The sequence below is a fragment of the Pipra filicauda genome, unplaced genomic scaffold (genome assembly GCF_003945595.2).
Source record: "Pipra filicauda isolate LSUMZ 115617 unplaced genomic scaffold, ASM394559v2 scaffold262_size1072369_pilon, whole genome shotgun sequence".
NCBI classification, from domain to species: domain Eukaryota; kingdom Metazoa; phylum Chordata; class Aves; order Passeriformes; family Pipridae; genus Pipra; species Pipra filicauda.
The window spans coordinates 511,297-798,511 of NW_024104379.1; the positions used below are offsets into that span (position 1 = coordinate 511,297).

Consider the following 287,215-nt stretch of genomic DNA (forward strand, 5'->3'; position numbering starts at 1 on the left):
TGTGAGATGGCTTCTCTCACTTATTGAGTCCTGTTAAGGGCCAGCTTAGTTTGGCATTTTGTGTATAAGAATGCACTTTCAGATGCTTTTCAAGAAACCCATTAGGGAGGAAAAATCAGCCTCAACTCCAGAGATCAGCCATGTAGTAAATTGAGTTGCAGCTAAAGGGCCCTAATGAACAGGGTGCTTCACTGAAAATGAACAGGAGTTACATGATAACACCCATTCTGTTTGTATGATATGCGCAGCCACCACAGTGGGTGTTTTGCTTTGTCCTTTGCTCCATCTGCCTGTTACACCAGGAATGAACGTTGCCTCTGGCGGGGCATTTGCCCTTCTCGAGCTGTGCGGCCTCCAGCCTATTTGGAAATGAGCAGTTGTAAATAATGATTCATGCTGTCTGTTTGTCTGTGTGCCCCTGTAAGCTGAATAATAATGTCATGGCCACTCAGCTGCTACAGACTCATGTCTGAGAGAGGAGAGGGTGGTACAGCCATGAGGTACTTCAGAGACACAGCCAGGGACATGTAGCCAGGCTACCAGAGGACTGCATCAACAGCTGCCATTGCTGGCCCTTTGATGTGAACTCCAGCCTTCAGCTACTTCTGGTTCACTCATGACAGGCAGCTGAGGGGAATAAATGCCAGGCATTTCCCCTCTTCTTGATTTCTGGCACCCAGAGGATAGTGGAGAGCCAATGTGGGTTTTTTCCTTCTGGTCTGCGTCCCCATGCAGGGAGGTACCACAGGTCCCTGTGGCACCCCCATGGCTCACACTATCTTGAGCCCTGCTGTCTCAACAGGAAAACAAAAGACCTTTCATCTCCCAGGTATGCTCCTCGCACAGTTTTCTGTTATTATACATTTTGGAGATATAGTGGGATGCTCTTTCATATTAGAAGTGCTGAAGGACCTACTTTATTTCCCATCCCCCCAGGCATAAGCAGCGCAGGCAGATGGCATTTTTATGCTAATTGCACACATGCAGGTAACTGCATCTGCACTGCAGGTGCCATCCTGCTTTAGCAGCACTGTTACACCTGAAAAGCCACAACTGCTGTACACGCTGATACCCCACAGAACCACAGAGCAGGCAAACAGCAATGATGAATGTGTTGCAGTGATGTTTGAAGGAAGCAGGAAAACAAGTCAGGAAAGTTTTGCTCTGAGCTCTCTGGTTGATTCCCAGCTGCTACCATGCTGCAGCGCTTAGGTGCTTTGTGGCACTTGCTGACGCCAGATGTCCTCATTGCAAGAGGTGGCACTGGGAAAACACTGGGTGCACTGTGGGTGTTGACCCAGTGACTGACAGCTGCCAGCACCCTTGCGCCACAGTGACATATCGATGTTGGCCTCCTGCCTCTGCTTGGGGACTGGCATCCTTCCGGCAGACAGTTTGAGTCAGGTGACAAGGTCTTTGGATTTTGTTGACTTAGGTTATGTATTTTTGGCTGTGTGCTAATTGGTGACAAGAAAAGGCGGCTTCTGTTAATAACATTTTGTAGCAAAGAGCTGGCTGGAGATAAGCAAGAAGAAACATTTACCCACACTCGTTGCTACGGAAAGCTCCATCGCTGCTTCCTGTGAAACCAGGACCAAAGTCCAGGCTGAAACTTTACCTTGGCGGAACTTCATTACCTGGGGGTGCACTGCTGTGAGAAGGAAGAGCATTTGGCTCTGGAGGTTTGTCTGGCAGGATAGAAATAGCAGGAATGAGCTGGGTTGGGCAAGCTGCTAAACCTCCCCTGATCTGCTTAGCAGAGAGACCAAATACACTGTGAAGGCGCCAGGGACAAAGCTGTGTGAGGCTGCAAGGGCAAGAGGGAGCTGGTCAGCAGGATAAGACATCATGTGTAGATGATGGAAGCAGCAAGAAACAGTTCAGTTGTGGTGGTGGGGAGGAGAGATTTGCTTTGAACTGTCTCCTAATGATTTCTATGCCTTCAGGCCAAAGACTAATAGCTGAGCTTGTGCCTCTCTTCATGCCTGTGCCTTAGAACCTGCATGAGTCATTGCCTCTGCTTAATCCCAGCACATTCTGGGACCCAGCCCTTTGTACTTCCATAGATGTTTCATACCCAGCATCCCAATGCCACCTGATCTCCAGCCCAGTGGGAGCACCAGCACACGTTTCTTCAAGGAATCTCTTCAGAGGGTGTCTTTTGGAGGGGAGAAAAAACCTCACGACTTTACTCTAAAATGATATTAATCTGTTCAGGAAGGATATATTCTGCATTCCAGCTTCTGGGAGCTCTCTGGTAGGATAACATTTTTTAGAGTTCCTCTCATTGATCTGTTAAATACAGAGCACTCTGCAAACTTGTCCATAAAATCACAGCATGTAGGGGCCTTTGGCAAGAGTGCTGTGCAGCAGTGGAAGGGTTAACAGAGGAGTCAGCTGTCTCTTTAGTATGTCTCAGATGTCACATACAAATACCTAAAAGGCAGCTGGGTTGTGTGAAAGGAAATCAATGGATTAAGATTGCGGTCCCAGCTCAAAAGCTTTTTTGTGACTTCAGGAATGCCTCATACCCCATCTGTTAAATTGAAATAATACCTATCCCCCGAACACACCATGAAGATTAATTAATTAATCTTTTTTTTAAGAGGAAAAGGAAAGAGCTAGAGAAATAATAATACATAGTTGCCCGGCAGTAATGTCAGCAAGCACACAATGCCACAGCCCATGGCAGTGGCAGCTGCAGGTCACTGGTAGGAAGGGAGCAGTACCTCAGCTCTTTTCACCTGCACCATAACTGAGGGTGCTCTGTGCTCTGCAGTGGTCCTGGCTGCTCCCCTGGCAGGCTGCAGACCACAGCCAGCCAAAAATGCCTCGCCAAGGGACATACCTATGGCACTGCCAGCTCTGCCAGGAGCTGCTCTGCAGCACAGACCATGTGCACGCAGGATGCAAGGGAGAAGTGGCAGCAGCTTTGGCACCCGCATGGCAGGAGGTGGTGGAAGTGGGGTTAGGGGGAGGTGAAGAGAAAAGTGGAGGCTGGGCACTATAGAGCAACTCCTTCCTTTGATATCTCTCAAGGGGAGTGTCAGACAGACACCTAGACTGCAGTGAGAGGAGCGCTCCCAGTGTACACAGATTTGTCTCCAGACTGTTTACTCCAAGCTTGTCCGAAGGTTGAAGCCTTTGCAGCTCCTCACAGGCAATAACTTTTCCTGTACCCTTCATCTAGAACCCCTCATCAAAATTAGAGGGAACACAAACACAGAAATGCTGCTTTTCTCTCTATGAGCAGCATCCCAGTCACAAGAATCTCAGCTTCTCTTCAAGCCAAGAGTGGACTGAACACGTTCCTTCAATGTTTTTTGACAGTCTGGCTCATTTTATCAAACCCAGTCAAGATGAATGAAATACGTGTTTACCCTCGGTGGGCGAGCAGACAAAAGCTGCATGTAATTGTCCTCTGGGTGCCTGCCATTCCGTGGGGATTTGTAATCATTTTGAAAAAAGAGATTTTCCCTTGTCACTGGAGGAGACAAGCTGGCACCTCAGCACAAAACATACCACTTAAAATAGCTTTTAATGTGGCCTTGAAAACTATTTTTGGATGGCGAAAAAAGTGGTGTAAGGGAAGACTGGAGTCATGTATTGTAACTGTCACTCAAAACCAAAGGCTCTATCATTTCATGAAGATTGTCAGATGTAGCATGCACGGGGGATATGGGACACCAAGATAATCTAACTGGTCCCCAGGCTTTGCTACACATGGTGAGATTCAAGAACTCAGGAAGGGCTTCCTCCTATGAGCATTGACTCACAATGACCACCTCCACTTTTAGTTTCTTCCTTTTTCTCCAAACCGTTTGCAGGAAGAGTGACATTCCCATCCTATAATAAAGCCAACTGCGGATTTGTGTTATGATCCACAGGTTAGTTCCCCATCAAGTTGCCATGGCTTCCAGACTACTTTCAGGACGGTACATGCTGCCTGTGCGTTCCTCACCCTAGAGCAGGCATCGTCCTTGGTGCTACCAGACAACAGCTGTGTAATAAAACCAACTTTATGTTTCCATTCAGGATCCCGAATTTGTTTCTCAAGATCAAAAATGTGGAGACATAGAAAAGGGCTGATGAACAGGGTTTTTGAAGACTGGTGTCTCCATCTCATTGGAAGTCATCTGAAGCAGAACAAACGAGGAGATGTATATATAAAAATGCAGGAGAAACCCATGGAGGCTATTAGGAACAGGAAAGCAGAGCAGCCCCTTTCTCAAGGGATCAGATGCAGTCTGGGGCTGTGGGATGAGGCCTGGGCTGATGTGCCCAGAACAGCAGTAAGGAGGCCCGGAAAAGGCTGTGAAGAACACATGCACTGATTAATGCGAGCCTGGACTGAGTGGAGCTGGGCAGCACATCCCTCGACGCTGGATGCTCCTAAAGCTGGGGGTCTAGCCAGTACCCCTCACCCCAGATTCGCCTCAGTTCAGTACCACTTCCTTACTGGAAGAGCTGCGAAAACCTCACCCCAAAGAGCATCGCCGCGCCAGCGGGGGCCAGGACCAAGCGAACCCGTGACGGGAGACCCGGCTGTGCCCGAGGGAAGGGTGCCCCACGCTCTTGGGGCCGAGGTGGCCACCCCATCCCCGCCGGGCGGTCCCGCACCCACCGCGGTCCCTCAGAGGGCGGCACTGGCCCGAACCGCAGCGCCTCTGGCCCAGCCCCGCCGCAAACAGCCGGGCCGTGGGGATGAGGCGGCCGGGCCCAGGCGGCCATTTCCCGCCCCGTGCGGCTCCGCAGCGGCGGCGGGCGCGGGCGGCCAGAGCCCCACGGCGGCCCCGCCCCGCCCCGCCCAGCCCGGCGCTCCGCCCGCGCCCCGCCCGGCGCCCGCCCCGCCCCGCCCGCCGCCGCCGAAGGTTTCCGAGCGGGGGTCGCGGTGCTCGGCGGCCTTTCCGGAGATTGCCGAGGGGCTCCGGCCCCTCCCCAGCCGCCGCCGAGCCCGTGACCGAGGCGCTCCGGTGGGTGGGAGCCCGGCGCTCCCTCTGCTGCTCCGGTCGCGGCGCGGGGCTCGCCGCCCTCCCCCTCCTCCTTGTGCCGCTCCTGCTCCTCCGGCTGCGCCGGGCGCCGCGGTGACAGAGCGGGGCGATCGCGGCGGGGGGCGGCCGGGGCTCCGGCGGCGCGGATGGCGGAGGGCGGCCAGCCCCCGCAGCAGCAGCAGCAGCAGCCACAGCCGCAGCTCCTGGCCGGCGGCGGCGCGGGGTCCGCCCGCGGCGTGAAGCGAGAGCCGGAGCTGGAGCAGCCCATGCCCGGCGGGGACGGCGCCGAGGGCGGCCACAGCAAGCGGCTGCGGACGGAGGCGGAGGCCGACGGCGGCGGCATGCAGGTAGCGGGCAGGGCCGGGCCGTCCCCGGCTCTCCCTTCCCGGGGGCTCGGCCGGGCCGGGCCGCGTTTAATTTCGGTTTGCGGGGTTCGGCGCGTTGCGCTCGGGCGTGTGGCCCTTTCCCGTCGTCAGCGGGCCGAGCGGGGCTCCCCCGGGCTCCCCCCGCGTTTCCCGGGCCGAGCCGGGCGGCCCCGGGGGCACAGCCCGGCACGTGGGGCGGCGGCGCGGGGCCCGCGGGAGCCGCCGCCGGGTCCGGCGCTCCGGGCACCGCGGCGCAGCCCGGGGAGGCCGCGGTGCGGGGCCGGGCGCGGGGCACCGGCAGCGCTCCGGGGCCAGCGGGGTTCACCCGCGCCGCCCTGGGGCTCGCGCGGCACCAGGAGAAATCCCAGGTACTGCCTGGGAAGGGGGAGAAGAGGAGTAGTGGGGCGTCTTCCAGCTTGGTTCGGGATCTCACGTTCCTGTTTGTCTTCTGCCAGCGCGGTTTGATCGGCCCCAAAACATCGCTCGTTCCAGGTGCATTGGCTTTTGTGTTTGTGGGATGATGCTGGCGAGGTATTTCTACCTCCCTTTGTCTGGGTGTTGTGGAGGGTTGTTTTATTATGGCACTTGCAGTGGCCTTTTCTGCTTCTGTCTCTCGTGACGAGTATATGAGAGCTTTTTGGAAGTGGATTGATTTATTCATCTCAACTTGTTTCTCCTCTCACCTTTTCTTGGGCTGGTAAGCACTGCTGGTAGTTTCCAAGGGGAGCATCCTGTTCTCCACTGTGCTTCTCATCAAGATATACCGAATGCTGACCAATACTCTTCCCTTTTTGCTTCACAGGCTGCCCGCAGTTTTCATGCTCAAGATTTATTTATTTTTTTAAACGGCTTGCAGCAGGGGAGTTTCGTTTGTGGTTCTATCTGATGTTCAGCCTTTCATGGTGGTCTCTGCACACCACAACATCGTGTTTTTCCCAGTGTGATGGTGCGGCCTGAATGTGTGCTAGAGCTTTGCACCCAGGTGCTGTCGCTTGTGCTCCCCAAGGGCTGGCAAAAATCGTGCTGCACTCTTTTATCCCTTGGAGTAGTGTGTTCTCCCACACGTAGGTGTCAAGTATGACTCAGACAATGTGTACAGTTGCAAGGAGAAAGATGCTCAGCCTCGAAGGAGTTGAGTCTAGCTAGGAGTTATGAATGAGTGCGCAAACACGGTGACATGAAATTCTTCCAGCTCTGCAGAGTTGAACTGAGACAGAAGTCCTGTGTAACCACAGGAGATGCACCAGTTTACCTGCAGTTAGTGGTTAAACTGGTTGGTGTTCATGTAAACTAGTGGTAAATCAACTGAAAATTGCCCGGGAAGGGACTTGGACTGGTTTAGCAGAAGTCTGAATTTTTTTTTTAATTGCAAATGAGTACAATTTCTGTACAGATAAAAGACTCCCCTTTATGTTTACATGGAAGAGTGTTTTGTTGTCTATCCAATGAACAGTGCAAGTTAGTAAGGTTGCAGCGTTCAGCCACGAGGCTACGACAGTGCGTGTGTGCAGCAGTGTGTAATGCTGGTGTTAATGATACTAGGGATTAATTGTGGAATTAATTAGTGGAAAGTTGGGGTTTATTTCTGTATCAAATGGTGACATATAGTGGAGAAATTAGGTGATGAGCTATTAGCAGGGTCTGATTTTTAATTATGTCTATAGTCAGTATAGCTGTTCTTCAGATTAGGACACCCATATTGTACTTATTTGGCATTTATAGCATAATTTTAATATTTCCATATGTAGGTACAGGGAAAAGATTTTTCAATCTTTTCAATATAAAATACGAATGAACATATATATATGTGTGTGTGTGTGTGCACAAATATATACTGTTATTTGGAACCAGATGATCTTTAAGGTGCTTTTCAACCCAAACCATTCTATGATTCTATGTCCAGAAGTTTGTCTTGACTTTTTTTACTGTTAAAGCATATGACTTATATATTTGGAGAATCTTTTCATATTTGTAAGCAAGAAGTACCAAATTTGAAGCTAAACTTACAAATAATATCAGAGGTAGGAAAAAAGTGTTCTCCAATGTTTGGGAAATTCGGTGTCTTTTAACCTAGAAGTCAAAACACAAGATTGCCTTTTACAAGGATTTTGGTTCAGATGGTGTCTTCTTTTGGAGTATCTTATTTTAGAATAACGGGTTCTTTTTAGTAAATCCTCTATGTTTAGCTGTACGTAATGCTTACAAGAGGAATAAAGAGCCTATTTGATTTTTCTTTCTTCCCCCCCCCCCCATATGTACTAGAGGCTTTCTGGAAGCTGGAAATAACACCAGCAACTGTCGTACCTTGTTTTTCCTGGAGATCCTGTCAATTTTCTACTTCCTGTTCCAAGAGCCACAGGCTGTTGCTGTGTAAACTTGGTGACCTCGGGTCTCTGGGCTGATAGCAGGGAATGTGCCTACCACCATTTCTTCTTTGCATGACCTGTACCTACCAATGGTTCAGGATATGAACACGGCTTGTAATGCTGAAATAAATCATTTAGCTGTAGAAATTACTAATGTAACTCTAAAACTCATAGCTTTTTTTGGGTCCTATTAATATGAAGTATCAAAACTAACCTACAGGAAGATAAGATAGTAGCTAGTTATTAAGACCTTGGGGCAAAGGGTGTCTAAAAGCTTAAAGCAGCCCTTATATTTACTGGGCTTCTTGTTTTCTGCTGTCTCAGGCCAGCATGCTCAGACAGCTTATGCAGTTAGGGTTTCATTATCTAATCCATCTTTGATCAGGCCGGATAAATGGTGTTTGGCCAGTGCTGATCTTGTTAGGAGGGTGGTGTAAAGCTGCTTGAGTTGGGATTGGGACAAATCGGATCATGGCTGCTATCTGCTTCTGGGACATATTTCAGTTAATCATGGCGTGGGAGGAAAAGGTCCATCAGAAATTGCTGGTTTTTAGCTCCCTCTGTTTCATAAGTGGCAAAAATCAAACGCCGCCAGCCAGGAATGTCTCCTGGAAGTATTTGGATAGGTTTGTAAGCTTTGGAAGTGAAGTGCCCCAAAGGTGCTGCTGCTTTTTAACTGTATAAATACTAGCTAGTGACTAGTTTGTGCTCTTTACTGGCTTGGATGGTTGGGTTATTTGGATCAGCTTGCTGATCTGAGTAAAAATAATGCCTAACAGAGGAAAGGAAAAAAAAACTTATATACTGCACTGAAATGCAGTTGTTGATGCAGCTGTATTTGCTCCTTGTCAAAAGAGACTCACTGCTGCACAGATGGAAGAGAAAGTACCCTTGCAATAATCTCTCTCCTCCTCTGTTCCTCGCACGATGAAAGATGAGAAATGTTGTGGCTAGCTAGAAAGTGTCCCTTTCTCTTTAGAGCTGCAGTCAAGGGTCCTGTTTTTGTATTCCAGGGTGCTGTTTTTGTATTCTTCTTCCAAGTGCTAGAGGTGTATCAGACATCTTACACTGCTGAAGAAAGTTACTAAAATATCTTCCCCTTGCTTTGCTTGGTTGAATGAGTTAATCAACTCCTCCTTCAGTGCCCAAGCTGAATTCTGATTTAACTTTTTTTATGGGGTCTAGACTGATTAGTTTATACCTGGGGGTAATATATGGGTGGAATTATATACAAGGTGTGAACAGAGCTGGTCCTTGTTCCTCTTTCATGAATGACTTTTGTGCTCAGCATCCCTGAGTATTTGGGAGAGTTACTGTTCTGCAGCCATGAGCATGGCCAACTGCTCGGGGCAGACAGTGCAGCTGTGGTCTGTGCCTCACCCAGGCCACGTAAACCTTTAGTGGCAGCGATGAGTGGAGACTTTGTGTTGTCATTCAGCCATGTCTGCATAGGGTTCATAAAGATGACTGGTGGTGTTGAGATCAGTCCCCTGTGACTAAATAATGATGTAATAGACGATAAGTCTTTCCTCCGCAAGAAAGTCCACGGTTTCTCCTCCTGCTGTGAGCCAGAAGATGGTCTGTAACACCCTCTACCAGCCTGGCTCATTCCACCATAATGCCTGGAAACCTTGAACTGCAGTATGCCACAGAAAGGGGGGAGCAGGAACATGGCTTGTGCTTCATGACAGCCACCAGTGTCCTCATTCAAACTGTGGCCTGTTTGTGGTGCTCCAGAGGACGGCAAGATCAGTCTGCTGATAATTTCCTAAGACAGGTTTGAGTTTATAAGTAAGAGGGCTGATTGGGATTGTAATCAAGAAGGGACCAGTGTATAACAGCTTTTCTGCTGTGAGGGATCCTATGGAAGTCTGTATTTTTAAATCTTACAGAAGAGAACATCTAGTTCCAGTAAATGGTGGAAAAGCTGTGTAATCAGGTTAGCTTTTTCCTCCCTCTTATTATTCATGGCATGGCTGTCTTTGTAAAGAGATGCAGAGCAATGCAGGGGATACAAGATACTATAGAAAAGAAAGGAAGTTCCAACCTTTAGAAGCTGACCCCTGCCTTAGATCCAGGATGAGGTTTCCTAGGATGCTTTCCATAGGATGCTTTCCACAGACTATTGCTGATGTGTTGAGACATAATGAATCACCTCTAAGTGTGTTGTTGTTTCTCTGTTTGCTTTTGTCCTTTTTTTTTTTTTAAATATTTGTGTGTTATGAGTTAGACCTGACACAGTCTGGGAACACTTAGAAAATCTCCAGTTCAAAGAAAACCTTTGGCAAACAGACTGAAAGTTGGGATTTTAGAGTTGTTGAGAATGCTTTAATGTTGGCTCTTTCCTTGCCCTACTCAGGAAAATGGAAAGCCCAAGTGAAGTATTCTGGATGCTTTAGTACCCCTCCAGGCTCTCTCGTTATTTCTCTGTAGATTCCAGAGGTTTCTGTTTAAAGGTGATGGCTGCAGTTGTGAGGTTGGAAGCCGAACAGAGGTCTGGCTCTACTGGAGATGGTCTCCTTCTGCATATGTGTACCAGCTGTAGACATACGCTTTTTATTTTTCCTTTTCAGAATTCCCGTTTAGAAACATTAGTGCTCTGATATTTTGCAGGAAGCCCGGGCCTCTCCTTTGCCTGTTGGAAAGGTTGCCCACCTAGCCGAGTTTGGAGCAGCTCCAGGCACATCCTGTGAAATACCCTCTGTCGGCTTTTCCTTCCAGTGATGTAGCAAGCAGGGCTCCCGCTTTGCCCTTCTGCGTTGGGGGTTTGTGTCTCTGTTTTCAAGGTTGTCTCAAAGAAGTGCTGCTCACTGAAGGTTTAGCAGCCGTGTTGCTGTGCTGGCTTCATGCTTTATTGTGACTCTGCTGAGAGTTTCCTGACTGTGCTGAGAGCTTTCAGTGGCTCTGCTGTGTGAGGCTTGTGGCAGTAGGAGTACCAGAACACACGAGATGCAAAGGAGGCAGCAGTAAAATAAAATAAAAATTAACTGCTTCATTTGCACTAGTGGTAGGGAAGCCAAATTGAAGTCGAGACGAATCTGGACTGGATTCTGTGTGTGGTCTGTGGCCCCCTGGAAACTGCTGCAGAAGGACATACCCCTGTTAGCTTGGAAAAATAAAGCCTGTCGTTAGCAGCATTTGGTTGGCTGCACAGGAACCTCTGCCCCTTTAGAAAATGCTAGGGATCACATCAGTTGATGATGTTTCAAAACCTATCACTATGCTGCTGACTTGTCTCTTGACGTGCAGTAAACCTTGGTTTTTGTATGAAGTGAAAGAGAAGGGCAGATGTTTTGGATGTCTGGAAACCTCTTATTTAATTTGCCCATCTCTGATATTACTTGACCTTCTCTGTGTGTGTGTGTGTGTGTGTGTGTGTGTGTGTGTTTGCTTTTGAAATGTGGTGGCTGAGGGATCAGAGGAACATCCAGAAGAGAAGTGAGAGAAGCAATTAGAGGTAACGAGTTCCAGTTCATTGAAGCATTCTGTTGATCTACATTTTACAGTGGTATTGAGTGGACGCCTGAGTGTAGCTGTCATGAGATAATCCCGATGTTTAGGGATTAGAGCTGCTTGGCTGCATTTTGGGCCTTAACTCCCTTTGCTCTCCAATAAATTTAATTTTGCCAGCAATCTTGTAAATTCAGTTTGAAAGATGTGTGTGTATTTTCCCCAGCATGTTTCCCCCTCCTTCTGCTTCACTTTCCTGAGTGCACCTCCTTTTTTCTAGGTTGAGTTAGAGGTGTTTGTAGGAGCCAAATCTACGATGACAGGGGCTGTATGAAACAGTCCTCACCAGTCCTGGTCCACGCCACTGTCCTGACCCCACAGCATTCCCTGTCAGGGCTCTGCTGAGCTGTCCTGCTGAGCTGTGCCAGGGCACCTTTCCTGCAGAAAACCTTTGCTGAGAAAGGCCCAACATAGTTTTCTAGGTTTCTAACCTTCGTTCTCGGCTCTGGAAGATTTCCAGGGTGTTTGTGAACCGTTCCAGTGTCTCTCTTGTTTGGCTTGTCACACATACATACGGCATCTATCGAAACCAGCCCTATCAGTTCTCTTGCTGGTCTGAAGGAAATGGGTCTTTAACTCCTTAGCAGTGATATGATGTATTTAAGTGGCCACAAAGAAGGAAAGGTTGTACACAAAAGCTCCATTGTTTAATGAGGGGCATCAGCTGAACTTGAGCTGGATCCAGCATCTGCTCGGGCAGAGCAGGAAATTTTGGCAGTTTCTGTCAGCTCACTTAGTGCGACATTGGTGTTCAATCAGCTATACCATTGCCACCTCCTAACCTTTGGAGTGTGGGCAGAGTGTACTTGTAATTCATACGGATTAGAAAAGAGGTAATGAGATCTTTTACTTGGATAGGACAGTGGGATTCACTCTGGCATGTTTTTGGAAGGGGCTGTGCTTTCACACGGCTGTTGCTTGTGCTTGCCTTTGTCTAGGAGAGTTTGTTGTGCAGAAAGATTGGATGCTTGCTTCAAAGAACATGGGCTAGAAGCAATTGTTGATTTTTTTTGTATGACTTTCTTGGGTTTTGCCTGCTTGTAATTGCCTCAGCAATAATGCAAGTATTAGCATAGAGATGGGGAAGAAGCTGCACCATTTAAGGGGGGGGAAAAACCCTCAGTGTGTCAGCACTTTTTACCCTCTGGCTGTACGTAGCTAAATTTCCCTTAATAAAGAGACTAAAGAAGCAACTTTATGTGGCATTCTGTGTGCTGCAAATATCAAAATATGCTCCCCAGAGGCCTTTGAGGTCTTGGGATCTGGATCTAGCTCAGGTTTCTTCAAGGAACAAGAGCATTGTGCTCTTTTAACGGAGGCTTTCTGTACAGCTTTCCCACTGCTATTTCTGTAGGAGATCCTTGCAGACACTTGGGGTGGTTATCACCATTGGGGGTGATGCCCAGGAAGAAAATCCCACCAAAGCATCACTAAAAAGCCTTGATTTAGTGCTGCGTGGGCTGACGGGAGGCTGTAGCTGGGATCCTAGTGCTATAATTTGCTGCTTGTGGTTGCCATTCCCTTACCCGGATAGGGGCGGGAAGGTCGCCTTTTTTCCAGCCTGCTCACTGACCTCAGGCAGCGAGGCAGGGGGAAGGCTGGACTCTGAACTGCTGAGGGGCTGGGTGCCTTCTTTCTGCATTCCCAGATCTGCAGGCAGAGGAGCCAAGCGTGACTCTCCAAGCAGTTTTTGTGGGATCGTGCTTCTGAGCCATCTCTGCCTGTCTTTTTGGTTTTATTCTGTCTGTGGCTTTGCTTCCTTTTTGTGGGAAGAAGTGAGGGGAAGTGCAAGGAATGGCTTCTCCATTACCCTTTGTACTCTTCTGTCCTGGAAAGCAGGTCTGTCAGAGGCCTCTTTCCTATCCTTGTTTCATGTTAAAAGCCCTGTGTGGCGTTGAAGTGAAGCTGGACCAGGAGGGAGTGTATTTTGTAGGTACTTTGCCTTGCCTGTTCTTGAAGCTCAGCTTTGGAGTGATGTGGGGTTGTTCCTGGGATTAAAGACTGCTCTCTCTAAGTGATGCTGCTTTTACTTCCATTAGTGGGACCAGCCATACAGCCTGAGGAGATCCAAAAGGTTCATTCATGGAAGGAAATCCAGGCTGTGGTGTTGCTGCAGCAGATGGAACCATGGGGCATACTGAAGGAAATGGGAGCTGGCAGTGTGATATGGGCAGATGTCCTGGGACTGGTGGCATGTACAAGAGTGGGAAGCAGGAGTTTGTGTTATGTTGGCCTTAGGAATGATTCAGATTGTGGAGGAAGCTGTGGCAATAAAGCGTTTGCAACACTGCTGCTGTTTTGCAGTAGTGGATCTGAATGTCTCTTGGGCAGCCTGCAGGAGAATCCAGTTGGCTTCTGAAGTTCCTGCCCATCCTGCTGTTTGTTTTGTCCAGGAGCAGAAGTTGAAGCATGTGAAAATGCAGAATGCTCTCAATGCTCCAGTTTTCGGAAGAGGTGTGTTAGGCTACGGTGGTGCTGTGGGGGTTGGGGTTTGACCTTCTGTGGTCTGAAGGTGCTGGGTGCTGTGTCCTCAATGCAAAGGAGACAGAGAACATGCCAGAGTGAGAACCTGTGCTGCAGCAGGCTGCAACTGGGGAGACTTGATACATGGGGCATCCGCATGGTAGGGGTCGGAGTTCACGCCCAACAAGTGCCCAGCAGGAGAATGTGGCAAGAAGGCATCGTGTGAGGTCATAATTATGTGGCTGTACCTTTTATGTTTTTAGAAATGACTTCATCTCCGCAAGTGTAGCAAATGGATAGTGCTCACTGAGCGCTATTAAATCTAATGGGAATTTTGTAACCAGTTAAAATGGGTGTGAGGTCAGGTTTTGGACTGAGAACTATCCAATATTTCATTTCTTCTTTTTCATCTCACGTATGACCCCAAACTGAATTTACTGCAGATAATCTAAACTTTGCACTGAAAACACAACTATTAATTTTTAATGGTCTCTTCTATGGTACTCACCACCGTGCTTCAGAGATCCTGATAATCTCATTTTTTAGTTTTTCTGAGATGTAGAAAAGGTATATTCTGTCTTATTGTAGAAATGGGGAATTGTGGTACTGGTAATAAGACCAGTTTTGCAAAAATCTGATTGACACTTATAACCTGGTTTATTTTTGATTTGTATTTTTTATTGTAGTTGATGGGGTTTTGGTGATATTTAAATCCTTGATCTATGACTCTCCACAACATCCACTCTATACGTGAATGCCACTGCTTCCACAGGATAATCCTTAAGTGTGTCACGTTGGGCAGATATAAAGTGATGTTGTCTTCATCTTAAGAAACAACAGAAAAGCTTGAATTAAGTAACTTGGTCATCGTAGTTAAACTTCACTTGGAAAATGAGGTTTGAAATCTAACTTTTCAAGTAGAATGAATATTGTTTGTCTTAAACTACAAAACCACGTACCTTTTGGTTTCTGCAGCTGTTTCTCCTGATCAGAACACAGCACTTCCTAGGCTTGAATGCAGTGGGAATCAGGAAAAAATAGCATATAATCCTGATTTGTTGTAACATCCCTGCACATGAGGAAACAGTGCAAGTTGCATGGGTAGCTGTAGCTGCTATTTTTTAATCCACAGGCCTTGACTTTTGCAGTTGCTATTCTAGGAGAGAATGTAGCTACCTTGCCTTTTGAGTTAAAAGCATGTTTCTGTCTGTTAGCAATCAGAGAGCTGCTGTGTGGACAGGAAAGGCAGGAACTGGCTCCTGACCTGCTCCTGCGCTGGCTACCATGTGGGACCTGCAACTCTCTCCCTTCTTGGGTACCCAGGTCTCAGTGTGGTCACTTGGACTATCCAGGAGGAGAGAGAGGCATGTTTTGCTGAGGACACTTTGTGACACATTAGGGCTGCAAATCAATCCCATTGCTTTTTGAAAAGAGGAGATAAGGAGCAATCTGGCAATACATTGTTTGTGCCTCTGCATGTGTTCTGGGAATTCTTGTTGCCTTGAAGTGACAGGAGGAGATGAGGTTGGAGTCCTCTCCAATGCTCACATGAATCCAGTGGAGACCTGACATCTACTGATGTCACCAGCTGCATTTAACAGCTTTTTTTCCTATATGACCTGTGTACCTAAGCACTTGGAAGATTCTGACTTCCTGGGCTAGGTAGATTTCCCTAAGAGTGGTGGTCTACATGCCAAGTGTTGTGAGGGCTGGGCTGAGAGGTCACAATCATGGACAGGAGGCTATACCATCCTCTGCAATGCCATGGTGGAATGGATTCAGCAGGAGGTGGTAGTGGCTTTTGTGAACAGTGCTGTCTGTGTGATGGTTAGATGTCAACCATGGACCAGAGAATGGTTCAGAGAAGGGGAATGTAAAAAGAAATGGACTAATTGTGGATTTTGATCATCAAGTAAAGAGTTACAGTGGAACTAACCCTTTGTAGTGTTTCCATCTGTCATGGTTTAATCCCAACTGGCAGCTGAGCCTCATGCAGCCACTCGTTCACTCCTCCTCACTGGGAAGAGGGAGAGAATCAGAAGACTAAAAGTGAAAAAACTTGTGGGTTGAGATAAAGACAGTTTAACAGGTAAAGCAAAAGCCAAACATGCAAGGAAAGCAAAACAAGGAATGATTCACCATGTCCTATGGGTGTTCAGCCATCCCAGGACAGCAGAGCTTCATTATATGTAATGGTGACTTGGGAAGACAAACTTCATCCCTCCAAATGTCCTCCCTTCCTCCTTCTTCCCCCAGCTTTATATGCTGACCATGACACCATGTGGTATGGAATATCCCTTGTGTCATTTGGGGTCAGCTGTCCTAGCTCTGCCCCCTCCCAATTTACTGTGCACCCCCAGCCTCCTTGCTGGTGGATTGGGGTGAAGCAGAAAAGGCCTTGACTCTGTGTAAGCACTGCTCAGCAGTAACTAAAACATCCCCGAATTATCAACACTGTTTCCAGCACATATCCAAAACACAACCCCATACCAGCTACTGTGAAGAAAATTAACTCTATCCCAGCCAAACCCATGACACCATCTGTCCATCCCTTCTTTCAGCGCTCACTTCTGACCTGTCAGGACTGTTGTGATGGACTTGGATGTGGTGAATGAGGCTGAGACTGGTATTTGAGTCTATATTGTCTGACCATCTGATAAACGTGTCTATATATATATGTCTGTATGTGACTTTGTCAGGAAATTGAAATTATGCTTGTAATTAGGTCTGTTTTTTGTGTGTGCTTCTGTCCACTGATTACATCCTTCCAGAAGAGGCTGGCTGCATTTCATCATCTTGCCTGATCTCTTCTGGCTTTTAACGGGAACATCATGTGGTCAAATACTGCAGATTCAGATTTCTAATCACAAATTAGAACCATTAAGAATTCTTGGTGCTTCATATTCCGTCTTGAAATCTGTGTGTCTGTAGGGCTGAGAACTGAGTGTATCTGTTTCAGCCAGATCAGTGCATAGGTTCTCCTGGGGATGCTTCCCTTGGGAAAGGTGTTGACTAGAATAGATGAAAGTGCAATGAGACTTTGTGTGTGTTTGTTTTCCTTCTGTTATTAATTGCTTAAAGGGTTGAGTAAGAATTCCTCCTCTGCTATGGGTTGATGTTTTCATCTTGAGTGATCAGGTATTTGTAACTGCTTGGCATACCAGGAGGAGCATGGGTTGGATTTGCAGCTTCGACCATGATTCCTTTAAAGACCAGGAATTTTTTGATGATTTCACTTAAGTCTGGACTCTTAGTTGATGGATGTAGATGGAGCATGTCCATGTTGCTTGGGAAGGTTTCCTTAAATAGGCATGACCTTTCTAGTGAAAACAGGAAGATAGTTTTTGCATTGGATTTTTTTTTGAGCATGGTGTTTGTTTCATTTTTGGAACTCATGATTACTGCAGACATTTATGGTGGAAGTAGCTCATAGGCTTGGTAGCTTTGTGGGGCAGGGTTTGACAGCTCCACTGAAGTTTTGATAGGGATACTGGGTTGCTTTGCAGTGTGGCATTTGATACAGCATTTGTTCATCCTTACTACATTTGTTACATCCTTTCTGAACCAGCCTCTATTTTTCACCTTTGGTGGTCTGGTTCTCCTTCCTTCTCATGCTGGCATCAAAACCTCTGAGGCATCTCTATGTACAGGGAAAAGATTAGCCAGTCTGCATGTTTTAACATGTAGCTGGGGAATGGATAGTGATTCACTAGGTCTGCTTCATCCTCTGGTAAGTGTTCTTGTTTCTGTTGGGTTTTAGTAGTTGTTAGTGTGGAATTTGCAGGCAAATTCGGGAGAATGGTCCTGTTCCCTCAGAATGAGGAACCCTCTGGCTGCAACGTGAATGGGGTGACAGTCTTCCTGAAGTAGTGCCTGTTCCTTACTCCTTGGGAGGTGTAACAGGAGGTGGGTGTGTGACTCCCGTGTGCACTGAAATTTTCCAAGATGCCTGGTTTCAGCTAGTCACTGTTGCTGACAAGGTGTTAGCAAGCTGCTTTGTGAAGTCTGTCTTTAAATAAGCATAAAATCTCTATGCTTGGGCTCAGATATCTATTGTAAGGTGTTCTGTGAGGTAGCTTCTCTTCGATTTCGTGCTCGATAAGGACATGATGCATGTGTTCTGGAGAAGATGCAGTACACTGGATAGACTGACCAGCCCTGCTGGCACAGTAGTATCAAGGGCTCTGTTTGCCTTATGTAGTTGACCTGATCCTCAAGGTTAGTTTTATGTCCATTCTCCTGGCTCACCAGTTTCTTGATGCCTGAATTGTTGGGAATTTGCAATTAAGATACAGAGGTCTGTAGATCTATCTGGTTGGTTCTGCAGCTTGTGATTTTTACTTTTGTTTTTAGAATAGGATTTTAAAGACAGTCCTGAAATCTCTGGACCCTTTGGGCAGGAGTAAACATGTGGCATTTTTCCTCTTCCATGGGTTAATTCCTACCATTGTAAGGCTTCCCCTGCCTCTGACTTCCTGGGCAGGATTTTTGATGATGAATACAGTCACATTAAATAGTAGAGAACTTCTTAATAGGTCACTTCCCAACTTTACTTCCTAGGTAATATTTTTCTGTCTTGTATGGATTTTCCTGGGGTGTGGAGGCTGTTGGATGATTAACTTCACTCTCAGAATGACGTGCTTATTTATAGATGGCTATTGCTGAGTGCTCCTCATGGAGACAACTATCTTCATGAAGTTGCTAGAAAAACTAACCACTAATTTTGTACAGGCTGTGTTTGAACAGGAGCAAATAAGATTGCAGTGGGAAGGGAGGATGGGATGTGGTATCACTCATCTTCCAAAGGCTGTTTCATCCTCATGGAGCCAGGGCAGGTGGTCCTACCTTCCCTGGTTACTCAAGGGGGGCTTTTACCTCTGTTAAATTAGCCCTGGGTTGGAGTTGCTGGAAGTGGGTCTAATCAATGCTAGTTCAGTATGTTATGTGTGAAGCTAATTGACAGGGTAGAAAAAGCGATGTTGCCTGTAGGAAACTTTCTTCTTGCCTGGAAGAGGTATAAAAATGTAAAATGTAAAATGTCCAGTAGGAAAATTTTTTCTTCTTTGAGTGGTTTAGCAGTGATAACCAAAAGCAAATTATTCAAGGCTGTGTTCAGAGCCCTCTGATAGTATTGTCATGGCTTCTGCTTCTGTTTACAGATTTCCCATGTAGCTGAATTAAATTAACAAGACCAGTCAATTCATTGCTGCTGTATTTAACCCCCTGGGCAGCAATGAATCTGGCAAGGATGGAGCATCATTTTCATGTGCTGCTTGGAAAGGGAGGATGTACAGCAAAATGAAGTAGTGTTGCTGCTTGGGGGAGGGATTCACAGGCACAGCTCAGGTGTCAGACTAAGGGAATAGTGTAGGTTCCCAGAAGTCTTTTTTTTCCCCACGGCTTCCAGCGTGGGTCAGTCACTAGGTAGCGTGAAGGTTTTTTTTTTTTTCATGTATGGGCTAGCCGGAGACTAATGTATCCACAGAGTTTGTTCAAGGCAGATAGCATTACAGGAATCAAAACAGATCTCTTGGTTCCTGTTCATTGATTTAATCCTTTGTTTTTAGCGGTTAAATATCCCTGTATTTTTTAGCCTAGCCTTCGTTATCCTGGATTTGAGCCCTTCTTAAATCCTAACTGCATGGTATTCATGCTAGGAAGAAAAGTGGTGTGAGGTAATGCACAGAAGAATGAAACAACTCCCCCGGGTCACTTGTGAAGGAGCAGAAATCTTGGAGCACTGGGTTCAGTGGGCCATCTTTTTCCCCTAGTTTGAACTAGGTGATCTCCTTGCTTTAATGCTGCCCCCTCCATCTAAAGGAGGGTCCTTGGGGCTTGGTGAGCTGTGCACTACTCCTGTCTTGTGCTTCATCAGTTTGCTGTGTTAGCAGGAGGGAGTTTGCAGCATTTTACAGCATCTTTCCTTAGCTCCAGAATTCAGTTAAAATTTATTACATATATGGATCTACATCCTGTTGTTACATGTTTAATATTTTCTTTAGGCTTGTGCAAAATACATGGTATGACTGTACAGATTTATCTTTTTTTTAATGTCCTCTCCCGTGAGTCTGCATAGCTTGTGAGACTGGTATGATACTATGTGCTTAGCCTTGCAGCTGGTTTGGAATTCTGGGCTTCACCATGCCATGCTTGCTTTTCTTGTCTGTTTGCTCCAACTTTTTCATGTGTTTACAGATACTGGTGCAGTTTGCATAGCAGGAAGTGTCCCTTTGTAGCAGCTGATGAGTGGATGACGGACAGCTGATTAAGCTAAACCTTCAAAAGGCTTCTGAAAAAACCCCCCAGTAGTATTAAATTTATGACTTACAAATGTTGTGTTAGTACTTCTGGGTTAAACAGCATTAGACCACCTGGTGTAGCCTGGTCTGACTGATAACACCCCTTTGCTCTGGGCCACCGAATGCTTGTGTCCGAGGGGTATTTACAGTAGGTACAACCCCTGTGTAGTGACTCCCTGTGTTGGGGTGCATGGTGTGAAACCTTTCTTCAAGTCTAAGATGGTCTGGGGGTCAGTAGATTCTGAAAGAAGTGATCCTTTTCCTCTGCTCTCCGTTTGGCTCAGAATTTCTTTTTCATGATCTCATAGAAAATGAGTAATGCCAAAGAGAAGAATTTATCACTAAATCCAGCTGACTCCACTATGGTGGATGTGTTGCCTCTGCTGTCCTTTTGACAGGGAAGGTGCTGTCCAGTGCTGGCAGTGCCCATCTCAGCAGTGCCAACAGTAGCAGCGTGTGCGTTGATGTGGCACGATGTATCCAGAGTGCAGCTGCACTTCACTTCTGTCACCTGGGCAGCATCTGTAGCTCCGGCAAGGAGAGCCCTTTGCGTGTTTAGTACCGCCATGCCACTGTCAACCTCTCTCACATCCATACTGCTTTAGGAGTGAGTGGTTGTCCGCTCCTCCCACAGAGGAGGGCGATAAACATTTGCTCATCCACGGTTTCTCTGATCCAACTGTGTTTCCAGCTCTGTCTTTGTATTTGACGGCAGGTCCTCCTTTCCCTTGGCGCGCGTCCGCAACGTGCTCATGTGCCGGCACGCGTGTGCTGCCCTTGAAAACAGACCCAAGTTATTAAAATCATTGCTAGTTGCCATGGCAGCTGTTGTCGCTGTGGGCTAATAGGAAAGGCAATTACTGCTGCATGCTGGGGAGCGTACGGGGAGAGTGTGGGCAGGGGGGGACAGGCGACTGCATGCTGATGAATTGTGTGACGGATAAGTTGGCTGTCACAGTGAGCAAGCAGCAGAGGAGAGAAAGACCGGAGATGCCCTGTAATGAGGTTTGGCCAAATATGCCGTGTTTCCACCTCCTGGGCAGTCTCACGGAGAGATTCCCACCCTTCCTTTGATTGTGAAGGGGAACCTCGAGGTTGAGATGCATGTTTGCAGCTGGGTGCAGTGCATTGCTGCTCAGTGGCTCTCAGCTGGCCCAGAAACTGAAACAGGGATCAGGAAAACTTTATGCATGTTGAAGATACTCATCTGGTCCCTTTCCTGCTGTTTTCTCTCTGTGAATATTCCTTTTCGGCTCTTACTTTGCTGTTTCCTGTAGGTCAAAGGTCATGATATAAAATAGCTCCAATTTTCTTGGAGTGAGAAGGATCAGTTAAGAAAACTGCTTCTCATAGTAAATTTACAGCTAAAGGGAATTTGCATCCTTCATCTTTATTCTCTGAATTTGGGCAGCATGTGCCCAAGCAGTGCCAGCACTGTTTGTGCCCAGTGCAAACATGAGAAAAATGGGGACCATTTTATAGTGAGGAGCTTGTGGGAAATCAGTAAATTCCTTGAAAGATTTGAGTCGGGAAAGTAGGTGAGAGCTATAAGTCTGCAGCTTCTGTAAATCTTAGTGATATCCAAAACTGATTGACAGTGTCTGACAGAGCCCTGCACTCCCAAATTGCAACCCTCTGTCCCCTCCAATTTGTGCTGCTTTCTCTCGTGCTAGGAAATGGCCTGAGACTTTGCTGCATAGGAGCTCTTCCAGGAGATTCTCTTCGGACAGCAAGAGGCACATCACATAAGTTTCTTTTGGCTTCCAGAGTCCCTGATGGTGTCAGTGAAGCTAAAATGATGTCTGTTGCCCCCTTCAATGGGGAGACAAGTCCCTGGAGGCGTGAGGGAGGCTTGTGGCCCAGACAAAGTGAGAAGAATTAAAACAATCCTCTTGGAGCAGGCAAAATTGGGACCTTGTCTGAATTTATTTATCTCTTTCGATTGATCTCCCAGCAGCTGTTTCCAACGGCCCTCTGGATCATGCCCCGTTGGGATAGCTGCGCTGACTCACTCACTGGGATGGTTTCCGCTGCGTGTGGGAGCCTGGCTTCCCAGGGAGCTGTGGCACCAGGAAGGGGAAGGTTTCTGGTGCATTTGATTCCCTCAGTCAAGATTATGCTGTGTCTGTTTAATTAGAGACTGCTGCTTTCTTTACTGGTGTACTAAATATAAATAGAGGAGCTGGTCTAATATACTTGAAGTTGCAAATGTCAGGAGTTGATAGCTTTATTCTCCTCTTGCCGAATCTGATTTGATTTTAAGTACTGACACTAAATCTAATGATGCAGTAATTCCTGTTTGTAAAAAGGAATGAGGAATTTAGACTGAGAGGGACTTCATATTCTTCTCCCTTCTCTCATCCCACCTCTGTTTTACAGAGGAAGAGCTACTGGTTTGCAGGTGTTTGTACAGTAAGATCTGAAGGTCAAAAGGCTTGACCTAAATACACTGTGAACTAAGTTTGTATTCAGCTAAAATACAGTTGTAAGGTTTTCTCTCTGCACATTTTTTGGCACAGATTTGTACATTCCAAACATCACCTTTGTGGCAGTCAGCAGAGTGCCAAAAAAATTTAAAAAGATAATAAAAAATGCAGGGAAGATAAAGAAGCTGCTTCTGGAGCCCAGGCTTGCGAGGATTTACGTAGGGCTTTGTGTTCTGCTTGGGATTCTTTCTTTGCTGAACTACAGGATAAGTCCTAGCAGGCCCCAGAGAGATCTGTAATGGGACAGACATCTGTGTTTAAGATGCCTTGCCCTGTCCGTCTGCTGTACAGGAAAAGGAATAGGTATCAAATGAGATTTTTTTTTCCCCTCGAGGCTCCTGCTGAACACAGTGGACCCAATCTACCTCCATCTGCTTAGCCCTGTACAGTGCTGTTTGCTTGAGCGTGTCCCTGAGTTGTAGCGCGATGCCTGGGAAGTACAGCTGGCACTGCTGGCCACTGTGTGAAGTGTTTGGTCCTGAATCAGTTGGTTGGAAAGTTCTTGAGAGCAGAAAGGATGGGGAGAGCTCCTCGTGGTGAAGACTGATTTAGTGCTGTTATCAGCTGCTTGGTACACGGTGAGGCTCCGTGTCTTGCCCTCGGCTGCTGTAACTGCTGTAACTGCTGTTTGTTCATGCCCCGGCCAATTTGGAATGCTTTTGTTCTGGCCAGTGGGATAACGTGAGGTACCTTGTCTCAAGGCAAAGCTGGCTGCTGGGCTGGAGGAGGAGGGAGCACGCTCATTATGTGCTGGAGGCATTTTTGCCGTGTTGCAGCATGTGGTTGGAGAGGCATGCTTTAAAACTGAGACTACCTAGAACTTTGGGCTGATCTGCCAGGTCTCTTGTGGCCTCAAAAGTCGATCTGGCAGAACAGTTTCAGCATTGGATGTCTCTGTGGAAGGGGAGGAAAGAAATCCAGCGATACTTTTTGCCCTTCTTGAGGTTTTCCTGTTCCTAGTGGTGGCAAGGAGAAATTGTGTTTCTGGAATGTGTTTAGTTGTAATCATTGTCTGTTCTCAGTCTGCAAAGAGGAGGTGGAGACTCTCCCCAGTGTTTCTGTGCGCTCCTGTTCATCATTAGACATTGCTGACTGGCACAGAGGATTTTTTCCAAAAGCTTTTTCCTCTCCTGCATGATGCACTGTTGAATCAGTAACCCTGTCGCTTTGAAGGTTAATATTTTTCATATCCCCAACACTTATATATTGTCTTGCTTTATCCCCCTCTTCCCTCCCCCCAACTTTTCCCATTTTTGCTAGACTAATATAATGCTAGCATTTCCAGGGGCAGAGCAGTGGCTGCGAGAGAATAGCCTCCATCCTCTTCTGCTTTAAGCTTTGGGAGCCCGGCTGATGGAGAGCACATGACACTCCCGGTGGCTTTTCCTTCCAGAGGGGACACAGGGAGCTGTGTGTGTGAGGGGAACAAGCTGTGCTGTGTAGCGCGTCGGCGCTCCACTCCCGCTGGTGGCAAGGGCAGGCCGGGCTCGCTGGCTCCTGCCAGCGTGGCACAGTTCACCAAGCCAGCGGCTTTCCCGGCACCGCGGGCCTTGCCCACCCATGTGCCGCTCCCACACAGGCTCCTCGTCCCGAGCCCGAACGTGAGTGCGCGGGGTGGCTGAAGGCAGTGTGAGCAGGCTTCGCCTTTCCTCGGCGTGGTGTAAGCGAGTGGAGTGTCTGAATTATTCACTCCTCCTCGGCCTGCTGTTCCTATTGAATTCCCGGTGTCGAGGCACCCTGCCAGCACCCGCTGGTGAATTCACTGCTGCGCCTGCCCAGGGCCACCCTGCGCCCTGTGTGTTCGGGGCTGGGGGGCACAGGGGGCGGCCGCCTGCGCCAGGCTCGCCCTGGAGTTCTGTAGCTGCGAGTTGGTGAGACTTAGGTAGCCCTAAGGTCTTTCCATCTGCAGCGTGGGTGGGCGCCGGCCCTTTTGCTGCTCAGAGGGTTGTTGGCAGGTTTGCGTGTGTCTCTGCCTTGCAACCGTGCTGAAGTCTGCCTGGGCTACCAGATCCTAATCTTTTCCTACTGTCTCTTTATACGTGATATCTGGTATTGTGTCCTATATGTATTTTGTCTGGGTGGCATGGATTTCTCTGCAAACCAAATCTTTATTTTTTACACACCATTTGGGGTTCTCCTCTCTTCTGTATACCAAGTTTATAGGGATGGTTGTGCTAAAAAAGAAAAATCACGTTTCACAATTTCTGAGAGGAAATGCTGCTTTTATTGTTCTAGTGGAAACCATTTCCCTTTTGCCCATGATGTTACTCTTAGTAATCTGAATAATTTTTTTCTTAAACGTTTAAAAGATCTGTACTGTTCACATTATCACAACTCATAAAAGCTACTGAAGACATTTTATACTTTTGGAAGCAGATTATCACTTCTCTTTACAAAAACTTCTGGGTGTATGTTTGGTACCATCTTCATTGTGTTGATCCTCTGCTTTGTTCCTCTGTATTTTCTTTTTTAAGCAATTACAGCAGGTGGCTGGTCCCTGGGGAAGCTTCCTTTGACCAGAGTGCTCTCTGGTCCCGGTTGACGGAGTCAGATGGAGTTTCAGGTCCTCCTCCTGGCTGCACAGAGGAGTGTTTTTTCACCTCTAATTGGATCATGTAAATCGGCTCGTTCTTTGTCTCACCCTCTTTGTGCAGAATCTCCTTCTGGATTTTGATGAATAAATCAACCTTGACATTGGATTGAATTTTTCTTTAGTAGTTATGTTGATATTTGAAAACTAGTGTATCTCATGAACAAACTAGGTGTAATAATCAGAATTGTGACCAATAGTTTCCCTCAAAAATCAATTTCTGTAGTAGAGGTGATATGTAAATGATGGAGTACACAGTGGAAAGGGCTGGCTTTTTTTTTCCCTGCTTGTTTGTTTGTTTGTTTGTTTTGTTGTTGGTGTTTTTATTGTTTTGTTTTGTTTTGTTTTTTTTTTTTAATCCTGTGCAGTTGGATTTTAGTGTTTGATAGAGTGCTGAGGGGTCTCCAGGGTCTGACAGATGCTGGACAAAACAGAGCTCCCTTCCAGAGAGAAGCTCAGTCCTTTCATGCCTGTGCAAATGCAAAGCTTTTTGGGCTGGATGTTTTCCCCTCAGCCAAAGACAAAGTCTCTCAGAGTCACTGGCTGCAGTTTGCAGTGTGTGGTTGTGATGGGCAACCTCGCGGGGAGAAGAATGTGCTATCCTTTTTCCCACTTTGACTCTTACACCTGGAGCAGTGGAGTGTGCTGTTACCTGTGAAGCAATGGTTGCAATATTGCTTGCTGTCGCTTCTCTGCAGCAAACAGCAGAGTAATTGAATGGAGAGAGAGGAGCAGGACAAACCCCAGGAAAGCCTAAATCATTGCATGCGTCCATGAGCGTCCACTGGCTATTAACTCAAAAAGGCTAGAAGGAAGAGAACAGAGGGTAAAGTCATTTTTTTTTTTTTTACCTCTTTACTGGCAGGAATGGCAAGATGAATGTAGTATTCCCTGACAGTAGAGGAGAGGGAAATGTCTGAAACAAGCTTCTGCCTTTTGCTTTTAAAGTTGAATGAGTGGGAGACACCAAGTTGCAAAGGTGTGAAGCCTTCATGCAGCAACCAGGAGAAAGTCTGGGACTGCACTTCCCAATTAGCACACAGAACTTGCAAATGTGCTTTTGCTGTGGGCAAAAGCATTCAACCCCTCCAGAAGTAAATACAAAACCTGGCAGACTGGGACTCATGAATGGTAAGGCCTCCATGTAGTCAGTTGAGAAGCTAAACCTGATTGTAATATGTGGCATTTAGGATGCAGGAGAGCTGCAATTACCATCACCAGAATGTGGGGCTCTGTTCTTTTATATTCTCTTTGGCTCGTAGAGATTTTAAGTTTGGAAGTTTCTCATTTGTACCCATTCATACCCACAGTAATGGCAGGAGAAACAGAAAATTTTTTATTCCTTCCCTCTTTTTTTATTCCCCCAGGAGATTTTTGACTGTTTTCAGAAGGGAGCAGATTTCAGTCTTTTTTTCTCATCTTCCTGATCTGATTGAAGAGCAGTGGGGGACAAAAGCAATCTCATTCAATCTGTGATTTGCATGTGTTCAACCCTTCTGTCCCAAATCTGTACAGTGCCTTTCTGTGCGGCTGATAACAGCTTTCCCATGCAGCAGCCACATCTGTGTGAAATTCCAGCATCCTTTAATTTTTTTCTTTTTTTCTTTTCCTGCTGCTGCTTCAAAGCTGCAAGTAATCCTCCAGGCACCAGTGCTATCTTTCAATAGACTCTGACTGATGCAATGCTGTCTTCATATGGGATGGGATTTGGGAGGTGCGGTTTTTCACCCAGGTGGATTACAAGCTTCATTTTGACACAAACATTTATACACTACAGGTGGTAGTGCTGGTGCCTCAGGACTTGGTTTTTGGCATTAGGAAGATGCACTGCGAATTCAGCAACTTCCCTAGGCCTTTATGCCTTTATGTGACAGTTTTAGTGCTGCAAAATCCCCACTGGTGTTGGTAGTTGCCTAGAAAGTGTAGAGATATGTTACATTTTAGTTTTGGTCAGGTTCATATATAAATATATATAATATATGTGTAAATATATGTGTAAAATGTATGTTTTATATAATAAAACATTATCTTTTGTGGTCATCATTTAGGTTGCATTAAGCAATGCAACTAGTATAATGAGATTATTTGTTCTTTACTATCCTCTTTAGGGAAAGCCATATATATTCCTTCAAGATTAGTTTTTGAAGATTTTTGTACATTTTTTTAATGTGAAAGAAAAAGTTTGCCTTTTTTTTTTTTTTTTTTTTTTTTTTTTGAGACAGAGGGGATTTGAAGTAAGTATGTGCCTGCTGCTCCTGGGAAGTGATGACATCTGTGGTCCTCCTTGGTTTCAATGTGTTTTTTAGTATGACCCTGAGACATGCTTAGCCATTTGTATGGAGAATGGTAGTGGTTCAAGGCATGAAATCGTCACCTCTAGTTTCTGTGTGATTTGTGGTTTCCTAAAGCTGAAGTCTTGTGCTGTCACCATCACCAGCTGTAGTCCAGCTGAGGTGTAATGAAACCATTAATCACTGAAACCAGGTTATATTCCAAGCTAAGATAGTCTCTCAGCTCTTGGATGTGTGCAAATCTTGTTGTTGAAGGCTGTAGCATCAGGCTGAGAAGCAGGAACATTTCTAAAATATGGATACCTCAGATGACATAGGATGTGTGCTTTTAGCATGTTTAATAGTGAAGTCTTCTACATGCCTCATCCTACCCTTGACATTCTCCCCAGATTCAGTGTTCTGCAGTTGGTCTTGTCAAATCCTTGGTGTCTCTTTGTGACAGTGGTAGATGGGCCTGTAGCAAAGAGCGGTGCTTCTTGTCTGAAAGTCACAGAGGTCACAAATATGGAGCACTGGAAACAGAAGGGGTCTGTGTGTGCTTTTGCAAATTCGTTGGAGAAGAAAGTATTAGCATCTGGTTTTGTAGGTCCTTTCCAATTACTGATCTGAAAAATACCTACCAAGGGTAGGTAGATTTAATTGATAAAAATGCTCTTTCCCTCCTGAATTCTCACAGCTCTGTACATAATTAATGGACCAATCATGACAACTTGGTTTTGGATACTTGGGGCTACTGTCTTTAGAGCATCACTTTGCTCATGAAAACTCTCTTAAGCAACTCCAGTCTTTGGTAGAGCAGTAGCAGACTTGAGTTGCTCCCTGCTTCTGAGAATGGAGAAAGGGGCAAAGTATGAGCAAACATCACTTGTATCTGGTTAGGCCATACAGCATTGGAGATGTTTTGGCATGGGGAAGGGAAGCCATTAAATGTGATGAGAACCATGACTTTCTTTGCTGCCTCAGATGATTACTTAATGTTTCTTATGATGAATTCTTCAAGGGAGTATAAACTCTGAATCTTAAAGCACTGTTAAAGATGCCTGTGTAAAAGGCTCTGAAATGCATGGAGGTCAAGGGTTGGTAGTTTCTAAGGAGGAGTCTTGTCAGCAAAGCTCGCATTGCTCAAGTTGGTTTACGCAGATGGAAAACCATGCTTTCATTGAAAGAGCAGCCCTGCCTTCTCCCTGACTCCAACTATGTGGTCATACACCCTTCCATGTACAGGTGTTAGGGATTACGTGGCCTGTAGCGACCACTTCTGTTCATGAAGCTAATCCTTCTCCTTTTTGAGGGATTAGTTTCCAGGAGGATCAGCAAGCTGATCTGACTTGCCATGTTCTTCTGTGATCCCTACTGCGCATGCAAGAGGTGAGGTAGGGATGCACACTTGGGAACAGGAGGGGAAAAAAACCAGAGCAATTCCCTTTGTTGGCACAGTGATTTCTGAGGTTGGCTTAATCTGGCTGTAAAAACCAGGCTCTTAAAAGGTTTGTATCAATGTGTAGCTCAAGGGAGTTGAGTTTTAATCCCTTTATACTTGGGCTGAACAGTTGTTACCAAATGCGCAGAAGGAAGGAGCAAGTAGAACTGAATTTATAGGGCTGCAACTGTCTAGAGCTTTGACTAAGAATGTTGGCTATATTTACAAAGGAACCGTGAGAAATAAAACAAAAAAGGCAAGTGGTGCTTTGGCGTGGTTTTAAGCTTTGACTGGCTCTTGTCTGCTGTTTGCCAGGGTACCTTCAGTCTGCTCCAGCTCAGGAGTTTGCTATACTGCCAGTTTCTCTGTACCTAATTTAAGATGTTTGTGTGTTCAGTGGGAGGGTGGCTCCCTTTTTTGTTTCCTTCATCTGAATGTGTCACATAGGAAGATACAGGATGCTGTAATTTCAGGAGCCCAGTGTTTTTAGATTTCTTCTGTTCTGCATTTCATCCGTAGGCTCAGGGAGGGAAATGTTACTTCTTAATGCAAAGGAGTCTCCAGGGATTGCGCACAGGAGAGGTTTTTAGACTAAATTATGAAGGAAACAAGCTTTAGGTGAATGTGCTGTGACAATCCTTGCCCACACATGCACACTTACAAATCAAGTGGTAATTTCAATCACATTTAAAAGTTGGAGGAATTGTAATGCTATCACCTTCCTAAAAGCTTTGTGGAAAAATGATGATGGGATGGGAGAGATGCAGACAAGTGCCCCACAAAAGGCAAGGCAATCAGGACTCATGGATTATGCACTCCATATGGAGCAGCTGGACGATCTGTCTGGCCATGCCATGGTGTTTGCTCCCTTTTGCCTGGAGGAACCATAGCAGGGGACATAGTCAGGGGGGCTGTGGTTATAACTGCAGGAGGCTGGAATGGGAAGCAGCCGGGGGAGGCAGAAAGAGGGTACAAATCTGCAAGGAACTAGTTTGGTTTAGTTCCCCCGCCTTGTTTATTACATTGTCTTGCAGGCGGGGAAGGGAGAGGGCTTTGATGCTTTTGTGTGGTGCTGGCAGGAATATGCAGTCTGGGGGTTTTGAGACCTCCTGTAGCAGGGCATAGGTCTTTTTCCAGGGGCTTCAGACTATCCATAAAGACAATAGGGTGGAACTGTGGCCCTGTAAGGAATTTGTGTGCTGTTTCTGAGGTCTTCCTGAGCTTTAACTAAACCTAGAGCTGGTAGAAAGAGAGAAATGCATTGGAGGCAGTGCAGGCGTGCAGGATGCTGCAAGGAAGAACTGTGTCTGTCTCCTGCCTGTTTGACAGACCCAGATCTTGCAGTCTCCCAGGTACCTGGGTTGCAGCAGCCTGGTGCTTTAGTGCTGCAGTCACTGCAAAGACCTCTGGCACCTGTCTTGACCTTTCACAGGTCCAATTTCTTCCCATGAGCTTGTGCTGTTTAATTGCAGTCTTAATTTTGTTGTCGATGGCTGTATTTAAATACAGGATGTATAAGAATATCCAATGCCTGAGACTACTGGGTGGAATACAAGCAGCGGCAGCTATTCCCTTATAAGCAGGGCTAGCAATCCCATCTGGGCTAAACTGAAGAATTCAGACCACTTGCAGATACCTCGCTGGTTAATTTTGCTCTCCACAGTAACACGATCTTTCCTAGAAACGCCTTCAGAGAGGCTTGCCTTGCTTCTGTGTGCAGTGAAATGGAAACAGTAACTTACTGTAAATGCCTGGTTTTGTCCCCATAGCTGAGTTGGGTGGTGTTTTGTTTTGAATCTTCCTCTCTTTTCAGAGCACTCTCCCAACTTTTTGGATGCAGCCTTCTAAGGGAAGGTCAGGCCTTTCTTCCTTTTTTTCTTAAAATTTTGAAACAAAGCATTACTTAAACTCCTCAAAACTATTCCAGAGAGGAGGTGTTCCTCCTCTGTGAGGGAGGGAGATCCTTTGATTAGTGTTCCCTTTCTCCTTGTTTTAATCCTGTTCTAATGGTGACTATTGCCTGCATGGGGATGTTTTGTCCCTCCAGCATAAGTTATTTGACTAGGCTGGGGCATCAGCTGTAGCCTGCCAGCCTGTACTGTTTATCTAGGCTGGGTATTTCTGGTAGGTTAGGTAGGATTTCTCACTTTTCATATGCCCTACAGTAGAGGTGTGACCACAGCTACCATGCAGGCATCTCGGGGCGGTCATGTTTAGCAATAGTTAGCTTCATGAGAGCAGTGAGGAGGTTTATATATCAAAAGTGGATTCCAAGAAGTCCTTGGTTAATGGCTTAGAAAACCTGTTATTTCAAGACATTTTTTAAAATTTATTTTTATGAATTGCACTCTGGTTATAGAGAGCTTTGGCATGTGGCCACATCCCATCCAGACTGTCTGTGGCTCATAAGAAGGTGGCAGTCAGCTACAGGGTGGATGTAAAGAGAAAAGCAAAGGTGTGTTGTTTTGTAGTGGAATGGCATTGGTTTATAGCAGGAATCACTCATGTTACATTTTATATGGAATTGCTTAATTGGGATGTTGAAAGGTTAGCTTTGATTTTGTTTTGGTACATTTCGACATTTTTGCAGGCAAGTGTTTAGCACTTTGGTGTCTAATTAGAAGAAAAACCCTGAGAAATACTGATGTGTGTGGGAGAGATGAATAAAGGTAAAAGCAAGGAGGGAAGGGTAAAAGCCCTGCAGGCTTTACTTCCTTGTGGAGATAGCAACCCTTGCAAGGGGAGTACCTCTATAATAAACTGTTACGTGGGGATTTATTCTGGTAAAATTCAACAGTCGTGACCTCTACTTTTCCCTTTTAAAATAGTAGTGAATGGGGCTTTGGAGACAGACACCCTCTTTGTCTTCAGAACATGTGCTGAGGCACTAACAGGCTGTCCCTGTCCTTATCGGAAGGAGCTTGTCAGGGGTTGGAAATGGCTGGATCAATCTCTGTTGCCTTTCTGATCCTTGGTACCTCTGAGGCAATAGGGGAGCAACAGCGTGATGATGATGTGCTTTGCATCACAGTCTTTCTGTCCTCTTAAGAACAGAATTAAATCTTTCACGTGTGTCTGGAATGTTTGTCTCTGGTGGACTGGGTTCTCTTGCATCCATGTGAGGATTTATGGTAGAGAAATGGGAGATTGCAAAGGGCCAGAGTTCAGGGTGAGCCCTCAATGTGCACAGTGCTCATTTGGGGATATTCTAGCTGCAGGATGACTCGCTGTCCATGTTTTTGTCAAGTTGATCATATAAGGTGCAATTACTGCACTGGATACTCTTTGATCAGGGCTGTTTTTGAAGCGGTGTGTGCCAAGGAGACACGAGGGTTTGGTCTTTCTCCATCCCTTGGGGTGCCACTTTGGGATGCCCCTCAAAAGCAGAGGGAGCTAACGTTGTGCAAGTTGCCCTTGCAGCAGCACTCGAGGGGTTTTCGTTCCCTTTTATAGATGCCCTTTTGTTCCCCTCTGTTGCAGGGAGAAGAGTTTTCCAGGAGGGGGATGAAGAGGCCAGACTTAATGGTCTTAAGAGTGGATTTATTATTTTTTTTTCTATTTTGTGAAGGAAGGACTGGGAGTTGTTTCTCTTTAACTGTTTCCAGATGGTGTTGCTGGAACACAAAGATTTCTAGTGTGTTTGGGATGGTGGCTCTGAGACCTCCAGCCCCCCTCCCCTCCCCAGCGCTTCCTGTGCAGCTCCACAATCCTGCGGGCTTAATCAGAAGCAGTCCTGGCTGCTGAGGCACTCCTGAAGCCTGCCTTTGCTTCACCCTGTGCCCCAAGCCCTGTACTCTCTCCCTCCTCCGGGCTTTTTAGCTCCTTGCCATTACAACTTCAGCCCTTGTGCCTGCCTGCATCACTTCTCTCCTTTCTCTGGCTGGCTGTGGGCACTCACAGTGTTCCAGAGATGAAACTGCATTTGGCTAGACTGCTCGAGGAAGTTATATCTTTGGGCCAAGGGAAGATGGTTTGTAATGCAAACCTGGGAAAATAATTTCTGCAACTATGTAGGGCAGCTTATGCAATCAGACCAGTGTGTCCAGGGCACAGAAAATTTCTCTCACACCTATTTGCCTGCGGCACTTGGTATACAGCATGATTTTGTGCCTCTCGCTCTTTTTCGTGCCAATTTCCCTAAGAGCAAGGCAGGTTTAATTTTATATCACAGCTTTTTCACACCCAAGCAACAAATTAGCTTCAGCCTTTTCTTCTGAAGGAAATATGATAACAATAATTTTGTTCTGGGAAGTAGGAGTATTCTTCTTTCCTTTTTAGCCTTTGAGCCTGTGAATATTTGTAAAATCAGCCAAGGAGTTTGTGATCAACTGACTTCCCTTCTGAATCTGTGGTCTGTCATCTCCCTTGTCCTGTTCTCTCCGGTATTCTCCATCCTGGTTTTTTAAGCAAACAGAAGCAATGAAGCTAGTTACTACGGCATAACTCTGTAGCCCTCTTCACCTTGTGAAAACTTGTAGCCATCATGTTTGAGCAAGCCAGATTTTCCTGTGTATGTTGCCCTGTAATGAGTTTGCTTAGAGTGACTTACATGTGAAATGCTTCCTCAGCCCCGTGTAACAATTACGGCATGTGAAGGTGCCCCCAGTGCTGGATTTTAAAGCCTTGTTATGGCCCCTGTCCTGTTACTGTAGAGTAAGAGTATAAATGAAGATGAGCTGCCATTTTAAAATGCTTCTGCTTAGTAAAAGAGGAGGGAAATCAATATTCTGTGCTATTGACTTCTATGCATGCAGTGTGTCCTTGTATTTGCTGGATCATAGACGTCACACTGTGCACAGTATTCCCAGGGGCTTTAACTTGCACTGGATCTATTGTTGCCAACATAGGTCACGGACCAGCAGAGTCAGGCTGTATTTCCTTTATGCCTGGAGCAGTATGAGGATGCTGCCATATGTAGTCCAAAAAAAGTATATGTTTTGCACATTTAAATTACACTAAATTAATGAAATCCCATTTCTTTGAGAAGCTGAAAACACCTCTTGGCTGATCTGGAAAATGAAAAACTTAGCTGGGAAAAAGCTGCTTCTGACCTCCAGAGAGCTACTTCCATTATTTGGGGGGAATGGGGGAAAGTCAGGGAGGAGTCAGCATTGTTATAAAGAATCTCTGTAAAATACTTCAATTTTAGCTGAGGAAGTGCTTTCTGTGTATAAAAGTCCCCCTTCTCTCTACAGCATTAGACATCTGTTCTGTAACTTCATACGGACACTCTCAGCTTAAAGCCTGAGTATGTGTTTGTAAACTTGTTGCATCCTGAATCTTTTAACAGATCTGAAGGTTTAAATACCACCTTTCTGTGTGGTTTGATCAGATGTGTATTTGTCTGTATTCTACTCTGCAGCCTCTGCTGTATCAGTCAGTTATTGTTTCTTTTATATACATACAGTTTCATGGAAAAGAAGTGCCAGGAGGTTAGAATTGAGGAAATAGGTACTTCAAAATACAGAAAATTGCACTGACATATTTGAGTGGTGTCCCTGGGGCTCTGTTCAATGGGGACACAGCCATCCCAAAGTTGCCCTGTTCTGTCTGGCTACCTCATGGGCTTCCCTAGCTGACTGCTCCAGACTATTCAAACTCTGGTTGGGGCAGGAGGCTATTTTTATTAATCTTACATCACCTTCCTTTCTTGTCTTTACTGTGTCACTGGGCTTCCCGCCCGGGGAGCCTCTGGCAGGCCTGGCCTCCCTCCAGCAGGCTCTGCCGGGGTCCTGCTCCGTAACGATGGCCAAGCAGAAGACCTGCAGTTCCACGGTGGGTTTTGGGCTGCCTGGGACCATGGGTACCATGTCCCTGCAGCAGAGCTGGGTGTCCAGCTTTGCAGAGCTGAGAGGCCAGTGTGGGCACCTGTGACAGTGACCCCCTTGTGCTGTGGGGCTGGAGTCGGTGAGAGGCTGGAGGTGGGAGCTACATTCACTGGAGCCCTGTGAGGCACTGGGGACCTGGCAGCACAGGAGCTCTCCTGCCCCATGCATCCAACATTGTACTGGCTTCTGCAGAAAACATGATATTTTTAGGATACGGGGAAGCCTGGAGTGGGGTGGAGAGGGCCAGGCTGGAGGCTGCTGTCACTGCAGCAACAGGGCCAGAATTCCAGGAAGGAAGAGGAACCGGATAAGCCTCCATCCTGGCCTCTGCCAGGGTCCAGAGCGGGGAGCCTGTGGGTGCTTCTCTGCTCTCATGGGCACGGCCGCTGGCATCAGGCCCCCCTCAGCCAGCGCCCTGCACTGGCAGCTGCACCCCTGGTTTTCTGTCCCTCAAGAAGTGGCCTCAGTCATTCAGGCGCGTGTCGGAAGCCAAGGCTGTGCTAGCCAGCATGTGTCTCCCCAGCCATCAAGGGCAGCCACGCACAGTGTATTTGGTGTGGTGCCTTTTATCAAAATCTCAAGCTTTTAGTCCCTAAATATGCTTAAAAAAGAAAAAAAAAGTGTGTGTAAGGAGTAAAATGTAAGTCCTGTTACCCGCATCCAGAAAATTGTACAGGCTGTTGATGTCAGGGCACTAACAAGGAAGCGGATAAATGGAAGACCTTTACTAGATGACGTCTGCTCATCTGGAAACTGGCCAAAGCCATGAAGCAAGTTTAATTGAAAGTGAAGACAGCTGAAGGGAAGTGTCCCACACTATAGACACAGTTATTGGGATCGCAGAGTGATTAGCAAGAGCTGTATATCAAATTAGGATAAGTATTGAGGGAAAAGGGTAACATTAAGATCCATTTAAAAACTACTTAGTTCAGTTTTCCATTAATAATTGGTAATTCACCCTCAGATGCTGCTTTCTCCCATTAATTTTATCCAAAACAATTTGGGGTAGGAGACAGCACACACAATTGAGAAGGCAGACTGAACACATCAGATACACTTAGACAAAGAAACGGTTATTTCTTTTTTGTTTATATGCAACAGTTTGTGCAAGTAAGGGTCTGATGAGAAATTGCCCATTTTCTTGGTAACTGATATTAAGATCAAGGCGTTTACAGTTTTATTAGTGCTCTGCCACAGTTGAAGTACTAAAAAACCTTTTTCAAGACAATCCCCCCCTCACCCTGCCTTCCCTCAGCACAGGATTTCTGTCTTTCCTGGTATGCAAGAAGTAAAACAAAAAAGATGGTGAAACTGCTGGGCTGTGATGAACAGCGCTGGGATTTCTGTCTGGCTCATGAGCTTTACTTTTTCGCAACTGTCACTTTCAGATTAATAGCTTCGTTGCCAGTGTTTCCAGCCTTTTTTTTTTTCTGTGAACATCTTATTCACTGTGTTCTAGAAAAGTGGCTTCTGTTTGTCTAGTACAAGTCTCTGATAAATGTGTAGCTTGTGCTATCTCATCACATCAAAATCCCATTTTGCTTTTGGAAGGAACAAATAATTTCTTGTTGCCTTTTATTTCATTGCTCTGTGTAGTCTGGGGGTTTCTGGCTTTCTGGTGCAGGGACTCTCCCTTGTCACTTCTGTCCAAGCCACCAGGCTGCTGCACTCTTGGGGGCAGCCAGAGCAGAGACACATGAATTGCTCTCATGAGTTTTGCTTCTGCTGTTCAGAACCCGGCAGGCCACTGTGAAACTTGAAAGAACTACATTAACTTCACTTTTCCTGGCATTGTCAGGAAAGCAAGAATGCTACAGATCCAGGGAAGAGATTGCTTGGGCATGTTTCTGAGGTTATCTTTGCAACTGAAAGGACTCAATGCTTCAAGTGGAAGCTTGGAATTCATTGTCTTGCTAGGGAAATGTGGATGAACTCACTAAGCTAATGGTTCCTACCAGCAGAGTTTTAATCTGCAGGCTTTAGGTTTAGTTTGGGTGTAAAGAAACAATTGCTAATCAGGCTTCAGTGATTGTTGCATCTGGCAAAATGGCAAGTTGTGATGTAAAATTAATTTGTTCTGGGGTCAGGTTAGTCAAAGAGGATTACTGCCTCTTTAAGCTAAAAGTTAGTTTTAATTTTGAGTGAAGGGTAAGAGGACTTTTCATTATGTGTTAGAGCTGTGACATTTTCTCTAGAGGAATGACTCTACTCCAGACCTTTGTGGCCTTTCATAAGTTAATACCACCTGCAGATCTGATCAGTTCTTACTGGCGTCCTGGTTTATTGATAGTTCCTTACATTTTTAAGATGCGTCTAATTCAGCAACTTTTAAAATTTATCAAGTTGAGAGATGTCAAAATCCCAACAATCTCAAAGCCTGGCTGTTCTGCTAGTGCAGGAGCATCTCCTTTGTGCCTCAGTCATCTGCAAATGGCTGTGCCGTGTTTACCTTTGACCTGAGGCAGTACCTGTGACTTACAATAGTAAGGGCTGCCACAAACTGCAAGTGCCAATGGAAAAGAACTAGTGTTAGCAAGGCTGGGAAATGAAGGAACAGAAAAAATTTGAAATAAAGGGGCGGGGGTTAAAGGCCTAGTGAATTTAACTGAGTTGTGACTTTCATCCTGTTAAATCCAATTGGCCTGCACACAGACTATCACTGGGGTACAGTCGCACATAGGATGTGGTCACACATCCTATGGAAGTGTGGAAGCCCATGTGTGAGATCATTGATACGGTTTGAATAAAATGCCCGCGTGTGTTGTAGAAAGCTGATTTACGGTTTCAGCTTCTGGTTTTATTCTCTCCACTCTAAAGAAAATCTCAAGTACCTGAGAAATACCTTTCAGTGGTAAACAAAGTAATGAAACATCCCAGTGTCAGTTTGATTTGATTTTGCAGGCTAGTGCTGCCTAACTCAATTTCTTTATGAATGTCTGGTTGCATGTTGGCATCGAAAGAGAATGTAATTGGCAGGAGGGAGCTGCACAGAAGAGATGGAGTTATCTGGGGATGCCCTCTTGCATCAGGCTGCTGCCAGAAGGCAGGGTCCCTTCGTGTTTGTGGGCAAGGTATTTATCTGTGTCAAACCTTCCCTCTCTCTTTTTCACTTCCATTTTGTGAGATTAGTTTTGTGCTTGTGAAGTCAGAGGAGGAGATTGAGCTGTATCCCCAGCCTCTGCTGCCTTAGGTCGCCTACTAGCAGGGGTTTTCTGTCTGGATGTTGCTGGACTGTGCTGTTCCAGTTGCAGGAGTTTAACGCTTTCATTTCTTGCTCTGTTTAATTTTCAACAAAAGCAAACTCCGTATGGAATAATCATGCAGCAGGCCCCAGATTCACCATTAGTGACCTGTAAAATTGGCAGCACTGGAGATTATTGGCAGGAGACGGTTTCCCCAGGCGCTTCCTGCCTTCTCTTGGAGAGTTAAGTTCAATTAGAGCAATGATACGCACAGCAGGGATTTTGCAAAGAGTCCAGTACTTGATGGTAGCATTGCTGTATGAAAGACGAAGAGATATCTTTGGCCTTTTTGTGACCTTAATGCTCCAGCTGGTGCCCTCTTTCTAACCTCTGCTATCTCCAAACTCTTGCTTTCCTAATGTAACCCTCTTTCACCTCTTCTTTTACCTTCTTACCTTTTACCATATCTCTCAGACATTTTTAGTCTGCAGTTTATGGGGTTTGTTTTCCAAAAAGCAAAGTGGAGATTGTGAATGTGGGGGTTTTTTTCCTCCATTTGATTTTTCTTGTTTCTTTCTGACTTCTCATGTATGGTGGACTGCTCTGAGATCTCTGTAACCATCTTTCTTTTTCTTTTCACACTCTTCTAATTTACTTCTACTTATGAAACTCTTCTGTTTATAGATGTGGTTTCTTTGCATCCAGATTCTTTGACTTCAGGAAATCGCATGAAGTTCAGTGTTGTTTCTTTTCTGCCAAAGCCTCGTGGTGACAGTCGCTTTTATTAGTCCTCAATGTGAAGAACATCATCCTCAAAATAATGATTTCTTTTTTCCCTTTTTTCATTATAACTTTCAACTTGCATTCACTGCCCATGTCTTTAGTACCCGTAAGGGCAACTTGTCCATTAGTGCATCATTGTCTGTGTGGAAATCTTTCTGGTTTACAAGGTGTTGAGAGACTGGCACATGAGCATGTCTGAGGTACTGACCTTGTAGGTGTGTGTACAAGTATTGTTAAAAGCATACCTGGAATAGTCTTTCAGGAGAAGACCATCTCTCTTGATACATTTTTTTGTTTGGATATTTATGACACTTAGACAAAAGTTGGTAAACTATATTTTGTCGGAGAAACAATCACAGTGCTTCTTAGGTGTACTTATATTGGGGGAGCAAAGAACTAACCGTGCGTGTTGTTGCTTATTCTTTAATTAAGTTCTTAGTTAAAGCCCAAAAGCTTTGAGTGGTGCTATAGTTGACAGTCACCACTTGCTTTGTCCAACTTCTGTGTCTTTCCTTCTGTTTCTGAATTATTTGCGGAGTTTTGTGCTTAACCTGCTTGCTGGCTATTGGTATTTGAGAGGAATGTACTCTCAGGGTGGTCAGCCTAATTAATTACTGTTAATCCCCAAAAACCGGCTGCCAGAAGTTTTGTTGTCCTTGAAGCTCTCATTCTGTGCATGCTACTGTAGCTTTAGCATGAGAGCATGAGGAGAGGCTGGATGTTTCCTGGCAAGTTTCCATGGAGAATCCCCTGGGCAGGCCTGAGGTAAAGAGGAAGAGAGGGAGGATGGATACAAACTTAAAATAGCAATGCTAGTTCCTGCATTGAAATTATTAGCACCTTGCTTTTCACCAGAAGTTGTGTTAAAGTGTTTTGTGTAAACTGTGAAATTGTGCCAGTGGCCACATGCCCCGTGTAGGGCAGTACACCTCTCTCTGGTAGGAGCTGGCCTGTTTCACTCGAACGTCCCCACACAAAACCCAAAACATCTCAACAAAATCTTTCTGACAGCGATTGTACATCTCAGTCAGCTTCATGCCCAGATTGTATTTGCTTTGGACAATTTGAGGTTGTTTCGCTGTGTTTTGTCAGGGTCTTCCCCTTGGGCCTCTTTCTCTCAACCTTCCCTTCCCCAAGAGCTGCTGGAGAAAGTGCAGGACTGACTTAGGAGTTCCTCCTCACAAGTCCTAACAGGAGATAGGAACAGACTTAAAAAGTGATTATGGAGGGTGGCTGTTTCCTTTCCTTCTCCTCTTAGTGTTCTGCCAGGAGTTGTTTGTGAACGCACAGGGGCACCAGGGTGGAATTTATATAGGCTTTGTCTAGTTTAATTTATCCTCCACCTCGAGGGAAAGATGCACGCCTGGGGCATGTGTGAGTGCCCTTTCCCCATTCCACATAGGATGTGTTGGAGGGAGAGTAACCGAAAATAAATTAAGAAACAGAAATAGAGGTTTAGGAAGTATCATGAAGTATGTTTATCTTAATCCTCACTGCACTGCTAAAATAGTGACTAGTCTGGGAATTTCATGGAGAAATTCCAGAAGTGTTGGAGGTTCATATATTTCCCGCAGAGCAGAGTGATGGAGCTGCCAATATCACAAAATGTGAAGGCTCAGGGTCCCTTCTGGGTTGAAAAAATAAAGCCTAGAGGATTGATTTCCTATTGGGAGTGTTGAGGTATTGCACAGGCTTACCAGGGTGCTTGAAGTTACACTGACTGCTTTTTAAGTTCATGTTAAGCTATGAGTATAGTTTTGAAAAGGACCAAAATGACACTTTTATGTCTAATGTTTAGGGAAGCATTTCTTCAAGACTAGACGAGGTGGGCGATAGCTTCTGTAGTTTTGTGTTCAGTTTTGTTCAGTTTTCATGAGGGTAAATGTGTTTGCACTGAAAAATTCTTCAGAAAATGACAAAAATTATACACAACTGATATTACAGAGGGTAAGGTAGGATTAGTTTATGCTTATTTTATGGCCTTGATTTTTTTTAATTTTTTTTTCTGCACAATTTGGCATACACAGTTGAAAATAAATTTTAGGTGTATTGGCTTACCTGGAAAAAAGAAAGTTGGCAGAATACTTTAGCTCATTCTTCTCCCATTTCATGCAGGTTCTTGTCTTTGACCGAGTTAACACAGACATTTATTTACTTGCTTTCTATTCCTTTGTAACCCCTACATTCACTTTGTTTTCTTGTCTTGCAGAACGAGCCTCTGACTTCAGGTTATCATGGATATCCAGCAAGAGACAATCAAGTAAGTGTCTGATTGCAGTAAATGTGTGTTTACATACGTCTCTGTACACTTACGAATGTTTTGTTCGACAGCTTCCTGGCTGTCGTGTTATGGAGCGGAAATAGTTCTGTTCTGTTGTGGAATGTTTCTGGAGACATATGTGATAAATTGAATGGGTTTCTTTGGCCTCCAACAGTATGTGGCAAGGTGCCTGATAAGTGGTTAAATATCATTCACATTACCAACAGTTCAGGAAATTCTTTATCCTTAAAAACGTCAAAACTTAGAATCTCTGTCCTAAGCTCTCATTTTATCTCCTAAGTGTTAATGAATGTAGATGTTCAGTGCCAGTGCATGCTTGGCCCTGTTTTATACTTATTGCTGTAATTCTGGCATCTGGGAAGCAAAACAACACTGAGTTTTTGTAAGGATCTGCTTTGCTGGTAGAGTAGGGAATGACATGTCCTGTTGGGTTGTTTCTAGTATCTGTAAACTTGTCTTGCCTTCCTTTCAAGTCCTGCAGGCCCCTGCCCCTTGCTCTTATTCAGAATGTTCTCCTTCTACAGCAGTAAAAATGACACTGTTCAGTGCACTGCATCTGTAAGCATTCTCTTGGCTCCTGACAGAAGACAGAGAAATCCCAGTTGATGAATTTGCGCGACGGAAGGAGGAGATGCTTTGGAACAAATGAAATTTAATGGTTGTGAGATACAACTGTCACACATTAAATCTTCCCTTCTTAGAATGAAGTTTTTTCCAGTGCTCTGCAGCGCTACTGCAAAGCAGAGTATGAACCAGTGTAGCAGGAAATTAATATGCACGGAAAATCAATAATGCAGCACATTTCAGTAATGAGCAAATAACAAAACCAAAATCAAATTCTTTAATGCTCTCAGGTACTGCTATATAAAGAAAGTGATTTTCATCATCCCTTGATGAGGTCTGGGTATATGTAACAACAGCTTAATGGGAGATGTTTTTATGAAGGAAGTGCAGCATAGTGCAGCCTCAGCAACTGAAGAGCTCCAACCTTTGGTGCCTGGTACGTGTGCGTGAGTTCTCATATAGGAGGAAATTGTTCAGAATGTCTGCTGGGATATATTAAACTGCTAACTAGCACAAATAAGTACTACGCACAGGGATGCTGGGAGAGTTGTGTTCCTACTCTATCCAGGCTAAGTAAGGTAAACTAGATTGAGAGGCAGAGCCAGTCTCAGATCCTTAAAGTGGTTCCTATTTGCTTTTGGCTTTCCCAGTCTGGTGGCACCCTCTGCACCCTGTTTTGTGCTTCATTTTACCTACCCATTTAGGCATGTTCTATTTTGGTATGTACCAGTATGTCCCACTTCACAGATTTCCTCTTTCTCGTCCTGTAAGAACTCTTCTGATTTGAAAGTCCAGAACTGCTGTTACTGGCAGGTCACCAGATCAGCAGAGATGGGCACAGAAAGCTGTACAACAGCCAGGGCGTGAAATGAGAATTACAGCCTGGGCAGCCGTGGAGGGCTCTGTACGGGTGAACACAAGGAATAATGAATGTTAGCAAGTATGTGTATTTAAGATGGCAGGTAGCTTTATGGAATTTTCTTGGAGGACAAACAGCTTCAGTTTAACTTGTGTGTTTTCATTTAGCAAATACTTGTAAAAATATTTTTGGCTGGTTTGTTGTTGTTGGGTTTTTTGTTTGTTTTGTTTTTTTCTTCCTACTCTTGACAACATTTTGATCTGTGGTAAGTGTTTGTCCTTCTGTCTTGCTTGTGTCCCTGAAGCAGCTTAAATTCAGATCTGATTTTCACTAATGAGGTTTCAAGGCTTTTAGCTAATCTGATTGGGAGCCTCTAACTTGATAGCAGAAAAAGAAGTCTTCTATTGCCACAGGCTGGGGATGGTGTGGGAGAGTCAGGAATGGCTGATCCATCACCTGCCTTTTTGCACTGGGAAAGGAGGAAGTGGTGTGGGAATATGTGTAGGGATCCTCACCCTGTAACAGAGCAGTTATGAGATGCAGGAGCAGTTGTGTTGGATTTGAGCTGGTGAGGGTAAGTCAGTGTGTCTTGCTGTTTCCCGTTGCAGTTCTTTATTGTAAATACTTGGACTGTGCTTTTTTCCAGAGTGTTTTCTTAAGGAGAAGTAGCAAAGCAGAGCTTATTTTTAGGGCTTTTCATCCGGTGACCACAGTAGTCCTGCCAGAAATTCTGTGGATGTAACTTGCCCTTTCTTTCACTTTATGTAGCATCCTACTCCTTCCCTTGTTTGAATGTCCTTTTCGTTCCTTCAGGCTCTAAATGCCGTTAATTGCTGTCTGCAAACCTTTCACTATGCTGTTTTTACACCCCCTAGTGGTTAAATAATACCCAGATGGTTCCAGATTACTGTGGATTTTCTTCCTGCCAATGGAAATGTGTGATTGGTTTGAGTCCTTGCTTTGGCCATTTGGGAATGCTTAGCTCTCCAGTACGGAGTTTTTTTGTATCTTCTCCTAAGTATTTAAGCTTTCTCTTGTCATCATGCATGGGCAGCAGCACTGAAGCGTATGAGATGGGGTTCATATTGAGGCTGTTTCTCTCATAATTCTGGTGTTATGTGATTGCTTTATGATAACCCCAAAGCTTTGGGTTGTTGCACAGCCTTCTTGTTCCTCACCTGCCCTGCCAAAGCACTGGCTTACTGGACTTTTGTGGTGATGGGCCCTGGGGAGCATGTGTGCTAAATCATTATTGTGTAAGTTTGCCTAAAAAGAGGCTTTCTGTTGCTGAAGTGTTGCATTACTGGATCTGTCTTGCAGCCATGTCAGGATCTGGAGAGCCCTCTGGGACTGTTCTCAAGAATTCAAGGTTTGCCCTGGGGATGTCTAATGCATGTTCAGGAATGGGAGATGCCCTTCCTTCTCCCCAGAACTAGGCTGATGGTAGGGACAAAGCCCTCTGTAAAGGGAAAATAAGGGAAGTGCTAGTGTAACATTGCTAACTGAGATGAGAACCAAGTCTTTTGGTGAGGAGAGCTTATTCTCTGGGGACTATTCAGTTCTTCATCTCTCTGTTGGTTCTGCCAGCAAAGTGGTATTTCTTTTTTTGTAATGTGAGTGCCTGCCTAAAATGCAGTGAACCAAGACTTCCTTGCTTCATTTCCCAGGCTGTGACAAACAGCTCTGAGGTACCGTGAGTTGGTCTCAGTACGGAAAATGACTGGTACAGCTATCCTGATATACTTTTACATACAGACAAACTCATCAAGTGTACATCCGCTGCTTCCAAAAAGCTATTCCACGCTGACTGTGCCAGCTCATTTTGTGTATAGCCAAGACCTATGTTGTATTGCTCTAGTGCTTTTTATGTCCAACTGTATTAGACATGATATCTGAGATTTGTTAGAGTGATGAATACTGGCACTTATGTGGCAGAATTTGGCAGCTGCACAGAATAATTTTGTTCCCCAACAGGAAGCAAAAATGAGCAAGAACACCTTGTTTAGCTGCCACAGAAGGGAAGAGAGGAGGAGAGAGAGTTTATGGAAGCAGGAGGTAATTGCATACATTAGAACTGGGTCAGGATGTTAGAGCTATTATACCTCTTCTGTTATGGAAAGTGATCCTCAGCTATCACAACCGGTTAGGATATTGGTTTGAAGCCTCTTTTAAAAGCTTGTACTTCTGAGTACAATTCTTAAATCAAACTGGGCCATTGGCTTGGTGCTAATGTGGTGGAAACATCGTTACCTATCACAAGTGACACTTCCTTCAACAGCTTAATTTCAGTGACTGGTTTTCCATCTGAGCACTCACCAAGTCTGACCTGTTGTTCTCCTGTGTGTAGATGAGACTGCAGCCCAAAGTAGTGTGGGTGCCCATGGCAACTGCTAGGAACAGCTTTATCAGTATCCCCTCGGTTTGAGTTCAAGCTTAAGGTGAAATGCTGTTAAATCCTCTCCAATTGTCAGGCTGTTCCCCTGGGTCTTTACTCACTTGCTGCTTTGGGATATCTGTTGGGGCATCACAGGCTGCAGGAGGATGCATGTGCTCGCTTCCCTGGGGCTGCAAGCTGGTCTGGGGGAGCTGAACTGCAGTGGTGGCAGTCTGTGAGAACAGGAAGCCTCTCCTGTTGCTTTTTTCCCCCTGTTTGTTTTCTTTGCCCAGTCCCTCCAGATGCGGGGAGTTTGGCAAGGAAGCCCTTCATCCTGAGATGTGACGGGGGTGTGTGAGCTCCCATAGGGAGGCAGGACAGCAGGTCACCAGGCTTCCGTTGGAGCTGGATGCACAGAGGCACTGCTGCTCCCATTGGTGGTCTCTGCAGCAAGCAGCAGGGATCTCAGCACAGAGTTCAGAGCAGGAAGCCTCTGTCCTTGCTCATCTGTGGAGTCTGAGACCCCTTCACCTATCTTCTTTTCTCTGTCCTGTGGATGAAGTGTGAATTGGGATATTGTCACAACTTGATTAGCAACTGAGAGGTTCAGCATGGATTAGGATACCCACAAAAAATTCTCTTGGTTTCGTATTGCCAGACTGATATGCTCTTACCATGAAGCAAGACATGCTCCCTCCAGGAGGGACCCAGAGGAAAATGGTTTGGGCACTTGTTGTTTTTACTTGTACCATGATAGCACCAGCCATGGTCCCTCCTATTTGTGGAACAAAGACTTCCTGTCTCAAGAGTTTAAATCTAAGTAGTGTTCCTGACAAGTGTTTTGGTCTTTAATTTGTTTTCCTGCTTGTCACTATGAAAATCCCTCTAGAATGTATGTTAACTGGCTCGTTAGCCCCTGAGATGGTGGCAGTGGAAGTGTTAAGTTATTCAGGACCTATAAAGGAGGGTGATTTGTGGATTTTTGGGATGTTTGTTACTTATACTCTTAGTTCGAAGAGTGTATTTGACAAAAATTTTTAAACTGGGGGACAGACAGAGGTTCTAGAGAGGCTTAAATAAAATTTTGACACCTTACTCCTCGAGTAAATAGCCAGGACAGAGATCGGGAAGCGTGTGAGGTCCTCTGTAAAATGAGGAAGACCAGGCTTGGTGTTCCTAGTGCTTTTGAGGAGTGCCTCTTTGCTTGAAAGCAATCAACCCAAAATTTGTGATGGGACCATACCAGTGATGGTCTAAACATCTTCCTTATGTTCAAAATGAGGTGAATTAGGGTAAGGTTGCCAAATCTGCTGTGTCCTGGCTCCTACAGCCTCTCTTCAGGCAAGCAATGAAATGTTTTCACACAGTACTAGACAGGACCGAAGGGATATTCTATTACTGACCTAACTGCAGCGTCCCATAGAAAATAACAAGCTTCATTTCAGAGAATGTGGTCTGGGCAAAAATGTCCAACTTGTTCAGGAGATGAGAAGCATCTGCGAGGCAGCTGCACACAGAGGGGTTCAAAGGTGTGTAGTGGGGTAACTACTGGGGGTGTTACTGCTTCACTAAGCTGTGAAAAGTGTGGGAGAGTTCAGATGTGCTTATGGAAAGCCATTTAACACTGCAGAAGAGGAGGAGCTTGAGAGATCCTCTACTGGATTGCATCCCACACTACTTAGAACTCTCAGCACATTCAAAGGTAAGAAAGTGTTGATAGAGTGGAAGAGAGTTAAGTTAAAGCAATGTAAATTGTGACATCTTGAGAAGGAAAATAGAGAACAGAACGTACAGATTGAAGTTGAAGTAATTAAGGATGAATTGGAAGAGGACAGGTAAGATCTACTGAGACTAATCTAGTGATACGTCTTCTCTAGATCCAGAACCATCTTGGCCAGACACTTGGTTGATCACTTGAAGCACAAAGAAGTGGTTCCTTGTTTTCTCAAGGCCAAACTATATCCAGAAGAAGCTACAGGAAGATACAGCAAGTAGGATTAGAAAAAAATTGTAAAACATATACCACTAAATAACTTAACTTGATATAAACCTGGTTTCTGAAATTTCCCTCTGAACCAAGTCTCTCTGCTTATATTGGCCACATTCCCCTAAATCTCTCCTTTCCTTTATTTAGCTGATTTCCTAGCATCAAAATCCATAAATAATACGGGAAACATGATGTCTTGCAGTTGACACAAGTCTTGCAAACAGATCACTCTGGCTGTATATGTAGTCTTCTTTTCCCTCATGTCTGCTGCCTTCGTAGCCTTCAAGGTGGGGGATCCTTTCCTTACAGAACCCTGAATACCTTCCATAAACAATCCAGCATCCATACCGATGCATGCCTGTCTCCTAATCAATAACAAGAGAGAATAAGTAACCATGTGGAGGAAAGTTGTATGAGGAGAGGTAGTTAAGGAGTGCATCTAATTCAGATACATGGGAAGACTTCCTGACAGTAAGCTCCTTAAGTCCTATAAACAGCTTCTCAAGGGAAGTAACAAATACCTTGCTGATGAATAGTCCGGCCAAAGCTCTGGGGTTATAAGGCGTTGGCAGGAAATGGGCTGGATGATGTAATACGAATTCCTTTCATGTTTGAGTCCTCTGATTCAAGCAATTTCTCATCTCTGCTTGGGGTTAAAGAGGAGATGTGAGTCATCCTTTGAAAGGACCAGGACTCCACGTTTTCTCACGTGATGTGAGCACTGGAGTGTTACCCAGTGTCTGCAAGAGTCTTGGAGACTCCCAAAGACCCTCAGTTCCTTTGGCAAGAGGGACAGCATCTTGTTTAGATTTTTCCTGCTGAACGATTATGCTAGAGTGTGGCGCGTGTTAGAAGTAGTCTGCAAAAGGATCAGTTGGAGGACCAAAACCAAATGGTGCAGAGAAAACAGCCTGTTGATGGATATGATATCCTGTTGAGGGTATGAAAGCAGCTATTCTGGGTCAGACAGAAGGTCTCTGCCTTCCAGTGTTCTGGCTTTGACAGTGTCTAATAGCAAGTACTTAAAGCAGAGGGAGCACCGCCAAGATTCAGTGATACTTCCCCTCCTCTGTGCTCTTCAAGCAATCCTGTGGCTTTGGGATTTCCTGGCCATAGATTTTTATTCTTTTTTTTTTTTTTTTTCAAGTCACCTGTGATAGATTTTTTCTTTATTGAATTTGTCTAAATAGTTTCTGAACTTGTCTAAATCTTTGGCATCCGCAACATCCTGTGGCAACAAGTCCCTGCTTTAGGTATGTTTTATGGGGAAAAAGTTCTTTTGTGCTGCTCAACTTGAAACCAAAGTGCTTTTGAAGCTCTGGGTGAGGGGGGCTTGGGATCCTCAGCTTGCACAGCTGCACTGTCACCGCATGAGTGCGAATTTTCTTCCTGGAAAGGGTTTTCTTTCTTGGAAGAAAAACCCACAAAACCAAAACAAACGAAATCACAGAAGAAAATTTAAGCAGCTTATGTGAACTTTGTATATATTTTTTTCCGAATAATACCTGCGCAGCTATTGTTTCTAGGTACCCATAAGTGCCCCAGCGCGTTGCTGGTGGACAGCCCGGGCTCTTGGAGCCTCGTCTGCGGCCTCCGCGCCCTGCCCTGCCCTGCCGTGTAAGCGGGAGGGCCCCGGGAGGTGCGGGGGGCGAGTGCGCGGGGCAGCCCTGCGGGCCGGGGCGGCGCTGGCGCTGGGCTGCCGGGAGAGGGCAGCCGGCGCACGGCCAGCGCTCCCCGCCCCGCCCGCCCGCCGACCCGCGTCCCGCTGCCGCCGGGGCTGCCCTGGCGCAGCCCTCCCGCCGGGCGGTAGGGCGAGAAGGGCTGAAGCAGCAGGGAGAGAGGGGAGAGGTGGTTCGGCCTCTTGGCGTCCCGCGAGCGTTTTGGGGGTGACTCCTCATGTGTTCTGGACAAGGGAAGTTTTGTTCAGAGGGATGGGGAGAGGATGGGTCACTGCCTGAACCCAGCACGGGCAGCATCCAGGGAGGGCACAGATAGCCCCTCCACGGGAGCTGTGTTGACATTTCGTTCTTTGGAGAGTCGTGGTGGAAAAGGTTTCCATTATGCAAGTCTTTAATCTGTTCTAAAATGTCTCAGGGTGAGGAGAGGAGACACACAGGAGGGATGTTTGAGAAGGAGTGCTCCTAATAATAGAGCTGCTTTTAGAGGGGAGCCTGAGCAGGCAATCTCTAGGATTTCCTGGCTTGGGCAGGCTCCTGGCCCGAGCTGGTTTGATCCAGAGGCACGGTGCTGCATGGCATTGCTGCTGCTCAGAGGGCACTGCAGGATGGTCTCCTTCGAGCCCACAGAGGCTGTGCTGGAGTGGTGGGTTTTCTCCAGTTTATATTCTGGACATCATGAAATCTCACAGCTTTCAAGCGAATGGAGCGTGTGTGTGTGTGCACGCGCACATGTGTATGTGTGAATAAATATTATTCTCCCATCCTAATTTTTTTTTTTAAAGGAGGCTAGAAATGCCAAGAAATTCAACTGGTCAGTGTAGATACAGAACCTGGGAAGATGCTGAAAAACATCAGATGCTTATGGTCAGATCCTTTACTAAAGGAAATTAAGGCAACAACAGACATACACTGCTAATTTTTAAGGGCCAATCATGTCAGATCAATTTAGTTTTTTCCTTTGACATGGCAGCAGGCCTGGCAGATGGAGAAAGCTACTGGCTTTGGACCCCGTCCCACATGACCTTTACATAAACTAGGCAAATGAAAGGTGAAATTAAGAAGGGGCTGAGTGCCTCACTGGAAAACCGTATGTGGAGCAATTATATCATGCTTGTCTCTGCGTGTGTGATCTGGAGTCTTAACATGGTCTGGCCTGGCTGCTCTGCTGTTCTGTACTGCTCATCAAACATCAGGGTAATAAAACAGTGACTGAATATGTGTATGTGCAAGGGCTGGTAGCCTTTGGAAGGTAGGATTAGACATCAGAAAGATCACAGTGAATTGCAGAAATGGCCTCAAATCCAACAATGTGAAATTAAACAAAACCGAGCTGTATTAACAAAAGGAACTGTATATGCAGTATAAAATGGAGACTTTCCTGGCTAACAAGGAATATCCAAGGAAAGATCTGGGGTAATAGGAAATAACAGACTGATTATTTGGTGCTATTTTTTGTGATCTTAAAAACCTGGAATGCATTTCCAGGTGTGTCACATAACTGCAGAAGGTAGTTATTGTTTACAGCTTGGTACAGAAAAGGGAGCACTGTACCTACTTTTAGCACTTCAGGAAATACAAAGGCAGAATCTGAAAATAGTCCAGGGAAGAACAAGAAACAGAGGCTCAGAGAGCCTGACACAGGAGGAAAACACCAAGCTTGTTCCTTCTTTTAAAAAAGAAAGTAGAAAGTATGGAGGATGGGGGTTGGTTATTTATTATGTCCATTGAAGACAGCTAAATTTGCGTCAAGGATGGCTTAAATTAGATATTATGGGGTAAACCTACATTTTCTGATTCAATGTAGTGAAGCAGTGGAACGGTAATTTAGGGGACCAGAGTTCCAGTTTCTAGGAGTCTGTAATAACAAGTTAGGTAATTCCTGATGGATGTTTGTCTAAACATGCTCTGTGCTGTCTCTGAGCGTGGAGGGCCTCTTGTCTCCCCTGCCCTGTATTTGTGTTGTTCTGTGACAGTCAAAAGCTAGTTGTTACCATCTACATTGTTCCACAGCCTTATGACTGCTGTTGTCTTGGGCCTTTCTCTCTCTCTTTTTTTTTTTTTTTGTGGTGTGTCTAAATTGTAAGATAGGATGCTCTTCTGCTCCTATATGATCTTAAAAGTGACAGAGTTCCTTTTTTTGTGACAGCTGCCTCAGCTCTGTTTTTTCCTGAGCTTGCTTATTACTCAAAGGGTGCAGGGTATTCAGCATCTCTGAGTCAGTCCTTCCCTCTGTCTCACAGTAATAATATATATCATGTATGAGCCTTGGAGTTGTTTGGTGTCTTGATTTCCCTTTAAGCTCTCTGGTCAGATCTCCATTATGAATGTGTTTCCAGGAAAGATTATTATTTTTTTTTTTTTAATTAACATAAACAACCCCCTCCTTGTTACCCTACCTGCAACTCGCCCTGCACGAAGAAAGGACTGAGAGAGTTCGGTAGGAGCGTTTCCTCAGTCTGGGCACAGAGAGTGCTTCCCTGTGGCTGAGATCTGCTGTGGGAGGGCAGCCCGTGTGCCTTACCCCGAGTGCAGCAACCGCTTCCCCGCCCCGCTCAGTCCGGCTGCTTCAGCAGGACCCCGAGTAAATGAATGGGATCGCTTTCTGTTCTGCTGACATCTCCTGCATGGTGAGTGAGCAGCTCTGCATTGGCTGGGCAAGGATGCTGTGTGCAAGCAGACTACCTCAGTGAGCTACGCAGATGCTCCCGAGAATAGCTGGTGGATGGAAGATGGTTTCATTCGTCTTAGTATTAAGGGAGAGGTATTTCCAGGAGTAGCATAACGTTGCTCGGAGCAGGCATTTGCCAGATGGTTTCAGCTCCCCTGAGGCTTTGGGATGTGAAAGGGAAAGGGCCAGGAACACACTTCTGATTCATTCCATTAGTAGATTAATCGGCACTGTCCTGGCTTAATAAGTCTCTTAGATTTCCCAGTGGAAATGGCACATGTAATTCTGCCCAGGTCATGCTCTGCACACCTGTGTTGAAGCTTTCACAGTAAGATGCTGTGCTGCTGCAGGCAACATCTGAAAAACAACACTGGGGAGCAGGGGGGCAGGATTTTTTGATGGTGGGAGACAGGAGAAAATTTTTTTAGTAAGTACTGTTAAGCAATGCTTATGGGAGCATGAGATGGATTGTAAGAGCATGCTTGAATTCTTCTGCCTTTTGGTGGGGGATGTATTTAAAAATTTTTGCAGTGGTAGTTTGATGTTATGAGTCTTTTTCCACCCCCCTCCATTCTATATTAATTGCCAGCTAGATTGCATTTTCCAGGAAGTCTGTGATTAGAGAACAAGGATGCTCTTCCTGATAAAGGTCAGAGGCTGCTGTCTCCAGAGGCTGCTGCTAAAATCATGAGCACTATCTCACTGATTTTAACTGAAAACCGGAGCAGATGCTGTGCTGCTATTTACTTGGGGGGGCAGTCCCCCACAACCTGTCTCTTCCCGCCTCTGTCTCCAAAGACCAGCCAATTGTTGGGGAGTGGATTTAGTTGCTGCTGCCCCACAAAGGAGAATGTTTGTAGCAGGTTTGTAGCTCGTGGCAGTTTTAGCAGCAATCTGCGTTTTTAACTCTTTTGGTGCCTGTGGATTTTGACGAGCTGCACTCTGATGTCACAGCAGGACCAAACTGACTTGCTGCCAGGCCTAATAAAGGTTTAGCAGTAGGATTGTATCTAATGAGACCCACTGAAATTCCTTTGCAGCTGGATTTTGTTGAGGAGAGACTTCAGGTACTGCCAGCAAACTCATCGTTGCCTTTTCTGGTCCCTTGTTCCTGCTACACCTGGGCTATCCTTTCTTACAGGTCAGGAGGACAGCAGTGGCTAACACTGGCAACAGTTTGATCGTCATCTATATTTCTGGGGCACCTGTCACCCTGGCTCCTTGCCATGGTCTCCCTAAGCTAAAACAGTGCTGCTCATTTCCAAGTGCTTCTGGAACATCTTGTTTTCCAGCCATTTATGGCAGCTAGCTCTGATCCTTTGCAGGGTCTGGAGAAAGACTGACAGGGGCCAAAGAAATAAATGTCATGAGACTCCGGAGCTTTCTGTTGAAAGCTGAGATAGAGATATTTTACATCCCGTGGTATATGTAGCTAGATTTAGGCTCTTTGGTATTTCCAGTAGAATGGCATTTCAGAACTGGGAGCTGAACTCTGACAGCAGCGTTGTCCCCAGTTGCTGCCAACTTCACCCCGGACAGAGAACTGCTGTTTTCTTGAGCAGCTGCTGCTGTGGAGAAGAGTATGGGAAAAGTGATCGTCTCTGAAATAATTTGAAATATACTGACACAATAGACAGATAGAGCCAGCCATCTGAATTTCACTCAAGAATTAATCTAATCACTGTGTAATATGTTTTTACTGGTCTGTGCTACCTAAAGGGCAAACTTAACTACATTAGGCACAATTTGGAGCACTTGATTTCCTTCAGACTTAGAATCTGGATACAGCTGACTATCCATGTACGTATTTCGAGGTTTCTGGGCGTCTCTAATCCAGTTTGTAGTGACATTAGCATTAGATAACCATAGCAAGGCCTTTATCTGAAAGGAAACGTGCATTCTTCAGGTCACACAAGGATGAAAAAAGATTGTTCTGGTTACTGTTGCTTTCTGGAAATTTGGGAACAGGGAGGAACTTAATATATTATTGTTGCTTTGTTATCTGAATGAGTAGCTTCTCTAGCAGTTACAATAACTGTCAGACAGTATGGCTACACTTCAGAGCTGAAATTTGGATTAGGATAAGATGAGAATGTATTGCGTAGGACCTAGGACACAATAAATGCACATGTTGACTAGCCATAATTAATTCAAACCATTCATCTCATCTAAACTCAGTGTGAGTGAGTTGCTACTCATTCAGTGTGTCTGTCTTAGAAAGGGATTGGAAGAGTAAGAAAGTTGCAATCAATCTCTAATGGAAGAGTCTAATTTTGCCAGGATTTGATCAGAAAATGTAATGGAATGGAATTTACAGTACTGTTTGGTTGGTTGTTGTTGTTTGGTTGGTTGGTTTGTTTGGTTTGGTTTGGTTTTGGGGTTTTGTTTCTTTTTTTTTTGTTCATAGTTGGATGTCGGGGAAAGAAGCCTTAATGTGAGCTCAACTGAAGGTGTTTGAAGGTCACAGTATGTGACCCCACACAGACTGCAGTGATGTTGAAGACCGGATCTATAGCTGCTCTGCTTCTGTGAGAGCCAAAATCCTCCTGATTCAAGTTAATCAGCTGACACAAGTGCCAATTTGTTGGAACATCCCATGTTGCAAACTCTGTGTGTTTTTAGTACTTGCTGCATGTGAGATCTGCAGAATGGTAAAATGGCCTGTTAAAAGATACAGGTAGGTATCTATCCATATGCCTTCTTGGGAGTCCCATATTAAATATATACACTAAAAAGACTTTGAAGAATGGTTTCTCTTTTGCTTATAAAGCAGGAGAACAGTAGTGCAGTTAGTCTTTACATACACACACTTTTCTAAATTGTCTTATGCTCATAATTCCCCGAGGGACCAGTCAGATGGAGTGAGCTGTTTACTGCAGCCATGAGAGTAATCCAGCTGGATGGTGGTGGTGCAGGTATGGTTAAGGACTGCTTTGCTCTGAATGAGATCAGAAGCAGAATTGCTTTTCTGACAACTGACCTTTGCTGATCGTTTTGGGATATTGTATTCTATAACTAAAATTTTCCAGTAGCATTTCTGTCATCTAGAAATCTTCCTCTGTTTTATATCTATTTATACTTCTTGTCTTCTGCTTTATTAATGCCTTTTACATTTGAACAGTCTACCTTTCCTTTGTGTGGTTTGACAATTGCCAATACCCCTGTTTGAAATATTTTGCTTTTAGTTCTGTTAATGGAGATTTTGCCTGGGATTTCTTACTAGCGTTATGTAATGGAAGTATCTGCAGTCCCTGACACGTGTGTTTGGTCTCTTTCCACCCACCCGTAGTTATCTCAGGTTGATGCTGTGTTCCACCAAAGTCTTTTAGCAGTTTAGTTTTGTTGTTCCTCAGGAGATGTCATTCAGTGTTTATTGGTGTTACCCCTTCATTAGCTGCAGTCATTCCGTTCTTCCTTGCTGATTATGTACTTGTGCCGTTCCCCATAGTGAAGCCGTACTTCAGGCATTCAGCTGTTTTGTCTTCATTAGGTACGTAAGGCTGCTAGGTAATGTCATGGATTATTTTTCTTCTCAGAGGGTCAAATGAAAGAATGTTATTTGAATAAAAGAAGAAATAAAGCGGCTGTGACAATGAGGATAAAAAAATGCACAGAATGTAGTATTTGCTAAGCTGATTTCTTCCCTCTTAGAAGTGTATTTGCAGTTTACTTCTGGGGCTTATTAGTCTTTGAGTCTTTCTAAGTTGGAGTGAATGCATTTTATGATCTTAAAAAGGAATGTTAAAACCCAGTCTTCAAACCGAGCAATACAGGATAGAATTTTATTCCTGTCTCCAGAAACTTTACTATCCCAGGATTTGTAAACTGCTTTCTACACCATAGTAAATTAGATCCCAGCAGTACAGGGCCTCTAGATAAATATAGTAGCCATTATACCTTGATACAGTTGTATTGCCTAGGAAATTACTACTGTTATTGAAAAGGAATTTGCTCAGGGCAAGAGAGTATCCATTACTTCCTGAATAACTCGCTAACATTGTTAACCTTCCTTTACACAAACAAGCCAGGAGGAGTCCCTTTTCTGCAGGATGGTATTACTCTCCATCTGTATTCCCCTTTATCACCAGCGGGCCTAAGCCAAAGTTTCAGCATATTAATAAACTCCCGTGTGGTCCAGGGAAGAGAGCTATGCCCTGTTCTTCCTCTTTCTCTACTGTTACAATACTCTCATATTCATGTCCTTTCTTAATTTGCCGAGTTGTTGCTGTGCTGATGAATTGCTGATGCTGTATGGCCACTTGACATGGTAAGCATGGAGACAAAAAAATGGTGTGATGATGCTGTAGCTCCATTGATGAGGTTTTGGAAACAGTTTCTCTGTTGCCATGTGAAATCTCACACCTTGAATTGGATGCCATCAGTTCATCCTTTTGTATAACTTCCCTTGTGGACTACAGAAAGATGAATTGTTGATGTAGGAGCTGAGTTGCCTTTTTTAAAAAATTTTTTATTTATTTATGACTCCCTCTTCAGAGTCCACAACAAAAGAAGTACCCTATTTAGCACTGTCAAATAAGTCTACGGCACAGAGAATCTTTCTGCCCTTTATCAGTTCAGCTGGACATTTTACTCCTGATTTAACACTAAAAATAGACTTTTGTTGGAGTTTGGTGCTGTCTAATAATTTTCTGCTACTTAATGGAAAAATCGAAGGGAGATCAAAATTTGTGCTCTGGACATTACTAGTGAAGATATTAGGGCAGTTATTAGTTAACTAAACTTCAAAAAGTATATATTTAAATACCAGGATTAGAGCTTATTCTGATCCCCTCTTACAAGTACCTAAATGTATTTGCTATATGCCAATTCAGTATGGACTTTAGACTAGATCCAAGTATGACAGAATTGCAGAAGATACAGCTTGAAAATCAAGCCTGGGGGGGCAACACAGCATCTTGCTAGAATCTCCTCAGAAGGTACTGGGAATTGCAGACTTTGCTCCTAGTCCACCATAGTAAGACTGACAGGTATATTTCACGGAAAATCCCACTTGGCTGCCCAAACTCATGTTTGCTATATCCTGGGAGTGGCTGCATCATCATGCTGTTTCTGCAGGTGAATGCCCAAACCACTATACCAGAGCACTAAGAATTCCTTACATCTAAATGCTCACATGCTCTTGAGCATTTAACTTTGAATTCTCTGGGTTCACAGTTTAGTTTTATTGATGCGGGTGTTCTTGGTTTTAGTTTAAAAGTGTATTGCTGAGCTTTTTCTCTTGAAGAATTGACAGTGCCTTATACAGTAGTGCTCTTGAGCATAGTTGTGAGGGGAGGAAAATACCAAACAAACTCAAAAAAGCTTTTCTTGGGATCCATTTTCTTCCCTCCCCCCTTGAATGATAAGCCTGTGAATTGAGATCTCCTGAAGTTTATTTAAGGACTTAAATTTAATTACTGTGTGAAGTCAGTAGCAGGACAGTCCTTGAAAATTATTGGGTTTGTTTGCATGTGAGGGTGTTTTATTGTTCCAAGCTTTCTGATTTTTGTGGAAGATAAACTAGCTCTTGATAGTTTGCTTTTAAATAAGTAGTCTCTTTTCAGAAACCTCTTGCTGTGTAGCTGAACCATACCTGCAGGAGAGAGAATAGGAATCCAGTTTTCCAGTAATGAAATGGGTTGCTCTATAACAAAATGGCCTTTTTTTTCCCCCCCTTGTAATATGCCAACGTTTGGCTTATTTGCTTGGCAAAACATCTGAAAGGGATTGTGGTATTTTTTTCTGGGTGATTTATTGTATGCACTTTGTGTTCTTGCTTCCTTTCATAAACAGGATAATGCAGAAAGAGGCTTCCTGGAGTCCTTTCGGATGTTAAGAGGAAATCTACCTTGTGGCTCAGAAATTCTTATAATCATAGATAATGCCAGGATCCTGAGCAGAGGGAGTCTTTGCAAATGAGCAGTACTCTGCCGCCAGGGTAGTCTCCAGCGGCACCGAAAGGAGCAAACCAACCTCAAAGAAGATCCTCTTATCTCCATAGGAACTGCATGCGTGCCCAGGGCTGCCTTCTGTGCTTCTCCCCAGATAGCTTCCAGCCCCATTTCTAATATTCTTTATAAAAACCAAAACAAACCCCAAATAAAAATCAACCAATCAAACCAAATAAAAAACGGCAAGACACAAGGCAAGCCCAAACCCACAGCAGGAGTCTGGTTCCCTTGTTCTCTTACCAGGACCTTCTGCCAGAGTCAGATAAGCCATGGAAAGCAGCCGCTGAGTTGGAGAAACTTCTCTCTGGGTGCTGCAGAACATGTCACAGTTCCCATCTCCAGTCAGACCTTTTGTAGATAGTTCTTGAAATGTTTGTAGTGGTGGGACAATGGTCTGAGCCTTCATCCTCAGTCTAAATCCAGCTTCCGCATAAAATATGAGAGCTTGGTCTGGCTGTTGGCTGTGAAAGTCACTGCTTTCCTTTGGTTTGAAATTAAATTTCCCTCTTCAATCTGCTCCAGCCTTGGGGTACCTTCCCTCCCACTCCCCAGCCATGGAAAACTGCACAGTGAAGATGAACGTGTAGATTCAATAGCACTTACTAACCATAAAAGAATAATCTTTATTTTAGAGTTCAGCCTATTTTAAAGTGTTTTACAGTTTTGTTTGACAGGTAAGGTTGCCAGGAAGCCTTATGAAACATTAGGAATAGATATTTTTATGATCACTATTCTTTATTCACGTATCCTGAATGCTCTCCCAGATGTGTTCAGGTACCCAGGTTAATTTGCACTTCCCTACCAGTAGCTTTCCACTGGCATCTTTGTTCTGCAAACATTCTATTATCAGACCCCATTTCATTTTTCACTCTGCTCAGCACTGGGCTGTTATTTTAGCTCTCATTAGTGGAAGAGTTCCAACATGGATGCCTCTAGGAAAGTTCAGATGCTGCGAAAATTGGTATTGGTGCCTTCCCCTGTAGCATTGCTTTCCTGATGCAGTCTTCTGTATGACAGAAGCTGGCCGAGCTCAGCTAGCAGCAGCAGCACTTTAATAATAATGGGCTTCAAGAAACACCTGCATTTGGGGTTGCCATTGCACCACAGTGGTACTTTTGGCCTTGCAGCAGGTTTAATGTTAGTACTGCAGTTAGGGCTTGTTAGAGCCGCAAGTGCAGGTGATGCAGTTCAAAGCAGACCGCGCACCTTCCCAAGTGTCCACATCTAAATATGTTCACAGTTGTAGTTTGGTTAAAACCCACTTGTTATCTGGTTACATCCCTTTTGTTTGCAAGCTTGAGCCAGATAAGAGAACCGCAGAGCTGTTTGTTGGGTGACTGTTGGAACATCTTCCTTAGTTACTGCTGGAATGGAAAGCATTTCGTTATCACAGACTGCAACAGCTGACTTTTCTCCAAATATAGAACAGAAATACGTATTGAATCCTTTGGCTCTTTCTTCAGTGTTGGGAATGTGTCTACCTTTTCCCCATAGTAGCAAATCAATGCAATTGCTGGAGTTTCTATTCTTGAGAAGCTTTGAAAAACTCATTATCATCTTCCAGCTTTGACTATGGATTTTACCTCCTGTTGTTAGGATTCCCTTGTAAATTTTATTTTTCCCCTTTCTAATTTCCTTTCTATTTTCTTCTCTCAGCTTTTTTTTTTTTTTTTTCCACTTGCTAGAATATATACAAGTGTTCAAGTGTGGGGATGTGACAAGGAAGCCCAATAGGCAGTCTGTCTGTCTAGGAAAAATATGCCGGTGTACCTCTGGTCCCACTCAAGTACTCAGTATGTACGTAGATACACTGGTTTGGTCTCTATTCTCCTTACATATATCCAAATGCAATTGTCACCGTCATTTTAACTAAGCTACCGCTAATTTCTGTTTTTACAACTGATTGCTCTTTTCTGTCAAGATGGAATCTAATATGGACTTACTCATTTTCAATGTAACACTTCTTGAACTAAGAAATTGTTTTCTGTAATTTAGAAATTTGGAGGGCGTTCTTTGGCATTAGCCCCCCGATGCCTCCTGTGAATGTCGTTGCATTAGAAATTCCTGATCAAATGGGTTTTTCCCTCTGTTATGAAGAGGTGCTCAGCTAGCCACTCATCCTGTGTGCTATCTAATGTGATTTCAGTAGTGTGTAGCAGGCACACCAGCTTGTACCCTGTCTTGAGCTTTATCTGCTAGAATGTTAATCCACGAGCATTTGAAATCATATGCCTCTGAGACACCATCAGCTAGAAAGAGATAACGTCAGTTTGAAACTGTGCTGTACCCGTTCCCCATTTGCCCACTCTGATCTCTCCTAAATAGGCTAGAACTTTTTGTAGAATATTTTTTAAGCATTTGGCTTATTTGAAACTTATATACCAGCAGTGGTTTTGGGTTCAATCTGTGTACATAACTGAGCAGCCACGATTACTCTTATGTCATTAAGGCTTTTGATACTGGTACAGAAGCAGGTAGAATTTTTTTTTCCTTTTTATCAGTGCCTGTTATTTTGCCAAAGACATTTAAATAATATTAAATATGTGGTTACTTGATCCTTTTTTTGTCTTTTTCCTTTTGTTACTTGCTAAGACCTTCCTTACCTCTCTAACAAACATTAGTCTTTCCAGACTGCTTTTTTCCCCTTTCACTTTGATTTACACAACAACCTCCCATCAGAGAAGAGGGACCAATGTTTCACTAGGCTGCAACTCTCTGAACATTTTTCTGGTTGCTTGGTATATATTAATTTTAAAATATTTTTCTTTCTGCTTTTAATCTTTTTTGAGACATGAAAGATCCCTAAGAGATCATGTGTATTTCCACACACAGCAGCCTCTCTGAGTTCCCTGACACATATCCTGTAAAGCTCTGTTGTTAGGATTAAGACAAAGCATTTGCAGAGGATCCTAGCTACCTGTTTCAGAAGCCTGTCTTAGTTATGTCTGTCTTTCTGGAATAAGATGCATTGACATACTGTTGTCTTCTTGCTCTTTAGAGAATAGTTTTGGGTTTTTTTAGGATAAATTTTTTTAGAAAAAAGTGTGTTGTATTGGTACTTTGTACAAACTATCTAATGTAGTTGAAAAATCTGAATAAAAGCTTAAAGAAGGCGTAATAATTTGTCTAGTTGTTCCCCCCCCAATAGTTGTATTGACCAAGTAAATATTTTTCTTGCTTCTGAGGCTAAAATGGTTACCCCACTGCCACCTGTACTGTTTACAACTGTGGATAGTCTTAGGCATGCACCTCATGTTCTTAGTGTTGGTTTGAGCCTCTGGGCAGCAGCAGCGGCTCTGTCGAAGCGAGTCATCCTGCAGCCTCCTTTTCTGACCTGCCGGGTACTCCTCTCACTGCTTGAGAATACTGAGTGTTGAGAAACCTGCTCTTGCAGTTCATCAAACAGGGCTCCTGCTCCAGGACAAGGGTATTACATCACTGCTCTTCTCAGTAATCTTCTCATATACCTTCCATGGAGAGGTGGTGGCCTTGTAGCAACAGCGAAATAAATTTTGAGTCAGTATTTGGATGATTCAGGGAGGGTTCATGGGTCTTGTTTTGATTTGGAGGTTGAATATAACCTGCACAGCTGTGGAGTTGCTGTGATGATGCTTGTAACTAGTTTCAGTTGTTGACTGGGATGATCTGTGACAAGTCTCACTTGTTGAAATTAAGGAACAGGCTTATTCTGAAAGTTTCTTTTTTTTCTTTTTTTCCCCCCCTATGGAAGAGTGACCTAAAGGATGAGAGATCCTGGGGAAGAAGGGGGAGAATTTTTTTCTTTTTTTTTCCCTTTTCTTATTTTTTTTTAAATTAGGGAACTTGATAGTAACTCTTCAGCTTAGTTTTAAACACTCATCATTTTCAAGTCTTTTATGGTAATACATATGAAGTAGGATTTATTTGGGTTTGCTCACCTGGTCCATGTGTCTTCTCACTTTCTCCTCTGCACACAAGGAATCTCAGCTTTCATTAAAATGTTACTTAAGATCATTTTTGGATCCTGATTCTGGATCAGAAGAAAACCTTAAAAATGCCATCAAGGTTATTTGGTGCAGAAGTGTCTGCTTGAGTCTGCAGGCTGGTTGAACTAGTCACTGCTGCTGGTGTGACCCTGCTGCAGAGATGTTAACAGAAGTGTCTAACCATGATGCAAATGTCAGCATTGCTGCTGTTTCACTCCTCTCAGAGCCTTTGAGAACAGGTTTATGGATCACATGCTTCACTCTTTGGAGACTGTGGTGCATAGGCTTTGGTGCCATAAGTGATTTTTAGGAACATTGCTTTTCACCTTCCCAACCTGACCCATTGTGCAAAAAGGTGAGAACAGATGGGGACCTGCGCAATGCCATAGTGGAACAGCCCTGTGACATCCCATGTTCCTGGAGGACCTTCTGCTCCTTCCCCTGAAAAGCAGGGCCTGAATTTTCCTGGCTGGAAAATGGAGCGTCATCTTGCCTAGTCCCTAACTAGTACATCCCTATGACTGCTATGTCCTGGTCGTGACAATAAGCCTTTTTTCCCCGGTTTTTATGTGTGACTGCAGTGACAGTCATGTATTTATTTCCTTAGAGCCCATCGGCGTCCTGTGTGTTCATGCCTGTTCCTGGGACAAGCCTGCCCTGGGGTGTGTCTGTGGCTTGCTGAAGGCGAGGGGAGCCTGTGGAGTGCAAAGCATGTCTGGGATGTCTGGTCTGGCTGTGGTGGGAGGCCCATCCATTTGTCACCCCATGTAGGTAGGGCTTCACTTGTGTGTGGAGCCTGGAGCCTGGCAGGCCACAGGATGCTTGCTTTGCTCGAAGCCCACTGGATTGCATTTAAGTAATCTATAAGTACAGGGAGCAGAGGTGATACGTGGAATAGCACTGTTTCTATATCTTTAGCTGAGATAAAACTATTCCTTCAAAACTCATTTCCAAGGAGACCAGTGCCTCAATGAAAACAAAGTTGTTTTTTTTGTTTGTGGTTTTTTTTGTTTGCATTGTTTTTTTTTCCTCCCCTGTTAGACACAGGGCCATATTTAACTTAGCTTTTGGAGCCCAGCGAGGGAAGTCAATTCTTCATTTTGAGGTGGGAAGGGCAGGGGGCGAGAAACCCGTTTTCCTAGTTTGGAAGAGCGGTTTAACTGATTAATGAGATGTGAGGTGACACTCATCCTGTGGCATCGGGCACGGGGGATGGGACGAGGATTCGCTCCTGCAGGGAAGGGCTTGCTGGTGCTTGTCTTGGTGGCTGGGGCGAGTGTCTTTTGCTCAGCGTGCCTTTCGCCTTTCCCGGGGCTGCCGCCCCACCGGCAGAGCTTTGCTGTCCTGAAATTGGAGCAGGCTGGGAGCGCAAGGCTGCAAGGGCACTTGCCCCAGTCAGACTTGGGGGGAAAGCTGCCTCCAAGCAAGTGGGAACCCGATACACTCTGAGGAACCGGAGCCAGCTGCTGCTTTCCCTTTAGCAATATGCAAGCCTGTAAAATACTCATGTGGAGCCACCTGCGAAAGCAGATTAACCCCTTTATCTGTGTCGCTTCTTTTCTCCAGCTCACGCTGCCAGTGGTTGTTTTTCCTGAGGGAGTTCCAGGGTGGCTGGCACACACAGATTTTCTGCTTAGCTTCAGGATCCCCACAGTTGTGCTCCTTGATTCCTGTCAGTGGTTAATGATTAAATACAGCTACTGAATTGTAACCGAATTTGGGGTGTTGACTAGTGGGGTAGATGAAGACGTGCAGAACCTGCCTATGGCACCTTTCACGGCTCCTGCATCTATGGATGATTCCTGCAGAAGCAGTTAGTGGGTGGGTCAGGGAATGGGTCCTCACCCCCAGTGACCTTGGACGACAATGCTCTGTTCTTGCCTCGTTCACGGCTAGAGATCCCTTCTTCTAAAGTAAGCGCTCTCCGGCACTGGGAGCTGGGCTGCATTTATTACTAACCCCACCCATCCCTGCCTCTTGCAAGAATCCTGTGAGGCCGAGATTGTGTTTTTAGAAGCAGAATGACAGAGAGAAATTCCCTGGAGGCGAATGCAGAGTGTGTGCTGTGCACGCCAGTACAGACACACGGGGCTGGGAACTCCCAGAGAGAGATTAAGTGCGAGAGAAGAGCGCAGAGCAGCCAGAGCTGGAGGAGGGGGGTGGAGGAGGCGAGACGCTTTCTAAGCCTCAAACTGAGCCGTTCGGATTTTTTTTTCTTTAAGAAAAAAAAAAAAACAAAAACCACCCTCAACCAACCTCGGTCTCGACAATCTTACTGAAGTGCCTCTTGTGTTGCCGGATCATCTCACTGCTGGGTTTGAAGGACCCAGGCTAACATGATGTACCTCTGGGTGAGTAGGAAGCGTGTGTGAGGGCTTGCACACTTTGCACATATAAGGAATGGAAAGCTGAAGGACTCTGCACTAACGTGAGTGGCCTTCACTGTTGGGCTTAGCTCTCTGCAGCCTCTACACACAGTGGGCTATTTTTCCCTTGTAAAAAATAATATTTTGAACAGGTACTATTAACAGGGTATCGAGCAGGTTTTTCCTGTGGTTATAGGTTTCTCTGGAGAGAACAGTTTTGGGCAGGTGCCTTGGAGACAAGATTTTTGGTATAATGCTCATCACTGTCTGCCATCTGAGAGACCTCTGTGTGTATATATATATACATATATATATATATATATATAATTTTTCTTTGGTTGCATAACACTGTTCCCATGTGCCTCTGCTTTATGGGATTTTGGTGTTACTGAGAGACATCCCAGGTAGTGAAGGACTGCTGCTGAAAGGGATCTGTAGTCACTGAAGGTTAGGAGAGGAGCAGGAAGGGAATACATAGTTTTGGAGTTTGGGAGAGAGAAGCTGTTTCTACAAAAGTTGGATGCAAGGTTGTTTTTCCAGAAGTGGCACAGTTACTCCTCAAGTTTCTGGTGGAGTATGGAAAATAATGTCAGGAAAAACATGTGTAAAGTGTTACATAGATCCAGCAAGCAAAGTAAAAGCTTATATAAAGGCATATATATTTTCAGCCTTTGAGCAAGGACTGGAATTTCCTCTGGAGCAGTCAGTTCTCTTAGAGTGCTCAGTCATCTATGTGTAGTTTTGTCTGCTCCTGGGCACCCTTGAGATCAGCAGTTTGCCCTTGGGTTTCCTTACCTAGATATGTGAGGTGAAGAATAATTGGGTTCCAAGTTTTTTTCTTTTTTTTTTTTTTCTTAAAACCCACCCTCGTTCCTAACACTGAGTGTGGGGGCTCTCGCTGCTGCTGGCTGCTGTTAGAGTCTGACTCCCCATCACTCCCAGGAACAAACACTGGTTTATTTTAGCAACAAAGCAAGCCTTGGAACCCAGGCAGAAGGATTTGACTTCCCTCCTTTGCACATACACACACTATCTTTGTTGCAGGGTAACTTGACTCTGCGCAGGGGTATGCACACTTGCCTGGTTTCATCCAGCAGGCCCTGCTGGCAGGCACGTCCACCTCCTCTGCTCTTCCTCTTGCCACAGCCTGGTGTGCGGGACCCCAGTTGGGGTGCTGGTTTTTAGTGAGAGAGACTGGGCAGGCCCCATGGCTCAGCTAAGATTTGTGCTTGGTTTGGTGGGTGGGGTAAGAGGAGAAGTAATTCAGCCATGCTGCTGCTGATTTTAGATAAGGAGTAAACAATGGAGATGTTCCTTACTCTGCTAAAACGAAGAGGATGAGTGTGGGAGCAGACTAGAGCTGCCCTGCTACCTCCTCATGCTGAGGGGTGTGTGAGCACTGTAGTGTAAAGCAGAGGTGTTAGCCTGCCTAAAGACCAGCTTTTGCCCAAAAGGTGAAGCCTTGTCCTGGATTCTTAAAAGAAGGTTGAGTTTTGGGATGTTTGCTGACAAGACGAAGGCTGGTAACCCTCCGTGGGGTGCCGCTTCTGCCTGCACCCTAAACTTAGGGCAGTACTGCTGCTGTGTATGCATTGCAGTTAAACTTAAGAGAAGTGGGGAAAAGAAATGTTAAATGCTTGAAAATAGCTGAAGGGGTTTTAAAGGCCTCATCTGGGCACTGTGCCATGATAATTAAAGAAATTAGTGAATTTTTGCTATCTATATATGATCTTTGCCTTTTCAGTACAGGTTACCTTATTACTTTCGGGGAATCTTCTCCTCCTTGGTCCTTTCAGGAACGTTTTCTTCCATGCCTATTTGTGTTTCTGCTTTAAGCTCTTTTTATCTGACAGGCTGCATAACCTTTAGCAGTGAGAACAAGGAGCCTCAAGTGACAGATCTGGTTTGGTGTGGGGTTTGCTGTGCCTCGCCTGTGCCAGTTTCTTGCTTCCCTGCTCACAGGTTCCCCCCCTACCTCCCATTGTCTCCTTGTTCCCATGCTGTCTTTTTTTCTGTTCTGTGCCTCTTGTCCTTGGAATGTCAAGACTTCAGTAGATGCGTGGAGATTTGTACTGAGTCATTCCTTAATTCAATGCATGAAGCTACATTAATGCAATGTTAAATTTGAGGTTTTAAATATGCAAGTCCTGAAATCCAGAATTAAGGTTCCCACAGCAACCATAATGTTTCTTCCCCCCACCCCCCAAGGGGTGCACATTACAGAATTATCTTCTTCGAAGAGATTGTGCAATATTGAGTGCTGTCAGGTTTGACAAATAGTAAAATAAAAAGGAGAATATGTCTTTCTCTGCAACTGTGGTATAGCATGGATACCGAACCCAGACATACAGGCTACCTGCAACATCACAGTCCCTGATCATAATGCTGTCTCTGGAATGAAGTGGTGCTGTAGCCTTGGTTCAGACTGACATTCTTGCTTGATGAACTGTATTCCCTCGGGTTAAACTTGTTGCAGGATACTCTTAAATATTTGAGAGCCTTGTAGACTACAGGAGATTGTGGGCTGTGGAGATCTGGAGAGTGGGAACCTTAAAATATCTATTGTGATGACCTAATGCTTGGCATTGTGAGGGAAGTGAAGGCGGCAGACTATCTGTGCCATTAAATATCAAGAGAGACTATTTATCTTAACACTTTTACTGTGTAGGATGCAGTTGTATGAAGTCTTTCTGAGGCAGAGATGGTATGATAGTCTCTCTGATGGCGTAGACCACTTGAGTGCATCGTCAGTGTTGAAACTCAAGGTGGGTGCTTTGCCATATGTATAGGTGTGTATAGGAATTCTGTTTTGCAGACAAGAGTATTTTGGGGGGGGGGACGACCATTTAACTCTGCTTTTGTCTCTTCTCTCATTCGTCCCCATTTGCATGCAGCTGTCTGGGCTCCTGAATTGCTCGAGAGGGCTCCTAGTCATCCATTCTCTGAATGGGACATGGGGTAATTTGGACTATGAAGGCAAGAGGGTCTTTACTCTGAGGGAAGTCAGTACTGACAACATGGGGGCAGGTGTTCTGCTGGTGACAGCCAGGAGCAGAGTGGTTTGAATGTGGAAAAAGTGTTCAACCCTTTACTGGATAAGAAAGCCCGATTCTTTTTTTTTTCCTCCCATTTATGAGCAGATGAATCTTTGTGTACTGTGAGTCATAAGATATAATCTAGAGTCATTTCATTCCAAGTATTTTCTAAAGAGCATGATGTGTTCTGAGAGTTGCATGTATGAATGTCGCCTTGTTGGAGGTCTGTTTTTACAAGAAAGGTTGAAAGGAAGGGGCAGCAGCCCTATGAAGCAATTTATCAATCATCCTTCTCCTGTGCTCAAAGACAGCTGAAACTATCAAAGGCAGGAGGGACCAAGGTATGGGAGGTCCATGCTGTTGCTAGGCTTCTGGTAGGAAAGCACTGGATTCATTGCTCTGATCTCAGTTTATAGTGGGTATGGATAATTTCCTCATTTCTCGCAGCCACGTACAGGGTACATGCTGAGCGTCTGTGAGAGGGCTGGCTGCCTATTGCAACTAGAAATGATTCCTTTCTCTAGAGCCTTGTGAAAGTGAACATCTTACCTAGACCCACTAATTACCATACAGCAAGAATAATGCTAGTAAGCTTGCCAAACTCATTTTGAATTTTTTTTTTTTTAGTTTTCTTCCTGACCTGTCTTTTACTTGCCTTTTGTCACTTAAAAGTCTCTCCTTGCATTCACTGGAATAACTTTTCCCTCTAGGCTGCAAGCTCATCAGCTTTACCACCAAGGGATTGGAAACCCAACTCCGATGCCAAACTTGAGTCTTAGCAACATGCTCTTCCTCACGCCAGGTCTTTCTGTTATTTGTTTGGTCTTTTTTCATGAGAGTGAAAAGTATGAACATTACGGCATGGTTTTCGAAGTGTGCGTTTGATAGCAGCAAAGCAAGTGGCTATCCAGGGAAAACTGCCTCCCTGCTTTGTTCTGGTGCCAAGCCTGGGGCAGCTCTTGCTGGGGAAGTCTGGCTGTGCCTCTAGGTCTTTGGCTGGAACCTGTTTGGTAGGCATGGCAAAGGAACACGTCAGCCAAAATGGCAAATGAAGCTCTGACGGGAGGGAGAATGCGCAGTTGCTGTATGTGAAAGGTGCGCGTGGCGTGGTCAGTGCTAAGAGAGGTTAAAATGGGGTTGCCTTTGGGAGACTGTGGCTGTGAGGGTGTAGAAAGGTTTTCCTGATTGCCTATTAGAGGTCAGGTCTGGGTGAATTTCTGCGAGTGTATTAAAAGACATTTTGTGTTAATATAAACACTGATTTTTGGATTCTTGCTCCAGAGCAGGAAAGCTCTGGAAAATCATAAAATGGAGCTCATGTGAAAATCCTCGAGTGAGTAACCTGAAAGCTGATTCCCCAGCCTGCAAGTCCCTGCGGTGCCATACTGTGGCATGCATACATAGCAGCTTGAATCCAGAAGTAATATAGTTATGTTTGTCCAGCTCTGCAGCTGAGATAATGAGTTCTGCTGCTCGATAAGGTTTATTAGCTTTGGTGCAGCACCTCATGAACATGGTTATACTGCTTCCACACTTGAACTGTTCCGTGCACAGCTGGGTTGGGGATATCTGCATTGTGTTCTTTTGGGGGTTAGTGTGACAAAGTGACTTGCATTTGTTTGCATCTAGGGTTTTATAAAAGCTTTGGAGTTTTGGGAAACAGAGAAAGAAGAGTTTATGAAAGAGATTATATAATGTGACTGTCTGTGTTATTAGAGGACTAAAGTTGATAATCCAGGTGATCTTTTCCAATTCTGTGTTCCTGCAAGCCTGTAATTGTGGAAGATGTCAAGGTCACAGCCGAGATGAGAAAGCCCAGTGCAGTTCAAAAAGAGAAGGTATTTCATGGCTTCAGGATCAGAATGATCTCTTCTGTAGGATGATTTTATCTGGTTTTGTATAAATCAAGTGTCCAGCACATTGCCATCATATTAAGGAATTCCCTTCCTTGAGGAGTCTAAACAAAAGAATTAGGGGGATGTAGACTGGCTGAGTTGGTGTGAATTTCTCCAGCAGCTCTTCTGCCTGACTGCTGTATTCCCACCTGTCCAAACAGTGACGAGCACAGGGGACTCTGTTTGCTGTAAGCCTGTCCAAGTCCTGGGAGACTGACAGGGACTGGGTCATGTTTAAGTTAGTTTTTCACAAAACAGCCTGTTTATCTTGGAAGGAAGAGAATAAACCATAGGAGAATAAGGAGAGAATAAACCTCAGCCTTCCTGATTTCCAGCTGAAAGCTTGAGGAAGAGCGCAGATAATAGCGATTTGAGACTGAACATCTGTGTTTCCTGCACTTCCCATGGTGCTTATTTGCTAATATTAATTCCATTAGCCCCAGAACTGTTTTCACAGAGTCACAGAATTGTTAGGATTGGGAGGGACCTCTTGAGATCATCTAGTCCAACCCCCCTGCCAAGGCAGGGTCACCTGGAGCATGTTGCACAGGAATGCATCCAAGTGATTTTTAAATGTCTCCAGAGAACGGGATTCCATAACCTCCCTGGGCAGCCTGTTCCAGTGCTCTGCCACCCTCAATGTAAAGAAGTTCTTCTTCATGTTGAGGTGGAACTTCCTGTGTTTTGGTTTATGATCATTGTTCCTCGTCCTGTCACTGGGCACCACTGAAAAGAGTCTGGCACCTGCCTTTGAGATATTCATATGCATTAATGAGATCCCCTCTCAGTCTTCTCTTCTCTAGACTAAACAGGCCCAGGTCCTTCAGTCTCTCCACATAATAGAGATGCTCCTGATCATCTTTGTGGCCCTCCTGCTGGATCTTCTCCAGTAGCTCCTTGTCTTTTTTGTACTGAGGAGCCCAGGACTGGACACAGCATTCCAGATGTGGCCTCACTAGTGTTGAGTAGAGGGGGGAGGATCACCTCCCTTGGCCTGCTGGCCAAACTTGTTCCTATGCACCTCAGGATACCATTGACCTTCCTTTCCACAAGGGCACGCTGCTGTCTCATGGTCAACTTGTCACCCACTAAGACTCCCGGGTCCTTCTCTGCAGAACTGTTCTCTAGTAGGTCAGCCCCCAACCTGTGCTGGCACTTGGGGTTATTCCTCCCCAGGTGCAGTACCCTACACTTGCCCTTGTTGAACCTCATTAGATATCTCTCTGCCCGACTTTCCAGTCTGTCAAGGCTGTCCTAGTCCCCAAGGCTATGGCGGCAGTATAGGAGAGGTCTTTGAGTGGCTCTAAATTGGAGTGGCTTTTTTGCCACAGCTCTAAGCAGTCACTAGAGTAGCAACTGTGTATGTGTGCATGCCTAACCAAAAGGATGATTGGATGGCTTATGCAGTTAGCTGGAAAAGATTCCTTCATCCTTCAGTGAGGGCTACTGGGTCAGCAGGAGCTTGAGTCACAAAATGTTTTCTTTGCAGAGTGGTGAGTGTGGAGGAGGATCTGCGGTCTGGATGGTACCCCGTACTGAGGGCCGTATGATGCACCCTGTGGCCATGCATTGGATAGACAAGCTGTGCTGATGGACCAGTGCAGATAGTTCCATGCTGGAAGTGAAAACAGGCCTGCAGAAAATTAGGAAATCAATTGAGGATGTGCTTTGTGCCCTCCGGTGCTAAAGTGTTTTACTGAAAGTGTTAAAGATTCCTCAAAGCTGTGAAGAAGCTTAAACAAGTAATTAAGTTTCCTTCATCTGTCCCTTAAATTTAGGTTTCATTGTTCTCAGAGTCCTATGTCTCATGACTAATATACTGCCTGCACAATGCACTGGCTGATTTTTTACCAGATGGTTCTTGGGTCTGTAACTGAATCCAGGGCAAAGGCATTTAGTTTTTCTCCTGCCTCAAATGAAAGATGCTGTCCCCCACACAATGCTCTAATTGAATATTGGACATAAGACAATGATGAAGTGAAAATATTTTGACCAGATGACAATTTTTAAAGATATTCTTAGGGATTATTATTCATTGTGTTTTAAGGAGCTGACATAGGATGATTCTAGAACACTCCTTTTTTTTATAATTTATAAATAATTTCATGTTGAAACAAAGTTTAAATGCAGAAAAATGCTGAAATTTAATTATGTATATGTGGCTAGAAGATAGAAAATGTGCAGTGTGAACTGCCTGTTGCTATTTTTTTACTTTTCATTTCTGTTGTAATAGCCTCCTTTTTCATCCCACTCTCAGTCACGATGGTGATGTCTGCTTGCATCCATGACATATCTTTTGGATGGAGAACCCTTATGAGTAAAGACAAAGCATCCCTCAGGAAGGTGGCAAAGCCTGTTTGGTGCAGCACAAGTGGGGTGTGTAGCCCTATGAGGACCATCTCAGTAGCACTGCAGAGGAGCTTTGCTCCGAGGCCTGTTGGATCCAGAAGTAGTTGCAGCTTCTCTCCCCCCCTCCACCCGCCAAATTTATTACATTGTGATTTTAGCTGCTGCTTGAGTGAGGAGGAACAGTGAATGACAATTACTTTTTTTGGTTCAGATAGCTGAAAGGAGAAGCCCATTCAGCATACATGAAGCTACTGACTGCAACATCTTTTAAGAAATGGGCGGTATTGGTATTTTAAAATGTTAGTGTTGGGGAAATTTTTTCTCTGCAGAAAAAACTTTGTCGGAGTGTGTATGGTGTATGTGTAACTGCTGATTTTAAACACCTTTTGGACTGAGAAGTGCTGTAGAAATATGAGATGCTTTAATGCTTTTTCCTTGCATGAGGAATGTTGCTCTCCAATGCAGCTGTTTAGCTGTTGCGAACAGGTGTGCAATAAACACCCCTTCCCTCTTCAACCAAGTGTGGTGGTGATAGATACCCTCTCATTTAAACATGCATGATTTTCTCTCCTACAAGAATTAAAAACTTTAAAAATAGCATATGTATCTAGAAAGAATATCTAGCCTTGTCCTGTTTCCCTCTTTCCCTCCCCCTTGCTACCAACTCAAATTACCGACAAGCTTTGGAAATTTCGGGGCAGGGGGACAGAGGTGCAGCTGGCCTGCATGTGTTGCACCAGCTGTAATGCAAATGATACATGCTGAAAGAGGCTTTTCTCACTTTTGTAATTCTTGGATATTGTTGTGCAACAGGGACATGCGACAATTTGCCTTAAATGTATTTGCTGATATGTTCCACTGAGCATACTGCATCCTTTGTTCCTTGCCGGCAAGAGACTATCAAAATCCAATTGCCCATCGGCAGCATGTCTGATTGCAGCTGGGACTGTCCTCCTGGCTTTCCTATCCATCATTCCTGAGGTGATCCCATCACACTTGAAAACAGTTAATTTAGAGCTGGCCAGAACATGGACTTTGGTAAATCCTCAGCTTTTTTGGACAATTGTTTGGACAATTTGTAATAAAGCACAATTTTTCTGTCCTTTGTCTCTGAAAGTGGCATTAACCTATTGCTCTTCTGCCTAAGAGGGCTGAAGGGGACGTGCTTGGCCAGCCTGTGCACAGGTTCTCTGTGGGTACCTGTCAACTTTTCTGCTGCTTATCTGGAGCAGTAAAAACACAGGCACTGGAGGTTCAGCTGTGTAAAAACAAAAGCTGATGTTGATTTAATCCCATTACATTGCGTTGATCTCTCAACCACTGGACTCTTAGTAGGATTCCAGCTTTAATCCTGTAAGGATCAATCTGACCCGTTGCTTTTCTGTCCTGATCCTAAATCCCCCTTTAATCTTGTTAATTACACCAGGCCTTTTTTGGTTTCATTTTTTTCCCTTGTGGACCAGCAAAACCACATTAAATCTTCACGTTGCTATCTCTGACCTGGTGTTTTTACCCTTTGTTCATCCTGTTGAGGAGCAAGGTGCTCCTGAAGGCTGGTTTCACTATTCATAGCAGTGTGTTTGGTGCTCCAGTGGGCTGCTTCTGCTGACTCCTGAGGACTCAGCTAGTTACGCTGTTGTGCTGAATCCCTCCTGATTCTGTCAGGAGTTTTCTTTTTTTTTTTTCATTGTGGTTTGATATTGTACTGCGTGAAGGGGTTGGGGAATCACAGAACGAGAGCCACTTTGAAATTACTTTCTTATTTTAAAGATAAAGGTTTTTTTGGAACAGAATCCCAATGACTGGCATTGAGGGCTTTGGAGTTGAAGACAATGTCAAGGAACATGGAGCACTGCTCGGGTGATGAGGCAAACACTCTGAAAAGGCTCAGACCCGGGTCAAGGCTTAGGTAGTCCCATGGCTCACAGATATATTCTGAAGGTCACAGAGAAATTCAGCTGCTTAAATCAGCCTTTTTATGTTTATGTGTGTTCGGTGGCTTGAGGAGAGGAATAATGTGCATTCAGACTTGAGGCTCTTTATCTTCACATTGCACTGTCTGCAGGCCTCCAAACCCAGCACTGCCTTTTCTGTGTAATGCACAAGGCCAATTTCTCACTGTGACAATCTGCTCCTGGCACTTGCAATAATAGAAACTAGCTGTGCTTAATGTATTCATCTCTGGTATTTCCTATACTGTAAAGAAGAAAACCAACCAAAAATTGCACCTACTTTTGCTGTAACTTGATCAAGAGCTGACAGACCATTTCTGGAACATGTCTGTGCTGGGATCCTGACCGTTCTGCCAAATTCTGTGCCTTTATCTTGCAGTGCTGCGCCTTCCCTTTCCCCTATCCATGCTGCTCTGTCTCACCCAGCAGAGGCTTCTGCTTTTCCAGCCTTTCAGCCAAATCCTGACTTCCTACCACCTTGCCAGAGCACCATGGGTCTGATTTCTCTCCTTGCCAGAATGCAGGCTGTAGGTGTGGGTCTGCCATAGAAGCTGACTCCCTTTTAAACCAGACAGAGAGGAAACTGAGTTTGGATCACAGAGGATGAGCTCCGTGGATGCATTTATTCCCATTAAAGCAACCCTTGTGCTTAGTTTTTGGAAAACACTTAGAGCCATGACAAGTAGCAATTGCTTTTAAGGAAACGTGGGCATTTTCCTAGCAGTTCTAGGGTTAAGGAAATTGTAGAGGGGTGACACGGTGACTGTTCCCTATTTTTGTGTGTTGCCAGTAGCGAGAAGGGGGAAACTTTGATTTCTAATCCGCTTTGGAGGAGGCTCCGTATCAGGGCTGCACAGAAACATCCAGTCAAGCAGCTCCTTTATCATAAAGGGGATTTTAATTAAAACTGTTCTCGCATCATGAGCGAAATGAGCGTCAGTGCCAGCCAGCCCTGTACTGGGCATTTATCTCCTTCAAACCACATTACCAGTAATTGCTGCATTAAATCAAAGTCGAGGGAGATTACAGGTCTGAATTGGGCAGGCGGCCGGTGCCAGCGCGGGGAGCTCCGTGCTGCTGAGTCGCTGATACGGGAACCCCCTCCGCCCCCCAGCTGGGGATGAGGGCTGCTGGATCCCAAGAAGCCCTTCTCATTATGGGGTGGGAATTTTTGTCATAACCTCGGAGGAGTGGCAGGCTGTATGCTTGGAGCATTTTAAGCCACTGGTGTTTTTCTATTAGCTTCCTTTTAAAACAAACAAACCAAATAACAAAACAAGCCCTGTGGCATTGACATCCCACCCCTGTCTCTTGTTTGGATCCACCAAAGACATTCCCTTTTATTCGTCTTCTACTGCTTTTTCCAGCCCTGAAACTTAAGAATTAATCACCTCTTGTTTTGATATGTCCTTTTTTCTCTACCCTCCTTGCCACAGCTCTGCTGTGGAGCTGCTAGCTTGGTTCCTCTCTGTCCCAACATGGGAGAGCTTCTCCCCTTCTTCACCTCTCCCCCCACTGAGGAATTGTATCTTCCTTGACCTATTGTTCCTTTGCCAACTATGGCTCATTAGTTTGTTTAATTATTTTTCTAGGTTTTGTGTTGTCTCTAGCTCTAGAGCAGCTGTTTCCCTTCTTCTTTTCTCTGTACTTGGACCATGGTGACTCCAAAAAACATCTGATCATCCTAGCATTGCTCTTGCTTCCACTCTCCAGACCTCTGTCAGGGCAAGGCTGAGGAGTGGCCATGCCCACATCAGGTTTTAGGCATGTGGACTTTGCTGAGGTAATTAGATCTATGTGGGCAATCACTGAATTATCAAAATGTGACAGCTGGATTTTTGGGGGCTGTTATTAGATCTGTTCCATAATTGTAAAGAGGGTAAGTCAGGAAGAGAACGTGCAGTAAACATGTTGTTTTCTCTTTTTAGAAGTAACTGTCATTTTCTTTGTTTTCATCTTGGTGGGGGTTACATATTTCCCTGTTCTATTGCAGACAATCTGGGACAGTTGGGTGGCAATGATGGTTTTTCTTTGTTTTGCCCAAGGTGCCTTTGGCAATCTGCCATTCTGAAGTTTGCTTCCTACGGTGTTTGCATATCTACCACATTTCTCTGCTGCAGAATAGTCCCATTCCTAGCACTGTGCTGAGGACCCAGTAGTGTATGTGAAAGAGGGTGCTGCAGCTTGATCTGCCTGTTGAGCTGTATTGCATTTTTAAGGTTCGTGCAAGTTTCTCAGAAGCTATCTAATTCAGAGCAGTTGCAGGAGGTGTGCCTGCTGTGCCCCTTCAGAGCTTGAAGTTGCAGCTTTTGCTTCATTACAATGTGAGCTTGAGATGCAGCTTAAGTATTGCCCTACTTTAACTCTGGCCTGCACACCAATCTCTAGCCTGAGATAAGTGGTTCTTTTAAATTCATGCTAAGAGACCCATAAAGCCATAGAGGCTGAAGTTTGAGTGCTGCTGATATCCAAGCTGATAATTTGGAGGGGTTGCAGTGAATTTTTGCCTTAGTAGGCCTGTTACCATGAAGTGAGAGTAGCTCCACTGCAGAGTAACTGGAGAAATGTGCATAGAACATGAGCCAAGTGCTTTGGTAGAGATTTCTTGATAGTGACAGAAAGCAGAGATATGAGTTTTCATGGGAGCCAGGAAACCATCTTTATGGCATCCTGGTTTTGGGACAGAGAATGCAGATAGTGTGGTAAATTGGGGCAAATAAACATGAGTGAATTTTTTTTGTAAAGGTCACAGAAAACTGCTGAAAAGAGCAGGTATCTTGATTGTGCAGATGGTGCAACCAGAGAAAGCCCTTGGTGTTTGTTGTCCAGGGATTTCAACTACTGTGGCTTGTTTTAGAACTTGCTGGGAGTTGAAGCTAGCCTGCAGGAAAGGACTTTGGACCGAGCTTTGTCAGCCTTTATTCTGTTCTTTTGGCTCATGGGAGAAGTGTGGGTAGCAGTTAGCTTATGTGCCTGTAGCAGACCTCTATGCCCATCTCTTGGGACTCTGTGTGAGGATAAAAAGATTTTCAGGATTTTGATCTCTCCTGCTTTCTGAGAAATATACAGGTTTCAAAAACTCCACCAAAAAAAAAAAAAAATTTAGGTGTTTGCTGCCCTTTACTATTTTTGTCTTAGTCTCAGGCAGAAAGTGATGTGAAGACAACTTCTTGCCTCTGAGCTGGCGTAGCCTCAACATACCTCTTCTGTTCTCCACCACAGCCTTATACTTCTCCACTAAAACCACTAGAGAAGGAACACAGTAATAACTAGCACCTCTGCCCCAAGAATAGTCCCTGGGGTCACTCCTACATTAAAGTATGACTTGCTGCTGTCACCATTCATTTAGTGTCTTGACTTTCCTCTTTCAGGGTAAATTGCTTCGTTTTTGCCAAACCTCGGCTTTGCATGCTATTTCTGGATCCTTTCTGTGCACTCAGCAAATGCACCAAATTCTTAACTGCAGCGCTTCTGGTATTTTGCTCTTGAATCTCTTTAGGGATGCCTGAATTTGGGATTTTTGAAGTTTTCTTAAATGGGAATGGGGGAAAAGCAGGATTCATCATCTGAAGCTTAGTAGGCAAGTGAGATTTTGAATTGAGGCCTACAGAAATTAATGGACAGATGTGTAATTCTTCTATCATGAAATTGTCATTGCAGATTTACACTGAAAGTGTCATATTCTGAATATTGCTGTGCTGTAAGTGTTTCCAAATGACTTCCTGAGATTTATTTGGTGACCTGCTGTTGTGGCAGCTAAAGGTCCTGTCTGTGTGATGTTCTCCAATTCCTCAGTTCCTGCCAGTAATGAAGTCTCGGACCCAGCTATCACGTGTAGACTGTGCTGCTTGTTTATTTCTGTCTTACTTTCATTCCATTAAGAGTTTGGTTTAATACTTTTGACATGTTTTGCCTCTTGCTTACAGTGTGTGGGCAGCTGCTCTGCTGTTCTAGTTGAACCAAGTTGAGCAGGGAATGCTTTTGCTCCTGTGTCAGAAGAACAGAATGCTGTCTGAGAAAACCTTTCCTCCAAATTCTACTTTTGTTTGTGAGGCTGGGAAGCCATTCTGCTCTATGGTAGGGATAAATTTAAGCTGATACCAGCATAATTTATTGTGTGGACATCCTTTAACTTGGAACAAGTACTTTATTCTATTTTAGTCTGTCACGTGGAAGCAATTTGATAAGCTGGGAAGTGAGGTGGGGAGGAAAATCCATAGCAAACCCGTCTCCGTTAGGAAGCAAGCGCTCAGCTGGATGAGTAAGACAGGGCCACATACTGAAATGCTCTGTGATAGTTGATCATGTGCTCCCTTCACCCCAGGCAAGGGCGGGGTAAAACGTGTTAGCTCAAATCCTTGGTGAAAGTGGTTTATCCCACGAGCATTTGCTGGGAGAGACTGGGAATGCAAGTGGCATTACCAACGGCCCCATGCGGCCACTCACTGCTAGGACTGAGGTAATGGCAGAACTGTGCTTGCGTTATGGGGGAATTCGCCAGTGCAGACCAGCCCTAGTTTGTGATTCATTCAATTAAAAATACTTGGTGAGAGTATCTCTGATACTACCATCTGGTGACTTTTAATAGTATTTATTCTTAGGAAGGTGGTTCTTTAATTAAGGAATTAACCTTAATTTTTGTAGGCTTAGTGTAGATCTGAAGAAATGCTCAGGCTTAAGCTGCTCTATTTCTAGAAGAGTCAAGTCTTTCTTTTTTGGATCTCCCCATTGTCCCCTTAAGGATCAGCTAATTGAACTGCTGCTTCTTGTTAAGTGAAAAACCAAGTGGGACTATGAGAGATAGAATGGGCAAAGCTTTTCTCTGACTGAGGTTCTGGAGCAGCCTCTGAAGTGAAGGAAAACTGTTCTTTTGTTTCCTCTTTGTCCACTGCTCCCAAAGGAATATAGAAAGGCAGTGTGGCTCTCATGTAATGTCTAAACTACGAAGAGAAAACTTCTTCTTTTCTTTGATGTTGAAATTCTGCATCTGGGCACCTTTTTGTTTCTCATGTAACAGGCAAAAAGCATTTTGATGGAGATGTAGCATTACCAAGATCAGTGCATATACAAGTGGTCCCAAAAGAAAGCTGTGATACGATGACCTTCATTGCCAAGTGGCTTAGCCCAAAAATACACTTATTTGCTTCCTGAAGCAATGCCAAGCATTTAGAGTTCTCCTTGAAAGGAGGCCCAGGCCCAACATACAGATAATTTTTTTCTGGAAAAGCTGTGTATACTTTCTTTTCCCCCTTTTATATTGTGCCTCTGAAGATAACTAAGGCGATGGAGCCTGTCTGAATTTAGAAGCTCCTTTTGGACTTGTCGCATGTTGTACTCAGATGTTCTGGAGTTGTCTCAAGATAGTGTAATTAAAACCTGTTTTGTAATGCATGTAAAACACTGGGTTGGGGTAGAAAGGAAAGCTAAAGTCGTGTCTTCTATCTGCTGCTGGTATATCCAGACTGCTGGCAGGTTTATTTTGCAACTTAATCATGAATATATTCTTGTGAGTTATTGTTCTGTTAAAGCTGCCTTCCTGGGAGCCAGCTTGTTAGCATCATGCATAAAACCTCAGTTTTGGGAGTGCAGTCTTTTGACAGAGGATTTTTCAAACTTGAGATGAGTGTTCATCACTGCCTTACGTTTTCCTTTGTAATAATTTCAGAGATAGATTTTGGGCAATCTGAGTTTTGCCTGAATTGACTCCGGGTCCTTGTCCAGCAGCTGAAATTGTGTGGGCAGGATCTGTACTTCCAACTTAAGAAAGACTCTGCCTACAGAAACCTAACTTCAGGATCGAGTGCCTTTGTCTCTTGACAGCCATGACTTTGTAGGTCGCATATTCAGAGAGCTTGGTTTCTGGTTGAGGAAGATCCAGGCTTGTCATTTCATGAGTCCTGTTTGGTATATAGGATTCTTGAGTTTGCTAATATTACTGTTCTCCTGGATGGCTGTAAGAAAGCTCAACAGAACAAAACAAAAGCCAGTTGTCCAGCAAACAAAGGTCTTGCAATATGCTGCTTTAGCAGACCAACGTCATATTCTTGTTCTGCCTCCTTTTTCCATGTCCTTCCCTAAAGCAGAGTTTGTTGAGGCTTTGAAAATAAGCAGTAGTAAAGAAGTAACTTTTTTTTAATTCGAACCTGTTCTCTTATGCTATGTATTTGTAATTGTTTTTTAAAACTGTGCTAGTTTTCCAGTCTAGACAAACCATTAATATTTAACAGCTATGTGTAGGTGATGCAGTGAAGAGCTAAGGGCGGTAACAGAATGCAGGTATCTTATGTCCATAGTTTAGAGCATGCATGGTGCCTAGCTATTAAGCCACTTTAAATGGGTTTCAGGACTACAGAGCTTAGTTAGAAAGTGTTTAGAGTGGTAGAGGCAGATGCAAACAAATTGTATCCCTCATAGGTAAATTGCCTTGCAAGAGGGGAATGTGTTGCAGCAAAAGATTTAAAGGGGAGATCTCCAGCACTTTGAGGGGAAAAGACATGACCAGGAGCTATTTTAGAACTTCGATTTTATTAAATATCGTCTGTGGTATTTTTATCTCTCAATTTTTTTTTGAAATTGTGAATTTTATCCATTAAAACTGGATGTGTAATGACTGAAGTTCCTTGTCTGCCTGTGGTATTTTCTGGCAGAAACAGCGAGTATGATGGGGCTGTTTTCTCTGCTACACATAACCTGGTATTTGCTGCCTTCTCTAACTTTGGGCTTCTTGGGCCATTTGCCAGGGGGCTTTTAGTTTCCTTGGATTCAAAGTATATTCTTGGTAATTTCATTTGTGCTAATGTGTTTTAGGCCTATTAATCCTAATGAACACAAGGCATCAGTAGCACTAACTGATCAGACAGGGTTCAGGCAAGTAGTGGCTCCTATGGCTTTACCAACGCATTTAAATTCTTTCCTGTGATGTCCTTATTATGCTAATCCAACACACTCTGGTTTACTGCTACTCCACATTGCCCAGAACTGCTAGTTTCATTTCTACTTAATGCATCTCATTCCTGATCTGCAGCACTTGCCTGCTTAACGTGTTTCACTTTCAGGGAACGCACTGGCTTGGTGCTGAGTTATTCACCTGCATAACTAATCCACCACCAGATCTTCTTGCTCTTGAGATCAGGACAACTATGTAAAACTGACAGGTTTCTGAAACGTGAGAAAAAATCAGTTTCTGCAGTTACCTGTGTATTGTCATCTTTGCTTCTACTTGCCATTTGGGAATATTGAGCTTTCCTGTGTATGCTCCGCCTACATTTATGGCCTCCCCACTTGAATCCCTAATGATTCCAGGGTAAGAATAACAACTAGACCATAAGTAATTTTTCTAGTTGTTGGTGATATTAGATTTGGAAGAAAAAAATATCATCCAGTTTTTTTAAAAACCTATAAAAAACCTTTTTTAAATACCTATTCAAACCGTTCAAACAATAAAGCCCAAAAAATGTAGCCCTAGAGAGGAATGATGACTTTCCAGTATAAATTCTTACCTGGAGTGAGCGAAAGCCATCTTTGTGCTCAGGACATGGGACTTGCCTTGGTGCAAAATGAGAATCTCTTGCAGCTCTATAGATGTAATCTTGGTATCGAGTGCTGTTTGTCTAACACTGGTATGAACTGGCTGAGCTGCTTGATCTATTTAGCTGCTATGGAAATCAGTACATACCCAGCCAGAAAATGCATCCTTGCTGGCATGTTTCCTACGTTTACATCAGTCTTTAAAAAGCAGAGACATATTGTAAGCTGCTCATCAGATCCCTGATGACCCAGTTTAGCAGATGTAGTGATTGGCTAATTGTTAAAGATGCCATTTTTGGTGAGTGAGAGGAAGAGCATCAGCCAGGCTTCTAGCGATGAAGAGTTAGAATCAGCGGAGGTAAGAGCTCTTTAGTAGGAGTAACTAGATAAGGCTTGGATTAATTTGTCTGGAGAACAGAGAATTATACAAAAGATTTATAAATTTAGTTTGTAAAATGAAACTGTTGGTGTAGTTCCTTAGTAAAGATCAATGTGGTGTAATGACTATGTAGAATGGAAATAGCTCAGACTCCATTCTGTATTGCTCTGTCCCCACAGTACCAGTTTTTATCAATTTAAAAAAAAATGTATTTGTCAAATGTCTGGAACTACTATGGCTGCACTTCCACCATCGGGAGATTATGGCTATATTATGTTCTTATAGTTGTACTTGTAATTGTGACTTAGCATGCTTGTTATAAGCAGTCTGAACAAAGCAGGCAAAGCAAAGCCCAGGGCTGTGGTCTTGCATTTTCCAAAAATGTTCCTCAGTCTGCAGACATCAAAGAGAGCAGTGTATGTGAAGGAAAATACTGGGTTTTGGGAACATTTGGAAGAACTTGTGTAATCTCCATGCCTTGCTTAGTACATGGAAAAAGGAAAATTAGGTAAATGCTGCTACAGTAGCATGTAAAACAATATCTCTAGAAAAAGTAATGGATAGGTAGGAGATAGAAAAAATAAAATCCAATGTTATGAAAAGAATAATAGAATTCAGCAGTAACTAGATGGGTGATACTCTTAGTTGAGGTAGCTGGGAGCTGTGTGATCAATAAATGCACAAACATATCAGGGTTGGGGTTTTTTTCAGGCTCCTGGCATTAGAAATAACAAATAGAGGAATCAGAGCTACTGGTGCAGAACATGAAACTGGATATTATAGGGATAATATCAATCTGCAAGAATAGTAATCATGGCTTTAACATGCATTCAAGATTATGTGTGATTCAGATAGGGTAGATGTAAAAGGTGATAGGCTGCATTGTATGCAGTAGACTGTAAAGAAGAAAGCAGAGTTAATACTGATAATGCAGGATCTGTTTCTGGTCAAATTGCTGTGGGGAAGAATGGTGAAAGAGGTCCTGGGGGAGTACTGTGAGTCTGCTGTAATCCCTCATAGGATTGGACTCGGCTACAAACTTGAGGCTCGGAAATGATATTATTCCCAGTACCATTAGAGAGATAAATATTAGTCTGAGAAACTTTAATTTCTCAGATATAGCTTGGAGAACAAATGCTGCTAATAATCATCAGGTCAAAAGAATTTTGTCACCGTAACATCATCACCTGTTGTTGACACAGTGAGTGAATTATCAGTGCTATGACTATTACAGGAAAACAAGCTATTTAGAAGCCTCCACCTCCCCACCTTTGGATGGGATGATCATGATACAAGCTTTAATACATGAAACAATATGTTTAATGAAGTCAGTGAGGTGGATTGAAAACAGCCTTGAATGTAGAATTGGAATTGTGCGGTTTGGGTTTGGTGGGGTTTTTATTGTTTGGTTGGGGTTTTTTTTTTGTTTGTTTGTTTTTAGAGGCACTTTGGATACAAATTATTGATGGTATATGTAGAGGGGGAAAACCTTCTAAGAAGAAACTTCAGCCTAACCTTATAAATGCTATTAGGTGAAAAAAAAAAATTACAAAAGAGAATTTATCAGCAGAGATTGCTGTGCCTTTAAAGTCAGTAGGGATAAAATGAGAACTGCCAAAAATCAGGCTGAATTAAACCTTGTAAATGTTGCTAAGGAAATGGGTGACAGTTTCTCAAAATACAGTTCGAGAGAAGGGAAGATGTGGGGCCACTTAGTGTTGAGGATAGGGTAGTTAATGAGGATGCTCTTGTGGTCACAGAATGGAACAAATCTTTGTTGTTTTAAGTAGAGTTGGTCATGGGAGCAAGGGCAAGATGGGTAATGGGGGTGAACCTACCATAGAAACAACTGTGCTGCACGTTCAAAGACCTTAGTTAGTGCATGTAGGCTGGGCTGGGGAGCAGGGTTGCCCGGGGAAGCAGGATGCCCATTCCCAGAAGTGAAATAACTGGTTAATGCAGTTGCAGTTCTGATACAAGTTTTGAACTATCAAATAGCAGAGCTGTTGTACGTATGGAGAACAGAAAGTGTAATAGACCTGCTGCTGGTGGGGGATGATCTGAGTAAATACAGACCTGTTGGCCCAAACTCAGCTGCATGTTGACACAACAATATTAATTAAAGGCTTGGACACAAATGAAAAATGCAATAAAAGGCAACACAAATCCATCAAAATCAGGGTGTGCCTTATCAGCCTATCTATTTTTAAGATAACCAATTTTCTTAACTTGGTAATGTGCATTTTTCTTAATGGGATGATGTCTCTTACTGTAGACAGGTTCTACACCATCTGATGTGGTGCTGCAGAGGAAAGTACTAATGAGACTAGAGAAGATGCCATTTAGTGCTGAAATTGTGAAACAGAGATAATGTTGATCTGGGTGATGTCTTTAAAAAAGAAAAAGGAGTGCAGGCTAGATCAGGTGCAAGAAAGTGCTTCTGGAGGACTGGGAATAGCAAGCCTATCATGTGACAGAGGACTGGAACAGCTGCTTGTTTGGATAGTTAGAGAGGGGATACACGAGGAAGGTTAATTGTAAGGGAAGGAGAAAATACAGCTAAGCTAGAGGACAGTACTGGCACAAGAACAGAGAATAAACAGAAATTGCTCAGGAATAGCATTAAGCTGGAGAAGAACACGGATGATCCCAGATGTTCTAGAGCAGCCTTTTTGCTGGGGTAGTGTAGCTGCAAAACCCAGTTCTAAGATACAGTGTGATACAGTTTATGAAACTTAAGAGGATGTTGTGTGATAGCAGTTGATCTGATTCTGTGTGTCAGGAGATCTTTTTCAGTCTTCATATTTCTGTAATTTTAAAATTATTCATACGTGTAAGCATCTGCAGGAACAAGGCTATGATTTTCTAAGTTACTTAACTTGTGTTACTGGAAATGCGTGAGCATAGCAGGTTGTATGGTAATGTAGTTGGACCATTATCTCAAAATAGAATTATGGAGTGCAGTGCCATCTTATATTTGACTAATATTTGTTGCAAGTCAGTGTGCAGTAGTAAACTAGTCCTTGTGGCCAGCCTTGCAGAAAATTCAGTAGTTTACTGCTGGCCAGTAAAGTCCTGTTCTATCCATCTTGGCACATGTGAGTTTAAAACTAGTTTTTGTCATTTAATTGTCTGTGGGACACAGAAGGTGTGATACTTTGTTACCAAAATGTCACCTGAGTGTCTTAATGCTGGTTAGGCAGAGTATTTAAGGCTACATCAAAAACTTTAAAGCATGGCAGTTCTATCTGGATCTGTAGTTAAAACAGCAGAGGAGCTTAGGTGATGCTCTCCCTCCTTGTTTGTTTTGCCCATTTGATGGTTATTTATAGATAGGAAGATATCTGCACTAGGATTTGGAAACATTTTATTCCCCCGAGGCCTGGTTGGAAATGACAAGAATTGGATTGTGAAATAAATGTAAGGTTTTTAACTGAGTTAGGGATTTAGTTTTAAAACCTGGGGCAGTAATATGAAGTAGCAAAAAACAGGCTACTGGAAAAGGCTCTGGGTTTGTATAAATTAATGCCTTTTCATAAAAAGATTTTATTGGAGATAGTAAATTGCTTGAGTGCATAGTAATGAGCTATGTAAAAGAATGAAGGGTAGACACCTTTTGAGCATGTAGTTACAGAAAGGAGAAGGAAATAAAGAAGTATTGGTGGTTCAGAGGAAACCAGATGCTATCTGTGCCCCGAAGCAGGGCATGTGGGGGGAGTGCTCAGAGGTAGCCAAACAGCCCTCTGAAGGTGAGGAGAAAGAGGCATAATGTGAGCTTCAGGAAGCTGGTCTGTGTCTGGGGCAAAACAAATTGGCCAAAAGCAGAATGAGATGGAAGTTCGTTGTGGGAGCCTCATCCTTTTTTCCCAGTGAAGAGATCTAGAAGCATAGCTGCTTTCCCATTTATGGGCAATTAATTTCTTTCCCTGTGCAAATCTTCACACAGAAACAATGGCTATAGAAACTTTTTTTTAATTTTTTTTTAGATGTAGAAAATGTCATGCTTTGTACTCCCCAAATCGGTCATGCTCCTGTTGTAAGGAAGAAGTGGCCCTGTTGCCCTAAGAAAGATGATGAGAGTGGGCGACAGCTGCTGTAACCACTCACCCAGCTCATAGCTGTCCTTTTCTGAGGCGTCTGAGAAAGAAAGGACAGTGGGAGCAGAGGACAAGCCAAGAGTTGTCCTGCTGGGCTGAATGGGTCAGAGGGCTGTGGATTAGACATCCCTTACCTAAATTACAAAGATCCACACATGCCAATTGTGCTAGATAATGATTCACATATTTAACCTCTTGAAGAAAAGTAAATCTTAAGTTTAACTCTTTCTGAGGGGGAGGAAATTAACAGTATGATGGAAAGGCAGCTGCCCCAGAGGTAAGCTGAGGTAGCTGTTTAGTGGTGCACAGCAGGACTACAGAAAAGGTAAAGATTAGAAATGCAAAAACCCCCTGACTTTATGCATTTAAAATGGTGTGTGGAGGGGAAATTTGGCTAGCCCTTCTTGGGTTTGATCCCCGTAACATGCTTATTGTTGAAACCTCGGAGGGAGGGGTTTTATCCCTGCTGTCTGTTGGAGGAAGGTGGGAATCTTTTGTGGGTTTGGGCTGTTAACTCTTTAGGACTCCGGGTTTGGGCCACTGGTTTTGTGCAGTGATGGGTGCAACCTTGTGCAATTTGCTATGAGAGGTCAGGGCCACTTGGCACCCCCTGGTCATGGTGTATCTTTAAAGAATCAGCAGCGGGCTCTCGGGTGTCTGGTAACGTAGCCGGCGTGTGGGGCTGGTGGGGTGAGCCTGCTGGCCAGGCAGCTCCCCATCTGTCCCCGTCGGTCAGGGAGCAGATTCCTCCCTGGGAATGAGGAGGACGGGCTTCCTAAAACGGGCACAACAACTGGCCCGGCCCAGCCTTGCCCCCTTCTCCCCACTGCTCACCGTCCCCCATGGCAGAGTTAATCCTCCCCCTGCTGCCCCCAGTTTGACTGGAACAGCTGAGGGGGCAACCCATTGGCCCAAGGCTGGGGTGATGGGGGCCATTCCAGGGCCCGGCTCCCCCCGCCAGCCCCAGTTCCGGCAGCTGTCCCTGCTTGCCTCAAGTGGGGAGAGAGGGAGAAACGTTAAATGATACAGGCACATGCTCCCTTGTGAAAGAGATCCCTTCAGTTCGAGATGTCAATGTGGCTTCTCCCCTCTCCCTCCCTCCCTGACACCAAAGGGTTTTACTATGCTAATCCCAGCACCTGTCCCTGCCGAGGACAGCAAGAAGGGTATGGGAGTGGGGGAGGAACAGTCCCATATGTTTTTCCCTGTCCTGGATTGGGAGTGTTCCCTGTGACGCACCTAGAGCCCAGAACATATGCTCTTTTCAGATCCTAAGTGCTGTTTGCTTCCTCCCAGCCTTGGCGGCAGTGGCTGCGAAGATCCTGTGTCCCCCTCTTCCTGGCAGTTGCTCTGTTTGCTGCCTGGGAATCGCAGGACACTCCTCAGTCAAGGCTTGCAGGGCCGTTTTCAGTAGGGGATTTCTAATTTTAGGAGCCTGTGCCGCCTATGGTTGAGCGCTGCCTCGCTGGATCCCAGAAGAGAGGGGCTGAGCTGTGTTGAGCCAGGCAGCTCCTTTTTATTTTCAGCTGAGCTAGTGTCAACCTGAGTGGCCCCAGAGGCCCGAGCCAAGCACTGCGCAGGGCTGCCAGAGTCCTTCCCACAAGGCTGAAAGACGGAGACTCGGATTTGAAGCTTTCAGTCCTGTGTCCATTTGGCCTTTAGCTGGAGGATCTTTGGCTATGTATGGTGTGTATTGTATGGATTACCAATACCCAGTTGTCCAGGTAAGCGAAAGGACAGTGGCAACTTTAATGAGTTTTGGTGTTTGCCCTATATGATCTTTGGACAAAATTGGAGCTTACATGCTGGTTTTGTAGAAGGACACTGCTTCCAAGCTGGGCTTGTTGGCTTGGTGTGTCCCAGGCCTCAGCAGCCCGGAGACTCTGCGGAGGGCTTTGAAACTGCTGCACGCGAGCGGTACCATTTGATATTTTAACTGAGATCTGTGTTGTTTGAGATTTGTGTATTTTGGTTTGCATTTTTTTGCCTTTTTCATTTGTTTGTTTGTTTGTTTCTAGAGGGGTTGAGCTGACAGCAAGGCTGTGCTCTGCAAACTTGTGTTGTTGCGTATCTTATTGCATTGTCGGAGCACATGTGACTTGTGCGTGTGACTGCAGCCTGTCCCACAGGGATGGTGAGCCACCCAGAGCAGCTTCTCACCTATTCTCCCTCCTCAGAAACCACCCAGAAAACCCCCATAAAAATCTTGTTTGTCACCTTTTTGCTTTTGGAGGTCCAGAGAGGATGTGTAGGGTGATAGGAAGGGGTGGGTTTGCGAGCAGCGCTCAGGGCTGGGCGAAGCCTGTATTGCAGCCTCCGCTGGGGGAGGGGGCTATATTTGGAGCATACGTGAGATTTGCTGGCCCAGTGTGTGGAGTCTTGGAGAAGCCAGAGGCTGTGGGTCAGGCTCAAATACTTTTGGAGCCAAGTGAAAGATGATGTTCTCTAGGCAGTCCTTGGCTATTCAGTGTCAGCATTCCTTGTCCTCACAGGCACCAAGTTTATCCAGAAAATGTGAAACATAGACTAGCAGTTGAAGATTATCTACCCTGAGATACATCAGATAGCCACTAAAGAGTATTTTGTTAGGTTACCTTGTATTGGGGGGTTTTATTACGCACATGAATAGAATCCACCAGCAGAAGTGTGTCTTTTGGTTGTTAAGATTTGTTCCTGATAAATTGCTTCTTTGCACTTGAAACTCTTTTTCTTCCCTCTGGCCTTGGTCCAGCTGGCAGATTTGCTCCATGTAAACTTGAGCCAGCACAGAAATGCAGGTAATGGGATGTTAAAATTGAAGGCTGTGTTTGCTTTCCACCCTTAGCAGCAAAGGGGAATTATAAGCATAGCAAAAAAAAAAAAAAAAAAAAAAAGGAAAACAACTCTGAAACTCACTGAAAGCAGAGTATTTGTGGCCTCCTCATTTCCATGATTCCTATGAGTGTTAAACTAACCCAAGCATTTAAGAGTGTGCACTTTGTCAAACTAGTGGTTAGTTCTTCACCTGTGCTCTCACCAGTGTGACTTCAGTGGCCTTGTCCTGTCACCTGCTGCGTAAACATCCTTCTCCAGCTTCTTTTCCATTAGAATTTGAATGATAGGAGCTAAGCAAAAACTGTCATGTACATCTGTGTGAACACAGAAGAGCATATAAAAGTGTCACAGGCATGTTCAGGTGGGAGCAATGAGGTTTGCCTGGCATGGTGAGGATGATCAGTTGTGCCCTGGCACTGCAGAGGCAGACTAGTGAAATTTGCCCACAGTTATTTCAAAATGCTACTTCTGCAGCACAGTAATGAAGTTTCAATACATATGTGCCTGTGATGCACAAGAAATCGTAAGAACTCACAAGTATTGGCATCCAGAGCCATTCTGAATATATTGCCTTTTGAATAAATGCAGTAAGTAGGAAGGGTTGATCTCCTGGCTCTGAGCTGTGTATTCTTCAGGCTCCCAGCCTCCAGCTCTCCTCACACTTCTCAGTTCTTTTCAGCCCCAAGATCTCCAGTTTGGGTCTTTGGTTTTGCTCAGCAGAGGGTGGCAAATGGTGATGGTAAATTCAGGAGTGGTTCCATAATTCTCATGTAGGAGAAGCTAAGTGATGGCCCATCAAACTTATTCCGCATGGCTGAGACAACACCTGAACCCCCAGCTCTCAGTGCGGAAAGGTGAGTTGCACAGATTCACCAATTAATTTTGTCAGTTTTGTTCATTATCAGGTGTTGCTCTGTGGGTTCCAGTAAAACCCAAGACAACAAAGATCTCAAGTGTTGCCAAGTCTGGTCATGTTTTGCGTGGTATTTTTGAAGCTTTTGAAACTCTCTATCAGATGTTCATTTCAGCTGGTTTTGCAGCAATTGGAACTCCTGCAGGCCAGTGTTTCTTGTTGGCTGAGCACATCCTTTGGAAATTGGGCCTTTTCTTTTGCTCAACAGGAGCAAAGGTGGATATATTCCAAGCCACAGGGGAAGAGATGCTTTCTGGCCTACAATGGAGATGAAAGAGGGAGACCAGCAGTAGATCACACTGAAGGGAATTCCCACTCTGCTGGCACATGAGTAAAGCAGTTGTACCAACTGGGTGGTGGGAGGCAATGCGAGGGGAGGGTTCAGTGCACAGTTGGGCACCTCTGTGTCCTTAGGAGACTTTTTGATGGCAAGTATTCTAGAGGTTCCTCAGGTGAAGGCCAAAATGGAGTGGAAATGATGCTATCCTGGTTAACAGTGGCAGAATGATGGTAGCATGTCATTCCTTTGTCCTGAAGGTCTGTGCTACAACACCAGATCTGGGACAAGAAGTTGCTACCTGGTGGCACAGAGGAAACTGAGTAAATACGACAGTTAAATTACCAAGTGGAGAGAATAAAGAGATTATCCTGAGTCATTTGCAGAGGTCTGATGAATGGGATGTACAATGCTGAAACCTGGTGCTTTGCCATGTCAAAGGTTTAAGGAGGTCACTGTTTTTTGCTGCTTTGAAGTGGAATTTATACTTGACCTAGAACTGTGGTCCAGAATCTCAGGTTTGTAATAGGGGAGTTAAAAACAAATCCAATACTTTCGCTGCTTTTGCAACATTGAATGTTATGTAGTACAGTAAGATACAAGTTACCAGCGATGATGAGATAAAGCAGAAAAAATGTGGACTCTGACTCAGAGGCCTGCAGGCTGTAGCCATGGGGGCTGGCTTCTTCCCAGAAGAACCACAGTTTGGTCTTGTTGGGCAGCTGGCCCGTGGCTGTCTGCCTCCATGCGCTGGTGGGATGTAAGGGCTTCTGGTGTCTTGGTCTCCTGCTTTTCATGACAGAGGAGGGGACTGGGCTGTGACACTCGCTCCCGCTCACCTCTTGCTCAGTGAGAAGGGGGAAGGGAAGGAGGAAGGGAGAGAGCCAGAGGTCAGTTTGCAGGGAATGAAATAGGGAAACTGAAAAGCACTGTGGGTCAGCACGGGCTGCCTGGAGAGCAGGACCGTAGCAGAAGCCCATGAAGCAAAACCACTAGTCTTTTTTTTTGAGTGTGTAAATTATAACTGGGCCTATTCATGTAAAGTAGAGCACATGGGGATGCAAGGTGTTACTGCACCATAATTTGACTTTTCTGCTGCTAAAGCCTGGGGAGTCTCTTGAGCACCAGGTGTCAAGAAGAGATACATCAGAGGGACAACTTGCCTGAGCTGGTTTTATCTCTGCATCATGAGCACTGGAGCATCAATACAGTCTTCTTGTCTAACCGCGGGATTGGCAGACCTGCAGTCAGCCCTGTCCTTGGGTTTCCATGGGTGCAGTGTTGGGAAAAATCAATCAGAGCATCTCAGATCCCGTCTGGCAAATGGGGTAGCAGTGTATCGCTCTGTTTTACGGGGTCGCTGGGAGAACAGATGCTGCCAACCGTGGCGTGCTCAGGTGTTATGGGCCAGATGCTTGCTTAAGATAAATAGGAGGAAAAAAAGCAAGCTGGGAAGGAGTCCAGCGGTCTCCAGTTTTTATGATGATAGAAATGCAGATCCTGGCAGGGATACTGCTTCCGGTTCATCCAACACGCTATGTAACCCACGCGTTCTCCCGTTTGTGGCAGGAGGGAGATCTGTGCAAAACTGACAGCTATCTCGCCAGCATCCTCCAGCCGGGAGATGCTCCTTGCCGGCTGGTGAGGTCCAGGTGGTGGAGGCCTGGGCGCTAGGCATGGTAGGTGCGGAGGAGCGCGGGTACGCCGTGCAGTCCTGCCGGCCGGGACCGGCGCTCCGCGGGGCCACCTTCGCTTTTGTTTCTAGCTCGCGTTTGCGCCCCCGCCGAGCCCCGTGGTTCCCGCGGGGTGGTGGTGGGGTCCCGGCGGACCGGCGAGGGGAGCGCCTGGCTGGGGCTGCGGGCGCTGCCGCGGGGGGCGGGCGGGGGGTGGCCGTGCCGAGCCGAGCCCAGCCGGGCGGGGCGAGGCGGGGCGCGGCGGGGGCGGTCCCGGCTCGCATTAATTACCTTCGGCATTCGGGGCGGTGCTTCCCGCAGCCATCTGGCTGAGCCGGGGGGGCGGCGCGGGGGGAGGGAGGGGGAAGAAGGGGAGGAACACGGGAGAAGAAAGAGAGGAAAAAGGGCTCGGGGGGCACCGCGCCGGCGAGGCAGCGCAGCGCAGGCACCCGCCGCCCGCCTCCACGGGGCTGCTGCTTTTTTATTTTATTTTTTTTATTTTATTTTTTCCTCTTTGTTTTTTTTTTTTTTTCCCCCCCCCTCCCTCCCCCCTGCGGTCGGGCTCCCCCATTTTGGTTTATGGAGAAAAAGAAAATGGTAACTCAGGTAAGGCTGGCGAGCGGGCCGGGCTGCCGGCGGCTGCCAGCCCGGCTTTGTCTGGGCGGGGAGCGGGCGCCCGGCGCGGTGCGGGAAGGAGCGGAGCGGCCGGCAGCGCTGCGGGAAGGAGCCCCGCCGCGCCGGGCACTCGGGCTGGGCGCTTCGGGGAAGGGGTTCCTGCGGTCCCCCTGGCCGGAGCAACCTCGCAGTGCCCTCTAGAGAGAAGCGGTGCGTGAGGGTGCCCCTGCTCCGTGTTAGACTAAACCCGCCTTTGAGCGGCCGATCCCGAAGGTAAACGTCTTCCCAGGCGTTTCTCCATCCGGCTGCTGGTCACCGCGGGGGCCGGGAAGACCTTGTAGGTAGCTGTAGGCGTGGGGCTGCCCGTGTCTTCCCGGGGGAAAGAGGCTGACGTTTCCTGGGGAGCGCGCCCAGCTGCCAGGGCCATCGCGCATCCACCGCCTCGCAAGGGGATTTCGTCGGACAGTGCTCGCCTTTTAAGGCTGCTGTGCGCTTTTGGATTTTCAAAAATTTTTTTTTTTTTTTTGGCATGGCATCTGCAAGTCGCCGCCGGAGGGAGCGGGCAAAGGGAGCAGCATCGTGGAGCTGAAATCCTTTGGAGTTAGGCATTATATAATGCCCCCGCAGTGCCTTGCAGAGATGGAAACCTTTGGGGGATATTCCCCAAGGGGGTGGAGGGAAGGACTCTCAGAAGGAACTTTTCTCCAGATCTGGGTTTCACAAGTGCTGTTTCGCATTGGAGCTTTGCAGGTCTTAGTCTAGGTGCATACTGCCTTGGCTTTCTTTAGCCCTGGTTGAATCCCTCTTCGTTAGCTGTTACTGAGATCCTTCCTGTCCCACTGCAAGAGGCAATGCTTTTGCTGGTGTCTGACTCAGAATGATCTGCTGCAAGAAGTGACACCCACTTTGACCCTTTCCCTCTGCCATGTTTTTGTCAGTGGCTGAAAAATAGGTCTCTATCCGCTCTGAAGGTATCTTCCCCAGACTCCCAAGCACCACCTTCTGCTTTTAGTCCCTTCCATTACACATTCCTTTTTATCTGGACCAAGGCTTTCTGTTTTGAGACAGAAGAGCTCTGCAGAAATCTCCTGAGGCTTTCTGGACCTATATTTAGTTTAGTGAGTGATGCTGAAAAGCCGTGTTTTGCAGTCAGGGTCCATTTGTGTATTGCTGCGTGCTCAGAGCCTGCCTGGTTAGGTGCAGGTGCGTACCCCTAAGCTGCAGACTGATGTGTGCACATTTCGGAGAGTCGTTCCTCACAGCCTTGTATTGCAATGTGCTCTGAGCCACAGCTGTCACGCAAAGAGCCCGTGTCTGTGCAGTGCAAGAAGGTGCCTGGGTCACCAGTATGCAAGAGTGTGTAGTTCGTGTGTGCCTAGGACCAAGCACCCTGAAGCATGAGCCTGGTGGATTGGAGACATGTGGAGCTGGGAAGGATGGGATGCTGCTGGAGCGCTGGCTGAAATAGGGGAGGGTATAAACTCATCTAAAGGTTTGGGATATTCTGATAGACTTCTGGGAAATCTGTCTTCCATGGAAATTGCTAATTTATTGACCTGGGGAAGGAGGTATCAAGACTGTGCATTATTAGTATTGTTTGACCTTGAATTACAAACTGTCTTAGGAGTATGTGCTATCTAGGATAGGTTTTCAGGATCTGTGCTGTGTATTTACACACTGATGCTGAAGAAGATCCATATTTAAAAAAACAGTAGGGGAGGAGAGCTTGGACTGTGTGTCAGTTGGGTATCTGGATGAATGACGGATAACCCTTGTAATGCAGAGTTGAGGAAGACAGCACAGGTGAGTTCAGCTATAGCACAGTGTTGCCTTCTCTCAGGGGAGCATTTGGCTTGCTAGGCTGGTCCTTAGCAATAGTTCACTGCAGGTTTGGCTGAATGTGGGGCTGAAGGGGCATGGCAAATCCAAGATAATATCCCCAGCCACGTTATTTTCATTCTGCAGTGTTGTTTGAAGCAGTGGAATGGCCTTACTTACAACTTGTGAACTGATTTCCTTGGGGCTCTTTCTCATTTATGAAAAATAAATATTGTTGGTATGTTAAGCTGGTAATTGCCAATGAATGAATACAGTCTCTTGTTCCTTTTGGTTCAGTCTCCAGACATTATTGCCTGCCTGGTCTGAGTTCTGTTGTGTTTTAGGGAGCAAGCTTGCCTATCTCTCTTGGAAGTCTGGAAGATCAGCTTCTATAGAGGCATGAGAGGCTGGTAGAACAAAGTAAACATGAGTGTGTGGAGTGGGAAGACTAGAAACAGTGATGGAAAGAAAGAGAGATGCTGGAAGGCAGAAACATGCTTGAAAAAGAGGAAACCAAAATTGCTAATGAGAGCAAGAGCTCAGATTCATTAACAGAAAGTACCCTTGCCTTATCCCCCTTAATCCTAAATCAGTGAAAATGAGTGTTAAACGAGGCCCAGTACATTATGTGCTAATTGCAGATAAAAGAGAGATTCTTCTGTGGATGGGAATTATATGCTAAAAGGCTTTTTCTCCGTGTGGTGCATGGTGAGGTTGCTGGCTTGCATAGAGCACAAAGCCCTCCCTTTCTTGGACAGCCCAGTGCCTTGCTGGCGTTTTCCTCCGAATCTGTTTCCCATCAGGGCTGGGAGAGGGGGAAGGTGTCGAGCATCTCAGAGAGTGGGGAGGGAGCTGCTGCCTCCTTAAGGAGTCCCGGACGCCAGCCCATGTGGCAGCCCTGGCAGCCGGTGTGTGTGTGTATGTATGTATGCCTGCCTTTGTAATGAATCCCCCCCCCGCCCCCCGCCATTGTCTGCTCCCCTCCCTGCTGTCGGCAGTGGAACCTTTCACCTGGGCTGCTGCCTGCTGGCGGGCCTTCTTCCAAGATAGGAAGAGGAGGAGGAGGAAGGATTGCTTGTGGTAATTAAAGCCAGACCAGGGAGAACTGCTATTTTCCGACCGCAGCACCCCGTTTTCCGTCTTTCTCTGTCTTGAGTTCCAGCTTTTGATGTGGGTGTAGGCAGAAACATCTGAAGGTCCGCTTTTGTGCAGCTGTAGGATCACCAGTCTCCATTTTGTGGCACCATTTGAAGCATCTTCACTGCCCTGCCTGCCAGCATGCCCCCTCTTGTCCCCCCCAGCACCCCTTGGAGGCTCCAGCTAGCGCCGTTTATCTTGGCACGTGTTTGACTTGCTACACTCTGCCCAGGGCTTGGGGAGGTGATGGCGTTTGTGGCTTTGAGACTAATTTATGTCCTTGTTAAAATGAACCAGCAAGCAGCCTCATTTTTTCCAGAGGTTTTCTTCCCTTTCCCTTCCCCCTTCCATAACCCTTTCCCTCCCAGATCCCGTGTGTAACTGTGAGACAACCTTGTGCAGCCAAAAGTTGCTTGCTCAGTCAGTGATTTTTTTTTTTTTAAATTAAAAAAAAACCCAATTGCAGTGCTCCTTAAATGGAGATCTTATTTAAATCAGAGCAGCAGCTGACTCATTAAAGGCCTCTGTCTCCTTTTCATTTCTCTGCCTCATTCCTTTTCCCTATCTTTCTCCATCTCCTGTTACAGTAATGGTGTGATAAAACAGATCTTTGTCTGAACTCCATGTTGGGATCATGCAGGGGGTGTGTATTTGAAGGGGGAAGACAGGAGATGGGGAACCCTGTCACGACAGCCACCTTGTGCTAGCTAAAAGTGTACAATGCATCCCATTATAGGAGACCGTCCTCCTTTGTTTGAACTGTCTGTAAAGGAGATGAGTCCCAGAACAGTCTCCCTCCTCCCATCCCTGTATGTCTGCTTTAGGTTCTGTTCCCCCCCAGGCAAGATGAATGCTGCAGGATTCCCTTGCTCCCCTAAAAGAAAGAATTGAAAAAGAAAAGCTTTTTCCGTGTGTGGTGGAAGGCCTCCTTTTTTTCCTCTCTGACTTCTCTCAGGAGCTACCACTATTCCCTTGTCGCTTTTCCCGGCTTTGAGGATTCCATCTCCCCTTTCCTTTGGGGCCACTTGTCCTTGCTGTTTGCTCCTTGCTCTGGTGCTACTCTTGCAAACTTGCATGAGCTATCTGAGGGGGATTGCTCTTTCCTCTGTCCGTGGACTTGTGCTCTTCCCCTTTCTTTGCTGTTCAGAAAGTGGTGCTTGTTTGCATGGTATCTGACTCAGTGCCTGTACCTGTCCCCTAGCTTTTGCTTCCCTTCTACTGTTTCTTGTAGGACTTCTTTTAGTGCTGCAGACACCATTGTCAGCATCAGAGGTTTGTGTGAGAGGAATCCTGGCCAGTCACTTTTCCAGGAGAATCTCCCTGGGGAATGTAAAGATTAATTTCTATCTCACTTTCCCAGATGTTAGGACATGGTTGCTTGAGGTGGGGCTGTGCATTGTGTCTATAACTGTTGTGATACTCACTAACTCCTGATTAAGAAGGGCTTACAAATCAGTGGGGCCTGTCAGAACCCAGTGAGTGTTTTTTTTAAAGTCCTTCTACCACCTGAGCTGAGCACTTTCGCATGCATTGGAGTAGAAGCAAACTGCTGCAGGCACTTGCAGAGCTGCCTTGGGATGGCAGAAGCTGTATTCAGCGTTGCCTAGGCAGGATGGAGATGTGAAAGGGAACTTGATACAGCACTGCCATTTCCTTGAGTCCCTGTCCTAGAAATAACCTCGCTGCTCCCTAATGCATTTCTCCTGCAGGTGACTAGGTATCTATCCCCAGGAATTGAGAAATGAGGATGCCTAAGTTTGCTGTGATATTTGTTGCCAAGGCTGTGTAAATTTAACATACTGTTGAACTGTATTTTAAAAACTATTAATTTATGAAGTATTTGGATCAGTGAAAAGGCTGTAGTGAGCTACCAAAAATTATGAAAAGTTCAAGGTTGAGAAGGAGGGAGGCCCTTAAAACCAGCAATGTCTTTCCCTCCAGGTTATTAATTCATGATGGCTCCATTGTACTTAATTAGTATTGACCAGTCTTCTATAAAATTCTAACACCAGTGCAATGGGTGTGTCTGCATGTGATGTTTTTCAGACATGGATTCTGGTCTTATTAGCCACTTCAGGTAAAATGCTCGATGTTCCTGTTTTAGATCCATTTTCAGCAAATGATGTGTGCAGTTGGCTGCCCCTTTGCAATGAGTTCCGTAACCTACTTACCTCCCAGCTGCAGAGTCACAGAATTCACTAACAGGCATCCCTTGAAGGTCTTAAGTAATGGGAAAGAGATGGTTAATTTGCCTCAGTCTGCTCTCAAATATTATGTAAAAGGATGTAGTCGGTATTCTTCCCATATGACATGTTCCTTGGAATTAGAGTAGAGAAATGTTACCTTTCCTACCAGAAGTATGTTGGTGTCCTCCTGTAGAGTTATTTATGATCCTGTCCTGTGCAGGATGGTGTTTTGCTGGGCTTCTCTGGAGGTTATTCTATGACCAGTGAGAGCAGGGGATGTATAGGCTGGTTTTGTAGGGTTCACAGAAACTAGAGCGATTATTACTCAACTGAAAGCTTTTTGAAGAAATAGACTGTGTTTTGTCTGTGTAAAAGAAAATGGAGTAAACGCTGTGCTTGCTAAACAGCATGCGTTAATACCTGATTTTTTTTCTTTGCAAAATTGTCCATTGAGCAATATTATTCTCAAACTGAATTGAGAGTGATCAAGATGGCGATGGGAAGGCACTCCAATTCCAGGGCATTTCCATATTTTAAGCTGGGAAAGAAACCTTCATTTGTTCTCTTTATTTCTGTGTCTATTTATGATACTCTTTAATAACATGATTGTATGCTACTTTTTTCCACAAGAAAGAAAAGAAAAACCAGACAACCCTCTACCAGTCCCCATGAGCTTCAGTATATGTGGCACCATGATGACCTCTGCAAGTTATCTGTGGCAGAGCTGGCCATCCCAAATGCATCCCATAGACCTCTGCCACTTTTACTGAATGTGTAATTAGTTGTCCTTTTCTGTGCGGGCCGGCTTGGTCAGTGCTTGCCAGTTGTATATTTGCTGACAGCAGAGGAATGGTCTTTTCACAGTATGAAGCTCTGGTTTAAGCTTTGGGGCTGTACACTGGTATGCACATTTTCCCCTCTCTTCCATCCCCGCGTGACCTTTCCTGTCTCACCTTTGCCTTCCATCGTTGATTGATGGATACATCTTCTTCCTCTCACTCTCTTCTCATGATCCCTCGTCAGTAGCTTGTCCCATACAAATGTGTATCTGTGCTCTCCCTGTCTCCATTCCTCTTCAGTTAAATGCCCTCCTGTTTTGGCAGACTACTGCTTTACTGCTTGAATCGTTTCAGTTCCTTCTGAAGGAGCTGATTTTTAGACCTGCTTATTCTTTCTCTGCTTCTCTTCCTCCTCCTCCCTGTCCTCACTACAGTCTCCTTGTCATAGGTTTTTTTAATTCTCCACCTCCTTGCATTCCTCATTTAGTTTGCCTTCTCTGTTCCTATTGCAGTCGAACTTGTCTGTTCTATCCCTTTGCTCACTGTCACTGTCTGTCCTGTTAGTGCCCAGGCTTCTTGTCCCAATTTACTTACCTCCTGCTGTGCTTACAGGTCTGTTTCTTGGGGTTTTTTGGATTTGAGGTAGGAAACTGCTACTTCATGTTACATCATCCCTACAAAGGAGATGGTGCAAAGTACAGGAGATGGGTCATCTCCCTGCTGTCCTTGATCTACAGACCTGGATCTGATATGGCTGGTATCTCCTGTGAAGCTGTGGACGAGCCCCGAATGAGGGCATGAAATCACAGAAAATGGGGTGCAAGCAGCACTGCCAGCCACCCTCAAGAGCATCTCTGTTTCCTGTTAGAATAAACAACATCTAAACCATTCCTGATGGCAGGTAACCTGCCTTAAAAAACATTTGCAATGCCACTGCCAGCCTTTCTGAGCATTGCTAAGTCTTTCCTAGTATTTAACATAAAACTTTTTTGCCACCATTTGTTCTTTCCATAATAAATATAAAGAATGGATCAGTTCTTTCCTTTTCAGCAGGTTTTGCATAATTATTACTTTACCTTTTATTTTTAGCCAGTTTGGACCATTGCATACAGCTGTACTAGCAGATTTAGCTGATAAAATATAAGACAGTACTGTAGTTTTCCATAGCTTTGTTATAATGTTGGTCAGATTTTGGTGGTTTTTTTTTTTAGTGTGGTTGCTAAATATAGATTCCTGAAGTGCAAGTTTTTCTGTGAAATATGAAGTCCTCATAGACTTTTCAAATTGTGTGGGGTGGTTTCCTCCCCCCTTAATCATAAACAAAACAAAATATTCCCTCTACTTCTTTCTTGTGTTGGATTGCTATGGCTGAAGTAACAAAAAAATTGCCAACCCCAAAATCAATTACAGATAGCTTGAAAAAAAAATTCAGTTTGAATGATTTCTCAGAATTATAAACAACTAAAAACTACATCCTGCAATGAGAAGTATCAGCCAGACTGGCTCTATCAGCCTGCCTGTAATGGAGACTTTTACCCTGAGTAGTCTCTAAATACCTAACTGGAATTGCACTCCAAGTAGCCTGTAATCTGAGGGTGCATGGAGACACCAAAAATGTCCAAGAAATTGCAAGGGTAATCTTTCTAGCTTCTGAAGTCTGCCCTCAGGCTGGGAGTCTTGAGTATGGTTGAAACCCTCTGAACTGTCCTCCCAGTTATCCTGCTTAAAATTCATACTGTCGGCAGATGTGGTCCTGTGGAGTTTAGGATTTCTGTGTGCTTTATATAAGTCCTGGTCTTGCTGAGTTATCTGACTTGGAGGGCATATTTGACTTTCAGATAATTGCTTTTGATTAACCAAGATTTAGATAATCAGAGTTTGACCTATGCAGTGCGTGGACCATCATTCATCTATCAGGTCTCACTGAAACTCCTTATCTGAAGCCTATACTCTCCCTCCAGTCCTAATAGCAAAACCTGCTTTAAATTACTTAAAAAGACTGATTTAAAAATGCCTTGGAGACGAATTTGGATTTCTTGGATTGCACTAGTCCTCTTTTGTCTTGTGTACCCTCCATGTAGAGTGAAACCCTTAATTTGATTTGTTGTTCTTTGTAGCTTTTCCTATTTTTGCTATTGCAACATATGAAAAGAAGTTATCAAAACTGAACAATTATGCAAAGTACTTAGGAATATTAGGGAGCAGGAGTATATAAGGCTTTTGTTTTCCAGCATGTGTCCCTTCCTGCTTTGTAAAATGTGGTTGAGAATAAATAGGACAGCAAGGGAAAGGATTTCAGAGCTTCAACAGACAGAGTTTTAGATCTAATTTAACTTACAAAGGATTCTTCTAGCCTGAATCAGGAGGTAGAGGAGGAAGAGCATGATAATTTGGTGAAATTAGTGAATTAGTCAATTTGTTGACTGTTGGTTGGACTATAAGGTATTTGTGGTATGTTAACTTTGCTTAGTGCTCAAATATTTAATGCAGCTTAGTTTGCTTTAACTTTGCCCCTTGCTTTTCTTTGTGTATGTGATGCTGTTTAATGTTGTTACATTTGCTTTGCAAAACCATTCTTTGGTCTGTCTCCACCCTGCTCCAGGATGAAGCTCCTTCTGTCTCGAAGCAGTGGGAAAGGGAGGAAAAGTAGTTCCAGGAGTCCCTCTTATCTAAGTTTGGTTGGGGAAGTGTTAATGCTTTTTTGGAGTCATGTTAGACTGTGTGATGGAGCCAATCTATGGCAAAGAGTATGGTGGGGTGAAATATAGGAATGAGGAAGGTGGTGACTGAAAGCTGTCGTGGGAACTTGGGACAGTTCCTTGCTCCCTGTGTCCTTCACAGGGACATGGGTGACAGACTGTGATGAGCATACAGTAGGTGTGACTGATGAAGAGGTGTAGTCAAGGAGGGACTGACCCTCTTGGTGTCAGAAAGAATTTAGGTCATCCAAAGCCAGTTGCAAACCTCCATCATAAGAGAATTTTTCTGAGGGACTCTAGGTCTTCAAAGCTTCTTTTGATCAAAATGCTGCAAAGACTGTGAGAATGAATTTATCTGGTAACATGGACTTCAGAAGGGTGGAAAAAATACTGCGGAGATCTCAGTGCTTTGTCAGAAAGCAAGATTTCTGAATACTTTGTCTTATTCAGGGACATGAATCTAAATTGGGTTTAATCAGATTAAAGATCCCTGAGCTGTATTTTCCATCAGGTCTGAAACTGTAGCTTTGAGCAGCCCAATGGTGACTGGTCCTAGACAAAAGGAAGGTCCTGTAACAAGCCCTGCTATGAAGAGGTAAGAAAGGCGGTGACTTTACTGTCCCTTTCAGCTCAAATGTGATTTCTCAGGGCTTTTTTGGGGTTTTGTTAGGAGTACTCTTAACTGGTTTTGACAGCTGCAGGACTTACTGCAAGTGTGGCACAGAAGTCAGGAGAAAGCTGCACTGGAAGCTGCAGAGCTGAGAGTCTCCATTCAGATCTGTGCCTACCCTGCCTCCTGCCTGCCAGCTCCAAGCCTCCCTGCCTGATGGGTGGCCGGGGTCCTGCTTGGCAGAGCTCAGCCACATGGCCCAGAACGCATCTCCCAGCCAGCCTTCTGCTTAAAGCAGAAGTATTTAGAAATCTGGTGGCTTTTTTTTTTAGTGGGTGGGTAGGAAACTCTGACCTATGTTATTTGTAACACAGAGAAGAATAGCTGGAGCTGAGTAATAGGAATTTCTTAATGTTTTGGAGGAGCATAAAGGAAGATAAATTTCATTCTTCTAGGACATTTGTAGAGGGTTGTAGTGGCTTTCATAAGTGTAGTAGGCCTCTAGGTTAGCTGTGAGGCTCTGTGTGTCACTGTACAGTTATTCTGAGACACTCTGTGGCCTAAATCTAGGAGAAAAGAATCTGGTGGCAGGAAAGAACCACGTTTGATTGACACGATTTAAATGCAGAGTTGTGATGAGCCTCCTGGCTACTTTTCAGGCAATCCTAGCAGAAATGTTCCTGTAGCAAATCATAAAATCATAGAATAATAGAATAGTTTGGGCTGGAAGGGACCTTTAAAGGTTATCTAGTCCAACCCCTCTGTCATAAGCAGGGACATCTTCACAATCCAGCTGTGAAGTGGTCCAGGAATTGCCCTCAGCTGTGTCTGTCCCAAATTTCTGCTCGGGATTACTGTGCCTGTATGAGCTGCTCCTGTGCCCCCCTGTGAGGTCAGCTGTATTAGTCCTGCTCTTGCTTAAGTGCATGGAGATGAGTCTGTTGATTAGGTGTGATATTGGTAGTACTCAGCAGAAGCAGAACACAAAACTAGAGGCTGTTGCTCAAACCAATTCTTCTGTGATCATCTAAGATCAACCATGGCTATAAAATGCAGGTGGTCCTTGTACCCTGTGGTGCCAAATACTGGGATTCTGGAAAGGCTTTATGTCCTAGACATGCAAGGGGAAGCTAAAAGAGCAATTTTCATTTTAAAGGGTTTAAAGGAAGTTTTTCAGATACATCAGTCTCCCTGTGAATCGTCTAGTGCATTTTCAAGTCCTAACAAAGCAAAGGGACTTCAGTTAACAATAGATATGTTTGCTGCTGTGGGCTACTACACATGCTGTCGTTGGCCACTTTTGAACATTAACTCTTCCTAAAAATTTAATAGGACAGAAACAATGCTTGGTTTGTGATGATGGGCAGTTCAGAACTCGTCAAATGAAATAAAGTGAAAACCAAGTGTTGAGGGCTAGTGCTGAAGAACATTTCTCAGGTTTGACACTGATGAAGTATATCTGTGGGCTGTGCTGGCCTGTCTGGGAGATGATTCCATGGAGCCCGTCCAGCAAGCTGGGTCTCCGGCTTCCCGAGCTGAGTGTGTTGGGTTGCAGACATCTGTTTTGAAGGAGCATGTTTGTAGGACATCTGTTTTGAAGGAGCATGTTTGTAGGACAGAGCAACTGTCCGTGTCTGTCTGTTCCATGCAGTAGCTTCAGACTGCGGAGAAATTATTTCAGTTCCTTATGTCCTCATTGATTTGGATCGAAAATTTTACATCTTCAGAGGACACAATTCACTTCTGCTTTCTTCTTGTTTCAGTTAATTTGGCTCGTTCTAAAGCAGTGAGGATTATCATCTGGACCATTTACATAGTTGTGCTGCAGGGTCTCCTTCATCCCTGACCTCAGTTAGTGTTAGTGTTTCACACATCACATCTCTTAAAGGAAGCGGTTGCACCTTTGAAAATTAGAAGATCTGGCAGAGTCTGCTGAAATCTTGGGGAGTTTTAGGTCAGCTGTCAGCGATAGTAACCTGATCTATGGCAAATCTTTCCCTCCCTCTCCCCAGGGTGCCTGCTCTGCCCTTTGCATGCCAGTGAAGCTGATATGATCCAAATTAACTTTTACATCTGTTTGCATTTATTTTCTGAGTCATGAGAGGTCCTCAGGAGCCACAGAATTAAACCTTGTTTTCCTTCCTAACACTTTTTGTATGGTATCAAACACGGGTTTTTATTCTTGCCTGGGATCAGATGCTGGTTTTTTCCATGTTAGTGTGCTGCTGGGTATGTGGCCCATCATGGGAATAACACAGAGCTGCACAGTCAGCAGAGGAACACTCGTTATTTTGATGTCTGTTGTAAAATGGTGGCTCCTGCTTGAAATGACTTGGTGAGGTAATACTCATGTTCTGAGAAATTTTCCTCTATCTTTGTATGAGGTCTGTTAATAAGATAGGAAAGTACAAGATGTTTTTTGGGTCAGGTTGGGTCTGACTTCTGACTGGATCCTTTAGTTTCAGTGATATATAAAGGGCAACTGGGGTGGTGGTTAGAAGCAGAGATGTAAAATCCCAGGACTCACTGCTGGCAAAGCAGCAGGATTTTTGTCACTCTCTGAATTACACTGCTGTGACTGCTATTTTATACTTTTAATGTAAACAGCATCTTTTTGGTGGCATGGCCGATCGCCAGTCTTGAAGGAGGGATGCTACAGCTCTTTCAGGAGCAGAAGGGACAGAGGGTGGCATCAGGTGATTGATCCACCTATTTGGTAGGCAGCTGCTCTTCCTTGACGTGGAAAGAGGTTTTGCTATTTGACAGTTCAACACTGAAGTACAGTTCAGTACTTCAGCTTGGAGCCATTTCGTGCCACAGACCAGGAGAATGAGAGAGAATTTCATTAATAAGAAACTAACCATCCCAAGCAGGCTGTGCAGCACTTGGGTCCTGCCTTGGTCTCTTCCCTTGGCTATGAGGACCAGGGATGAAATAACAGGAGCTCTGGCTTGCCGTAGGAAGCTCACTCTTGATGTGCTGCGGGGCCCTTTCTGCGCAAAGCAAAGACCTGGCTGTTCTCCTTCAAAGGACTAAAAGCAGCTGAAATGAGACTGCAGGGGAATTTAACAGTTTAATTCAAGACTGTGCATCTGCAGACCTTGCTGAGTTGTTGCATACCCTTGCACGCTCCCTGCTGTGCCTAAGCCGTGACAGGGCTGAACCATTTGGTGCCCAGCTTGTACCTTAAGCTGGGCCAGGATCCAGGTATGACAAGTGTGTTCTTGCGCAGTCCGAGAGGCATCTTGGACAGCATGTGATACATTGAGATTGCAGCTTAGTTACCATCACCTTTTAAAAGATGGTCCATGGGTACCAAGAAAGGCAGAGGTGACTCTTTCTATGTACTGTTTTTTACGGTCTTTACCTGGAAAGGAGATGTCCTGGTGCAGCTCAGTTAGCCAGGGAAGACTAGCTTGTGCCTGTCATTTAAGATAACCCTTTGTCTGCTGGCTGCTGTTTGTGAGGGTGTCTTTTTGGCTTCCTTTCACTCAGAGTAGCCGTACCCATTTTCTGAAGCCTTCTCCATGTATTGTGTAAACAGCAAATATCTCAGATCTTTTGAATCTAGAGAGATACGCAGTGGAAGCTGTTATGAAACATAATTTTTGATTCTGGCCAAAGGTTTCATGGCCCTATAAATTTGATCCTGAATAAGTGTCTTTATATGTGATTTTGATTTTCTGCAAAATTTTAGTTACCCCGTGAAATAGTCTTTAAAACCCAAAAATTTAAAAGCGAGACTGTAGCTAAGGTCCTAGTTAAAAACCCAAGCTTTTATCACTATGACAGTCGAAATAGCCCTCAGTACATGAAGGGCATGCAGGTGATAGCTGAGTAAATGAATGCATTTTCTATTACGTCCTAAAACTGTTTTCTAGCCAATTTTATTCATGCCAGTGATGGCCAAGTTGTGTACATCTGTTAGCATCCCACTGAGAGGCCAGCAGAGCTGCTCGCACCGGAGAAATGCACCACTGAAATTAAGGAGGGAGTTGTGGGGGGAAGAGGAAGATTGTCATGCATTCTCGCTCGACTGGGTGCTGTCAAGCTTTTGGCTTTTGTTGCTCTTAGTTTCTTGCTTTTTTGAGGTGCAGTATTAAAAGATTTAAGATCCTGTGGAGTCTTCAAGGAAATTATTTTCTTCCTGAGAGCGAGCACCCAAAAGCCCAGAAGAGGTGAAAGCAAAGCATGCACTCGTTGTGTTCTGCACCTCTCTGAAAAGTGGAGCACTTTTTTACTTTTTCATGGGTGTTTCTGCTTGTTTGTAAAGTAACCGGAGCTGTGCTCGTGAATATTTGAGGCTCTCTGTTGAGGTCTGGAGGGAAGTAAGGCCAAGGGAGGGCAGGCGGTGTGAGAACCGGAGAGGCAGAACAGGGAGCAGCCCCGGCTCTGCGTGGTTGTCTCAGCTCTCTTGTGCTAGTAGACTTCTCATTGGGATGAATGTGCTCTGAAATATTTATTGCCCTGTTTAAATATTCATCGCTGCAAAGGCAGTGCAGCCTGATGGCAGCAGTGGAGCCTCAAGGGACAGGGGCCACAGCAGTCCCTGGTATTTTCTTTCAGTAATATGATAAAAATATATTTAAAAAAAATAATCGGGCATTCCCCCACTGCAAGATTGACAGGAGCAGTCAGGCGTACATCTCGGTGTTTCCTCTTCGTGCCAGAGACTTGTATTTGCTCTCAGGCTCTTATGCTGGGGTGCTGCTCTTGGTTACCAGATGCTAATGCTTTTTTTCCAGGCCTGTATCCTGGAGTGAGCGGCTTTGTTTAGCCTGACACTGTGTGCGTGAAAGGGGATGTACAGAAGGGCAAACCGACTGGCTGAAAGGGTTTAAGTTTTGCATATCCTGTGCTCTTGTCTTTCCATAGGTGCAAGAGGAGGGAGAAAGAAGTATCTTTAATGCACTTGGCTGTGGAAGGTGGAGATCTGCTGGGAATTATGCAGGGGGGTAAATTTCATGGGAACCTTTGCAGTAATGTATTAAGGGAGCTGCAGATGCTGACAGGCATGCCACTGAAACGGGATTGCCCTTATCTCAGTTTAGCTTTTAAGGTTTATCAGTTTAAGCTTTAGTAAAATAGAGCAGTTTAAAAGTGGGACTGCCAGTAGTTTAATGTGAATATTTGGTATATCACTACTATGAGACCCACACACGCTTTATGTGACCAAGCATTGATGTGGTGGTCGCAAGGGAGAAGGGCATTCTTCCAAAGGTACTGCTGAGCGGGGGGCCACAGGAGCTGCGTTAATCTCACCCAGCCCGGGAGAAGACACCTGAAAGGTGGTCAAATGTGCTGCTGACCTCGAGTTTTACCTTTCAGCTGTGCAGGTGGCCTGTGTAGGGGAGAAGTCTATACTGGTTTGTGGTTACAGCAGGAATTTGGTAAACATACATTAGCTGGAAGGCCTGGGGGAAAGAGGCTTTAAAAGGATTTTATAACAATGGGGAAATCTTTCCTGAGATACTTGACAAATTCACTGTGTACAAACCAGCTTTGTGCTGGCTTACATGGGCGTGCTTTAGAAGTTAAGCATAAGTGAAACAGGTAGTGGCAGTAACATATGCTAAATGTCCACGTAGCCTCTTGTTCTTGTATGAAGTGGCTTTCAGGTGCATTTTCAAGTTGCGCTTAATGTAGCGTAACTGTGGGCTGCTGTGAGAAGAATAGTCCCCCTCGTCTCTCTGCCCTGGCCATATGTTCAGCCTCCTCACCACTTTGGGCATCGTGCTTAAGCAGATATAAAGCGAGACAGTTCAGTTTATGACCAAACAGATGACTATTGTTTGGATTAATTTTCTGGCAATGGCCGTGGCATGACAAGAGCTCTCAACAGCCGGGGAGGGAAACGGAGCCACTGATTCTGAGGCCAGTTGGTAGTTTATCATATTAGGTGGTACACAAAACTGCACCTATACTTTTCAATAGCTTTTTCCTCTCCATAAGGTGAAGTCATTTTGCATATAAATGTGTATGCTGAGTTTAATCATTCGTTTATGTGCATTGACTTCCACCAGCTCTTGTTAGCTTTCCAGAATATTGTCCTATAGATCTGGCTTTAGATAGCCTCTTTTGGCTGTACATGTGGTGTGGGCCATTATGTCTTACTCAGGTACCTCTGTTTTGAGTGACATAATGTTTTCAGCACAAAGGCGCAAAGAGATGGAAAGGACTGAGTCCTTCTCAGCAGCCGACTTAATGACCGTCATTTAGAAATCAGCAAACAAAATGAAATGGTGTCTTTTACCAGAGCTGAATTTATCAGTCTCAGCTTTTGGCTATTTCTTGATGCCTTTTTAAATTAGATTAAATATTATAAACATGTGGTTTTCCCCCCCTCACAATTAATATACTTTCACAAAATAATCAGTTGCCACTTAATTTTTTAAAAAAATTATAAGCAAAATAAATTGGGCTTTTCAAGTTTTTCAGTGCACAGCCATATGGCTTTTTCCAATCTTGTCATCATTTCTGTGGCTCTTTTGTGTTCCTTTCGAATTTTTTAATTCTGTTTTTAAAATTCATATATGGAAGCATGTGTCTTATTTTTCATCTGGCCAAGGCCACGTACCAAAGTAGCAGTGCCTCCTACATCTTACTTGTTGGTAATATATCTGAACAGCTATAGTCACTGTTTGTGCCAGGCTGCTGCACTGGTGAATTGCTTCTCCATGACTCTCTGCTCCTTTCCAGAACCTCTGCTTTCCAGGACACATAGTGGAGGCTTCCTTGAAAAATGGAAAACTACTCTTGGAACAAATGAGTAGCAGGAGATAGCAGAATGCACTGCTGGAATGGAAAGTAACTGTGGGAAGAAATCTGCGTTTTTAAACCGGCAAATTTCTGTTCTCAAACATGTGCCAAGTCAGTCACAGACTTCCTCCGTCCTGTGCCCTGAGAGCAGCTTGATATAATATTGCTGTTGCGTGACTGAGTCCTGGTACTCGAGTCACAGATGGGTCCCGTTTGCCTCATCTCATCTCCTGTCTTCTGTATGGAATTCTGACCATATCCATGATAGGCCAGGGGCAGTGAAAATATGACAGGACTGAGATGTTTAGCTGCTTGCACAAAAAAACCCCCAAGAGCCCCAAGAGGAGCTCTGGTTTTGTGTTTAAGTATGCTGTATGTGTCTCGTCCCCCACCTTTGCCTCGTAGTCACGTCCGAACACGTGGCTCCTCGCTATGGTTTCTGCCAGCTCTGCAGTTCTTTCCGAGGCATTCGGCGCTCTCCAATTGATTCCAGATGTGTTCTCCCCTTCCCAGCGCTTTCTCCCTCCCTCCTCCTCCTACGCTGGCAGCAGAGGCAGGGCTGCTTTTTTTCCTGTGCGGTGCTGGAATTAGCGCAGGCAGGCGGGAGGACTTTCCTGCTGGCCACTGAAATCTGGGGAATTGAAGGGGCCTGTATAAGTGCAGTATAAGTGAAGCTGCCAGACAGGGCTTTAAGGTTTGTCTTTCCTCCAGGAGCCAAGTCAGCTCAGAGCAAGACCTCTGCACAGCTCGGTACTGCCTTCAGCTTATAACCCTCACAGCAGGGAAGAGGGGGACAGGAAAGCCTGGTACCAAAACTGATCTTCAAAATCCTTCCTAAAAGAGCACTGGATATAGAGAGAGATCTGGGAGAGTCTATTACAGATAGCTGTGTCGATTTGAGAAATTCTTGTGACTAAAGTAGATACAAATCTTTGTAAGGGGCTGAATGAGCTTCACGAGGATTTAAACAGTCAGGAAAGCCGTTTGAATTCTTGACGTTGCAGGAATAACTCCTCACACTCACTGGGGTTTGGTGGTGTACTTGCAGATACATGATGATAGTCCATTTGCAGAGCAGAGACATGGGATGAAAAATTGCTTATCTGTCCAGCACCAGGTACCTGATTGGGCTTGGAGAAGCAGTACTGGTTTTCTGAAATATGTCATCTGGAGGGTTACTGTCTTCCTTGAAACAAAGCTGTCTGAAGCAAGCAATCTGATTGCAGAATTAGCTGAGGTGACAGTAGATGTGACACTACCCTGACAGCCTGGTCAAGAGATACCATGGCACCAGGTGGGATTTTCTTCCCTGTTATATTTTCATATTCTGTAGCCCTTCTTTTTCTGAGCAGCACCAGAAACCACTGGTTAGCATCGAGAGTAAGGCAGAAAACCAGCACAGGAAAATCCTCTGTGCCATTTAAAGTGTCATGTCCATGAGTGCTCATATACCCTGATGCAACCATGGAACACTCCTGAAAGAGCAGTTAGCACATTCCTTCCCCACCACTGGCCTCTGCTTCCCTGAGAGAGGATCTGCAATCATGCAGCTGAAAGTGTGATTGGTTTGCTAATCTGCTGAATAGCTAATCACAGTTAGTTTGGATTAAACATACGTGACACATCTGCAGCACACTGTTTCTTAGCTGTGACTCATTTGAATTCTAGTCCGACAGAAGAAACTTAAGCGCCTTTTCCTGATGGTAGAGTAATCTCCCCTGTGTGGGACATGCTTCTGCTGCTCTGGTTGCCTGCTGGATTAACATAGGACTAGATGTGTAGTATTTTGAGACTTTATTTTCATGCTGATTTGTTGAAAGCTAGTCATCTTATGGAAATCTTTTTTCCCCCAAGAATGTTTGACTATGAATGTGAAGTGGAAAACAGTCACTTGGAATACTGCAGAGGTGGGGAGAATACAGCCAGGAGAGGTGCTAAAGGACCAATATGGAACAAAAAATTGAGCCTGAGCTTTTTTCTTACTTGCTGGCTTTGTTGCTGAAGATATATCCATCCTGGTGACTTTTTCCTTTGTTCCACACCCCTACCCCCTTCTCCCCAATAATTCTCAGAGGTAGTTTCATTCCTAATATGGAATGGAAACAGATGTTGAGACCCCAATGTCGTCTCTTGAAACACAATTCTCTCTAATCAGCCCCAGAGAGCGTGAATTGATTGAAAGCATTTGTTGGGATGTCTTTATGCTAGTAACATTTTAACTTTTTTTTTTTTTTTGAATGGGGAATAATGTAGATTTCAGGAGCAGAAATCAGTGCTTTTTAAAATCTGAAAACTGTGTTTTAGGCTGGTAAGTAGATGCGGCCCTGGGCCTTATTAATGTTGCATAACTCTAAAGCTTTGGCTGTATCCAACAGGAAGCCTCTTTGCAGGTTGCCCAAGGGCTTCTTACCAAGTGTGTATGCATTCAGCACTGAGAGAGCCTGTGTTTGTGCAGAGCGATAGAGTAAAAGTTGGCCATTAGTGGACATGATGGTAGCATGGGGATGAGTGAGTGCTTCCTGTGTATAAGAGTAAGATAAGACTATAATTTTCTTTTATCCTTTCTTACAGAAGGGGGCTTGAACTTCTTCTCTATAAAGTTCTTAGATGCATTAAAAAAAAAAAAGGCCAGCTGCTTTATTTTACAGAACAGTTTTTGGTGGCATGGAATGATAGAGTGTGTATTGGAAGATAACTTGTTCTTCCTTTGCTTTACATATCTAGGAGAGGGAAGGGCAAGATTAGATAATCTAGTGCAAGCTTGCACCAGGAAATTGAAGGAAACATGCCTTTAAATGGTTAGCTAGGCGCAAGCTTGAGTGCAGGCATCTCTTTTTTCTTTTTTTTTTTTTCCCCTTTGGTGCAAGATTAGCTTATTGAGGCTTAACTTAGCCCAATGCAAAAAGCATTTCCGAAATGATTACATCCAATTTAAATTAAAAAAAAAAAAAAAAGAAAGGAATACATATGAACTTTTCTCTGTTTTAACAGAACTAGCATAAAAGTCCAGCAGACATTTGCAGAACTACCTATAGATAGAGCCCTGCTTTTGGGAGGATTCAGGAGGAATTGCTCTTATGCCCATGGTAGTAAAGCGAAAATCCAACATCCTTTTCTGTTACCCCAGTGTGTCGTAGATCAAACAAAGATCAAGCTCCAGATGTGCAGATGAAATACAAAACTTCTTATTACCGTGATCCTCTTCAAGGTGCTTTTATGATCAACCCACACCAAGAAAGAGTGTTGATTTTATCAGTCTCGGTCGCCAGACACAGAGGCATGCCAGTCTTGCTCTCTGGAGTTACAGAAATGCCTTTGTAGCATGGACTGTGGGTGTCAGGTTAGGGTCACATACCCCTCTGAATCCAGGAACAGGTTTGTACAAAGATGAATGTGAGATGGTTATATCCTTTGTATATATGCTTTTCACCTCCAGATTTCCTTTCTGTAGGCATTTTACCCGCTCTTCCCATTCAGAAGCTAATCTGTAATGAAATGGCCATGATGGAGCAAGTGTTATTGCTGCATTTTTATATAGAGAGCTCATATGGTGTTTGTGGGCACCTGCAGGGTCGGTGTGGCCAAGACACTGGTTTGGGGTGTTTGGGGAGTTGGAAAGCCATCACTTCATCATCCTGTGCATCACTTTCCCTTGTGTTTGAGTATCCTCATGGCCCTAAAGAGCAAAAGCACAGTTTTAAAAATTAAAGCTTAGGTTCTATGTGCTGTGAGAGCTACCAGTGTAGGGTGGGGTTCCTCTTTGGTGTAATGAAATGCCCCAGCCTCTGTTTTTCTGGAAGCGATAATGCTGGAGTTCGGGTGTGTCTGGGGAGCATTGTTCACTCTGGTTTGTATCTATTCCCATTTGTGAAGAAATTGCTTGTTATCAGTGGGCAAATTGTGGGATTGCCTGGGGAGAGGGTTAATGCATTCTGGAGACTGCAGTTCCCTGGCAGCCTGAGCTCATCCAAGAGCTGGTGCCCATGGCCCTTCCCTCCCCAGCTTCTCCACCCCCTGTCCTTTCTGGCTCTGATTCTCCTCTAGCTCCTTGCCAAGGCATTTCAGCACTCTTAAGTGGCAACAAAACTAACCTGACAACAAAAAGTGAGTAATTTTTCTTTTTTCCCCTGGGATATGTGTTGAAAGGGCTCAGCAGTGGGCAGGCTGGCAGGGAGAAGAGGGCAGGAGTGCGCAGCTGGAGGTGGGATGGTGACAGCTCCAACCAGATCCTCTCTGAACCTGCAGCTCAGAACTGGGAAGGGAGACTGTGTTGGAAGAGGCTGAGAAGAGGACCCTGCTAGAGCAGCTTTTTTGTTCACCTGTGAGAAGGGGAGGGGGAAAAAATCCCCAGCCTATTATTATTTTTATTATTATTATTTCTTTTGCTCCTAAGCAGGAGCCTTGTATTGTAAACCCTGTCTCTCTCGCCTGTGTACAGCTGGGGAGCAGTGCTTTGCTTCCTGTACCAGAGCTGTGTGTCACATTTGCATCCCTGGCAGGAGGCTGCGAGCTGGGTTGTAGAAAGGAGACGGTGTGGTCCCTACATCCCCCTCACTTACAAGGATCCCCTTCATGCAGAGCTGAGGGTGGGCAGCGGCTCCAGGTTGAACGGTCGTGCCAGGCTCTTCAGATCCCAGCTACAAACATTTTTGCTGTTTACGAAAGGGATTAGGTTAGTGCGGAGAGCAAACAGTGTAGGCTGGAACACTCTGGTCTTCACAAACAGGTTAATTACCTCCCTTAGCTGCAAGTCAGTTGCTTCAAGGTTTCATAAAATTAGTTCAGTGAAGATATACCTATTAGAAACCCTATTCCACTAATAGGCTTATACTCACATCTGTACCAGTGATTTGGGGGTTAGCAGAGTTCAAAGGCATTTTTAAGAGATTATTTGATGTTTATATGCTGTACCATTTCTCTGCACCTTTCTGTGATGCTTATGATTCATTGTAGGGTTATGGATAGCTCAGATGGGTTACCTCGTGGCAGTTTGCCATGTCTGTACAGAAATTGTACCAGTTTAGCTTTACCAGGTTAATAATTTTTATTTGGGTGGTTATGCTTTACTAAATATGCATATTATGGTGTACCAATACAGAAGAGATCTGGACTTGCATTGCTATAAGGCTCCTTTCATATTCCTGTAATTACATCCGTTTCTCTAATGAGCAAAACAAAACCACTCCTTCACAAAACTCACTGATCTTTGACAGTTTTATGGAAGTAGGAGGCCTTTGTGTGCATTTCTGGTGTTTGCTCTTGGCGCTCCAGTGCAGTGATCTTGGATCACCACCTGCTGTCTGCTGAAAGAATTCATCCTATGTTGCATTTGCTGAACCACTTTGCTCCTTGTTGAGACATCATCTCCAGTTCGCAGCCTTCCACAAGTTACCACTACGTGCATTTACTTACCATTCCTCTGCTTAGCTTGGAGCTACAAAGTTCGTTAATTAAGTTAAAGCTGCATAAACTCTAAGAAATGTGTCCCCATTAGGGATTGTCACTGTTTTAGCTAATTTGTTTTTTAAACAAAATGTGGGACGGATTTGTAATGAGCAGTGTAGGAAAAACCCTGACTTAAGGAAGAAAACTGGCACCTGCAAGGACCTGACTAGACTTTTGTAGGGCTGAGAATAGGGAGCCCAGATGAATATCCATATCCTTCTTGTGCTCTGAAATCTTGAGTGCTGATGAATCAGATGCCAACATTTTGCAAGAGAAGGGCTGCTTTGAATTCCCACCTGATGTGAATGAATGTGGCAGTAGAGCAACAGAATGAATAGCAAACACAGGAATTACTTCTTCTTTTTGGAACTTGAGGTTACCATGTGTCCTATTGAAGTGTTTTCCTTTTTTTAAGCAGTATGTGTTAATTACACTGAGTTCCACTTGCACTGACCAACCTTTCCCAGACTGAGCATGGGATGACAGCTGTCGTGGTTGGTGCATGGCAGCACAAATTTGTGGAGGGAACTGGATGATCTGGAATTGCCGCAATTATTCCTGCAACCAAATGTCCATCACACTCCCCTCCTGAAGACTGCTGGCCTGATGCATTGTGGCCAAGAGAAGTGTCTGTCTGCTCCTGAACATTAGTTAAGATTTATTTCATACCCTCACAGAAATTTATGACACTAGCTTTTGGGGGGAGCTGCAACCAGGTTTTCCTAGTCTTGTGATGGTGTCCTTGTGTGTGTTTGGGGATGGTAATTGCCTTGGACATACCTATCTGGGTTTCTTGTTGCATTTAAGTAGATGTTACAGAGATTTTCATGGCTAGAGCAGGCAGGACTGGCAATACAGTGAGGTATGTTGTCAGGATCGGGTGGACAAAATACTTTCTGTTGAGTCTCTCCTCCCAAGTACGTACCTTCAGCTGGAAAACTTGGGGTTTCTTCGTGCTCTTTGTACCTCCTGAGAAGTATGAGAAGCAGCACCTCTGACTGCAGAATTCTCTATGGTGGGTTAGAACGAGGGAAGCGAGTTCAGATTCTATGTTTGAAGATTAATGGGATTTTTTTTGTGCGTGTCCTGTGTTAGTTCTTGAAAATATGAAGTGTGTAAATGTTGAAATTTAGCAGAATAACAGAAGAGGTAGAATCTCCTCTGGGTTTGGAGGATATCAGTATGCTGTGAAACCTGCAGAGATCTCATTGGGAGTCCTTTTCTGCAGACACTAGTGGAAACAGAGAAAAAAGTAATTCTGAAGCACCAAAGGAAATTAAAATTACAGAAAAAATCAGATGGGAAATATGTCCATAATCATATAAAGAGAGAAATAATTTGAGATACAGATGCTCCATGGGAAGATGAAACCTGGACAAACATAATGGTGATAAATCTCCAGATAACCTGAGACATTAAATGAAGGATACATTTGTAATAAAAGATATATGATTTTTGCATGTTAATGCGATTTGGGAGGGGGGGGGGGGGAAGTGACAATGGTATTAAAAACATTCATTTGGCACCAGAAATCCTTTCTTTGAAAATCTTAGGAAGGTCAGAGAGAAGTAATAAATAAAGTTACCAGGATATTTTGGCTTGAGAGGTGTGATTAAACTCAAAATAAATATGTATTATCAAAATGCCACAAGCAACAGAAGAGAGAGTAAGCATTTTTCATCCTTCAAGCATTTGTAGATAATTGAAGAAGGGAAAGAAAATATTTAAAAGGGTTCAAATGCATTTAAACTGTAGGGAACAGTATTAACTGAGGGGTAAAACCACTGAAAATAAGATTATACAAGGTTCATGGGCTGGCATTTTAAGTAGTCTAAGAGTGAGATTAAACAAGATGCTGGACTGTGTCCTTTGGGGAGCAACCCTGCACTGTAGAGAGGATGGCAGAATAAGTTTTGTTTAGGGCTAATTAGCATTTTGTTCCTCTGATCTGGGATGCTACTGGCTTGGAAATCTAGCTTGTTCTGAGAAAATTTGAAGCAGTTTCTGCACCTGCATCTTTTCTGGGGTTACCCTATCAATTTTTTAACTTAAAATAAAAAATCAATTTCATATTTAGTTCTGTTTTAAATGTAAGAAAGGGGCAGACAGTGTGGGCCGTAGCACACGGACAATCAAATACAATGAAATATTGTAAGCAGAAGAATATGGAAAGGAGACAGTATGTGGACGGAATGGAGTTGTCATGTCAGGGGATAAACAGTGTGAGCAAGTGAGCGATAGGGTTTGCTGATACCTGGTTTGCAGTGGGACAGCCATCGTTCTGCCTCTCCTGCCTCCCGTTTCAGAACTCAGCTCTGCAGATCTTGGTGAGTTTAGATTGAGTCAGAAGTGCCTTGCTTTGAAGCTGAGAATGGCAAAGGAATGAGCAGAAGCAGAGTGCTGGTGGAACTACCCTCCTTTTGGGGGAGAAAACTAAAATATCCTGTTCTGCTTTCAGAAAATGTGCTTGGTGTGTGAAAAAACCCCTGCAGACCCGCGGGCACACGACGCAGGGCTGCAACGGCTTGGGGGAGTGCCCGCGAGGAACTGAGCACTGGCCGTGGCTGGCGTGCGTGCCTGAATTTTTCTTTCTCAGATAAGGCTGCAGAGTTTTGTGTTTCTGCAGGCAGCAAGGCTTTGCAGTGGCTGGACTTGAGTTAATGAAACGGTCCGTTCCCGATGCAGGCCAAGGCTTTAGCTTGGCTCTGCTAAGTGGTATTGAATGCCCTTCCCTCTCCTTCTCCCCAGCTGCAGGAGCGTGTGGCCACGTGGCCCCCAGGGGAGGCAGACCAGATAGACTAATGTCAGAGCAAATTTGGGATTCAGCCAGTGTCTGAATGACCCGGTGCTGGCTGGAGGTGTGCTGCGTTTATCATTGTTTCCTTCGCCCGGAAGGGAAAGCTGCAGGTAGGCTGATAAAAGGAATTAGAGGTTTGTCCAGCTTCACTGGAGGTCTGTCAGGTCCTGCGTGCTCTTTGCTGAAAGGCTGCCTGGTAATTCCCACTCTGCCTTTCCTACCCGTGGGATAAGGTCTGTTTCGCTTTTACTCCATTGATTTAAGCATGCTGGTGTTAGAATAGGCTCGAGCACCTCCAGACTTTATGGGGGAGGACCCAGGGCTGGAACAGCAGCCAAAATTTAAAATCAGGATTAGTCTGTTGACATGCACATAAATCAAACAGCCCTCCTATCATAAATCTTTTCTGTGGATTTTTTTTCTGCTGTGGCGATGAAGCAGTAGGAGCAGTGCAGCAGCCTGGGCTTCCCAGGGTTGGGCTTCAATGTCAAGGCTGTTCTCCTTCACCCCAGGTGGCTGAATGCAGCTCCCTGCTCCCCCTTTGGTGAGATCCCTGCAGAGGCTGCAGAGCTGCATGCTTTTTTGTTTGCTTATTGTGGTTTTTTTGACATGATGGTGTAACATTTTTTTACTGTTTTTTTGGGATTTCTTTTGCATGGTCAGGTCTCTGTTTCTGAGTCATCTGGTTGGTGTCAGCAACATCTAAGACAGTGCTAAAAGCTTCTAAAAAGCTCACTATCCTAGCACAGAGGTCTCTGTGGGATACCCAAAGCTAAGGGAGGAGTGGGTGATTAATGTCTTGTGTGATAGCAGGGATGCTCAGGAATGGGAAAGAGTGAGTGTGCTCCAGGCTTGCAATCTCAGCTCAGTTCCCTACAGGTCCTTGGTGTCTTCTACGTGGCCAGTAAGCAGGAAATTGGATATTCCAGCATTTGATACCTGAGCACCTGTGCTGTGTACTCAGTGCTGCCAGAGCAAAGAAGGGGGCATCTGCACAGATGGGTTTGAAAAAGTAAACTTTTTATTACTGTAACATAACAGAGAGTCATGCTCTGAACCACATGATGTGCTTGCTTGTGAGCAGAGCAATGAGTGTCAGGCTGGAGGAGATGGACCCAGTTACGGTACTTTCAGGGATATTAAAGAAGCCTAATCTTCTTTCTGTGTTTCCTTCTCTGTTCCAATGTTTCAGTGTCTCTTCCCCCTTCCAAAATAATGCTTTACTGTGTGTAAAGCTTTGTGTGAGATCACAGGGGTATGCAATTTGCAAACCCCATAATTTTTTCTCCGTGCGCCAGCCATTAGCAAAAAAGTTGCTCTGAAAAGATTAAGAAAACAGTGTCATGGCTCAGAGGAGTAAGGCATGCTCTTTTTGATAGAACAGGTAATAGAAGACTGTGCAATATTATGGTGATGGTGCGTGAGATGTTCACATGTACACGTGTGTGTTGTTTCTCGGGCTGACGTTTCGATCTATCTTCTGTAGTATAAATCTGTTTTCTCCTTTTCCTTTCTTCAGGGTAACCAGGAGCCAGCAGCAACTCCTGATGCAATGGTGCAGCCATTCACCACAATCCCATTTCCGCCACCCCCACAGAATGGGATTCCCACAGAGTACGGGGTGCCACACACTCAGGACTATGCAGGCCAGACCAGCGAGCACAATCTGACACTCTACGGAAGCACGCAGCCGCACGGAGAGCAGAGCACGAACACGGCCAGCACGCAGAACGGATCTCTTGCAGTAAGTGCACAAGGGTGCAGAGCCAGGAGAGCAGCACAGTGCTTTGGGGAAAAGCAGACATTGATTGGATTGCTCCTTCTTAAGTATACGGCAAATCGGCAGTAGACTTGAAAAGGAGAGAATTATAAACAAAACATGGCTTCTGACCTTCCATTACTAGGTTTCCATCTTTCCCCTTGTGAATTGGTGTCTGCAAAGAAAAAAAAAAGGAAAGTAGTATTTGAAATCATGATGTTGTTACCATGGTGGTGTTGTCCAAAGACAGTCTTTTATAAAAGTGTTAATAACTTTGTGTTAATTGGCAAATGGTTCAAATAAACATGATGGAGGCAAACTCTGGAAGGTTGATGGTACACAGAATTAGGGTGAGCACATGCATTTTAGGCGTAATCCCAATGTGGTTTTGTTTCCAGGAAACTACCAGAGTAGAAAATCACTTTTATTTGACTTTTTGAAGATGGCAGGGAGCTTCAGAGGGCAAAGTTAGGAGAGGAGCTTTTAGCTACTGGTCATCCATTTGCCAAACCAAGATATTTAGCATCTTCTGTGTTTTTACTTTCTTCTTCCCATGGCCTGGAACTGGCACTGGGCAACATGCTGGCAGATTATCCCAGGAAAAGCTTTATCCACCCCTTAAGCCACTTGTTAAGACTTAACTTCCTAATAAAGAGCCTTATGGTGAGAGCCTTCGGCGCTCAGGGGCGGATTTAATCTGTTAATGCTTTCAGTTTTACTTGTAGTTGGTGTTTGGCTTGTAGAGATTATTTTTTTCCCTGGTAAGTACTGAATGAATTCAGTGCCAACAGTTGGAAGAACTGATAGTGCCAGCTCGTGTGTGCACAGTTCCCGGTGTGTGCCTCTGCTCCACTGCAGTGGCTTGGCTCTATTGGTCATGACTTTGTGAAGATATCTTTGATTTCATCCTGGGAATGCCTCAACTTCAGCATCTTGAAGAAGCAAAAGAGTACAAACCCTGTAAGGCACACTGATAGTGTGTAAAAGGAACTTTGAGTGCCTTACTCTGTAAACACAAACGTAGATGAGAAGAGGTCAGGCAGGAAATAAAACTTAGAGCTGGTGCAGTGTGCAGAAATGCAAGTCATCGTTTTAGTACCAGATTGTCCGATGTCGTTCCAAGCCGTAAGATTTGGGCTGCCTGTCTCCAGCAAGCAACTTTCTCAAGCACTGCTGGTTGGATGGGGAAGCTGGAAATAGGGAGTAAAACAGGGCAGTGGTTTTCCCCATGTGTTTTTGCTGTTCCCATCCTTGTCCAGAGCTTAGGAGCATTTCTTTTTAATGGAAATGATGTGAGTCTTGACCTTGAATGTAAGTTCTTGCCAACCTTCCTGCTTCTCTTCCATATTAGGAGCCATCTCGGTGGCTCTGCAGGGCTGAGCTCTGTGTTTTATCAACTAAAGCTGGCTCCAAGGAGCCCACAGCGTGTGGCTAGCCTATGAGGAGGGATTGGGAGCCCATCTGTGCGGAGGGAGTGTTGCTGGGAGACTGCTGGGAGGCAGTGGTGTTGCCAGGAGTCTGCAGAGGGAGCCTGACTGGCAGGGGTTTATCCAAGAAACAGGCTGAATAACACACAACACTTGTACTGGCTGTTGGAAACAGGTGGGCACATCTGGTGTGACCATTTGATGTGGTTAAAGATGTGTGAGCTGAGCGTGCAGAGTTAGGCTCGAGGGCCACAGCTGGCTGGGAAAGGGTGAGGGCACAGTGTTGCTGTGACTGCTGTGATTGGGACTCATCAAGCCCAAAGGATCCCAGATGGTGGCACAAATAGAAATCCAAGGAGGGAGAGGGGGGAAGGTGCCTCAACCAAGGGCCTTTCACATGCCACTTTCACATCCACTGCATTCTGGATCTTCCAAGTCCCCTTATCTTTTTGTAGAGGACTTCTTCTGTATGAAGTTATTTTTATTCTGTGGGCTGCCTTGGGATGTAATTCCATGTAACTTTTCTCCATCTCAGTATGCTGATTAATGATGTAGGATCTAGGGGAAGGAAGAAGGCTCAGTAGTTAGTCAGGCTAAAGCGTGCTATTAAAATATACAGCAGAACAGGTTGGGTATTTCACCTTAAACATTTACAGGTAATGTCAAGCACCTTGTCCATGACATGCACTGGTTATTGCTTGTTGGATACACATGTTCAGTCCATGTGGACTAGACTGCTATGCTTTAAGGTATCTTTTCCTTTCACCATTTTGTTATCTTACTCAAACAAAAGTGCTAACTTGAATAGAGTGAAAAGTCATCAGGGGTGAGGTATGAGCCTTCCCTCTCATTATTGTGACTGACAAGCACAGTTGCTGTCATTTGTGTGAAGGTGATACCCCAGACCAAACAACCAGTAGGTTTTCTAGCTGCTGACTTGAAGCCTGTGCTCCCATGGGATGATTCAGAAATTCATTCAGCCAGACAGATAAGTTCCCTGCTTGCTTTTAAGAACAAGGCCTGTGCTTGGTCCAGTTGGCGGGACAGGGTGAGATAGCAAAAGGTGTGGTCAGATGGTGGGGCCTTCCTGCTTTTCAGGCGGATAGCCTTTAGGATAATAGCCAAAGTAACAAAGAACATGGGGTGGCTTAGGGGTCCCTCATGGAAAGGGCAATTTAATCTTGTTGGTAAGATGCTACACAGCAGTGTGAAGGGGTCTATAGCAAGGTCCCTAACACACCAGGTGGGAGCACCTTTTCATAGAAACTTGGCAGATTCTTGTGGGTGAGTCAGATTGAATGATTTGAAATTAGCGGTGGTGTTTGAGTTAATAGACAGTGATTTGGAAGCCTGAGGTCAAAGATCTCAGTAGTGAACTTACGTAAAATAAACTCTGAGAGTCAAAGTCCATGCCTTCCTATGCAGTCTAAAAGCCCTGAGCAAAGGGGAACGACTGGTTGGTGTCACCAGCTAAGGATGAGCTTGGTTCTGGCAGTGTGAGTGTAGTGGAAAGCATTCAGAGCTTTCAGAACAGAGGCATGGAAAAGAAATTGACACAATAGGTAGTGTAATACAAACAACTTCATATTTTAGAATCTTTTTTTATTTTAGGATCAAGCCTCATCTGTGGGGCTTTGTTTCTTGCCTGGCATGCAGATCTCTCATACTTCATCTCCAGGCATCTGTCCTTTCTCTTGATACTGTCCCAAAGCACAGCTGAAAGAACTGGATTAAAAATAGACTGAGGTACCGGCCCATATTTGGCCTACTTGGTCTGCCTGTTGCAGCCTGTCTCTTAAACAGTTGACACTCTGCATTTCACTACTTACAGTGCTGGGTTGCCTGGTTTTTTCCCCCTTCCCCCTTCTTGGTTTACTTTAGTGCTCTTATCCCTAATGGAGACACCCAGCATAGTTAGCTGCAAGGGGAGATGCTAATTAGGCTGCAGTACCTCTGGCAGCTGAGCTGATCTAAAAGATTCACTGCTGTCAGAAAAGAGATATCTGGCTCCAAGCGCAAACTCCCACTCCTATTTACTGGCTCTGGCATTCCTTACGTGAGCCACTTTAATTCACTGACCTGGCAGAAAACTGTCCAATTCTTTTGCTGGGTTAATGAATTAGAGCAGCTCTTGGAGGGATCCAACAAATGCTGTTGTTGCAAGGTAAGCGTATGGAGAGCATGGCCAGAAGCCGAGAGCAGTTGTCAGCTCTCTGCATCCCCTGGTACTCTACCCGCAGAGGGAAGATTAATCATCTGCTGAACTAAAAAAGCTTGCTTGATAGTAAATGCAATGCACTTAATACTGCGAGCTGATTATTCAACTTGTTTCTCTTGTTAATGTCAGAGGGAAGAATCTGTATGTCTGTATAAATTATGGAATGCAGCTGGAGATACGGAAGTAGAGGAATAAGTTTATGTAAATTATTTTGTGTGAAAATGGCAGGTGCTGTTGCCTTGATGTTACGTTGTCATGAACCAATATAAAGCATTATTTAATTACAGACCGTCGTGCCTCGGCTTCTTGATGTGCTGTCGTACTGGAACATACTTAACTCATCCACTATACCATAAAGGGATCTTGACTTTCTAGTTTCTCAAAGGAGACGCATCTGTGGTGGGAGACCCATATGTGTCATGTTCAAAACCAAGGCAGGGAAGGTACTTGGTCGTCTGGCTGTGCCCTGTACTTCTAGCAAGACTTTAGATAGAAGGGAGCCAACGGCACCAAGAATTCCTCAACTGGCTTTTGCAACACATGGATGATATTATAATGATGACTTTCCCTTGGGTATTTCTTGCCTAGACTGAGATTGCAGAATTTTCCTCTGTAATTACTTTTCATCCCTTTAGTAATTAAAGCAATTGCTCATGTGAGGTATTTCAGGTGAAGAATATGTTTAATGAATATCCTCAGTTATTTTCTGATACTGCTGAGCAGGTGGACACGAGGAAGAACTAGCTTCACATAAGTAGTTGGCTGGTGATTGTTTGGCCACCTCAGCCTAGAAATTGCTGTCTTGAGGTTGCAAACCCTGACATTTAACATCAGGAGTTTTCTTTGAATATGAGGCAGATTATTTTATTATTCTGAGTACAAGGCAGATTATTGTCAGCACTTACAGACTTGTGTCTAGTGAGGTGGTTTTAAAATGAGAAATGGGAAATAAATCAGCACATATCATTATGTTAGAGTATACAGCTGTGGTACTTCTGTGTATCTTTCAAAGGTTGTAGCAGATCTAGCAGTAGTACAGGGAAGGATAATAGTGATGATGAAAGGAATGTAACAGGTTCTTTATGAAAAGAAGTGAAATCTTCACTTACAAAAAGGGCTGACAGGAGTGAAGGCATATGACAAGCACACAGAATATTGGATGGTAAGGGAACTAAAATAGGGAACTTTCCCATTTTCACTTACTAGGATGCACACATGAAATAACTGGGTGCCATGTATGAAAAAAAAAAGCAGGTTTTATTACTTGGGTTTTTTTTCATATAATGAAGAACTTGTCATTGCAACTCTTGTCCACAACTTGCGTGCTTTGCAAGTTATGACATCAGCTGGCTTAGTTTGCTAGAGAAAAACCAGTGAACATTTGCCCTGTTCTTGCATTCTTCCACAGATTTGCTGCTGTTAGAAAGAAGATAATGGGCTGGATGGATCTGAAGTCTGTCACTGTGTGACTGTTCTTCTGCCACTGTCAATGGAACGGTCCAGGGTTGACTACTAGCTGGGGAAATCTTGCTGTTTCTTTCACCTTGTAAGGGCATCCTTTTGTGAGGAATGGGCTGGAACTGCTGACAAAGGGTTTGGCTGTGACTAGCAGAGCAGGCTTTTTGGGGGGCTCCATTTCACCACTTCATTGAAAGGTGGGGGAGAAAAAAAAAGAAAAAGTGAATCCCATTAGAAATATCCACCTTTAGATTGAAAGTGTTACCCGACAAATCAGAGATGTACAGGAGAGATAGCAAAGTTTCCTGTGTACTTTCCTATGTTAGGTTTGTGTTCTGTGAGGTATGTTTTTAATGAGGAAAGTGAACAAAATGACTTAAGCTTCAGTGTGTCTGAAAATAGGTAACTAAGAATTGAAAAAATATGCCCTGAATTCATCTGACTATACTGAAAATAGTAAAAAAATCTTGCAGAAGTAATTTGGTATGTCCTTAGCATTTTTTTGTCTGTTTTTTTGGCATACAGAGTACTTTGGATAATAGTTAATTGTGCCTGTAAGTAGCCCAAACATTTTTTTTTTTAATATAACGCTGCTGGCATCTCTGAAAAATCAAGTGCATGGATATAATTGTAAAACTATATTTACTGCTGTTGAAAGATGATGATTAAGCCCTGTGGTCTTCTGTCTGCTAAACGAGTTTTTTAAGCAGCCAAAGTTCCCATGGCCTTTGCTCTTGGATGTGTAGGACCTCAGTCTGACTTCAGTAGAGTGTGCTGGGGCAGGAAAGTGATCTTGTGTCTAGAGCCTAATTCTTACTCATTTTTCCACCAGACCTGCTCAGTGGGCATCTGTTCATTGGTGGGTGACTGGTTGTTTTGACACAGGTTCTTCATTAGAAGTTACAGAGAGTTTTCCACATTATCTGCACTCTGCTTCACAATGGGAAGATTGCCTTCTGCCACTTGTAGCTTTCAGTCCTTGTCTCCAGAGTCCTTCAAGCTCTTGATCCAAACAAGGTTGGATGTGTGGTTTTGGGTTTTTCTGAATTCAAGACTGGTCTAGGAGCAGTGGAGTGAGCGCAGTCTGTCTCCTAGATTTTGTAAGCCACCCAAATCCCCTTTTAAATATAGTTATTAGTTACAGTTTGTATTTTGTAAATATTTTCTTTGCAGTGATTTATAGCTCTTAACCTCCTCATTATGATTCACAGCATTTTGGACTGCCTGCTTCTTGGGGGAGAGAACGAGGGGTTGTTTTTTGTTTGTCTCTAACTTGGACCTGAAGCGGTTCTAGAAGCAAGTGGGAGATGTAAACAGAATGTTCTGGGTATTAATAATCTCTGTGCTAGCCTGTCACACTGGTGCTTGTCTGGTTTGCTGGGGAGGTACCCCTCCGTCTAGCCATGCAGATGGAGATCTGCTCAGAGCTCAGGTGGTGCTGGAGCCCCAGCCTCCCTGCTGCTGCAGAGAAATCCCCAGCATTTAATTGATCACCACCTGGGTTAGGACAGAGGAGTCCAGCTGAGAGGTGGGAAGATGCCCCCAAACCTTTCAGAACACCCTCATGTTCCCAGGTGTCCTCCTCCCCTTTTACACGGGCACGTGCACATGTATAATCTGTGCTTCTCTTTGCAGCTGCCTCTTCTTGCGCAGCGTTTCCTTACTGCTGGTGGGTGTAAGGGAGGAGCTGACATGGGGGCACAGGCAGCAAGTAGTTAAAAGTAAAGCACATGCTGCTCGTGTCCTGAGCTCTGATGTGTTTCTCAGTGACCTTGAGCAGAGCTCAAAGCTTGCGTGTGCAGGCATGAATGACATTATCACCTGCATCAGTATATGTTACACGGACTGTGCTGAGGAGGTACGGAGAATGCAATACAGCTCCTAAATGCGAGATCTCTGCCACAGCATGTCTCTGTGTTGCCTGATGACAGGCATTGAACGTGTGTTAGCTCCCTTCCGAGCTGAATCACTGTCTATAGCAAAGGGAGAGGTCCATTTCTTCACTGTGAAGTGTTGACATGAGGCCAGAAGGAGATTAAACTCCGTATGGGGAAGGAGTCAAGGTGGGGAGTGGGCGCTTGGTGAAATGCGGGCTTTTGTAGTCTGGCTTGGTCAGAGTAGCACTGTTGCCAGCATCTGTTATGTGCTGCCTTAGAACAGACTCCAGGCCCTTCCTTTCATCTCCTTCCTAGTGAGTTAAACCAAGGAATAACTATAAAAGGAAAAAAAGAAAGATCTGAGGACACGGTTTCTTTCATTTATGTTGTAGCTGAATGTGTGGCAGTAGTCATATGTATTGAGCTAATGTTATAGTGGTGGAAAGTTCAAATCTTACCTTAGGACCATGGGACCATAGAGATGAGGGAGCTACAGCATCCAGAGACACAAGGTATTTAATGTTAAACTTCTACTGAAAAATCAGGGTATGTGAAAGCCTGAAAAGCATTTGAGGACTCTCAGTGTAGTTAAAAAGGTAAAGGACCAAAATCCCCTGTTCCTTCTGTTGTTTCTCCTCTTTGAAGCATTTGTCTTGCTGTACACATCTCACATGATGCAAAATGACACTGCCATATGCAGGACCAGCTGTGAGTGCTTTTGGGTGGGCCACTCTACATGATACATCACACCCTTGGTAAGAAAGGAGTTCTGCCCTTTGCCTAGGAACAAATGGATGGGAGAGGAGTGCAGACAACATTCTGGCTTCCTCCCCTGTGGAAACAGCAGATCCAGTCCTGTGCAACCTGTATTTAAATTTAAAGACTAAAACATTTTTGTCATCACCATTCAAGATCTGTGCGTTTCCTCATTCACACAGCAGAAGATGCACTTTGTGCATGGGTGTTTGCTCACTTGCCAAATCCATGCAAAGCCATAGAAAACATGAGATTTGGCAAATTGCACTAGCAGGGCTCCAAAGTGGATTGTAGATATCCCTTTTAGCAGGAGTGTTGGTCTTTTTTGGGAGTTACTTTGAAGAACTCATTTGCAGTTGTTGTATACAGTGATGATAGATAGGCTACTCCTGTGTTTTGTCCTTCTTGGACAGATTTGCCCTGAGGAGCAAAGCACTCTGATGGAGTAAAAAAACACCACTAAATAGCATGGTCTGATTTAATCGCAGGCCAGCTGCACTGATTGTTCCCCTAGGGTGCACTCTCTGTATGTTTGGAGAACCTTTTTGTCATGGGGTTGAGGGCAGGAGAAGAGGGGAGATGGTGGGGTGGGTGGAGACGCTTTTGGATAAGAGCAAATGGAAGTTTCTGAGGTTGTTCCTAAAAATTTTGTGTTTGTGGGATGGATGAGTCTTAGCCAAATAAAAATTCTTCATTCTGCCAGGCTTCACCTAAGACTTGCACAGCTATGGGAAGCAGAGATACTCGCCAGGGCAGTATCTTCATTCTTCCTGCCACAGCTTAATTTGTGTTGACCAGATCAAACATGTTTTGTGCTGCTGAATGCGCAGCCCTCCCGAAATGAGATGGAAAGCTGCCACTGCTTTGCTCAGCATGACAAGACCCCAGTGCTTACTGTTTCCTTACCTTATCTTTATATTTACTTGCTTTATAACCAATGTGCAAGTTCAAGGTCATGTCTGTAAGTGATATTTCTGGGCAGAAGACACTCTCTTAATGTTGCCGGTTGAGCTAATCTGTGGAGATGATTCCAAATGTACATGAAGTGTTGTATATTGAGTGATGTGCAGATCAGCCTAGCAAGTACATTCAGTGGTTGGGGAGATGTTGTGGGCAACTCCCCTCAGATTTTTTTCATCTTTGATACACAAATCACATGTTTAAAATGGGGGGGAAAAAAGGGCCCAAACCAGTAAAAAACTCACCCCGACTCTTCCATCTTTAAGGCCTATGTGTGTACTTGAAAATGCCTTAAAAAGACTGACTCTAGCAATTGCACAGTCCTTGCCTTCTTGTAGAACTTTTTACTTGATATGAGTTAAGGCAGAAGTCAGGTTGGCATCTAAAGAGTTGAAATGACACTTAAAAGTGCATCACACAGGTAGTCAAAGCATGACTCCTAGGAGACTGAGAGCAGCAGGAGATAGTGAGGGGGTGGGTGCTCTTTGAATACCTTGGCCTGTCAGTGCAGGCGCTTGGAAAGGGACAGAGCAATAAAACCGACCAAATTGTAGTCTGCTTTGTTCTGTAGCTCTGAGGTTTTGAGCTCGTTTTTGTGAAGAATGCCATTTTTCCATCAAGCCATTTTGCAAAGGGGCCTTGCTGTTATATTTAGTGCTGTGCTCAAATTTTACCCCTTTTCAGTCTAAGCCCACACAAGTGGCTGAGGTTCTCTTCCTTTCTTTTCTTCTGCCAGTTATCTCAGCGGGGCATTAGGTCTCTCCTCTGGCACACAGGTCCCCCTTATTCCTCTGCCTGTGTGCTGTACTTTTTCTGTGAACAAGAACTCCTGGCCTACCCTTTGGCCTTGCTTTGCAATGCCAGTCAGTGCTTGAGAATGGTGGAACAAATACCTTTTCTTAGCTATGGAACTGGTAGCAGAAAGTAGCACTTGAAATTTTTATAAATCTTACGGTGATGATGATGACTGTTTTCTCTTCCTGGGCTCACTTGAATGTATGAGAAAAGTTAATCAAAGACATCCATAATCTGTTCATACATGGATTTTACCATTTAATTATAGATCTTCTTTTGAGGTGATGTTTCTCTGAAGGGAGCTTGGCAGAGCAGATGCCGTTTTGCTTGGGGATGCATGTCTGGTATTGGCCCAGTGAAGAGCTGCCACTTCAGCTGTGGGATTTTGATGATTGTATGAACATCCTGCCACATGGGATTAGAGTGGCGGTACTACCTCCCAGCTTCAGGATATGAAAGATCCGCCTCTTCATTAGGGCTTTCATATGGTGGCAGCTGAAGTGAGGAAGAACAGGCTAAAAGAGAGAAGCAATTTAAGAAAACCAAAGACAACTCTACTAAGCTGATAGGTGATACGAGGGGAGGGAGGCTGAGATCTCATTACTGTTTACTCATGGAAAGGGAGGGGAAGAACAACAAATCAATTGTCAAGGGCTGCTGGCTTTATCAAAATAATTGTCAAGTGCTAGATTGTGCAATTACAAGTATAGTGCTAATACCTAAAAAAAGGTAGACATGGCATGTGGGAGGAATTGTGGTTTCTACTCATGCACGTGCTTTTGTCTCTCTGATTTCAGCAGACAGAAGGAGGGGCACAGACAGATGGACAGCAATCACAGACGCAGAGCAGCGAGAATACTGAGAGCAAATCCACTCCAAAACGACTTCATGTGTCTAACATTCCCTTCCGCTTCCGAGATCCTGACCTTCGGCAGATGTTTGGGGTAAGTTATCGCTGCCTTTTAGGGCATGGCAGATTCTCCTTTCCCACAGGTGGGACACCTGGTGCTGATGTACTTATGTGAATGAAAAACCTGTCCCCCTCAATTTAGTCAGCACACTGTAAAATAATTGCAGGACTAGGACAATTGGTAGCATCTAACTTGGCTGGTAAATACACATGAGAACTGTAACAGTGTTCTTCCTATCAAGTTGTTAATAGAATCATAGAATGGTTTGGATTGGAAGGGACTTCAAAGATCATCTAATTGCAACACCTCTGCTATAGGCAGGGATACCTTTCACTGGACCAGATTGCTCAGAGCTCTATCCAGCCTGACCTCAAACAGCTCCAGGGATGGGGCATCCGCAGCTTCTCTGGGCAGCAACGTTCAGTGTAATCGAACAATTGGTTTGGGGAAAAAAACCAACCAACAAACCCAAAACAAAACTTCACCTTCTTTCTGAGTAAAGACTTGGATTAAACATTGACTTAATGTATCCCTTGCAAAGGACTGTTTTTCAGTTGCATAGAAACTTGATGAAATATTTATGTCCTTCTCTGTGATCCATTTCTGCGATGAAAAATTGCTGCAAGGTATTTGCCACCTAGCAATTGCATGTGGAAAAGCTAGTGCAAGTCAGATGGTATTTTACATTGCGTATGATATACATTCTGTTTCTTTTGACCAAATAGTTTGCCTTCCTTAATCCTTGTATGCTATTCATGATTCTCAATTTATAAGCTCTTCAAGGAAGAGTTTGTTTACGTGAGTATAGGTGGTGACTCATTCCATGTGAACACAGAGATAAATGTTATAGATGCTTCATGACCTAACCCTGAGGTGAAGTTATCTATATATCATCATCATCATCATCAGGAGTATTGGACTTGTTGATATGATGGCATTTTTTACAGTCTTAAAAAAATATTTCTGATTAACTTTTAAGTTAACAGCCTGTTTAAGATACAGTCCAGAGAATTCAAGTCAGGAAAGATGAAACCTTGTCACTTTAGGCTTTGAGTATATACCTTGGTCCTAGCTGCATATCCAGCTGCTCCTCCAAATTCTGCAGTATTCCTGTTTCAGTTGTTGTTATCTCCTGAGCCATCTCTGTGGGTGTACACGTGTGCGCATACACACACTCACATGCAGAGTAGTGTTGCAATATTGTAAATATGTCAAAACATGCAGAAATGTTAAAAAAATTCACTGATGGTCTTAACAAGAGCCCCAGTTGCTATATATTGTGAGAGATCTCTGCTCCTTGCTCTTGAAACTTTTTGTGTCCATAAGAAGCTGTTTTGTGGATGAGGCCAAATGGAGAGGAGTGGTCAAAATGCATGAAGGCAAGGCTGCTATTCAGCGGGACCTGGCCAGGCTGGAGAAATGGGCTGAGGGAAATCTTAAGATACTTGGCAAAACTGAATTTCAGGCTTTCCATTTGGGAGGGAATAACCCCTGCAGCAGTACAGGCTGGTTGTCTAGGGAGATGCCCTGCAGTAAAAGATGTGGGATCCTGATGGACAAGCACTTGAACATGAGCAGCAGTGTGCCCTCGATGCAAAGGGGCGCGGATGGCACCCTGGGCCTTGTTAGTGAGTAGCCAGCAGGCCCAGGGAAGGGATCCTTTCCTTGTCTCCAGGAACTGTTGGACTGCATCTGGAAAACTCTGTCCAGTGGGGGATCTCCAGTGCAAGAAGTGCACTTCATCTAAATGAAATACTGAAGGAAGCCTAGTGGGCACCATTGAGATGATCAGGAGGCTGCAGAACTTGGCATGTGAGCGGAGTCTGAGGTCTGGGCTTTTGCAGCTTTGAGAATAAAAGGGCAGAGGAGGGCTGTTTTTGTTGTCTGCAACTACCTGATCAGAGGATACAGAAAAGATGTATCCAGATTATTTTTCGATGGTATCTGATGATGAGACAAAGACAACAATCACAAGTTGGAACATAGGAAGTAGAATCATAGAATATCCTGAGTTGCAAGGGACCCACTAGGAATCACACCATGTGCCTAAGAGTGTTGTCCAAATGCTTCTTGAACTCTGGTAGGCTTGGTGCTGTGACCACTTCCCTGGTAAGCTTGTTCCAGTGTCCAACCACCCTCTAATTGAAGAACCTTTTTCTGATATCTAACCTAAACCTCTCCTGACACAGCTTCATGCAGTTCTCTCGGGCCCTGTCATTGGTCACCACAGAGAAGAGATTTGTGCCAACCCTTCCACTTCCCCTCGTGAGGAAGTTGTAGATTGCTAGGAGATCTCCTCTCGGTCTCCTCTTGTCCAGGCCAAACAAACCAAGTGCCCTCAGCTGCTCCTTATACGGCTTCCCCTCAAGGCCTTTCACCATCTTTGTTGCCCTCCTTTGGACACTTTCCAATAGCTTAATATCTTTCTTATATTGCAGTGCCCAAAACTGCACATGATATTCAAGCTGAGATCTCACCAATGCAGAGCAGAGCAGGACAATCCCCTCCCTCAACCAGCTGGTGATGTTTTGCCTGATGCCCCCCAGGACACAGTTGGCCCTCCTGGCTGCCAGGGCTCTGCTGACTCATATTCAGCTTGCCATTACCAGGACCCCCAGGTCCCTTCCTATGGCACCGCTTTCCAGCATCTCATTCCCCAGTCTGTATGAACATCCAGGGTTGCCCCATCCCAGTGCAGAATCTGGCACTTGTCTTTCTTTAACTTTGTATAGTTGGTGATTGTCCAGCCCTGTAGTTTGTCTAGGTGTCTCTGCAGGGCCTCTCTGCCTTTGATATATCAATTAGATATCAGGAAAATTTTGTTTTTACTGTGAGGATGCTTAAATAGTGGAAAATGTTGCCCAGGAAGATTGTGGAAGCTCTATCCTTGAAGGTGTGTGCCTTCACTGACACAGCCTGGCCAACCAGATCTTCTTAGACCTGCTGTGAGCAAGGGTTACAATAAACAACCACTGGACTTAATTGCCAGTCAAAACAGTGAGTCTGTGATTCTGTTGCAGGAGGATTAGGTTTGCTTCGGTGTTGTTCATACCTTAGATTGTCACACTTTTGCCATCTGTTGGAATGTTTTCATAATGAAACTCATCTCCTGGCAATCTGTGATTGCTGAATATTCTCAGTTGCCTGCTCTGCTTTTGTGGTTTTTTAGCTTGCTTTTTGCTGTTGCAGGGCTGTGTGGTAGGCAGTTCCATCCGGTTTGGATAAATGGTTGCTGAAATCACAGACAGTTCTTGGACCACCTGCTACAATCTGTATTTATCACGTCCTGCTCTCTGCTACTGCTGCTCCCCTCTCCTGGGAGCTGCATCGCTTACATAAATCACTTACACGTTGCTGTCCCTTCTCCTGGGACTGGCGCTTGGCTTGACAACTAGCCCTTTTCACACTCCTTCACCTTGATGCTCCTCCTCCACGTGCTCCTGGTGTGGGAGACATGGATGAGATGGAAATGACAAGGACATCCCTGTCCTAGTGACTCTTGCCTCTGCTTTACAGATTGGATGACCCAGGCAATTTAAATGAACTGCTGTCCTAAGTAGTGATTTGTAGAAAATGCAGCCTAATTACTTGCCTTAAGATTTCCTGTCCTTTTTTTCGACCCATAGGGTACCTTTGTTGTACATGGAAGGGATAGGGAAATAACACTATGTGTTCAAGTTATTTTTGTTTGTTTATTTTTTTCTCTAAACATAATCTCAAGCTCCAGCACAGTGATGTGATTTTAACTTGGGTAAATGGTATATTTCTTGTAAAACCTTTTGCTAGTTCACCTGACCCTTCATCTTCTGGGGCATAAAAACTCCCATGTGCCGTTTTTCGGTAATAGAGAACTTTGCTACTTTGCCAAGGAAATAACGATCCTTGTGCATCTTCCTTTTTCTTTCAGTGCTACTTCTCTTACCATGCTCATAGCCTCAAGCAGGAGAGCAATTCTCTCTAAATCTTGCTTGCTCCTATTTCTTTTTCAGGATCAGGATGCTTTCCTTTGGGTGACTCACTGAAACCTACCCTTTCTCCTAACGGGGACTCACGGTTGTGTGAGTCTTGAGCTGTGACTAGCCTGTAACCCCCATCTTCTCCCTCTCCTTTCTGTGTGTCAGGTCACATCTCTTCAACGTCATATCTGAGAGACTCAAAATCCTTGCCTGGAGTGTTTTTCCCAAGCTACTGTACAAAGAGAGGAATTGGGTAGACAGTGAAGCTGTGGAGGAAGAAATAAATGTGATGGTAGGGAGGGAGTAAAGAAGTCCCCTCAAGGATGCAACAGCATGCGAGAGGTCAGCCCAGCCCTGAGGCGCAGAAACTATCTAATGCTTTTGTCCAGACTGGAGCAGAGGGGGACTTCAGACATGTTGTCCCATATGTGATTAAATGGATATTACATAATGCTCTCTGAACTTGCACGATTTGTGAGAGGGGCAAACATAAGGATTTCTTAACAAATTCAAATTATTTGGTTTCCAACCATTTCTCAGCTATTAGGTGTTTCTAACAGGTCCCTGAAATATCCTCAGGATAGGAGCAAACATTTCCTTATGCATATGCATCTTACAAGGAGGCAAATAAAATGGCCTGCTTAGAACAGGTAATATTTGCTTGACATTTCATGAGGCCATTAAAAAGACTTCCAGAAAGCTTCTGGAAGGAATAGGTCATTTTTTAATGCACACAGTTCTGCACCCACTGTGGAATAAATCAATAGTTGACCTTGTTCTAGCAGATAAAGAAGAGTTAATAGCCGACCTGAAATCCCACCGTTGCCTAGGTACCAGTGATTGTTATTTGTCTGTATTTGCTTTGTGCAAACAGAATATGGCATCAGGCAGTAATGTAAGGAGCTTTAGAAGAGTCTGTTTCTTGGACATTAAACAATTGGCAGGATAACTGTCCAGGAAGGTATCTTTAAAAGCAAAGTGTTAATGGAAGCTGTAAAGTATTCAGCAGCATCATACTGATGGCCAAAAAGGCATGATTCCACAGTTAGGGTATTTGTACCTTATCTGCTTTTCTATATTATTTATAACAAAGGAGGATGAGACAGTGCTCACTAATATTTTAAAAATAGCAGATCTAGATAAGGTACATCCAAAGATAATAACCAAAGCAAGGAGATGGATTATTCATTAATGCTGGTTTTTAACCAGTTCTTATAAGCTAGGAGGAGTTGCAGGAGGCCGGAAGACTGCCAACCAGAATTTACTGTTGAAAAAATCTGAAAGGAATGACCCAAAGAGCTACTAACTAACTATCCGTATGTTGATCCAAGATAAAAATAACTTTAGAAAGTTTTAAAAAAACCCATTAGAATCTGAAGAAATGTGTTAGTATCTATTCAGCATGACTTTGTAATATACATCTTTGCAGACAAATACTGTTTCGTTTATTTTGACAAGATTGTACGAAGCAATACTGGTATAATTAAACACTGCTCAAACAATTGAATTTGTCCAAGTGACCAATTTTTAAGAAAAATCCTACTTATCTCAAGTACAGCACACATTAGAGGGATTAAAAACCTCTTTAATGACAGATAATAAAAAAGTAGTAGTTACTGGGGAGACATCTGTGATCAAGACTGTTTCTAGTATCAGTTTCCCTGGGAATCTGTTTCAGTCTCTGTTCTGTTCAGTATCTATATCAACCCATGGAGACAGTACTATTAAAACCTTGCCAGTAAGGTTTGCAGTTAAAAAAATATTTGAGGAGGAGGAAAGAGAAAGATAAGGTTACTGTTAGAGAATGAGTTGAAACGCCTGGTTGACTGATGATAAATCCAACAAAAACGTGTTTGATGCATCTCAGTGCAGAGCACTGACTATATGGGAATCGGTCTGTGCTCGTAGGATGGAAAGCCTTCTTTGGAAAATACTGATTTGGAAGAGTACTAGTGATCGTTGAAGATAGTTGCTTCAATAATTCAAAGGGTGTTATCAGGTTGAAGGAAGGGTGTGATCTTGCTCATGTTCAAAGTTGAAAAGATTGTGACTACATAATTTTACTCAGGTCTAAGATCAGTTTAAGACCAAAAAAAACCCAACTAGGGCTTGAAAGATGAGTGATTTTTTTTTTTTTAATTGTGTAAGGTGTTAGGTACATTATTTACACTCAGCTTATTAAAAAGAGAGGTTGGGAGATGACAAGTCTGTCCTATAGAGGTGCTTATGTATGGATGATACCTACTAAAGGGTTTAGATCTTGTTTACAGTCACAATAAGATTTTCCAGTTGGAAGCTGAGATTTAACACAATTACCCTTGAAATAAGAGCAAAATTCATTAAATAATCATTTGGACTAATTTAAACAGTGGAACAAGTTAGCAGGGAGAAGAAGAGTTGCTATCAATGTTAAAAACAAATTAGCAACCTTTTAAAAATCTTACTATCACTAGACATTCTTTGGCTAGTGTGTGTAAAGATCTGACATGATGGTAGTAGTCTTCTCCTTAACTTCTGATAGGTTGTCCCCTTCCTTTCTGGACTGTGTATGCAGAAGAAAAGCTCATGTTTCCCTCAGTGTGTTTCAACTTTGTGCTATGATCATGTCTGTGCTTGTACCTTATTCCTGATAGCTTCAGCCCTTCCCTCTCATGCTTCAAGAAGCAGTTCTCCTCCCAGTATAAAATTGGCTGGCATAGTCTCATCGTTTCTGGACTTCAGAGTAGGATGGACTTAGGAGTCTCCTGGTGAAGATGGAGGCTGGGTTGGACAGCGCACATGATAAAGATTCTTCTGTTCTCAAGCTGAATCTTGAATTGCCTCTACAAAAACAAGTAAAGTGGATTGTTTTGGTAGTTTTTATGGGTGTCTGTGCACTAAATCTTTATCTGTTGTGAGAGCAACAATATGAGGAGTCAGAATTGATGTTTTTCAGAATGTACACTTAAGCAAAGAACATTTTACCATAGTAAGATAAAAATGAGGACTATGCTGATGATGTTTGCAGATGAAGGTGGGTTAGCACTGTACAGGGTGTGAATTTTCTCAGGCTTTGGCTTCAGATGGAGACATTAGCTTTTTTAAAACATGCTTACTGCATGGCTATTACTTGTAGACTTTACTGCTTCTGATGGGAAGCATCATCAGCCCAGTTAATAAAGGGGTTTTGTGCATTATCAGCTACAGCAGTAATAACCCATAGATGTTTTCTATGAAGGTGACTATTCTGTCACATTTAATAACTTTCAGTTTATGAAGTCATTAATAACATCATTTATTACAGGTGACAGAATGGTAGCTACTTTTTTTTTGGTTTATTTTACTTTGGATGTTAAGGCAGGTAATCTTATAATTTTCCTTCTCTAAGCATAATTCATATCTCTATGGTGAGGTTCTTTATAATGTAAGTTTGTGGTAGAACACTTCTTTGTATGACCCAAGCATTGCAGCTCTGCAAGCTCGGATATTTTTGGAAGCTCTTGTAGCCCTCAGATCTTGGCCTCTGAGGAAACATTTTGTCACTTTGCACTTCCTAAAATAACTCAGTGGATATAATTTCTCATCCAACTTCATTCTGGTGTCAAGAGTGCAAAACACCTCCATGAGCCTATAGTTCGAAGCTGAAGCAATAACAAGTTAGACTACAGCTCTTTGTCACTAAGAATTCAGTAGAATTTTAAATCTGTATTTGCCAGTAAATAAATTAAAATACACAAGTAATTCATGATACACAAGTATTGGTGATGGTAGAAAACTACTCATTATGGGTTAAGGCATATAGGTGAATAATATGATAGACCAAGAAGCTCTGATCTGCAGGTGTTCACGCACTGAAGCCTGAAATACAGCAGTAGGAAAGTTGCAGAAAGGGACTCTGCTTTCCTAGTGGATTGGACATCTGAAGGAGGAAATCTTGTCTTCTGGATATCAAGATATATTTTAAGTTTTTCATCTGCTAATAGTATTGGCCACCAATTGCATGTAACAAGTCCTATGTGCCAGTATTGGAGAACAAATATTCTGGCACAAGGTGGCCTCTGTGACTTTTCTTGTTTCCAAGCTCTTTCTTCGATGAGAGTGAGCCCCAGCCCTGTCACACGGCAGGACTTTGTTCCTGCTGATGTTGGTTAGAGTTACAAGAGGCACTGTTGTTTACACTGATGCGTTTCACTTGTGCATTTCCTGAAACCACCTTTTGCTAAGGACTTGTGTACTCAGTGCTGTTTGAACATCATGCTTTGGCTGCATGGCCGCGGCAGGGACCACGGTGCTTCTGCACAGGGGTGCTTGTCACTGCAGCTGTCAGCAGCTCTTGTACTGTCAGTCTTGCTCTGCAAAAGTGTATCTGCTGTGGAAACTTCTGTACTAACTTTCTGGTGGAAGGCAGCAATGACTGGAGCGTACATACTTGTCTGAGGTTTGTTTAGGTTTTCATGTGAGTTACTAGGAGAGTCTGCAGCGAGACTGGGCTGAACGTCATTTAGTAAATAGTGCTGTGCTGTAGCTGGATTTAACTACGTAAAAGGCCTGGGTAAAATTACATGGAGTTAACTTTTATTAACCCAGTTTCATATGGACTCAGTCTACATGCTAAGTCCTCTCAAACTGATTTTTAAATGTGTGCTACTTTTGTGGGCATGGGTCCAAGTACCTTTGCTGTGGCAGCAGTACCAGGTACACTGCAGTCAGACCTCTGGGGAAGGGCACAAGGCAGCAGCAAGGACCTGGAAGTGTAGACCTGGAAGCTGGGTGATGTTAAGATTTCTGGATGGTACCCTCCAGTACTGTTCACCCCTGTCTCAGTGTTTCATGTGAAAATCTTTTATTTGTGAGTCAGAGGATAAGAAATGACTGAGAAGCTGTATTCCTTGTCACCTTTTTTTTTCTTTTTACTGGGATGTCTGTGGTCTGCAAATCCTGTAAGAAATCTGTGCTCTTTGTCTGGCTTCTTGTTAAAATCTGGTTTCTTAGAAAATGTGTGTTTTACTGGGCAACAGGTCAACCCAAATAAGGGCTGCTTGGTGCTTGCTTATTATCTGTTCAGTTGGTAAACTGTGTTGGTGCTTTGGTCTATAAATGCTCCATGCTTCCATCTTCCTGTCACTGCAAAACATACTGGTGTAGCTTGGCTGAACAGGGTTGGCCCCACTGTTTAAAGACATGTGACTCAGCTTTGCGTGAGGAAGTTCGTGTACTGATAACAGCATAGCTCTGGCAGACCCCGTGCTGCCATAATTAAGCACTGACTAATACAGGCTAGGATGGAGCCAGCTGTGTTCAGCTGAAAGTATATCCCATGGAACTAGGAGCTAGGGAAAGGACACTGTCTGCAGCATGGACCTATTCTTCTTATGAAATGCTCTTGCTCATGCATCTCAAGCTTGAGGACTTGAAATAGTTTCCTGCACAGGAGGTTGGTTTCCTGGCTGTTTTGAATTTTGACCATCTTTAAGAATGGATTGTTTGACACCTTTGAGATTTAGATAGCTCACTGGACTCTAAGTGAATTTTGTAAGGCTACAGAGTTCTTTTGCAGGGATGTGATGTGGTCACGTGGTGTCTTACATTACCTTTTGTTGTTCCATGATTTCTAGAGAATTTGCCTTGTACTCCCTGTTGTTTGCATCTTTAGGATTAAGTTATTTGTCTGGCACATTGGAGCTGATTTTGAAAGCTCTAGACAGGGAGAGGAGGCAGGGCCAGCTGGAACAGAGCATACAGGAGGGGCATTACCAAACTGTCAGTGCCTTGGAAGGCAAAAGCTCTCGGGTGCCAGATCTCTCAAATTTATTATACTGAATGTAGCTATGGCCTCAGCTGGAAAAATCTGTTGCCTTCATGTCATCTGGGTGGAAAGAAACACACAGCATGCATATACCTTTACTTGCACAATGCCCTTGCATCAATGATAAGGTAGATGTTCAAACAAGAGAACTGGATTCTGGTCATAACTCATGTCTGTTATTATTTTTATGCCTCTTAAAAACTGTTACTTCCATCACTCCCTGCTACCACTGTAGCGGAGCTGATTTTTCATTTATCTGCTTTACAGGAAAATAATTGAAAGCTTGTCAAGGTCACTCCAGGGAAGGGACCACTAAGATAAAACAAGATGCTATAGCTCCTATGCCATGGCATAACTGGAAGAGTGTGTGTGTGTATATCTTTCTATCATATGGCGTGTGCATGAGCAGTTCATGGAGGTGGCTTCTTGCACAACCTGATATATGGTGGGGAAATACTGGATTCTCGGTCACATAGCAAGCTTTTTAACTCACGGTGGTGAGCATGCAATGCCTTCTCCAGAGGCTGTGCAGGGTTCTAAGCAGAAGTTCTTGGTAATCACTGAATGAGCCAGTCAAGTCTATCAGCCCAGTGACTCATGTCTTCAGGGTCAGAGATTAGACTGTTAGTCCTCAGGGATGACTTAAGCATGGGACTTGTTTAATTTGGCCAGACCCCTCTGTCTGTTGGAACATAGAAACATGCCTGTATACATGATTTAAAAAAATTATTATGGAGGGCACTTGGTGTTGACCCTTGTATTTAGATGGCCCACCATTTTCCATACAAAAATTGTGACCTTTCAGTAAGGAGCTCTTAAAACTTCCATTGTTTGCATTGCACTGTTGACATTTGGTAGGCAAAGCACCATCGGAGAACAAAGTGCCTTTTTATGTTCCACTAAATTAGATTCAGCTTTGAAGGAGATATACACTGTTAAAATGAACTAGTTCTTTTTTTCCCTGCTTCCATTCTTCAGGAAAATTCTGGCATGCTACCAGAAGAAAGTGCCTCCAGTGCTGGATCTGCTGTAACTGTTGAGCAGCGAGGACAAGAGTCATGGTGTTAGGAGCTGTCAGAGCAACTGTGGCAACAGCAACAGCAGAGCCTTGAAGAGCCCAGGGCACATCCTACTGCCTCATGGTCATGCTGCTTTCTTCCAGGGATTTTCATGGAGTTGGAAGCCCCTCCCTAGCAAACCTCAGTTCAGCAGTTAGCCCCTGTTTTGTCTGTTCTCTCCCAAGGAGGTCCTTCCCTCTTGCCTCTTCAAACACCCACAACTCCTAGGCAGAAAAGAGATTGGGGCAGTTTACATGGGTGGATGTAGCCTATTACAATAGATGTCAAACCTGTGCTTGCTGCAGCCACAGGATTTAGTGATCTTAAGTCTGTCATCTAGGAAATTACGTACCTCCATCATCTGCTAGGCAAGGAGGCAAACCTGCCGCCTCTCATAGAACTGGGTCAGACCACGTGCTTTCAATGTTACCATCAGCATTTTGTCAGCCACAAGAAGTTAAACGCACAAGACAGGATTTCCTGTTGGTGTGGAAACCCTGTGGGAGGAACTCAGCCCAATGGGACTGGGAGGCAGTGCTGGTAGTACTACCCGGGGATCCAGGCCCAACTGGGTGTGCAGAAAAGGGAAGATGGCGTGGCATAATTGTGCACCAGAAGCTGTACAGTTTGTTTGCTTTCAGGATGATTCTAATGGGGTAGAATGGTGATTTTGGCTTTGAAGATTCTGAAAATAATTTTGGCAGTTGCATTTATCGAGAGGCTGGCTGTTTGAGTGTGTGTATGGCAACGCTAACCAGCTGAGGTGATGTGGCAGGGGACAGATCCTGCTCTCAGGATCCCTTTTGCTTCTTAGAGCCCTGATGCTCACCTGACCCTTTAAGCCACTACAGATCAGTAAATTGTCAAAAAAAGTTTTGTATTTATTCCTTTTGTTGGGTTAGGTTTTTACAGAATCATTGAACTGTACAGTTTATCTACAGGTGAGAATGAAAACTGAGGCCATCTCTAGGAGGCTGGTGAGACCAGACAAGGAAGGACAAGGGAGCAGAGACAGCTATTCCGCAGCCACGAGCTTTTAAATTGGTTCAGCCCATGTCATGTAATGATGCTGGAATAGTCTACCAGGAAAGCAATCATAACTGATTTCTTTCATGGCAGTGCCCGAGCCATATGCAACAAAGACAATAAAAAGCAATCAACGGTTAATCTTCTTTATTGACAAGCCCACGCCAAGCGTGGGATAGAAATAGAAAATGTATTTTAGCGGTGATTGGCACAACCGCAGTCAAAAGAGGATCCAGCATGGATCAAGCCTAAGCTATTGAGATGTTGAGGTTTCCTTTCAAGGAAGATGCGTGTTTACATTAGCATTATTCAAACTTCATGTAACGTGGAATATTGTGAATTCAATTGTTCTTGGGATGAATAGAAGATCAAGTATTGTCCTTAAACAATAGAACAGCAAAAACAACATCTGTGAACCAAAATCTTCTTTTTAAGAATGGAGAATGGAAGCGGACAGAAACTATAGCTAAAATTGTTGGAAGAGGTTTGCTTGCTTGCAGACAGTTGTGGAATACTTGTTCAAGGAACTTAATAGCTTTTTGTTGCTTTACATATTCAGAACTTCTCCTCAGCCATCATGGCTCCCTGTTATAAATGTTCCATGTTTTCAAATCTAGCCATGAGCCTTTCAAGCAGGACTCCCACAAACTGAGTATTATACCTATTTGACTCGGAATGCAAATGTTAATTAAAAAAAAAGGCAAATACTATATTAAGAGCAATAGAGCCTTGACAATTCTCGAAGACAGAGGGGCCTCTGAAGTGATGATGCTTTTAGCTCTAGGTTACTGATTTGAGTCTGGCCACTTCAATAGAAATATTTTAATATGTTTCAAGCAAGATGAAAGATGTAATTCCACAGAGGTGGTAAATCTCCTTTCTACCTTGTAACTCTTGTTTTCCATTTTGTGTTCTGTGCTAAATAGGGAGCTCTTTTGAACCCACTGATACAGAGCAAAGCTCTCCTTAGGGTCTCCAAGGTGAGACAGAGGTCAGAACTCTGTCACATGTGGTAGACTTGCACAGACCATCAACAATATGTCACAGGTTGAAGCTGAATTATCTTTTTTCTGAAAAACAAACTGTTGGGAGTTTGCCATTTTTGTGGTTTCTGAATCTGCCATCAATTCTTTTAAAGGCTTGGAGTTTTGGTAAATAAGAGGAAAGGAGATTCAGAGTTTGGAATCTCTGAGGTTGGGATGTTATGTTACTGTCCCTTCCAGAGAAACATCACTGTTAGGTTTCTCTTTGTGATAGCCACTTCAGGAGGAAGCTGAAATGCTGAATTACATGTTAGAAATGTTGTTAGATGCCTGAGATGTTGTAGATGAAATAGTAGAATGAGGGAAGAAAGAATTGTTTAGATTAAAAGCAGGAAAGATGAGATACCTCAAATCCCTGAAACTCTTCTGGAGATTGTTTTTCTTCCTGTAGACTTTTGTGAGAAAACCTGGGGTTTGTTACCAAGAGGATCTGCATGTTTTAACCCAAGAGAATTGGGTCACGTCACTGGGATTTTATTCCTTTGCCTGTATGCTAGAAATGGAAATATTCTCACCTCCCTTCTTGCACTAAGCCAGGTCCAAAAAGGTAGAAAAAATGAATTGCCAAAAATAAATCTTTTTTTTCCCCCTTGTCTCTCTGCAGCAATTCGGCAAAATCCTTGATGTAGAGATAATCTTTAATGAGCGTGGCTCGAAGGTAAGTCCTGTTTCTGTACCCGCTTCTCTTGATTTGATTGCAGAGTAAAAGGCAGTTCATTGCCTAGAGAATATATTCTGTAGAGATCAGCAGGGATTAGTGTGATGGGGGAAGGGAAGAGCTATTTTGGGGACTGTCTCCTGTTCCCTCTGACTGGAGACTCTGGGCATGGTCAATTCTGGGCAGCATGTACAAATGCTCCTGGACACTCCTCTCTGTAATGTGTGATCAGGTTCCACAGCCTTTTGAACAAACAGGGAGTCAGTCAATTGAGCCTTCATACCAAGCTGTTCCCATTGCACTAGCAATGGCTGCCCCGTGGGGAAGGCAGAATAAGATAAAGCAGCTTTGTGTGATGGGAGACTGTAAGAAAAAAAGCTAACTCACCCCCATCCCCCCATTTCATTGCATTAAAATACTTCTGTAGAAAACTGTCATATCTCATATGTGAAAGGATTTTATTTACTCTGTGTTGTAGACTTACTTGGTGCTTCTGAGGCACTGACCTTTCATGTTTGAGATATTTGATGCTTAATTTAAGTATCCTCATTCCACTTGCCCTGCCCCATGTGGACCTCCCCCACAGAATTTGCATTCATACACCTATTTTCATCTTACAGATATATTAAGAGGGAGGTTTTGTTGAGGGTTAATGGTAATTTATCTCTCTGAAGATGAGATTTCAGATGTTGCTTAGGTCAGCTGCAGAGATATTCAGTGATCTCTGTCCTAATTGGCAATTGGTTCTCATCACATAAGCGGTATCACCACAATGACAAATTGATGTGATTCTCTCTCTGCCCAGGAGGTTCAGCACTGGAATAGCAGGGAGTTTTGCAGGTCAGGAGCAAGGTGCATTGCCAAAGCTCTATGGGGGAAGCTTGCACAGTGCATGTCTATACTCTGCTTGACTTAATCAATGCTAAGATTCCCATTTTCAATTAAAACAAAATTTCCCTCCTCCCCACACACACGTGTGTGCACATGTGTGCATGCACACAAGAAGTTTTGAAGTTGCAAATCAGCTAAGCAGTTTCAGTTTACAGTCTATACCTTTTGCTTGGATTTGAGGTTCACAGTCTTTATGGTGGCCTCTTTGCTTCAACATATATTCTGGGGTATGTTCATGTTCAGAGTTCTCTGCAAATTTCCACCCATGTTGCCCAACATGCATTCTGAAATTCTTCAGTCTCTGTATTAGCTGGAAACCAGAAAGCCATTGATCTCTATATTAAATAAATGAGTCTTAGCCCTTTTCCCATCCTTTATTTGTGCTTAATACCATGGTTTTCTTTTGTTTTGATTTTTTACAAGACAGTCTGAAAAAGTAAATATCTATATGATTTAGTTAGAGTGTTTTTCTTCCACGAATGGATAAAAATCTATATGCTTTACCAAAACAATCAGCTGTGCTGAGTTTGTAAATATTTATTCTGCACTCTGCTGTTCTTTTGATATTTATAGGCCAAAGCTATCTCTGAATTACTCTTGATTTTAGTAAATTTTGTTTGGCTTTGGGAATAGCCTCTGGCCTCTATCAAATCCCTACTTATTTGGATATTATTGCGAAAGAAAGAACAAAAGTAACTGGCCTGGCAAAGGGGTGAGCTCTGTCTTTCATACCCCACTGCCTGTGCCTTCCAGAGCAGTGTTTTTCCTCTCCACACATGAACTTCACTCTCTCTCTCCCATCCATATAGCCCTGTGTATTAAACACCCACGGCTGCCCTTTCCCTTCTAGGCAACATTGACATTGAAGACTTTTCTATGAAGACTTGATTTATTATTACAAAAAGTACCTTCTTGTGCAGTTGCTAAAGCCCAAGGCTTCCGGTTTTCAGTTAAAACAAAAATTACTGCTGAAGAGTTCCATGACAAATTTTATTCTGAACCCTTCATAAATATTTGGGGAAAAAAAAAAAAAGCAGAGATGTTCTTCCAGTCCTTGACCATGCAGTTTTCTACTGCTTGGCATCTTACAGCAAAAAGCAGTTACAAAACTGGTAGCCTGTATTGAGGGATGGGGCAGAATCTGAACAGAATGAGAAAACAGCCAAAGAGTTATTTCATGGTATCTCTGCATCCTTCTCTACCCAAAGTAATTCCTGTTCTAAAAAGAATGCAAGATTCTTCCTGCTTAGCATGAAAATGGGAGGCCCCAGTGTTTGAGTGGGGTGTAGCTGCACGAAGCACCTGGTATTCACATAATAATGGAAAAACAACAGTTTGGTGATCTGATGGTGAAGCAAAGGAAATGGATCTTTCTGGAGGCCGCTCACTCACTCTTGGGTTCTTCCTCCACCTTAGGAAAAAAATTCTGAATGCATTTTCCTGCCCTGTGGTTTCCATTCTAATCTAATGATATGAAACCTCTCTCTCTTCTTCTTCTCCTCCTCTCTCTTGGGAATCCGAAAGCAGATGCTCCTGCTGCCTGCCTTGTGCTGTGTTCTCAATGCTCCCTTCCCTTCCCTGGGTTCCTAAGGGTTGTAGAGTTTTGTGTATATGTTTTGTAAATATTTAAAAGGTACAGTGATGAATCCTAAACTGCCCTGGGTTCGTCCCCACCCAGAGTGCGATGGGGTCGAGCAGCGCTTTGTCCCTGCCAAGCTGTAGCAGGAGAACTCTGCTGGGATCACTCCAGTGCTGGTCGGTAGGAGGGACTGAAGGAAGTGTGCTGGTTGCATTCTTCCTTTTGAATCCACCTGAGATGACTGGGCAGTTTTCTTCGACAGCCTGGGAGAACTATCAAACTGGCTGCATATTCAAGATCTCTGTGTACTTAGGAAGTTTGGTGACCAAAGAGAGAGCAGAGTGTGTCCACCACAGCCTCAGGTTCTCTCAGAAGTGTTATTTGTTGATTTTCTGTATCACAGCAGAGTAGGAGGCAGTTAATAATTAGTTTTGCTGATTGTTCTTTCAAAGCAATGTGAATTCTTGTTTTGTAACTCAATTTCTTCCCAGATTCAATCTGTTCAGTAGGATTATATGGGCCCTGGCAGACTTTACACTTATATTGCTTTGTTGTGTATGAGAAAGAAGATACAAACTTTAAACATCCCTTGAATTTAATTTTGTTTGATGTCATTCTATTAAACAAGAATAAGTCTTCCCTTGATCTGTTTCAGGTTTTTTTGCTTGCTTCCAGGAAACTAGCTGTTTGTTTAATTTATCCTGTTTACCATTACATTTCTAGTTCTGACTCAGATCAAGTGCCTTTAAATAGCATTCTGCCCATGGTTGCCGTTTACCATGCACTTCACTGAACCGTGAATAAAACACCTCCAGAGGAAGATGAGAGGATTCCTGCTCGTTTTGTTAGTGGAGATGCATCCTCTAGATGCGTATTTTATCACTATTGTGCTGAACTGAACAAGTGGACATATTTGCAGAATTAATGCAGTCTGCCTGTGTAACGAGTACCCTGTGGCATTCATAAAGCTGCAGGGGAAGGGAATCCAAGCTCTTTGCTCATCAGCTGTGTACCATGTGGCATTCCAAGATGTGTCCTCGATGACATTCAGAGACCAAGAGTGCATAAGCACATAGCAAAATCTTAGCTGAATAGGGAGTTTTTTTTTTTTGTAGCTTTTTAAATCATAAGAGTTCATATCAGTGCAGATGAGCTCATGGTTTCAGGATACTGTAAGTTTGTCCCTCACTGCTTTCCACTTGGAAGATCCATATCTTCAAGTTCCTGTATAGGACTGAAGTGACTTGAAGTGCTTCATATTTAATTAAAAACTTAGTTGTATAGTAGGTTACATCTTGTCTTCACAAAGAAATTGCATCTATTGGCGTTTGGATTTATGTAAGTAAACCTGTCCTAACTAAAAGCTTGTGCAGGAAGCTGTGTGGGATTTTATGTTTGCAGTTAACTGTAAGTTAAGATAAAAATATGAATACGGGTTTTGATAATTAAGCCTTAAAGACTGTATGCTTACATGTGCATTTACTTCTCTTTTAATGGATTAGGTGCTTTGAGTTGAGCCACTCTTGTTCTGGACCTAGTTTCCTGTCAGTGGAAAGCCCCTTCTTACATGAAATGAATTAGAGGTCTTATTTTCATTTTAATTCTGTTTTTATAAATTTTGTTCAGATTTCATCAGTTGAACCAGAAATACAAATTGTGTTGTTAACACAAAGAGGCTTAAAAACAAATTAAGTACTGGCAACCAGCATGACCTTCTCAGGTCACCAAATTCCGTTAGAATGCCAGTGGCATGAAGGAGACGTGACTGGTGTCCCCTTATCCTAGTTCGCTGAAGTAGTTTTATGCCTTGAAATCTGCAATACTAAACTAACGAGTTAAATTAGTCCATACACCGAACCGGTTTATTTAAACTTGAATTTCGGGCTGAAGTTTGATGTTTTCATAGTATAAGCTGGCTTACTGCTCCTGTGGGAGCACCTTCCCAGTAGTGCTCGTTTCACTGCTCCTGTGGGAGCACCTTCCCAGTAGTGCTCGTTTCACTGTGTAGGGAATTGAATCTAGGGTGCTAAATTGGCAAAATACTGATGCAGCAGGAAGACAGAGACAGAAATAAGCTTGTTTTCAGCCAGTTTAGCCTGTTGAACTCACAGACCACACAGTGAGATCCACGATCGATTGAAGGGAGGAGGAGCAGCACACAGCCAGGGATGACGTGGGCCGTGAAGCCCCTGACCTGGGCTGGCTGGAGCTGCCCTGAAGCCCCAAGCTCTCACTGCACAGCAGTGCTAGCTGGATTCCTGCTGCCCACTGCCCACTGCCGGCCTCTGCCCCCTCCTCTGTTCTGCAGCAGGGATCGGCAGTGGAGCGACACAAGCTGGACTGTGGAAATGATACAGCTTAAAAATAGCCCTGCAGGGTTTTTTTGAAGATACATTTACATTTTTTTTAACCAGATTAATTCCTGTATCTGCCTCACCAGATCACACAGGTACGCGGATGGGTGTTTTACACGTATGCTTTAATGCACTCGAAGTGAGGCACAGGGCAGGGAGGATCTGGAAGAGCTGCTGAAATGGTGGCAGCTTGTTTTATGCTGATTCTCACCAATTGAAGTGCGTTTGTGTGTGTGACTTCAGTAACATGTTTTCTGGATTTTTTGGTGTGATGCTGTCGGTGCATTCAGTCCTGCTCATCTCAGGTGGATTACAGCTGAAACCCTCCTAGTCTTTCCAAATGTCTTGCAAACAGGTAGCCTAAACTGCTGCCTCTTTGGCCGTTTTTTTCAGGCTTCTAAAAGTTTGTTTATTATGGAAATAAGGGAAAAGAAACAAAAGAAAAAAACTTGGTTTGAACCAAGCACAGCAGCAGATGACAGCAAGGCTGGTTGCTGGCTGTGTGCTCCAGTGGTACAAGGCAAAGATGCTGCTGCTGGGGTGACTGGTCTAAACTCCATGACAAACAAAGGGATAACGGTGCATGGATTTCAAGGGGCTCTGTTTAGTTTTCTTTGGTTTTATTTTTTTTATTTTACTTTATTTTATTTTTGTTGTTGTTTTTTGTTTAATTTCTGTGTTCTGGCCACACCCAGGAGAACCGTCTGCTTTTGATTTCTCCCTTTACGGTTACATGGTAAATTTTCTTTCTCATTCTTCAGAGATGGAAACGTTCAAATACTATATATACATTTATTATTTTTTTTTTTCACTGCTCATCATGTTGCTTGTTATTTATTGCAGAGTCTGAGGCCAGACTAAAAGGGTGGCAGTTACTCGGTCTCTTCAGGCCCTTTCAATAAACCTTTGGGTAAAAAGGGGTTAGTCTGGTACTGCAAATTACTCACTAATCCTAAAAATGTTGTTGGAGTTTAGTGTTCGCTGGGTCAAACTTATTTTCTGCTTGGGAGAAGTTCATGGCAGTTACTGATGGGGAGGAATTGTTGAAAATTTCAGCCTTGTTATCATAACAGCATTATTAAACCCAAGCTATTTGTATAATCTAAATTTTAGAAGCCCTAAGTCTTTTTTTTATCCAGGATCTTCCCTTCCTCTGACTCCATACCTACTACTATGGAGCAATCCAGTACCTGCTATAAAGCTAAGCTAGTAAATATTGGATACCTGCCATCTCTTTTTTTTTCCTTCCTCCTTTCTTTCTTTTTTTTTCCGAGGTCAAGACAACCTTGAGGAGGGAAAACTGAGAATTGTTTGTTGTGTATGTGTAGTTACAAATTAATCCCTATTCTTTACAGGTCATCTATGAGAAGGAAAAAAAAGTATATGTATGTGCTTTTTTCTCTCCCACATCAAAAATATGTGTATATATATATAATTGCTAGTTTTTAAACTTTGAAATAACAAAAATGTCAAGCATGGCTCACCTGTTTTTCCTGATGAAAATTTGAATGTGTAAGAGATGCATTAATATGACAAACCAAGAGGGCACAAATACTGACTCTGCCATAGTCAACTATATAAAGCATTAATTCAGCATTGACATTAAATGGTTCTCAACAAAGTGAGTTGCTAAGGACTGATCTGTCAATATGGTTAATTAGTTATGTTGTTCTGAATCAGATTAATTCTGGTTTAATTCACATTGTTAATTATATTCCTATAGTCTGCATGTGGATTGTATGCTACCTTGAGTCAACTTAATAAAAATACTGAAAATTCCTACTCAGTTTAAAGATAATTAATGCTAATGTAGTTTTTTAAAAACCCATACAGACTTCACTAATTGCAAGCAGATGTGAATTAAAATAGTCTTAGTTTGGTTCTAGCCTGCACAGCTTAATGTCTAAAAAATTACCTTCCATCTGCACTCCAGCTTTCAGTTCACATCATCACCGAAGACATAAATTTCATTCAGTCTCCACAGGCTTGTCTAGAACAAACAGAAATTTTAATGTAAAAAGAGAAGAGGGAAATAGAGATTCGTGTTGCAGTCCTTACCTCCCCTCCTCCTCCAGCCTTTAGAAGATACTTTTTCCCCATTATACAGAACCAGAGGGAAAGGTGTTGCTCTATTTCTCAGGCTTGCCTTTCTCTGTAGGGGTTCTTTGAAGCAGACACAATACCCTATTCCTTCATAATCAGCTTTGCTATTACACCCCCTGCACCCCCTTTGGTTCTCTGTGACATATTTGAGAATTATATGCAGTTGGGCTGTTTTATTAGCCCCTGTGTCTGTGGCTCTGATTTTAAATCATTTAAACAGCAAACTTTTATGCTGTTCTGAAAAAGGCATCAGTCTGATATTTATATAGCTCCTTATTTATAGCTGGAGAAATGAAATTATCTGAAGCTGTAGATTATTGGGTTGGAGCCCAAAGGAGCACTCTTGTTGATCTCAACATTGCACTACTTGGCTAAGTTCTTTTTATTACTGCTGTTTGAGGTTTGAGGGAAGTTAAAAAAAAAACAACAAACCAACCCCCCCAAAAAAAACCCCCAAACCAACCAAACAAAAAAAACCAAACCACAAACCAACAACAAAAACAACCCCAACCCTCTATTTTACAAATGTGTAAGAGTTTTGTACTGGAAACCTAGCTGTGGGTTGTAAAAACCAGCTTGTCAAATGGCTTGGACTGTTTGATTAGTATTGTAAAGACCTTTAAAAAGCACTTGAAGAATAATGGCTTGCTTGTGTCTCATTGCTAACAATGCTTAGAAATCATTATGCTGTCTGTTTTTTGGGGTGTCCAGTCCATACATATGGGACCCCAAGGTGCATGGTGGAGGCCAAGTGGCTAGCATGCCATTTCCCTGACAGGCATAGCTGTAGATCACTCTCATCACCTTGCTTTTCAATGAACATTGTGAGTTTCCATTGCATCAAATGTAAGCTTTGTTGTTCTGCTCCTGAGGGTATTGAAGCTAGTGGAGATTAAACCAGTACATTAAATCAGTATTTGCTTTATACCAAGCCACAGGAGCCAATTACTTCTGTTCTTAAGATACCCTAAAAGCAGAATGCAACAACATTTTTCGTTTGTGTCTGCTCTCTGTAATGGCATGAAGAGTATCTCATCACAGTTGTCCCTATTAAGATGCCATTTGTTACTAGTTAAAATCCTAATTCACTTAGTCATGTTGGCTCTCTTTTTAATGTCAGCGCATTCATCTCTGTGGAAGGAAGCATGATCTCTTACCCTGCCCTGCTACACGACTGCACGAGTTGGCAGCAGCATGAGCATGTAGGACAGGCGTGTTGCGTGTGCCTTCATGGATGCGGTAAACCTAAATTTGTCCAGCTAAAGCGACGTTTTGGCAGTCCTTGAGCCTTTGTGGTTGCGCCAAGCAGGGCACGTCAGTTTTTCTGAAGCTTTCTGGTCTAACTAGGCAGAGATCTGTTGCTATCCACAACCCAGAGGTTGCCATCTCAGAACAAAGCCAAGTAAGGTGGGTAGCAGGGTAGGAGGGAGGTAGCAGTGGGTCAGCAGTGTCAGACAAAACCTGCCTTGACCAATGAATTGGTATTTAGGTGTTTAGATTTACAGTCAAGTCCAACACAGTACTCAGAGATGGGAAGATTTTGACGCTACAGTATGTGATACTCTAAATCTTCACATTAAGTAATGTTATTTGATGGTGCCACCTAGAAGCCCTGCTTACTTTCAGGGTCTCATATGTCATTAGGGAAGTTACAGGCTTAGGAGTAGACATGAGCGTGCCCCGAAGAGCTTACAAGGGATGCTTTACAAAGAGCCCTTCCTCTCAACAGTGTTCTAAGGTAGGTAATTATTATTGTCTCCATTTTACAGGTGGAAAAAGCAAGGTTCAGTGTTTGATTTGCCCAAAGCTTCACAGACTTCCTGGTGCCAGGCATGAACTCAGATTGCTGCTTGTTCTTGTAGCAGTTTCTCAAGAGAACAAAGTGCTGCTCAATGTCCTGTACTGTGTTGGGGTGGGTGGGGGTCCTGCAAAGCATGTGTTCATTAGCAGAGGGAGAGAAACCCTGCTTGGGCTTGACCAGCTTGCCTATGTTGGAGCAGGATTTAGTGTTTTTAAACAAAAAAAACCCAAAGAAAACAAAACAAAATGAAAAATTGTCTCGAGTAACTTTGTACTTCTTTTTTGGTCTGGCCTCAATTGCTTTTATGTTTTCTTTTTTTTTTAATTACTCTTATTATTCTTATTATGATTACGGTTCCTTTTTTTATTGAATTTAATTTCTTTCATTTATGAAACATGCATGAACCAACAATGTGACTCTAGGAGGTTATTGCTGAGTTGTGCTGATGTTGATTTCATACTGTGATATTTTTTCTCTATTTACCTAGAGATCAGTATTTCAATATATAACGATGTGCATGTTTTCCCCCCTTCTCCCGCTGCATGCAGGGATTCGGGTTCGTAACTTTCGAGAATAGTGCTGATGCAGACAGGGCCAGGGAGAAATTACACGGCACCGTGGTAGAGGGCCGTAAAATCGAGGTGCATGTCTTCAGTAATTCAATTTCTTCTTTATATTTATTCTTTTGATTTCTTTTTGTGTCTTGCCTCACTTATTTCACATTTGGATCCCAGTCTCGTGTGTGCGTGTGTGTTTGTGTCTGTGTCCTTCACCTCCCTGCACTGAAATGTATAGAAGTTTACACCCTTTACAGAATATTTTTATTGTTGTTTTGGGTATTTTTTTCTTTTCTTTCTTCTTTTATTGTGTTTTATTCCCACCCACTCCAAATTTTTGCCCTTCTGCTGTCTTGATTTTTCCTTTGCTTCAGTTTGCGAGGCTCCGATTTCCTGTTACCAGGCCTGAATAAAACTAACTGAAAGAGTACTGTCCAACTTCTAACTCTGTGTCCAAAAAAGAAAGCAGGAGGCCAGTCAGTATCCTGTCTTTCCTCTGAGGCCAGTTCTCCTCCATGCAAGTGTGAGATGATGCCTGTGGTGGGGAGGGTTTGGGAGACATGGGGGCAGAAGCCCCAAGTGGGCTGTGCTATACACATTGCTGGTTTCTTGACCTACCCGTGGTCAAAAGTAGGCTCGGTGAAAGCTAATCCTTAAAGCTTCTAGCTCTCGCCGCAGGGGAGGGAAGGGTTAATGTATGGCTGGCCAACGTGGCCAGATGTTGGGCATGCCTGGTATTGACCAGTTTGGTGTTCCACTGTGTTGAAGGCTAACTGGCATCATCCGTCTCTCCCTCTTTCTTAAAAAAAAAACAAAAAACAAACACAGCAACAAAAAAAAACCCAACAAAAAGCCAAAAAGTAAGAATATTGAAACAGAAAAAGCCACCGTTTTTGAGTAAGATGTCTGCATATTTTGCTTTTTTTTTTGTTTTGTTTTTTTATTTCCCTTTCCGATGGTTTAGCGTTTAGGGCCCTTCACTTGACTCACTCTTTCCATGGTAACTATACACAATGCTGGCGATGGTACGAGTTGGCGGTAAGTGAAACAAAAGTGCTAGAGAAGAAGCTTTTTTCTTTTTTTTTTTTTTAAATTTTTCTTAAAATTACAAAAAAAAATTAAGAAAGAAAAAATCCATCTGCCATCTCACATTAACACTACGAAATGTGATTTGACTTGTTGTCCCCACCCACCTCCTTCCCCCTTCTCCCCCTTTTATTTTCAATGCTGTTGAGTAATGCCGCCTGGACTTTGGATGTACATATTGTTTTGTAGCAGTCTGAGCTGTTTGATTACTGACTTCATGGTGATTTCCCCTTGCACATCTTACTCAGAGTTACTGAACTCCAGTTTGGCTGGTTTTTATTAATGCACCCATTTCCTCTTCTCTCTCTCCTGCCCCTTCTTTCTGCTGCTCTTTCTATCTGAGACCTGTTTGTAGCTGTTACTGTTTGTTTTCTCTCTTTTTGTTTCTCCCCCCTCCCCAGTTTATTTCTTTACTAAGTTAAATGCAGCTGTTGGTCTCTTTGCTGACTGGTGGTTTCTGATCGGTTCTGGCAATTTTTCCTTTAAGTGCTTGTGTTGCACTTTGCTGTAGCAGCTGATTTCAGGCACTCGCTCCATCTAAATGATTGTTTGTGAGACCTTATCCCCTCACTCCTCCCCTCCCCACCCTCCGAATCAATTGTGGTGTTTTTTTTTTTTCTTTTTTTTATCTGTGTGTGTTTAACTGCATGCTTTCAGTCTCATCATTGTTGTTTCCCATTCTCTCTTTTTAAATGTGTAATGTTTCTATTGTTTTGGGGCTGAAACAAGAGTAAAATGTAGCTCCGGACTCGCCACCCTGTGTACGCTCGCCATCCGTACGTCTCAAGGGCCCGAGGCAGCTTTTATTTTTATATCCACTTTTTTCCTTCTTCACCCAGGCCTCAATTCGCATTTGGCATGGGTTTTGGTAAATTATTGATGATACATAAAGACTTCACCCTCCTTGCAGGAACTTTGAGGCTGTCTGACACAGGGCTGCAGTAACTTGGCTTCCAAACTAGTCCATCTTTTCTTTATCAGCACCATCTCTGTGGTAACACCCCACTTGCTTGAGCAATCAAACTGCTTGGAACTATACAGAGCTCTGCAAAGAGGGTGGAGGACACAATAAAACCAAAAAAAGACTCAGGTCTGCTGCTATGTATTTCTTCTTTTTGCTCTGTGAGATATGTGACAAGGAAAAAATAATCTGGAAAAAGATTGTAAAATTTTGGGGAAGAAATCAGTGAATATAGACCATCCAAACAGTTTGTGGTGTTCCAGAGACTTCCTCAAGCCTTGGGAGTTCAAATCTAAAGCTGATGGACTCCAAGCCACCTTTTTCTATCCAAAAGCATGCCTGCCAGAGACCTGCTGGACCCCAATTCCAGCAGTGAGCTTGAGAAACAGGTCAGTTTGTGTGTCACCTGGTTCAGTTCCCCTGCCCTGGGCTGCAGAAATTATTGCTGCCTCTTGAACAGAACCTGGACAAAACATCAAGTTTTGCCCTTTGGATCATTGAGCTGTAAATAATCTTGTGCCGAAGGATGGCAGGGTGGTGGAGAATCTGCACTTTACTCTCGTTGGCCTTTTGTTTAATGCATAATTTTAAAATGCCACATTTAGCTGTAACTTTTATAATTAAATGGCAACTGTTAAAAGTAATTTAAAGATTGCATTAATGTAAAATTAATTTTTTTTGCTCAGAGAAGTATAGTGTGTGTGTGTGTGTGTGTGTATGTGTGGTATCTGAGTTTTCCACCATTTTCCCTAACGTCCTATGCTTCCTTCCCTCTCCTCCCCCTCCCCTTTCTTACTTTTAGGTTAACAACGCCACTGCTCGAGTGATGACCAATAAGAAGATGGTCACACCTTACGCAAATGGTAAGAGAGACTGTTTGTACTACTGATGAGCTGAAACGTTTGAAGAAAGACGAAAGGGAAAAGTCATGACCTCTCCTCAGGACCAAAAGAAACCAACAAAACCCCACAAACCCTAATTTATTCTTCAGTATAACCTGAAAGTTTTTGTGGAGAAATACCATTTTCCAGATGGAGAAGTGGGGACAAAGAGAAGTAGGGATATGCCCGACATGGCCAAGCTAAGTAAAGATGCCAAGGAGTGATGAGTTGCCTGCCCTACTACTGCAAACTGATGCTGTACAGTGGGATATTGCCATCACATAGATACCTAAATATGAATGCAGAAGCATAACTTAAGATGCGTAATTAGCTATATCTCAGTTTAGGTTCTGTCTGTAAAACTATAGCTGTCCCCAAGCAACCAGGAAAACAGAGGCTTTGCACTGCTTCTGTGCTCGCTTTTAGTTACAGATTTTGCTTGTGTTCAGTAATTTTCTAGTGAACCTAAATAGAGAAAGGCCAAGTTGTTTGGATAATGAAGAATCCTGTTTCATCGGGATATCTTGGTGGTTCTCTGTACAGTAATTTTATTGCATAGGCATATATAGCATAAAAAGTCGTTCTCCTGGCAGAAATGAATGCTGCTTTGATAAAGATTTTGAATCTGAGTCTTTGTCTTGAAACAGGCAGGCAAGTCCTTTTTGGTCTGAAAATGTTCCCAAACAGCTTCAGCAAGGCAGGAAACTGTGTACAGGTAGTTAGTTGCTAGTGTGAAAACCTTTTTTGATTATAACATAAGGCTCTGAAGTCAGAAGATAAAAATTTTATATGTGCCTCTGCTGCTGACCTGTTGAGTGACTCCTGGCAAATAAATCTGATTTTGGGTGCAGAGCTGGGGAAACAGGGCCAGGCAAAAGGGCTGGGATTCTGAGTTTCAGTACCTGAAAGGATTTTGTAGCAAAAGGCAATGCAGCCGTGCTATATTGTCCTGAAAACAAGGGCCTAAAGTGTCATGCATGTGACTGGTAACAAAACTTAGTGTACTTGTGAAACTGATAAGAGGCAAGAATATTTTGCTTTTGCAACCAGCAGTTTAAAGCCCACTTCAAAGCTATGCAAAGGTATTTAGTATTAGGCCAGGCTTAGGGCATACTGACAAGTGGGTGTACAACTGTTAGTAAATTTGAGAGTTGATTCCCAGTCCACTTGTTGCAGCCACTGGAGTATTTTGCCATCAAGGTGGGCAGTGCAGCAGAAGCCTGCCTGTTCTTATAGAGGGAGCTTGCACTGCATCTCTCATTGATAACCTGCCAGCAGATGAAGGGGTGGTGTTGATGGGCTGCAGTTCTCTAAGTTTGATTTCTAGAGTGGTTTGAGGTGTTAAAGTTCAGTAAGTGCACCAGGGCTCCAAGAGAGAGGAAGGGTATGGATTTAGTTAAATAATAAAGCCTGTGTGATTCCTAGCTGAACAGCTGAGATCTTTCCTGAAAGGAATGCTTTGTGGAAGCTAACCAGATTATGTTGTTAGCTTTACACCCCTTCTCTCCCCTATTGGAGAGATGGAGGGGAAAAGGACAGATAGGTTTCTAGATCTGACTGGAAATATGTTCCTCCTCATACCCATAGTTTTTTAACCCTATTCTCTTGTAGGGAATCATCTTATGTTGATGATTTGCAGTTCTTGCCAATTATCCTGATTATATTAAAATCAATTCTCTGTGAAGGCTTTCACCTGAAAAGCAGCACAAAGAAGACAGGAAATACTAAAATAACAGAGAGAAGAAAATGTGAGATGAACAGAATGCTAATAGGCTTTATGAACCATAGTTGTGTAATGCAGTTATTGAGGAAATTCAGACACTGTTATTTTTCAGCAGTTCTCTAGGAAACAAGACAGAACGGTGTTTTGAGAATTCAAGGCTATAGGTTGACTTGCCTGAGATGACAGTCTGGGCCAGTGGCTTTAGAGAGGGCTTGGATCTGCGGTGTTCCTGGTGAAGGAGGGAGGAGTTGGCAGCAAGGTTCAGCAGGGAATGCCAGGTCGCATGGTGCTCACGGCGAATATGCGTATAAGGCAGTTGGCGTTCCCTCAGCGGTGCCTCTGCTGTGCTGCGGGTCAGCTGATGTTTTGCTGTTCCCTCTGATACAGCGACCTGTACCTAGAACTTGACATTAGAAAAAGGCAGTTGGCCTCCATCTACACCAAGGAGGATTGAGGCGAAGCAGAAATTGGAAAGAGCTATGCATGTGAAGCTGGGGCCGCATGCAAGAGACCGTTCCCCCTACCCATGCTGCCCGTTCCTTCTCTTGGTGTAGATTTTGGCATTCACTGCAGTCTTTGTTGTTTCAGGTTGGAAGTTGAGTCCTGTGGTTGGAGCGGTGTACGGCCCTGAGTTATATGCAGGTAGAGCTTAAGCAGACACTTCCACTTCTGCCATTTAACTGCAGTGGTGTTTGTTTATGTTCTTAATCTGCTGTTTCTTTATAACCTTTTTATGGTTTTGTTTTGTTTTTTCTTCTTTTATTCTTTTTAAAATTAAAATAGCGTCCAGCTTTCAAGCAGATGTCTCGCTCGGCAATGACGCCGCAGTGCCCCTCTCAGGAAGGGGGGGTATTAACACTTACATTCCTTTAATCAGTAAGTAACCCCCGTTGACCCCTGTGTTGTTACTGTGCTTGAGTTAACCTGTTACCCTTCTTCTCTCCAGTCTGTATAATATATACTTGAAAGGATGGGTCTCACTGGGAATGAGTTCACCTTGAGCCAAAGTATACTGTGCAGTTGCTGTAACTTGTTCATCTGCAGTGTGTTGCTGTACTACTGAATGTGTCTTTCTGAACAACAAGGAAGCTGCAGAACAAGGGGAGGGTGTGTGTGAGCAATAGGCCATTCCCTTGCCCCCCCCCCCCCGCTTTAGAAATCGAAGAAACCAAACAGACAAATCCCTAAAGTACATATTATACAAGCTGCTAAACCGCGAGTCTGCAGGGCCCCTAGTGGCATGTGCCTGGACGCACGTTGGGTTGGGTTTGGTTTGTGCCCTGGGACTCGTTCCCTCTTGGTATCTGATTATTACATGTTTGCAGATGCCTGTGAGGTTTTACGTCATTTCATCACGAGCCAGTTTACTCCAGTTTAAAGTGTAATATAGGCATCACTATATGTGGTGCTGGTTATTGGTCACACTTGTTAAATGAAGGTGGGCTCTCAGTAAACTGGCACTTTATGGGAAATTTCTGCTGCTGTTATATGGGCTATCTTGTCTTTCAGGCTTTAAAATGAACATACAGAGGATTGGGTGGCAAAGAGTGGGAGGGGAAAGGAGGGAAGAGACTGATGTAAGTTGGTTGACTTTAAGGGCCTCTTGACCAATTATTTTAAAGAGCCTCTGCAGTTTTGGAAGAACCGCGTGCTGTATTGATAGTAACTCCCCGCGCTTCTCAGACTCTAACCAGACTGCATGGCGGTGTCAGAAGGTGGGGGGATTTGAACCCTGTTTGGGGTGGGTAAGACATGCCAAAACATTAACCTCTTGCATGCCAAACCTCTCTGCGACCCTTCTCCCCCCAAAGGGCCATGGTGTAGAAGGAAGTCTGTATGGGATGCTTGCTGGGTTATAAGCATGTCCCTCTGCAGGATTGATGCAAAACGTCCCACTGCTGTGGAGCTATTGTGTCACTTTGTTTGAAGCAGGTGGTTGTTCTCTGGGAAAGACCTCAGATCCTTTTCACCTTCCACTTTGTCTGTCTTTACAGTTCCAGGCTTCCCCTATCCAACTGCAGCCACCACAGCAGCCGCATTTCGGGGCGCCCATCTGAGGGGCCGAGGAAGGACAGTGTATGGGGCAGTCCGGGCGGTACCTCCCACAGCCATCCCTGCCTACCCAGGGTAAGCACAGGTCACAAGAGCAGAGTGCTCTGCACAACTGTGTCAAATAGCTAATCAGTTAACAAAACAACCCTAAAATTGTCTGGATGGTGAGAGTCAAGATATTGCTAGTGCCAGAGCATTCTGCACATGATGGAATCCAGTGGGGGCAAATCTAAATTTTTCTGTGTTGAGTTTTTGATTGAAACAATTTTCAGTACTTGTGACAGCTTCAAGCGCTGATGAATTCCTTCTCATAATTTCTCAATTTGTCTATGGGGCGTTTGTCATCCATTGACCCAAATGTTATAGTGCTGCTGAGAAGGACACAAAGAGAGAAGATCTAAAATTCCTGAAAAGGTTCTGCTCTTTGCACTCCATTTGCGTTTTCGTATCCCGGATTGAGGAATATTATCCATTACCTTCATGCCTCACCATCTGGCAGTAGGACACAGAAGAGCCAGTTACCCACAATGGATTTGCTTTCTTTGTTGGAGACGGTTTAAAAAGGTTTAAAACAAAGATTAATCAAGTCCATTAATTTAAAGCTGGGAGTGTTTGGGATGTAGGGAAGATAAAAGTGCAATGAAGCAGCAGTGAATGCATGGCCTTAGCATTCTTTGCCCTCAGACTTTTCACTAGTAATGCAGTGGAATAGATGCTGTTACAAAAGAATATTCCGCTGTTTAAAAGTACAGGGAACTAGGTCCGTATGTGAGTTTGTTTGGGGTTTTTGTTGGTTTGTGTAAATGTGATGGAATGACAGATAAATCAGCAAATCCCTTCCAAACTGTCTTTTTTTTGTTTGTTTCTGATTTTGAGGATGCTTTATTCATATTGTCTCTGGAGTTTTACTTGCCATATTTTCCAGGCCATGTTCTCAGAAAGAACAGGAGTAGGAATGAATCCTCCGAGACAGAGAAGTGGATTGACTTTTTTTTTTTTTCTTTAGACTAGGCCCAAAAGGGAAGAAAATAAATCACAAATCTTTTATTAAAAAGAAAGGTGGAATTCACACACATCAGTGCAGGGAACTGGCCTGATAAACTTACAGTACGTTCTATAGCAGAATAAGTGGTGAGAGCTTCTGTGGCTCTTTCTTTTTAGAGTCCCGTCTGATATTTAAAGTAGAGCTCGAGGAAGCAAACTGCAGTGGTCATGTGTCTGCCAGATTTGCTGGAGAGCAAAGCTAGACGATGTTTGTATTTAATTCACCAGAAGACTTTAAATGAAACCTCCTGCCTGAATGTTGGTCTTCTGAACAGTGTTTCTTCTGGGTTTTCAGATCCACCTCTTTTTTCTACCGCTTCTAGTTCATGTTATCCCCTAAACATAACCTCTGACCTGCAACTTGTCTGTTGCTCTAAAAATGACCCAGTCAAGTTTTATTAGGAAGTGCTCCACAGCTTAACAGAGAAGCAAAGCTGAGCTAAGTGCTGCCGTCTAGCAGAATATGAAACATTTGCACCAGGGAGAGGAAATGTGCTCTTCATCCCTGGGAGTAATGGCTAAGCTTTCCTAGCAAGAGGCTGTCGTGAGTGGGGCTCTGGGAGGGCTTGTCTTTGATATAAATCCAGCCTGAGTCCCTGTAAAAGGTTTATTTCCATTTGGAATGTGGGCCAGGCTCCATTTATTAGCCATCCCAAATACTGTCTCATGTCTGTATTTACTTACATTACATCGAGTTTTTTGACTGTGCTGACTGATTCCATGTCTTCATGGGCAGGACACTATGTAGTAAACATTGACAAGGGCAGCAGGAAGCAAGGCAGGTTCACAGATGGCCCAGGACTGTCCCTAGTCCAAGCACTTGGGTGTAATTAACTGCTGGTGTTTTTTGTCATCATAGTCTGAGTCTCCAAAAGATATTTTGTAGACCAAATTTGTTTCCTAGTGGAATCATACAAAATGTGCTATTCAATTCCATGTTGCAGTAACCTGGACAGCCACTGCTCCATGTGGGCACTGTTGACCTCCATGAGGTCAGGGACAGGCACATGTTCCTGACACCTTGCCCTGCATCAGTTAGTTTCTTCCTGGCCAGTGGAAAGATGACACTACAAGATCAGTCAGCAACACATGAGTGACCAAGACATAGTGAGTAATGTGGAAGTACGGTAAAGTAAGCTGCAGGTTAACTCAAACCTGGTGGAAGGAATTGGTTTTCACAAACCTCAGTGGTGTTTCAATTACAAAACTTAATGGTATCACTGCATTTGAGAGCTTAGCAGAATTTAAAAAACACAGAATATAGATTAATAAAAGCTCATTGGTATTGCCATACTGGATCAGACCTGAGGGCCATTCAGGTTAGAGTAAGTTTTGACAGTGTCAAGTGCTAGACCAGAGGAAGGTGCAAGAAATCATAGCTCTTAATGATTTAATATTTATTTCAAGAACTCAAACTAAGATTTACCAGTGTGTAATTGGAATTTCCATACTTATGTATGGACATGGATGTTTATCCAGGGAAGGCTATCCCTATCTCAGGAAGCAGTTGCTTAGACTCTTGGAGATGGTGTTAGTCACCTGAGCCTGACTTCGAATACAAATGCCACCTTCAGTTTATAACTGAGATACCACTCAGTAGAAATAAGGAGACCTCTGATATATAGCATGAGTAAGAACTGTACTGGAATATTGCCCTGATTTGTAGCAGCCACGCTTTTTAAATGAGAATGCTGACAAATTACACTTCAGACCAAAAGCTGTAAGAATTTAGATAGTGTGAAAAAAACTTGCCTACTGTAAAACTCTGAAAGCTAAATAAGCTTGATAAATTTTATTTCTCAAACTGTAGGTTAGTCTTTGACTTGTTCGTGGTCATTAAGTACCTATATGAAGAGTGGACTTGCCTTAGTAAAGAGTAATTTAGTCTAGGAGTGTAAATATGTAGAGGATTCACAGGTTCAAAGCCACAGCAGATAAAAGACTAGGTACAAGGCAGCAGGGAGCTTTGCGGGTTTGGAGTGGTTTTTTGGTTCTTTTTACAGCACAGTCAACTGTTGGTACACCTAAATGATATGCTGGCTGCTTTACAAAACCAACATAATTCTTTTTCCCGTGGATGTGTTTTAGCTCAGTTAGTGTGTTTTTTGCAGATGACACAGATTTGATGGGCTGCTGGACTGCTTTATGTTTCTGGTCAGGCTACATTACCAGAATGGCCTCTGTGGTTCTCAAATGATGGAATTCTCTCAGTTTTTTGCGAGCATTAAGAAGCAACAAATATGGATATTCTAGCATATAAATAAACCTTGCTAAATTTCAACCCTGCGAGTTGATGTCAGTCAAGTCCTAACTAAAGGAGAGATGGAGGATGCACGTGTGCTTGGTTATTTTGATCCAGGAAGTCTTACTCTTACCTGTTATTAGTGTTCCTTGCAGTTTTCTCTGGAGAGCTGATGCTAGCATTTCTTGCTGACAGAAATAGTGGCCTGATCCAATGTGGTAATGCTTATATTCATCCAACTGATTGTGTTCAGAATAACTGTTAAAACTGATAACCTGTTCATAAACCAAGTCACTTCCTCTGTCATGCGTTTGCCTTTCCTGCAGGAGCAGGTGGAGTATCACTGCTAAAACACTCCTGGTCCTAGATAGAGAACCCAGCAATGTAAGTCACTGCCCCAGGAGCCAAATTCTTTGTTATGTGGTTGTAAAAATTTAGCTTCAACAAACATGATCTTATGGCCTGCTTCTCCCTGCTGAAGTGGCTCCCCTCTTCCTCTAACAAGGGTCTCTATCTTCATACCTGCTCCCAGCGCTCTTGGAGACTACAGTAACTTTGTCCATTGGGAATGGAGTGTACTTTTCCTGGGGAAGACAGCAAGACTAAATTATTCAAGCAGTAGCTAACATGGCAAGATTTTTTTTTAATTTTATTTTATTTTTTAGTAATAGCATGCAGAATTTTGGCAAGATCTGCTGGGCTTTTTTTGCGTGTGTGTGCCTTACAATAGGTGGGTGTCTGAGGGTGGCAGGCTCTTGGCAGCATTTCACATTTCATCTGATAAGTAAAAAATAATAGTCAAAAGAATAGCTAGTGTTCCATACCTTCTTTTTCCTTAATGCTATGGGTAAGTCATACACATCAGATCCATGAACATCACAGATGGTGGGGCTAATGCTTTTTAAAGCCTTGAACAAGTTTGTGCGGAGCTATTGAGAGGACAAAGCAGGAGGAAATTCCTCAGTATGTGAAGCACACGCTGAACTCAAATGGGTGGGGGGCATACCCTCTCTTCCTTCCTCATCCTTCCCCAACCCCTGTCCCCAGAGCGAGCTGCATAGTCTTAAGCTAGTGAATGCTCTGGTAAGAGCAGCTCTTTGGGAACCCCAGGCTCTGTTTAACAGTTTTCCTGCTTGAAGTTCTGAGAGAAAGAAAACTATGGCTTAACGCAGAAAAAGCACCATCCCATGGAAACCCTTCCAGTTGCTCCTTTCTGCTATGGAATAGGTTGTTACTACCAGGGACTCCCACTGCACCTTTCAATTCTCGGACCTTGGACCAGTCACCTAACCTTTTTAGCTCATTATCTCTGCTTGTGAAAGCAATGCATTGTGGGTATTTTTGGTTTTTTCTTTTCAATTACATTTCTCTGTGTTTACTTTGATCAAAATTGATTGACTTGTTTTCCTGAGGTGTTGCATCGGTTCTTTAAGATGCTGAATAATAATACTTTGCATGCTTGTGTGATCAGCCAAATCTTATCGCATGTCTAATGTGCAGGGTAAAAGCAGGTGATGTATGGATGTCAGAAACAAAGTCATGCAGCCCTGTGAAGCCTGAAATATGTAATCAGGCACAAGTCTCTGAACCACACTTCCTGACATAGGTGATTCCAGCCCCCGTGGGATGCCTTCTGAGGGGCTCCTCAATTTCACAAACCCACTTCAGGAAGCCAATGTTTCCACATGCTTAGGGGGTAACTAAACTCATTCCAGGAAAATAACCAAGAGTGGAGGTTTCTAAACCCTTGTTTCTCTTCTTCAGGACATCAAATCTTTTTGAGTCTATATTTATGGTACAAGATGGTGGTTCCCCTCCCTCTCTCCTTCGCATACTGTCTCCCCCTCTGCCCGCCCCTTCCCCCTCTGCATGCCATGGAAGATGACTTGGAGCCGTCTAGCGTGCGTGCGCACACACATTCTCTTGCTGATTTGCTCCTGCCAAAAGCCCAGGTTGTGGATTCATACATCACCTGCCTGTGTAAAACGCATGTGCATGCTGCCGTCCTCAATAACCGGAATGTGTTTTCTGTTCTTTTGTTTTTTGTTTTTTTGTTTTTTTGTTTTTGTGTGGATTTTCTGCAGTGTGGTTTACCAGGACGGATTTTACGGTGCTGACCTCTATGTAAGTACACACACCGGAGCCTTCTCGTCCCCGACCCCTGACAAGCCAGCCTTTTTTTGTTTTGTTTTCTTTTTCTTTTGGTTTGTTTGTTTGGTTTGGTTTGTTTTTTTAAATATCATTTACTTTAATTTTCTTCTTCCTTGTGGATATATATATTTATATATTTAGGAATGCAAGCATGCTTCTCTGTCACTGCGCTTGCCCCTGGGTGCAAGACCTAAGCCTTTGGGTTTCCTGATCATTGCCAGGGTCAGTTCACTGGGTGTCCTGTCCCCCACACGCACACTGATACTAATCAGCCTGAGAGACGACTAGCAAATTAAAATTTCTCTCAACACTTCTCTCATAATTTGAATACAAAAATAACAGGACTGGTTTAGCCTCAGACCTTCCCTTTCCTTCTCCCCCTTCACCCTCCCCTTTCTCTTCCCTCTTGGGACCCTTTCAGGTTTGATTTGTGCAGCCCACACTAAACTGAGCAAGCTGTATGTTTAAAAATGTTCATGTGCCACTGGGATGTGGAGATTTTCCCTTTGGGGAAGACACTGGGACTGATTAAAAATGGAGACTGAGATGCTAGAGTGAAAACTGACATCTGATTTTGCTAGTAGAAATGGTACCTAAATAGGCTAGATTCTCTCATCTCTTTGGGGAATCGTAGAGTACAAATATGTTGAGATGTTCGGTTACAAGAGTCAGCAGCCTCCTCCTGTCTGGGAATTAGCTGTGATACCATGGGAGACTTTGTCCTGTCATTGTCTTTGTCCTACCCAGTCAGTCTGTATTGCAAATCTCCAGGGCATCTATGTTTACCTAGGTGGGTTGTAGATGGAGGTATTCGAACTGGCCAGTGAGAAAAGTGGGAGGGGGAGAGCTGTTGCAGAGCAGGAATATGCCTTTCAAAGCAAATATGTTCAGGTTCACTACTGCCATTGCAACTTGTGGCCTGCCTAGCTCTAGCGGAGTTTCCTTTTGTGATGTTGTAGGTCATAGCTCTTTGGAGCTGGGGAAGTTTTGTACTGGGTAGTGACACAGTTGTCAGCATGAATTTCACATTCCCATTCCTTTGAAGGTGCTATTCCTGACATTTATAAAGAGGATCCTGGGGTTAGACTCAGGATAATGGATGGAACTAGCTTTTGGATTTTGTTGGCTTATGTAGAGGATCAAGTCTTGTAGAGGTGTTTTTCCCAGCCCAGGTACACCAGTTGGAAGATGTGCTCTCTGAGCATAGAGATACTGGGTGCATTTCTTCATTCTTACATATACTGTTATGTGTGCAGTCCTTTAAAAATTGATCTGCCTAGTCAAGTGTTTCTTTATAAAACTGTGTCAAGGACAACAGAAGATTCTGGGTTTTCCTGCTTCACGCCTAAAACACTAACTTTACCCACCACTGACTTTGCTACAGCAAGTAACCAAGAAAATGAGTGATGCTTAGTGCCTCTTCCCTCAGTGTGGTGTATAAGAGTCTGCCACATTGAAAGGAAAGACGGGCCAGGGTTACTCCCTGCTTCTTTTGAGAAAGCTCCTTCAGAGCTTCTGTTGCAGGTGGGGAGAGAGACTTAACATGTTTTAAGGACAGAGACTTCAGTAATGAAGAATACCCGTAACGACTTGGTGCTGCAGTGCACTACCATCACGTAACACAAAAGCAAGCCCCCAAGTCAGGTTAGAACCATTAGGTGGACTTCTGATGACTGCTGTTGGTGGCTATGGTCTCTCTGTAAGAAAGCAGGCTGATAGAAGAGGGAACTCCATCAAGGTAGATGGTGGTGCTTTTTTGTATGTTATTGCTGCTCAAAGCCCTCCAGTGGAGATCAGGAAAAAGTTATCATAATCCAAACTTGAAATTGCCTTTCCAAACAATTTCTTTGTCACAGGTGGAATGATTGCAGTGTCCCTGTGCCCCACTGATTTGTCATGCTTTTCACTGCAGTGCTTCCATCCCTCTGGTTGGTGTGATAGACTTGTCCAGATTCTGGAAGGGATGGCAGAGGATACTTCAGTTAGGACTGGGGGGAAGTTAAATTGAGGTTCTCTTAGGACACCTGAGCCCACAGGGTTGTGTGAAGGAAGGGTAGAAAAAGGAGCTAAGCTGGCAGGGAGTGGTTAGTCATAGGCAAGATGAAAGGGAAGTGTCCCAAGTTTGGGCTGCTTTTTCTGCATATATGCTACGCACCGATTTCTCATTTTCCTCCTCCTCCTTTTCCTCACTCCTTTTTTCTTTCCTGGGGCAACCATCCTGCTAGCCATTTCTTCTATGAAGAAGGCATTCCATCTGTTGTTGGATGCGTCCCACTCTGGCAAGACACCTGAATTGATAAAACAACCTGCCCCAGGATGCAGAGGGCTTCATTTCGGATCATAAGAAAGGTTATCTTTCTTCTACAATGGGGTCAATCTGGGTGGTGGGGGGGAAACCCAAAAAACCCACCCATGCGAAGACCGCTCCTGCCTGTGAAAAGCGTGCTTGCATCCACTGGAAAGAAAAGGCTGGTGAGCCCCGCTGCGGGCTGTTTGTATGATTGTTTCTTTCCACAGCTGTGTTTTTTTGAACTGCTCTTCCTGTGTTCTGTTATAGAATAGTCTTACAGGAACCAATCATTAGCGCTAAAATACCTCAGGTAGGAGTGCCAGTGTGACCTGCCAACCAATCAGATTGTGGATTGCAGTGGAACAAACTGAATTATACTAACCATTCCAGCACCACATTAGAGATGGGAACAGAGGCTTTTTTAGGGCAGCGCAGACTCACGTGTGATCCAAGCCCCCGCTGTAGCAGGGTGGCGTGTGTCCAGATTTCATACTGAGTGGCATTTCATTCAAAAAAAAACCCAAACCAAAACAACAAAAACTAAAAAAAAAACCAACAAAACATAAATTCAGTGGAAGGGTTAACAAGGTCATGCTTGTCCCATTACCATGTTAGAAGCACCTGCTGCAATGGACACCGTTGTCCTGTCACCTCTTTTAATTCATTCATGCTCATTCCTGGTGCACATATGCCACCCTTCTAATACAGAAATACCAGAAGGGGTTCTAGCCCTTTCTGCTTCTTAAATTCTGTTATATGGCAGTTTGGGGGTGGATAAGACACATTTGAGAGATGACAAATAGAAGATCCTAAAATTGGGCTCGCTACCTAAACTTGGCAGGTGGTCGAACGTATCTGACTGGTACCATGAGTTACACATTTCTCCAGGGTTATGTGTATGCTTGTGCCTTAGGGGTATTAAGGCTCTTTGAAGTAAAGAGGGCCAGCAACATACTTTGTGTGCCTGTCTAAGGCAGGAAGGGAAAAGAAACAAAAAAGGGAGGCTTATACCATAGGATACACTGGCATAGTAAGCTGTAGTGTTGGATTTCCTCCCGCTCTCTTTGGATTGATCACCTAATATGGACCTGAGGAGTGGAAGAGAAGATGGACTTATTTTGAGCTGAATTGCATTGTGCTCATTTATTTACATTAACATCCTCAGTAATTGGAATGCTGCTTTAGTTGGGATTGCAGCTTCCTGTGTATGTTGTTCTTCCATGTTTGTATTATTTCAGAGAATATAAGACAGTACTGAAAAAGCTGTCATCTAACATTAAAGAAGGAATTTTAAAAAAAAATTGCTTTGTTGATGAACCAAGGACAGTAACATTGCAGAAGAGTCATTTTAAATTTGGGCTTTTGTGAATACCCGACTAATACAGGCAGTTGAAGTCTGAAGGCCCAAGTGCTACATGGGGAAAGGGTTCAGCATAGTCCCAGCAACACTGGCCAGATAGCCAGAGAAAGAGAACTTTGAATTAATATAAGTAACATCTAGGCTTGTGTTCCTCTCTCACATGTTCCCCAGAAAATCCAAAAGCCTGTATAATCTTGATTTACACAGTCCTTTTGGTTGTTACTGCCCAGTAAAAATGCATAACCCTTCTCATTAGTTCCTGTTTCCTTGTGTAGGCAGTGATTAAACTGTCCCAGTAATGGAAAAGTCTCTGACTTAACATCTTTGCAAGCAGCTCAGACAGACTCATCTCTTTTGAGATGAGGCTAAAGATTTTAAAAAACTGAACCTAGGTGGGCAACCTGTCCCTGTGGAATCAAATAGATTGGAGTGGGAGTTTGCATGGCTGTCCTGGGTTTCAGGCACTCTGTCACTCAGTGGTGTCTTCTATTGCAGTTTGGCTGTGTGACACTGGAGGAATGTGGTGAAGCTAGCAAGGGCCTTTTTTTTTTTTTTTAATAATTATTTATTTAATTGGTAAACGTGATTAGTCCTCTTTATTGCAGATGCTCTACTCTGTTATAGTTTATATTTACTGGAGTACCTGAAGTGAGTGGCACCAGAAATCACTAGGGGTTTTAGGACTATGCAGCTGAGGTTACAGATGAGCTCTGCATATCAGTTAAAAGTTCTATGTGAACAGGAATAGCAGGAGAAAATATCTGGTGCATTGGACAAACTGAGCAGGGCTTTAGATGGAATTTATGGAATTATGTAGGTGGGCACTGGGTTATGGAGAACAGGAGCATCAGCTGGATGAGGCAACCTGTACAGTGTCTGCTTTGCTCTGTACAGGTCCCAGAGCTTGGTGAAAGGATTTATGAAATAATGAATAATAGTTGCAATAGTTCCTCCTCTTTCTTTCACCCTGTTTTGGTGTATTTGGACCTGCTGGTCATGCTAAATACATCCCTGTGTCAGAAATCTCCCAGCTGTCCCCACTCATTGCTCCTATGACAGGAATGCACCATGGCCATTATAATCCCCATTTTTGGTTTTATTTGAAGTACACATAAGTAGACTTTGCAGATCGCTTTGAACTGAGCAGGTCTGCCTGTACGTGTGTACCTCTATCCTGAGATTTTTTTGTTTTTTTCCTTTTTTAAATAACCAGTAGCTTCAATTTTGCATCAGTGCATGGTTAAAAAGCAATACACGTCAGCTATTTCTTAACTTCATTTCTCCAATGAATTATTTCTCCTGTTTTTTTTTTTTTTCTTTTTGTTTGTTGTGCAGTTGACTGAAGAAATGTTAACATCCCGCTCTAAATCTCTCAGTGGAGTCTCTGTTCCCTTCTCTGATATAACAGATGGGTTATTGCTTGTTATAATTATTAACATTGTGGTGTGGGACAGGGCTAGGGTGGGAGCCATTTTGGGGGGCGAGGGCGGGAGGCTGCGGGAGTCGTTAAGGTTGGAATGTTAACTCCAGTGGTGACTGACTGTTTCCGTAATAGCAGGTTGTTGTGGCTGCACGCTCTAGTACTTGAGGCTGTGTACTTCACTGAGCTTGTGGTAGAGCCTAGGGCGAACTGCTGTCCCAAGAGAATGCTGGGATGGATAGAACTAGCCAATATGAGTCTGAACGTGGTGACTTTGCTGGTTGTTCTAGCTCCAGATGTCAGCATGCTTAGTTTTTAATTTTGATTAATAAATGTTACGCCATTCCCCCCACACACCTGATTCCAACCCTTCTTTTCTTCTTCTTCTTTTTTTTTTTTTGTTTTGTTTTGGTTTGTTTTTGTTTCGTTTTCCTTTATGAGAGACATGAGTTAAAAGATAATTACATGATAAGCCTTTTTGGTTTCAAACTGCATCTTGCTGTCATGTTCAGAGTATGTACCAGGCACATTTGAAGTGGCTTCTGATCAGAAATGTGACTGGCAAGTGTGGGGCAGGGTGGGAATCAGGGTGCATGCTGAAGTCAGCTGCCCTGCAGAGGGTGGTGCCAGGAGAAAGTGCCTCTTAGCTGTGCCCAACTAACAGATCAAGGGTTCAGGAAGCTGATAAACCTAAGGGAATAACTCAAGAACAATGATATGAAGTCTTGTTTTAATTTGGTGAGATTGCTGAAGGTTTGGTTTGGATTAAGGCTGCACCTCATTGCGGTTGCCTCCATCATGTTTTGGAGGTGGAAATAATGGTGCAGTGATACCATGACAAAACCAAGCTAAGGATCCCCAAACCATCAATCCACAATGCAGAGTTTGAAACAGCCAAGTGAGATTAAAAGGGCAAAACTGCAACGTGACACCTCTTCCAGGTCATGTGGTGATGTTTCACGGGTGTAGATATGGGTTACTTTTTCTTCTGTTAACTAGAAAATTGAAGAGGCTGCAGGTCCCTCTCCTCTGGAGTAGGAAAGGGTCTGCAAACATGTTTTCGATAGCATGTTAGCCTCCATGGGACTAACGCGGGCCCCACAAAAGCAACCAAAATTAGTTTAAAATCATTACTTCTAATTTAAAAGCTACCTAGCCCCAAACTGAGCACTGCTGAGCAAACACAGTTCTGTGGTAGAGCTGATCCCATACTCTTAGTTACATATGTGCAAAGGATATATAAGTGGTAGAGGTATGTTGAGCTGATTCTGGAGGTGAAGAGCATAACTCTGCCTTCTGCTCCTTCAAAACCTGAAATGTCATTTGGAAGAAAAAAAGAAAAGACCAGAAACCATCTGGAATTTTCTGATTTTTTTTTTTTTTAATGGCTCATTGTGTTTCAAACAAGTCAAAGCCATGGTTCATTTACCATTCCCCCTTCCCCTGTAAGTTAACAAAAATGTGTTCAGAAGTGTCCAGTAAGGAAAGACCTAGCCAGGGCTTCAGAGTCCCCTTTGCTTCCTGCTGTGCCACCTTTGCCCCTGGTCTGAAAGGTGGCTGGCCTTGACCCTTCAGTACTGCAGGGTGTGCAGAGCCTGGGCCAAACCTTGCTCTGCCCCAGAAGCTCCTTGTGGGAGCTCCAGGAGAAGACTCACAGGTCTTTCTCTGAGTCAGGATTCATGTTTTGCCAACACAGCTGTAAGCACATGTTTAGTAACTACCTCTGCTCAGTGTAAGCCCCTTTGCTACAGTGTGTAGCACGGGCAGAAAAGCAGCAGCAGTACAGACTGCTCTGGAATAATTTCCCTTGACCTATGTCCTTTTCATACGGAGGGGAAGGTAGGACAGTCTGATTGGCTTCCTTGTCAGTTTGCTTGTTGACAGCCCTGAACCCACTAGGGACTGTCTTCTCTGACCGTCTTTTCCACTGTTCTTTTGCTTCTCTGACTATTGGTACTTTTGCACATGTGGACTAAATTAAATTCTAGTCTTTTGTGTTTTCCAGGCTTAAAAAAAGAGAGGTAAAAAATAATAATAAATAAATGCAGGAATTTCTCTTAACGGTCCCCTTTCTAAAATACACACTTCACAGAAAGTGTCCACCTCTAATTTCTCCAGCTTAAGAGGAAGGGACCATTAAAATTACGTTACATGCAAGATTTCAGGTCTGTTCTGGTTTTCAGTTCCTCCATGCCAAAGTGCATTTTCTGCAGGGTTATAACCATGCTTAGTCTTCTTCAGTATATTTTTTCTGCTAAACAGAGTAGTGGAAGAGCCTCCCTGGTCCCTCTAAGGAAAGGAATATTACATGAGTTAATGGGTGATGCTTGTGATAGACAAGACATGGGAGCTGATGCAGTTTGAAATACTTCCTCTCCTTGTGATGTGTGTGACTTTTATTTAAATTTTTTTTTTTTATGCTCTGCGTGGGTGGACAGGTATCTGTAAAGTCAGTTCTCTTCTCTCCTGCAGGGTGGATACGCAGCCTACAGATATGCACAGCCTGCTACTGCAACAGCAGCCACGGCCGCTGCAGCCGCTGCAGCAGCTTACAGCGATGGGTATGTAAGGGACAGGTGTCCATGGGGGTTAGCTTGCTGTGCTCAGGGATTCAAGGAGCATCGATCCATTACAGAACTTCTACTTCTTTCCCCCATTTTTTGGTCTTTCTTGCACTCGCATGCGCACACATGCATGGACAACCCAACACGAAAGACTTGAATGCACGGTTTGTCTCTACTCCCAGACAGTATTGCACTCCGGTGTATGTGAGCTGGCACAAATCCTAGCCTCTTCCCTATCCTTGTGATTCTCTGCACAAAGGAGGCAGTGCGGTTACAGCCTCAGAGTCAGAGATCTGGCTTTCCTTGCTCTGTGACTCTGGGCAGGTTGCTTAATCACTGGGTGCGTTTCTTTCCCCATCCATAAAGTAAAAATGACTCAGCTCATGCAGTGCTCTAGGATGCTGTAACATGCAGCTCTGAATAGATACAAAGGATTGTCATCATCAGAGTGCTTGCCTTAAGATTTTTCATCTCCTGTGCAGTGAGGCCGTGTTTTAATCCTAGCACATGCGAGACCATTAAAGTTTATGCTCTCTTTTCATTATGGAGAATCCCTCACTGCTTTCCATGTAGCAGCTGTTACCGTGCCAGTAGCGCTAGCGCCAGCAGTCACTCTCCTCCCAAATTGCATCACGTGAGGTAAGGGATATACTAGCTGTCATTTCAAAGGCGATGACGTCTTCCCTACAGGTCAAGCTCATGGCTTCTACCATATCCCTCCATGCAGGCCGTTCTCTTGCCCATCTCATACTGATGCATGGCAGCATGCCCATTGGTTCTCTTCACAGAGAGGCTGCCTGCGTGCCTGTGTGTGCATGTGTGCATACATGTGTGTGGAAGGGCATGCTGCTTCTTCCATTACCTGTGGTCAGACAGCTATTTCTCTGCCCCTCCCGAGTGACTTTTTTCTTTTTATATCTTTTCTCCCTCTCTTCAGTTATGGCAGGGTGTACACAGCAGATCCTTACCATGCCCTTGCCCCTGCCGCTAGCTACGGAGTTGGCGCTGTGGTAAGTGGGATTTTCTTTCTTGTGCTGTTTCTCATTTCCAGCGTGGGGAACAGCTGTTCACTGGGTACAAGGCAATGAAACTTCACCCAGAAAGACTTTGAGGGAGGAGGTCCTTAGCTGCAGTGCTGGGTTCCCAGTTGTTCTGCATTCATATGTGTGTGTGCATTAAGAAACGAACCAGGTTGTAGGAGGCCAGTTATTACTTGGTCTTGCACATCAGCTAGTACAATAAAAAATGAAAATTAAAACTGACCAGAAGTGCCAGGAGCCAGAACACTGCTGGTGAATCAGTAGAACTGTATCAAAGTGATACATAGAGCAAAAATCAGCAATAGTTTGAGATTCAAGATGCCCTTTTGTGCCATTTTCCATTGTAGGAAGCAAGGGAATAAGTTGTTCTTGTGACATCTTGCAGCAAAGCTGCTTCACTTGGTTCCCTCTTCCACTAGTGGAAGGATGCGGTGTCCTGCCTGCCAGCAGTAGTTATGCAAGGGTAGGAATGAGGTATGCTGGCATCAGAGACGAGTGGAGCAGCTTGGTGAAAACACACGCTTGCCCATCTGCTAGCCAGCGCAGTAGCTAAGTTGTTGCAGAGGCTGGAATACAAATGTGTTCAGAGAAAAAGACACCTAAAAATAGATAACTGCAGTGTAACACCTCTGTTTCAGCCTCAGCTCATCATGTGGATTCTTTTTAGGGTCAGTGAGGGAAAAGCAGGTGATTCTAGGGTACCTGGTCATCATATCACCCTAAGGTGAGGTAAAGAGCATCCTAGAAGTCTTGGTGTCTGCTATCTATCTATAAAGGCAGCCTAAAAATGTAGCTTGAGATTAGGACTCGTGAATCCCCTCTCTGGTACTGAGCTCCCTTCCACTAAGACTTGCCAAACTTCACCTCCAGCTTGGCTGGCCATGAGCATGTTCTCCTGAGCCACGTCTTTGGATTTGCAGACAGAGTTCTCTCTTGCTTCTTAGAGGTGCTGATGGTGGTGGGCCAGTGCCAGGACAGGTCCATTGGTCCTTCCAAAAGCATTTGGGCACTGTCCTAGATATCACTTCACAGTTCTCCTAACAGCCTTTTCTTCTCCCGTTTCATTTCTACAGGCGAGTTTATACCGAGGTGGCTACAGCCGATTTGCCCCCTACTGAAGTGACGTGAGCCCCCTGCAAGTGGGACAGCCCCCCAAGTCATGAGGCCTGGCTATTGCAATATTTACTAGTAGAGGAACTCTATAGCAAGTTGAGGAGGAAAAACAAAAAAACAAAAGAGAAAATACTTTTTTATACCTCACTATGTTCTTTGAATATGTATTTTTTTTCCTTTAAATTTCTGCCTTTAATTCTTTTGTTCCAAAGATTGTGCTTTTTTTTTTTTTTGTCTTTTTTTTTTTTTTTAAACTGTGGTAAAAATAATGCATTTCCGTGTCTGTATGTTGGTGCATAGCTTATCCTACCAATCACGGAAAAGGCAATTAGTGATAAGGAAAGCGGTTAGAAACTGATATCATGCAATTAATCAGGAACACGCAGACAGAGTTACTTCCCTGGTCTGGTGCTTGGTGCCTGTGAGACAGAAGGACGTGAGGGAGAAGTCTCCACCTGCCGTGTTTCTGGTCTGCAGAAGGAAGCACTCTTTGGCTGCGGCTGGGACCTAAATGCTGGTGGGAAATAGTCATTTACATTTGGAAATGGGGGAAATGCAGAGACTTTCCTCGTTCCTGCCATCATCTGACGTGCACAGGTTTGGGACAGCTTCAGCAGTGTCAGAATTTTAGACTTCACAAGAGAAGAGTCCCTCAACCTGCTCTAAGACTTCTGCTGTTATCTGCTGTATAGGGGACAAGACTTTGGAAGAAGTTTTTGATGAGGATGACCTTTCCCCCACACACAGAACTTTTACTAGCTGATCATTGTCCATTGCTGGTGGCTATAATTATCTTAGTTTTCATTCCTCCTTTTCAAGATCTTTCTCCCTTGCTGTCCCGTTCCTCGAGAAGTGGCAGATGCAGTGCAGGATCAGGCAGAGTACCTCTGCTGCGGACAGCAAGTGGTTAAACTTGCAGAGGTGAAGCACATGCAGCCTTGCAGAGGAAGAAATTTAGCAGAAGAGTCGAGCATGGCAGATGCTCTGAGGCCCAGCGTGCAAGGTCTCTGCTCCTGTTCATCCTGAGCTGCTTAGGTGCTTCTGCAAGTAATCTATTGCAAACAACATGAGTAAGGTAAAAACAGTCATGTATAAGCTACTTGAGGTGAGGGACAAGCATGTGGGTTTGTGTGGGGGAAGAGGATCTTTTATATCTAAATGTGATCCTGAAGTGGTTTTGTTTCTGGCAGAAGCAGTTTGTGCAAGCTCTGAGTTCATAGGAACTTCCTACCACAAGCTATGTCAGGCCCTTACATAGCTGCATTGGAGCCCCTGGGTTTGTTTTGCCCAGCCTCTCGTAGAAAGTTGTGCACCTGGTCTGCTGAGTCCATATAGACACTACATATTAGAAGAAGCATAGAGACTATTTAGCAGAAGGCTCCACAACTCCCAAGACCATCTCCCTTCTGCTCCCACATACATCAAATTCGCTGTGTTTCAAAGATAGCACATTTAGATGACAGTGTGAGCTGTGGTGTGATGGGGAGTTGCTGGCTCTCCAGACCTCCCTGCTCAGCTGCTGGCTCTTGGAGTGCTCCCAGTAACCCCAGTGGTTAGAGGCAGGGCTCACCACCTGGTAGAGAGGTGCAGAACCCTAATTTTATTAGGCTGCCTCGACTCCATCAGTTGGTGCTGGGGTGAGCCACTGCCCCCAGAAGGGCGGCTTGGAGTGTGGGTTTGTTGGTGAACCCTTTCCAACTCCTGTTGTACACGTGCTTCTCCATCCACCACTGATACAGAATAGGAAACTTCCTGCATTTAACACTAAGCAACATCACCAAGTGGAGGTTCCGCTCCTGGGGAGGTGTCCTGGCCCAGCCACATGCAACCACACATGTTTTTAGCTCTTCCCCAGTGACACATGGAGCCTCTCTGTGCACAGCACCTCTAATGGGAAGAATGGGGAAGCCATTAGTTAAGCTAGAGATGCTGAAGCGATTCTATGGAGGAATAGACAGATAAAGAGGACACCAAACTGCCAGCCTGTTGGCCACTTTTTTTTCTGGTTTTATTGTTGGTTTTTTTACTTTTTTTTCCCCCAAGCCAAAGTTTGGTTTGTTGCTGTTATGACAATTTTTTTGTTGTTTGTATATAAATATTTTAGCTTGAAAATGGGGAGGGGGGGGAACAGGGTGTTGGGGCTTTCACAAAATCTAGGAAATGAGAGGGACTCGGAGTGTTTGGGGGCTTTTACTGCCTGAGTTGGGGTAGAAGAGGGAGGACTTGTGGTACAAATAGTTATTTTCAAGGGGAGCCATTTCCACTGAAGGGCAGCCGGGGTACTTGAGGAGCTGGGATGCAGCAAAAGCCTCTACTGGACTTGTTCTACCGCTGTAAATGGAGGGCCTGAGTGAGGCCATCCCTTCCCATGCCCCCAGGCAGTTCCTCAGGCAGCAGGTCTGCAGGCTGTGGGCAGAGGAGCGCAGCTTGCAGAGCACCCCTGGGGGCGCTGCCCCCCTCCCCTCCCGCTGCCCCTCTCCTGCGTTCAGTTCAGCTGGTTCTGACTGCGGCTCCTGAAAAGCCGGGTTCTCCCTCCCTGAGTGCCCTCCCCTGCCCCGGCAGTGCTGCCTGCAATCCCCGCCTGCCACTTGGCCTCTCTGGAAGTAGGGAGGCCAGCCCCATTTCTGCCTCCGAGCAGAGTCTATGCATGGCAGCTTCAGCCCGCCCGAGTATATTTTAGGAATGTGAGGGGGTTAGTGCAGAAGCACCCAACCTTTGTGGGGCTGTGGTCCCCTGATCTCCGAGTAATACCTGCTCTAAGACCATCCAGCCTGATTCCTCTTGTACCTGAGCCTGGTCTGCTCTGGTCACTCCCTGCCAGGATCCTCTGGTGTGTTAACCAGCCAGTGTCTCCATGACTCCATAGTTAGTGCTGCCAGATCCCTGCTAAGGGAGCTTGCTGATAGCCCAGCTTCCTGCTCTCAGCAGTGAACCGCAGAGGGGACACTGGGACACTTGCATGGCTGGGGGCCAGAAGTAGCTCACTGGTTCTAGGTGTCCGGAGCACCGGACCTCCCAAAAACTTGCATGCCAGCTGGAATTTTGCAGCAAGGTTTCTCGAATGAGTGTTGTGCCATGACAGGAGAGCTCTTCAGCCTTTCTTCCCTGTTGGCGAACAACAGCTCTGGTTTCGCTCTGATGTGTTATAAACTGGCTAGAGATGCTTTCAGAGTAGCCAAGCTGTGGCTATATCCATCTTCTGAAGAAGTGAGGACAAAGCCTATATCTCCCTATGCAAAATGAATTACGTTTAATAAATTAAACTGGGCCCTGGCTTATTTGAATGATGGCAGCTAGTGCTTGCCCCTGTGATGGGTCTGCAATCACAGGTCCCTTGCAAAGCAGGGTTTGGCTTTCTGAGGGAAACCACACAGGCAGCATGGCAAATAGCTTGCTGTTTGTCACCTTCTAGCCTGGTGGCATCTGGGATTCCTCTTGATGCAGAATAAAAATGTTTCTTTAAGTGTAGCTGTTTGTACTGTCTTGCAATAGGTCTGGCCAGCACATGATGATATACTGATAAAATTTTGGTTTGAAGAGTTGATTTATTTAATGTGCTGGTCTGTATTTCATTGTGGGTACAGTTGTGCTGGTACAAAGATGACTTCTACTGGTATAGCATATTCTCAACTGGGAATAAGTTGTATTGGTGCCCAGCACATTAGCAAACTGTTATCCCTGTCCCCATGTTTGGGAGGCTGCTCTGTTGTAGGTGGGTTAGCTTTTCTAAGAAAAGCCATGACAGGACCTGGAGGCAATGGGGAGCTCAGTATGAGCCTGCTATAGCCAGCTTTTCCCAGGTTAAGCAGTTATGTGGATCTTGTGTCATGAGTTCAGATAGACAAAGCCATGTTTAAAGATAGCTGTGGCTTGGCTGTTTCAGTGCCTGAGAGGGAGCAGACTTGCCCAGCAAGAAAGAGTGACAGCTCTGGAGTCTGAGACCTGTGTTTTGGGCAGGGCTCTGTCAGTGATCCTCAAGGGCCACCGTGGAGCAGTTGTGTTGCTACGTTAGACTTCGCTTCCCCGTCCCTAAAGTGAAGTTGAAGTTTACCCCCTGTTCTTACCTGTTTTGAGACATCTGTGGATGCGAAGTGCACAGCAAGAGCTGAGGAGGTTTTTCTGAATAGCTGGCTCAAGTGCTAGTTGTGGAATGGTTAATGAAGCCATTTCCCTGCCTGAAAAGAGACACTGGCTGCTGGGCTTTCAATTCCAGCACCCAGAGCTCCATCAGCGGGAAATACAAAGCAGAGCCTCCCAGTTCTACCCATGTTTTTCCCTAGCCCATCCCTATCTGTATCTTCCCATCCTGGCCGTGAAGATGGAGGCAAGTGGAGAACAGGTTTGGGGAGCACTTAGGAATTTAATAAAGGGAAACTCAAACAACAGCTCTGGGGAGCGCTTTTGCTGAGTCTAGCTCCAAAGGGAAAGCGCACAGGCAGCATGGCAGAGGACCTGCTGCCTGTGACCCTCCAGCCTGGCAGGGTGGGGGAATGCTGTCCTTGGTGCAGAGGGGTGATTTTTAAAGTGTTTTACCTGTTTGCACTGTTTTAAAATAGGAGGGGGGGGAAAACCAACATAGTGAACAAGAAAAACATCCAATGTAAACTTCTTTGTGTTTTTATTTTTGACATGCTCTTGGATAATGTCAAACATTTTGTAGTATACACCAGTGAGACTTGATTCTTTGTTGCATAAAACACTATTTTTTGTGATGTTAATGTCTGAAAAGCCCGTTCCCTCCACCCCCACCTTACTGATTGCCCTCTCCGCCCTGCAACCCCAGTAAACTTCTCTTCCACGATGAAAACTCCAGTCAACAAGGCAAGCAGGAGTCTGATAGCAAGAGCATGAAATGGGGCCCTTTACAAGTAGGCTCTGGGGTTTATCCCTGGTATGCTTCACTCTAGCCAGGAGTTGTCAGGATAGCCCCTGTCCCTCTGCAGTGCCTGCACTGATGGCAGCCTAAATGGGTCTTGAGATGTCCAAGTCCCATCTCTGTTGCCACTGCTGACCCTGGAAGGCAACTTCTTGCCAGCGGCTGCCAGTGCTGCCAGTGGTTGTCCTCTCCAGGCTGCAGCTGGTCCAGGCTTGTGCAGGAGACAAGCTTCCCATGCTGCTTCTCAGCTCATGGTAGAGCAAGAACACATCAGCCAAAAATCTTGCCTGATTTCACCAGGAGATCGCTGGTGTCTAAAGCCGTCCACCCAGATACTCATTTGGCTGGCAGTCAGCAAAATGCTGGTTAATCTTGGGAATGCTTTTTTATTCTTTTTTGTTGTTATTCCGAAGTGGGTCAAGAAATCTCTTACCAGATTCCCAGTTTTCTGCTGGTGGAGGGGCTTGTTGATTCCCCACAGAGTAAATTAGAGAAATCAGGCCTCCCGCATTAGTAGTCTTCAGTTCTGGTCATGTTTTTCTATTTTTTCTGTTCACAGTATTTTGTGTGTGCTGCGTGTGTTGTAGTTTTGGCAGCTCAGTTTGGCTGCATTATCAAGTGACGAAATCATCCTCTTTTACCCCAGGGGATATGATTTGGTTTCGGTTGTTTGTTTTTTTTTTTTTAATGGGTTTTTTTTTTTGTTTGTTCGTTTGTTTTTTGAATTATTTTTTTAATATGATAAATCCTGCTTGTAAATAGCTGGAGCTAAAACCTGGGGCTGATAGCAAATGAGAACCAGGGCTATAGAGTGATACGGAGCTGGTGGAGTATTTTACTGACCTCACAGGCTGATCTACTTGAGACTTGCAGATTTTCAGTGCAAGGCTGAGACGCCGCAGCACCTCCAATGGCAGCGACAGACTTGCCCCTTCTTGCAGTCTCCCCAGCACCTCCCATTGCCAGGTACCGCCGGGGAACAGGACGTGTCCCAGGTGGGATGCGTTCCCTTCCTCTGGATCATTTCCTAGGACGCCCAAGCCGCTTGCCCAGGGTCCCATTTCCCTGCTGACTCTGGAGAAGCAGTATCTGCATCCCAGGGCTTCGTGACAGCCTCTAACTTCCCGCCCTCCCTCGTTAAGTATCATATTGTATAGTAGCTTTCAGACCATACAGTATTCATTGGGTTATTCCTATTATTATCAAGTAGCTGGAATTGTGAAGGTTGGAGTAGTTAGATCTTTAGCTTTTATTCCTTTTTTTTGTATTACTATCCATGTGTATAAATTATTGATCATGTTGCTGGCTTTTATAAACTCTAAGCAAGGGGGGAAACCCTTCCTAACCCTTTGCAAATGGTAATGAAGCACTGTTTTTAAATAAAAGAGAGAAACACCAGTCTACTGGCTCCCATGTGTTGTCTGTTTTTCAGTGCATCTGGATGAGTTTTGCTGGTGCATCTCCCTGACAGGTAAAATGCAAAGAAGGGAAGCTGGTGTGAAGAATAAGCTGGATCGGATCTTCTTAACGGTGATAAAGGGCAAAACCTTGGCAAGTCATGCTGGCAAAATCCCAGCCCCATCTGTTTGTACACTGAGCTCTCTGAAAATCCACATTCTTTCCCATTGCTGCTTATTAGCAGAAAAGGGCCATTTGTTTGGTATTTGATAAGGAGCTTTTTTTTTTTTTCCCCTCCTCAAGCTCAATCACTGTTTAAACCTGTTAGTGTGGAAGGAGAGACAACTGTTTCAAATTACAGTATCGGCATTTCCTTTAATGCCTGTGTAGCCAACCTCAGTTCATCTGTGTTAGCACAGGTTTAATAGTTAACATACACAACTGGAAGCTGCTGTTACTGTGTTTGGTGTAAATTTCTTCTGGGAGTTTGGACATGTCTTTTGATCACTGCTCCTGTTTTCCTGCTTATAGAAGGAGGATCACTGCAGACAAGCAGAAATCCATTCATATCCTACAAAGTATTTAGAGATCCTGCAGTGAAAGATGTCATGCAAATATAGATCCATATAATCAGGTGCCTTTTCAGCTGAAATGATCCTAAAAATAACAAATAAATCCCTATGGCTAATTGGAAGTAATTATGGAAACAATAACTGAGCAAAATGGTACAGCTAAATATGCCTAGTACAGTTGAGGCTGGTGCAGGATTTTATTGCTTTTGGAAATACAAGGTACCAGGAACAAAAAGGGTGGGATAAGGTGTGTCTCCGGGTGGTAGGATTGTCAATTAGGATGCAGGAAGGCATGCGAGCTCCGTAAGCATTCCTTCCCAGTACTTACCAAGGATATGTTCCTGTCAGATGATCCTCATTTCATTCTAACAATAACTCAAGAGGATGTTCAGCAGTGACTGCTAAAATTAGATGCCTGGAAATCAGGGCTGAAAATTGTTGAAGAAGAGCTGGTTAAGGGATTCTTCATCAGTGGAACTGGGAGTGGTCTTGAAAGGAAGGTTGGCTGTGCTGGGAGAAAGGCATTGCAGAGCTGCTTCAGAGGCAAAGCAAAGAAGCTTTAGGTCTTCCAGCCTACCTTCATTTCAAGGCAAAGCTGTAAAATGGCTGAACCTGGAATTCACTAGTAAGTCAGTAAAAGTGTTGTAATATTCAGCATTTCTCAATATGATTTATCAAAAGTAAAGCTTGTCAGAGGAAGCAGAGATTCTTTGAATGCACTGCAAGTTGGTTGAGGAAGTGAACACGGCTGATTTAATACATTCCCTTTCTATAGGCTGTAAATACTTATAATAGGTAATAGACAAATCACACAAATCACAGCTCATGGTGCTCATTTCAAGGTGTGTAGGTAGCATCAGCTGAGAGTGACAGTACCACTGTCACATCAGGGAAGAGCTGGGAGGAAGGTTTGGTGACAACCTGGATGTGGGCTCTGGGGTTTGGTGCCAGCCCAAGGTCCACCAGCATGGTTACTGAGTGAGAATCCCTGTGCCACACGGCCATGCTTGGCAGCTGCAGGGTGGGATATAGTCAGTAAATGGTAACATTTGCTGGAAAGCATTGGGATCACCTTGAAATGATTTATGAATTCAAACTGAATTTGCAGAAGAGCTCAAGGGTGAGGTTAGTGTTACTGCTAAGGCTGCATCTTAGGCTGGCACTGACAAGCTGCATCAGGAGATTTGACCCGAAAGCTCAGGAAGAAGCCCTGATCCCTGTGCCAGTGGCAAAGCTGACTTCTTGTCAGGATTTTGCTGCTGGACTTCTGTTGACTATACTGGCTCAGGGATGGCAGCCTGAGCACCCTTTGATAGGAGAGCTTAGCTTAGTAGCTGGTGTGGGAGGCAGAGTTATTTGCATGCCCTCTTTCCGTCTTTATACAGAAAATTGCAAAGCTGTAGAATAATTTGGGTTGGAAGAGATCTGTGGAGGCCATCTAGTCCTCTGTCTTGCTCAAAGGTCAGTCAGGTTCATGTAACTGAAGCATCTTCAGCATGAGCTCAAAGGCAAAATGCATTCTGCAGTCACAACAACTTCAACGGGCTCTGGGAGGTGAGAGGTGACCTGTGGCCTCTGGTGTGTGCCTGCAGCCCTGTTTCCTTCCTGTGCAGCTGGGGTCAGTTTTTGCTTGTGGCTGTTTTACTGGAGTGTAGAGAGGAAAAACTGCAGTGGGCTTAACTTTGATTTAGACAAGATGTATTTTTTTATGGTTGCTCTCAGTTTGCCTGAAGCATGATCATTTCTGGCATAGCACATCCAGTGCTGGCTCCTGCTGCTCCAGAGGAACTGGGAGAGGTTCAGTGAAGAGCTTCCAGCGTTGTTCAAGGGCTGGAACTGGGTGGGGGCAGAGAGGGGAAACAGGGAAACAACTGCGAGAGCTCATCTGTTATTTGTCAGGCAGAAGGATAATTGATTGTTTTCTAGAAGCACCTTGCAAGGAACAGAGATCTGACTTTTCCAGGTCTTTCCTACTAATTGGTGTAATGTTCCCCTGCACACTGCAGGTGAAGCCAGGCAGCTCCAGCTGTACCTGTGGGCTAAGGAATTTGCTGCAATTAGTGGTTTCTAAAGTATTTCTTAGTGTCAAATCCAAGAGTTTCCAGCGACTCGCACCATCCAGCCCTATTACTTACCTCATTGGAGATGAACCATCCACTGTCCTGGGTGCTCTCTGTTCACCTTGGGCTCACACTGGCCTTTCAATGACAGCCTAGACTCTTGGGTGCTGCTCCTCTTTGCTTTGCTGGTTGATGAAGGCAGCCCTACAAGCCAAGTCTTAAACCCGTAGAGCCAGCCCAAGTGTGCCAAGACCAGCATTCCCCCATGTTGCCTGTAGCAGCGGTGAAGGCTCCTGGCTTGCACAAGCACTATAACCAGGGAAGCAAAGAGAGTACTGGAGTCAAAAACAGAGGATTTTTGTGTCTGGGAAGAGGCAGTTGTCTCCTGCAGGTCTCTGAAGGTAGAGAAGGGACCATTTAGCTCCTAAGGTGCAGTGGCCACCAGCCCATGACCAGAATCTAGTCAGCCTTCCCACGTGTAGAAGCCTTGCCACGTTTGGCCCCTTTCCTGGGGTAGTGAGTGGGCTGATGCTGGGAGCCCCACTGCGCACTGAGGAGGGGATGCACAGAGCTGGCACCGGGAGCGGCTGTCCCAGTTTGTGGAAACTTTCTTGCCTTTTTAAGGACATGCAGAATGCTATGCTCTAACTTTAGCACAAAGGTATGGTTGACTTGGCTTCTTTTATTAATGGATGAGTATAAATATATCTGCTCTTGGTGCCTGTCTTGTTCTGCCATGTGTAAACACTGAGCTCTGTCCCAGCTCCTTTTGATGATAAATTCCTTGTCTTTTGAATCACAAATCACCTTTTTGTGTGTCAGAAGGAAGTGTCAAAGCCCAAAGTCATTTTGTTTTTTATAGCACCAGCGCTCTCCAGCTGAACTCTGCTCAGACATCACTGATTTCACGGAGCTCTGCAACAACAGCCGATCTGGCGTGTTTACGGTCTTATTGAAGTAGCCTTTGAGCTCCTCTGGAGTCCTCCTGCCACAGAGCACTGCAGTCCTCCCTTATTTTTGCAAGGATGTTGCCTGTCCTCCCCAGTGGGAGGCTGGGAAACCTCGCTTCCCATTTGAAACACCAGGGCTTTTCTTTTTCGGTCAGTGCTCCTGAGTTCTGCCGCTTCTGCTCTGAGAGAAGCAGCTCTCCAGAAATAGCTCCTGCTCTTGGCCAAGTGCAGCTCACATGGGCAAGATGCCGCTGGCTGTCCCTGCGCTCTCACTGAGCACGGAGACAGGTCTCACCCAGCGAAGGGCAGCTGCAGATGCCTGTGTGCAGAATGCAAGGGGGTGAGGAGGAGTTTCAGCTCACTGCAGTGTGAATGTGGGTGAGCTGCCTGCTCCACCATCCCACTCGGCTGTGGGGCTCGAGGGTGAGAAAGGAAGCGGGAGAGTCAGTGTCATCCATGGAAAGCTTTGCACAGGTAGAAAGCTTCACATCTATGCTGGGGAGGGGGGCCTGATCGAAAGTTTGGGGATGAAATGAAAAATTCAAGGTTGGGGAAAAGCTGGTGTCTGCTGAGCTTGCTCAGTGGCCTTGAGGGGTGAGGGCTGAGATGGCTGCAAGGCTGTGACCCAGGGATAACACTCCTTTTTCTCCTCTGTGGACCAGCGATGGGATTCGTGATGCAGGAATGGAAATGACCCACCCTTGCTCCCTGCTAACACTGTTGTGTGACAGGCACCAAGCCGAGAGCCGGTGCAGCCAGAGGTCTGGAGAGATGAGTCTGACACACTTCACAGGGTCAGTTTGGGTGAGACAGCCTTGAAGCATCAGAGATGACAGCTAGTGGTGAAGCCGACACATCCCTGGTTAAAATCCAGGCCCTGCCATATTTGAGAGCGTCATTAGCTCCAGAGGGGAGGCCAGGCAGAGGTCAGCTTGGCCATTCGGGTCACTGAGCGGCTGTCCAAAATACCTATTCAGCCCTGGGCTCTCAAAGAGCTTTGACTTGAAAGGAGCAAATACCTGGACTTACTGCAGGGTTGAGTGAAACATGCCATTCCCACAGGCTTGTTAGTGACATCAAATACTTCTTACAATATGGATTTAGGACCTGTCAACACCAGCACAACTAAGTACTGGGGTCTTTTTGCTGAGCAGCACGAATGCTGGTAAGTCACCAGTCCCCACCATTATCCATGAGCTGTGGGGGATGGTGAAACACCTTCCCACCATCAGCCAGTGTCCTCATGCCAAAACTGGGCAAAACCCCCATTTGTAGAGCTAAGGGAGCTTGCTCTGGTTGTTCCCCTGAAGAGCAGCATGCAGGAGGTGGCTGTAAGCCATCTCTAGTACCAAGGAGGGTCATAAATAACCCTGGGGATGTGATGCCAGACCCTGGTTTTCCTCCAGTTGAGCCTGGAGCCTTCAGGCTCAAAAGCATGTTGCATTTTGCTAAGGAATGGTGCCCTCAAAACAAAAAATGAGGCTGAAGCCAAATTTCACTCCAGGGGCTGTACACATTTGCACTTGGATGGAGCTGCTTGTATGTAGGAGTGGTGACTGTCCAACGGCTCCCAGCAATGGCTCAGTGTGCTCAGAGCCACGCCAGCCTCCTGGGAGGTGTCACAGGTGAGACATCCCGGCACCTGCAGAAAATCCACTGTGATTTACGGACCAGGTGTGACCCAGCACCGCAGCAGGGAACCGGGGACATTGCCTCTCAATGGCAGTGAATGCCCACTGCTGAGCATGCAAGGAGCTTTATTCACCATTTTTCTTTGTGTTTATGTTTAAATGTTTCTCATTTTGTAGAAGAAAAAGCATTTGGAGGGTTTGAACTCTGGCAAGGGGTAAGTTGCAAGCTTCCTTCACTTTCTCGTACTGGGAAAAGGCAACCAACCCCCTTCCCTAACAAGTGGGTAGTAAATGAACTTGTGGAAAAGTAATTGTTCTGGAGCCCTGCCCATCTTTGGCATGCCCTCATCCTGTTCACAAGTTCCTGGCAACTGTTCTCTAAGCCCTCCACTAGAAATGAAACACCTTGAATGAAGGGTCCTGCAAGAAACACCTTGACTGAGCATCTCTCTCCCTGCTGGTGACTGATGGCGCCAAAGGCATGTACTGTGTGCCTGTGGTGCAGACCCAGGAGCCAGTTTATCCCTGTGAGGCAGCAGTGCCTGGCTATACTTGGAGATGGGCAGATGCACGGTGGATTTGTACTCTGGTCTTCTTGGGAAAATGTGAAATACTCGACTCCCTTGTGCCTTTGTATGGCTTCCTGTCCCCTTGCTGGGGACCCTCACAGCTGAGAGACCCTAGAGGCACAGAGCAGCATCCTTATGAGCACTGCCAAGGGTGAGATCTCAGCAAGCCTATGTGTGCAGAAAGCATGTCCTGAAGAACAGCCCAGTACAGTGCATCCCTGATGTGAACCCTGGAAATTTCGCTCATCACGTGCGGCCACTTCATTCCCTCCCTGCCACTGGAGCTACGTAGGTCTCCTGAGGCCACAGGTTTCTAGTTTAGTTACCAGCACCTAGTCTGAGCATCTGTGCCCAAAATACAGTGAAAGTTGCCAGGAGGAGAGAAGAGGCGATAGGTGAATCTCCTCTTTTCTGCTTTGCAAACAATCAGATCCCAAGCTTTGAGCTGTGCTATGCTGCCCTGACTCCTTGGCTTGGTGGTAGGTGGCTGCTCAGGGAGTGCTGCAGTACAGGAGTTATCTTTTCTAAACCCTTCACTGCCCTCTGGCAGCCAGGCAATCTCCATGGGACAAAATCCTAACATGCCCAGAAATGTTTCTGGCCTCAATTTCACTCCAGGCATTGGGGAAAACAGGAATGCTTTTAAAAGCTGCCATCTCATCGTCTAAGTCAGAGAAACCATGTGCCATGAATGTGCCCAAAGGAATGACCCACGGGAACAACAAGGCTTGAATGGACAGGATGATCCAAGGCAGAAAAAGCAGAAAGGCAGATTTTGAATGGTATTTTAATAGTCTGATCATGTGGACAAAATTAAAAGGAGAACCAGGACCAATAAATCTGTGTTTAGCCTGCCTCTCAGGACACACCATCCCCTCTTTACTTGCTCTGTGTGGGATTTGCCCTGGACATGGCTGCAGGATTCAGCAGCACCATGAACACCCACCCAGAGCTGTGTCTTACCCACCAGGGTAATCAAGGCCATAATATTTCTGAGACTCCTCTACCCAGGATTGTTATTATTCCACTTAATTTTACAATTTATTTTTTTAACACCTCTTTCCTTTCACTAGTGTTTCTGCAAACAGCCTGGAGAGGTCCAGATCTCGGAGTTATCAGCCCTTGCCTCCCAGAATCATGGTACAGCACCTGGTCTGTTTTATCCCAGGGATCTTCTGCCTCTCCAAGTGTAGGAAAGCCAGAGCTGTGCTGCATCTCTGAAGGTCTGTGGTCACACTGGAAACCGGACTGGCTTCTCCTCTTTGGCCTTGCAGGTGTCACTAACCAGTGAAGAGCAGCAAACCCAGGACCCAGTCTCAGATCTGGCCCGCTGGTGGTCTGATTTTACAGCTGCTTCATGCAAACAAAACAAGACCCTGGGTGGGAAATCTGGAAGACCAAAGGATTGTTAGCAGGATGGGGCACAGTCCTCTGGGTAGGGGCATCGCCTCTTCCTGCCCATATGACCACTTGGTGCCTCCTGCTCAGCCCTTCCATTTGAAAAATGGGACTAGAACCTCATCACTGAAGTTGGCTTCATTAGTATTTGTGCTCTACAGAACAGTTCTGCCAGGAGCCACTGACATCCATGTTTTCATTGCCATCGCTGCAGTTTTACATATTTCTGATATCAGAACATGTGGGTCATTAGACATCAGGATGACCTCGTGGAGACACTGCCTTGCTTAGTTAACATATTTCCCAAGATGTGGGCATAGCGACTCAGTGATATTGTGTGATATACTCACTTATTGTTTTCTCATCCCAGAGCTACTTCCTTGAGGATTTTCCTTCTCTATCTAACCCCATAAATGCCTTGCTGGTTTCCCACATGTGGCATGTGGGTAGTGAGGTCTCTCATACCTCTCAACTGGCTGCCCCAGGTCATGCCTATGACTGAGTTTCCCATATGGAACATGCACATCTGGTCATATCCCTTCACTTCCGTAGGGAACCAGTACAGGCTTTGGCCATTTGGAGGTGGTGTTTCCCCTGTGTGGGTGGTGTGGTGGCCCTAGAGCTCTTGTTTCTCAACCCCACTCACCAGTGTTGGAGTCGTCTCTGTCTAATTCTCCTGCAAGCTCAGGGCTGTTTCAGGAGCACCAGAGTTTGAGCCAAAGCTTTTGGAATGGGTTGATTTCCAAGCATGCCATGTGGGCTTGGAGCTGGAGCTGCTAAGGGGGTGCAGCTGTTCCTCTGTCCCTCTGTTCCTCAGCATCTCTGGGATGTGAACACTTGGACATGAGCTCCTCAGCATTTAAGGGTGAAAAGGTTATTTTTCACATACTACCTGGCTCCCACCTGTCATTGGAATGCCACAAAATAATTTAGATGTGGCAAAGGTAGCAAGAGTCCTTCAGGTCTCTTCCAGCATGCCAAGAGTTTGAAGTCAGATCACATGCATAAGAGGACAGGAATTTCCCTTAGGTTTTCCAGAAAGGCTGGGACCCAGGTTGGGGTCCCGCAACTGGAGCAGTTGGACAATCCCTGCCATGGCAATGTGCATGTGTTGCTGCAATGGTGTTCATGTGGGTTTACCACGGCAACACCCACAAAAGTGGACGACATTATTCCACTGCCACTGGGTTCAGCTGCCATGCAAATCACCAATGGCATTTTACAGGAGACATTTGCCCGTGTGGTGATGTTTGTGCTTCGGGTCATGTCTATTTTTGCTATAACGCCATGTATTTTTAAATTGGGCTTGAATGGCATACAGTGCCCACAGTGCAGCTCCTTTCAAATCATCTGTCATGTCAGAAAATGGTTTTGAATATCTGTCTGCTCATTTCAAGCAAAATATTTATTCTGTAATTAGAGTGTTTTGTTCCAAATGCTTTTTTTTTAAAAAAAAAAAAAGTATGAATGAGAAGTCAGTATTAGATTGCTTAAGTGGATGAAAATATGCAGGTGGAAAAGCAAAACGCTTCTGCAAAGCTGGTGTGGGTGTTTAGCCTTCACAAAATGTTTCTCTGTTTTTTTCCCCCCTATCTCATCACTGTGAAGATCTGGTCTATTAGTTTCTGTGCCAGGACATACTGGGGATATTGCAACTGTGTCTGTGAAGGTGAGGGAAAAGTCTTCAGCCCATCCTCTCCACACTTGACCATGCTCCTCGATGTTGTCTCCCCAGCTGAGCTCTCATCCCTGCAGAAGTATCAGTGCCCTGGCCCAAGGATGCTCTCTGGGTCCCCTCACTGTGGGTGCCATGCAGTTGATGTGCTGTGCAGTGCTGGAGGCATCTCTGTGCATCTCTGACACAGCACTGTGGTCCATGTCACGGCCTGTGAGTGCTGTGCAGGGATCAGAAATGATGGACAACTGGGGTAAATGTGATTTAATGTATTTCCACTGCCAGAGTACTAAAAGTTATGCTCTCACAGAGACAGAGGGCTCATGCGTGCACATGTGGGCAAAGACAGAAAGGAAGGAGCAAGTTTCATGCTTTACTGAGGCACTTGAGAAACATTTGCTGCTGTTGTAAATTTACTCCCAAGATAGCTTATGATTCACCTGCAAGTTCATGGGGGGAAGAAAAAACAAAAATGTTTATGTCAACCTCACTCAGGCTAAAAATATTTCTTTTAGGTTCCTGGCAAGCCAAAAGCTTCCTGGTATCCTGGCCGTGTGTTGCATCAGGGGTCTACATGGTTTGATTTTGCTTTCAGATGAAAACATTTCATTTCCCAGCCCCAGTCCCAAGGCAGGTCTCCTTGTAACCTGTACTATACTTCTGAACTCCAACCTTCAGGTCCTGCATTGGGGCAGGGAGCAAGACACTGGCCAGTGGCACTGCTGCCTCCTGGCTGCCTGAAGCTACACAACTGGTGTCTTCCTTGCTCTGCCCAGCAGGATCATGGGATCGTGTCCAGTGCACCAGCGGCTTGGCTTTGCAGATGGAAGTTGCCTCTGGATTTCAAACTAGAGAGAAATTAAAGGTAAGAAAGAAGGATAAAGATTTAAATTTAAACCTAAAATATAACTTCAAAGGACACAACAGCTAAGCTCCTAGGGAAACTGGTCTGAAGTTTAGGGATTTGATTTTGTGAGTGTCTACAAGTAAGAGCTTCCCTTTGGACCTGAATTCAGTGGCAGGGGAACTCTGCCTCAGAGCACGACAATACTTTTAATTAATTCTATCCAAATTTGTATGAAGTAATTGTGTACTATTAAATGATCCCACTCAACACAAGGTAACTTTGCTTTTCGTTTTCTTATCCTGTACAAATAATACATATACCCACTGGCTGTTTTGTAAATAACCTCACTGCCTCACCCCTGCCAAGGGGTGGCCCGTATCTCCACCTTCTCGCCTCTGATGCCTTTTGGTTGTTATTTCCTGTCAGCATGCCCAAAACCAAGTAAAAACATGCTGCCTACAGTAATCAGTTGTATTTGCTAAGCCTCTGTTTACACAGCTGTCTTACTGTGTCTGCTTAGGTGACCCTATCCGAGCAGGTAATGCTGAACGAGATGCTCTGATTGACTGCAGAAGCTGGGATTAGGTGCTGGCTCTTCACACTGTGCATTTCTGCATCAGCTGGATGGTGAGAAGCTGCTCTAAAAGGCCGATTGGGTGCATGAGCTCGTGAGCCCAGCCCCACAGTTATAATTTGGAACAGAGTGATTAAGGCTTACAGTAAAGCTAGCACAGAATCATAGAACCATGGGCTGGTTTGGGTTGGAAGGGACCTTTTAATGATCATCCAGTTCCGACCTCCCTGCCACGGGCAGGGACACCTCCCCTCAGACCAAGTTGATCCAAGCCCCGTCCAAGCCCCTTGACCACTTTCAGGGATAGGGCATCCACAACTTCTCTGGGCAACCTGTTCCAGTGCCTCACTACCCTCACAGTAAGGAATTTTTTCCTATTATCCAGTATAAACCTCCTCTTTCAGTTTGAACTTATTCCCCCTTGTCCTGTCACTACATGCTCTTGTAAAAAGTCCTCTCCATCCTTCTCATAGGCTCCCTTCAGGTACCGGAAGGCTGCAATTATGTAACTCTTCTTTTTTCTCTTTTCCAGACTGAACAAACCCTGTTCTCAGCCTTTCCTTATAGGAGAGGTACTCGATCCCTTTGATCATCTTGGTGGCATGTCTCTCCTCCCTCTGTTTTCTTTCTGCATTTCCCTCCTCCATCTCAATGTGCAGTGTCTTGCACAGCACTGTGGATGTGCTACAAGGCAGGTCATGCAGGTGTGCTGATAAATCTTCTTGCTTTGGACATAATAGGCCTCTCCTTGCCCAATGCCCCAAGCTAGGCTATGAACCACTCCCTGCTTTGGTGAGCTTTTTGGCCACTGAGCAGGCTTAGGAGCCCATATGGTTTCACGTGGATGCTGCTTTCCAGGGCAGTTTGTGTGCAATGCCTGACATACTAATACCAGCAGGAACAATGTGCTTCAGAGGAAGCATCCATGGCTTTTTGCCTTGAGCTGGAAATCCCTCTCCTTAGAGGGAACCAGCAGCTTCCCTGCTTTGTTCCCTTCCTCCGGAGAGCTGATTTTTCTCCTACACGCTTGCAAAAACACTGCTGGCTGCTGCTGCTACCACACTGCAGCCAGCTGGGCACAAGCAAGGCTTGTTCTGGCAGTTGGAGGTTAATGGTGGCCAGAGGGTGGCCAAGGTGCTGGGAGCCACACCTGGTGGCTCTGTGGTGATCCTGGTGATGTGGTTCATGTGGGTCTCCTCTGAAGGCATTTCTCTAGGCTTTCAAGTTAGAAAACTGCCCCAGGAGTGCTACGAGTTTTGTTAGAGTTTCTGCTAAATCACTAGCCAAAGTCATCAAAATGTATCTTGAAAGTTTTTGGACCTGGTGACTCAGGGGTGCTGTTTGTGGAGCTGTTGGGGTGATCCCACAAGAAAAGTCCCTCTGGTGCTCATGCTGCACCAGCACCAAGGAGCACCTCCAACTGTAGAGGCTGCAGAGCGGCTATTTCCACATCACCAATGTCTTCCAGCACTTCCTCACAATAAGCTTTTTCCTGCAGAAGTTCAGAGACTTCTTGGCTCTTGTTGCTGGTAACTGCCCACTATATTTGGAAAATGGATTGAAAATCCCATGTCTCGATGGAGTCTAGTTTAGACCTGAGATGTTGAGGCTGAGCAGAGCCCAGCAGGAATGGCTGGTATTTTGCATGTGTGCCCATGGAGGGCTCCCCAGAGGAGCAGATGTGGGGTGCCATCTCCAAGTTATGGGCTGGGCAAGAGGAGGGGATGCCTGTGCTGAGGCTGGTGCAGGGTTGCCCTTCCAGCACAGCACAGTGTGCGTGGAAGGAAAGGGAAGCAGAGGAGAGAAACCATCTTAATCACAGTGCCTTTCCAATAGTACTGTATCTAGTGCCTGTACAGTGTGGCCTTTTGGCTTACTGCACACAAAGAAGATGAAATACCAGTCATCTGGAGAAAGAAGAGGAGGGGAAAAAGAGTGGAAAGGGGAATGTCCAGGACTGGGAAACATTTCTGCTGGGAGAAGTGAAGCAGGAGGAATGGATCTTCAATTGCCAGGCAGGGAAGTGCCGTTTGCACAAAATCACTGTCGAGACTGGCACCAACTCTCCCTCTTGTGGGCATTCTCCTCTGTCTTGTGTAGAGTCTGGTATCTGCAGCTGCTGCCAGCAGCCTTGAACCTATGATGGCTTCATTGTGATGAGATGGTTCATAATAACTTCTGTATTAAATATCCATGTAAATTAGGCCAAGAGGGTGGGCTGATTGGCAGAGCTGGCATCTAGAGTGTCCTGGCATCAGGCTCATCACTCAGCAGATGAGAGGCACATCTATGTCTGTAAAGTGAACCACCCAAAAGCAGGACCCATGACAAGGGGGCAGATACTGAATAAATTACTTGCCATGTTCACTCCTCGCAGGTCATACTGGCCAGGACTTCACTTTCCTGCTCTCCTCTCACTTTACTCAAATTGGTCTTTTTATTTTATTTAATAACCCAAACAAATCAAAGCTTGCCCATGTTCCCACCTGAATTTCCATCTGAATCCTGACCCCAAAGACTCCCTCTTGGCCCAGGCTATGCTCAGTGGGTGAGATATTTGTAATATACATTTTTTCACACAAAATGTCTACCTGCTTTGTCTGGTCTATCTGCAGTCCCCTTTCTTCTCCTGACTTTTTTATCTGTGGTCCCACTGTTGTCCTTGTCTGTTTTTCTTTTATGATTTGGACCCTCTCTACCCCAATAAACAGGTGAGGCTGGGGCTGTCTTGTTGTGGGGGCCAATGTACCTCTCTCAGCTACATCAGTTGCAGGTCTGCAAGAGCAGCAGATAAATCCTGGCCTTTTGCTCAGGAGGATAATAAATCCTGTGTAATTTGGCCTTTGCTGTAAACCCATAGATAAGTCAAAAAATTAGCACTGAAACCCAGAGAAGGAGCATGGATTCATTTAGAGCAAAGAGTGGAATGAGATCTCTGCTGAAGATGATGGGGAACGAAATAAAAGGACCACAGGCTAAGATAAGCAACTTCTAGAACAGATGCTGTCACAGAGCAGCTGGATCCGACCAGCTGAGCCACCAGCACTGGATCCCTTAGCAGGAGGAGGAAGATCGAAAAATCAAACCATGTTATTTGAGGAACTTGCAATTAAAAAGTCACCAGAGGTGGGACCCCTGCACGTACAGAGATCTAGAGATCTTCGATGGTAATGGAGCTTCATTTTTATTGGCTTTTTTTTTTTTTTTTTTGAATGACCATGCCTTAAAGCTGTTTGTGAATGGTTAGAAAGTGACTATCAGATTTTTGTCTTTGTGCATTGGCTAATTGACTCTGCATTGGTTGCAGAGTCACCAAGTCAGCAGGTTGTTTTAAACAGTTTGACCTAGTAAGGCTGCAACCATGTCTGAAATATATTTTGAGGAGCATGTATAAGAGGATTAAAAAAATTATAAACTTGTGAAGAATTCTGCCTAGAGCTGTTAAATGCAAGCATGCAAATATAACCTTGGGAAGTCCTTTAGCCTCAAGTTGCTGCACAGGAGTAGAATTGTTCCTGCTTCTTACACTTTCCCTGGGCATCTGCCACTAGTGCTGTTGGAAGAAGGAGCTAGATGAGCTTCTATCTGTCCATGGATCCTGTGTGTGTAAGGTGAGCTTTCCAAAGGTGACCAGCCTGGGACATCTGTATATGCAACCCTAGATCCCAAAGAGCTGAGGGGGCTAGCCAGGCTGAGCATGTGGCAGGAATGCTATGTTACACTTGTACCATGGGACCAGGAGTCGCAGCAGAGGTGAAATCTTCCAGTGTTTTTTTCATGCCAGTATCTTGCAGTCAGCAGCAAGTCCCACCACTGTGGTTGTCTTGCCAGCAGGACCCTAAAGGGCAGAAGACAAAAGATCTGATTGCAAGCACAGCATTGAAAATAACAGGGAAGAGATACAGAACAGAGATGCCACCCCAAATTCAGTGTACATCCTCTGCTCAGGCAGCCAAGCCACCAGCACTGTGTTTAGGGTGCTCACTGCTGCCCAGTGTTGATCTGCTTGAAGAAAACACTTATTTTTTTGCCAAGGCATCAGTTTACTTGCAGAAGTTCCCAGAAGACTAGCAGAGCACATAAGGCACTACTGGATTAGGGGCTGCTTAAACTGGTGCTGCTTCTCAGAAGAGAAGAAGTCCTGATTGTTCCTTTCCTCCCTAAGGGAGCACTTGGTGTTGGAACGATAATGCAAAATGAGACCTTGAACTTTGAAAAGGGCCAACTGCAGCTGGAAGCAAGAACCTGCTGGAGCTCATTAAAAGGCAAGTGTAAACATCAATACAAATGAGGGGTAGATCTTGGCTTCCCCACAGGCTCTTATCTTGCAGAAGCTTCATGCTTTGTGGATGAGAGGCTGTTTTGTAGGCAAAGAGAATAAAAAGTGTGCCTGTTTTCTCACTTTTCACCCCATGAAACTCAGGCACAGGGAAACCCTAATCTGTATGTGCTGTTCCACTAGTTAGACAGTGTTGCCTGGGGTTCTGGAGGATGGCTCCATGGGTGTTTCTTTTACAAGCGATGCCTGCGTAAGTAGCTCTGCGTCCTCCTACTCCCCCTGCCAGCATATGTTGGTCCAGCTGTGTGACAAATCAGACTGTAGAACTTATCTGGCTTCAAAATAAACTCTCCAAAAGATAAACACAGTTACTTTAAACTCAGACCAGTTCCTTGATCCACTTCATTTCAAACCCTCATAAAGAGCTGCACAGGCATTGTGGAACGGAGCAGGCTCTGCTGGCATTGCCTGCAAATCCAACTTAAAGCATGCACAGCCTCATATTAAGTGCTGGCACCTTGAGGGCCATTGTCTGCCCGCTGGGCCTGAGAAGGCAATTTCCAGCTGTATCACCCACTTTTACCATGTAGGGATGGGCTCTCCCACTCTTTTTTGGGAGTCTGAGCTGTGCATTGTGTGTTGAGGCCAGGTTAACTCCTCTTCCTCGAGGAGCAGCTCAGATAGGAAGAATTATTCAATGCTGAGTTGACCTCATCTCAGTCTACAACTTCCTCATGAGGGGAAGAGGAGGGGCAGACACTGGTCTCTTCTCTGTGGTGACCAGTGACAGGACTCAAGGGAATGGCCTGAAGTTGTGCCAGGGGGGGTTTAGGTTGGATATCAGAAAGAGGTTCTTTACCCAGAGGGTGGTTGGGCACTGGAACAGGCTCCCCAGGGAAGTGGTCACAGCACCAAGCCTCACAGAGTTCAAGAAGCATTTGGATGATACTCTCAGGCACATGGTGTGGCTCTTGGGGATGGTCCTGTGCGGGGCCAGGAGTTGGAGTCGGTGATCCTTGTGGGTCCCTTCCAACTTGGCATATTCTGTGATTCTGTGAGTTTAACCAGCAGTCAGACACTTCTGGCTCCCTGCAAACTTTGGGCATGAGTGTTGGTGTGTCCCAAGGAAAGGTGGACAGCAAAAAGTGTGCTTGTTTGCACAGTGGCTCAACTTTGTCGCTGCTGATGCTGCTCTTGCTTTGGTCTTGGCCATGCTGCAATTGCTGCTGCCTTTGCAGGCATGAGAACACCTCTCCAGCAGCACTCAGCCACACCCAAAATGCACCCCACACTCTTATATGGCAAGGCAGCTTGCAAGGCACCACCCATATTCCCAAGGCACTGGGAAGAGGGGGATGAGGACACTCTCTGGCATAAAGCATGGTCTGGGAACAGCCACCCCTTCCAGTTGCCTGGATTTCAGTCAACCTGTTCATGAAATCCGAACCTTAGCCATGCTGCAAGAGTCTCTGTTACAGCTTCCAGTGGGTAGCTCCGAGCTGCAGAGCTCTGCGGTGGCAGGCAGTGCATGTTTGGACATGCAGGCTCATTGCTTGACTCTTTTTGCCCATATGAATTTCTGTGACCCTTGCCTTTCTCAGTCGTCCTTCAGCAGGCTCTAGTTACAATATATTATTCATGATGAGGGAGGAATTCCTCTCTTGCTTTAGTACTTGAGTAAGTAGTACACAAATCCCTGAGTGCCATTATGCTGTTATGAAGTCTAATCCACCTGAAGGGACTTCTGCATGCCACATTTCTCACTGACTCCTAAAGATCTCTGGGGTCTCACTGCTATCATCCATGTTCTTACCTCTAAACAGTAATTTCCTCCTTTTGCTCTGGGGTGGGTGAGACTTTAAAATCTGCCTGTTCTCTAATCATAATCCTCCTTCCTTTAACTGCACTCAGTTTCCCACACAAAAACCTCAGTCCTTTTGTGCTCTGCTTACCGAGTCCTCCAGAGAAGGTTTACATCCCCAGGGAGAGCTCATGTGCCTCAGAGACAGCCTCAGTTTCTATATTATAGCCTAAATATTCTTGTCCTGGATTGCCCTGCTGCTTTCCCACATGTTCTCCCACTGAATCCAAGCACTGGTCTGCAATAAGTGTCCTGCTTAGCCGAGATAAGTGTTTTGTCCAGGTGCTGTGCAGTGTCACATACACTGTGAGATGCCTCAGTGATTGCACAGGAGCTGTGGGTCATGCCTGTGTTATGTCTGATAGTCACCAAAGGCTGGATCCTGTGAGCACTGAAGCAAAGGTAAAGCTACCTCTGACTTTATGGCACAGGGCACGATCCCTGAAAGGATCCATGCCAAGATACTGGTAAGTACATAGCACATATCTGCAAACTCACAGCCCAAATCTTGTCCTGATGCTGAAATCTTCTCCTCCTAACCTTTCCTCTTCTTTTTAAGCAAGCAGGTCGGGTCACCTCTCAGCTGTGTAAATGCATCGGTGTGCGGGAGCCCTGCCTGGAGGCACTGCTAAGAATAGTGTCTAAGAGCAAGGGGAAGAGAGGAGTGAGCCTGATTTGGCTACTGCCATCGTCAGTTAGACTCCACCTCATTTCCTACAAGCCATAGAGGCTACACAATGAACATAGTTGCAGATGGTGCTCTTACTTGACCATCTTCTGATCCTCTGAATACCAAAGTCAATGTCACAGCTTCAGAAAACTCAATGCTATTGCCCTGCTATGGCTATAAGATCCCGTTACTATGTCCCTTACCTCTCTAGCTAAAGCTGCTGTGAGTACAGGGGTCTCACCTGTCTGTCTGCATGGACTGAGCTGCAGGCTCCTGAAATAAAGTGCAAATGAATCCCCTAGAAGCATCCGTGTTTCAGCAAAATGCCATAGAAACCACAGCTGCGTTATGGAGGGCCTTTCCCCTGGCATTATGCAATAGGTAATTATGTAAGTTGTTGTTATACAATATTCCTAGTTTTTTTGGAGTGCCAGCCTCCCCCTGACCACAGCAGTGTGTACTACTTACGTCACAACCCAGGATCACAGCAGAGCTGGGGCTGCTGTCACTGCTTCTCCCAGCCATGGGACTCTTGGCTATTCTCAGGGCTTTTAAAAAATTGTACTGTGGGGGAAAAAGCTCATTGAAAAGAAAAAAGTATTTGATGAAAATATCTGTTTGTTCCTCTGAGATGTTTTGCTGTGTAAGCACACAAGATGGCTTGGCTCCCTTCTTGAGGAAGAACTGGGTTTTAGAGCATCTCTCTCTCTTCCTTGCTGGGAAGTTTATTTCACAAGCTTACTTCAAATGAGAAAGAAATCTATGATTTCTGCCAGTGCCTTTCTCTTGGGTGCCCATTTTCCTACTTGCAGCAGGTCTGGCTGCAGAGGAAACAGAGCTAGATATTTGTTCTCTTAAACACCAAGGCAATGTGGGGGACTGCTGGGCTCTCTGATGTTCACTTTACAGGTTAGGGTTGGACTTCTCTCTTCATAACAGCAATACTCTAAGAAAAAAATTGAATGTGGCCAAACAAACGCGGATCTGGTCCATCCTTGTGGCTGGTGTGCGATTCCTCTGTGCCTCCCAGCGCCACTTGGGTGGCTGAGCCCCATAGTAATAACCACCAAACAGCTGGTGTTTCTAAAACCATACCCAAGGGCCAGTCCCTGCTCTTTCAATGGGGTATCTGTGGGCTTAAGCAAGTCTTTGATCACTCATAAATGGAGAGAACAAGTGGCTTGCCCATCCGCAGGATTGGGACATGTTCTAAATTCATTAATACCTGTAGAAAGGCTGGCCATATGTGGAGGGAGGAGCAAGGCAGACGTGTGATTGCATCCACTGTTTTGCCAGAGATGGCTCTTCCCCTACCTGCTGCACTTGTTACATGGGGGGATCCTTTCCTAAGCACCTTTTGGGAACGTTTTTGGGTAGAAACAAGCCCCACAAAGTCTCTAGAACAGCCTTTCTCTTCCGCAGTACCCTGAGTCTTGGCTGTGGCTCTGCTGTTGTCACATGGGATCTTCTGCCCCGATCTCACCACCCCAGACCTCTTCAATATTAAGGCTTGGTGGGGAAAGGAGGGAGGCATAGCATCCCAAGTGACCAGGGAATTCAACGTCTCTACATCCCACACCGAAAATGAGCCCCTTACAGAAGTTCTGCACCCGACCGCAGCCGCAGCCCCTGGCGCTGCCGGCGGGGGGATGCTGAAGTCCTGCCTGCCCTAGGGTCACCTTCCTGCCTCCGAAATGCGAGGGCTACCTGTCGGACATCTCCCCGCGCTTCCAAATCCCGGGCAGGGGCTCGGACGTGGCCTCCAATGCCCGTGGCTCAGTCATCCGTGGCCACGAGGTGGCAGCAAGTCCTGGCCGACGGGGCCGGAGCTGCGGCGGGTCCTGCCCGGGCCGGGCCGGGGGAGCCCCGGGGGGACCCGCGGGGGGACCCGCGCTGGCCGCGGAGCCACAGAACGGCTGGGCTAGGCAGGGGCCACTGCAGGTCATCCAGTCCACCGCACCGTGCTCAGGCAAGGTCTGCTAAAGCACGTCCCCCCCGGGAGCTTTGCAACGAGGTGACAGTGGCTAATGTACTCCAAAACATTGTGGCCCAAACCGCAAAATGGCCAAAAGCATCAGCGGTCCATTTTATGCTGGTTTAGCAAGAGTGCCTCAGGTGTGGGTGCAGAGGCACAGCCACGCGTGCCAGCATGGCTCTCGTGTGGGCAGGGCTGCTTGAAATAGGCTATTCATTCACCTGGAGCATTTTAGAAGAGGCAGCCAAAATGCTGGCTCTCTACGGTTTGTGTTTATCAAGATGATTATGCAAGTGATAGATTTTGCCCCGAGAAGAGACCTGTAGATACTAAAATGTTATGTCCTTTTCAAGGCTGCAGGGTTGAGGGGTAGTCAGGTGCGCTATAAAGCTTTTAGTATTTTTGTAGACTACTTATTTATTTAAGCTCTAGGGAGAAAGCTTATGATTTTATTTCATTATTACCTCACCTGCAAAAAGAGCAATATGGAATCTCATGCTCGTTTTAAGTCTTCTGACCATTTAACATTAATATTCATACCAGAACTTTTGACTTCACAGCCCTGGAGAAAGTTACAGAGAGAGAAGAGTCGACCACTTTCAAACGAAGCTATTACAACTTTAGTTTTACACTGAATTGAGTAGTTTCAGCTTGGGGAATAAGACAGAGCTCGGTGCATAAGCAGCAGCCTCTTGTGTACCAGGAGCATGTTTCTGCCATGTTTGAAAGGCTTGTAAACCTGTAAGGTCAATATTCAGCATTCTACCCAAGGCTGAACCTGAGAGGGTACAAATGCTTGTTTACTGCTCTGAGTACTTGGGCAGTGAGGTTGCAGGTATGTGATCTCTCCCCTCTCAGTCCTGTGCTGTGGAAAACTGCACAAGGAACGAGTTGGAGGAGTCCTAGGTGCTACTCCAGCAGCTTATCTTAGTTTAGGTAACTGGTAGCAACCTGGTGTTTGCACAGATATATCAGGATGAAATCTTGGAATTGAAGTGTTTAGGATGTGGCTTTTTGGATGTGAAGCAAACTGGTGCATAGAGGAGAGGGAAGGGGTGGATTTCAGGGTCACAGGCTCATTTGGCTGACAGAAGCTTGTAACATGTAATGGCCAAAATTTTTGTACCTCTACACTTGGAAACCAGCTGACACCTCCATTTGGCTTTTGCCACACTTCTTAATCAAACTATTCCCTTTAAACCTCTGTGTTTCTGAGGGGTGTGAGGCTCTGTGCCTCCATCATCCTTGCTGCCTGATTACCCTTGTAATGTGGGCACTTCTCTCCCCTTGCAAGGCTGGAACAGGGAACCTGTTCCTGTGTTGTAGAGAGTGGAAGGGTGTAGAGGCAGCAATGCACCTCAGGTTGTGCAGCACTGTGGTAGAGACCATAGGGTGCATCTCTGCTCCTGAATCCCAAGGCAGGTATCTTCAGCCCTTTGTTGATATTTCTCATCTGCTTGCGTCTTGGAAACATCAGAGATAGGTTTGGGACACATTTTCCACATGGTTTGGGACAGCAGTGCTAGCTCAGCTTTGTTATCAGGCTGTGCTCTGACTGCAGCCAGCGCTTGGAAGGGACTAGTCATCCCATTGGTGTGCCAGGCTGTTATCAATCCTGACAGAGAGGGAGGAGAAAGTCTGGGAGGTGTCCCAAAACATACCCATGTGGTTTGTTAGCCCAATGGCTTTTCCTTCAACACTGATTGATATTTGTTTGGCTTGACAGAGGTAGCCAGAGACCAGAACTGCTGGCTGGGTGGGTGTTGAGTGAAGCCTTGCTGTGTCCTTGTGTCTCTAGCCCGCTGCAAACTACCCTCCTGGCTCGGCTCTACATCCGTTGGCTCCAATATCCAGGCTCATCCAACAGCTAATCCTAGGTGTTTCCCAGAAGAGCAGGCAGCAGGATCCCAGCAAACAGGTGTGGCATAACTGGCTCCCATACAGCTCTTTTCCCTCTCCTTCCTCCTGCAGCAGCTGGGGAAATGACTGGGCTGCTTTGAATATGGTTAAGGACATGTCTCTTTAACATTGTGCTCTGCTCTAATAACAAACGGTGTGTTACCCCAGGAGAAAAGGACAATGAGATCAGCATGGGAAAGGAAAGGCCTTCAGAGTGATGGAGCCAATGTTTCTGTCTGACCTGGCCTTCTCTCCTGCCTGCCCTTGCCAGGCCAGGGGAGAGGGAGGCAGGGTGGCCTTGCAGATGACAGTGCTCTTCAGGAATCTCCTGGCATACAGCTTGACACTGTCTCTGGGTCCTTGGGAACCTAGGACAGGCTCCTGGCACTGTGTTTCGGCAGTGCCCTTTATGTGTAGAGTGGGACATGTGCCAGTCCAATACGAAAAGCAGAAATTATGCCATCAGTGGCACCCACAATAGTACCTGACCCAAAATAGCTCCCTAGGAAAAAACAGGGAGGCTGATTAGGTTAGACAAGCCTGAAAGAGAGCAAGATTTTCAGCTAATGATTGACAGGTGTAGGTCTGTGAACAGGGGCTATAAATCCCAGAGGTGAGCTCTCCAACCACCCTTTGGGGAAAGGCCAACGACTGCAGGGAGCACTCAGGATCTGCCTTCAGTGAACCATGGGGCTCAGTGACCAGGAATGGCAGCAGGTCCTGACCGTCTGGGGAAAGGTGGAGTCTGACCTCGCCGGCCATGGGCATATAATTTTAATGAGGTAGGCAAGAAGCTTCTGTTCTAAGATTAAAGCTGAGCCTTTGATGAGAGATGTTTGTCAGTGTTTATTTCAACAAGCTGTTTGCTTTCTTGTAGGGTGGTGGGTTTTCCAGTGCTGTGGTTTCTGGGTTAAAAGTAACTCACTGTGTAAAGTGACTGTGCTTCTCTGTCTCCATCTCTCTATGGGTGCAGGAGCAGGCCGGTGCTGCTTTTGAAAGATGGTGGTGCTTTGTCCCTCTGCCTCTGGGGGCTAAGCTTTGCTTTGGATCCCCATTTCCCAAGCACTACAGTAAGAAATGCTGGAGAGAATTGTGTGTCATGAGTCTTCAGGTGCTCTGCAGCAAGGATATGTGGAGGCAGGGAAGGAAATGAGAGGAAAATCACCTCTGTGAAAATTTTCTTGGAATTTACTATTTCAGTAAAATTATCTGTGAAGTACCTGAGTGTTTCCCTTTCCCCACCTTAGTGTCACCTCACAGAGCCCTGTTCATCCCGCTTTCTGACCAGAAATCTGTGTGGTAGCACTTGTGTATTACCTTATGATGAATTTGCAGTCTAGGTGTGTGAAATGAAGCACATCCTTCCCCCTGCTTCCCTCCTCCACGATTCTTGTGTCAGAGCAGGAGTGCTCATGAGATCTCCATCTGAGAGGGCACCAAGCTCCACGAGATCCTGGCACCCTGACTGGGGAACACCCAGATACTGCAGTGGGAAACAACATTAGGTGGGCGTTGGAGCCTAGCTTGTCCTTTAAAGACCAGCAGGGATGGAGACTTTGAGGAAATTCTCTTCGGATCTCCCCTGAGGTGGTGCAGAGTACAATGTGCTGGAAGGGTACAGAAAAGGCCAGGAAAGTCAGTAGCATTGGCTCCGTCACTCAAAAGGCCTTCCTTTTCCCATGCCGATCTCATTGTCCTTTTCTCCTGGGGATATGGCACCTGCTTGGGGGCTTTCCTACCCTAAGCATGGCTAAGGAAAGGAGCCCACACCATCAGGCATATCCACTGAAGAGCTCTGAAAACCTTTTTTCAAAGATGAGACAAAGCAGGGAGCTGTTTTATTTACCTTCTTTATAATGGCCCAGTTCAGCTGCCATTTGAAGGGAAAGGAATGAAGTGGGAATGAAGTGAGTGGCAATGTGATGGCTTTCCCCTCATGCGGTCCAGAGCAGGCATGCTGGAGGGGTAGCAGGAACCTGAGCCCTCCTCACGTATCAGTTTCTGTGAGGTGGCTACTTTGGCTCTGAATTTGCCACATGATGGTAAAAGCAGTTCCAAATGGAAAGGTAATACAATTTTTATTACAAATATCGCATGGTAGAGCATGGCATTAAATAAACAGATGGCAGCCCTTCCCCTGTAATTTTGTGCTCCCCAGCCAAACAATTCCTTGTTCCTCCAAGGAGTTTCTGAGGGAGAAGAGAGGCAAGGGAAAGAGGGTGGGGAAAAAAAAGGCAGGAACCAAATTCCTTTGTGTCTGCAATCATAGGGTTGGGGGGCACAATAAGCACTCCCATACAGCTGATGTTCAAGAAAACCTGAGCTCCAGATGTAAGGGACCTGTGGCTGAGGACTGCTACCATCGTTTTTGTTTTTTTTTTTATCTGTGAGAAGCTTCTAGAACTCTCCTTTCCTGGTAAATGAACAATGGGCTGGGAATAGAGTCCTTGTGAGAGCCAGAGGTCTACAGGTTGGCTCCTCAGCAATAGTAACTCAATGAAGACAAGTGGTTTTGTTTGGTTTTGGTTTTCCTTCAGATGAATGCAAAAACTCACCTCTCAGTACCACAACCAGCCTTGACTCTTGTCTCTGTCTTCAGTTAACATAACCCAGAGGACCGGTGCCAAAGAGTTAGCAGAGCTATATGAAAAAAATACAGACACTTACTCTGTTACTCTAGTTGGACATGTTTAGGGCAGTGTCTCTGTCACGACCAGAGGGAATGGAAATAGGAAATGGTGATTGTATCAGGACATGTGTAAAAGGATGGGATTACAGTAGATTCAATACTCAAAGGGAGGTATGTCAGGAGCTTCTGCTCTCCAAAGACAAGTCCCTCTATTTTTGTCCACAGACTCTTTCAGGACCACCCTGAGACCATTGAAAAGTTTGAAAAATTCAAAGGCCTGAAGACCCCTGATGCAATGAAAGGCTCTGAGGATCTGAAAAAACATGGAGCTACTGTTCTTACCCAGCTGGGAAAAATCCTGAAACAGAAGGGTAATCACGAGTCAGAGCTGAAGCCCCTGGCTCAGACCCACGCGACCAAGCACAAAATCCCTGTCAAATATTTGGAGGTATGGAAAAGGGCAAGGAATCTTGGTGTCTGAAGTGCAGTGAATGTGTGTAAGACATCTATGTGAGAGCTGTGCTTTTATTTACCAATGACTCGTTGGACTTCAGTGAGTTCTCCCTCAAGACCAAAGTCTCTGTGTACAGGCAGCAGGAGGCACAGAAAGGGCTAATGGCATGCGAATGGTATGTGAATATCCAAATTTAGATTTCCCATTCCAAACACCACACACAGTCTGACTAACCCTTGACAACAACAAACCAACCCATGCAGCCTCTGCATGCCTGGGAAGCTGTATTACATAAGACCTGTCAGTGGCTGGACACATGGGACATACAATTTTATAGGAAGCCCTAGAGGATCCACTGGAGACCAAAACCCATAAAACTAAATATTATACAAACATACGGCATGAATTTTCGGTCTTAATGGATGAGGCAGACAAAAAGTGGGAAGGGCCATGGTCTGCTCAAGGTCATGAAGCAGATCAGTGTCAGAGCTAGGAATAGAGCCCAGTTCTTCTGCCTAGGCCAGGTTCCTTGCATACTAAACTTCACTGTCTCTCCAGAGACTTCACAGAGGGCTACTGAATTAGCTCAGAGATATTTCCAGACTCTGCAACCTATTTCTTAGTCTGGTTTTTCTGAAAATAAACCTTGAGTGTCCCTTCAGTTTTTCTCTCTCTCTTTCCTTCCTCACAGTTCATTTCTGAAGTCATTATCAAGGTCCTTGCTGAAAAACATGCTGCAGACTTTGGGGCTGATGCCCAGGCTGCAATGAAGAAGGCCCTGGAGCTGTTCCGAAATGATATGGCCGCCAAGTACAAGGAGTTCGGCTTCCAGGGTTAGCACATATGCACAAAGGAATATCATGATGGAGGACTGGCCAAGCATCTTAGATAGCTTCCCCAGCACTGTTTTGGACATCTCACAACTGGCCATCCATGATGTGTGGGAAAGCTTTGATGAGAGGCCAAGAGTCACTCCAGGCAGAATAGAGGCACTCAGAGTGATATCCATGATAAACTGTTGTTTCTTGGCTTCATGTATACAAAAGAAATAATCTGCTTTCTTAGGAAAAATAGTGTTAGGGGTTATTTGTGAGCTTCTGCCTATCCTATATCCTTTCTCTCTCTCCCTCCCTCAGTCTCATCTGAGAGGCAAATGGCATGGCCAGAGATGAAGGGATGCGGAGGAACAAGGGAAGTGTTGTGTGGTGAATGAGAGTGTGAAAGGATGACCCAAATGAAAGTGTTGTAAGGATGGCAAGCAAGGACACAGATTCCCATTCTTCCCACAGGTCAGTTTGTTAGCAGGTTACTATGGCGAGCTTCCAGCACAGTATTACTTTGCTTTGTGAGGGCGAATGCAGCCAGTCAGTCTCCAGGGCCTGCCAACTCTTGGAGGGTTTAGGTGTTAAACTTGCATTAGCAAAACTATAAAGAGCAGTACTGCCTGTGATCTGTACGTTTCTGGCAGCCGCCACTATGTATCTGAAGGTCTGTTGCACTGGGAAGTAAAGTATGTGTTTCTCAGAAAATAAAAATCCCTGCACCAGTGTTGTGTGTTTGCTCCTGGCTTTACAAATGCTCCAGTGAGAAATGGGGGAGAAGGAGAAAGTGGAAAGGGGTTTTGCCTACTTATCTGGCTGTGCCGCATCCTGCACTGTCAGTCCATGACCTCAGCAGCACATGGCATCTGTCTCAGCCGGGGGCTCAGAGCACTCAGATGTCACCATGGGGACCTGACCTGGTTACCGGACCTCACAGCTCAAAAGAGCAGCTTAGGCTGAGAAGTGCTCCCTGACTGAAGGCCGTGGCCACTGCTGGGGGGATGTGGTGAGGCAGAGTCCTTTGTTTATTTATGGGGAGGTGGCATGTGCAAGCACCTTCAGCTTCCAGCAGCAGCACAGTGCATTGCTCCCTCCAGACACTGGAAAGAAGGACTGATCAGCTCAGGAGGGAGGCTGCAACACCAGCATATGCTCTTGAGACTCAACCTCTGGTCTCTGTAGCCTCTTGAATTTTTGCTGAGGTGCCTCTGCAGTGCATGCTGCACTCTGTTTACAGGTGCACACCCACGTCCTGTGGTGGACTTAAAGGACAGAGAGAGTGGCAAGATGCCTCCCTCTGCCGGTTGCCCTCTCCCTATCTTGATATCACTGGGTTGTGGTTAGGGGAAATGTGTGGAGGTGACATGGCTACTCTTCTTTGTGTGGATAAAGTATTGTGCCTTAACTCACCGAGACAGTGTGAGGGCAAGCACCAGAAAGAAAAAATGAGGTGCTCGGTAACAGGGGCTACTAGCAGGATCTGGTTCAAAGTACCCCCTACTATACTCTGTGCAGTGGAGACAGAGGAGGAGCCACCAGCTCCCTTAGAAATCAATCCTGAACCAGCATGAACTGCTGCGTCTTTGGTCAGGGAAAAGGCTACAAAATTTCAGTCTCTAAAAGGAGAAGGAATAATAAATTCCTTCCCAGAAGAGTGCATCTCTGGTTTCTTGCTGTTTATAAATCCTCACTTTACCTCTGGGAGCTTGCTTGGGGTTTCAGCCTTTCAGAGAGGGTCACAAAAGCACGTACTGTCACCTAGATGAAGTTACAGCCAGGTGGTCCCTGGCTTAAGCAACATGCTTCGTCTGATTCCAGTCTGGTCTGTCTGGTTCTGTGGGGAGGGCGATGTATTTAATTAAGGCCTAGGATTGCCTGTCCAACACAATAAGATTTCCTGCCAATGACAACAGACTCTGCTTTAGGATTAAAAACTCTGCTACAGCAGCTGCCTCTGTCAGTCTGAGTGGGACTAGAGTTATCCAGATATTTTTATATAGGGCACTGTGGTGGAGAAGGGAGTGTTTGCATGTATGTTGTGCCTAGCTACCTGTTATTAGGTACGTGGACTAAATGTCAGTCCACTGGGAGCACTGCCCCTTCTCTCTGCCTGCCTTACCCCACTGTGTCAGTGCACTAGGGACCATCCTTAAGTCCACCCCACATCTGTGGGGTCTGATGGAGGTTTTCTGGTTGTGTCTATGTCTCAGTGAAGACATACAAGCTGAGATGAACCAGCAAGTTCAAACACCAATGAGAGTGGAGCTATATCCAGCAGGCTCGGTGGGCTGGGATGCTTATGGTGAAATCAATGTCAAACCTTTACTACTCTGGATACTGATTATGCTCTTGGCTGAGTCCTGACATAACGGCTGTGAAAGGGCAGTAATTCCTACACAGTGGGTCTATAAAGCTCCTGCAATGGCCTCTGCTTCAGGAACAGGGCAAGTTTCCTAGAGCAAAGAGGATGATAGGGAAAGGATTTTTTATCTCCACGCTATATTGATTCAGAATCTTTGTTGTTCTACTGTGCTGATAGCACGTGGAGCTTTTCTGATTCATATATGGGACAAAGTCCTTCAGTGGAGATAAACCATATCAGCGTAAGCCCAGACATTTTCCTGCCTCCTTTCCAGGAACAGCTTTACATAAGGTGGATGGGTCCCAGGGACTTGGACCCAGGCCCCCTCCCTGTTAGCACCGTGTGGTGTCACATGCACATTTCGGGTCGCTCGATGGGATGTGGATGGTGCGGCTGCCAGCCTCCTTGCTCCAGCACGTACATGCTGACTGCAGCCAGGTCAGGCTGCTCTCACTGTCGAGGTTTCCATTCCATGGCACAGCTCACCATGGCACCAAGCCACTGCCCTCTCTGCCCTCTCTTGGGCTTTGGTGTCAGACACTGGCCACTTGTCAGGATCTCAGATGCAGGGAGCAGGCCCTCACTTCCCAGACGCTGTGCAAGTGATCCAGTCAGCCCCAGCCAAGGTACAACAGCATTGCAGCCTGTGCTGACCGTTCCCCTTCTCTTTCCTTCTGCCTGCAGATCCTGCCTGACTCCAATACATCTTCCAAAATCAGGTGGCATCACAGAACAAGTGCTGGGGACCATACCATTAGTCCTGTGATCTGTCTCTTGGTCACCTCAATGGGAGAAAGGGACAGGGCTCCAATGACTAATTATGTTAAATATTTAGCAAATTAGTATGAAGTTTCTGACATTCTTCGTGTTTGCACCTCCCTGCAGGGCTAACGTGAGAAAAGGGCAGGGAAGTTTTCGGTCCAAGTCATAGTCACTGAACAGATAAGTCTGGTTTCTGGAAACTGAAGCACAGACAGTGCCTTAATGATGTAATGTCTATATAACATCAATTTAATAAGGAGACACAAATGCACACCTATACCACATGCTTTCAGATGAGGATTATTTTTGCCATGATCCTTATGTTTTGTACCACCTGGCCAAAACCTATCCTGTATGTTATGCCACTGGGGAGAAGAAATGGTGGAACCAGGTGTTTCTTTGACGTAGACATGCTTGCCAATAATATTTTTTTCAGAAGGTGCATGGCATCAGAACATATCCTCTTCTTCTTGGACTCGTTCTTCTCAGGTTTGCTCAAGGCTGCATCCTTGCTTGTTCAGGCTGTGCAGGGCTTAACAACCAGAGTCTCTTCTGCTTCTAAGCGCACACACACACACACACAGAGACACACACACACACAGAGACACAGACACAGACACAGACATCTATATACAACCACCAGCTTCAAAGCACACATTATAGCAAAGCCCATCTGTCCAAATCCTTCAGATTCCAGCATTCCTGTGTGCTGGTTCTTCCTTTGAGAGGATGATATATATGAATTCTCACATCATGCTCAAAAAAAGTACAGACTTGAAATGGCTAAGGTCTAACCAAGTGAGAAGACAGACTACGCAAGGACATGACACCTGGAGAGTATCGGTAGGTAGGGGGCTGTTAAATTTCATGAGGGTGTGCCAACAGAGTCCAGAAGCCACCTGGAACTACAGTAAGTGAAAAAAGAAAGTCCAATTGACCTCTTTTATCCAACAGGCTAATAAATGAGCATTTATGAACATGAGTCACAACAATGCAGCATTCTTGACCAGCACATAAATCCCTCTCTCCCCTGTGATCATAGGCACAACAAGTCCATCTCCCAGTCCTGTGACTTCTATAAAATCCTTATCCAAATGTCAGTAAAGGTGACCTTGCGGCTTTTTAAAGCAGTACTTAATAGTCACTTGGCTGCACTGTACCAAAGTCCTTTCCCAGTTTGGCTTTTCATTCCATAAATAAATAAATGAAACCAGCTGCTCCCACCTTTCCCCCCAGCCCTGTGGTGACTACCTGTGACAAGCCATGTCAGACAGGCAGGTCTGGGGCTCTCTTTGGCAAGGCAGGCAAGCAAGCCCTGGCACGGGGCATAACAGCATAGCTGGTAGTTTTTGTGGAAAAGGCAATGTGTATTTGGGATGGGGAGGGTATTGGAGTCTCCATTCCTCCCTCTATGCCCCAAGAAAGGCATCTCATGCTGAGAGAAACAGCAGTTCAGCTGCCCTGAGCTGGCCAAATGGTCATTTGGGTTATGCCCATGTAAATGTGAGGGGGGACAGCCTGGATATGAGACTATTTCACTTCATTTAAACACTGGCTTGGATACATATTGTGGGGCTGTGAGGCTGGTTTACTGGATTTGCCCAGAGCTGCTGAGAGGAGGCTGTCGCTGGTATGGCTACTCTGCAATCCAGCAGTAGACATGACCCCAAAACAGTTTTCCACTTAACTGCCTCAGGTATTAAAAATGAGTACAACACAGATATTCGTGTCCAGGAATTTGTGAATTTCCTCAGGTTGTAAGGCTGAGAAGGAGGCTGCAGCTATGCTATTATTGATATCCAATAAGGCTACTTTAAAGCTGATACTGGTGTATACAGCCTAGCCGCAGCCTTATGTCTGGAGGAGAGCTTAAAGAAAAATATCCCTCTTTCCCATTTCTTTTCTCCAAGGAAAGCTTGGTATGAATGCAGCTGCTGGGTGTCCAATCTTATTTTAGATTGTCCTTAAAGCAGGTTCAAATGTTCAAGTGACAAATAGCTTTGGGTGGAAGACCCTCTGCATTATTAGCACTTAGTTCTCTATGTCTCTGTGCTTAGCTTGGACCTCCTGTTACTTCCCAGTGTATTCTATGAATGGTGCTTTTGTTAAGGTTTTCTATCTTCTGTCCTCCCTTAACATGCCTATCTGTTTCCTCATGCAAGCTAGATTCCAGTGTCTGAGCTTTCACCAAAGGGGTGGAAAATTCCTGGAGCTGATACTCTCACCAGGATCTGGGATTGCTCTGCCCAGGGCTTGCATGACATCAGGCTTGTCGTCGTCTTGGTGAGCTTTTGGGTTATCTGGAGAGTTAGCTGATACAGTGTCAAAGTGAGTCTGTGTTTTTTCACTCACTTTGCAGCTGGATGAATAGTCTGGTGCCCTTTGAGGGATGTCATGGATTAACTGTGAGTTGGCTGGGGAGAAAGGAGAAAAAATACCACAGAGTTTTGTCTAAACCAGCCATATGGTGTTCCTGCAGAGTCTGTGGGAGAGCCTTCACTGAAAAAAGGGTTTGTAGCAGGCATGCTCAGACAAGCTGTACAGAGATGCAGGAAAAGCAGGCAGGGCATGCCATGTGCCACACTTGCAGCTACCCCTCTTTTTCAGGGCAGACGGATCTGTGGGGTTGGTAAGGGAGAATGAAAAATGAAATACAGGTGGGAAATGGAGACACAACTGTCTCCCCTCAAAGGCTTTTTACTGCTATTACTCCCTTTTGAAGAGCAATAGCATCATTCTGACAGTCACTCTGCTGTAATGTGATGGAGGGAGTTTCTTAACTCCAGCTGGTAAGTGGTGCGCTTTTGTATGGGAAGAAAGATGGAGTTTACTCATGGTGGTGCAAGCACTACAGATGTGATGCTTTCACAAAGCTGGCCCATAAATCATGAGAAAGAAACTTTTTGTACATTTTGGTTTTGTCTTGGTAATAGCATGTATTGCTAACCCAACTAATTCCCCAGCTAATTTTAGCATGTCACGTTTAAGCTGCTGTCCCTTTGTCTTTTGCTATGTTCCCTTTACAGCTGAAATGATCCCTCAGTGCATAAAGTCATGAATTTTTTTCTTTCCAGTCAAAATCCCCTATCCTGAAATGGAGTTCTTTGTAACTGTCACAAATTGCTAGCTCATAACAACAAGAGTAATTAGAAAATAATCCTTAACATATTTCCTACTATGGTTTTTCAAGTTCAGCTGTGCTGTAGCTTCCTTGTCTGTTTTAGATCAAAAACTTGTTGACTGTGAGTGTCATCTGGGGAGAGTTCTGTTCTAATTTCTAATGGTAATTAAGACCTCTCTTTCATCCCGTTTAAAACTCTCAGTCTATAAAATACTGAAACAGCACCCTTCTTACAATATGCCTGAGTTATTTGCTATACTGTTTTTAGCCTAGACCTTAGAGGCCTATCTGTGCTTTCCATCTACAGTACTGTGCAATTAGCCCCATTTTACAGACGGTAAACTGAGGCAGAGCCAGGCACCAGCACATTGTTTCACTCTTTCTTCATTCAGTTGTCCACTAGGCCAGGCTGCTGACTGCATGACAGTGATCTTTTTGTGTAGTGTGAAGTTGTGCCATCTTCCAGTAAGCAGTTCTTGCTCTGATGTAGTGGCATTTTAGCAGTTGTCAAAGGACATCCTCGATGTAGACATGCAGTTGAAACGATGTGTGGTGTAAATACCCAGACAGCTTACAGATGCTGCATACAAAGAGAAGCAGTGTAGTGAGTTTTGGGCTGAACTTGGAATGAAGTTCTCTGGAGATTAATGTTCTCTGGTATCACTTGGGACACTGCTAATTTTCTCACTTTCAAAGAAAAAGAATCCCAGACTAAGATAATAAAGGACATGAACATCTAAAACAGGTCACTGGCAGAAGTGAGGTCCCTAAATCCAAGTGTATGAATCTCAAATCCTCCTGTGTAACTATTTACACGCTTACATTTTCATCTGTAACCCCCTCCTTGATTTCTAACATTTAGCCTCTGCGATGCCCTGATTTTCCTCAAGCTTGGGTGCATCTAAGCCATTCAGTGTGTATCTGCCTAACTTAATTTATAATCCACAGAAGTGACCTTGCTCTGCCTACTCTGGCAGAAACCAGTCATATTTTGCCTACATCTGTCCTCCAAAAAGTGCTGTTCCAGATACTTTCATCCAACAGCATGGTTAGTGAACAAGGCTGAGGTGCATGCCTCTTATCTCATAGATCACTCAGCTCATAATATTTTGGTCTTTTAAAAATGAGCTGTGTCTTGCACTCTGTTTTGGAAAGGCCTTGCCTTCAGGAGACCAGGTTTTGGTGATGGATCCCTGCCTGACTTGTGTGCTAGGCTCTAAAGCAGTAGGCTTTAAAAAAACCTAAAAAATGCCAGAGCTGGATTTCATACTAGCTGCACTTAGCTAGCCCTCCTCCCTCAACACACAGCCAGCTGAATCCTTTTAAACCACCAAACTCTCTAGTGGTGTGCTGGAGTCCTGGGCAAGTGGCTCAGGCTTCATATTCTACTCCAGCAACCAGGGCTGTCTAAAAGCCTTCATACACCTTTGAGGCTGTTACTGTCTTAATGGGACCACTCCTTCCCAAAAAGATTGTCTTTGAACAATTGAAAATGGAGGGAGGAGGGAGAAAATATTTCTACAACTAGCATAAAATGACATACTGCAAAGCATGAAGTGTCTGCTTGGGAACAACAGGCTATGTGACAGCCTGCTATGTGTTGTTCCGAGAGTTTGGAGTTGTTTTTCCTGCGAGCTGTGCTCGCAACATCCCCTCCCACCACATTGACAGTAACATCTGGACCTACCCACAATAGGAGTGAGTGCAAGAGGAGAAAGAAGATTTTCTCTCCTCATTGCTCTGAGGAGACCTTGCAGCTGTGCCTGACTGGAAGGAAATTACAGATTTCATGTATGATGGTAAGAAACATTTCCTCTCCTGACTTCATCACATCCCTGTTCATACACATAGTGGTTCCTAGCTGGGATGTCTTCAGTTCCAATACTTCTGGCAACATACAGTGCAAAAAAAATAGACAGAAATGGAAGCAATGCTTTTTCTTTCCATCTATGGTCAGGTTGGAGATGGACAATGCTGCATCCGCCTCAGTAAAGGGGTTAATTATATCTGTGAAGAAAAGTGTGTTAGAGCCTCTCAACGTTAGAAATAGACCAAAACAGAGTAGGTGCTGCAGAGTACATCATGCTTTCAAGTACTGGTGTTGGCGAGATAAGAGATAATACATACTAGAGGATGTCTATTGAGAGAGAGAGAAGAGATTGAACACACATCACTTGTATCTTGAGGGCATAACATCTTAGAAATAAATTTAAAGAATAACCTTTCTTTGGGCATTTAATTTCACTCCTGTTGGAAGCGCTTGCCTACAATTAAGTCTGTGATGAGAGCGCATGTGTGTGGGTGTGTATGTATGTACAGCACAAAGCCTGTAGTTAGTACACAGAATTAAATGTTTTGTTCTGGAACCCCAAAGGTACACGACCTCTCAATACTCATTAATTTCAGTGGGTGTGAGACCTTTCAAAGACCTGGATTCATACAGCAAATTCTTTGCCACAGGGTTAGGACCAGTGATTTCTTTCTGCTCATGATGCAGTACAAAGTCGGAAATCAGCTCTGCAACTATTCATCAGCTGAAGTATGAGCCCCTTTTATTAATGCCTTTTGTGGCAATAGCTGTGATCTATTTAAAGTGCTAAGCCTTCAAACTGTAATTCCCCACAGCAGATGTGGTAGAAGCAGATATCCATGGAAATCAGTCAAAATGAACTCGTTTTGCTGCTCAAAGGCTGGGCTTCATCCTGATCAGCAACAGTTACCCAATTCCTGCCACACGGGCTTTGTTTCCTTCTTTGGTGGTTTGGGGCTTGGAGGGAGGCTAGTTTTCCTGGGGAAGTTTTGCTGCCGTTTATATTCCCTGCTTCATATTCACTCTGTTTCATTTCTCCCTCTTAAAGAGCATACAAAGAGGAGACACTGCTGTTCTTGTGGCCTCGCTTTGCACCTTTAAAGACATCATGCCTAAATCCATGTGGCATGACTGCCAGCCATGGTCCCCTGTTTACAGCAGCAAACTCATTCTCATCTCAGCAAGTGATCCTTAAATACTAACTTTAAAGCTGTATGGGAGGATAAGTCTCGCAGGAAACCAGAGGGGCTCAACCAGATCTTTTTATTGGAGCAACTGTTGAGATGCACTACACTCACTGGTGTCAGAGCTGGCCAAGTGCAGGGTTCTTATGCTTGGAGAATAGCCTGGTAGGAGACCATGGATGACTACTAAGAATTCTGGATAGTAAAGGTTTGGCTACAAATTTCTATGTAAACCAAGGCTCATATTTGTCAGAGTTGTTTCCTGTTAGGCTGTTCTCATTGGAATGAGCCTGCAGCAAATGGAGAAAAGAGCAAAAGTGGCACCAGGTATGCGAGTGGTGTGCTTGTAATGTGTCCCGATCCTCTCATGAGTGGTGTCCCTCAAGGGTCCATACAGGGACCAAAACTATTTAGTACTATTTAGCACAGTCCTTCTCTGCAGGGCTGTTCAGCCTGGAGAAGAGAAGGCTCCAGGGAGACCTAATAGCAACCTTTCACTATATAAAGGGGGCTGATATGAAAGATGGAGGAAGACTTTTTGCCAGGGTTTGTAGTGACAAGGGGAAGCAGTTTTAAACTGAAGGAAGGTAGATTCATATTAGATACAAGGAAAGCATTTTTTACAATGGGGGTAGAGAGACACTGAAAGAGGTTTCCCAGAGAAGCTAGGGATGCGCTGGCATTGGAAGTGTTCAAGAACAGACTGAATGAGGCTTTTAACAACCTGATCTAGTGGAAAGTGTCTCTGTCCATGGCAGGGGAGTTGAACTAGATGATCTTTAAAGGTACCTTCTAACCCAAACCATTCTATGTTTCTATGACTTATTTCCCTACTGGTCTGTCACTCTGCTTCCCCACTCTGTCCTTCTTATCAGTGCCTGGATGAATGCAATCATCTCACTCTCAAACAGGAAACAAAAAATAACTACCATATACAATACTATAAAGTACTGTATATCGTGGTTGCAGCCTTATTCCTGTAAGCCACATACTTACATGGAAGTTATAAGAACAAATGCTTGCTCAGAAGAGTAACTGAAAGGCCCATCAACCTCATGAAGGAAAAAAAGTGTGGCTGAGAATCAAATTTTTAAGCCCTAGCTTATGCATATCAAAGCTGGGTGCTTTTGTTTGGAAGAGGTGTGGGCCACAGGGAAGAGAACAGTTACTTTTTCTCTCAGATTAGGTTCTGTATCTGGATTTTGGTAGTCCAAAAGGGCTTCTGCTGTGTTTTACCAAGCTTTGTGAGGCTAAGTCAGGAGACATGAGAGCCACATAAACAGGGACAGTTTTTCTCTTGTAGCCACTTTTTTGGTGTGTATCATGCTCAGGTAGATGGTGGTAGAAGAGACTATGGAGTTCACAGACAAATGGTGAACACCCTGGTGGGCTCAAAGGGGAAGGCTGAGATCACATGATACCAAGTTTTGCTCCACTCTTGAGCTGCTGACTGTTGTCTTCTAAGAAAATTCCTTTTTATGCAGGAATTAATGCAAACTCCCGGTACAGCCTAAACTAGTTTGTCATGACATCACTTGTTTGGTTGGTTCTTTCCCTGAATAATTGGGATTTGGCCTATAACAGAAACAGGGATGGGAAGCATATTTGCCCACCCAGGCTGCAGAGAAAGATTGTAAATAATGACATTAGTCAAGTAGCAGTTTGAGTCATGCCTGGTACCATAGCACAGCTGACTCAAGAAGCAGTCCTCTGGGGAACTGAGCAGGGGAAAATGGGAAAGAAAAATAAAAGCACTTTAACTAGCAGTGACTAGTTTTAGTTCTTCTTTCCTGTCTTTATTTCCAGGTTGTCACCTGCATTACTGGAGGAGATATTGTTTGGCCCAAGGGAATTCTTCCTCCCAATCCTCTGATCAATCCCACAATTCTTTTCAAACCAAGACAGCAACTGAGCTGGGATTCCTGGTTCAGACTCTTTCTCCCACTCAGATAACTGTTACTGTCCAACGGCGCAGGTGTGAGACAGCTGCTCACACAGCAGCATCTAGCTAGATGTTGGAGGTCTGATTAGACACTGAAATGAGAACTGGAACAGGGGAAAGGACATTTGTACCTTCAGATTCTACCTGCTTCTTTAGCAAAGATATCGTAATGAGCTATGTCAGTTCCACATTCAGAGGACTGGTTTCATAATTACATTATACAGCACCTTTCCCAGTCTTCCACAAGACATCATTTATCTGAAAACAACATTCTTTCTCAATGAAAAACTTTAGATCTGTTTGAGGCATTACCTTTACTATAATTGGTGGAGGGATGACTGTGTGTTTGGACAAAGCACAAGACGCCAAAGATAAATAGTCTCTGCTGCATAGATAACCTTGCTGAGCTGACTTTTCTTGCCCATGAGGGTTGTATCAAGGTAATTTCCCAATAAGGTAAAATTAATATCCGCCTCATTCCCCATGACTGTGAAAAAATAAGGAGAGCATGATTATCATTCCTTAAGTCACCTGCCTGTTTTCTGTTGGAGGTCCACCTTTGCACTGACATAACTGTTACTGAAGACTACGTGCAATTTTGTAGAGCAACTTCTAATGTTCCTCTAGAAAAGCTGAGTGTGAGCATAGCCTGCCTAAAATGCGGTTGTTGACTCCTTCTGTTTTTTTTCTAGGCTTAACCTGCTTCAGAAAAGGCAGTCACTTCAAGCAAAAAGACAGACTTCGGCTCATTTGCTTCCAAATGCTGCGTCCTGCTGCACAAGGTAATGTGACACTATTTCATTATATGACCCCATACATTCAACACAGCTTTAAACTGTACAGAAGCAACACCAGTCAGACACAAAATATACTCGGATCTACTTGTTCTTCACAAAACTCCTTTGGGTAGTCGTGAAAGACAATGTGCTATATCTGTAGGATTAGGCACCATGACACAAAGGATTTCAGTGTGATTCAAGCAGGTAGAAGGTGCCAAGATAAGAGGAAGCTTGACTTGATTACAGAGCAGCCAAGGAAAGGAGATAAATTTGGCAACAAAACTGAATTCAGTTTTAGATAAAGACATGACACTCTTGACATGAGCTTAGTTGTGAGCTCAGCTTCAAGTTTCGATGATTCTATGATTGTATGACTATGGGGGGGTGATAATTTCAAGGTACAAAAAGAAACAGATGTGATATTCTAAGACATGAGTTTCCTACCTAGCTCTGCCAGTGTCTATGTGTGTCTGTGGACCACTATGCAGCACACAAAGCACAGAGTGTTCCTCTTAAGGATCTTATCAGGACTTGTCCAGGACACATTTGTGCTGATGTCATAAAGAACAGAAATAGAAAGTTCAAAGGCTTCTTCTGTGGGGAATTATGGAGTAAATGTTCCAATTCCCTTCATTCTCAGATGTTAAGGAAAGGTTTTTATATGAATTTGAGATGGGAAAAGAGAGGCAACAGAAAGACAGATATTGTCTCTAAAGAGTATCATACCTGAAGCCATGCCATATGGCAGCCCATACTACAACACTGGGCAAGGAGAACTGTAACCTCTCAGAGGAGCTCAAACCCAGTCTATGATCCTAGTTCGATAGGAGGCTGCCCTCTGGTCCGAAGTAGCCTTTTCTTTGGCAGAAACAGCTGCACCACCTGGAAAACTCATAGGCAAGAGGCGATTTGCCTTTCCTAAAAATTTGAAGCTAACTTCTAAGGAGATCAGGTGAAAGAAACTACATGCAAGAGTTTGTTTTCTGTACATCTTCACCTCTCTCGTGTTTATTCCAGAGTACAAAAGCAATTCCTTTCCCAAATCTGACTCAACTACAGATTTGGCTTTGAAGAAAAGAATCTGAAAAAGAAGACCCAAAGAAAATAACTGCACTTGTAAAGTACACCAAAGATGCTGGGGCAAACATGAAGGTAATCTGAGGGGTGCTGAGTTATACGTACAATGTTGTGATTGATACTGTCACAACAGACTTCTCTCCTTTTGGTAGATATAAGGGGTTGGATTGTCAAACAGCATCAAACCATTCTCTGGGAATTCAAGTGCAGATGGTCGTACTCTGTCAGCCTTGACTCACTACATTGAGTCCAATGACTAAGAAGGTCAAGAACATTCAGAAACAAACTTTCTTTTAGTTCTGCTGCTGCACTTCAGGACCACGCTAGGGATAAAGCTTGAGAATTCATTTTCACAATCTTCTTTTCCTGGTCTTTGGGATCCTCATTGTTTCTCTGAGTGTTGGCCAAGCACTCTGCCATGAACACAGAGGACAATATCTGCCGACAGCTGCTCACAGGGTCTCTTATTTTACCTTCCCTCTTCCTTTGACCAGAATTTCCATGATTGGTCATGGAAACCTTCCTGTAACACTGCCAGGGCAAGCTGCCCATAGGCAAAGACCTTACCGCTATACAATTTCCCAGCTGAGAATTTTCCCACCTGGCATATGCAGCAAAGGAGCGGTGACTCAGGCTTTTAGTTACCAGCACACCACTGAGCTTCACAGTGGTTAAAGCATGACGTTTAACAAACCGACATTTGCTAACGTGAACTGTGTTTTGCCAGAAAATTCCTCCCTGGTCCACTGGGAAAGCTGGGAGCTTCACACCGTGCTCAGCGGCGGGGGGAGCGGAGCCGGCGGAGGGGCTGCCCCGGGAGCCACGGTGTTTGCACAGCTGCGCTGCCCTGGCTCGGGGTGGGCGAGGGATGGGAGGCACCGCAGCGCCCCGAGGGGCTGCATTTCAGGGGACGCTTTCAACGCCACTGCTCTGGGGTCACGGGGGTCGCTAAAATGATGGAAAGCGCTTTCACGGCGTACCAACTACCCCCACAAGTAACCCAATCCGTCAGCGCAGAAATTTGCCTTTTGTTGGCTCTCCGGGGGAAGGACGGAGCCGGTTCCGGCCCTCCCCGCCGGCCCGGCCCCCCAGGGCACAGGCGGGGACATGGCGGGACGCGGCGCGGGGCTGTCACGGCGGGAGAGCCGCCACGAGATGGCGCCCTGGCACCTCTCGCCCCCGCAGAGAGGGGCGGCCTGTCAGCGCGGGCCTTTGTGGGGTTATTTTTCCGCCTTTTTTCATTTTTAATCCTTTCCTTTCCCTCCTCCCTCCCCCCCCCCCCCCCAACTTCTCCCACGGACAATCTGGGGAGCTATGCTGGGTTCTCTGGGTGAGGAAGGAAGGGGCTGCGCAGCGCCACGGTGGGATCGCGGCTGCCGGCTGTGGCGGAGGCGTGTGAGGGATGCTCCCGGGGGAGCCCCCGTGCTGCTCACACGCCCCACGGCAGCTGGAGCACCCCCACTACTCCCCCCTAGCCCGGGGAGAGCACCCGCTGTGAGGGTCAGCTCGCTGATACACGGAGTGGCTCAAATGCATACTAAGCATGGTGAAGGATAATTCAATCTCCCCTCTCCTTCTTCCCATCCTCTGGCCCCCACTGGCATCTCCACGCGCACCACTGTCCTCTCCTGCTTTTGTGATTGCCCTGTACCAAAGGCTCAGGAGTCTGTGGGGAGGGACATCGAAACATAAGAGGATTGAAATCCTGGTGAAAGCCGGTGTCAAACCAGCTGAACAACTCCAGCCCAGGACTCGTGCAAAGCATGCTTCTCCAGGAGGCTTTTCAGTTCCTGCTGGAGGCCTGGGGAGGATGGGGACCCTCACCTCCATCTGACCTGAGCACTCAGTGAAAGTGGTAATCCTGAGCCACTGGACAAGCCCAAAAGAAAGATGTGGCACTGAAACAACAGAAGCAACCAGACCAGCCTGACATGTACCTGCTCTGAGCAGCTTCTCCTTCCTTCATCCGTGTGTCCCTTTGTCTCCACCAAATTCAAGGAATGATTATGTGTGAGGGTGCAGGGATCTCTGCTGGGAAGAAGGATCTATTTTGTGAACTCTCGTTCATTTTTCCTCACTACAGGTTGTTTACTTAATGCCAGGACTGTTGGATGTACTTTCTCAGGGGTGTAAACTAGAACAACACACCAATTTCTTCTCATTTTCACTTTTCACTTCTCTTGATTGTCCTTAAGAGCACTTATGAGCTCACAGGGCCTGCCTGGTTTTGGGTTTTCTGAGCCTCTGCAGCTTCCCTTAAAAACAGATCTTAGATCTATTAGTTTACAATGGCATGAAAGGCTTTGGGGTGAAAGATGGAGGGGAAAATGTGATAGCTGTTCTACGATTAAAAGAAAAAGAAATAGCGGAGTCTGTTCTTTCTACATAGGGAGTTTAGTGTACAGAAATTCTAACTCAGTTAAAAATAAACCAACCCCAAATTGACTGAAATGAAAAGTCAGTTAAAAAGGAAAAAAAAGGAAACCTTATAAACTGTAGGAAACAAACTGATTTTTGGAAACATATTGTCCCTTAATTGTATATCTATTTCTAGACGGAGTCATTTGTGCATGGAATCCAGCTCTATGGCTTTTGTTTGGCAGTGAAATGATCAGTTCCTCAAAGTGTGAACGTCATGTGGAGAACCCTATCACTGCCTTGGAAAGGACTTCTGCCCTAGCAGGGCTTTGTTGGCAATGTCAGAGGGTGCAGAATCAAGCTGTGTTGTAATCCCTAATTGTATGTCATCACGTAACAGCCTTTTAATGGCACTGATGGCTTTATGGGTTTTAGTTAGAGCCCCAAGGGGGTGGAATCCCATGTGCCAGGCTCTGCAAAGGGCCAATATGGCCCAGGGTCTGTTGCTTTTACAGGAAAGGCCAGTTGAGGTGGATCTGGGTACAGGCAGGACAGGCCTTGAGCAGCAGTCTGCTGGGCGGGAACACAGCAGCCCTCCTCCTGCAGCTGACCTTGCCTTCGCCAGGGCTGCTGAGCTGGCTGGGGCTCCTGACAGGCTTCGACAGGGGGCTGATGACTAATGCTGGGAAGAGCAGCCCCTGCTCCCAGTAGTTTTTTTTCCTCTGAATGACTGCGGGAGCATCTACCCCTACCTTTAAGAGCTCTCTCCTAGCCCTCCATCTCCTTTTACATCCTCTCTCCTTAACTTCCCTTACCACAGTAAAAATTGACCTGTCCAGGCTCCTCAAACCACAAATGTCAAAATTCATGGCACTCTGAAGATGTGACTCTTTTAAAAGTCCAGTCCAACCTGATAATTCATGGCACTCTGAAGATGTGGCTCTTTTAAAAGTCCAGTCCAACCTGATTGTAAGCCTTCCCCATTCCTTTCCTCCACTCAGATGACACTGCCATCGGTGGAAGTGGTGAGGGCTCACTGTTGTTTGACTTCCAGGTATCTCTTGGGATGGGTAGTTGGGCTCCCCTGTACCCTTTTGCAAGTGTTTTCAAGCCTCGCAGTGTCTATCTCAGCAATATTAACAGGCTAGTTTTGCAGAAGGTAGAACTCACCACGCAGGTGAATCTCTGTCCCACTACAGACAAGTCCTGACTCCAAATGCACTGAAGAACCACTAAGCAACACAGATATTTCTGTCACACCCCAGTCTGCGGTATAATTCCTGTTCTTTGTCTTCAACCAGATATAATTTGGGACCTTCCAACCACCCTCCCAATTCCATAACATCCAAATGAATTTGGCCGCCTTCACAGGGCGGTAACCAGATCTCTGGTTTCCAAGCATGTTCAAGACCTGAAGAGACTCCAGTTCAGTTCTTTGCAGCTCAGCACCATTTCTAGCTACTGCATGTCACCTCTTCTTAGACCAACCTTTAGCAAAAGACTTCTGCATCGAGCTTCCAAGATGTTGGCTGTCAACATGCAGATGTGCAATCCTGCCTCCCACTTCCCTCCTTCTTCCTTCCCTATCTTCTCTATCATACTGCAGAATCTCTCAGGCTCCTGCAGTGTGGAACTAATCCCACAAAGACAATCTCGCTATCTCTGGCAGATGGATATTGATCACCTACCTACACAAGGACCCTCCACAAGTAGCATAATTTCTCTCACCCCTTAACCCTGAACAGTTTCGTTGCCAAGACATCACACAGTGCTCCTAAAAATCAATCTACACCTCTTCTCCTCTAGTAAACTAGACTGCTTCTCTTTCTACAAGAAATAAAAGCAGCCATGAGTCCTTCAAGGGAAAGATGTTTTCCTCTCCTCCCTCCTCCACCTACATGGCATGAATCTTAGGCTATATTCCACAGGTTTGATTGGAAGTAAGCTTCTTACTGCTGGCAGAATCTGCCTCCGCGCCCTCTCTGCTCATTCGGTGAGTGACACTAATCAGTGGTGTGGGAGGCAGGGACAATATCAAGTACTGAGGTGATTGACAAGCCTCACTGAGGATGTACATGTACCCCATGTACATGTAGGTATGTGAGGGTGAAATAGGGTGGATCAATCAATCTCTTTGTATCATTGCCCATCGCTGGCACAGATCTTCATTTAATTAATAGTTCACTGAGTGGAGAAGAAGAAACAAAGCAAGTTTTCCCCTCAAAAGCCCTATTTGGTGAAGATTTTAGAGTATTTTTGTGAGGTTTTTATGTTTTTTTATATCTCCTGTTAAATGAGCAAATGCCTCCATATTAATCACAATATGGAATCGACATGAAAAATCAGGCCCTGCTGGGCAGGGAAAGATCCTCTGAATTATCTCAGCAGGAGAGCTGGCACTAATTTACTGCTGTTGTGCTCCAAGTACTTCTGATGCAAAAAACGAATGGAGCTAAAGGTTTGTGACTGAGCTTGCAAGTACATTTAGGCTTTTTGGACAGCATCAGCGGGGCAATGTAAACTGGCATGAGACCCTTGACTCATGGTTCGAGTCAGCAACCTAGCCCCGTGTGACCTGCCTTCACACCTCATTGTCTTTTCTTTTTGAGCAGTCTTCCTTCCCTCCTCCCCACCACATATATTTTTGCTACTCCAGAGCCTTAGATGTAAAAATGCACTGCTGTTTCTCTGCTTTACCTTTGAAAATAGTGAGTTTCATGCCTGTTCTAGTTTATTTCCGTGAGTTTGCCAGTGGGCCCTTTTGTTAACAGAGATAGAGATGAAGGAAGCAGCCACAGCTCTGTTTATCAAAGACGTGAAGGATAATGTTGTTTCACACTATGAGCAGGTTACAGCAGAGATTTTTCCAAACCCTGCAGCCTTTTCTACCCTGTTCCTTCAATGGTACTGTAGGCCAGAGTTGTACCAGAAAACTAAATGTAGGATCTTTCTCTGGCACTGAAACCAACTGGAATGGAAAGGTCTGCATTCACTTACATTAAACCTCATTACCCTTTAGAAATGGCTGTCTGTCTGTAAACTCCTTATGAAGAATTGTTCCTGTCCTGGGCTAAATCAGAGACTGCTTAAAGGCATTGTCTGGTGGGACCCCTCCTTGGTTTGGGTCAAAAATGTGGTGGGAAATGTACAAACAATTTAAGAGTGGGTGATTCAGTTCTGGAGTCTGGGAACACACCCTGGCACCATTTAATTTTTTAATATAGTAATGACCAAGATGTCTTTTGCCTTTGAGCATTTGATTTTGTAAACCCACTAACACAACTGCCACCGTAAAGCCCTTTCTTCTGCAGAATAGAGGCTCGTGTTGCTCCACCTCCTAGCAGAATGCTAGAGACTGTAATTGCCTAGGTGGCAAACCATCCCACCTTTCTTGGTAGCTTCTGTTTTGTAGTCTCCCTTTGCCTGAATGTGCATTTGCTGTTTCTATGAAGAGGCAAGAACTGTGAAGCTGTGGTTCTCAGGCTGGGAAAAGAAGTCAAGACTTCTGTCTAAGGATGAGATCTATACTTCCAAGAGATAACTTGTCACTTTAACCCCTGTTCAGATTCTCAAGTTTTATGGTGAGATATAAAAGACGAAGTCTTTGGGGTATTAGGTTCCAGTGTGTTTGATTAACTCTCAGGATTAACATCTCCAGGTTTTTGGGTTTGCATCAGATTACATGCTAGTATGGGTTCGCCCTGGCAACATGTTCTCACAGCTACATTGGAGGCACAGGCATTTGTGAATACCTTGCATGGTCTGGTGCTTTCCTGTTAATCCAGCAAGTCATAGACCATTGGTGCCCAGCTACTGCTGGCTAATGTCAAATCCCAGACACCAGGAACAGCACTACTACTCACTTGGTTAAAAGGGATGTCTGACATACACATCTCCTTAGACAATTTTTTGTCCACCTGAGTTTGCTTCCCAAAGTTTCCTCTTTCCCCCTGAATTACTTTTTCTTGAGTGAAACTAAAGGCTTTTTTTTTTTTCTTTTCCTATCTCCTCCTGAGAAACAGACCAAAGCCTGTGGACAGCCAGAACTTGAGCTTAGGAGTGCAGTGCTGGAATGCCTCTCCTGGGTCAGAGTGTCCATTTCCTGACTGCAGCATCCTATCATGTCACACAAGGTCCTTCATAATGCGTCAGACTTATCTTTAAAAATAGTCAGGCTCTTGTCTCTGGCCTCTGGAACAGAGGCAGAAAACGAAACTTTTAAAACTATCCCAAAGAACCATTTCCTGTCCACAGGACAGACTTCACCCTATGACAGCTCTGTCTGGTTAATTTTTCCCAGTTCCTGACCACTTTTTTGTGCTTTCTCTTCTCTGCACCTTCCAGGCTTCAGAAAGTAAATTGGCTTTCTGTTGGGGTAACCTGAAGATTTACTCATCACCCTTGGCCTGACCTTTTTTTGATATACTCAGCTGCTCCCTCTCTGCCCCTCCTGGCAAATAGGCAGGCAGGACATCCCACCACAGAGCAGTTTCTGGCTAAATGCCCATATTCAGCTGGAGTCATGTCAAGGCATGAGCCTCTGACGTTTCCTGCCACAGAGGAACTGGTGGACCAGTTATCCTGCATCAGGCCTTTGTGAGGTTGCTGCTTTGTTAGCATGGTGTCAAAGGCTGGTGTGTCCCTACACTTACCTTGCTAGCTTATTAATGTGGTGCCAACATACTCTTGTCCCTCTGAGGCTACTGACCCTGAGCTCTGGACTCAGTTGTGCTTTTCTGTAAGTACCCCAGAATCAAGCTGTTGGAACATGGCACTGTTTGTGCAGTAAGCCTTACATAACTGCCCTGGCGTAGAACTGCAAGGCTTCCACAGTGCCCCCCTTTTGACTTGTCACTTCTGGAGTTATTTTGTCTGGCTGTACACTTATTTCTGGGATGGTCTGTGGCTGTGCCCCACAATGGACTTGTTGGAGCACACTATGCATCTATTGGAACATATCACAAGTGTCTTTTTAGGGTATTATCCCAGATTTCCTTTCTTTGCAGATCAAACCAGTCATGTCTGGTATGTGACAAAGACAGGATAAGCACTGCAGCATGGAAATTCAGAAATATTCCTGTAATCTAGGCTTACTCTTTATTGTACTGTTTCTAATTCTTTGCCTGGGACCAATGTTTACTTATGTGAAGTAAGCCAGGGGAAAGCCCTGAGTTCTGGCAGTATTTTGTCACTCTGTATCGTGGCTCTCTCTGTATGGCATGAAATGACATCTGATGGCTTTCTGAGATGGGACAGAACATATTTCAGAGAAAAGTCACTGTGCCATGTGTATGAAAAGCCCTTGTCTCCTCAGCCATCTCCTTTGACATGCCAAAAGGGAATAGGCTCTGGAAACTGTATCTGTGGAGACTCTGGTCATGAGTTTGAGAATACAGCAAGATTATGGACTAAAAGCCATCAAGAAGGCATGGCTCTGCAGTATGCAAAATCATGCAGGGGATGAGGACAGTCAGATCACAGGACCTTTCTAGTTAAGAATAGTGGCAGACACAAAACATAGAGCTAATTTAGAGGTAGTTTGCTGACTCAGTTGCTAATGATGTTCTTCCTACTGGGTTGGAGTCCTGGAGCACCCCACATACCTCTAGTCAAAATCAAACTGGCTCTTTGTTCTTGCTTCAGATTCTCCTATAGCCAGTGGGGGGGAAAGATGGAGGTAGGAAACACAGAGCCAGCCAACCCCAGGTGGGGGCATGGATAACACATTATGTTTTGGGCTCCACCCTCCCTTTTGCTTTAATTCCTGGTTGACAAAAATATACCATGGCAAAAAATGCAAAACCAACATTTTACTTTGGAATACACTCCTTTTCTCAATTCTTTTAAGAAACAGAAAGCTTTTTTTTTTTTTTTCTAATATAAATGAGTGAGAAAATGGAAGGACCTCTCAGGCAGTTCTTGCTTTACTAAGAAAATCTTCACTACTCGAGAACCTCTCAGGCAAAATCACTTACCTTTTCAGTTTTCTCTTTCGGTGGAAATTTGGTTCAGAACAAGTATTTCCTCCTCACAAATCTCAGTCCTTAAATGCTCCCTCTTCACTCAACCAATTTGGATAAAGTTGAGAAAAGCACTTAAGTGAGCCTAAGCTCATTTCATTTTCAAAAATCAGTTGGGAGTCTGAAGTCTCATGGAAAATCATCAAAACTCGAGGCTCCTTAGTTAATGAGGTGCTTTCAGACATTTTCCTCTTTGGCAGAATTCTTGTCTGAAAAGAGAAAATTCATTGGGGAAGATGTGAAGTCCCAAGAAGAAGGGATAGAAAACATCCTTAAAGCTCTCCCTTTCACCAAGGGTGTTCATTTCTTATGCATCTCCTCACTTTCTAGCACAGTAAAGTGTCCTGCTGCTGCTGGGTGCTCTCCATCAGCTGGGTTCTGTGTTGTCTGTGAGAGTTTTACCATCTGAGGGCAGACCATTCTCCAACAATCATGCTGTGGAGGGAGAAACCAAAGTTTTGTCAAAATCTGTGCCAGAGGTATTCCTCTCTGGGAGATCAAGGTCAAATAATGGCTCTTGCGTGGGCTACAGCAGTACAAAGGGGCTGCTGAGGAGAATCTTAGTCTTCCCTGTGCTTTTTCATTGCTTTCAACTATGAATTTTGTGGGTGGCTAACAATGCTTTCTGTTCCATCAATTTGTATTTCAAAAATTAGCACAGTTGGTTAGAGCAAGGTGCTAATAACACCGAGGCTGTGAGTGTGATCCCCAGATGGGCCTTTCACTTAAGAGTTGGACATAATGATCCTTCCAACGCAGAATATCCTGTGATTTTGTGAAAGGTGGGTGTACACCCTCCTCCTAACAGTATATGATCCATTTCTTTCTCCTGAGAGCTATGGGAGGTCCTGACTCACAGGCAGGAGAGGAGCAGACATTCCTTGAAGCATTATCTGGTCACTAAAGGAAAGGGCAGTCAGCAGTCCTTTGCCATAACTTGGCAATGCCAGCATGGCTGTCTCACTTTCTTGTCCTGCCCAGATTCAGATTTCACAACAGCCATATATGTAAGACAGCTCTGCTGCCTGTCTCAGGACACAGTTCAGGGTTAGGTCTGAATCACTGTGAGTCATAGCTGGCTTGGGGTTTGCACAACAGCTGGACTACCAAAATGCCACAAAGGTGCTCTGTCTTCCTAAAAGATGTCTCCTTGACAAGACTGCTAGGGAACATTGCAAGGAACCAATGCAAGAATAATAAATAATTTACCCATCCAATTGGGTGCATTTTGGAAGCAATGTATAATCCTTACATCTGCTTTTTCTCTTTCACTAAGTCCAGCTGAAGGAAGGTTATTACTAAATTGTATTAGGTCTTGGTGCTGCTACTGCCACAATGTAGTACTTCCAAGATCTCTACTGAAATAATTCACTCTCAGATGCTAATCAGGAAAGTGGTGGATTAATTTTGCATACAGCAACTTCTTCTCACTTTAGGCTGCAGATAGGATGCTGGTAGGAAACAGGTAGAAACCATCATAGAATATAAGGCAGATGCTGTGGAGTACAGGAGTTAATGAGTAGGATTCTGCCCTGGTCTTTGCGTATATTAGGATTTTCTATTTGTTGTGCATTTGTACATTGTCTGGTATAATGGGGTCCTGGTCTGTGTGCAGGGCTCCATAACACAAATAAATACCACCATGAATAATGGCAGACCTTGTGTAACTGCCCCAAAGTCGTCAAAAGCTGCAAGCAGTCTGAGTCAGTACCATTGTGTAAGGGGGTAATTTTCTGCCTTGACAGTGTTGTGGCCAGCTGGAATTGTTCTCTCTGATAATTGCCAATCTGGATTTCTCCCAGATGGCAGCATCTCATAAAGAGTATCTAAGAAGAGCTCTGCTCCGCTCTCTAATAAGACTCCACAAGAGAGCTGTTCATCCCTGTCACCCCTTATCCATTGCCTCAGGCAAGTCTCCTGTCAATTTGCAGTACAAGTCATTGCTCTGTGTTTATTTTTCCTTTTTATTTTATTTCTTTATAGAAACTTCTATTTATTACCTTGGCAATGATCCACCCAGCAAGGAACAAACTGTTTTGTGACAGAAAAGATGAGACATTCTGCCCTGGACCAGCCAAAAGCAGTACCACTGATCTTTCCTATGCCATCCTCTAGCCCCTCAGATCGTGTTTAAAAAGGCTGTGTTTTCCTAAGGCACTCATTTTTCCAGCAGAGAGAGGGTGAAAGAAGAGGTTGTGCTGTGCATCCACCCAAGGGTCCCTGAGCAAAAACCCTTCTACAGTACGCTACTGCTTAGCACACAGATGTGTAGTGACTGAGGAACAGGGGGTTGCCAGTGTATAATTTTAATCCTGAAGTTCATGGGACTTGCCAGCTCAGCAGATGCTGAGGAGAACAAGACTGTAGGTAGTGCAGAAATCAGGGATTATGCAAAATGTAATTGCTCTCCTGTGTAGCTGGCACTGCAGCAGCTCAACTCCTGATTGAGGTGATACTTGTTTCCAGTCTGCCTCTTCACCTTTTAACGTGTTTATCCATCATTGTGGTGCCCAAGTGCCTCGCAATCTAGAATATGCTTATCCTCTCTCAGCTCTCCCATGAGTGCTATTGGCTCTCCATCAGGGACGGGAAACCAAGAAGTCTGGTCTCTGTTGTTAGGGGTCTGCTGGGAAGGGACCAATGAGCTACCAATCCTCCACTTGGGGGCCAGGAGCTGGCAGTGAGGACAGACACTCTGAGGAGATTTCTTTGAAGCAGACTTGGGATCAGAGTCCGTCACAGCAACAAGTGTGGGATCAAAATAACCTAGTGGCTCAGTCAGTCCAACACACTGCCAACAGCAAGTTACCCCTGCTGGCTATGTACATTTCAATGTTTTTCCCTGTGTTTTCCTAATGGGACTTTCATGACATCACTTAAAAAAGTTTCCAATAAATTCCACTGCCCTAAAGTCTTCACTGCTGTCTCGCCTATATTTTCTTGCTTAATACTCCTGTTCCCACTGAGCTGTCCCCATGTCCAACTCTAAATAAAAGGCTGTCTCAGTTGTCATCTCCACCTTTCAAGCACATCTGGGTGTTTTTAGCCAGTCTATCTCAGACTTTGTTTGCCTACATGGCACAGAATTATCCCTTTCAGAGTTTTCTTAGGCTTACTCAAGTCAATCCCTTTAGGCTCATGAAATGTTTTTCTTGCTAATTCTTGGCCTCCTCCCAAACTGTTAATAACTTTCTAGGAACATGATGCCTGGGACCTAGGGTGGTTCTGCATGCTATGGATGACCAATGATGATAGAGGCAAGGAAAGGTCTTTGGGTGATGTTGTCATGAGAGCAAAAGGAAATGTTTCTCTGGGGAGTCTCAGGCTGAGACTGTACCAGACACAGGTTAGAGAGAAGTTGGGCAAGGCTCACAGCTAGCTCTAATCAAACCTGAGTACAGAAGCTGGGTTTACAGCAGTTTGTGATGTGTATTCCCTGTATCAGGTACTGTGCCAGGAGCAATACCGCAGTTTACAATCATGTCATGGCAATGGCTTTCTTATCTATGGTAGCATATCCATCCCACAGCTTTACAAGGCATATTGACTTGTCTATGAAGTGCGTCTGGCTGGTGGTCTTTGTTTCTCCACATAAGAGAAACTGAAGGGAGGAAAATTTCCCAAGAGGACTCAGAGTTGAAAGATCTAGGGTAGAGCCACTGCTACCCATCTCCCCCCTGCAAATTCTCTGCTCTTTTTGAGTGCAGAGAAAAGGCTGTTGCTATAGAAACCAGTGGGGAAAATGTACATTATCTCATGTTTTACATACTTTTTCAAGGAGACCGTTTAATCTGAGCCTACCGCCATGTAATTTTACAGAAACAATAATGCTAGTAAAACTCCTGAGTGTAATAGTTGATTTCAAATTACATCAAATAATCATCAGTGACTTCAAAAACACCTCTGCTTGTAAGCTTCTGCCCTAGCCAAGACACTTGCACAGGGCTAGTAAGGCAACCCATAATAAGGTGCATGACAGGAGAGTAAATCTAAGGCAGCAAAGAGTGTGATGAGAGGTGGGGGGTGGGTTCTTCACAGTGGTAAGCAGCAGCTAACATCTGAGGAAGGACAAAAAAGCTAAATAAAATTTCTTCACATTTTACTTGTTTGTAGAGAAGTAGGAAATAAAGATGAAAGGTACGATTTACAGAATACATTCTAGCCTATCTTTTTGTTTCTTTACATGCACAACCTCCTATTGCTTTTCTACATTTGTTAGCTCCCTTTTGAAGCTCCTTTCTGCTGCCCTTTTAAAAATTATCCCACCATTTCCTACTTGCCTTTGTAAAAGCCCTTTGACCTCCCGGACAATCAGACATATTGTACCCCAGGGTCTCAAGGAGACAATACTCTTTGCGAGGCTGCATCATGAAAGCCTCTCTCTACCATCAGGCTGACCTGGTGGCAGCAGTTCTCCTGGGGATCCTTCAGAACAGAAGCCTAATTTAGTCCTTTGGATATCAAAACAGGCCTTCACTCTGTCCTTCCTACACTCAGTTTGTTTTTTACTTAATTCACCATGAACCTGTGTTTCTTTCCTGATTTCCTGTGGCTTAATTAGATTTTTACCAATATTTATAGTAGCTCCTATGTGTTGACTTGCAATTTCTTCAGGACAAGGACTTTCTTGCTGTATTGAGCAATATACAAAATAAATCTCAGTCCTGTCTTGTTCCAGGGCTGTGATTGATCCTCAGGCAGGTCCCTGCTAGATGTTCTGAAAGTAAGCACACAAAAACATCAGCAAGGCTTTGTATCACTAATGTTTGGGTTTATATACTGCAATATAGGACAAGGTAGCTATTGGAATAAAGCAACTCAATTACACCAGGTAAGACCAAGTAAAGATACACCATCTGTCAGCATCTTTTCCACAGATCCTTTCCTCCAGACTTGCCCTTAGTCCTGTGCATTTTCATGACTTCTTGGGTTGCAGTAAGTTCTATGCAGGTGCCTTGAATCCCAAGGGGGGAAAGAAGAAGACTGTTTCTCTTTCCATTGCCTCTGAGACCTGGCTGTAGTTCTGGTCTTTGCTCCTTTCAGGGTCTTGCAGTTTCTGCACACACGTAATAGAGTTTTTCATAAAGCCCTTCCCTGTTCTACCTTACAGTCAGACACATTCAGTGGTTAGCAGGGAAGAAGTAATTTGCCTTTCCTCTTCCTGCCTTACCTTATACCCTCTGTGCAGGAAGGTAACCTTGCTCTCTGTTTTCCAGTCCCAGCCTTTTTCACAGAACATAATGGCTGCTAACTGTGAATAAACAACTGATACACATACTGTCTGATTTAGGGGCTGTAAGAACTTCTAGAGCTCAAATAATATATAGATATTAATAGAATGACTGTAATGATATAATAAAAGAAAAAAAAATATCCTCAGGAGCACAATAATCTAACTTCAAAAGCAATTACCATCAGTAACAAAATGCAATGAGAAGACTAGGATTACTTTAATGAGATTATCTGCTTATTGCCATTTGTTTTTGTGGGTGACTGTAATACTGTTTCACCCTCATTCCCAGCCAGTTTCTCAGATGCTTCTCACCCTGAGCCTTGTCCAGCCAAGCTGGACTGTGAAGCTGGGGCTCACTGGCCTCCCCATGGGATCCAGCCTATCTCTGTGAGCACCTTGGTCTTCAGCCTCCCCTATTCTTGTGCCTTTGTTGTCTCTGCAACATTGTTTTTCCACACTAGGTGTCTTTGTATCCATGGTGGAAAAGGCAGGAATGGGAGGACATGGAAGGGTGAGGAAAGCTGGTGTCTTCAGGGAGATGGAAGGAGAGTAGGCAAAATAATTGTAAGGTCAGTGTTTTTAGACAAAGGCAGAGACTTGATTATGAAGACTCTTTTGAAATTCAGCTTTATCCAGCAGGCCAGGGAGAGCAGATATAGGCTCAGTAAGGAAGCACCTGGTCTATAGTGCAAGGAATTCTCATTTAGCTTCCCAAAGCCTCTTAACCCAACCAATGTTCACACTTGTGCCCTTCTTACTCCATCTTCAAAACCCCTCCATGTCCTTGTGGCACACGAATCCCAGAGTCATGCACTTGGGTGGAGAGTTTGTAGAGACGTGGACATGTGCTCTGGGGGACCAAGGCTCAAACAGTTGGGATGTGCAAATGCTGAGAGGGAGAGACTGCTAAGAAAATAACCAGTGATGTGTCTGCAGAGACCACATTAAGTCACACCAGAGATCAGCATATCAGCTCTGTGCATGAAGAACAGAGTTGTTGTTTTCTTGTGTTGGAGGCAGCATGGGGAAGAGTAACTGTCGGCCTCTGCAGATATCTGTATATATAAGTTAATGTTCAGATAGATAGACAGATAGATAGATGTGGATATAATTCTATTCCAAACTGACAAGTGTGTAGCCCCTGGTGTCTGGAGGACTTAGAAGGTTCTTCCAGAACTTACTGGAGATCTCATCAGGACTTGCAACCCAGAACTCACTTGCCTTGATGCACCGGCACAACATAAAAACTGGACCTTCCTCTTTATCCTTGGAGGAAGTATAAAAGACCAGGACACAGGTAATAAATAAACCAGGTTTAATCATAAACCATTTACATATTTATAGAGAGGGAGGGAGACATGATCAGAAAGATGCTGCCTTGGCAACAGGAATAAAAGAACAGTGTATTTTACCAGTCAATATACAGTACCAATGAAAGGTGGAGCTGATAAATGAATATGGGATTTTGCGTCCCAGAGGCTAATTTTTACAGACAATCATCATTCTTGGTTTCCTGTCAAATTATAGCACGAACTAGCTCACAGCTCTGCCCAAGACACAGCAAGGCGGCCACAGCCAAGAACAGAAACTGAGGGTGAGAAAGGGAGAATATATCTGAGGTATATATAACATACATATTCTACTGTTGTGTACAGTCTTGGGGCCATGCTTTGCTCACAGATATGTGTGCACATCTCATTTCAGTCAACAAGAGTGGTAAGCTCATATCTGAGAGAATATATTGGGCTTTGAGGGCATACAGGAACTCATCAAACAACAGAGCCAAAAGCAGAACAGGGAGAGAGATGAAGACAAGGAAGCCCGTACTGAGCTGAGAAAGGAAAGAAGTGAATGGACAGCCCCAGATTTATCTGACCAGTCTGTTCAACCCTGTTTGGACAGCCAGCACAAAGCTTCTGTTCTGAAGAACTTCTGCAGTGCAAAGGTTTACATCCAGGCAACCTTTATCAGACAGTGGGGGAATACATGAACAAAATGACTAGAGGCATGTTAACAGAAGAAATACAATGGAACTGGCCCTATAATCATTCAGTTCCTAATTTTGAAGAACGACCCAATCCTGCCTCTTAAGTGGCCTAAGTCTACATATTAATCTGGTCACTCTCAGCTGATACAGGCAGAGGAAGAAATCATTACTCCGGTGACCATCAAGGCAGAGGGTGGCATTTGTACTATGGTACTCAGAGTTGGTGTGGCTGCTTTGAGAAACAATATCACACCAGGCTTGAAAAGCAGTCAAATGCATTGGTTTTTGCAGAACTATTTCACTTTCAATCAATGTACATACTAGAAAATTTTACAGATGAAAACCACCTTTCAGTGGTAGAAAGCAGACACTATTTAATGTCAAACACACCATCTGATTTTGCTAAAAATTCACCCCCAGACAATAAAAAACCCCCAAATCTCAAATAAAATCTATAACATAAACCAACATTCATGTCGATGTCAAATGGTAACTGTTCCCACAAACATAAAATCAAGTTCTTCTTAGTGCAGGTGCCCTCAGAAGTGAGTGGAAGTCATGCATCCACATGTAGAGTCCACTCCCAGTCTGTGAATCCTCAGTTAGGACTGCTGCCCTTTGAAATGCAAGTCCCACTTTTTAAAAGGAGAGCTCCACACATGCATGCACACATACACACAGGCACATAGAGTTTCACACACACACACACATAACTTCCTCTCTCTTAGCAAGAGCTGCATGCTGGGTAAGTGTTAATGCCTTCTGTGCGTTTTTGACCTATTTTCTTTGTAAGGATAAGGTTGAAAAGTCTTTACTTCTCAGGCCTGTGTTCTTTAAACAAAAAGGGGAATGAAGAGGAACTACATTACAAAGACAAAAAGATGCACTCGTGTCTCAGGCGTATACTTTTTTCCCCGTCATTTTCAAGGATGATGTTATTTACATTTGTGACTCAGCAGAATCCACAGGAAGAGTTATCCTTTCTCCACGTTGGGTTTTCTCAATAAACCCCATGAACTTGTTCTCTGTTCCCGTGGACCATTTTTTCTTTAAGGCACTGCATGTGGATGTTGACTTCAGACGGAAGTGCAAGCCTCCTTCACTGGATTGTGCATTTCTCCCTCTCTCTGGACTGACCTTCCCGGAGAACTTTCGATTTGATATACTTCAGGTCACTGTTGACGCTTGGTCGGCGAGCAAAGGGAGAGATCATGCCATAGGCACCCATGTCCTTGAATCGGCGCATCCGGAAGGATTTCTGTTGGAAAGTGTCACCATACTGGATGGAGATCTTCCTGTGGAGAGAAGGGCTCATCTCATGAGGTAGCTTGGCCATGCTGAAGAGAACATAGAACATCTCATCCACGTTGGTATTCTTCTTGGCTGACACTTCAAAGTAAGCACAGTTTTCGTCACTGGAGACAAGATTCTCACCTTCATCAGTGCGTACCTTGCGGAAGACTTCACTGTGGTCATTTTTGTTTCCACAGATGACCATAGGGAGGTCAGCTGATTCCTTGGTCTTGTTCTTCAGGCAGGATTTGACCTCAAGGATCTGTTTCTGGAGCCGCTTGACCTCATCAAAGGATTCTCTGTTGTCCAGGCTAAATACCAGGATGAAAACATCCCCTGCAATTTAAAAAAAGATACTGTAAAGGTTTGTTTGTTGCAGCCAGTGTCAGAGGAACAAATTTTGAAAAAAACATAGGTTTATTTGCCATCTCTTCCCCATGTTTTTTGGTTGGTCCTTTGGCATCTATTCAGTCAGCTGTACTTTAGTTCTTCTAATTCAACTCCCCACACCTTTCTGTAGTGCTATGGAAAAGACTTTTGGCTATGATGTTACTTCAGTGATATCTGAGCATGTTCCTAGTTTGCACTGAGCTTGTAAGTTATTGTGTGTTTTGCTCTCTTTTGTAAACGTGGCTCTATCTCAGCTCTGCTGCATTGCTCTTCCTTTCTCTTCATTTTGTTTGTATCTCTGTGTAAAACACAGCCTGTTCTGACACCAGTAGGAGTGGAGAGCTCGTAGCCACTCAGCCTTGGTCTTTTGATTACACAATGCATGGAACAACACCTGAACTAAAGATTTACAGCTGATCAGTCCTGAATGCCTAAGTCAGTAATAAGAAGTTTCTCAGTGTGCAGTACTCTGCTGCCATTGCATTTGCTCAAGAGAAACAGGCCATGGAAAAAAAGAAATACATAAATGACACAGATCCCCTGGCATTTCCTTTTGACATTTCTTGACTTACAGTTCCTTATGCAAGTAGAAAATAAGGCAAACCATTGCCTGTTGAATGACATTCATGTGGAACATGCTAAGAGAGCTTTCAGGGACAAAAGCTCTCATTTGCATCCCAGAAACTGGTCCTAGGACCTCACTGAATGCACATGCTATCCTGGCCAGATGTGAAACTTATGTTTCACTGGCCGGCTAGAAGGGTAGACAGCGAATCCAGAAAGCAGGTTTGCTGTGAGGTGTGGCTGAAGATACCTCTACTGTTACTTTTACAATTAAAAAATTCATTTTAGCTCACAACAGGAACAGTTTGACAGTGAGAATGTTCAAACTGAGCCCCCCATTTTCCTTTCCCCTCCCCTCCTTTTAACACATTTGATTAAGCACAGACTAAAGAGGTATCTTTTTACTGGAATATCAAATCAAAGAAATTGGGCTGGAAATTTTAAGAATAAAAAATTCTTTGAGATTTTCTTGGTTAGAATTCCCTTCTTGTGCATTTTACATTTGTTTTTCACTACATGTGTTTTATAATGACATGTTTATTTTGCCCTCTTCTGCTCTTTGTACCCTCAAGATTTTATTCAGGCATTTATTTGTGACTGCAATAAAAATACAGAGCAAGAGGGGAAGGTAGAAAGGAAATAAACTAGAAGGAAATTTCAATTTCAGATCTTCACCTAGTGGACTTCCCTTCTGTGGCTAATGCATTCCCTATAGTGCCGGAGCACCCCAGACAGGAAATCTCTCTCTCTGGAAGTGTATCTTGCAACAACATCAAGCAGTCCCTTTAGCTTCCTCCCAAGAAAAAGTCATCTCCATGCTACACTTTTCAAGCTAATCTTGAAAATAATCTATCCTTAAGATCTTTCACCCACTGTTACCCATCTACTCACTTCCCCACGACTTTCTCACCTGTCAGGATAGAAAGCCTCCTCATAGCAGGGAAAGGGTGATTCCCAGAGGTGTCCAGGATGTCCAGCTGATACATGTCTCCCCGGATGTTGTAGACCTTGCGATGAAAATCCTCGATGGTAGGAGTGTACTGATCCTCAAACCGGCCGTTGAGAAAGCGTGAGACGATGGAGCTTTTCCCCACCCTGGAGGCTCCCAGCACTACCATCCGGTATGAGTTCTTGGCTGGCACATTCAGGTTGCAGTTTCCACCAGACATGGTCTTCATCATTGCTTGATCCTGAAAGAGGAAAGAGCAGAGTTGGAGGAAAGATCAGAAACAAAATGGAAGGTAAAACAGGGAGCTCCTTACCACAAGCTTGTCAAAGAGTGCTCTGGAGCATAGTCCTGGTCAGTAGATGAATGGTCCGTACAGAAATCTTTTAAGGGGAAATGCTTAAACTTTTTCAGTCTCATTTCCAGAGAATATTTCGTTTTGGTTTTGGGTTTTTTGTTTGTTTGATTTTGTTGTTGTTGTTGGTATTTTTTTTCTTTTCTTTTAAAGTAATATAAAAATGAAGGCATTTATACTGAAAAATAACACGCTTTTGAATTGCAATTTGCTGTTTCATCTAAACATTAAGGGCTAAATTCATCAGCTGTGCTTCAACTTAGACACCAACTTCCTTCCCACCATCTGCATCACTTACACATTACCGGATTTTTCAGTAGATCTTGGTTCTCATTTAGATACGTAAACACAGAGGTCAGATTCCCCAATATATTACATCCACTGCAACTGCCACTAGAACCTAGATCGCTTCATTTCGTTGCCTAAATAGGAGTTGTGCATGATACTTGTTTTCTGAGATCAACTAAAAGTCAGACACAAACAAAAATCATGCTGAACATCAGTGGCAGCTAGACATCTCAGTAACTTTAAATAGCTGGTCCCATGCAACCTTCATTGCTGGTGCAGGGAGTGTGAGCCACAAAATAGCGCTGACTGGGGATAAATTCAAACATCTGTACCTTCAGTGACCTTTTAGAAACAAGATTTTAATCTTGCTCTTTGGACTGGTAGTGTGGGAATTCCCTATCAGCAAACTATCAGCATTGCAGCAGGATGGCTGGCCATGGGTAGAACTACAGAAATGTAGATTTTGTAGGAGCTTCAGTCTTTATACATACACAGCTCTTGTGGGTGTCATGGTCTTTGCGGGTGCTAAGTACAAGCAGAGGAAAAGATGAAGGACAGCCATCTTAAATAGCTATTAGACATGATTTCCAACCCTTGACATCTAAAATGTCAGAGACCTTGGAGATTGCATTTTGACATAGCACTCAGATGCAGAAAACTTTGATAGGAAAGAAAAAGTGATGCTCAGACATTTTTCGTGTACCAGTTCAAATGAATTGTGTGCAGAAAGGAAAAATATAACCCCTGTGTGGGTAAAGCTGACTGTTAGAGCAAAGAAGGCACATTTTGGAAAGAGTTTATTTTGGTTACTAGGATCTTATTAAAGAATAATCAAGTTCCTACTATGCCGTTTATTTAACTTAGGTATTGTTTATTTAATATTACAATGCAAGTACTTTATGTACACTGAAATATCATTTCTGGGTCCAGATCTGGATTCCTATCTTTACGCTGAGTGAATTTTATCTCCCAGGCTTTTATGTGGCTGACAATTATCTCAGTCAAGAGCTTAAAATATTTTACTTTGTTTAACATGTGCTAAGCACCAAAGCAGCAGTGAAGATACAGTCACTGCTAAATAAAGAAGTCTCTGGAATTCTGATCCAGCATCATTCCAAGTGCTGCACTATTGCCCAAGGAAATTGCAAAACATAACTATTTATCATTATTAATATAATTTGCTGCATGACAACAGCATACTCAGCCTTACCTAAAGGACAAAAGAAAATGTAATGCTCTCCTCAGAGTAGCTTACACTCTGAATTACAGTCAGCAGGCAGGACAGCGTGATATTAGAGGCAGACAGTAATGTCAGCACACAACTTTGAAAGGACACATACATGCAGAGTTATGGTACTGTTGGGATTGCTGTGGTGGGAATGACAGCAAGGAGCACATCAGTATTTGAACTGGACTCTGTGTTCTAGCTACAACAGGACCTATCTGGTATTTGAACCGGACTCTGTGTTCTAGTCACCACAGGACCTGTCTCCAATAGTGCAGAAACACCATATTCAGTCTCTGAAACAACACTGCCATGTACGCTGTCTCTGCCTTTTCCTACGTAGCCAGTTCAATACTGTCTTCCATTCGTGAGCAGAGTTAATGCTTCCTTTCTCCCTCTCGGGCTTATTTGGCAGAGAAAAACAGGGAGATAGATTAATGAGGAAAACTACAAACTTCTTCACAGCCCAGCATCAGTGTCTAGAAGTGAGTCAGCTCTTCAGACTGAGATGGACCAGTGTAGCTGCATGAGGGTGAGTGGACTGTGTTGGTTTACACCTGCTAGAGATCAGTTTCGTACAACTCGGTGCAAAAGCATCAGGGATTGAGCACAATTATGCATTTAAAAAAAATGCCTTATATGTCCTGTACAGAACATGCTTGCTGAGGGACCTGATCACTTTACGCTGTCCTTGTTCCACCTGTCAAGGCATTCAGTCAAGAGAACTCCTGTGCTTTCTTAACTGTTTTTCATTTCACTTGAAGTCGAAAAATGCTTTCCAGCACTTTGACTCATGGAGTTGCTACTCATCACCTCTCCTGCAAATATGACTCCAGAGCGTGCTGTTGAACTGGGATATTATATTTGTGTTTTGTGCCTTCTCTTCTTATCCCCCCACTCCAGTTTTTCTCCAGTTCAACACAGTCTGCCTTCTTTCCTTTTCAGAAAAGGAATGAAACTTCAGCCTTTACACCCAGAGGTGGCAGGGGGGAGCACAGGCACTCACTTATACATTGGAAAAGATTAAAGGCAGAATAAAAGAAACAGAGAGAGCGACCACATGTTCATGTACTAAGTAAAGCAAAATCAATCAGAAGAGAATGAGGAGACAAACAAGCTCCAGCTGGCTTTAATCTACATCTTTTCCTTCCAGTTTATTAAATTCTTAAGCATAGATTAATTCCCAGTGATACCTTCTGCTTTAAATACTGGCTTGATGCTAGAAATTTTACATTAGTATTTTATATTGGTACAGTGCAGAGATTTCAAAATGCCATAGAAATATAAACAATTAATGTTATCTCCTCTTAATAAAGGGAAAGGCTCATATGCCCAGAGAGAGCTGAAACAGCAGACCAAATTCATCATTAAATCCCATTTATCTTGACTCCCTGTGTCATCTTCTACCCGGTAACCACCACTGCTCTTTTCATAGGCAGGCATCGGGTGAATGACAACAAACCTGCTTTTGTACGCTCTGAGGAGCGCTCGACTGAATTCCAGTGAGGTACTGACAAATCTGATCCTGAGCACCCAGAGAGAGATATCTAAGGAAGATATTCTTCATTCAACCTACCAAGAGCTATTGCACCTTAGTTTTCCATCCTCCCATCAGGGCGTATGCTCCCTACCACTCCCCATCCATGAACAGACTTCTGAACTACCTCTCTTGCACTCCTCCATCTCCAGCTACTGCTTCTGTCTCTGTTTGCCACCCCAGAGTAAATCACTGCAACCAGCTAAAAAGGACATAGGCAGACACAAATGCTATCATGCATAACAGACCTGTCACTTGTTAATCACTATTAGTGTCCCTGTAATTTCCATGCACACCAAAATCACTCCCGTGGGATGTTTGTTTCCTACTTTCATCCCAAACTCCATGCTGATTTCTTACCTCTCTTTCCTTGGAGGAGCAGTCCTGGATCTTGGTGCAGTCTGATGAAGCTGATAATTTTAATCAGGGGTGGCTGCTGCTGTAAAAGGCTGTTGTTCTGTGGATCCCACGTTGCTTATTCTGGGCTCAGTTCTTCTCCAGTGTTTTCCAAGAACTTAGCAGGATTGGGAAGGACTGCAGGGCTCCAGAGGGTGTTATCCCATGAATGGTAATTACTGGATCAGGCAATCGACATGGGCTAAAGAAGAGTCTCAGAACCAGTGACAGCTTTTCCCTTTGATGAGATGAGCTTTTTCCTTCACAGCCTCAGTTCGAGAAAAGGAAAAGCAGAGTCTCTCCCACCCTCACTGTCTTTTCTTACAAGTTGCGTAGGCTCTGCTGAGGGGGAAAGAATTTCAGGAGCAAGACCTAGTTGTGCAGGGTAGTGGGTGCATCTGGCCGGCCCACCCTGCCTCTATGCTGCCTCAGACCCTATGGGGAAAGATCAGTGCAGGCATAGAAGTTGTCTACGCTTCCCCAGGTCTTGCCTGGTACATCCCTCTGCACAAGCTTCTTTTCTGCTGGTCTGAGATTTGCTTTAAAATATTCTCTTTCTAGGACAGAAGGGGTTTTTCTTTATATTTACCAATTAAGTCTTTCTTCTTCCCCCGCTGCCTTTCTCCTTCTCACTCTCACAACTACTGGCAAATTGCAGATTTTTCTTCTGTAGGACTCACAGATAATTGGCTCAACTCCTCCCTTGAAGTCAGTGTCAGACACAGGGGAAGGAGGGGTGCTGAGGGGGTGGGATTTTGTGCCTATTGGAAAAATCTTTTCTCCTCTAAACAGAAAGTTCATATGCATCGCAGACTGCACATTCCCTGTCTTTCCACCAGAGACCTGTACGTATGCATGTGTGGGGAATGAGTTAGCGTGTGTGTATGAGAGACATAGAGAATTCATTTACTTTGCAAGCTGTAAATTCATAAGCTGTTTCTAAAGGCTCTATACTTCCGTGCTGATCTTTTCTGCTAGATAGCAGCAGATTGACTCATTCCCCAAGTAAGGGCTTTCTGTCCATGATTTCTGTGATACTTTTGCTGTATGGAATACTTTCTCCTGTTTCCTCGACCTCAAAAACATTTACATTAGAATGGCTGGTTGGTTTAATTGAGAAACAACAATAATGTGCAACTGCTGTTCTCTCATTAATATTTAAATAAATGAAAAACTGAAGTACAAATGGGTAATAGAAATGTTAAAAAAAGGTCAAACAACTGAAAGTGTGGGGAACTGAAACTCAGAAAACAGACAGAAACAAATTTAAAATAGGGTGAGTCCAAACAGTTTGTTAAACCCAAAATGAAAAAATGTGTTTGCAATTTATTTAACTGGTAATGGCCTTAAATTTTCTCTCTTTTTTGAGCTAAAGTAATAGTTTAGATCTATGAGTGTATTTTAAAAGATGCCAAAAAGATTGACTTTGAAAGATTTGAAATTAACTGTTTCAGCATTTTCCACCTAAAACTCCTGATCAGGGGTGGGGTGGGGGAAAGAGGGAGAAAAACACTTTGAGATTTTCAAGGTATGTAGACAATAAGAAAATGGAAGGGAGACACATCTTCCAAATGCAAAAATAGTTTCAGGTATCCTGCAATCCTCCTCCTTTTCTGAGCAAATTTACTCTTTTTTGAACACAAAGATTCTTCCAACTACCATGTACGTTTCATCTCCAGATGTCCCCCCCTTTTCTATACCCCTACTCCCCGTGAAAAAATTCCTGTAGCTTTGGAGGAATTTCTGAGACGCTTTGCTTTTTCTCCTTCTCGGAGCACAAGGAAGTTTCTGTCGCCACCCTCGGAATAACGCTTCCCTGCTTTCCCTGCGCTCCTGGCGCTGCACAGCAGCCATCCACAGCCAGCAGCCGCAGCAGCTGCCGAGGAGGACTCCTCTCGTGGCTGTTGCAGGCACATGGTCTGACACTCCTGTGAGTGTCTCTGTGCCGACAGACATGGAAGGATACGGCGCAGGCTGTGGGATGAGTCCTGCTGTTACTGTCTGTGAGAGGCAGCAGCTGCCACTAAGGTCAGTCATGGCTGTCCTGAGCTGTCCTGATGTGCATTTGGGGACTCCCAGGCTAACACAAAGGCAAAACAGCATTGAACAAATTTAGGGTGCAGCAGCTCCTGCAAACAACTTCAGATTTGGGAAGGAAGGGCACAGCTCGGCAGAGCACCATTGAAACACTCCTGGTGTTTCACCTGGTACCGAACTGGTAATTGGTCATGACCTGAACTGAGCTCTTTTTAGACCACGGTACCAGATCTCCTTTGTCAGCTCCTGTGCCTTTTTTCTTTGGCAAAAAGCAGAGGAGTATTTTTATGGCTCAGACAAATTTTTGGCATAAGATATGATGCTTTCCATTCCTAAGTCATTGGTTCAGATCAAACCTGGACCAAAAGCTGCCATCTTTGGTGTCTGGTCAGCTATTTGTGTAGCTTAGATTCAAACAGAGTAACCAGCATCTTGGTATCATTGCCACAGGAGAAACTGCCACAAAAATCAGCAAAGTCAAGTCCTGTAATGCTACAGAAAATAAACTCCACTTTCATCCCTGTAGCTCACATGTCAAGTGAACTGAGTTCTCTACCAAGAAAGAAGTGTAGTCATCGAGGAGACCATCTCATCAGCCTGGAATCTCAGCCTACTCAAGCTCTTTTGAAAACCAAATGAAAAACTCTTGCCTAGCTGGCTTCACCGCGTCCAAACTCCTACTCAGCTGTTCTCTCCAGCATTTCAAGTAGCCAATCGAGTTCCTCAAATGATATCAAAATAAAATAGGAACATACTTGACTATTCACCCTAGCTTTATTTGATCTCTTATCAGACAGCTAGGAAAAATATAAATCAGTTTTGAAGTAAGCCTTCAAAAGATAATTGATAACTATGAACCTTCCGAGGCTTGGAAGACATTGTTGTAGGTTTTTAGACTGGTGTTTTTTGCTTCCTTTCCTATGGTGTGCTCCCAGTTAAGGAGTTGACAAAAAGCCAGGCTTTCATACTTTTCCCTCACGGCTCAGGAGACCAGAGCTCAAAAAAAATCCCTACTTTTTCAAAGGCATCCTGAGGGGTTCTGAAGGAGAAGTCATGTTATATCTGTCCCCATCTGAGGAGTAGAAATAGCAGCACCTCTTTGCTTTTAGGGTTATAAAGGGAATAAGTGAATCAGAGAGACAAAGTCACTGCCAAAATGAGAGGAAAAGTCCCTAGTCTCAACAGTTGCCTCTGGTTAGTCAGAAACTATCAGCCTTTCTTAGGGCTTACAGATATTTACCAATTTAAAAGGCAGGCTTACAATGTATTATTCTTTGGAGGCATTTCTTCCTCCCACTCCTCCAGTCTATAAAGAAAGCCTAAATGAGGTTTTTATCTAAGGCTTTCTCTTAGGATGACAGGCTGCAGAGAACCACCATTGCTACAAAGGGCTGTGCTTGCCTCTCTGGGTGACACTGACCATAGCTTTTGGGTGTCCAGTGTGAGAGACAAGAGAAACAGAATGTGTGGAAGATGAGTTATATCAACTGAACAACATGGGGTGTCAGTGGATGAAAAGCATGACCCGACAATGTGCACTTACAGCCCAGAAAACCAACCATATCCTGGGCTGTATCAAAAGCAGTGTGGCCAGCAGGTTGAGGGAGGTGGTTCTGCCCCTCTGCTCACCTCTCATGAGACCCCATCTGGAATACTGCATCCGACTCTGGGGGCGCCAACAAGGACATGGACCTGTTGGATTGGGTCTAGAGTGCCACAAAGGTGATGGGAGGGATGGAACACCTCTTCTATGAAGACAGGCTGAGAGATCTGGAGTTGCTCAGCCTGGAGAAGAGAAATCTGTGCTGAACACCTTAGCACAAGTACCTAAGGAGGCCCTACCAGTAAGATGGAGTGGGGATAGGACAAGGCATAATGACTTTAAACTGGAAGAGAAGAAATTCAGATTAGATTTAAGGGAAAAAATACTTGCTATGAGAGTGGCGGGGCACTGGCACAGACTGCCCGAAGAAGTTGTGGATGACCTATCCCTGGAAGTGTTCAAGACCAGGTTGGATGGGGCTTTGAGCAACCTGTTCTAGTGGAAGATGTCTCTGGCCGTGGCAGAGGGGTTGGAACTAGGTGATTTTTAAGGTCCCTTCCAACACAAACCATTCTATGGTTCCATGGTTTGTTGATGCAGTGGCTCATCAGCACATGTAGCTGCTGTGTCTGATGTTGGCATGCAGGTCCTGCTGGCTCATCTGTGGGGCTGCCTCAGCTGGAAGGTACTGCAAATGGTGCAGCTGTGACTGGTAGACAAGGCAGCTGCATGTTTTTTGTTTCTGCCTGTACAGTGGTGGGCAGAGAGGGAGGACTAGGGAGGGCGAGTCAAAGGAAGCGGAAGAGAAATGTTGCAGAAAGAGGCTGGGTAGAAAGATGCACAGAGGAATGGGGAGATACAAGGGGAAAATACAAGCTGATATGTGTTGCACTAACCAGCTGGTTTCAAATGGGGAAGACCTAAATGAAGCAATTTGCTCTGTGGTGAGACACAACTGCTTCTCAGACCCCTCAAAGGAGCTTCCACCTCCCTGAAGACAGGTGCAGCTCTCAGGCAGCATGCACACTGACCATGCTGGCACCAGGATCCAGGGAAATGTACGCTCATGAGGCTGAACTGTCACTGTCATGAGTAATTTAATGCCTTCTGCAGCTTCAGGTACTGGCTGTGGCTGGAGACAGAGACTGATGTGATGGGCTGATGCAGCAGGACCAGTCTGTTTCTCTCCACCTTAAGGCAAATGACAGAAGTGACAATCACATGCCATTCATCTCTGGTCAGAATTAGTTCAAGACAAAAGATGTTCCAAGGCTTTTGTCTCCTCTTCGAAAGCAAATGCAACAGAGATTAAATATTTAAACCAGCTTTTCTCTTTCTTTTCCCATTCATTTTTACTCCCCTCATTATTCAGTAAAGCAGGCTCATTTTTCCACCCCCTCACCTTCCTTCCCTCCCTCCCACATTCATCTCTCCTGGTTGCTGCTCCTGCTCTTGAGCAGTGCTGAAAAGTTAGTGTTCAGAACTCAGTAAGCTGCAGGTACCAAGTCATATTCTGAAGAGCAAATAGATGAACAGCTGCAAGTGTTACTGACCCTGCATTACCTGTACCCCCTCCCAGCATTTAAACTCAGCGAAGGGCTCTCCAGGGGTGTTACAGTGACTGGGAAAATAACTAATGATTATCAGTTATGAGTGAGAACAGTAATAATTGGGAGAATACAGCTGGAGAAGGCATACCATTTATAAAGTGGTGGTTTGATTTATATTCTTGATCCTGTCACAGAATTTGTGTATAACTGTAATTTCTTAGCATCCCAGAGTGTAAAATGTGTTAATAGTATTTACTGAGATCCCTACAAAATGGAAAAGCATTACTTTGCTGTGAAAAATGAATTCAAGTCACCTCTTCTTTTCTGCATTTGCCATGAATTAGTTTTTCATTCATTTTAATGAAATATTTTTGAGAAAAACTGCATCTCTGGTCCCCCCCTCCTTTCCTTTTTCCACTAACACAGGATGTCCAGATTTCTTCACCAGACGTGCATGCATCCTTTCATTTTTATTCCACTGTTGAAACTTTTTAAAACTCCCCATATTTGAAAAATTATTCAGAAGCAAAATTAAAGCTAAAAAAAAAAAAAAGCTTATTTAAAAATACTTCAGGGTAGGACATGGGGAAAAAAACAACCAAAGTGTACAAGTAATTTCTTTACCCTCAGTGAATTCTAAGGCAAGGGTGGTTTGTAGACTCTCATGCTCTGATGGAGGAAAAGCAATCCCCAACACATCCATCATGTAGCTTTTGATCCTGCTGGAGCAGAAGAACAAGTCATTCACTCACCTGACAGTGAACACAGAGTGCTTCACGGAGTGGGCGTAGATATACTCCATGATTTCCAGTTTCCATTTACCATCCCACTTCCCTACCTGCTCCCAAGTCCTTGTCCAGACAGATTAACACCTGTGAAGGAGCCAAAGCAGATCTCTCCTGCTGAATGATGCTGGTAGAAAGGGGTTTATTCAAAAAGGCCCCCAAAACTCTCCCCTGACTGACACCTTCCAAAAGACAGAGAGCAAAATAATTCCTTTTGGGCCATTTCTGTAGCTGTGTCCCCAGTGATGTTGCTTGGATCCCCAAGATATGTCCTTACCTGCGCTGGTTTACTATTGGTTCTGACCCTCTTACAAGGGCTGATGATCATCTCTGGAAGATTTTTACCTGCAATGGGAATATGGACAACTAAGGAGAGCAGAGGGGAAGGAACAGCTGGGAGAAGATGAAGAGGACTGTGGAGGAGAGCATAAGTCCTCATGGAAAAATATCTAATCAAAAGTACAATTAAGGCTCATCAGATACAGCTGAAAAAAAAGACAAAACAAATGGAACAAGAGGAGATGCATGAAAAATGGATGAAACAGAGACTGACAAGCCAGAGCCCTCTGCAGCACATGTGATGCTGCCTTGTAACCAGCTCTTCTATTTTGGTCTCCACTAAGAAGTGGTAATTGCAAGTCTGGGTCTGGCCACTATATTTGGTATGAGCTGGTTCCATATAAACACTCCCAATGAGAAGCCCTCTTTGCCTTGCGAGCTGTCAAAGGCAAAAACTTTCTTCTCTAAGGATCTGGTTTCTCACATTCCTTCCTTACTCCACCAACACCTTCAATCTACAGCTGTGCCTCCAGAAAACAAGGTTAATTCACCTACAAAACCTGTCAGCCTTTACAAGTATGTCCTTCTAGCACAACTCTTCTCACACCATTGTCTTTTTATGCCTGGCTGACAAGCTTGTCTAAATCCAATGGAGCTCCCTGAAGCCATGTGGGTAGACTGCACAACCACAACCCTGAAGCTTCGTGGTGGCTCTGGCTCTACAACCACATGATTGGTGGTTTTATTTGGTACTTGGGTTCGCTGTGGTTGCTAACAAGAACATGAATTAATGCACCGTGTCTTTACACAGGGTTAGTTGTTTCTGTGCCTTCCTCTATCTAAAGGACCAGTCCTATGTTAGAACATGGGCTTTACAGTTCCTTTCATTAAGAAAATAAGAATGTTTTGGGGACTGAAAAATACCACGTTCCTTTGATCTGAGAGATATTATACACCTTTTTTCATCATGAAAGGAAGACAGTGAATGGGAATCACTCTGAGGGAAGAAAAAGTGAGAATGACAGATTGTTCTTTTATATTTATTTTGTTCTTGTTCTGTTTCCCCCTCTCAGAGGACTGCAATCATGTACTCAAGAACCAATGTAAAATCCATAATAATAATAATAATAATAATAACAACAATAACGGTAATACTATGCACTCTTAGTCTAACTTTCTTGTTAATATCTCCACGTGTTCTGCAAATATCTAGGAAGCTGCTTCCCTAGGTTAAGTCTCCCCTGCAGAGAAGGAACATCAATATTTTAGCAGTTTACAGATGGAAAACCTGAATGTGCATACAGGTTTTAAGCAGTTACTCCCAGGTTACTCGGGGTAAGCATCTCCTGACTTAAGGTCCCTCTACCCACACTACAAACTAACTGAAAACTGAGTAGCCATTACTGATGAGCAAGCTGTGGAGCATGAGCTAATTAGTCCTGTTGAGAGATTATATAGCTTTTGGCCAGTTCAGAGCATGAGCAGAATGAGTTTTATCTGTCTGCAAAGGGGCACACAAATAATAGCCTTCAGGCTGCACAACTGGAAATAGTTCTCAGTCCGCAGCCCCAGGCATCAGCTGTATGGCCAGGAGGTGACATAGCACACAGAGATGTGTGCATAACAAACTCATTGCAGAGTACCAAAACCTTCCTGGGAAGTCCAGTTAATGGACATGTCAATAATCTCATCTGCGTCCTTGAAAGGAACCAGAACACGAAAGTGCTTTGGCCCAGTTTTTAAAAGGCAGTGTTGCCTGCTACAGTCTCTCCACAAATATATGTCAGGTCCTCAAAATCATGAAACAGGCTTAAAAACTGCAAGATTAAACCCAACTAGACAGGAGAAAAGAGGCCCTCAGGGTGCTGAAGGGTCAGATTTTTCTCTGCAGTGGAAATAACTAGCATCTTATTTGTTTAACTAAAAAAACAGAAGTCAGATTAAAGCTTCTGCATTTTCACATATTTACTGACAGGGGCCAAATTTGAATGGGTCCCTTTAGTTGATGTGAAACTGGAGAACTTTCCTGAACCAGCCTGGTTCCTCTGCCCACAAATCTCTCCAGTGATCTGGAATCAGGAAAATTCAGGTTTTTTAGCAACAGCTACAATCAGTTCTTTTTTGTATGGAGCCTACAGTTGCCTGCCTCCTCAGGGGCCGGATTTCAAGGCTGGGCCATCCACCTCAACCCCTGCCCAGCAGAAGCAGTAGGGCTTGCCACAAGCCCATTTCCTCTGCTCAGGCTGGAGGCTGTGCTAGCCTGGCACCCCAGTTTTAGCAATGTAAAAAGCTATCATTCTGACATGAAAGCCTATCAAAGCAGCTTTTACTCTGGTGTAAATGACAAAGTAAGCTGCTGAGTCAAAGGAAATCAGATCTAAGGCATTTTCTGTGTGTTTGTTCTGGCTGAAGGCTCGGAGGATGTGTGCAGGAGTATAAATTTACCCATTACCTTCTCTATCACTCTGCACGTTTCCAACCTCCCTCTGTCCAGAAGAGCTTGTTCCTCTTAGATAATTTTGCAATAATACAATTAGCAAGAAAACTTTCTATCTTCAGTGCCAGATAAGACGAGATTATTAAAGGCTCCCATTGGCACTGATCTGCACTTTGCTTCAAAGCAGAGGGCAACTGCATCCGTGAAATGAACAGAAGGGACAAATTTAATTACTGGTAAACTAACCCATCAGGATTTCTATTCCTGATAGCGCTAGAGTGTAGAGAAAAGGGTTTGTGATTTATGTGGCAGGTCAAACAAAGAAAGGGAAGGGGCTAACCGTAACAATTTGTGCTAGAAGTCACTGCTAATTAAGATAGGATGCAAAAACATGGAGCTGCTTCATTTGCCAGCCTCTTCCATGTGGTACAGACCTAAGCCACATTGCTTTTTTGTTCTGTCTCAAAGACCCTTTTACCATACAAGCTAATTCTATATAGTGTCCTTCTTAAGGAAGGGGGTAGGAGGAGAACCTAAGGAGTTCAGGTTTTTCCACTTTTGCACTTGAAGATAGTTTATGTAAGTACCTGGAAATAGCGATTCCTCCTTCTCAGAGTCTTTGAATGGCACTTTGCTCTATTTTAATGCTACAGAAAGGAAAGCAGGCACACAGACTCATGCTGTGCTTGTGATTCTTTTGATGGGTAACAACACAGGCCTTGCGCTCCCAATGAGGACTTGAAACGAAATTCAGCAGCAAAAGTAAAGCCCTCAGGATAAGGAAGCAGAAGTGCTGCAAACCAGTTGCTCTAGTGCATTCCCTCATTGGTGGCACAAGGGCCAGGAGTACAGACACTTTGCAGAGCCCTTCAGTCTGCTCCACTGATGGAGCAAACCCTCTGCCACTGGTGGATCATTTCGGGGTGAACTTCCACTCCTCCAGGCCCGCCCCATTGTTCAGAAGGGCAAGTGGATGGGAGGAACTCAGCAAGTTGGCATAGCAACCTCAGGCTCTGTGCCTTCAGGCTTATGCAACCACAAACAGGTTGAGAAGGTGTGAAAGGGCACTTCCCTTCTCTCAAACATGCAAACCCTTGTCAACCATCACTTCATGTCCTTGGCAGTCAATCAGAAATCAATGATCTGCCAGAGCTCTGTGCTTCCTGCAAAGCCTCCCCCTTCCTTGCACTTCTTTCTGGAAGCTTCACCAGCTTTTAGGCAACAGAGGGAGCCTCCAAAATGCCCTTCACCCCATCCATTGTGCTTCAGAGCATGCCCTGAGAAAGGTTACTGGTTCAGTGGTTTTGTCCACCATCAGCAGCAAATGAAGGATAATTCAGGTACACAGAGTACTACCAAAAATAGGATGTCTGACCGCCTGACTGCTGTGCTTTAGCCCTTACACACCCAGCCTTAGAAAACCATGTGCTCCATGTCTGCACCACAGAGGCACAGTCCTGTAGCTCCAAGGAAAAGCTTTTCACTCTCATTGTCAATAGGAAGCGTGGAAGTTTTAGGCACTAAGTGTTTTCAGGTGAACCGCTAGGCGGCTTTTCTGTCCTCTCCCTATAAGCAGAGGGAAAGGTGAAGAAAAGCCAGGTTTTTTTTTAGCAGAATGAATCTCCAAGATACTTTTCCAGCATATGGGGTTGATTGGAAATGTGTTTTCTTCTTGGTTTATTGCATCCTCAGTTATGAAGTTTTTAGACTCCACTAGCAACTGTATCTATTGTGCTAGACAATTTTTATTTGTGAATACTGAAAAGGGCAAAAGGGAATAAATCCAATGTCCTCACTCTAGCTGAGCTAATGTAAACTCTTGCCAGCAGGAAGAGCTTTAGAGTGGACAGATAGGCAGCTTGGTCAGAGGTGCAAAAGGTCACTGCACTGAGCCAAGCATATGGCTGCTCAATAACCACTGCAAATCCTTGTGGTTTTACAGTAAATCTCCTAACAGCTGATGAGTCCTTCCAGATTTGGATCTGTGTGATGAAAGGAAAAAACCCATCAGTTTTATTTTTATTTTAAAGCAACGAAAGCAACACAAAGACAGCAAACCAAAGTTTTCCTGCATGCTGACAAAATTCGGTAAGCATCGTTGGAATTAATCCTACAGATTCAAAGGTTTGGAAGTAAAGGCAGGTCGTTCCTACTTTCAGTCAGAAAATAAATATTAATAACTTGTAAGCCAGTCTCATGATTCAGGAAGAGGTGACTCATGCTTCAAAACGCTTGGCAAGGCAGCATTGACATTGCTACAAACACCTTCAGTGTCCCATTAGCACCTAGTCAGAGGTGCTAGGACTTCCCACATAGCCACCACAGAAGCAAGAAGCCTTGGCTGCCCAGGTAGTAATGTTTTGGTATCCCTCAGTGCCTTGACGTCCCAAATGTGCCCTGATATGTTTCTCAGTGAACCTGACCAAGTTTCTTTAAGATCATCAAAATAGGTGAGGAGCTCAGCCAGTTCACTACCTGCTCTGTGGCTGAACAGCTATTTTCTATACAGAAATCATCTCTAGCCAGGGTGCGGTTTTCCAGCATTACAGACTCTGAGCTTCAGGGAATTTATTATATGGTTTGATGAATGAAAGAGAACACATACACATTCTTTTGGGGTGCTTCCACTTTTTCTCCTCCTCTGGATAGGAGAAAGCAGGGGAAGGTGACAGAAGGAGTTGGCAAGCTCATCCTGACTATCCTGAAAGTGGATATACTTGTGGAAAGGGAACAGGTACACAAACTCCCTTTAACAGCCCTTCCAGCCCTCTGCCCCAACTCCTGTCTCACAGCTGTCCTGCTTGTGGCCTACAGGAATCATGTAAAAGGATCTGCAAAGGGAAGGGAAGAAGGGACGTTCAGACACTGTGCCAACACCTCTAGAGGGGATTGCTGCTCCTGCTAGAGCCTACCCAGAGCCTGCTGAGCTCACAATGAAGAAGGTTATGGTCTATTTGCCAGCACCTGGGCAGTCTTACTCTTGCTTGCACACCAGCCTGCACTGAAAGTCTCCCACATTTGGTGGCTTGGGTCTGTAAGCTCCCTTCAGGCTTCCTTTTTGATCAAACCCAGGTTATGACACTGAGATGAAAATTGCAGGTAGCTGTAAGAAAGATATGGCAGGTACTGTCTCCTCCCCTCTGGTTATTGCTGAAAGAAGCTAAGCAGACCTAAGACTGCAGGGTGTCAGTCCCAACTGCAATGAGATCACACAAATTCATAAATAGCCAAGAAATATATTACAGAACAACTTTTAAGTCTTGCTTAAACTAAAGGTTTTGTATTCCCTAACTGTCCCATAGCTGCAGTGCAGAGAGGTCCTGGCATATCCTGTATCTGCGTGTGGTAATAGAGTTGTCCCTCAGCTTTATTCAAATTGTCAGATCTTGCTACCTAACACAAGCAGACAGCATTCTCCTTGCTCATTGACCACTGTCTCTCCCAAGAGACAGTCTGACACGTCAGGCCAGAGTTGTGTAGAGAGAGTATTGCCTTTTGGGGCTGTAACAGAGTCCAGGGCAAAGTGTAGGCCCAGCTACATGGACTGCACAGCCAAGCATGATTTGCTGCCTGCTGTTTCTCTCAAGTGTCTCTATGGCCACGGCTGCTTTGCATTTCTCCCTGCCATAGCACCAGCAGCAAGACTAACCTAGCATGCAGACATAGCTAGGAAGGCAAATCCCAGGTGTTCAAGGGAGTGACGGGAGACATGGTAAGTGCCTTTCACAGTGCTTCATTGCTGCTGGAGGAAAGTGCCAGCTCTGCGAAGGAAGATGACAGGTCATAAATTTGAAAATGGGCTGAGTGGCTCTTGGAAGGGGTGCCTTGCGGGGGATGGTAGGGGGACGGCGTAGAGCTGCTCATTGTTCTCCTCTCTATCCACTACCCCCCTCAATCTTTCTGCTTACAAAGGGATTCAGAGGCATTCCATGCCAGCCATTTTCTTGAATTTGGCCTGATGACCAAAGCCGCCCTGAGATGAGAGGGCAGCCAGATTCTTTCACACATCTACTGCTTTCTGTTGTCCACCATTGCTAGGGATAGTGAAAGAGGATCACAGATAGTGTCCAAGCACAATGGAGTTGAAGTCAGTGGCTGTGGGGAATGGCTGGCACTCTTGCCATGAGACCTTTAGGGACATCTGTAAGACAAACAAATCCCAGTTTGTGGTCAATGCAGTGCTTGCGCTCTGCAAAACCACCCTTTGTAGTCCCTCTTTGGCCAGCAAGATACAAGTGAGAACGTACTTAACAGAGTCCTGTTAGTGCAATTCAAGCATGGCACCATACCATTGTAGGCTTTGTCTCCAGTGGTATTTGTGGTGGGAAAGGGGGACATTACAAATACTTCCCCTTCCTCTGCCACCTTCCTGCATCCCTCCAGTGTTGACTCTGGCCAGTCCCACTGGTTGTAAAGCTCTCCCTTTTTCCCAACACTCATTGTTCCAAGTTGGGTACTGCAGACAGCAAGTGTCAGAAGGAAAACAACCACATTAACAGAAATGGATTTTTCTCTCCACACAGATGGACAGTGAATATTTTTAAACACAGTCTCAACAAGATGTGCTAATTGGTACCTCTGTAACCCCACAATCCTTTCTTGTAAGGAAGTGAAAGAACAGATGGATAGTATTATGAAACTCCAGGGATATGGATGGCTGCATAGTGAATTGGACACACTTGGCCCTTCTCCAGTTCTCAGACAGGACCCCAACAAGGCACTTACTTTTTGAAGCCCAGCATGCAGTCACAAGTAACCCTGAGATATGCACACAATCCAGGTTCAAAAGCATCAACCATGGTTGCATCAGCAGCCTAGGGAGAGAAGGGATATGTAGAGAAGACAGTAAGATCAAGTTGTGTTAAATGCTAACTGCTGAAAACAACAAAAAGCACAGATGCTCCCTGGGAGGGAGAAACGCAAAGCAAGTGTCTAAAGAGACGTGAGAGAAATAGCGGGCAGCAAATTGGCCTTGGCTACACACACTACGTGTGTCAGCCAGAAAACTAAACACAAGCAGTTTCGCTGAATTGGTTACTGTCAGAACCTTGAAATGCAATTACCTACTATTTAGGTGACCCTGGCCAGCCATCTTTTGTAATAAGGAGCTTGAGTGTGGGAGTTTACCAGAAACATACTGGAGAATGGTGGGGTGTCCTGTGGCTCCTTGCTTGGAGTCCAGCTTAGATCACTCTCATCTCCCAGATGGTCACATCTCCCTCTATTCTCAGTCCCACCCTGCCACAATCCACTGCAGGAATCTGTAAAGGAAGAAACCTGCTTTTCACATCCCCATTTTGCCCTGTTTAGAGCAGGGACTAAACCCAAACCACTGGAAGTGTGACCTGACCATCACATCCCTGATGATTCAAGAGGTGGGGACCCCATATTTTGCTGGGACTACTCCTCTTTGAAAGTGAGTATGACTGTAACACTCTCCCATGGACCCTAGAACACTTTTTCCCTTTGGTCTCTTGAGATAGCTGTTGTTGATACAATGATACCTCAAAAAATCATGGAATTATACAACTTAATGTGTGAGATACCCATAAAACCTTTCCTGTAGATAGCAGAGAAACTCCTTTGTGAAATGAGTAACTAAAACAAGAGCATCTGCTACCTAAAAGTTTTTCTGCCCAAATTAAAGGCAGATGAAAGGCTTTTGCCTATTACTGTTCCTGTGAAAAACAGGCAGCAACATTTGGAAAAGGAAATACATGGGAGGATGGCCTTGAAGAGAGCCTGGAGAAAGGCCTCTGTGTTGTATGCTCTTTAAAAGATTTTAGGGCCCAAGAGGAAAAATGCTGCATGGAAGCAGGATTTCATAGCTCCTTGGTAAACATACAGGGCCATGTAGAAAATCTCCAATGGCATTAACAATTTCTTTGCCTGATGAAATTTACCTTTTTTATGAAAGAGATACCATCCGTAGATCCATCCCTCCATAGATGGAAAGACTTTTGCATATGGGAGAAGCTTTAAACAGGGATATTAATAGAGGAGATAACCATAGTCCACAAACACCCCAAGGATGCAGACATCAAGGAAAAGAGTGAACTGTTTGGCACTCTTTGAGGAGCAGAACATTCTGTTCAATGCTATGACAGTCTTTGAATGCTGGGATCTGACTAGTTTTGGATTAATCTCCAGGGAAAGTGTTGAAAACAGCTTTGCTCTTTGTTGCTTGTATAAAGCTTAACAGACTCAGATGCTGGGAAGTGCCCTGTAGGGAGCAGTCCTCTTCTGGCAGGGATGTACCATCTTGGATCCTCTTCCATCTCTAGAACTCTGTAAGAACACACCATCGCAACCCCTAAATAATCCAAGTGGATGTTTTTCATGAACAACCCTGTTTTTCATGAACAACTCTGTGACAAGAATCCCAGGAGCCTTCAGAGTAGGTTGCAGCACATTTCAGCCTTCAGACACAGGGAACTCTCACAAACAGAAATCCAGGTCTAGTCTGCCATTATGAAGAGGGCTGGGAGGCAGTACAGATAAATAAAAAAGGAATTCACAACTTAAAATGGGAAGCTGTCCATCTGACTGTCTCTTGGAATAATTTTTTTGCTTCTAAAATCTGACCCTGGGCAGTTCCCTCCTTGTCCTGAGGTCTGGAGCTATTCTTGGTGGTGCCACTGGATTAATATTGCAGGAAACCAAGAGGTGATGTATGGTGCTGTCAGATGTGGACAAAAGGGAGCATGCCCTTCTTCCAGGGAAGGAGACAACAGTGTAATGAGTGTGGGAAGATGTCAATCAACATTTGCCTCCCTCCATGAGGCTGGACTCATGCTCTTGCAGCAGCAGGAATGTTAATCATCTGGGTGAGCTGGTTGTTCCACTGCTTGAAGTCTGACTGATAGCAGTAATTAAAACTTCATTTCTTTATGGGGCAGCTTGGTGTAGTTGCTGTGTCTAAGGGCCTCAAGCACTTTGGAGGCAGAGTTCAGAGCGGGCTCTGTCATCTGTGGGAGGCTGTAAAGGCCACACTGGCAATGAAGTCAACACTCATGACCGTCTCACCATGTTAACTCAATTAGCATGTGTGTTGTGGTTTTTTGCTGTGATTTGTGTTTTCATGATGCAGATCAACTAATTTTCTTGGTCCAATTAGAGTTACAGCTGTTAAAGCCTAGGGCACGACTGGTTGATTGGGTTTTGAAGAATGTGACATTTTGCAGCTAAAAGCTTTATCAAGAGTAAGCAGCATTAACCTCTTTTCTTGCTTCCTTTTTTTTCTTTAACATAAGCAATAGATGATTGCTGTCTCTAGCCAGACCCACTGCTCATGCAAGAATCTGGGCAGCTCATGATAAACGACTGTGTCCCCAGAGATTTGCAGCCCAGTCCTCCCAGCTCAGCCAGTGAGTGCCCCAGCCTATTGCAAGGCAAGGTAGATCCCTCTCATTAAACCATACACCTGATGTGAAACAGTTCCTGCGCAAACACAGATGTGGCAGAAGCTACACTAAATGCCATGTCTTGAGTGGGCTGGTGCTCCCATTTGCTTTAGTAGGAATGCCCTCTCCTGCCTGCTCATCTCACCTCCCCCGACCGAGTTACTGCCACACATGGATAAAACCTTCTCTATTTCTCCCCTCATGGTCTTACCATGCTGCACTTACACACACATCTATCTGCACAGGAAACTCTCAGCACACTGGGAATTTAGGGGACATTACCTTACTAAACAGGCAGATTTAGCTGAAGCCAACAATGCTGCCAGAAGGGCCCCAAGCCCAGCTTGGACATGACTCTGCAAAGGCCACGAGCACATGGCTGAATGAGCTGTGTCCTCTCTGGCTTCTTGAAAGCAGAATGCCATAGTGCAGAGAAAAAGGCATTCTTGTCACAGAGCTAATCCAAGCTGGGCAAGTGACACCATGTCCTAAACCATCCTCTGTGTGATTTATCTGAGAAATATTGGCTTGCAGAGCTTTTGGTTATGAGTCTGCTTCCAAAATGGCAACATCCCTTCACACTCCTCCGCCCACTGAAGGGATTTCCTCCTCTCATCCTGCCCCGGTGGATTTTCATTTTGCTAGCAAGCCACAGATAAATGTTTGATATCAGGCTGCTATCAGTTGCCCACTGGGTATGCAATTCCTCATGAACACCATATGGGCTCATGCCTCTTCCATTTTTTTGCCATAATGACCAGCAAGAGCGAACCTTATTACAATCTGCTGGTAAGTGTCTTTCCTTAGATGGAAGTGAATCTGGTTTATGATTGCAACTAGTCCTGAGTACATGGGATGATAAAATTGCCCACCAAGCTCCTTCAAGTGTTCTCCACTCTTTATAAGGGTGTTGAAACAGAGGCTGCTCCTTACCTTAGCTGTTCTGGGTCATGATAGTCCCTAAGCCAAAGGAAGAGTTAGTGGGTCCCCCCAAACAGTATCATTCTGTAGATACAGACTCACAGAAAGAGCTTGTCTTTTAGAAGGGAAAGGAAATAAAATCCTTCAAAATGTGTCTGCTTTGAAGATTAAATCATATTCATTTCAGCCTATTTGTATATTTAGCTAATTTTTTTGGCACAGATATAGGTGCAATTCTCATTTCGTTTACACAGCTGCAAATCCCCATCTAAGTTAAAAGAAGAGAGTAGAGTCAGAGCCTGTTAATGCACTCTGGAAGAGATATTCAATCTTATAAGTCACAGTTTACACTGGACCTTACCCACAAGAGACTAAGAGGTTATATTTCTACTGTTGGAGTCAGGATGTAGGGCTTATAGACAGACTAATGCAGTTTACCTATAGAAGTCATTTTTGCCCCCATCTGTAACTGCAAAGTATCTCAGTACATTGTGGGTAAGTAGCTGCTCAGTGGTGAAAGGCTGCAGTGATTTCTGCTGGAATAAACCACATCCACAGTCTAACCATTAAATGTCAGTCTGGCATCACTGTCAGAGTCTCATGAGTGGTCTGTGCATTGGTACAGTCAGCAATCCAGAAAAAATACAATTCCCTATTCTTCCAAAGAGAGGTTTTAAGCAAAAAACTTGTGGGAAGAGGCATATAATGGATAAATGGAATAATCTGAGACATTGGTTGGAGTCAGTTTTGGAGAGTGCCTTTTCCACTTGCTCGGGGAGAATTTGGAGATGGTTCATACCTGCCACAAAGAGTCCACTGCTAAATAAGCCATGGGGTTCAGCCAGTGCTCTCCAGTTTCCATCTCCTCCTTACTGATAAAGCCAATTTGGTGCAATTTCCCCATCTGTATTCATTACTGGTAGACCAGATTATTCTTTCAATACTTTTTTTTAACTGAAATATGGCATTTTATTGATACCATATTTTTTACAGTAGGTCCAAAACATGGCATTTCCATATGGTTGCAAAACATATTAGCCAGCTTGAACATGAACGTGGGTGTAGAGTTGAACATTAAAGATGCAGTAAAAATCTGCTATATAGTTGATAATTCTGACTTTCTTCAAATATGTTCTGCATGCACAAAACTGTACATGTTAGTATAAATATCTGTGACTTCTACTCCTATTTGAAACCTCGATCTGGACTCCAGGATCTTCCTGCAAGCCTTCAGGCTTGGATTTGGTTTTTGGCAGATGAAAATAAATACAAGAAGCTGATGAATGGAGTATCTCTGTTCAGTGCTGGCGTAGTTCAGAAAGCTGTGTATGCGTGTGGGGGAAGATGGGACTCGACATCTCCCAAACACTGTGCAACACAACAGCTTTGTGCAGAGGATGCTTTAGCACACAGCTTACCTGGGAGAAGAACACAGTGGGGAAATCATGGGCTAAGGCAACACTATGTTGCAGTTACCACTTAATGGTGGAATGATGCTTCCCCATCCAGTCTGCACTGGTATAAGTGCTTATAGCCATCCTGTGCTGGGAACAGACTGAGGCCCCTCCCTAACAGCACAAAAGGCAGCAGAGGAGCATGGGGGGAGGGAAAAAAGTCAGTTTTTGATTTTAAGAGGCAATTCAAGAGACTCCAGTATGTGAAGAGGGAAATAGTCTGCTGTTTTGGCCATGAACTCTGTGTGTCCTACACACTGGCAGTAGGACAGGGCTGGTGTGATTCTGAGTCAGGTCCCTCATCAGAGAGCATGTCTGTACTGCAAATAATTTAAGTCCCAGCTTTTCTTAAGTCCTGGTCATGGGATTATCCATGCTATACGTATGTTAGGTCACTCCTAGCCTCTGTTGAAATGGATAAACCAGCTGCTACTGAGGCTGTGTATTCTTCTATGGACATTAAGCTTTGCCCTTCAGGCAGCACGAGTTGGAGTCCTCATCAGTCTTGGCTTCCTCAGCCCTACACAGCCCTTCAGTGTTGTGCCTCCAGCCACTGACTGCTTACGTATCTTCTGCCAAGGGCACTTTTCTCTCTCTTTCTCTGGCCCAGAGCACTGTCTGCTGTGAGCCTTGGGGCAATCCCTGGGCATTCTCCCCAGCAACCACAGGAGTTTTATGCACCTTCCAAATCTATGGGAAATGCTTTTGAGATGATTTCCTCAGCAACTGCTAATCAGTGCTCCCCCAGGATCTGAGACTTGGTGGTGAGATGATATGTTACTTCCATCCAAGATTTTACAGAGCAAATTTCATAGATGGGGAGTTTCCAAGTCTAACTTGCTCCTTTAGGAGTCTAATAATACCTATAAAGGCATGAAACAGCCTTTGATTATGAACTCCTAAGTGCTACTTATTTCCCTGGAGAATTTGGCTGTTTACAGCTTTGCTCATTCTTCTGTATTCTCACTCCCAACCAAACGGAGGTTGTTATTTTGGGGCTGCATTCACATACACCCATATGGGAAGAACATAAGCTACTTTCAGAACAAAAATAAGTCATGGTTACGTACATGCTTTAAAAGGCAGTCAGTCCCTTGCAGTGGTATTCAAGCACCTTGATCTTTTGCAGTATTTACACCCAGCAACTCAGTCATCAAAGCATCTGAGAAGGATGGGACGCAGCCATGACTCTCCTTTCAGATGTGTATTGGCTAGTTTAGGCTCTGTCTTACTCTACAAGGAAACCAGTTGCAAACCCTAATTCTCCCAGTGAATTGTTTAGGCATCTAACTCAGGGTGGGCCACCTGGGCAGCTGTCTCCTCCTCCTCTATAACATCTGCCTGTAGCATCTTCTGCCTCTTTCACCTTCCCTCTCCCTGTGTAAGCAGTGCCAGCTATACCTAACTGTACCCTAGCCAAGCAAGCTGCCTTCGTGGCCTCGGGGGAGCACAGATAGTTCAGGCTGCAGAGGCTGCAGTCAGCCTTAAGGATCTGGACAGTTTCCTCTGGGGGGTAAGAAAAGTGAAGGACCGAGGTTTAAAAATAACAGTTGTCAGGAGAGATGAACTGCTGTAAATTTTAAAAACTGGCTGAACTGGCTAATTGCCAGGAGTGAAAGTTTACTGAAGCGGTGGATCGTTTTGACAAGTGTGATCCCTTTTGCAGCTGAATAACATTTTCTCTGCTTTTGTTTCCAGTTTACATCAGTCCAACATTTAACCCAGTCAAAGCTGAGAAGCAGAAAAGACAACGAAAAAGGGCAGACTGTTTTTCTCTTCAAAGCCTGGACTTACAATTAGGCTGAGATCTACTAGTTTGACAGACCTGGTGAACTCTAAGAGGAAAATAATTTCCATTAGCATGTTTTCTTTGGAGAACAAGCCATACGTTTTAATGTAAAATGTTTTCATAAGTGACTTCTCTCCAGCACATGTAATGTGGTTTGACTTAGCTAACAGTATCAGTCTAAATGCTAGTTTTCTGGATTCTCAGCTTTGTCAAAAATTATATTAACGTAGATTAGGAATTTTAAAAATGTAACTGTTTAGAAAATTGTGAATGGTCGTTCTGCTATACTAAGATGTTTAAGCATATGCACAGGTTATTCTCTTGATTAGCAAAAAGAAATACCTTATTTATTCTTCAGGTTGTAACTAGTTGCAAATCTGACTGCCGATTAGCTGGGGGAGGGGGATGGTGGGTGGGAGGGAAGCCACTTCTTCCAGAAAAGTGATTTAAAAGCAAAAATGCAAAAAAACCCACAACCCCATGAATAACAATAATAAATTAAACTTTCCCATTTGCTAGCTTTAGTCACAGCTAAATGCAGTGATTTTGAAAATGCATTCCTTTTAGTCAGCTGCCCGTGCAATGATGACCTGACATTTCTGAGGGGGGCAATCAAATATGATCCTGTTATTTGTTTGTCCACCTGTTACAGAGCACGGATAGATAGGTCCCTGTGCCGAAGCGAGATTAAGTTCCTGTGTCCTCTGGCTCAGCTATTTCTAACCTTGCCTGCACCATGCTGTCTTTGTGCTCTGTGGGATTGTGTTCTTGCCAGAGACATTCAGATGTGCTTCATTTGCCTGGATCCCGGGGTCTGATTAAAGGAGGGGAAGAGCTGTATAGCTCATGTGCGTGATCTTTATGTGTGGTCCTTTCTTGCTATGCTGAGGAGTTAGTTGTCTCTGTAAGAATCAATCAATAACCTACCATCCAGCCTCGCTAAGTATGCTCTGGTTCAGTACACTGTGGACTCGAAATACCTTTCCAAGTACAGCAACCTTATGATGCAGTGCTTAATGTTCCTTGATCATGTAGCCAAGTAAGTTAGAAAGATTGATTGCCTTGTCTTTTCATGTTGCTGTAGCTCTGGGCTGAATGATGGGCAATTCCTGGCTCTCTTGGGCTAGCTTCACTCTTGCAGCTTCTCCTTGCCAACCTCTCTGCCAGCCCTTTGATGCCTCCTCCAGCTTTTGACATTGATGGGTCTGCCTCCATGTTCAGTTCACAAGCTCCTAAAAAGGCTCTGACTACAAGTCCCTAGGTCTGTCCAGGATGTGGATCTTTTTCAATCTGGGAAAGTCACTGCTGAGTTGACTTCTGCTGTCCCTGAGGGCTTTGTAACCACGGCTCCTCATCTTAGATGTGAGCAGTGTTTTCTTCTAGCTCCCAGCAAATGTGTCTCAGCAGCAGTGCGGATGTGGGGACCTCATGTCTCCTAGGTAAGGATGCTTCCTTAGGGCTACCTTGCAGGTGAACACAGTGCCCTGAACTGCAATTACACTGGGGCACTGAAAAGGGGAATTTGAAGGGGAGCATTTACACCTACTCAAGAACTCTCTACTCCTCCCCTCCTACATACACTGTAGGAAAAACCTGTGTTTTAACTAAGAATCAGATTCAGTTACGTCAAACTATTGTTTTAGGACATACATCTGGGTGATGCTGTACCAGAGACACCAGATCTCCATGATCACAGATGCAGTTTTCCTGGAACATATCCTTCACTTCAGCCCAGTCCAGGTGACACCAGGTCTTTGCTGCCCTTGAGAGAGCCAGGAAAAGAGTTGGTACCGTCGTGGCAAGCAGCGACCAGGAGCCCTGGGAGGCAGGTGTGGAATGGGGAGGTCATCACGTTCCTATCTTGGAGGAGCACTAGGAGCAAAATGCCCAGCTGGTGTGAAGCCTTCAGATCCTGCAGGAAGGAGAGCTGCAGAAATTCCTCAGGAAGATGGATAAGTACTCTCTCAAATTTGTCAGCATCTAAATATAGTGGCTCAACCCTTGCTGAATGACATGTAATCAGACTTCTACCTTAATGCTGTATTATATTGTTATGCTGCATTATCAAGAATTATGATCATATATGTGTGATTAATACACCAATGCCAACGCAATGTATCATAATTATTTTTTTTCCCACAGAGGCAACATATATGGGTGTATGTGGTAGTAAAGACATCCTTTAAAGGCAGGCTTCAAACTTTCTCAAAAATTAATCATCTTGGGCAGGGGGGAGGGTCAAAAAATTGCTATAAATATGTCTGTTACAAACTCCAGGATAACTGCAGTTTGTGGATTTGCTTTTCAGGTGGGGAGAGTTTCTCTTTCAGTTTCTTGCATTTTGGGGGAAATTTTGGGGTTTTTTTGGCCAACAGGATTCGTGTTTTAGAAGTATAATTTTTAAAAATGTGAAATGTCCAGCTGAAGAATAATAAAGACTAAATTACTCAATGATCACAAGAAACTCTTCAAGAAGCTATCAGATATCCCCATATTTATAAAATATTTCATGGTGTTGCAAGAGAAAAGAGACTTTACAAGATTTCTGTGGAACACGGAGCTTTTTAAAAAATCCATTGCTTTTTTTTTTCTAGAAAATTATCTTTTGAAGAACAGCAGTATCTTCTTAGAACAAAGGCCTTGGAGGACCAATTAACTCTATTCCTTTTTCCATAACAAAGCACATCGCAACAGCCAGTTCACAAACTCCACTGTAAAAGCAACACTAGTTTTTGCCTCACTAGTCCTATCAGCAGGGGTTGCTCTAAGGTTAAATGCATTTGTGGAAAACTTTTGCTCATTTGCCACTTTTTAACATCATCCTATGACTTGAACAGCTGTTCTCCCAACCTGATATTTTCCTCCTGCTGAGCTTAGCTGAAGCCAGACTCAAGAGACAGGCTCTTGTGGTCTCTTCTCATATGACAGCATCTGTTTAATCTCCCCAAGAAACTCCTTTCTCTATCTGTTGGATTCACCTTTCCTGAACACAGCTCGACTAGGGTTGAATGCAACCTGCCAGCCTGACTTTCACTGTTCTTCAGATGTCTGAGCATCTGTAGAGCACTTTTTTTAATTCCCTGAAAAGGTGCCCATGTATCCTAGGAAGACCCGGACATACTTCGTGTTCCCTTAGGAACATCTCTTTCCAAAGGCTTCATTCTAAAGGCTTTTCAATTCAGAGGTGAAAGCAGAACAGGTGATTAACATGTGGGATTTACCTTATCACAGCTGCTGTCATTTGCCTCTGCATTCCCACAAGGATAAAGTCTCATTGAGATTGAGATTCCTTTAAAGTAAAACGAATTCTGCAGGAAGACAGCTTTGGCGGTGCTTAGCTGAAGCAAGTAGCAGACTAGGACCCCATATTGTATTTTTGGCTGTGATGCTGATATGATATTAAACATTTGACAGGTCATTTCTTCTCTGTATCCCCTGCAACCATATTTCTGTTTTGTATGTTTACACTTCTGTGGTCCTTGGGGCAATGGCAATGTATTATAATGCACGGAATAAAGCCTAGCACAGTGTGGCTCGGAGTCAGCGACTCTAATTGCTGCTGTTTTAAATACTAATAATCACAATTCAACAAAAAAAATTGTTTTTCAAGTAGGAATTCTACTCTTATCCCAGAGGCTGATTGCTCTGACGTTAACAGCGCACAGTTCTAGTTTAGCTTTACCATTTTGGTCCAAAGCTGAAATACTGCATCATGGGAGCTCAAGGCTTTAAGAATAGCATCTTTCCTATTCACATCAGATCATTCAGCATGTAATCTTTTTATCTCCTGCTGCAATTGCTTCTTGTGGTAAGACCAATCTTCTATTCCAGCATTATTTGAAGTGATTAGCTCTGACAGATTCTTAAATTCTGACTCCTAAACTTGATTTTTGGAGGTATCGAGCCTCGATGCTTCATGATACATTTCCCCCTAGATTATGATCAAAAATGGAGCAGTGATTGTTGTTTGTTTGAAGTTGAATCTTATTTCCCTTTAGGCATCTGAATAAGGCAGTTTTCTGGAGCTTGATACTCACAGAGGAAACACAAGATTAAGAGCTTAATCAAAGTAAGAAACAATGCCTGGCAGGAGCCAAATACCTCCCAGTCTCCTTCTCAGTAGCAGATTGTGCTTAGAACTGTCTGTAAGAAAATTCCCAGGAAGAAACTTTCTAAAGGAGCTTTTTTTTAATGATGTCATGCCCATCCCCTGAAAGTGGGGATTTTTTTCAGGAATATATCATCTGGGATGAAACTTGTCCTTGGGGGATATTGGTCATCATTCAGCACTTGGCTGTGTACTTTTTGCCAATGTTGAAACTGAAAAGAGAAGCCCCCCAGTAGATTCATATCAATGAAGGAATAGAAGAATATTTGTCATTCCAAAATCTTCTAAGGATGTAAAAATACATTTAGTATACATATTTCTCTGAAATATATCTCCCATTGAAGACAGTATAATGATTTCTATCTTAAATGAATCACAGACTCTTCTACTGGCCTGTAGTGATATTCTGCACCTATGTGGTATTCTTATCCCAAAGAACTTGCAAATATCTCTACACCCCATACATATATGGTCCAGAATCGATGGCAGGTTTTGCTATTTACTTCAAAGGCTTTATGTTAGTCCTCTCTATGTACAGTAAGAATTATTTTAGGAAATTCACATCTGGTATGAAATGTGGCATCTGTTTAACAGTCTGGGGAAAGCTTTAGGCTGAGAGTCAATAAAAATATTCCAGCCCAAACTTATTTGAAGTTTGCCAAACTGAGATATGACCAGGACATGAACAATCTGACCGCTGCTCTTCGAGAAGGTACTTGCAAATGAACACAGTGATGAATAGCCTGGGTTTTTGTCTAATCCAAATTTAGAGGGTCTTTTGATACCTGAATGTCAGCCTCCTAATAAAGACATTATTACATTTGTGAGAAAAGAAAATGGTACAGTTATGCTAAGTAGCAGGAAAAGAAATGTCTATCCTATGAGTGAAAGCTGGTCACCAGCTTGCACTAACACTATAAGGGGAGATCCAGGAAAAAGCCAAACCACTAAAATAAAATGCCAGTGGTCATACAAAAAAAGGCAAGCTGTCTCTTTAAATGGGAAACAAGAATTGTGGTAAATCAATACATATTTCCAACATTTTGAAAGTTAATTCTGTTTCATATTTTGGACTTCAGGAGGTAGGAGAAGTCTTTATTCTCCTCTGGAATGGCTGATAGTTCCTTTTGTAAAGCGCAGGACAAAAGGGTGCACTTAATGATCTTTCTGGCTCTAGTTGGTAGTGAAAGCCACCTAATTGGCAGCCCTTAAGAGTGAAATCTTCCACTTACCCACAAAAAAGCTACAGCTGTGATAGCAGTAAGGCAAGCTACTCACCACTAGGAGAGGACTGTGAAGGAAAATACTTAGGCCATGTGAAAAATGTGCTGTTCATAATCCATTTGAACCATTCAATTCCATTGAAAATTATACTGGGGGGCTGTGATGTTGGCATCTGGCCACTGTATTAAGGAGCTTCTCCATTTCACCTCTATTTGTGTAGCTCAATGAAAATTCCAGCAGGCAGGAAATACTTCCAGTTGCTAATGACCTAGGCTGTGTTTGAATGAGTGGCTGGCAGCAGAAAGTATTAGCACTCCCTAATTTCAGTCCTTTTTGTAAGGACTCTCTTAAACCTGTAATCTCTTGGTTTGTTCAGGGTTTGATTATTACTCTTCTCTAAATACAAAACTTCAGTTTTAATATGACTATTTTTAGGGAAGAAAGATGTTAGGGAGGCTAAGCAGTTTTAGGCAAATGGAAGACACTAGTAGTTCATCATCTAGGAAAGCATTAAGGTCCTTGGGTAGTGTTCCTCATCTGCTAGACTGGAGCTCTACAGAGCAAAAAATAGAAACATCCCTTAAAGAATTGTATCATCAGATGGTACTGTGACCAGGACAATGACTGCAAACCCCCTTCTTTCCTAACCTACTCCCACTCAGCATTCTTCTGATGTAGGAGATGGAAAATACATAAACAGATGGAATAAAGAAAATGAATAGATGTGTTTTTAATGGATTAATTGTTACTGGATTGTGAATGAAAACCTCCATGGAGACACAGCATAGGATGTCCTTGGAGCCCTTTCAGAAAGGAAAGGTGGTTCTTGGATTTTAAAAGCCTGTGAAACTGCTATAAGAACATTTCTGTTTGAGAAATGCAGCTCCAGTAGAGCCATTCTAGTGGCTCTACACAATAAGTTGGGGAGAACCATTTCTTTGTTACTCTGTGGAAAGTGAAACTGTCAAGGAGATGTTTGGACAAGAAGAATGGAAAGCATCAGGTCAACAAAAGGCAATAAGTCTGTATCTGACAGAAAAATCCCTTTAGTCTGCCATTGAAAATAGGGCTTCATACTCACTGATAACAGCAGAAATATCCCAGGGTGGCAGAGAATATATCTGGAGGGGATACAACCAAGTCAGGCAGAATAGCTCAAAGTCATGTACTGTAGCCAGAGAGGGGAGGCATGTGAAGGACAGCAAAAGCCTCGTGTGAAGGTGGGAAAGGGCCTCAAATGTTTGTCCCTCATATATATAGAAAGTTCTGGATAGAGGTGTTGAGTGGAATCGAAACCCTTGTATAATGTGCTCTCTGGTGCATTAGACCTCTTATCACTCATCCTCCTCCTCAACATAATGTTCCAGAGATCCCTGTGCTCTTTAGTGCCCTTGTCCCATTCTCTTCTGAACTGAATCAACCCATTCACAAGCTCTTGTCCTTCCCATGCTAGAGCTCAGATCAGCTCAGTAGCTTAGTGCAGAATAACCATTTTTATTTTGTGATTGAACTCATTTTCCTCCAACTTCGTGAGTCAAATCAGCAAACCAAGGAGTCCAATGAATACCTGAAGAATCCATGAGAGGCTACTGGGGGATGTGAGTTTTCTCCTTCATTGAAGGGGGTACCCTGGGTCTATGGCATAGCAATGCTGGGTTTGTGTACCTGTAGCTGCTGGCATGACATACAGCACATTTTTTAATTTAAACTAAGATATTAGACTAGTAATCAGCTAACCTAGAGTGCAGCATTGTTTTTTGAGAACTAAAACCTTTCTACCTTTTTCACCAGATCTTTCTACTTTGTTTAAAAACAATACATTGCTTAGATGTTTCATTTTAACCTTGACATGTTTCTGTCTTTTTTTTTTTTTTGTTTATATTTCCCTACTTGTAAAAACAGAATGCAGTGCTATTTAATCCTTTTTCTGTTCTACATTTCCAAGCAGTTCTTGGTCAGGTTGGGGCCTATACTGTCCCCTTCTTCTACTGAGGTGATGGTGTTCTGTGATCACCCTAAGTCAAGAGCTGGTCAAGTGCTGCTTCCTCCTCATTAAGAGATCAGCCTTGTACAAAACCAATCACTGCACAGCTTGACTCCTTCTTCCAGGTGGTGCTTCAGAGAGCATCCTTCATCTACCTGCACCATTCAGGCAGGGCAGAACCACACTTAAATACTTGTAGGATCAGATGGAAACTACATGAAGGTGTTAAGACTCTCCCACATTCCCTAGCATTGGACTTTTGTGCTTTCAGTTGATATTTTTACAGGAAATTATTTTCATGGGTTAAGAGCTAGAGGAGCTTACATGCTTATTTTATTAACCCTTATTTTCGTGGCTTAAAAGCCTGGGGAGCCTAGAGCAAAAACCTGACCATGGTTCGGCTGAGCTGTGGCCCCTCACTGTGGAGTCATTCTTCCTTTCTGAGCATACCCAAGAGCTCTTTACCTGTTTTGTTGTTTTCACTGGAAAAGCATTCATAAAATGAAAGGGGACCCATGAGAAACAGGGAGATAAAGGCAGAGTATATAGGACATAGCCAAAGCCAGAGACAGCTACTGGAGCAACGGCACCATTGGGAATTTAAAGATTTTGATCTCATGTTGAGCTGAGAAGGATGCTCTCAGTTTACTGGCTGAGGGATGCTCATTTGGCTATGCAGCAATGCTGATTTACTCTAGATGAAGATCTACACAATTATTCCTCTATGCAGAGAAGAAACAAGAGCTTACAACAACTCTCTCGAATTAACCCTGGAGACATGAGTACCATTTGTTCCTCCCCTCCTGTCTGTAAAAGGCCCTATATTCCCTCCCGAGATCTCCCAAGCATCCTCCTGTGTAATGCTTGAGGAATCAGGTTATGTGATGACAGACATATCCAGCATACCAGGGAGGATGGGAAAGGGCTGCAGTGGGAAGCAGCAGCTGTGGAGGCTGGTATACTCCCTGTGGCAGTGTGGTACTACAGTGCCTCTCCCACCCAGGCACTATGGACCAGAAGACACCTGGGACATCTGGTTCCATCTGGCCCAGGAGAGTTGTGGAGAAGGAAACAGCCAGAGTATTATGTCCTCTACACAACTTATGGGATACCTGATCTGCAGCAAGGGAGACTGAGGCAATCACAAGTTTCACATTTTAATCACCAGACTCTATTTTTGTGTCTCCCTCCACCACTTGCACAAGTCCAAAGCTACGGGGCTTCCTTTATCCTTGTATAACTTCTGTATCCTTGAGGAATACCTAAAATATGTGGGCTTCCCCCAGCCCTGTGGGTGAGTACTCTTTCCCATGGATGTCTCTCCTCCTTAAATATCACAGAAAAACACAGATATGAAGAGAAACAGATCTATCATAGTTTACCATGGAAGCCAGCCCAAGATGTAAATAATAAGAGGGAGGACAGGTCCCCATGGGTCCAGAGGATCTGCTTGGCTCTAAGTGCTGTGACATCTCAGTGCTGTGTAGTCCCAACCAAATGCTTCTGTCCCAGACCAGCACAGAGGGATGGATGGCCACTGAAAAAGGGAAGAGGGGAAAACTGACTGCAAGATTTTACAGTGCTGTTTCCTGAAACTCTTTCCTGTATTCTTTATGTTTTAGTGTGCTCCTGTCTCTGTTTTCCTTTTCTGCCTGCAGAGGCAGCCCCCCTTGTCCTCCACAGTTCATCTCTGCTGCATGCCATGGGTCTGGCATTGCCACCTGACCACAGGGGGCTGGCTCAGACCCTGGGCTGTGAAGAAACCCAGCCAGTGTCTGAACACAGAGGCTTTACCTTCAAGAAGCATGGTGTTATCCAAAGGCAGGAGTGGATTTGGGGGATATCGTCTGTGCTTTCAGTGCTTTGTTCACCTGGAACCACACAGGGTACACAGCACCTCGCATCACCCACTCCAGGATGTGTCTGGGCAATGAGGGGCTTGGCTTCTGTAGCCACCATAGGGATAGGGATGCAAACAGAGCCTGGCTTATTGCAAGTGAGATTGAGAGCTCACAGTCTTAATACTGGCAGTCTAATGGGCAAAAAATTTGAGCCTCTGACTGGGACTTCACCCTCTCCCCATTCCTGTTTGAGCCAGCTCAGGCAAAGATATATTGCTCAGCTGGCTGAGCTTAACCCTCTGCATGCCCGTCTTCATAGACTCGGAGTCTGCTTTAAATCACTTTTGTTGCATTCATTTGCTTACTGAGCTGTGATGAGTTAGTGTGGCTTTACTGTCACCAGAAAATATACTCATGGTTTATTTTGGTTGTTCCAGTTAACTCTTTCTCTGTTTCCTGTCAGTTCTTCTGGCATCGTCTGCACTCCAGGTTTTCCGCCTACTTTTTGTTCCCTGAGCATTGCCCTTGTTGTGACACTCCATTTGCTGAATTTAAGCATCCGTAATGAGGACAGTGGCCAAGACCCTTAGCTGCTGTGGTACTGCTCAACCATTCACACCCCTGCCCCTCTGTTCCTTCCTCACACAGCCCTTGCTGGAGCTTGTGTCTTCTCCTGGCCTCTGACCCCAGCACAACTAGATCATCTGGAAAATTTTTTAACAAACACTAAATGGAACAACTTGCAAAACTGGGTCAAAATCAGCAAATAATTTTGGCTGGGGGAAAAAAAGTGTGAAGGAAAAAAAGGAATTTTGAAAATGCCATGCAATGTCACTTATACATGTGCAAAATGAGATGTTCCATTTTGGAAAAGCCTGAATCACACTGAAGATTTTAAGAGTGACTTCAGTCTTTGAAACAGTGTTCTAGTCGCTGAATTTCAAAACAGTAGGTTTTGATAGCTGACTAGCAATTTTGTTTAAAAAAATAAAATAAAAAGTAAGATTCCCAGAAGATTCACAAGACAGTGGTGAAGTGTTTTCTCTTGGCCTGAGCAAAAAGACCTCAGGATGACCTGAAACATTTTTTTATATTGAGATAAATATATGTAAAGCTTTCTCCTTCGGTTTGACACAAACAACCCCCTCTACCTCTCCAGTATTAACTTCACTGGAAAGACACACTAAGAAGTACCCTCTTTCACTCAGTCCCAGCCAGGGCCTTGATTTCTACCATTTTAAGCAGAATTTTGTACAACTTCTTTCACCTTTGGTAACAGGAGCAGCTCCTTGAGAGAGATTGGCTTTGCTAGGCTAACAGTAGCCTTTGCAAATCCATCCAGTAGGCACACCTAGAGTTTAAATATAATGTGAAGAGATTTGAAGTTAATGTAATGCACTTAATGCAGCCAAGCCTAGAGATAACAGCTTTCAGCACATGATGCCTCATTCAGAGAATGAAGTGGGTGACCCACTCCATTGAAGTTTGAAATTAAAATGGAAATGAACTTCCCTGCTCATCCATCATGACACCCTCACCTTAAAATAGCTTAGGTCATCAAGAAAAAAGATGGGATGTGTTTTTTAATTCTGTTTCCATTATGCTGTGTGTTAATATTCATGGAAATTCTGAGAGCACACTTGGGAGAGAGCCCAGAAAAACAAAAAGGAAAAGAAGGATGGATTTTATGTGGTTTATAGGAATATGAAAGAGAAGACTTTGTGATTTGTTTCTGAAGTGAGGTGTCACTTCCTTCAGCCAGAAGCAGTCCCAGCAGCCTCCTGGCATTCCCAGGAGTCAGATTTCCAGCTGGGACCTCCTGTGCAGGGCATGTGCCTGGCCTGGCTTGACAAAGGACATGGTTGTTCCAAAGGAGCCTCACAAAGCCCAGTCAGCAGCACCCAGAGGCACAGTGGCACAGCCGGGCTGCGTGTCCACAGCCAGTGCCTGCCTGCCGCAGGGTTTGCAGGCTGTGTGCTGTTCTGTTCTGCCACAGGAATGATTTGTACTAGCCCATCTGCATCTGATTCTGCACACCAGGGATTGCAGCGTGGGCTCATCTTCAACACGCAAAGGTGTCAGCAGAAAATGTGACTTCAAAGTCCAGAAATGTCACCCCACAAAGACAGGAGACTGACTGCAGGATCTGAGTTTGGCTAAGAGTCACAACGCCCAATCCTATGAACCATTTGTGGCATTTTTTCCTCCAGCATCTCTTTGGTGTCTCTCATCAGCGCCACTTGCTGATTAGCATGCTTATTGTGGGTTGCTTGCTTCTTTTGAAATGTGCTACGACACACAGTTCTGGAAAAAGCACACTGACAAACTTGAAACACCTGTAATTATCTGCAGTAATAGCTACAACTTGGGTCCAATGGCAGTGAGCCACGCTATTATATCATGTCACATCCTCTGCTTACAAGCAGGCAGACATCCTCTGCCTCCTAAAGCACCTTCCACAAGCCAAAGCTGTGCCACTTGGCCCTCCACAGCCAGGGAGTGCTCATCCCAACCAGACAGCAGTGCTGTTTCCACACTGCATTCTGAAATGTGTCTATTGCTACAGGGGACTATTGAGTACAGATGCCAAAAATCACCAGGGAATCCACAAACTCCACAATTAAGATAATTTCACTGCCTTCCCTGTCATTTCCTTTTTAGATCTAAGTCTGCTGTTCTTGTAGGACTTAGTCAGAACCCACCCCATCTCTTTTGCCTGGCACACAGTGCTGAAATCAAATGCGAACAATGTGAAACCTGATTCACTGCGTGTTTCCTGAAGCAAACTTGAGGGCACAGGCAGTATGAAACAGGGAATCCACTGCTGGAGAAAACAAACATTTTGTTTTAACCAACACATGCTCCTCTGCCTGATAAGGAGGACACCAGTTTGCAGGTTCTTCCACTTTCTTTCAACCTACGCATCAGCCCCTGCATCCTCAGTCAGATCACACAGCATTTGCATGATCTGAATCACACAGTCAGGGTTTATTCATTGTCACATGGCTGGAGCAAACCCACACTTGTCACTTGACATATCTGTAGCTCTAACCAGGACAAGGGAGAGAACGACACGTTAATCAACATTTGGAAGCTCCCTCCCCTGAAGCTCTCATGGGACATGGGGACCTGATGAAGGTGCTCAGGCCTCTAGGAAACTCTGTACCAATGATTGAACCAGCCACATCAGCACAAATTAAGTGCCCCGAAAAAAGCTTTATCTGAAACACAGAAGAGTAACAGCCCAGTTGAACCCAAAGAGCAAAATATTTTCTGCCTGGTTTTGAGACGGGCAGCAACACTATCTGATCCATCTAGAAAAAAGACCTCCATCTTTGCCGGCTCATCCCCGGAGGTGTACCACTAAATCCTCTCTGCTCCTTTAGCTGGATCCCAGCTGTGGTGTTAGCTGGGGTTAGGCTCTCAGGCTGATTCTTGTCATCTGTACTTTGCCTCTTAAGCAATTTAAAAATATTTATATGCTCCATTACTCTTTGTTAGGTGCAGCTTTCTGTGACCCCATGGAGTGGTTGCAGCATGGTGACGAATTGCAAAGGCCACACATCACGGCGTGGTGAAAGTGCAAGACGGAGGAGAAGATGAGGTGGGAGTTGTGCACTTGGTATTTCAGGTGCCCACTCATGAAGCACAGTGATCTGGAAAGAGATGCTGACATTTCCTCATCACCCCTGAGCTAATGTCTGTGCTTCTGGGCTTGCCTTGCTCATATCTGAATCACCCCATGATGATTGCTTGCATTCCTCCCTCCTGCTCTGTGCCATTTTCTCTCCTGGGCTTTGGAGCAAGTGAAGATGTCATCCTGCGAGGTTGCACACCAGTGGCCTACAATACTTCTGCCCATCATTGCCAGTGCTGGTACAGCCTTTGCCTTACATGTGCACGACCGTGAAGGCTGGAGGCGGAGTGTGCCCATCAGAGGGTAGCATGATCTCTCTGCTCACCAGGGGCAGCCATCATGTCAGAGGGAAGAGAGGGGCAGAGGTAGAAAGGGATGCTCCTCACTGCATGAGTTAGGGCAGGAAGCTCAGAGGGTGGTTGGTCACACTGTACCTCTCTATCTTGAGTTTAAAGCCGTGTGGCAGCAGATACTCTGCATGATCTGGGGGACCCTCATCTCAGAGAGGCAAGGGGGGGCCAAGGAGGTGGTTGGAGGTCCCTTTCCTACAGATCTAGGGTTGAGCCAAGGACCCAGGCTAGGACCTCCTGCTTCTCTTCAACAGCTCCCTGCCACTTCCCTTGGTCCTGCTGGACATCAGTCCAAACCTCAACACTGGGTGTTTGACCACAGTGTAATATCCATCCTTTTAGCCAAAAGCATTTTGGAACATATATCTTTAAGCATCTGGCTAAAATCTGCTTAAGGATGGACCATATCATGTCACCTGTCCTTTTAATATATATATATGCTGTGCATATGTGCAAAGGTCCAAACTTACTCAGACTTACCAAAATAAACAGAGACAGCAGACATCTGACAGCTGTTTCTGCCGATGGTGTAACTAAATTTTGTTATCTTTTAATGTTTGACTTTAATAGAGAAATGTGATTTAATCACACCTGTAGTTGCAAGGCAGCTTAAATTCATTTTATAAAATAAGCAGTGTAAAATTCCTTTACCTAAATTATGTGTAGATTACTTTTTATTCTTTGTTTCTGTTTCTCTTCAATTGCTCATTCTCTTCTTCCTTTCTCCTCTCACATTTGCTTAAAATGTAATTTTTCCATTGTTCCCCATACTTTCCTTCCTTCCTTCCTTCTTTCCTTCCTTCTTTCCTTCCTTCCCTCCTTCCTTCATCCCTCTCTCCCTCCTTTTTGTTTCTTTCCTTCCTTCCTCCCTCCTTCTTTATTTCTTTCATTCTTTAGTTCACTGAAATAAAATAATTTAAAGAAAAAGTAGATTCATTTATTGTTTTTCATCTGGCTGTCCTAGGGAAATGAGACACGAGACAATGCTGTCTGGCCATCAGCCTCCCTAGTTTCTACAGTGAAAACCTCAAACATAACCGTTTCTTACAAGTTGTATGAAAATCAATGACCAAGTGAAGATACTCAAGCTAGGAACTTGCTGAGGGAAAGGCCATAGCATACATTTAACAGTTATTTTTCCAGTTTGATAAGCAGTCAAGCCAAACTGCAAATGGATATCAGCCACATGATCACTGTCTGTGTTGTTTGAGCTCTGAGTGGAAGTAGAGACAGGGACAGTGGATACAAATTTATAGGAACTCACATTGCATTCTTTCTGCTGTTCATTGGACAACTTGCTTTCTAAATTTCCTAGAAGGCATTTTATTACAGTAAAAATAAACAAAACGTCTGCTACATCTGGTTTATGGGGTGGGGTGGGGGGAAGCTGGCACTGAAAAAGGAAAAACACAGAAATGAAAGAACATAGAGAAAAAGATTTTGGGACTAAATGCTGCCTCAGAGTTGTGAGCAAAGAAACTGTTTCCTGCTGTTTCATTCCTGTTCTGCCTAAGTAAAGAGGGTTTCATGTACTGTCTATGTAAATAAAGCAGGGCCGCAGTAAGAAAATATAGGGCTCCATTATTAGCTTTTTTTCTCCTAAACGAAACAGTGCTCAGGACGTTTAAAATTGGCTAACCATGCAAGTCAAAAAGGAATAATCACTTTGTGAAGTGATCTAAAATGATCCCGACATTGCACAGACCTGCCTTGTGTGCATCATCTTAACGCTCCACTGCTGTTTATTTTATACGTGTTGTCACATCAAAGCTCTGACAAGGCTCGAGCTGAGATTCCATTCCACTGGAAACACTTAACCCTCCCAAGACTAACAGCCTTTTTCAAATGAACAGAGATGAGCCTAAACACCCTCCCATTCTCTTAACCTTTTCCCCACACTCGCTGTCTCCGCCCATCCCTCAATGCAACTTCTAAGCAGTTCTGTCCTCCAGTGACATCCAAATTTCAGTACTGATGGCTCCAGAGCATTAAACTGGGGTCTAGGAAATTCCCAATTTTACTTTGAACTCCAAAATATTAGTAGCTGAGAAACCTTGCATTCATTTTCTTTCCTTCTGATTTTGAAGTTCCAAGTTATGTTGGTCTTTTTTGTCAAATTTGTCTCTTTTAACATAAAAAGTATGCCTCTTTTTTTTTTTTTTCCTTTTCTTTTTTTTTTTTTAATTGAAGTTAAGATGGTCATCTAGTTCATGGTTTCTGGGGTCTAGGCTTTAGAAAAGCAGCATCCCAGATCACAGATAAGGGTTGTGACAAAGATTGAGTGGTACTGGCATCTGCTTTAGTACATCTAATCTGAGATTTCTGCTCTTTTGGCTTTCCTTTCCCTAGTTGTCAAAGAACTTTTTCAACTCCCGACGGCGAGGTCTTTATCCCCTTTGGGAAGAAGAGGGGTTTTGATGCCAAGAAAGAAAATCACACAGATCGAGTGCTTTATAACTCAGTCCAAAAAGAAGTCATAGACTGTTTTGCTTTCCAAGTTGTCTCAATAATCTTACTCAAATTTCCAGCTCTAAAATGCTGATATTACCATTTCTCAGATTTCAGACATCCTTTGCCTGATCAGTGCACTGGACACTGTCTGGTGACTAAAGTATCAAGGAAGTTTCCTTATGGAAGTATATTTTCATTCTGTCTGTCTCTACTCTTCCCCACCTCACACCCCCTCAGGATTTTCTAACCTCCCTGCTCTATTTTGGCTAGTGATGTCAGAGGCAGAGCAGTTACCATGGAGAAGAAGGGGACAGACTCCACTGAGATGGACAGAGGCATAGCCTAAATCTACAGCAAACTTGTGATTCATCAGCCAAATTGCATGTCCTCCCTCATTAATGGCTTGCAAAAGGGGTCATCAATAATTTTTCGTTTTAACGTATGTGGTGGTGGACAAGTTTACTAAAACTTCATGAAAGCCTGGCTAATGTTTACATCAGAAAAAGCCACAACACATGTTATTAATGAATAAGTGGAACAATATAAGGCACCCTCTCAAGAATGGTTACAAGAACAAGGCCATAGAAACAAAGCTGGGGGCTGGAGATTTTCACTAAAAGAAAACACAATTACTCTTTGCACGCTAGGATCAATGTTGCAATGATGCACAGAAAATGCAAGGAGCTCCTTAAATGGTGAGGAGAGAGCAAATCCAGTGGCACTAGGTTCCATAAAGGGCATCTCCATGAGGATGCACTGATGTATTTCAAAATATTTCTGCTTTTCTTTCTGTTGTTTTGCTATTTTCTAATGTTTGGCTTACTTCTTAAACTTTGCTTATTATGTGAACTATTTAACTCCTGCATAACCCTCTTTTCTCAACAGCTGTTTAAACCTTTTCCTCTACCATCACTTTAGGAAAATTTTCATAAGGTGAATGCTCCGTAGTAACCTTTGCTTGCATGGAGGGGTAAACTCAGTATCAGACAAGGCTCTAGGAACATCATTTGGCTGGAGAACACTGTGACATCCCATGTGTTCACTGGCCAAACAAGTGTCTAAGATCACTGTAAAATCCTATATGCTACCTGGATTTGGGAAAAGCATTTCAGAAACACCGAGAAACCCTTTTTTGGTCATAGAATTCAGCACTGAGATGCTCTGCAAAAGTTTTCTAGGAAAATAGCTTTACACATTATTTCATAAGAATAGGAAATATTCTAATCTCATAAATAGTAATAACAGAGTTGAGAGTTATTTGTTTTCTCAGTTTCCTTTACGGTTGGGAGGCTTTTTTTGCTCATCACCAGGCTGCTGAAAGTATTATCTCTCTAGCAACAGAGGCCAAGCCGAAACACCAGATTCAGCTCCAGCTCACAATCCAACACAGGCAGAACTGCATTCAGTTCACTCTTCTATAGTTTTATAGTGTTTTGAAAACTGCCAAGTGTGAAAATGTAGTTAAAATGACAGCAGTAAGAACTCTTTGGATCTTAGCAAAAAATGCTCATTATTGCTCAGTGGAATTTCTTGATGAGGTGTTGTGGTAGCTGTAACTGGCTTCTCTGGCGATTATTAAACATAGTTGCCCAGAAGCATCCTCTGGCTCAGGAATTCCTGTAACTACTGATTTTCAGAAGAGTTCTTCTGAGGCAAGACCACTTAAGTATCCTGTACTCTTCCTTATGCATGCAAAACTGCTTGCTGGAAGAGGCAAAGGAAAGCTGGATCTTGGGTTTGCAGCACCATGGCTGTTTTTGCCTTACGTTCCCCTTAGCTCCACTGACATGTATCACATGAACCTACTTTGGAAATTATGTAGTTGTAATAGCTGCCATGCCTTCAAGATCCAGGATCCCGGAGAACACTCTGGCTGTGCTGAGTCTAGGAGCAGTGCTGTTCCTAGAGCTGGAACAAACATAACACACCAGTGAAAAGGGCTGAGAACCACTGTCTGGAGGCTGCTGCAGCACCAGCATTAATCCTCTGACTGTGTTTTAAACAGTTTGACTCCATTTAATAGTCAACACCAGCATCTTTTTAAATCTTGGAGATTTATATTTGAGGACATTCATTTGCAGGGTCAGTTGTGATGGTAATCATCCGCCTGCTAAATCCAGGTTTTCTGCAATGTGGTAACACTACACTTTTTGTAAAGGTCCTGACCCCTCTCAACTGAACTTGTTCTCTGTCATGAAACAGGGAGTTCAGCTCAAGCAAGACAGAGGTATAGTACCTTTCAGAAATACATCCCACTCTGCTAGGGTAAGGAAATAAGAAAAAAATAATGGAAGAATCCCAACTGTGCTGCAGTACAAAAGAATATCTTGTTCTCTTTGAGATCCACATGGGAAACTTCAAATTAATTGTTTTGCTTTATGGATTTTAACTCCGAAGCCAAACAACCCCATGTATAAAAAAAAATGAAGAATGGGGGATCCTGACACAAATCTGCAGTTCCAAGAGAAGAAGAAATACATCTAATTTTTCCCTATTTGTTTCCTTTCCTCATCCTCTATCCCCCATCTCCCAGCTAAGGGACCACCCCTGCAGAGTGCTTTTAATTAAGCAAAATCCATTTGTTTAATATCTGGAACTCAGGGAAGCAGGAGTAAATATTCCCGTGAAACACCAGTGTAAATTTATTTAAGGATGGGAGTTTGTAATGACCAAATCACATCTTGTACTCAAAAACCACTTAAATAATCAGACTCAGAGTGCCCAGAGACTGCCTGGGAGCTGTTTTTAGAAGAAGAAATGTTTTGCTCTGTTATCTGAGCTGTCCCAGGACGATCCTGCTGAGAGGATGTTGTTACCAAAGGGTGTCCTAAGTGGGCACTCATGGAATAACCCTCTGTGCAAACTGAGAGAGACCTGGGACACAGCATGGCAAAACACTGTTATGGAAAGTCATCTGGCTTCTCCTTTAATGTGTTCAGAAATTATCTGTTTTCTTCCTTCCCAAATAAATGTTGGTTAGAGCATGGTGTGGTCCCCGTATGGGCATCCCTTAAGAGTTGGAGTCAATAATTCTTGGGGGTCCCTTCCAACTCAGAATATTCTCTGATTCTGTGAATGCTATCTTCACCAATTTCCATTGCTGGCTATGGTGAAAAATGTAGTATTGAAAATTAAAAAAGGACTTTTTTCTTCTGAAATCCCAGGATTTTTCTTTTCTCTGTGAAGTTTGGGAAAAAAAAACCCTTATTTTTTTGATTTCACTAAAATTTCCCATTTGCTTACCAAGTTTGCCTATTAGCAACGCAAAGACCCCTGCCTGTGCCCCCCTCCATCCCATTTTTGCTGAAATCCACCCTCCTCAGGGTTAGCCATCACTTCCTGAAGGCTCCAGGGCAATTGTTCCCAAGACCATGGATTCACGGTGGCCTCAAAACAAATCATCTGAAAGTGGTCACTGCTGCATGTCACAGCTTGCACGCTCACCACAAATTGGCTTTGGCAAATCAAGTGTGACTGACCTTTTTCTGAGTGAGTAATTTATTTCTGTATACCTGTCGTTGCTTGTTCCACTCAGCAGTACTCCAGCTCCATCCTGATGGCCCCAGTACTTAGAGATAACGTTTCCCGCCTCCTTTCTGATTTCAGGTGTTCCTGAGTGTTAATCAACATGCTCTCATCTCTTTCTGCTGCCTTCTGCACATTCTCCTGGATGTGGGAGTTATGCTGCCACTGTCTCTGCACAGCAACAGTGCCTTCAGGCTTGGGGCTGGGTGCAAGTCAGTCCCAAGAGGAGATGCTGGCGCTCCTGTCTTGAGGGATAAGAGCTCTTTTGAGGAAAGAGTTGCTGGAAACCCCATTTTGCCATTCTATCTCCCACTGGATGATAGCAAATCATCATAGGTGAAGCCCAGTTCAGTGCATGACCAAACTAGAGGCCCCCAGGGACACAGACAAGAAGGAAAAGCGCAGGCTTAGCTCTCCTGGGGCACAAGAACGACTCTGCTCTGGTGGCAAGGAGTTGGGCTGTATCTAGTCCTACTGCCTCAGGGATATCACAACATGCCTTAATGGAGGACAATTACCTTTTAGGTAGAGAGCAAATTTCCAAGAGAAGCTCCTGCTAATGAAAGTCCCTGTGTTTAAGGGTTAAAGGTCCCTCTGATGTAGAGGAAATCAGGGAGAAAGCACGCTGCTCAGTGGCAGGGTGTGCTTATCTTGGTGTGTGCTGGCACTTTTTCTGACTTGGCCAAGTGTGTGGCTGACCAACAGCTGGCATCTGTTTATTGCTGTGCGTGTGCAGCAATACTTTTTATAGTGGTTGCAAGCTGTGTTTGGCCCAGCCCAACCCTGCTCACTGCTGCTCTGTCACTGCTCATGTCTCCTGGTTTTCCTCCTCAGACAGGGCACCAAGCCCCAGCAGCCACCTCCTGCTGTGCCAAGGTGGTCTGTGGCCCATAGCTCCAGAGGTGCCTGTACTGGCCCTGTGTCCTGTTGTCACTCCTAGGGCTGCTGAACTGTCCGCTGCTGGGACAACCCTGCATCCGTACAGGTGTAGGTAGCACAGTGGCACAAGTTAATGATCCCTGCCTTGGTCTGATGGACCTGCCTTACCTCCATCGGGAACCTGCACTGGCTGCAGAGTCCCCAGTCCCTCATTAAGCATCTCCTTTCTGGCATCTTTTCTCCAGCCTCACTGGGGTCTCCTCTGCTCTCCACCACAACTAACACACTCTTGTCTCCTTAGTTACTGTCTTTTTCTGTCATGTCTTCAGTCTCACTTCCCCGATCTTCCTCCTATGGGTATGTTCCCCATGACCTTTCTCATATTCTCTTCTGCATAATCTGTGGCAACCACTAGCACCAAATAGCTAATTTCTCCTTCCTCATCTGAGCTCATCAGTCAGTGATGCCACCCTCTCTCCTCTGTCCCACAGGTACCAAAATCCTGTGTGACCTTCAGCTCCCTCCTCCCCCTCTCCTCCTTCCCTGACTTCATAACAAATTCCTGCAGTTACAGTTCAGCAGTCTGGAGGTGGCAGGGCCCTATCGACTGTTCCAGTCCTGGGACTGGGGTTGGTTCTGCACATCTGTACACACACAATAAACAGAGGTTTCTGCCAATTGTTGAGACAAGAAAGCGAGAATTTATGCAGTCATGAGCCCCCTTTAAAAAAAAAACAAAACAAAACAATTAAGTATGGCGAGAAATTGCAGCCATTTTCCTATTTTGGGATGTGGGAAATTGCAGGTCTCCCTGGTTATTTATGCTCATAGAGTTTTCACCTGGCAGTTCTCAGGAGTCTTTGGGAACAAGGAGCTACAGCATCTTTTGGCTGAGGGGCATGGTAATTTATAAGTTACAGATGAGTGCACACATGCACAGACACACAAACTCATGCATGCATTAAAACTCAAGCAGTGCACCAAAACTGCAGGCACAGAGTCACCCTGCAGAAACCTTCCTGACAGGTCCTGTGAGGAACTGTCAGAGGTAATGGCATGTGGCCATCTTCATCATCCTGGAAAAATTCACGTCACCAGGCTCTGTCCTTCAAGACAGACTCTGCCAGTGCTGATCTGGTCCCCTCTGGACAGAGTGAGTCAACTCTGAGCAATAAAGTATTAGCAAAGCAACCACCATGGATCCACTGGGACTTCTCTAGGAAACCATTTCTGCTTCATTCCCACCAATTCAACTTTACTCATCCCTTCTAATACAAACTACAACACCAGGGAAAAATACTAATATAACGTGAAGCAGACCTTCACTTCTTATCTGAACATCCTACAAAGATCTCACTCCCTCAAAGCCTCCACCATTGGGGCAGTGTGACTGGCTCAGGCTGGGTTACATGCCATCTACTTTCAATCCCCTGTTCCTCACACGGTGACTGTGATACCCTTAGACAGAAGGATACACAGACAGAAGACAGACCCATTCTGTGTAAAACAACAAAATGTGGTGGACAGGATTATGGGCAGGGCAATACTTTCATTTTAGTAAAAGATGCTTGTCTGAAATAGGTTTTTCCTTTATTCTTCTATAGATTGAGAGGTTTCTGTCCCTGTAAGTCTATAATGTATGGGACTCAGAAAAATATTTAGCACTCGTGGCAAAAAATAAGCCTCCTGAACGGGATTGCTGTAGGTTTGAGCACTTCTGGTAAACTGGAACAATCCCAAATGTACTAATGATTATAGATTTTATATGGTTTCTTTATTGAGTAATTTTGGAAAGAGTCTCCAGCAAAACTACCATGGGACATCAACAGGCTCAGATTAAGGACTCCAACCCAAGTGAATATTTAAAATGATCTCACATTCCTTCCATTTCTTTTCCAGATCTCATCTTCATCTGCCCAGTACGTACCATACCTTTCCATCTATTGGCATGGCTCTGCACAAACAGTAGATAAGGAACAGTAATTAGGTGGAATGGTGGAGAGCAGTTCCATGAGGGATGAAGCTCATAGCCCTGCACTGTCAATTACCATGGGGAGGGCACTGCAAAGAGGAACCTGTCGTGGGGCACGGGACCAGTCCTGTCCTTTGAGTCTGCTGCAGTCACTGAGGCCAAGAGAAGAAAAGGCAGGTGTGGATACCAGAGGCTGGGGAGCTGGGACTGAGCAGAACATGTCCTCATGAAACAGTTGGCATTTCTCTGCTTGCCTCCTCGGAGGCAGCTGTGTGTTTTGTCTGAAGCCAGTCTCTCATTGAAACTGCTTGAGAACAAGCACTGAGGAGCCCCTATTGTAAACACCACACAAAAACAACACAAAAGACAGAGTCCAAAGTAAAAAATATTTCCATAATAAAACTGTCAAGGGGAAGTGAGAGACTAGAAACCTTTGTACCGCCAAGTAATGAAGAACAGCGACGTCCTCTCCAAAGCACTTGAGATAAACCATCTCCTTAATAGTCTAATTGGAGAAGAGCATTTGGGGTGGGATGCACAGATGGACCAGGGAAGTAGATGACCCAGGGATGAGAGCCTGGGAGCTGCAGGGGATGGGTACGTGGCTTGAGCTGCTGCCAAGGAGCACAGAAATCCCCACTCCCCTGCGGGCTTCCCGATGCTCCTTCTACAGTTTCTCCAAATTAGGTCACTCCCACACAGTGTACAAGTAAGAGCAGACAGCACTGGACCACCCAGAGCAACGGGGAGGAGGCTAACAACGATGAAGCAGAACCACAGATGATATGATGCAAGGGTGGGTTGGGCAATTAGAAACATACGTTCCAGTGGATGAGGGGGAACAAAAGGTCTTCACAGAAGATGGTGGAATGTGATCCCTGAGCTGTGGCCCAGCCTAGGGTGGGAAGTCCTCATGTCATGGTGCTTAATGCATGCACCCAACCCAAGCTGGCACATGGGGGTCCATCACTGGCCTCACTGCACCCATAGATAGCACTGTGGGTGCTTGGCTGGGTGTTTCTCTGCCAACAGAGGAGAGCTGACTTTGCCAAAGGCATTGGTTGGTTCTTCCCAGTTGAGAGAGCTGTCCCCATGCTTAGTTTTCAGAAAGGGTTTAACAGCAAGGAACAAAATGTGGTGTCAGGACCCCAGGTAATTTCTTAGCTTAATATTGAGAATCTGCCTCCTTCCATGAACTGTCTGGGATTCAATTTTCTCAGGACTAGACCAGTGGTTGTTTTTCTTCTGCGTCTCACAGCCGTTTTCCTACCCACACTGCTTTTACCAGAGGGCTGGCTGCCTGAGACTGTGAAGAATAACAGCAACAGATCACCATAATCCAGTTTCTTGCTCTCCTTCTGATCTTCTCACTTCACAGGTCACAGGAAGCCCTATCCAGAAGATGACAGATGAGAATCAGGTCTTTCTAGGGGAAATGGTGATGAACTCCAGATCTGGATTGTCTTACAGACTCTCACAGGAGTTCAGTTCACCTTTAGGTTTGCAAAGTGAGTCTGTTCAACAGACACAGAAATACCCTTAGGTTGGTTATTCCTCTTCCTCACTGTAATTAGGAGAAAGCACCTACTTGGTTCAGCTCACAGAGCTGAATGAAGCAGACTGTGTCCCCTGAAAGCCACTCATACACCTTATGGTTCAAAGGAAAGACATGGATTATTGTGGGACTAGTAAGAGGACCCACAGTTTTGAACAAATCACCTGCTGTTTTTAGCCCAGACACTGAGACATAGGAGTGCATCAAATGTAATAACAGATAAAACACAGATGTGGAAAGTACCAAGACAACCAAGTACTGATGGACATTAAATGACAGAAATAACCCTAACAGATCAATACCAGACCAAGCAACCTAGAAAAACCTGCAGTCTCAAATACTCCTCTGTCAGACTTGGAGCTGAAGTTACTTCCATTTCAGAAGTGATGGAGTCATTCACACACCAGGTATAAAACACAAACGCCAGACACTTGGCATTGTGCAGCTACCTGACAAAGGCATTAAGTTACTTGGACTCACTTGAAGCTCAGTCTTTTTATAATTTCAAAACACCACGTTCCATGGAAATATTCAGGCTGCCATGGCAACGTGGTACATTTGTTCCTTAGTGTCATTTCCCATCACAATTGGGGTTTTTTTCAGAACTTTGCCCAACTTCAAAACTTTGGTTGCTGAGGCAACATCTCCCTTTCAAGGGAAGTGACTGGCTCTGCCTACCTGTGCCAAGGCAAGGGCTCTTCTTTGAAGACCTGTATGCTATGGCAAGGGAGGAGGTGTTAGGGAGGCTAAAAAGGTATCCAAGGAAGCAGGGGGAGAGGAAGGAACTGTGCTGAGAAGTGGCTGCGGAAGGGCAACACACGCCTTCGCGTGAGGCAGGTGGGATGGGCTTTAAGTGGGAGGCTCCAGGCTTAGCACTGGAGAGCTAATGTGCCACATGACATCACTGAGGATATTAAATGCAATCTCGGTGAAAAAACACTTTGCCTTCAGTATATCATGTCAAGATCTCATGGAGATGCATAGTCCTCACAAGACCTCTACAAGAAAGGAATTTGTCACTGGGCTTGTTTGACAAAAAAAGTGATCAAGACAGAGAGAACTTGAATGAACTACTGAAGGTCACACAGTAAATTAGTGGCTGAGGTAGGAATAAGCCCCTGAGGGTGTTGTGTTTCATTTGTAAGATCATCATTCCTCTGATATTTAACTTATGCTTAAACAGAAACCCATTTACCTTTTGCAGAGATGCACTGCAATCACTTTTTCTCTCACTAACATATTACAGTCTTCACCTCTGCTATTTGTCAACGTATTTGGCTGAAATGCACTGAAGCAGGGATTCCTTTCTTTCCAGATAGTGAGGCCTGGATCTGGACTCTTCCTGACATCCTGCTGCAATAAACATGATCACCACCAACAGTCATAACAGTTCTGGGTAGCTCTTTAAGTGGAGTCATTCCCCCCTTCCTCTTGACTGGAAGCCTGTAAGGGACACAGCACCACTATCATTTAGTTGCCTATGGGCTCTGGCTGACTCACCTCCAGAAGACAGTGAGAAGCTTCATGAGGCAGCAGGGTGCTGCACCCAGGAGAAAGAGGGAATGATTTGTGGAGGAGGCCCCGGAGGGGTGGCTGGGGGACCACTGGTGGCTCTCAGGAAATGCCCAGGATGAGGCCATACATCACCACAGGAATGGGCACCAGGCAAGGAGCACAAGAGAGTACAAGAACAGGCAAGGGACAGTGAGAGTATGATAACAGGGATGTGAGCATGGCACACCTCAGCTGCTGACATGGGGACTGAGAGTGGAACCTGGGGAATCAGTGCTGGGAAGACTAGCCTGCCAGAAATCAGTACGAATGACATGAGCAGGAAAATTAGCTTTTATTTCATTAAAGTTGCTGAGGAGATATTATTGAAGCAGCAGCAAATATTGATCAGCCAGGCAAAACTCTTCAGAGGGGATTTGTTCACTATGTCAGTAGCCTCTTGTAGATCAGTGGTGTTCCACACAGAGGGCTGTCATTCACCTCATGAGGGGAGGATGACTTGACATGGAAGAAAGGTGGGAAAGCTACCTTTCTAAGGCTAACAACAAAAGAGGGGGACATTATGGAGGTGAAGATTCATGAGATGGCACATATTTCTCTGCCTCTTAAAGAAGAGGAGAGAGCTCAAGAGGAGTGGAAAATACTCTGGATATGGCATCTGTAGGATGAAGGAAATCCCCATGAGCAGAGCCTGGGATTAAAGAAGCTGGATTTCATCCATCCTTCTCTGCTGTTAGTTCTTGTGCATCTTGGGCTAAGACATGCTGCTTTTCTGTGCCTCCACTCTCTCCTCTGCAGGAGAGATGACCAGACTTCTCTACCACCAAAGGGTTTGAAAGGATAGATATGTTACTGATTGAAAGGTGTCAAGTCAAGGCTGGGATCCAGTTTAGGATTGAGGAGTGAGATTGCACAGGCATGCTTTAACACAAGATCTCCCCTCTCACCTCTCAACAGCTCCCATTAGCCTTGTATTTCCCTTGCCTCCACCAGCACCAAGTGATCTTCTCACATGCCCTGTCTGGGCAGCCTCCAACTGCACCAACAGCTCTTTGCTCTGCTATCACGTTCACATGAGGAAGCCCACAAAAGGAGCCAGAAAAACAAGAGAAGCTAGTTCATTTAGAGCCATTTGGGCTGTACAGATTTCACCTACCTCTTGCTGCTCACTGTAGGACCCAGAACAGAACCGTTCACATCCTTTTTTATGTAATAAGCAGATGGATTACATGCTTAAAACAAATTATCACTTCAGTAGGAGTTCTCCAAAGCCCTTGACTATTGCAATGCCTGTGAGCCAGCATCTTTTCCAGCCTGAAGGTGCACACAGGAGGTGCTGCTGAAAAGCAAAGCCAATAAGTAAATATACAGGGTTGGTACCACATATTGCTTGACCGAAGGGTACAACTGATTCATTAGACTAGCTCTTGCCATGTTCCCACTTTTCAGCCTGTATCTCAGTGTTCCAGTTCCAGACTAATGGTGACTCTGACACCTGCGTATGGGTCACTGGAGATTAGGCTTTGATTTCTTTCCATTTCAGCGATTCATAGCTGACTGCATAAGTAGAGTCAGATACAAACCCACTGCCTAGATCACCACCTGCCTGTTCCAAATCTGGGTCAATGTAGCATCTAAAAACATAAACAGCCACCACAGCCCTGCCAGGCAGATGTAAAGGAGGAAAGTAAACAAGAAAAGTACTCTTGATGTCAAAAGAGAAACATACAGAGGCAGCAGACTTTGTCTTTCTCCTGCATTTAATTGTCTTTGATGCTTCCTTCCCATGGGCTTTCATTTTTAACTGCCTCTTCATGGTTGATGGAGGAGATCAAAAATGGCCCCTGATGATTTTAAGTTTGGCAGAGAACCTCCCAGGAGCTGCCTCCTCCACATCCTGGGACGTTTTCTTCTGTCCAAGTCACCACCAAAGCAGTCTAAGGAATGACTCCCATGGTGATAATATTTCCATGATGATTTCCATGGATTGTCTACATCCCAAGACTTCTCTTGTCTGGGCACTGACTCCAGGGATTTTCCCTGATTGGTCCTGGATATAGCTTTGGCATCCCCAACCCATGCCTAGTAGCATTAGCTGAGGTTATGAGACCCCAAGGCAGAGCACTGCCTCTGCTCTCCCAGGGGTAATACAGAACGTTCCTGGGGCATACATGAACCAGGCAGAGAAGCTGAAAGAGGCCCTATAGCTCTTGATATACTTCAGCACATGTCAGAGGTTGAAGAAACCCTAAGGACCTCTTTCCTGCCTGCTGATCCCAGTGTGGGGGGAACAAGTCCTCTCCCATGCTCTAGCATCTGAGAATTGCCTGGGAGTATCCTATTCCAAAAGGCAGGACTTCCAGCAGCTGCTGGATGGCCCAGTAAACAAACAAGCAACTTCTGCAAAACATGTCTGGATATCAGCCACATTAGCCATGAGTGCTGCTCTCCCCTGTGGATACAACAGCTGCCCATCGGAATAAACAGGAAACCATTTTATCCTCTGAGGAGCAAGAAAGGTGAAGGGGTCAGGACTGTAAATTGTGTGTCTCTGGAGTTGGGGTATGCAGTAGGAGCCACAGGCAAATAGGTCTTCTCTTTTTTTCTCATAGAGAAGGAACTCGAATACTGGGCTTCGGCTTCTGAGCTTGTTCTCTGACCTAACGTTACCCTTTTCTCCAGTGCAAGAGGCATAACAGCAGAAATCCTGGTTTCTTTCTCCTCTGAGGTTTTGGAAAGCAGTCCAGTAGTGTGGCATGGGGAGGCACTGAAGAAATACACCTGCCAGATCACATGAAATACAAGTGAACATGTCTTGTCAGATTCTGCATGACCACACATGACTGTTTTGTATGGTCTTGGCTATGGATACCTGTGCTTCTGCACTTTGCCTTCCTACCAGCTGGTGATGTTCATATGGGAAAACTTGAGTCCCTTTGGGATAATTTTCTCTTGGCAATTTTAGAGTCCTTACTTTTTCAGCCCCTTGGAAAGCAAACCACTTTCACATCAAATGAAGGCAGCCACCAAGAATTTGCTTTGTCTGTTGAGCTCTTTGCTGGGCTCCTTGGTCAGACTGCTAAGGCTTGTGTCATGCAGGAGGTCAGGTGAGCTGGGCCAAAAGGGGTCTTCTGACCTCAACAACTCAAGTTTCAGCTCAACTCAAGACTGGGGAAGCTTCACCCTCTTCCCACGTGACATATCCATTACTGTAAGTTGCATTTCCAACTGAATAGGGTACAGTAAAGTGAGGTTGGTGCAGTAAGGCAGTAGTGATGTTACTGTGGAA

At 44.5% G+C, this 287,215-nt stretch overlaps 3 protein-coding genes across 17 annotated transcripts; 2 read left to right on the forward strand and 1 right to left on the reverse strand.

The window, feature by feature from the left end:
• Positions 1–4,894: 4,894 nt before the first annotated feature.
• RBFOX2 (RNA binding fox-1 homolog 2) lies at positions 4,895–172,131 on the forward strand. 15 transcript variants are annotated; one of them, XR_003539652.2, is made up of 15 exons: positions 4,895–5,338; positions 40,784–40,834; positions 116,544–116,768; positions 127,072–127,218; positions 140,658–140,711; positions 149,988–150,080; positions 152,846–152,906; positions 155,236–155,289; positions 155,431–155,523; positions 156,642–156,774; positions 162,070–162,109; positions 164,694–164,736; positions 169,679–169,767; positions 170,708–170,780; positions 171,884–172,118. XR_003539652.2 is itself a non-coding variant. In XM_039382257.1 (15 exons), the coding sequence occupies exons 1-15, from the start codon at positions 5,138–5,140 to the stop codon at positions 171,936–171,938; spliced, it is 1,443 nt and encodes a 480-aa protein (XP_039238191.1). In that variant the 5' UTR covers positions 4,895–5,137; the 3' UTR covers positions 171,939–172,082. The 15 variants fall into 15 exon arrangements, 14 of the variants coding, with proteins under 14 accessions (XP_039238191.1, XP_039238197.1, XP_039238189.1 ...); XM_039382257.1 differs by lacking the exon at positions 164,694–164,736 and adding an exon at positions 167,122–167,198 and having other exon boundaries at positions 127,075–127,218; positions 171,884–172,082; XM_039382255.1 differs by lacking the exon at positions 162,070–162,109 and adding an exon at positions 167,122–167,198 and having other exon boundaries at positions 4,896–5,338; positions 171,884–172,082.
• A 27,654-nt stretch (positions 172,132–199,785) lies between these two features.
• On the forward strand, positions 199,786–203,311 carry MB (myoglobin). The gene is made up of 3 exons (XM_027715257.2): positions 199,786–199,939; positions 202,012–202,234; positions 202,932–203,311. The coding sequence occupies exons 1-3, from the start codon at positions 199,845–199,847 to the stop codon at positions 203,076–203,078; spliced, it is 465 nt and encodes a 154-aa protein (XP_027571058.1). The 5' UTR covers positions 199,786–199,844; the 3' UTR covers positions 203,079–203,311.
• Positions 203,312–231,007: 27,696 nt separating this feature from the next.
• Positions 231,008–239,414, reverse strand: RASD2 (RASD family member 2). The gene is made up of 3 exons (XM_027715293.2): positions 238,655–239,414; positions 234,854–235,133; positions 231,008–233,325 (listed from the first exon to the last, which is right to left on the reverse strand). Exons 2-3 carry the CDS (start codon positions 235,122–235,124, stop codon positions 232,796–232,798), a joined length of 801 nt encoding a protein of 266 aa, XP_027571094.1. The 5' UTR covers positions 235,125–235,133; positions 238,655–239,414; the 3' UTR covers positions 231,008–232,795.
• Between the last annotated feature and the right edge of the window lie 47,801 nt (positions 239,415–287,215).

Excerpts from the sequence above, each read along its gene's own strand:
- RBFOX2 (XM_039382255.1), top strand. The coding sequence starts at position 5,138 with ATGGCGGAGGGCGGCCAGCCCCCGCAGCAGCAGCAGCAGCAGCCACAG. Across the intron at positions 150,081-152,845 it reads TAGAGGGCCGTAAAATCGAG|GTTAACAACGCCACTGCTCG; the intron begins GTGCATGTCTTC and ends TCTTACTTTTAG. Across the intron at positions 164,737-167,121 it reads TTAGCGCTAAAATACCTCAG|TTGACTGAAGAAATGTTAAC; the intron begins GTAGGAGTGCCA and ends TTTGTTGTGCAG.
- MB (XM_027715257.2), top strand. The coding sequence starts at position 199,845 with ATGGGGCTCAGTGACCAGGAATGGCAGCAGGTCCTGACCGTCTGGGGA. Across the intron at positions 199,940-202,011 it reads GGGCATATAATTTTAATGAG|ACTCTTTCAGGACCACCCTG; the intron begins GTAGGCAAGAAG and ends TTTTGTCCACAG. Across the intron at positions 202,235-202,931 it reads TCCCTGTCAAATATTTGGAG|TTCATTTCTGAAGTCATTAT; the intron begins GTATGGAAAAGG and ends CCTTCCTCACAG.
- RASD2 (XM_027715293.2), bottom strand. The coding sequence starts at position 235,124 with ATGATGAAGACCATGTCTGGTGGAAACTGCAACCTGAATGTGCCAGCC. Across the intron at positions 233,326-234,853 it reads GAGGCTTTCTATCCTGACAG|GGGATGTTTTCATCCTGGTA; the intron begins GTGAGAAAGTCG and ends TTTAAATTGCAG.